The 244,374-nt window shown below is 43.9% G+C and overlaps 14 protein-coding genes, 1 long non-coding RNA gene and 1 other non-coding gene across 36 annotated transcripts; 10 read left to right on the top strand and 6 right to left on the bottom strand.

Moving 5' to 3' along the window:
• The first annotated feature begins 7,572 nt into the window (after window positions 1–7,572).
• LOC128426343 (suppressor of cytokine signaling 3) lies at window positions 7,573–10,507 on the top strand. The gene is made up of 2 exons (XM_053413176.1): window positions 7,573–7,729; window positions 7,853–10,507. The coding sequence occupies exons 1-2, from the start codon at window positions 7,601–7,603 to the stop codon at window positions 8,399–8,401; spliced, it is 678 nt and encodes a 225-aa protein (XP_053269151.1). The 5' UTR covers window positions 7,573–7,600; the 3' UTR covers window positions 8,402–10,507.
• A 10,850-nt stretch (window positions 10,508–21,357) lies between these two features.
• On the top strand, window positions 21,358–26,021 carry LOC128427272 (uncharacterized). Its single transcript, XM_053414360.1, has 7 exons — window positions 21,358–21,610; window positions 22,805–22,888; window positions 22,975–23,063; window positions 23,159–23,338; window positions 23,944–24,081; window positions 24,199–24,391; window positions 24,498–26,021. The coding sequence occupies exons 1-7, from the start codon at window positions 21,358–21,360 to the stop codon at window positions 24,812–24,814; spliced, it is 1,254 nt and encodes a 417-aa protein (XP_053270335.1). The 3' UTR covers window positions 24,815–26,021.
• A 342-nt stretch (window positions 26,022–26,363) lies between these two features.
• Window positions 26,364–29,425, top strand: LOC128426786 (uncharacterized). Its single transcript, XM_053413828.1, has 7 exons — window positions 26,364–26,720; window positions 27,590–27,673; window positions 27,760–27,848; window positions 27,931–28,116; window positions 28,224–28,361; window positions 28,655–28,847; window positions 28,950–29,425. The coding sequence occupies exons 1-7, from the start codon at window positions 26,420–26,422 to the stop codon at window positions 29,252–29,254; spliced, it is 1,296 nt and encodes a 431-aa protein (XP_053269803.1). The 5' UTR covers window positions 26,364–26,419; the 3' UTR covers window positions 29,255–29,425.
• Window positions 29,426–33,098: 3,673 nt separating this feature from the next.
• trnal-uag (transfer RNA leucine (anticodon UAG)) lies at window positions 33,099–33,180 on the bottom strand. The gene has a single exon. It is a non-coding gene; the product is annotated as a tRNA-Leu (tRNA).
• Window positions 33,181–33,833: 653 nt separating this feature from the next.
• On the top strand, window positions 33,834–45,250 carry eef2k (eukaryotic elongation factor 2 kinase). 5 transcript variants are annotated; one of them, XM_053413272.1, is made up of 19 exons: window positions 33,834–34,043; window positions 34,545–34,806; window positions 35,844–35,903; window positions 37,050–37,150; window positions 38,597–38,657; window positions 38,794–38,831; window positions 39,586–39,757; window positions 40,031–40,180; window positions 40,259–40,391; window positions 40,478–40,605; window positions 41,033–41,240; window positions 41,345–41,409; window positions 41,667–41,744; window positions 42,248–42,304; window positions 43,110–43,241; window positions 43,429–43,617; window positions 43,692–43,816; window positions 43,993–44,171; window positions 44,697–45,250. In XM_053413272.1, exons 2-19 carry the CDS (start codon window positions 34,558–34,560, stop codon window positions 44,807–44,809), a joined length of 2,238 nt encoding a protein of 745 aa, XP_053269247.1. In that variant the 5' UTR covers window positions 33,834–34,043; window positions 34,545–34,557; the 3' UTR covers window positions 44,810–45,250. The 5 variants fall into 5 exon arrangements, with proteins under 5 accessions (XP_053269247.1, XP_053269248.1, XP_053269246.1 ...); XM_053413273.1 differs by having other exon boundaries at window positions 34,542–34,806; window positions 41,033–41,225; XM_053413271.1 differs by having other exon boundaries at window positions 34,542–34,806.
• Window positions 45,251–48,360: 3,110 nt separating this feature from the next.
• On the top strand, window positions 48,361–58,734 carry polr3e (polymerase (RNA) III (DNA directed) polypeptide E). 2 transcript variants are annotated; one of them, XM_053413270.1, is made up of 21 exons: window positions 48,361–48,508; window positions 49,321–49,437; window positions 50,262–50,312; window positions 50,443–50,520; window positions 50,625–50,740; window positions 50,960–51,042; window positions 51,358–51,465; window positions 51,756–51,805; window positions 51,906–52,025; window positions 52,520–52,605; window positions 52,822–52,866; window positions 52,971–53,062; window positions 53,334–53,454; window positions 53,717–53,798; window positions 53,909–53,968; window positions 54,571–54,728; window positions 54,822–54,883; window positions 54,986–55,437; window positions 57,563–57,640; window positions 57,878–58,000; window positions 58,080–58,734. In XM_053413270.1, exons 2-21 carry the CDS (start codon window positions 49,399–49,401, stop codon window positions 58,134–58,136), a joined length of 2,061 nt encoding a protein of 686 aa, XP_053269245.1. In that variant the 5' UTR covers window positions 48,361–48,508; window positions 49,321–49,398; the 3' UTR covers window positions 58,137–58,734. The 2 variants fall into 2 exon arrangements, with proteins under 2 accessions (XP_053269245.1, XP_053269244.1); XM_053413269.1 differs by having other exon boundaries at window positions 48,366–48,521.
• A 1,664-nt stretch (window positions 58,735–60,398) lies between these two features.
• LOC128427258 (cerebellar degeneration-related protein 2) lies at window positions 60,399–70,485 on the bottom strand. The gene is made up of 6 exons (XM_053414348.1): window positions 70,214–70,485; window positions 69,402–69,514; window positions 67,317–67,465; window positions 67,062–67,229; window positions 62,972–63,194; window positions 60,399–62,614 (listed from the first exon to the last, which is right to left on the bottom strand). The coding sequence occupies exons 1-6, from the start codon at window positions 70,293–70,295 to the stop codon at window positions 62,003–62,005; spliced, it is 1,347 nt and encodes a 448-aa protein (XP_053270323.1). The 5' UTR covers window positions 70,296–70,485; the 3' UTR covers window positions 60,399–62,002.
• Window positions 70,486–78,665: 8,180 nt separating this feature from the next.
• LOC128427024 (neurotrypsin) lies at window positions 78,666–102,402 on the top strand. The gene is made up of 14 exons (XM_053414104.1): window positions 78,666–78,761; window positions 83,490–83,532; window positions 91,302–91,544; window positions 92,138–92,276; window positions 92,584–92,762; window positions 93,037–93,184; window positions 93,483–93,661; window positions 94,092–94,233; window positions 95,744–95,964; window positions 97,405–97,546; window positions 97,637–97,915; window positions 98,579–98,701; window positions 98,816–99,084; window positions 99,743–102,402. Exons 1-14 carry the CDS (start codon window positions 78,666–78,668, stop codon window positions 100,318–100,320), a joined length of 2,781 nt encoding a protein of 926 aa, XP_053270079.1. The 3' UTR covers window positions 100,321–102,402.
• Window positions 84,814–89,376, bottom strand: LOC128427026 (zinc-binding protein A33). The gene is made up of 2 exons (XM_053414105.1): window positions 89,064–89,376; window positions 84,814–87,647 (listed from the first exon to the last, which is right to left on the bottom strand). Exon 2 carries the CDS (start codon window positions 87,643–87,645, stop codon window positions 85,939–85,941), a length of 1,707 nt encoding a protein of 568 aa, XP_053270080.1. The 5' UTR covers window positions 87,646–87,647; window positions 89,064–89,376; the 3' UTR covers window positions 84,814–85,938.
• On the bottom strand, window positions 100,052–104,516 carry LOC128427027 (uncharacterized). Of its 3 annotated transcripts, none has more exons than XR_008333303.1 (4): window positions 104,226–104,516; window positions 103,086–103,182; window positions 100,470–100,642; window positions 100,052–100,360 (listed from the first exon to the last, which is right to left on the bottom strand). It is a non-coding gene; the product is annotated as an uncharacterized LOC128427027 (long non-coding RNA). The 3 variants fall into 3 exon arrangements; XR_008333302.1 differs by having other exon boundaries at window positions 100,470–100,636; window positions 104,226–104,510; XR_008333304.1 differs by lacking the exon at window positions 100,470–100,642 and having other exon boundaries at window positions 104,226–104,484.
• Window positions 104,517–107,695: 3,179 nt separating this feature from the next.
• On the bottom strand, window positions 107,696–139,903 carry LOC128426968 (calcium/calmodulin-dependent protein kinase type II subunit gamma). Of its 10 annotated transcripts, XM_053414036.1 has the most exons (23): window positions 139,602–139,903; window positions 137,071–137,165; window positions 131,520–131,579; window positions 129,370–129,424; window positions 129,099–129,164; window positions 127,191–127,263; window positions 125,845–125,947; window positions 125,318–125,401; window positions 125,008–125,102; window positions 124,266–124,388; window positions 124,051–124,134; window positions 123,171–123,213; window positions 122,317–122,379; window positions 119,638–119,678; window positions 117,278–117,361; window positions 115,366–115,410; window positions 115,226–115,271; window positions 114,927–115,007; window positions 112,966–113,106; window positions 111,458–111,533; window positions 111,266–111,360; window positions 110,562–110,798; window positions 107,696–110,391 (listed from the first exon to the last, which is right to left on the bottom strand). In XM_053414036.1, exons 1-22 carry the CDS (start codon window positions 139,664–139,666, stop codon window positions 110,566–110,568), a joined length of 1,851 nt encoding a protein of 616 aa, XP_053270011.1. In that variant the 5' UTR covers window positions 139,667–139,903; the 3' UTR covers window positions 107,696–110,391; window positions 110,562–110,565. The 10 variants fall into 10 exon arrangements, with proteins under 10 accessions (XP_053270011.1, XP_053270014.1, XP_053270012.1 ...); XM_053414039.1 differs by lacking the exon at window positions 112,966–113,106; XM_053414037.1 differs by lacking the exon at window positions 122,317–122,379.
• Window positions 139,904–144,470: 4,567 nt separating this feature from the next.
• On the top strand, window positions 144,471–150,750 carry LOC128426412 (NACHT, LRR and PYD domains-containing protein 3). 2 transcript variants are annotated; one of them, XM_053413265.1, is made up of 10 exons: window positions 144,471–144,623; window positions 144,700–144,842; window positions 145,459–145,599; window positions 145,679–145,732; window positions 145,822–147,610; window positions 148,360–148,521; window positions 148,617–148,790; window positions 148,937–149,104; window positions 149,602–149,648; window positions 149,757–150,750. In XM_053413265.1, exons 2-10 carry the CDS (start codon window positions 144,797–144,799, stop codon window positions 150,278–150,280), a joined length of 3,105 nt encoding a protein of 1,034 aa, XP_053269240.1. In that variant the 5' UTR covers window positions 144,471–144,623; window positions 144,700–144,796; the 3' UTR covers window positions 150,281–150,750. The 2 variants fall into 2 exon arrangements, with proteins under 2 accessions (XP_053269240.1, XP_053269239.1); XM_053413264.1 differs by having other exon boundaries at window positions 145,676–145,732.
• A 7-nt stretch (window positions 150,751–150,757) lies between these two features.
• On the bottom strand, window positions 150,758–166,867 carry sec24c (SEC24 homolog C, COPII coat complex component). Of its 4 annotated transcripts, XM_053413260.1 has the most exons (25): window positions 166,642–166,867; window positions 164,734–164,915; window positions 163,983–164,063; window positions 163,182–163,308; window positions 162,868–163,034; window positions 161,979–162,713; window positions 161,744–161,892; window positions 160,390–160,458; window positions 159,457–159,565; window positions 159,161–159,288; window positions 158,285–158,423; window positions 158,058–158,173; window positions 157,147–157,271; window positions 156,607–156,798; window positions 156,418–156,511; window positions 156,119–156,235; window positions 155,848–156,018; window positions 155,016–155,112; window positions 154,764–154,909; window positions 154,394–154,532; window positions 153,851–153,969; window positions 153,379–153,558; window positions 153,114–153,299; window positions 152,780–152,869; window positions 150,758–152,668 (listed from the first exon to the last, which is right to left on the bottom strand). In XM_053413260.1, exons 2-25 carry the CDS (start codon window positions 164,891–164,893, stop codon window positions 152,528–152,530), a joined length of 3,777 nt encoding a protein of 1,258 aa, XP_053269235.1. In that variant the 5' UTR covers window positions 164,894–164,915; window positions 166,642–166,867; the 3' UTR covers window positions 150,758–152,527. The 4 variants fall into 4 exon arrangements, with proteins under 4 accessions (XP_053269235.1, XP_053269236.1, XP_053269237.1 ...); XM_053413261.1 differs by lacking the exon at window positions 160,390–160,458 and having other exon boundaries at window positions 166,642–166,866; XM_053413262.1 differs by lacking the exon at window positions 163,983–164,063 and having other exon boundaries at window positions 166,642–166,866.
• Window positions 166,868–169,428: 2,561 nt separating this feature from the next.
• On the top strand, window positions 169,429–181,660 carry synpo2lb (synaptopodin 2-like b). The gene is made up of 5 exons (XM_053413952.1): window positions 169,429–169,545; window positions 172,801–172,952; window positions 173,058–173,360; window positions 173,940–174,328; window positions 178,200–181,660. Exons 1-5 carry the CDS (start codon window positions 169,444–169,446, stop codon window positions 180,896–180,898), a joined length of 3,645 nt encoding a protein of 1,214 aa, XP_053269927.1. The 5' UTR covers window positions 169,429–169,443; the 3' UTR covers window positions 180,899–181,660.
• A 5,633-nt stretch (window positions 181,661–187,293) lies between these two features.
• myoz1b (myozenin 1b) lies at window positions 187,294–193,728 on the top strand. Its single transcript, XM_053414201.1, has 5 exons — window positions 187,294–187,378; window positions 190,786–190,952; window positions 191,044–191,113; window positions 191,234–191,420; window positions 193,494–193,728. The coding sequence occupies exons 1-5, from the start codon at window positions 187,294–187,296 to the stop codon at window positions 193,726–193,728; spliced, it is 744 nt and encodes a 247-aa protein (XP_053270176.1).
• An 11,662-nt stretch (window positions 193,729–205,390) lies between these two features.
• usp54b (ubiquitin specific peptidase 54b) lies at window positions 205,391–241,727 on the top strand. The gene is made up of 20 exons (XM_053414359.1): window positions 205,391–205,546; window positions 213,456–213,548; window positions 220,118–220,252; window positions 222,224–222,337; window positions 222,499–222,581; window positions 222,814–222,816; window positions 224,486–224,591; window positions 227,840–227,986; window positions 229,992–230,141; window positions 230,439–230,631; window positions 230,856–231,049; window positions 231,416–231,633; window positions 232,074–232,460; window positions 232,719–232,846; window positions 232,935–233,093; window positions 236,316–236,463; window positions 238,421–239,256; window positions 239,612–239,739; window positions 239,836–239,967; window positions 241,641–241,727. Exons 1-20 carry the CDS (start codon window positions 205,391–205,393, stop codon window positions 241,725–241,727), a joined length of 3,597 nt encoding a protein of 1,198 aa, XP_053270334.1.
• Window positions 241,728–244,374: the final 2,647 nt, after the last annotated feature.

Below are 244,374 nucleotides of genomic sequence, written 5' to 3'. Positions count from 1 at the left end.
GGGCGACGTTAATTAGTGCCACTAACGTTGTGATATAATTGTTGGTGTTGTTTGCTTAGTGGACTTGTTAATTTCTCACTGGATAAAGAGAACAGCTGCAAAAATCCTGGTAGCTCTTATCCGGTGCTGATTGTTGATACAGGTATGTTTTTTAACCTTTTACATATGGTGGAAAAATATTGTGCGTGTACTTGTGCTTTCCTTGAGTATCTCCATTTTCTATGACTTTATACTTTTTATTTAATTCAGAGGGGATTCTTGTGTTTTTCACTTCACTGCATTTGAGAGCTGCCGGTTTGAAAAGCGTTAAAAGGGAATATAAAAATATAACAAGTTGTATACAGTATACTAAATACTTAACAATAGGTAGTGATTGATCTATGACTCACTCCAGATAAAGGCTTGAAATATCTTAATTCTGGTTCAACTATGTAAAGCATTTTTGTAACATTGTTTTGAAAAGCACCGACATGTTTAATGAAACATTTGTATAATTATTATTATTATTATATTATTATTATTATTATTAGTAGTAGTAGTAGTAGTAGAAGTAGTAGTTGTACCATTTATAATAATAACCTTACCCCAGTAATGATCTAAACACCTCATCACAACTGAAGTGACATGATAAATCATTAGATGTAGATAATTATTATTATTAAAATAATCCTACAATAAAATAATGATACGATAACATTAACATAGGCCTTTGTTTACATATACCAGCAGTGCATTTGGTTGACACACACACACACACATTCACACATAAACACTCACATATACAAACATATATACACACACACACACACACACACAATGCAGGACTTGTGACAGAGTATTTCAGGTCAGGCTTACTGGTAGAGCAGTCCGGCAGGTTTGTTGCTCAAGAGCACTAACAGTAAGTCAGATGCTTCCTGGAACAAAACAAGGGCCCCGGGGACCCTGTCTTTAAAAAATAGCCAGCTTGTAGCAGGTTAGATGTGAATCATCTCTGACATATTTTCCATCACAAGACTTTATTCATTCTTGTTGAAAAAAATTGCATATTACAGCAGCATTAGAGACAAGATACTATGAAATAATATGATTTTCAACAGCGAAAAACAGCAACGTACATATTCCAAAAGACTGGGTTTTTGAGCAAATATCTCTCCAGAGGTAGAAGTTTACTAATGGACTTCTTTCCTTGTTTATGCTTCTCAAGGCTGTTACTTCACCATTTTGCAGAGAGAAATATTCTACTTTGTACTCCACAACTTATGTATAAAGATCTACAACCATGTTTACATTTTATTGTTTATTTTCCAAATTATTTTTCTGTTTCATATTTAGTTGTATTTGTGTTTTCTTTTCATTTATAGTTGTTTATGTTTTATCTCCAAAATAACAAGCCTCGATTATGTTTCTTTGTCAAAAAGGGTTTGGTGACGACATCTTAGGAATCATTGCCAACTATTTTTTCAACACATACAGTGCCTTGCATAAGTATTCACCCCCCTTGGACTTTTTCCCATTATGTACTGTTACTAACTGGAATTCAAATAGACTTAAATAAACTTTTTCCCGTTTGATCAACAAAACATGCATAGTACTTTGGAGGTGCAAAATAAATTTTATTGTGACACAAACAATAATGAGAACAAAAAAGTTGACATCTGTTGGGTGCATAAGTATTCACCCCCCTGTGTCAATACTTGGTAGAACCCCCTTTCACTGCAATTACAGCTGCAAGTCTTTTGGGGTATGTCTCTACCAGCTTTGCACATCTAGAGATGGAAAGGTTTGTCCATTCTTCTTGGCAAAAAAGATGTAGCTCAGTCAGATTGGATGGAGACCGTCTGTGAACCGCAATCTTCAAGTCTTGCCATAGATTCTCTATTGGATTGAGGTCTGGGCTTTGACTGGGCCATTTTAAGACATTAACATTCTTTAATCCAAACCATTCCTTTGTAGCTCTGGCTGTATGTTTAGGGTCATTGTCCTGCTGGAAGATGAACCTCCGCCCCAGTCTCAAGTCTTTTGCAGACTGCATCAGATTTTCTTCAAGGATTTCCCTGTATTTGGCTCCATCCATCTTTCCCTCTATTCTGACCAGTTTCCCTGTACTTGCTGAAGAGAAGCATCCCCACAGCATGATGCTACCACCACCATGTTTCACTGTTGGGATGGTGTGCTCAGGGTGATGGGCAGTGTTGGGTTTTCGCCACACATAGCGTTTTGCATTGAGGCCAAAAAGTTCAATTTTGGTCTCATCTGACCAGAGCACCTTCTTCCACATGTTTGCTGTGTCTCCCACATGGCTTCTGGCAAACTCCAAACGGGATTTTGTATGGATCCCTTTCAACAATGGCTTTCTTCTTGCCACTCTTCCATAAAGGCCAGATTGGTGGAGTAGACGACTAATAGTTGTCCTGTGGACAGATTCTCCCACCTCAGCTGTGGATCTCTGCAACTCCTCCAGAGTAACCATGGGCCTGCTGGTTGCTTCTCTGATTAATTTTCTCCTTGTCCGACTCTTCAGTTTGGGTGGACGGCCTCCTCTTGGTAGGTTTGCGGTTGTCCCATATTCTTTCCATTTTCTTATGATGGATTTTATGGTGCTCAGAGAGATGTTCAGAGCTCTGGATATTTTTTTATAACCTAACCCTGCTTCATATTTCTCCACAACTTTATCCCTGACCTGTTTGGTGAGCTCCTTGGTCTTCATGATGCTGTTTGTTCAGTAATGATCTCCAACAAACTCTGAGTCCGTCACAGAACAGGTGTATTTATACTGAGATTAAATTGCAGACAGGTGGACCCTATTTACTAATTATGTGACTTGCAAATGTGACTTGTGAATGCAATTGGTCGCACCAGATCTTTGTTAGGGGTTTCACAGTAAAGGGGGTGAATACATATGCACTCAACACTTTTCAGATTTTTATTTGTAAATAATTGTGAAATCCATGTAATATTTCCCCCCACTTCCAAATGATGCACTATTTAGTGTTGGTCCATTACATAAACTCACGATGAAATAAATTTTAATCTGTGGTTATACCATGACAAAATGTAGAAAAGTCCAAAGGGGGTGAATACTTATGCAAGGCACTGTAAATATCGACCTATATATCGGTTACACAACTATTTTCTGATATTGTCCTCATCCCCAAAAAATCCATATCGGTCCGGCTCGACTTCCGATATAAATGCTCCTTTTGATTCTGTAAAACTGATGTTGACTCAAATCTGCTACGGTCAGATAGGCCAAGTTATATTATTTACCCGTGTTATTTAGGGTTGTAAGTTTACTAGACACATTTCAGCACCATGCAGTGCCCGGACTCTGTTCACGTCCGGGCAGGACTGGATGTGACACAAGTTCCTACTTTTCATGAAGTGTGTATTTATATTGGTATCTGTTATCTACAGTAGAGTGGTGATGTAAACTATGAACGGCTTTCATTAGAACAGCAGTTCCTTAACTTTTCAGCCCCCCCCCCTAAAAAAAAAATCACGCCAGCAACACATACGACCCCCATTATCCCTAAGCCTATTTATATAAACTGGTTCACAATAAATCATAGATACAGTGCCTTGCATAAGTATTCACCCCCCTTGGACTTTTTCCCATTATGTACTGTTACTAACTGGAATTCAAATAGACTTAAATAAACTTTTTCCCGTTTGATCAACAAAACATGCATAGTACTTTGGAGGTGCAAAATAAATTTTATTGTGACACAAACAATAATGAGAACAAAAAAGTTGACATCTGTTGGGTGCATAAGTATTCACCCCCCTGAGTCAATACTTGGTAGAACCCCCTTTCGCTGCAATTACAGCTGCAAGTCTTTTGGGGTATGTCTCTACCAGCTTTGCACATCTAGAGATGGAAAGGTTTGTCCATTCTTCTTGGCAAAAAAGATGAAGCTCAGTCAGATTGGATGGAGACCGTCTGTGAACCGCATCTTCAAGTCTTGCCATAGATTCTCTATTGGATTGAGGTCTGGCCTTTGACTGGGCCATTTTAAGACATTAACATTCTTTAATCCAAACCATTCCTTTGTAGCTCTGGCTGTATGTTTAGGGTCATTGTCCTGCTGGAAGATGAACCTCCGCCCCAGTCTCAAGTCTTTTGCAGACTGCATCAGATTTTCTTCAAGGATTTCCCTGTATTTGGCTCCATCCGTTTTTCCTTCTATTCTGACCAGTTTCCCTGTACCTGCTGAAGAGAAGCATCCCCACAGCATGATGCTACCACCACCATGTTTCACTGTTGGGATGGTGTGCTCAGGGTGATGGGCAGTGTTGGGTTTCCGCCACACATAGCGTTTTGCATTGAGGCCAAAAAGTTCCATTTTGGTCTCATCTGACCAGAGCACCTTCTTCCACATGTTTGCTGTGTCTCCCACATGGCTTCTGGCAAACTCCAAACGGGATTTTTTATGGATCCCTTTCAACAATGGCTTTCTTCTTGCCACTCTTCCATAAAGGCCAGATTTGTGGAGTAGACGACTAATAGTTGTCCTGTGGACAGATTCTCCCACCTCAGCTGTGGATCTCTGCAACTCCTCCAGAGTAACCATGGGCCTGCTGGTTTCTTCTCTGATTAATTTTCTCCTTGTCCGACTCTTCAGTTTGGGTGGACGGCCTCCTCTTGGTAGGTTTGCGGTTGTGCCATATTCTTTCCATTTTCTTATGATGGATTTTATGGTGCTCAGAGAGATGTTCAAAGCTCTGGATATTTTTTTATAACCTAACCCTGCTTCATATTTCTCCACAACTTTATCCCTGACCTGTTTGGTGAGCTCCTTGGTCTTCATGATGCTGTTTGTTCAGTAATGATCTCCAACAAACTCTGAGTCCGTCACAGAACAGGTGTATTTATACTGAGATTAAATTGCAGACAGGTGGACCCTATTTACTAATTATGTGACTTACAAATGTGACTTGTGAATGCAATTGGTCGCACCAGATCTTTGTTAGGGGTTTCACAGTAAAGGGGGTGAATACATATGCACTCAACACTTTTCAGATTTTTATTTGTAAATAATTGTGAAATCCATGTAATATTTCCCCCCACTTCCAAATGATGCACTATTTTGTGTTGGTCCATTACATAAACTCACGATGAAATACATTTTAATCTGTGGTTATACCATGACAAAATGTAGAAAAGTCCAAAGGGGGTGAATACTTATGCAAGGCACTGTATGTGCACATGTGGTAGTGTTTCCTGTGGTGCTGCTGTAAACTGACCTGCTGCTGCTGATACTCATCTGTCTTCATCACCTCTGGAGTCACATGGAGACCTAGAAAAGCTGGGGGCCGATCTTTATTTGCAAGGCTTTATTATTGTACGTTGAACAAGTTTTGCTTACTTCGGAACGATTATGGCAAAATTGTGTTTTCTCTATTTCTTTTATCATTTTTGCACCTGCCGTGTATGAGAAACGTCCTCAGTACACCCACTTGGTCACTGTGAATCATCCAGAACATCTCCTGCTGCCTCCTCACATGGGCTCGGACATTATCTGGAGTTTTTAACCAGGGGCCTGGCTGGAGAGACTCCAGATAATGTAGAGAGTCTCATAAACTGCTTTCAGACTTACACTGGACTCTTGTATTGGATTTGGCTTCAAACGCAGTTTGGCTTCAACCCCTGATATTCCAGAAGTGTTTTGTGGACTAAAACACTCAAACACGCAACCCCCTCCATCGGCATAGTGAGGAGTAGATAATGAGTGAATTTTCATTTTTTGGTGAACTATCCCTTTAAGAGTTGTGTTTTGTTTTGCTTTAAAACAGCTTTGTACATTGTGAGATACTCTTAAATAAATGTTACAGTATTTGATTACTGGAAATCACATTGCGACCCTCCTTCTGTGTGTCCTGACCACAGTCTATGGTCCTGACCCCCTTCCCCACGGAGGTCACAACCCACTAGTTTGGGAACCACTGCAATAAATCCTCATCTGACAACTCCACCTTCATCACATTAGTCTACAAAAGCCTGAGCCCCAACAAACACACACACACACACACACACACACACACACACACACACACACACACACACAAACACACACACAAAGACACAGACACACAGACACACACACCAGAATTTCACTGAATATGGCTTTATTCTCTTCCACATGCGGAGCTTTTAACTTTTTCACCTTGCGGAGTCGCAGGGAAGCAGCGGTACCAGGAAACAGCTCCGGAGAGAGAGATCACGTTGATTGTGTGTTGGCACCCTTCCACGGGCGGGGGGGTGGGGGGGGGGGGAGAGAAAAAAAAAGAAAAGAAAGAGCGCGAGCACGTGTTCCTGTTCTTTGCGTGAGTGCGTGCGCGCGTGTGTTTACTGGAAGAGCCCTCTGCGCGGAGGAGGCGGGGCCTTACGGCTTCACTCACTGGAACAACCTCCAGTAACCTTCCTCCACACACGGACCCGACTCCTCCGGAGCGCCGCCGCATTCCTCCGCTCAGGACCCGAGCCCCTACACCCTTTCATCGGATATTTCATCTCCTTCTCTTTGCATTTTAATGCCTGAGTTAATCATTCATCTGGCACTACTCTCGGGTAGTTTGCATTTGTTCTGCTTTGGCGACGAGCGGCTGCGGCGCGGGGTCGAACAAATCCGCAAGGTAAGTTGCAGGACCGCCTTGGGGAGACGATGAGAAGCGGGGGTTCCACTTCGGTTCGTGTCGGCGGTGAGGCAGAGGAGGAGCCGGGGGGGCTGGGGAGACACATGGGAGTCTGGCCGGCTCCTGTTGCGGAGCAGCCGGCTCAGCTTGAAGTAGTGGACCGGCGACTCTTGTTAACGGTTCTGAGTCGTCATGGCGCCTCCATCCCCGCGTCCCGCACTCTCCTCCAGGCTCCGGAGCTGAACCCCACACCAGCCGGGACAGCTTCCCCCGTAGCCCGGGGTGAAACCAGACAACGGGGAACCACGGGCGCAGAATAAAAACATCGGTTATTATATAGTGAATAACGGGCGTCATTATATAGTGAATAACGGAGAGGGGTACAGGGGGGATTGTGGGAAAGAGAAGCGCACCGGACCCTTCCACCGTGTGACCCCGTTTGTGACAACCCGTGTTGCGGCGCCCCCGATCGAACACAATTGAAAGCAATCAGGATCCAGTTGCTGTCTGTCTCTACCAGCGTGAATAAGCGAGGATTCATCAAAACTAAATATAACCTGCACGGTCCTGCCTTGTGCATGTGTCATAGTCGCCATGTAGCTGCGTTTTATGGGGGTGAGCTGCAGTGAGTGGAAGTGCAAAGTTGTCACAGAGTGTGTTGCCCCACTGTGGAGGGATTGTGTATGTGTGTGTGCATCAGCTTCTGTACTGAAGCAAATGTCTAATCTGTGCTGCATCCTTCCCTCCCAGCTGTGTTTAGGTGCTCTCTCCCAGCCCCTCTCTGGATGCATCAGACTCCTCTACCCCGGGGCCCTGGACCCGGTGTGTGACCCAGCCGCCCTCGCCCCTCTCGCCCTCCTGTTCCTCTCCCTCTGCCCCGGACTCACTTCCACCTGTCTGCCTCGGCACTCCCGTCCTGGGCCCCCTGCCTCTCGACCAGCAGGCGGAGGCAGGGGGCCATGGCGCCATGGTAGCCCTCGGCGGACGCAACCCCCTCGCCATGAGCGGTGTGCCCCCTCAAGTGGGCCGAGTTCAGGGGTCCAACTTTACCCCACATCACTACAAGCCCTTCAGCTCACACGCACACTACCAACAGGTCAGTCTCACCGGAGTGTTAAGAGAAATGCCTGTGTGTATTTAGTAATAAAGTTCATAAAGTTTAAAAGTTCACCATGGCGTAGAACATCTAATAATGGAGTTTTCTCTGTGCCTATTCCAGGTAATGCGTGCATTGCATAAGCTCCAGGAGAGTGGGTTTTACTGGGGGGCTGTTGGAGGACGAGAGGCCAGCTCCCTGCTGCGCTCGGAATCGCCCGGCACTTTCCTGATCCGGGACTCCTCGGACCACCACCATTTCTTCACCCTGTCTGTGCAGACGGCTCGAGGAACCAAGAACCTGAGAATCCACAGCGAGGGAGGTGGATTCTTCTTACAGCCGGACACCCAAAACACCCAAGTGCCACCGCAGTTCGATTGCGTGCTGAAACTCATAGCGCACTACATGGGGAAAGGGCTGGACGCTGGAAGGAGCAGAGACGGGGCGTGTGGGGGCAACTCGGCAGAAATCAAAGGGTGCAACGTTTATCTGATTCACACCGGCGGAGAGAGGATCCCCCTGGAGTTGCGGCGACCCCTCTCGACCTCTCTCTCGTCTTTGCAGCACATGTGCAGGAGGACCTTGAACAACCAAGGCCTGGGCTCGGAGCGAGCGGAGCAGCTCCCGCACACACTTAGAGACTTCCTGGAGGAGTATGATGCTCCGATATGACTGACAGGAACTGCAGCGGCCCGTCGACATGGACCAGCAGCCTAGAGGACGGCACAGCCTCCACCAGAGACTGACCAGATTTAGCCTTAGATGCCAATGTGAGGTTAGTTTCTCATTGTAGCCAGAATCAGCTTATCCCAGATGTGTCTCAACGCTGACGGGAAAGCGACTGACCTGGGGTCTGGAATGAGGAGTGCAATTTGGGTTAACCAATGATTACCTCGTCCATCCCACGTTGCAAAAACTGACCGCTACCAATGTGAGTGGCAGACGAAGCCCAGGGTCAGAGGTCAGGGTTTTTCCTATGACCGCCTCGGACGCAGAGCAGAGCCTCATAGAAGATTAACCCAAGTGGTCGATTTTAACGATGACAGTGGCAGCGCGATCAATACAGCCCCAGTGATCCCCGCGGGTTCGCTGCAACCTCTCGTCTCCCCCGGTCAGCCTGACATTTACTACACTTTGGATCCCCGGAGAGAAAGAAAGGAGGCGCAGAAGAGGGAGGGGGTGAAGAACGGACGAGTTTCCGAGGAAAGGCAAAGTTCAAACAAGGGACTCAAAGCAGAGGACTTAAAGTATTTGTTTGTCTGACTGTGGGTGTATTTGTGTGTTGTGGTGGCGCACACATTTCCATTGCTGCTTCCCGCAAGTGTTGCCTCATTGAGGGGAGAGAGGCAGTCATTCATGCCAGCTCCACACACACACACACACACACACACTCGCGCACACTCACACAGGTACAGGCCCACATAAAGGATTTGTTCACGTGGGAACAAAAAGATGAAAACCCATTACAAAGCATCTTCTCTCCCATCTCCTGCTTGTATCTCGTTTCTCCTCCATTAGCCAGCCCCTGTCCCGACTTTTGATTTTGTTTTATGGAGTTGCATGTGCGCCTCTGACAGGGACACAAAGCAGACCGCTGTTGCCGAGACAAAAGCTTGTTACGGAGACAAAAGCCCTGGCACGGGACCAAAGAAAACATCAGTACTTATTTTTATCCAAGCTGGCTGGAAATATGTCAGCGACCCTGTAAAGGGAACTGACGATGACGATCCTGGAGATCGGGGGAAGGGTGAGGAGAAGGGACCGAGCGAAGGAGAACGAGTAGCGGGAAGAGGGATTAGGAAAGAGGAAATTGAAGAGGACAGAAAAAGCGGGGAGGGGGCCGGGGTGTGGGGGGAGAAGGGGGAGGAGACATACTGGTACACAGCTAAACAAAAACACTGACTGGATTGATGTCGCAGACTTAGGGGAAATGATACAGCTCAGCAGGACGCTGCTCCTGCTCATACACATCCAGGTTGGCCAAGAAGCCCCATGTGAAAAAAGAAAGTTTGAAGTCTTAATACTGTTATTTGGACACTTGCGGTAATTTCTCCTCGACATTATCGCCTGGAATTTACTCTGTTTTTGTGGAAATGTGTCAGTGTGTGTGTGCGTGTCTGTCTGCCCTGTACCCCCCTGGATTTCTTAAATCGCCACTCATGAAGGAGACAATAGAGGACATGAACCATTTTGTTGATATCCTGTAACTTTAGAAAAAAAGTTTTCTCGCCCCATCTCCCTTCCATTGTTACCTCTGAAGCAGGAGCGGGCCGTGGGGTTTGTCTGAATGTCATGGGAACACGAGACTAAAGCAATTCTCTCAAGAAAAAAGCCTTTTTGTAAAAACGTGTAAGACTCAGATTTGATCAAAATTGTTGCTTCTGTGTTTGACCAGTGCTCATACTTACCTGTGATCCATATTGGAGTGGAAGCCTTTTCACATCCTAACACTCGGTGATGTCACTGTGGCCACTTGAGCGTTTTGCCATATCGTTCACAGTTTTGGTCAGATCTTCGTCTTATTTCCTCTTCATCAACACCCGAGTTTGAACATGTGTCGCAGCCATGGCATCGCACGTGTGTGTGTGAATCATTTGTCTTTTATAAAGACTCTCTTGCAAAAAGGCTGGCCACTAGTCTGGCAAAAATACAAGCTGTACTCTCTGAAATAACAAAGCATTACATAAAAAAATAAATGAAAAGGAACGTTGCACATATTTATATTTCTAAAATATTTCAATAATTTATATTAAAGAGCACTATTTTTACAAAAGTCAATGCATTTGCCCTGTGTGTTACTTCACTTTGTGTCTCTCTGCCCGCTGCGCTGCTTCTCTTTTTTTTTTTCTTCTTTTTTTTTTTCTCTCGTACTTCTCTGAGTCAATATTGACTGGATCAACTCTAACTTACCGTAATGCATTGTGAGGCGGTCTGTATTCCAGCAATGCCCGGCCTCAACAAGATTATTTATTGACAAATGGGATTTCCTAGTTTAACAAAGAAGTGTTTACTCAGTCGGCCGACGTTCTACAAAGAGCCACGCCGGGCTCCAGGCTGCACGAGGAGGACGCACACACATCACAGGGTTAAAATGACTGCAATCATCACTTCTTGTTTTCTATGCTGGAGCATTGGGGGGCACATTCCATAGGCATCAGAGACGTATATAGTAAAGGGAGGGGCCAAGATTTTGTCGTACATGCAGTGCAGATGTACCAACTACATTAACAAAGGGATTCTCAGAAGCGCACAGCCGAGTCAACGCCATCGCACGTACACACGCACACGTACACTTTGACACTGCAGTTACTGTGTAGAGAGCTCACTTTGGGCTGGACCTAACTGGAAAGGAATGCAGCAGGGCTTTATACATCCTGCCTGAGGGTCTGAGTGAGGATGGTGTCCTCAGGAGAGTGAGTGGATATATACGTACGTGTGCTCGTTTGTGTGTGTGTGTGTGTGTGTGTGTGTGTGTGTTTGTGTGTGTGAGGTCAAATAGGTGAAAGAGTCCATGAGGCGAAGGAGATTTATGACGCCCTGTGGTTTTAGTGTGCAGCCAATGTAAAGTGTGTGTGTAAGAGGTTGGTGGAGCTGGATTGCTGTTGGTAAAATTAAGCAAGGGGTGACTTTCTTCATGTCTGTGTGCTCCTCTCTCTCTCTCCCTCTCTCTCTGTCTCTCTCTCTCTCTCTCTCTTGCTCTTTCTCTCTCTCTCTCTCACACACACACACACACACACACACGGTTCCCATTCCCTGCATACCTAGTGTTCTGTCTGAGGCTGGCTTCCAGGAAAGAGGCACTTTAATTGGGTTGAGATTTTACGGCTTGCCTGGTGTTAGTGTGTGTATGAGAAAGAGCGAATGAGGTGTCCGTTTGTGTATGAGTGTGTGTGTGTGTGTGTGTGTGTAGATGGGGGGGACTCCATCTGAAGAAATCTGAATTTAAAAAAAGCGAATTAATGCAGCCATAGTATTAAGTTCAGGTCAAAACAATAATCAGAAATGCGATGTGATACTGAATTGCTCATATTTTCCACAGCAAGTACAAAAAATGGTCACTGACATGATAATACATACATCCATAAAGACACAAAGACATACACACAGACACACACAGACACACACAAACACATACTCCATATGGATAGGAGCCAATCAAAGACCTCTGTGGAAGGACTGACAGGACGATGTGTAATAACAGTTTTTACTCCTTTTTCTCGGTTCAGGTAATTGCAATGATTCAAAAAGTGAGCCCCACACTTCCTTATGTTGCTATGACCCTTACCGGAAAAAATGTGAATTAATTTCCAGTGTGTGTGTATGTGTGTACTTGTTTTTGTTCCAACCTAAGGACCTTTTCCAGTACAACCACTGACCTCATGGGGACCAAAGGCCAGTCCTCTGAGGTCCTGGTTAAGGTCAGGACCGAGCTGAGAATTGTGGCTAGGTAAGGTCATGGTTAAGGTTAAGGTTAAGGTTAAGGTTAGGTATAAGAAAGTCAATGCACGGTCCTAATATGGATGGTTGTGCCAACATGTGTGTGTGTGTGATACTCTTTGTGGACACTTCCAGACAAAAATGACGTATTTCAAGAGACAAACAAGAACCAGTGAGTCTTCTTCCAAAAATCCAACCAGAATAATCCAGTTTTGCACACATAAACACACACATGCACACACACACACTCACACATTGTCTAAATAAGCCAGCTCAGCTCGCTATGACTCATTCTGTGTTCCCCGTAGTTGCCTGGTTAGCGGGGCTGGAATATTTTGCCTGTGTCCTTCGCTCCTCTTACGAATCTCACACGCTCACAGAAAGTCTTTCCACCATGATTCACTTTTTCGGGTAATGACTTGCCGTGTCCAGCTCAACAGTTGTCAACAGTGTCCGGGGCCAAGCACAACACCCAGCTCTCAAACAACTGAGCTCGGTTTGGACGCTGTTGTTTTTTCCCCCCCTTCAACAATGAAAACATTCACACCAAAGTTTCGGGCGCCGCCCCTGATAGTTTTTAATTCCACATTTTAATGCAGCATGTGGAAATGTGAGGCAAGTGGAGCGGGGGGGGGGGGGGGGGGGGGTTGAATTAGAGAACGAGCTGGTGTGACTGATAACCCCCCCCACACACACACACACACACACACACACAGTCGTTTAATTAAAATCAACGTGTTATTCAAAGTTTCATTTTACGTTTGAGCCTGTGTCGAGCATGGAAGGTGGAAAGAATATTAAAGGGTTTAGAATATGCCCTGCGACGAGCAATCCTCAGTGGGCTTCCAGGAAGGGCCTCCGGTTTGCTGATTATTCCTTCCAGGAAGGCTTTTTGTTGGCTGATCGGCGGTTATAGGAAAGACGATTGGTTGGCCCATCAGCTCCAGTATTGTCACAGCCGCTTCTGATAAAGCCAGGCCAGCTTCCAGGAAACCAGAGATTTACCCTCCAGCATTCCATCATTCCTTCACCATCAACGCACAGAGAGAGAGAGAGACGGAGAGAAAGAGAGGGAGCGTGAGGGGCATAACTGGGACATGGATCAATAAAAACCATATGGGAAGCATACAGATGGTCAGATGCACTCACAAACATGTGCATGTATTCTGTGTGCACAAGCCTGCAAAACCAGCGCTGTCTTGACCTGCACTCATCGACTAGCTCACTGTGACACACACACACACACTCAAACCACAATATTTTTCTAAGCTGACTATTCCCCAACCCCCCCTTACACAAACACACACACACACACTCACACTCTGCTTCTCCACAGCATTTGAACGTCATTGTGACTAACTTTATTTTCGCTGAAATCATCGGTGAAATCGTTTTTCCCGTAACACCTGGACAGCCTAGCGGGCGTGCGTGTGCCTGGAAGAACAAAGAAAGCTACCACAGATGACCTGAAGTGCACGGAACAGGGCAGTCGGGGAGGACTGCAGTAGTGGATGCTTCTTTATCAGAGGGGGATTTGTTTTTCTCTGTTGTTTTTGCTCTCCACTCACAGCTGTGCGCGAGCCGCGTATAGCAGCAGTGAAGCTCAGATGCCAAATGGCTTACAGTAACAGCGTGGCCTCGGACCAAACCCTTGAACGCTCTCAGGTGTCAATGTGTCCCCTCAGCCAGCAAAACAGGCCTGCGTAATAATGTGAACTTGAGACTGGAGCAGACACACACAAGACTGCACACACATACATATGTGGTGAGTAAGGGTTTTTTTTTTGGTCATGAATGAATGACAACGCCTACGATTTATAACTACAGTGCAAGGAGGAAGAGATCCACGCAGCGGTGCTGCAGTGGAAAGCTACTCTCCTGACAGCAAGAACCCCACACTCTATTCTACTATTCAACTGTGGTAGTACTATGGTTTATTATTAGAAGTGAAATGTAAGAAACGTTCAGTTTTTCATTCAAGGGACACAAACACAAGGAGGGAAGACATGAGGAGAGAAGGAAAACATACGAGGGAAGAAGGAAAGACGTAATGGGACCTGGATTACGCAAAAAACAGATTTTCTTAAAAATTCATGGAAGAGTGTGAGCCAAGAAAGAACCCTTCAACTATCGGAGTGGATTTGATTATTTTTGTTCACTTTTTTAAACACTTCAAGATAGGATGTTAGCCTTAGCGGAGGAATGCGCTCTCCGAGGGCCCTTCTAGTGATAGCTGATTCGTTTGTTTGACAACAGCTTGACATAGAAGCTTTATCATAGTCCACTTTTTCAAGAGGATCTTCAACCTCTACTTTAATTCCGAGTTGCCGTACCTTATTCAGTTTCTCGGGAATAATTAAGCCGTTAACCTCATGGCAGCCCTGGACGAAAAGGTCACTTGTTCAAAAAGATTGCAAGTATTTCTGAAATAAGGAGAAATGGTCCGTCAATGCCAGATCAGACGTTGAGAGTAGTGTTGAGATGTTTCACGGGACAAATTCAAGTTTTGACCTGCCATGGTGTTACAGGAAAAATATCAAAGTCATTTAAGGTCATCCTTTTGGGACCATGAATATCGAATATTTCATGGCATCAATCCATTAGTTGATGAGATATTTCATTCTGGACCACATCTATAGTTCTAGTTTAGCTCTTTGGTACCTGCACTTGTGACTACCACACACATTCACACACACTGCACACAACACTCTCAACATTACTGCTGAGTTTATTGAAAGCAATGGGAAAAGTGTGTGGGGGGTGTATGTCCCTGGTCGTCAGTTACATAATACAGTGGTGACTAATATCACAGAGACTTGTGTTTTTTTTTTTTTATTATACTACTCAACCGGCTGGAGTAGCAGTGTCGGATAAAAAACAGTTTTTGGTGAGTTAAGGACGGAAACTGGATTTTATTACACAGGATTTTACAGAGTTTTCACTGCAAATGAAACTTGACAGGAGCCTTCAATCCCACCAAGAGGTTCTGAAAATGAACCGGAGACATTTTACCACCAGCGTCCTTCGTTTCACTTGCCAAACAGGGATTAAACAACCCTCAGTCCTAAGTCCATTCAGCTATTGACCTGCCACAGGATGCAATGTTCTCCGACATGAAACAACAGGCACTGCTCGGGCTTCAGTGGGTACGTGTGTGCATATTTAAGTGACTTCACCTCGGGAGAAAAGCCCACTCATTTAGACTAATAACCACTGCTTTATTTAAATAAGGTGGCATTTACTAACACACACACACACACACACACACGTACACACACACACACACATACACAGACGTCCCCCCTTCTCTTTTTTTTTTTTTAAATGTGATGGATCACATTTGTTCCTGAAAGAAGAAAACAGGGGGTCCGCTGTGTGTGTGTGTGTGTGTGTGTGTGTGAACTGCATCTGAATGCAGGAGCCAATCGCGGAGCTGTATAGACACTGAGCCCCCCAAGTACTGCTGGTTTATAGGGCTCAGCTTCAGAGAAGTCACATGACTTCCCAGAGAGTAAGGGGGGAGAGAGAGGGAGAGTGGGCAATGTGGGAGAGGAAGATGAAGAGGAGGAGGAGGAGGAGGAGGAGGAGGAGGAGGAGGAGGAGTGAGAACAGGGTCAGGAGGGTGACAGGATCGCAGGGGATTTGCGAGGAGTGAATTGAAGGTCTGGTAAATGAATGGAGCAGAAGGAGGTGAAAAAAAAAGAAAGAAGAAAGCCAGAGATGCCACTGTTCTCGGAAGTGAATTTACACAGGCTGCTCATGGTCTATAATTACAGCTGAATGAACAGAATGAGAAATGAGCGACTGAGAGGGGAGAAGTGGATGAGTGGATGAATGAAGGATGAGAGGAATGAGTACACACAGGCGATTGTGGTTGCAGCTGATTACTACAGTGTCTAATCTTCATGGTTTGGTTAACCCTGCCTCTGATGGTCATATAACTATCCTCAGCATAATGATTACAGTTCACCTAAATGAAGTTCCCATTTTTTCTCCCTCAAGACATGCAGACAATTTATGTGCAGAGGTTCTACAATATAAGTGAATGCAATTTAATTTGAGCACTCAGATCATTTTTAAATCTTTCCAGAACACTTTGCTATCAAGTGTTTTCATCTGGAATTTTTATTTGGTAGTAACGAGTTCCAACGAAAGCCCGTCAAGCAGCGACTTCTCTGGAAACAAGAGATGCTGTTTCATTATTTAATGACCGTAGAACCACCAACTAAATTCTGTTTGCCTCTGTAGAAGTGAAGGATATCTCGAGTACCTTGCAAATACAACCAAAACAAACCTGTGTGGCAAAAAGAAGAAAGACATCCCTATCCTTAAGGCTCTGTATGAGTTTTGAGTTTGTAAATAAGGATGCAGAATATGAGACCTCCCAAAAGTGAAGCCAAAGAACCACCATCGCCCTCTGGTGGCCTACTACAGTATTGGTGGAAGTCAAAATACACGTCAAAAATGTGTTTTCAGAGATGGTTTCTTTCATTTTAGACACTTCTTGATACACTTGCTTTGCAAGTTTGGTTTTTGTTATTTGATAATTATTTGATATCTTTGGAGCATCTTTATTGATCAGCGAGTAAGACATTTTAACACATCTCTTCACTATGCAACCTCGGAGCAATTATGAAAATAAATAATTAAATAGATGGATGATTCAGTACTGGTCTTTACAGACATGGTTTTCCAAATTTGTTGCGGAAGAGTTTGGCCTGCACAGAGCTCTGATCTCATCCCTACCGAACACCTTTGGCCTGAAGTGGAGCGGCAGCTCTGAGCCAGGCCTTATTGCACACCATTGGCGCCTGACCTCACTTCTGTTATTGTGGCTGAATGGGAAAAAATCCCTGCAACCAGGTTCCAGAGTCCTGTGGAAAGCCTTCCCAGAAGAGGGGAGGCCATTACAGCAGCAGATTAATGTTCATGGCTTAACAAAAGTGATTGAATCACACATCGGTGTTATGTTTGGTTGTACACATACTTCTGGGCAAATCATGTATCAGCAACCAGAGAGAGAAGGAGGGGGGGGGGGGTGTTCACCATCACCGAGGAGGTTGTGGCATCTTTATTGTTTGTTAGTTTGCAGGGTTACGCAAAGACTACTGAACCGATTGGTGGAAGGTTGTGTTATGGTTCAGAAAATAAGGAATCAGGGGGTGGATCCAGGATTTTGTTTTTCACCTTCTTAAACATTGTGAGACGGGACATTTTTAAACAATTTCCTAGATTTTTTCAGAGAATAATTCATGGATGACGATGAAAAAAATAAAACAGACACTTTACGGTACTGAAATTTACGGGTGTGTGACAGTCTGTATCTAGATAATTTAAATGTGGTTTCATAAGGGGACTGTTCAGCCTTGGCGGTAGTATGCACATTGCTCAGGGTCATTCTAGTGAACTGACCCTTTAAAAAGCTGAGAAACCAGGGACAAGAAACCTTAAGAGCAATGCATCTGCAGTGTGTGTGTGTGTGTGTGTGTGTGTGTGTGTGTGTGTGTGTGTGTGTGTGTGAGTGAATGGCCCATTACATATGGGTTGGTGTTGGTGTGGAGTGGGGGGGTAGTGTGAAATGTGAAACAGATGTTACTCTTTTTTCACAGGCACTGATGTCAACACCTTTGCATCGCCCAGGGAAGTGTGTGTGCGTGGGTGCGTGTGTGCGTGTGGATGTGTGTGTGTGTGTGTGTGTGTGTGTGTGTGTGTGTGGATGAAAAACCTCATTTGAGGGAAGGTTTCCCATAAACACCTGTTTTGTTCCGGTTAATATCTCTCGTCATAGTGAAGAAATGATGGCCTCAGTGAAAGAGGAGAGATAGAGAGAGCGAGAGAGAGAGAGAGAGAGAGAGAGAGAGAGAGAGAGAGAGAGAGAGAGAGAGAGAGAGAGGGAGAGAGGAGGGGAGGGGGTGAAAAGAAGGAGGCGGGGTCACCTCCATTCCCCTCCGTCTGTGAAAGAGAAGAGCTCATGTGGGATGAACACATTCGTTTATTCATTCGGCTCGTCTATTTTCAGCCCAGAGGGTTTATGGTTATTGGAAAGGCGTTGCCGTCTCGCTCCTTCCCAGAAGGAGTCAATATTTCTCCCTCTCCTTCATTTCTCCCTCTCTGCCTCTTTTTCTCTAATCCAATATTTTCTCCAAAACACCACTCTCCCCTCCATGCTCACCAGCGAGGAATGCTGGGAGGCATTTGAGGGGAACAAAGCACAGAAGGACCGACACACACACACACACACACACACACACACACACACACACACACACACACACACACACACACACAAGCACAGACATGCAAAAGTGTGAGGTTGCAGTGATCCCTGAAAAATAACTCAGGACGTGTCCCACTTATCCCAGCTCCCCATCGCTCCTCTTTCCTGCTTACAGATGCATCTTTATCTCTCTCCGTTCACGGCCCTTGTGGGGCCCTCGAGACCGACTGTGGCCTTTTTTACGACCCTGCCTTTGCTAATGACTTTTTATGATGACTTGTTATGGTTCATAAAAAAAAAAAAAACGTCTCTGTTACTGGCAAGATCAACTGTAACTGCAGCACAGTGCGGTCCCGGATAACACACCCTGGGACTTTTATGAAGTGATTACAATGAGACAAGACACCATGAGGATGCCTGCGAGTGGGAAATGTGTGTAGCCGAGGGAGGGAGGGGGGGGGGGGGGGGGGGGGGGCGCTTGTGATGTGGATGCAGGCATGGCAGTTGTAGGTCAGAGGGAGAAAGTGAGGAGGGAGCAGTTTCATAATGAGTTCACCTCCTTCGTATGGAGCAGATAAATTCCCACAAGCCTTCACCTCCAAATATTGACTTAGCTCCTGAGTCGTGAGGGAACTGGGGTTTTATTGCTGATAAAAATAGAGGGCAGTCCCGCAAGTGACCACTTTAGTTTGGGCCTGACCCCCCTGCCCCATCATGTCATGTGTAAGGGGTGGCGGTGGTTGTGGTGGGAGGTTACACCCCCAGTACATGTTACGCCTCCTCTCTTGCTCTCCACAGATAAATGAATGATGGGGGGGTCTCCAGTTAGAATTAGACTTCCAGCACAGGGCAGGGATAAAGGTCAAGCTAAAAGCAGGTTTGTGACCCCTGAAGAATCCCGGAAGCATCCGCGACTACCGCGTGGTGTAAACAGATCTTACAGGCAAACACACACACACAGATGCATTATGCTTCACACTCTGGAGCGGCTTCACCCACGTCAATGTGAGAGTCAATATGTACCATAAACAGAGAATGATCTGATCGCTTAAACACGGGGTTGAAAAAATATTTAAAAAGATTAGAGGAGAATCTCAGCTATTATAAATCCCTGACTCAGAAGTATGTATTATGTATGGTGAAATTGTGAATAGCACCAGTAGAGTATTCGACCCAAAAGGAGTGAAGCAAATAATTAAAGACCTGGATGGAATGAATATGTGTCAGAGGCCAAATAAGCTTTTAAAAACTGGGATTTATCAAGTTAAAGCATTTTGACATGGCCAAGAGTTTGAACACTTGCTAATGCTAGGGTTCAAACATGCAGTAGGTTTTATTAGAAGACGCCAGGAGGCCATGAGGGAGACGTCTATGTCCAAAAAGCTTCAGCAAGATGATGTCTTTTAACCTTGTGCAGAGCTTAAGGTTATCAATAACAGCAAGATGTCCTTCCCTTCCAGTATTGATGCGGTGACATGGTTCTGAAAAAACTGCTGAATTATATAGAAACCATTACAGGGATATTTTTAATTGTGTAGATAGTGAAGAATTAAATGTAGGCGATGTTTCTAGCAGTGTTGGTCCGACCTGGTGAGGTGTGATGTAGCATTGAAGAATCAGCAGTGAACAAATCATGTGACCTCGCCCATGGGACAGCAGAACATCTGAAACATGCCAGCCACTGGATCTCGGCGCTGTTTGTTTTCCTGGTCCGCTAATTGGTGGCACAGTATCCGGCTCTATGTTGTCTGTCGTATTAGTGTCAGTTGTTAAGACCAAAACTGGAAAAGAATCCAGCACGGAAAAATGACAGACCAATTGCTCTGGCTAGTGCACTTTCCAAAGTACGAGAGCAACTTCTCGTGGAAGGACTTCAAGTATACATAATTTAACTACTGACAATCAGATTTGTGTAGATATTTGCACTGGAGTAAATTGTTAGTAAGTATAGGAGACATGACACCACCATTTTTAGGTGTTTTTTGGATGCATCTAAAGCATTTGACCGACAGGGGGAATATCGTCACCTATTCTTTTCAATATATATAGTATATATACATATATATATATACACATGTGTATATGAGCGTAAGAAGTGGTGTGTGGTGGGGAGCAGGTTTGTCCACAATCTTTCATATGCTGTTGATTTTGTCATTTTGTCTCCTGAGGGCTGGTTTGCAGCAGCTACTTGTAGGTCAGAGGGAGAAAGTGAGGAGGGAGCAGATGCACAATGAGTTCACCTCCTTCGTATGGAGCAGATAAATTCCCACAAGCCTTCACCTCCAAACATTGACTTAGCTTTTGAGTCATAAGGGAACTGCGGTTTTATTGCTGATAAAAATAGAGGGCAGTTTAGGTTGGGCCTGAGCCCCCTGCCCCATCATGTCATGTGTTAGGGGTGGCGGTGGTGGTGGTGGGAGGTTACAGTCCCAGCACATGTTACACCTCCTCTCTCGCTCGCCACAGATAAATGAATGATGGGTGGTCTCCAGTTAGAATTAGTTTTCCAATATCGTCCCCTGTTCTTTTCAATATGTATAGTATATATACATATACATAGGTATATAATGTGTATGTGAGTGTAAGACTGGGTGTGTGGTGGGGAACAGGTTTGTCCACCATCTTTTATATGCTGTTGATTTAGTCGTTTGGTCTCCTGAGTCTGTTTGTAGTATGCTTTGCAGTTTGATATCCAGATAGCGTGACACAAGGCATTTGTCTGAACAAAGATCTTATTATGTTACGACATTACGCACAACACAACCCATCACAGAATCCACCTGCAGTTAATCGTTGTTAAAGTTGGTGTCTGTCCGTTAAGTACTTTACTCTTGTGTGATCAACTTAAACATAACTCCTCCCCAAACCCCCAGTAATTATACAACCTGAGTGCACTTTCTGGTATTTCAAGTACTGCTCTGGCGTTAAAGACACTCAAGGAGCTTTGTCTCACACCAGTTTGTTAGTCTCCACAATGTTAGTGTTGATCAGAGGAGCGCTGTCCGGTAAAGGACAGGGAGCAGCAGCAGCAGGGGCGACTCTGCTGGGATGGAGCCCCACGCGGGGCTACCTCACCGTCATCCCCAAGACCAGGCATCCCGCGGCCCACGTCCGGGTGGTGGACCTCCGCACAGACTCAGTGACCAAGCCCGGGCCCGCGATGCTCCAGGCCATGGTGGCGGCCGCGCACAGAGCTGAGCTGATGAGAGAAGACCCGATAGTTCATGGTAAGAACCAGAAAGGGATGGTCAAATTGTACTTTTATATGTAACTAACTCAAATAACTTTGAATAAATAGCTAAAAAGTACAGCACAAGGGTTTGTTGCTCATTGCTCTGTGATAAACAGTTCAGTTTTTCTGTTCAGAAATTTAGTCTGTATCACTTTTGTTCATCCTAATGTGTTAATGTGCATTTTATTGAGGACACACACTCACACACACACAAATTGGGCGATAAAGATCAACTCTTTGTTACATGGCACGTTAATACACATATCAGGTTTCCTACTGGTTGTATTTTATTCGTTTTTTATCAAACGTTTTTACCAAACGTTGGTAATCACAGAAAGAAACCACATTCCACGATGAGCAAACCCTTACGGAGCGGAGAGAAACAGGAAGAAAGGCAGAACCAGTCTTCGGATTGTCTGGCTCAACAGGTCGAGTTCCCAGGATAGAAATGAGGAAGAAGGAATATATGGGGTGGGCAGGGGAGTCGTGGAGCGAAGGTGTGATCTAATTTGCATATGAATCTTAGAATCAGAATTGTATTTGCTTTGGTTGAAGGTGCATACAATGAACATAAAACATAAAAACACAATAAGTACTAAACATAAGTAATCGCTTGTGAGAACTCATCTGACTTCACCATTGGAACAGTCGTTAACCTGAAATTCCACCGAAATTTGCAGGAGCACTAACTGACACAAATTCTTCTTTACATGCAGGGATTAGTTTTGTGCTATGGGGGCCATAATCCCTATTTACCATATGTACCACTTTAGGTTTACATCCAGATCACACTGTGCCTTGAGCACGGCATGTTTGCCGTAAAAGGCCCACATTTGTTTAGGGATATTTCAAAGTGACTCACAGCCATACACTCTACATCTGTGTAATATGTGATATTTGCGGATGTAAAAATGTCAATATTAATTTGAAAGGTACCAGATCTGCTTGTTTATATGGATCCACTGCACATTTTAATTGAGTGTTCCTCAGGTGATGGAAATCCGTCCTGTAGTTTTGGTCTAATCCTACTGACAGTCCAACAGACAATAGCAATGAGGATCCTGAAGGTAACAATAGCAGCAGTGGCATCATTAGTAAAAAAGTTAAGATAATAATAATTAGTTCCTGCACATCTGCTTTTTGTTCTTCCTGTTGCAAAAATGTCACTGTGTGTGACTGATTTCTGCAGAGCTAAAGAAAATTGCAGCGGATATGTTTGGGATGGAGGATGCGCTCTTTCTACCCAGTGGAACCATGGGAAACCTTGTTGCAGGTGAGCAGACCTTCAACTGGCAGAGTCTAAATCCACTTTCCATGGGTTCAGAATGGTGATAAATGTGCACGCTTTTCTTCGTGCAGTGATGTCGCACTGCTGGGAGTGGGGCAACGAGATGATTGTGGGCGACCTGTCCCATTTGCACATATATGAGCAGGGGTCAAGCGCACAGGTGAGAACAGAGCGGCACACACCTGTAGCTGGGCCTCATCTACATGTCAGTTTGTACCTGTAGGAACTAATGAGTGTGTTTTTGTGCTGACACAGGTGGCTGGTGTCCACAGCACCACAGTGACCACGCTCCGTAATGGAACATTTGACTTGGACGAGCTGGAGTCAAAGATCCGCCCCGATCACCCATCGCTGGCCCGCTCACGGCTCATATGTTTGGAGAACTCACACAACATACAGGGAGGATGTGTGTTGCCTCTGACCTTCTTGCAGGAGGTGGGAGGGATTTGTACTTTGTTTGCGTACGTGTAGTGGAGAACGCTGCGTCTTGTATCATGCTGAGCTTCTTTTTTTTTTTACATTTCAACATTGTCACGCTCTAATTCCCTCCTGGACCCCTGTTTTATTCTGAATACACTTGTGTGTCAATTGCGATTTGACTCTCTGTCTCTGTGTGTTTTCCTTCTACTTTTCGGAAGCACCCCTGTCTTGTTAGTCAATCACGTCTCCGAGAATAAACTGTGTGTCACACGCTCCTCGGAAGTTTCCTCTTTCTCGAGTTGTAAAAGATTGTACACGAGTTGCTGACATCATCAATTTAAAACCAATTCACATCATTTAACATTAGGAATTTGGGAACATTGGGAATTTTCCCCCCCAGATTATTATTACACAAATGCACAATTAAACTTTTGCTTGCTTGGATCTTTTGTTTGTTCTGTGTTCGCCCTCTGGATTGCTGCCCACTCCCTTTTGGTTCTTTCCTCTGTTTGTGCCGCTCTGTTGCACACATGTGACAGTTGCTCTGATTTCTCCCGTACAAAGCGGATTGCAGCATAACATGTTTGATTATCTTCAAATGCTGTGTTCCGATCTCCAAGGTTCGTGCTTTGGCAGACAGATACGGGCTGTCGGTTCACATGGACGGAGCCAGGCTATTGAACGCTGCCGTGGCCCAGGGAGTGCCTCCACACACAATACTGCAGCACACACACTCTGTTACTATGTGCCTCAACAAGGTGGGTCTTCAAAACACAGACGCACCAGAATAGATGTGAAAATACTAATATCTTCATGTATTTTCGAGAAGTCATGTTGAGTCGGCAAAGCCAAGTTGACAATTAGGTGTGCAACAGGGTTTGGGTTCCCCTGTGGGTTCCGTGCTGGCTGGATCCAAAGACTTCATCAACCGAGCGGTGCGGACGAGACATGCCCTGGGTGGGCGGATGGGCCAGATTAGTGTACTAGCAGCAGCTGGAAGAGTGTCTTTACTGGATATGGTGGAACGACTGGAGGAGGATCACCGCAACGCAAAAACCTTTGCTCAAGGTGAGCTGCTTATATATTTCCTCATCTATAAAATATAATCATAACCGGCTGCCCCTTCTGTTCCTGCTCATAACTTCTTTTTTAAATGTTTCGTCTCATTACCCAGCTCTGCTCGACTGTGACCCCCCTCTATTTGCTGTCGACATGGCGTCTGTGGAGACAAACATCGTGGTTTTCCGGCTCAGGGAGCCCAGTTGGACTCCCTCTGAGTTCTGCGCCCACATGTTTCAGGTCGGAGAGGGGGAGGAGGCTGCACTGGGACAAGCGGTGCAGGTTGCGATGATTCCTTTCTTTGGAAACTCGGTCCGGGCTGTGTGGCATCTCGGGATCTCCCCTGAAGATACCCAGCTGGCCATCCAGAAAATGCAATATGTTGTGTCTCAGTACTCAAAAGAGAAACTCTTTTGTTCAGCAAGTGTCTAATCCACAGGGACATCTTTTATGGGAGAGGTGCTGCACAGTATGAACTAACGTTTCAGTCAAATGAATTGTTTTTTAATATCTTGTAATTAAACAAACTATACAATAAACACACTTATATAATCAATATCAAAAGGAGATAACGATTCCCCCGTTTATCACTATTAACACAAACACTGTAGATACATTCCTTCATGTTAACAAGAGCCCAGAGTCATTCTTGTCTCTTAGTTATTCAAGTTCAGTTGAATGTTTTAGATTTTTCAAAAATATACTGTCTTTTCTTCGACATGTTCACATCTTTCTCTAAATCCGTAACAACTATTCATCAGTAAGAAACAATACCAGTCAATTAAGATTCATTTTGGGTTGAGCAACACTTTCTTTATCTTAAACATCTGCGAGGATCCTTCACCTGTTATATATGGATATTTGAAGGTTGGGCGTCTACAGTTTGCTTTCTTTGACTTCTGCTGTGTTCTGCACAAAGATTTGTATCGAAAGATATACATTCCAAATGTCCAAATTTATATGTGGCAAAGTCACGTGTGTGTGAGTATATGAACGACCTTTGGGTGATACTCATCAGAGAACATGCACAGATATGCTGAGGACACACTGCTGTTTATGGCTTTGGAACAAAGTTAATTGCTGGTTAGGCTGCAGTAAACCAGTTATTTCCCAATTTGTATCAGGTGGTCTACATACTCTTTGTTTTTCACCAGTCTTGTTCGTACATGTTAGTAGAGTAAAATACTGAAGTAGCACATCCCAGGAGTTTCGGTCAGTTGTCACTTATGCCCTGTGGGTTTAAGTTGTTGCAAACAATCACACAATCAGGAAAAGGGGCAGCTCTGCCTTTTTTAAACCATCCACCAAAACCATGTAATTCCACACAAAAGATAAGAGATGCACGCTACTTGACCATTTAAACAACCTTCACCTATTTTATTGTTATTATATATTTATTATGTAACTTCTACCTATCGCATATTCACTTGTATTCACCCATTGATATTTGACCAGAATTTGACCAGAATTTCTTTCCTATCTTTACACTGTGAATATTTGTTTTTTCTATTTTTTTCTATTTTTCAAACTTAAGTTTTACTTATTAATTGCTGATGCCTTTTTGACTCTTGATGCTGTAATAGTGCAAAGTTCCCCATTGTGGAACAAATAATAAAATCTGCACCAACAACAAAAATAATGATAATAGTAATCATCAATTGTTAGTAATGGTGACTTTAAGCTAATCACTCTATATGAAAACTACTACTACAACAATACTACTACTACTACTAATATAAGTACTACTACTACTAATGATGATGATAATATCTTATGATATTGTATTTCGCCCGTTATGATCAAGTGTCTAATGACAGGGGTATAATCAAATTCACACTGGAATATTTCGATACTGGTGTGTGTGTATAGTTGGCTTTGTTGGAATAATAGCGCCACCTTAAGGTCTTTACTAGTGTGTGCATGGCCTTCAGCTGATAGGTAATCCATTAACTGTCCTTGCAGTTATTGACCCAACGCCGTCGATACAAAGTTCGATGCGAGAACAACACAAATGGACTCAATGAGACCAGCGGGATCATGTCTGTGAAAGCACTCACCTGCAGACTCTTGTTTCGTTCGTTAAAATGCACGATCGTCGCTTCAAGTAAAAACCAGCGGGCCCGACATGCTGCAGCGGCTCTGCCGGGACGGAGCTCCTCCACCCGGGGTTACTACAACACGGCGAAGCCCAGGTACTCCGGACCGGGCGGAGAGCCCCACGTGCGGGTGGTGGACCTCCGCAGCGACACGGTGACCAAGCCCGGGCCCGCGATGCGACAGGCCATGGCGGAGGCCGAGGTCGGAGATGATGTGATGGGAGAGGATCCCACAGTGAATGGTAAGAGGGAGGAGAGTTTCTTGTGTAACTAACCTGAAATAACTTCTTTATACATATTAAAATATACTGTACTGCTTTGAAGTGCTGTAAATAGAGTAGATGCATATTGAAAACCTGTTTTCCTGGATGTTAAACTGTCACAATAGGTGATGAGGTTCACAAACCTCTGGATAAGATTGTTGTCTCTACATGTTTAGAATTTAGAAAATGTTGAATCTGTTGACTCGAATTAACAATACAATACAAATAACAATATTATATATACATATATAACAGTAACTGTTTTTCAACTTGTTATTATTAACTACTAAATGTTTTATCATTTTTATACAACTTTCAATATACGGTATAACTCACAGTTTGTCACACTTTGTGGTTTCTGATGCGTTCATGTGCATCTATTCAAAGGATTTATTAACTCTACTTAAACGAGTTAAGGACCAATAATATACACTTCTCCTCAATTGCATAACATATTAAAGAATAGTTGACTGTAAAATGAAAGTTCACTCATTATCTACTCAGCGCTAGGCCGATGGAGGGTGGGGTGAAGTGTTTGAGTCCACAAAACACCTTTGGAGACCCAGGCCTAAACAGTGCTGCAGCCAAATCCAATACATTTGAAGCTAAAGATGAAAGATTCTCAGACGTAAAAAAAAAAAAAAAAATGCTCCTGTGGTGTCATCTAAGTGTCTGTGAGCCCCGACACACAAATCTGACTTGTAATGGCATCATTTACACTGTGCTTTAAGCATGTCACACATGACCCACATTACCCAAATTCACCCTACCTGTCCAGAGAGTAGTTTGGTTGATGCACAGCTGCTTTTACTTTAAGTTGTCTAACAGTTTTTGATTTATATCTGCAGAGCTGCAAAGAATCTCAGCGGACATGTTTGGGATGGAGGCGGCGCTCTTCGTCCCCACCGGAACCATGAGTAACCTCATCGCAGGTGATCCCAGCTTTTACTGGCAAGGGTGTAAAACCATTTTCACAAGTTCAGAATGGTCACAACTGTGCACGCTTTTCATTATGCAGTGATGGTGCACTGTCGGGAGCGAGGCGACGAGATGATTGTGGGCGATGTGTCGCACATACACATCTATGAGCAGGGAGGAAGTGCACAGGTGAGCTTGTCGGAGCAGCACTCTTCTGTAGTGTGGGCCCCTCGTCCACAGGGACTAAAGGTGCATGTTTGTGTTGACGCAGCTGGCCGGTGTCCACGCCAACACGGTGACCACGCTCCCCGATGGATCGTTTGATTTGATGAAGCTGGAATCGAAGATCCGCCACGGTTACCCCGACCCCCACTACCCTCGCACACGCCTCATATGTGTGGAGAACACACACAACATCCAGGGAGGACGTGTGCTGCCTCTGACCTTCTTGCAGGAGGTGGGAGTGGTTTGTTTTTTTCTGCGGTACCTGCCTTATTAAAGCAGAGTGGATAACTTTGCTTCACAAGTTTGATCCCCTCCCGATGCTGTGTTTCCATCACCAAGGTTCGTGCTTTAGCGGACAGATACGGTCTGTCGGTTCACATGGACGGAGCCAGGGTGATGAACGCCGCTGTGGCCCAGGGGGTGCATCCACAAACCATACTGCAGCACACACACACTGTCAGTGTTTGCCTCTCCAAGGTGCGACTGAAAAACACAAAGACTCTCAAATTTATACCTATGTGCAGGGCCGGGTCTAGGCAGGGGCAAGAGGGGGCCTGGCCCCCTCAAATAAATGTTGTGCCCCCTCAAACTAAATAGGGTTAGGGTTAGGGTTAGGCACAATGCCCCCTCAAGATTTGTGGCTGCCCCCTCATACATGCCTGTCTAGACCCGGCCCTGCCTATGTGTTTGAGAAAATTCAGATGTGTTAGAAACCGACAAAGCATTTGCAGAAAAACTAAATAAGACACTCACTTTGCTGTGTGTCTCAGGGTCTGGGTGCCCCTGTGGGTACCATGCTAGCCGGACCCAAAGACTTCATCGCCCGAGCGCTGCGGTGCCGTAAAGCTCTGGGTGGGGGGATGCGGCAGGCCGGTGTACTCGCAGCGGCTGGAAAAGTGTCTTTACTGGATATGGTGGGACGACTGGAGGAGGATCACCGCAACGCAAGAACCTTCGCTCAAGGTGAGCAGCTGATGTCTTTCTTCATGAAAGTGTAATCATTGACTGGCTGCCGTCATGCTCCCCGCTCATAATTCTTCCCTGTCTCTTCTTCTCCTCGCTCAGCTCTGCTTGACTTTGACCCTCTGTTCGCCGTTGACATGGCGACCGTGGAGACAAACATCCTGCGTTTCTATTTGAAGGAGCCCGGTTTGAGTCCCGCTGAGTTCTGCGCCCGCATGGTCCAGGTCGGCGAGGGAGAGGAGGCTGCACTGGGACAAGCGGTACAAGTTCTCATGTACCCTCATTTTGAAAACTCGGTCCGGGCTGTGTGGCATCTCGGGATCTCCCCTGAAGATACCCAGCTGGCCATCCAGAAAATGCAATTTGTTGCATCTCAGCACTTGAAGGAGAAAGGCAGGGACCAGTGAAACCTGATGTTTGATTTAAGGTCGAATTAATAGGACTGATCATAGAAATGTTATCTAGGAAAAGACTTGAGGACATAAAAACTACTGAAGTCACTTTGGATCATGGACCTCTTTATATCCATTGTTATTTAGTGATTTTCTAATTGCTCTGTATTAAATTTAACAAACTTGTGTGTCTTGTCAGTTTGTTTTATTAGTAATAGTTATTATAAGAGATTGGCCTAACCACTCTATGAACTAAGTTGTGTTTCTTTATAAATTTGAAATGAGTGAAAATGTTATTAAGTTTTCTCCACCTGTCAGTGTGATTGATATGGAACATGTGGTGTTTGAAAACGTCTATGTGTTATGTGTTGACACAAGGGGGCACTGCTGCATCTGCTCTTTGGTAAGGTTTTGTCATTCCACGCATTTCTGAGTGATTAACGGGCTCAAAAATATAGGAATATAATATTTCATGCTTGTAGTCCATGGCATTGGCAAAAGGGCTCAGTCGTGTTGTGCAATACTAACGGAAATCCCAACTGCTTGGCAACTCAACACATTTGACACACACTTCGAAAGGCTTCAAGTGCGTGTAATTTGGGGTGGTGTGATGTTTGGGTGTTGCAAAATTCTTCTCCAGCCTCCTGCACTAGGTTTTACTGAGACTTGAAATTAGTTGGACAGACGTGTGATGCCGAGGCCTGAAAAAATATCTGGGTCCATGACCTAAGTCCAATAGGAAGGTGGAATTTTGTGTGAATTTTCTGATATAGGGCCATTTAAGGGTGGAGTTTAGGGGCCTGTTTAGAACCAGACTCTGATACCCAGCCCTAAATGAAGTAATTAGGGCCCGAGCACCGGAGAGTAGGAGAGCATTGGAGGCCCTATTGAAATTGTAAGGATTGTTTTTCTTCAGGCAAATGAATTGGCTTTTTTAAGTATTTAACATGCTCAAATTCTAACCAGAATTTGCTGAAATTTAGAAAGTGGTGAAAATTCTAAATGGGCGTGGAAAAACGGCTCAACGGGCTCCCCGACCCTCCCGGGATGCGTTTAACACTGACCGATCTTCACAAAAATCAATACACAGGTGTATCATGACCAGACAAACAAAAAAAAGTCCAGAGGTGCAATTAGAAAAAGACTGTCTTTTGGTTTTACTGTCGGAGTTTGTTTAATTTAATTATTGAGTATTTCTACTTCACTGTCTTTTACTGGTAATAGAATATGACTTTACTGTCTTGGTACTTTTATCTCAGTGAATGATCCGAATTCTTCTTCCCCATTGGTTAAGTTTATTTAGTTGATTATACGTTAGTATTTGTAAGTACTTGTTACAGAGTATTTCTGCTGTGCAGTACTAGGACTTTAGTTTCCTCTTCGTCCTCCAGTCCAACAGGGGTCGCTGCTGGCTCGGAGCTCGGAGTCTCTGTTTCGTGCCGCTGGCTCCCCTGTTTCGCTCAGACTCAGAGACAGAGTGAGAAGGAACATGTCCGCCGTTCAGCTGCTGCGGGTGTTGGTACATGTGCGGATCAGCGCTGCTGCTGAAGACTTCCTGCTGCAGGTGGAGAAGGGAGGAGGAAAGGCTCAAGTCCCGGTTATGTCTCCGCCCGGTCGCGCCAGATAATTTCCAGATTTCACTCCGCGCATCTTTCTTTTCAATAAGCCGAGGACGGTCGGCAAGATCCATGTCTCCCCTGAGATCACTCGCTGTGAGTGAGGGCCGCCTGCATGTGTGAGAGCTGGCAGCCCCGCCCCTCGCAGTCGGAATGCAGAGTGACAGGGAGCGGAACAGCGAGTGCGCTCTGATTGCTGCTATTTCAATGAAGTACCGGTACTAAAAATATGCAAAACCGTATCGTTTTTAACGTAAGGGTACCGCGGTACCTTTCTAGTACCGGTACACCTCAGACTGGTTTAAATGCAAGAAACAAGAAAGTGTTTAGTTGCTCTGAGTGTAGTAAAATATTTAGCCGTAGGGACAATCTAAAAAAACATATGAGGATTCATACAGGAGAGAAACCGTTTAGTTGCTCTGAGTGTGGTAAAAGATTTAACCAAAAGAGCCGTCTAAATACACATATGAGGATTCATACAGGAGAGAAACCGGTCAGTTGCTCTGAATGTGGTAAAAGATTTAGCCGTAGGGACAATCTAAATACACATATGAGGATTCATAGAGGAGAGAAACCATTTAGTTGCTCTGAGTGTGGTCAAAGATTTAACGAAAGGGCCCATCTAAATAAACATATGAGGATTCATACAGGAGAGAAACCGTTCTGTTGCTCTGAGTGTGGTAAAAGATTTAACCAAAGGGGCAATCTAAATACACATATGAGGAGTCATACAGGAGAGAAACCGTTTAGTGTCTCTGAGTGAGGTTAAAGATTCAGTCCTATTGTACGAGACGTGAGGATTCATAAAGGAGAGAAGTGATTCAGTTGGAACTTTTGCAACAAAAGTTTTATTAGGATTTATCAGCAGATATTCATATTATGCATATTAATAATTCACGGTTTTAAATAGACTATTAACAGTTTTGATGTCCCTAGAAAATATAACTCATTGAATAACACGAAAGATTGTGTTTATATAGCTTGTTTCTACTGATTTCTACATAATGTATCTATTTTTCATAATGTCCTTCATGTCATTTTAAGGTTAAAGTGTGTTCCTAGCACAGTATGAATGTGTGTTCTTAACTAGTTCATATGATTTAAATATGTTTGTTTTAAAACAATGGTTTCTTGGTTTGTGAGATTCAATGACAGTGTGTGTTTTCCTTTATGTATTGAATGTGTCTTACAAGAATAAAAGTCTAATAAAAAGATAATGGCGTTTTTACCCTCCTCCTCTTTGTTTCTGTCCGAACGGAGGCTGCACTGGCTACAGTTGAATTGTCTTATCACGAGACAAATTAATCAGCTTCTCACAGTCAGACTAATGAAACTCTGCATTAGTAAATAAAAAGGCTGATGTTGAGGAAAAGTTAAAAATAAAATATACGTTTGCAAGAAGCAAATAAAGCAAATTCTTTGTTTGATAACATGAATAAAAGTATCTCAACAAAATAGCAATAATACCTACAAATCCCTTCAAAGAACACATAATGAATATGTATCATTAAGAGCTGATTGAGACACATTAAAAACATTGTGAACAGCAGCTCGCGACAGAGAGTTCAATCTGCTACCTACTGCCTGGACAATCTGTCAAGTACTCTGAAGTATTTTCTAACAATGCTTCTATAACAAGAGGGAGACATCTTTATACAGCATTTGAATCTTCCTTCAGACACTTGTTCAGTACAATCTCTTAAATCTATAAGATGAGACAACATACGATGGCTTCAGATAACAATCACAAGTACAAATGTCTTTCTATAAGATGAGCGGATTTATATTATAACAAGTTTTAATAGTGTGCTTGTATTGAGAAGAATAGAGGAGCTGATACTCAGTGTATGTAATGATCTTTGTATTATTTACAGTACAATAAGGATTAGTTGCCAGTTGTGTAAAACATTGTGTTGTGTTGTTTGTTGATAGATTTATTGTAGTGCACATGCAGAAGAGTTTATTATGCTGATGATAAGGCCTCCAGGTCAAAGCCTCAGCATGCAGAGTAAAAACAAACACAGAAACTGCAGATATAAAGAAACACAAATGACCCTGTGTCCAAGTTGCCTGGTTTTAAACACAAGCTCCATCTTCCTCTGATCACCTTTAACTTTGAGGTACTTGTCCCAGGCTTTACATCAGATCAACTTCAAATTGAGATGAGTGTCCTCTCAACACGATGGATAAACGTGTTAAATTGTCCATGAGTGGAATAAAAAAACATAACAATCAAAAGATATTGGCAGCGGTGGGATTCGAACCCACGCCATCGAAATGACTGGAGCCTAAATCCAGCGCCTTAGACCACTCGGCCACGCTACCACGATGTCACAGGTGAGACCAACAATCTATTTTAAAGATCTTGCTACATGTGTAGCTTTGACGAAGCTTAACAGTTACCTAATCCAGAGGAGTTCTTCCAACAAACACTGACTGATCTCAACATAATGAACCTGCTATATATAACGGGAGTACTGTAGCCGAAACATCACGTGTGTAAACGCTTTCCATTTGAACCAGGTGTCTTCTCGTGTGACGCTAGGCTAGCTAACACATGCTAAGTGTAGCCAGTGCTGCTTTCAAATGCTCTTCCATTACCGTCAATATGAAGTGTTTCTGCTCTAAAACAACATATTTTTCTATATTATTTAAATTATGCATTTAGAATTTCCCACATCATAACAGAGCATTACATACCATACCATAGCATAACCAACATAGCACAGCATAGCATAACATATTATTATTTGATGCAATACAAATAAAACTAAATTGAAACAGAAGTAAAAAGAGAACTATTGAGATTGAAATGTGGTCTTTAACATAGTGGAAGTAAGCACATTTCAAATTCAATGAAATATTGATGATTAAACGCACTAGTTGCATTCGATCGCTGAAAGTTTGTCCTGTCCCATGTTGTTCGTTCATATTTCCGACAGCCCTGAATGCAGCTGTAGTGTGTGGGCGTGTCTGTCAGAGAGCTGGTGCTACGTGCGTCGGGCTCGGGTGGCTGTGGAGGATCCACGTCCCGATCACAGGCTCGTTCCCTGGATCGACGGTGGACTCTGGAGCTCCAGAACCGACCGACCGAGTGTTGTGTGGTGTGGTCTGTCCCGGGAGGAGACTTGAACCTGCAGCTACTGACGCTACTGACGCCCTGTGTTTATAACCGAGAGACGGAAGAGGTGAGTGGGAGAGTTTCACATTCTGACACAGGAAAGCTGGGCCTCAGGGTGATATACTGTCTGTTCTGTAAAGACATGGAACTAACACACACAGACCGACCAAAGGAAAACGAATCCTCTTCTAGTGGGAGGTTGTATTGCAGCATAGCTCAACATGACCCATGTCTGCAGCAGCACAGGAGTGGTATGAGGTGTGATAGTATTTCAACCATCTGTATACACAATGCGGCAGAACACAAAGGTGCTTACAGATGCTGGACACCATCAGTGTAATGAGCTCAATTGTTTGTTTTTTTTCATGCTGATGCTCACATTCACTGCTTAAATCAGCTTTTATATAACTTTTTATGTTATTTAACATCCTGCTGCAGAGATAACTTTCTCTCACATTGTATAAGTGGTTGTGCAGCCATGATGCAGGCGTGTTGTGTTCACGGCCCCAGCATGGCTGCTATAGATGAACTCTTTGTGTGGCACTCCCCTGCCTCCTCTCATCAGCAGGACAGCAGACATCATGGAGGACGACGACCTGATGTTCACCATGGAGGAGGAGGGCAGCGCCAAGAGACCCCCCGTCCAACGAGGGGCCCCCAGCCAGCGGACATCCTCCCTGAGCGACGCCAACGCCAGCGACGACGACGACAGCGAGATCATCAGCCCCATCCTGGACGACTCCGCCGTGGAAATCTGTCACTACTTGAAGAACCTGGTGTATACCCGGCAGCTGTCCAACTCTCTCCCTAAGAACAGCTTCCAGTACAAGGTGAGCTGTTGCCCCCTGGGACGGGATGCGAGATGATGCTCACGTGTAAAGTCAGGTAACAGTTAAAAATCGTTAACTGGATGATAGGGATGGGAATCGGCAGGGACCTCCCGATAGGATATTATCACGATACTTAGGTGGCGATACGATATGTATCGCGATTCTGTAAGTATTGCAATTCGATATTACGGGAGCATGGAAAACAGTTGAATCATGCCTTCAAATACAACACAGTCAAAGTCACTTAGAGCTTTACAAGTTTTATTTCAAATATTAACATTAACTTAATGACTGCCGGGCAGCCAATAGAGAAAATAAATAAAAATGTGCCCTATTATTGTATATCCCCTGTCAACGGCACACAAACTGACAGATTAAGAAATGAATGTCACTTAGGCTATTTTTAAACAATAAATAAAAGGTAAATTAAATAGAACGAATAAAAGTTTACTTAAATATAAACTTTGAAATAAACAAAAAGTAGGCTATGCTTCACTGTTGTTTGCATGTAGGCTATGCAAAGCTAGTGCTTGGGTATGTTTAGATTCTTGTGCAAAAACAAGAGGAGCCGGTCAACATGCTCTGGGGTGAGGTTGCTCCCCCCCCCCCCCCCCCGTTTAAAACCAATAAATATATGTAAAAAATTAAAAAATCGATTTGGGAGGCAGCGTGGCGATTTAAAATCGTCATTCACAAAAAAATCACGATTCGTAACTGAATCGATTTTTGTCGCTCAATATGAAGTGAAACTATTTGTAGTCAGTGTGTTGTGGTTCGGCTCCATCAAAGACTCTTGTTCTGCAATACGCTGCAAGAACAGCTCTTTGCCTTATAAGGAGACAGGATATCTGCCCACAAACTAATGTGTATGCTATCTATGTGAATGTCCACTTCATCATTTTTACTGTGACGAGAACAGGAAGTATCACAGATGATATCTTACCTCATGTGATTATGTGCTGTCGAAACACGGTTTTTGTTTGGTGTTGTTGTTGACAGCGTCTAAAGCCGCACATTTTCTCCATTTTTCTACGTAGAATGAAACAGAAACAGTGGCAGAACCTCGCTCGTACAAGGTTTTGTCTCAGAGCGCACGGGTATGTTACTGATTAAATGATATCTTTGTTCTCTTCATCCTCACCCGTGACCATCCACGCCTCCCGTCTCCTTCTCCATTCTGCGATTAACATCCTTTTCCTACTTTTATTTTTATTTTAACAGCAACATACTTTTCACTTTTTCTCTCTTCCCATGACTCATTTTATGCTGGTGTTTTTTTCATCCTAATCAATGCATCCTCCTTTTTTCAACACTTAACAGTTCATATATCATCACTAACCAACACCGGGGTGGTTGTATTTTTGTTGACAAACAAAAAAAATTTGGATTTGTTTTTGTTTTGCTTTTCCTCACAAACAGACGTGACAGTCTCCCAGTCCAAAACACCACCCTCCATGTTTCTCTCTATGTGTACCCTTTGCTCTAAATATAAACATGTCTCGAATGCCTGCGGGACAGAGACCAGTACACGAGGAAGACGTGCTGGGGGGGGGGTCATGGCTTGGGTTACTGCAGCAGGTTTAGATTCCTAGTAACACTTCTTAGGGTCCTACTCAGAAAGTTATTTATTTTAAATGGCAGACCTGCAGATGTCCATGGAATATGCAATGGAGATAACATTCATTTTAAGATGGCAGTAAAATATTGAAAGTATTATGGATACATAGTAGACTCCTGCCTTGTACTAAAGTGTGATGTATTATATCATGATAAGCTCATTAAACAGTTATTTTTATTTTACTTTTCTATAATCAATGTATGCTTCCTTTCTACTTAAAGAATCATTCATTTGTCCTAATTCCTTCTTCCTCCTTTTTTTTTTCTTCATTTCCTGTTAAAAACTGTTTCATGCTTAAGCTGCCGTTAGTTCATCCCTGAGCTTAATTGATAAATCATTTGCATTGTAGCCGATTGAGGGGAACCTGTTCCGTGAGAACCAGTGACATTTACATTTGCCTCTTTTGTGACCATAGTGTTATCAATTAAAGGCTGAAAATGACAAATGTTGTGCAGAAAAAGCACAAATTGGACAAACAATATTTCATAGTTTTTGCATTAAACAGCTTCCCCGTGTTTCACCCCCCCGAGTATTCTGGCTAACCTGTTCTGGAAACCGACTCTTCCCTTATTTGTACATGATACTAATACTGCGAGCTATAAGATATGTTTCCTTATCATGACAGGATGCATGGAAACATGCAATTGAAAAGGCCAAAGCCATGCCCGACCCCTGGGCTCAGTTTCATCTGGAGGAAATTGAGACAGAACCCTGCATTCGTTACAGGTAAGAATAACCCTGTGTTGCCGTAAATCAACAGCAGTGATGGAACTTTTACCTATGCAGATTATTTACTCATGTGCCTCTTTGTACTTTGAAAAAGGCCTTTTTGTTGTATGAGAGGTACAGCTTGGGTGTTTATTTAATTGGATTCCTTTAATCCGTTTCAAAAGTTGAAAAAGTTGTGTTTGTTGATGTTCAAGCCGGTTGAGGAGAACCACCTCATAAAGTTGGTCCGTGTTGGCAAACAATTGCTTATTTTCACAAAAGAGAAAAATAGTAATTTTAGCTAAGTGGGCACCATGACCTAAAAAACACAAAAAAAATCATAATTTATCATCTATTTTTGAGATTAAAATATTGAATATAATTTGGCAAGCAACATAGTTCAGCATTAGGTGAGAATGAGAGATTCCCTGACTGATATTAGCCCTGAGCTTTCACTGAAGGGACTGTAGTCTTCCTAGTTGGCTCGTATCTCGGTCAGTGGTGCTAATCTCTTGTCTGTTGACAAACATGACTGGCCCCTTCGATGGGCAAATGAAGCACAGATGACTATTTCCATCATGTCATATTGTTGGCAGGATCACAGCAGCACAGATATTTATATTTTCAGTGCGACTGCTTACAAAAACCCAAACGCGCCTCGCAGAGTTCTGACACGTTGCATGAAGGCAGCGACACACAATGGAATGGGTTTGTGCAAAACAGCAGGGAAATGGATTCCTTTGGCCAAGTGTGTGTTTGAGGCTTGTTACATAACACACAGAGTGACTTGACTGCAGAGAGAGGAGGAATTGTCAGGAGCTGGGATTTACTGCCACACTCTTTTTTTTCTTGTGCTAATTTTGCTCACATGTAACCTCACTCCTCTTCTCTCTCTAATGGCCCAGTATGATCTGGAATGAAAGTCAGGGTACACGGTGTTCCCAGGCTTTAGAGGAGTGACTATATTTTAATCTTGTTTAACGGCACTCAGGTTTCAGATGTGAAAACTTGCAGCTGCAGCTACAGTTCCTGTATTACTCATTAACTCCGGCCACACACCCTAACAAGACAAACAGACACACTGACCCAGTAAACATGTACAGTGTGTTCAACTAATAGGATTTCATGAGTCACATTCACTCCCTTAACCCGCATTCCAAAACAAAAAGGAGAAAAATAACACACTCTAGAAAACATGCACACCTTTTCACTCTTCTCTGCTTGATTCTGTATTAAGAGGGAACTGTGTGTGTCCTACGCCACCATGATAAGAACTGATTATGGGCTGGTGACAGGCTAATGCCCATAGGACAAACAGGAACATGGCAAAGACTGTTTGTCCAGCCAACAGGTCAAAACAAAATTTACGCTGACAAAGACAAATCATCATTTTTAAAACAAGATATTCGACTGAGCCTATTCAGTATAACTTATTTTGACTTTATTTACTTTTCCTCTTCACAGGTACAATGCCATCACAGGGGAGTGGGCTCAGGACCAGATCCACATCAAGATGGCTACTCAGGTACGACTTTTCCTCTTGAAATGCGTCTGTTAGTATAAGAAATACTGTAAGGCCTATGTTTAAAACTCTCATGTACTCAAGAAAGTCTTTCAGCTTGTTGTCTCTGGTCTAATTCATCTCTCTTGTTTTCTTGCAGCCGTTCGGGAAAGGGGCGATGAGGGAGTGCTTCCGAACGTAAGTCCTACTCATCAGTTCTCATCCAGCGGTTATTGCCCTTGTGTTCCTGTCACAGAGGCTGACAGTGGAAGCAAAGCAGAGGAGTGTGGAGCTCTTAGATTGGGGCCTATAACTGGTGTAGGTCCACATTCCTCTGGCTCAGACTCAGGAGGAGAGCCGCTGTAGGACTCCTCAGTTTATGAGCCCAAGATGGAACAGAGAGTATGAATCAGCTCATAAACTCGTCCATGATGGCAGCAGGGCTTTGATTTAAACTAATAGAATTGGAGCCTTTCGGGTACACAGCAAACTGATTTGGCTTCTGCATGACGTCGCAGAATGAATGAGAAAAGGAATAATAGCGTAATTGTCAATGTTTAATCCTCAGTTATGTGTGAAATGCAGATGAGAGGCATCCGTCAACAACTCCCTCATTTCAGCTGTTTGCTATTTGCGGTAACCCACGGAAAAAACTGTCTGGCAAATTACCACGAGCCCCAACAAGCCCAAACAAGTTAGGTCCTTAAAAGCATAAATCTCCACATGTGAAATGTGGTTTGTTTTCCCTGAAGGATTTGAACATGTGCGGTTGGAGCTGTTTTTATCTGGGGTCATGTTGGGCAGATCTGAGTTAAGATCCAGTTGATGGGAAAAAAATTAAAATAAATCTATCCCTTGGTGCAATTCTAGCTGCCTACTGTGAATAAATGAAGGGTTAATTCAAATGCTTCCCTCTACTCTGAATTCTAACTCTTATTTCATTTCCCTCCAGGAAAAAATTGTCAAATTTCTCGCATAGCAGCAACTGGAAGTCGGCATCGAACTACGTGGCCAAGAGCTACATGGAGTCGGTGGAAAGAAAGGTTTACTTTGAGGACGTCAAGCTGCAGATGGAGGCCAAACTCTGGGGGGAGGAATACAACCGACACCGACCTCCCAAACAGGTGCAGGACCAACGTTTGCTTTTAAGCTGACGCTGACTCGTTAATGGGACGAGACAATATGGATCAAATCTGCTATGATCCTTTGAAAGCATTCAGAGCGCATGGCTGCACAATCCTTTAATCCTTCATTTGATAACGGAAAAAGCTTTAATCCTAGATTTAGTTATGCAACAGATGATTATAGATTATTTTATGTTGACCATTGGCCTTTCCGCCCTTGATTCGAAGGACCATGTGTGAGTGAGTGACTGTTGATCTGTTTGTAAACCTCAGGTGGACATCATGCAGATGTGCGTGGTGGAGATGACGGACCGACCAGGCAAACCTCTCTTCCACCTGGAACACTACATTGAGGGCAAATACATCAAATACAACTCCAACTCTGGCTTCGTGAGGGACGACAACATCAGACTCACCCCGCAGGTGAGTGAAGTCACCCCTCGGATCTTGATACGTGTTCAACTAACAATCACTTAATCTCAATCATTCTGTATCCAACAGGCTTTTAGTCACTTCAGCTTCGAGCGGTCGGGACACCAGCTGATCGTGGTGGACATCCAGGGTGTCGGGGATCTCTACACTGACCCTCAGATTCACACCGAGAAGGGGACGGACTTCGGAGATGGAAATCTAGGTTTGGTTCTGTCAGTTTTACTATAAGCTTTTTGACAGATGCTGAAAGAGATATCGCATCTCGACCATAATGTACCTGTGTTCCAGGTGTGCGAGGCATGGCGCTGTTCTTCCACTCCCACCTCTGTAACAGGATCTGCAAGAGCATGGGCCTGATGCCCTTTGACCTTTCACCTGCGGAGAAATCCCAGCTGGACTGCACCAACAAACTGCTCGTAAATTGAACATGTTTATAACCCTAAAGAAAGACAGACAGGGCCAGACGTCAGCATTACATCAGGGTAGATCACGAAAAACATATCCATAAAATAATAACAATAATAATGACAGAAATGGGGGAAAGCAGGAGTGAATTTGATTGTATTTGTTAGGGTTAGGGCGAATTAGAATTAGATTTAACCAGCTTGGTAACACACTTAATGTCCTTTTTCCTCATGAATACATACAAATTAAATTAGAAAATATTTAAATGGATAGAATTGGACTCAGTTATTTGTGAAAATACGGTACATTTTCTGCTCGACTGCACATGCTCACTCTCATAAAAATATTATACTTTGCATTATCTTCAGTATCATCTGCTTGTTTTGCCTCCTTCTGCTCCATCACCTGAAAGTGCAGTTTCATCTTGTTTTTCTCCAGCGGTCAGCCCAGACGGTGCTGAGAGGCTGCGAGGAGCCTTGCGGTTCCCCTCGTGTTCGCACCGTGTCAGGATCTCAGTGGATGTCCCGCCTCTCTGAGACGTCATCTGTAGACGACAGCACGAGTGAAGTGGACTCGGTCCCCTGCTCGCCTCTCATCCTCTCATCTCCGATAGCTGCATCTGGAACAATGGGCAAGTCGCCTGTTGGTACGGGCCTGAAGTCATCAATACACAATGTGCATTTATGTATGTTTTGTGTAGTGAAGCCTGGTGTTCACACTGTAAATATGTACATATCTGTGTTCTAACAGGTTTATCTTTTACTGGAATGAATGAACATGAAAGATTCGGTAACAACAACACAGGAGAACATAAGGTGAGTAAAATAAGGTAAACGGGACAAGCACAAATAACACTGACACATTCTCCTTTCACCAAATTGCTGAAGTTTGGGTCTCAAATCTGAACGGTTGGGGATCGGATTTAAAGTTCAAATACAGCAACAACACTTTTAATGTGAGACACTGTGTGCAAAATAACTTACTTCATCCTTTTTTATAAAGGTAGTCATCTATGTGCTGCACTCACACGAGTCACTGCACTGACTTTATTTGGATTTGTTTCCGTCTGTAGGAGTTGGATAGCGGCAGTGACAGCGGATACCCCAGCGAGAGGAGGAGTGAAGGCGATCCGAGCGACCACGTAGACGGGGTAAAGACTCATTTGACCTCACTGTGTTTTTTTACTGGACCAGTCAGACAACTTCAAGGATTGGTTTCCAGGATATTTTCAAGTATAGAAATCTCTTATTTTATTGAGATAAACAGCTTCTCCTCAGTTGATAAAGACATACATGTGTTATCAAGTTAACATAGTCAGAAAATATATTTTTAGATATGGTAAAGATGGTTTAGATAGGTATTAAACTCATTTGACTAATGTTTAGTGTCTACACTGTATTAAGGAATCTAAATACATTGTTTTCATATCTGTAGAGACATTTGTGAACATACTGTCCTGACGTCTCCATTTGAACACTTATTTACACTGACTGCCATCTAGGACTTGTCTTGTTCCTGTACACAGCTCAGTCGTCTTTGTCGTTCTGTCTTCTCAGCAGCTGTTAACATTTTCTTCTTGTCCACATTAAGCTCTTGATAACTGTTGGATCTTCTGACAGTAGCCTCTGTAATGCATGTTGTGTCACCACGTAGGCTCAGCATCGATACAACAGGCATTATTCCGAGTCAGACGAGGACAGTGTCAGACGGGTAAACAAACGTAGAGTCATCAGTGTCTAAAGCCTCATCCCCGCCTCAATCATACACCTCCTTGAATTTTCCTCTTCTTTTCCTCACTTTGCCATCCCACCTTTCTTCCCTCATCCCTTCTTTTTTAACAATGAAATTTGTTCCTCATTTTCCCACTAATCTAACCTCCTCCTGCTCTGTGTCCTCCCTCACCAGTGGAAGGTGGTAGCTCCTCCAAGAGCCTCCGCATACCTAAATTCATTCAACCCTGACAACGAATGGGTGATTACTTGCACGGAGGATTGAAAGCTCGGGCATCTTGTCAAGCATGATTCTCAAAATTCAGATGTGAGCCATGTTCCCTCGGCTCTTTATTCGATTTAGTGAACCAACACAAGAATTAAAATGGAGAGAAACTGAAAATGAGATTTGGAAGCGAAACACCATCTACCTCTGTTTCACCAACTTTGCTCATGATTCACGCCATAATAACTTTGTGTTGCAGGGGACTGTGTGTGTGGTGTGTGCGTGCGTGTGCGTGTGTGTGTGTGTGTGTGCTCATGCTTCACATGATTTGTGCATTTGCTGATTGACAGGCCTGCAGGGGTGCACTCCTCCAGCTCTGAGCAAAAAGCTGATCTATGCCATCTAGAATTAAAGCACTTTTTTCTGGATGGGTACACCCCTGAGAGTCGAGTGTGATTTTTGTACTTAATCTACCTGGCTTCATATAATTACATTTCAGATTACTGTGGTGAAGAACAGATTCTTACGCTCTCCCTTTTATTTTCTCCTTCTCATATCTTTGCTGCGTGGCTGTGCCCAGCTGACAGAGGAGAAGTGGAGCTTCTACCATTCGTCTCGTGCTCACGTCCACCGACCGTCGTGTGTTTCCACTGAGGTGGAGCGACTCAGCACTCTGCTGCAGAAAACGACCGGCCAGTCAATTCTTGGAAAGGTGAGAACTAACCCATCTCATTGGATGATTTAGATTTTAATAAAGATGACAGATAGCAGGACTATGACTTGCATTAACAGATGTTTTTATTCCTGATGGTCACCGTACCGTAGCTTATTTAAGGTTGTGCTTTTTTATCAGTTTCATTCGTCCAACATATATCTTGGATCTCTTTCCTCCTCCACAGGTCCACCTGGGGATGGTGCGGTACCACGAAGCCGGTCGCTTCTGTGAGAAGGACGAGCAGTGGGATCAGGACTCGGCCATGTTCCACCTGGACAGAGCCGCCCAGTGTGGAGAGCTGGAGGCCATCATTGCCCTGGGCCTGTGCTATCTGCAGCTGCCTCATCACATACTGCCAGACATGGAGCTGGAGGTACTATTCTCTAGCTGATTTGACTGTGGTCTTGTGTGCTCCTGTGTGTTCTAACATGGTTGTGCTGTTGGCAGGATAGCGCAGGAAACAGGATGAAAGGTTTCAAGTATCTCCTGCTGGCGGCTGAGGCTGGTGACAGATCCGCAATGATTATTGTGGCCAAAGCCTTTGACTCAGGAGTCAATCTGTCTGCTGACAGGTCAGTGAAGCTTGTTTTCAGCAGGTGAACCAGTTTGAGTTAGAAAGATAAGGAGTCCTTGTCCTACAGTCATGATTATACTGCCCCCTGGTGGGACTTTTTTAGGGCAAGGTCAAATTAAGACTGAAAGATTTTTGATGTTTCTGTTTTGTTTAATCTCTGTCACTAAATTTCAGAACGCAGGATTGGGCAGAAGCGATTCGCTGGTATGAAAGTGCATTGAACATGACGGACTGTGACGAGGGGGGAGAGTTTGATGGGACACAGGATGAGCCTCGCCACCTGATGCTGGCCAGAGCGGGAGAGATGTTCCTAGAGGGAGGCCACAACCTCACCGCAGACCCACAGAGAGCAGGTTGGAGTCCACACTGGCTCGACAGACCGCACTGTGTTAATACACAGAGTATACCCTTATGTTTTAAAGGAATATCATACTGAAATCCATATTCAGAGTATCGAACACTCGCCCTGTGTTGTCTTGAAATGAAGGTGGCGGCTGTAGACAGATGGAATCACAACAGATGCAATTCATTATTTTCCCATACATGGCTAAGTACTCTTTTACGACAGAGTATTAGAGCCACTTAAAGGGGAACATTTTATTTTGTGTAGTTATATTAAAAGAATAAAGTCCCAATATGGACAACGATGGAGGAATAAGATAAAGCAGACTTTATAGCATTGGCTTTAAGTCATTGTTGGTTTTTGTCAGTTCAAGGGATTTGTTAACAGCAGGAAACATATAAATTATCACCATCCTCCTTCTAATTGTATCTGTTAAGTGTTTCTTCGGAAAAAACATTATCTGATGCAAATGTTATCACTGCCTCCTTAATCGCCTCTCACATCATCTCATCATCGCCATCATCTCTCCCTGCAGGTGATCTGTTTACAGAAGCAGCAGAAGCTGCCATGGCCGCCATGAAGGGCCGGTTGGCGAACCAGTATTACATGAAAGCTGAAGAGGCCTGGGCGCTGATAGAGGAGGAGTAATTGGGGATACAGGAGATCATGTGTCTGACAGACAGCTAGTCTGACCCTTTACACATTCAGGACACAACTTGGATGGTTGCAGTTTACATCTTTTTTTATTACAGAGTAGTGAATGGATTTTTTCTATGGATGCCTTAAGTGTGTGTGTGTGTATCTTCCAGGATCAGGCTTGTATCTCTAGGTTCCTGTCCTTCCTTCTCTCTGTTTGTTAAACCAGTAATGCAGATTCCTGTTTTCTCTCATTTCCTATGTCTGCTTCCTTCTGGCCTCTGACCATCTGTATGAAAGAGATAAACTAAGAAATACAAACAAAATAAAACAAGGGAATTGGTTTTACTTTCGCTGCACCCAAATGCTAATGAATGCTCGGATGAATGCATGTTAAAATGTTTGCAGTATAAAACTGTAAAATAAAGTTTGCATCGCTTTGTACAATGAAAATGTGTCATTATTGTTTCCTGTGGAGCTTGGTGGCATTTAAGACCAAATACGGTGCAGTATTACATTAATGCTCCAATAATATGTTGTTTTAAAATTTTTGTAGAGCAAGTAATTCCAGTAATTTAATAGTAAAGATAATTTTACAATATAAATAAATATATATAAAAGTAGGTGATTTATAGCTGAAAAGCAAAAATCACTGACGTAAATTGTTGTTTGTTAAATAAATGTTGAAAAAAACCCAACTTCATCAATTTGATGACACATCCGCTGCAAAAAGTTACAACTCATGGAAGTCCAGAATCCTGCTGTAAATTGAAATGGAATCGAACGTTTTCCAGGGAAACCCAAAATATGTCAATGCTTTCTGAGGATAATTGTAATGTTTAATATTTATTAACATCATATAATATACATTTACATTATGTTTGTTATATCACTTAAATACATTTAATAGCATTTTTAAATTCCATCTCTCAGACCTGATTTCATGAAGGAGAAACACAGGTGAACAATTGGAGGTGTGAATCAGTTGTGAGGTTGCTTCTTCCTCCTCCTCAGTCCCAGATGCTGTCTGATTTTTTTCCAGATCGAAGAGGTCTTCTTTTTGGGCGTCTCCTCAGACAACTCAGTCTCCACAGGTTCTGAAGCAGGGAGGGCATCAGAGAGGGACTCCAGGTAGGCAGGGTTGTCCACAGGCTCTCCTCCTCCTGCTTCCTCCCCCCATTTCTCCTCCTCTTTCTCCTGCAGCTCCCCCCATTTCTCCTCCTGCTTTTCCTCATCCTTTTCCTCCTGCCACTCCTGATGCTTGACATCCTCTCTCTCCTTCATCAGGGAGAGTTGAGAAGTCAGTTCCTCCACTTGTCTCTGCAGAAGCATTTTCTCCTCAGCAGCAATTCATTATTTTCCCATACATGGCTAAGTACTCTTTTACGACAGAGTATTAGAGCCACTTAAAGGGGAACATTTTATTTTGTGTAGTTATATTAAAAGAATAAAGTCCCAATATGGACAACGATGGAGGAATAAGATAAACCAGACTTTATAGCATTGGCTTTAAGTCATTGTTGGTTTTGTCTGTTCAAGGGATTTGTTAACAGCAGGAAACATATAAATTATCACCATCCTCCTTCTAATTGTATCTGTTAAGTGTTTCTTCGGAAAAAACATTATCTGATGCAAATGTTATCACTGCCTCCTTAATCGCCTCTCACATCATCTCATCATCGCCATCATCTCTCCCTGCAGGTGATCTGTTTACAGAAGCAGCAGAAGCTGCCATGGCCGCCATGAAGGGCCAGTTGGCGAACCAGTATTACATGAAAGCTGAAGAGGCCTGGGCGCTGATAGAGGAGGAGTAATTGGGGATACAGGAGATCATGTGTCTGACAGACAGCTAGTCTGACCCTTTACACATTCAGGACACAACTTGGATGGTTGCAGTTTACATCTTTTTTTATTACAGAGTAGTGAATGGATTTTTTCTATGGATGCCTTAGGTGTGTGTGTGTGTATCTTCCAGGATCAGGCTTGTATCTCTAGGTTCCTGTCCTTCCTTCTCTCTGTTTGTTAAACCAGTAATGCAGATTCCTGTTTTCTCTCATTTCCTATGTCTGCTTCCTTCTGGCCTCTGACCATCTGTATGAAAGAGATAAACTAAGAAATACAAACAAAATAAAACAAGGGACATGGTTTTACTTTCGCTGCACCCAAATGCTAATGAATGCTCGGATGAATGCATGTTAAAATGTTTGCAGTATAAAACTGTAAAATAAAGTTTGCATCGCTTTGTACAATGAAAATGTGTCATTATTGTTTCCTGTGGAGCTTGGTGGCATTTAAGACCAAATACGGTACAGTATTACATTAATGCTCCAGTAATATGTTGTTTTAACATTTTTGTAGAGCAAGTAATTCCAGTAATTTAATAGTAAAGATAATTTTACAATATAAATAAATACATATAAAAGTAGGTGATTTATAGCTGAAAAGCAAAAATCACTGACGTAAATTGTTGTTTGTTAAATAAATGTTGAAAAAAAACCAACTTCATCAATTTGATGACACATCCGCTGCAAAAAGTTACAACTCATGGAAGTCCAGAATCCTGCTGTAAATTGAAATGGAATTGAATGTTTTCCAGGGAAACCCAAAATGTCAATGCTTTCTGAGGATAATTGTTATGTTTAATATTTGTTAACATCATATAATATACATATACATTATGTATGTTGTATCACTTAAATACATTTATTAGCATTTTAAATTCCTCCTCTCAGACATGATTTCATGCAGGAGAAACACAGGTGAACCAGTGTGAGGTGTGAATCAGTTGTGAGGTTGCTTCTTCCTCCTCCTCAGTCCCAGATGCTGTCTGATTTTTTTCCAGATTGAAGACTTCTTCTTTTTGGGCGTCTCCTCAGACAACTCAGTCTCCACAGTTCCTCCACTTGTCTCTGCAGAAGCATTTTCTCCTCAGCACCACTTTTGCAGAGACATGTCATCTCCTCCATTATCTGCAGACGGAGGAGGTTCTGCTCAGCCTGGAAGGAGTGCATCTGAGACGTGACTTTCTCAAGCTCAGCCATCAGGTGGCTGGCCTGCTGCCCGGCTCTGAGGTTTTCTGCTTCGTACCTTTGAATGATCTCACTGTTTGAAGCTCTAAGTTTCTCCAGCTCATCTAGGAGAACCTTGTTTGTGCTCCTCTCAAACTGCAGTTCCGAAGCAAACAGTTGTTGCTTGATTATATAAGCCTCCTGCACCTCCATGTAATATCTAATACAAAAAACAAGCTTAATCATGTTTAAAACAACAATAAATCCAATGCGAAGATCCCCCGATTTATACAATGTTGTCTCCCTCCGCACGACAGGTAGCGTGGCCGAGCGGTCTAAGGCGCTGGATTAAGGCTCCAGTCTCTTCGGGGGCGTGGGTTCGAATCCCACCGCTGCCATAGGTGACATTTTACCTCCGCCATGGCTTAAATTGTACTTGACCTCCTCTCCGTACACATCCACACACACAACCCCCCCACACCGTTTTCTTTTTAACACAACGCTACACCTGTGCACACAAACAAAGAGCAGAGACAACTGCGCTGTGGAGTCGCTGTGCATCATGGGCCTGGGCTCCTCCCCACGTGTCTGCGTGTGGAGCTGAGTCAATCATGGCACCGACACCACCAGCTCGCCTCCCCTGCCCGAGTTAGACCTCCCCCAGCGCCGACCCTCACACGGAGGAGATAGCTGCACCTCCACGGTGAAGCGAGCAGGTGGGGGGGGGGTTATGTGGAGTGTATGAGAACGCGTCGGTTGAACCAGACCCAGCGACTGACTGTGTGTTATTTCCACCAGCTAGCCTATGCTAATGCACGGTTAAAGTTAGCTAGCCTAGTTTGTAGCCTGTTAGCTAGCTTCGTTCGCTGCTGCACGTTTGTTTACCGGAAGTGTTGTCGCTGTTTGTCCTGCTTTTTTTTTTACACACATACACGTGGGTTTCTTTAATCTTTTGTATGGAAATGAGAATTCAACCCGCAGTGTAGCGCCAGGCCCTGTACAAGGGGCTGGAGGGTTTGGATGCTAGCATGCTAATGAAGCCAAGTTAGCCAGGATCAACTGCTTCTCTTTAGGAATATCGGCGTGTAATAACTTTAATGGAGTCTGATGTTGCTCTTTGTTGTAAGTGTTTAAAAGAGGAGTAGTTTAATGTGGTTTACATTGTGTTGCATCATGTGAGTTGTACCTGGCTGTCAGTGGTGGCACCTCCTGACAGGCTGCATGACTCTGGTCTTTCTGTCAGATCACGGTAGTGATTTACTCTCTGGAAAGGGTTTGTTTAAAATAACCGCTTTACTGCCAGATCTCCTGGAGACTGACATCCTGAAATTCCCTGATAAATCTGAGGAAATCTGATGTAACTTTGCCTCGTGACCTGTTCCTGTACCAAGGCACATTGTTCTTGATACTGGTCCAGCTGCTTTTGTCCTGTTGCCTCTGTTATCATCCACTGTGTTGGTGTGTGTGTGTGTGTGCAGAATAAATCATCTTATTAAACAATTTGTCTATTTCCAGGTCGGATGTTTTAGATCTGCTGCCGCTCCCCTCCTGTTTCATCTCCTCCTCTCCCCTCCTCGTTCTGCTCTCTTCAATATGGCGAGCGGGGATGATGACGACCCCATTATAGAAGAGGTACGTCCACAGGCCGATGTTAAAGCATAAAGCTGATGTCATATTCTAATCCGCATTGAGTTTGTACTGCAGGCCTTGTATCTGAAGTGTGACGAAGCTCATTCCCCTGTGCTGTATCACTCCATCATTGTCCACAGATCTATTTAAAGCTGCATCCGTGAGCAACACAATATTTCACTGGATGTTCATCAGTGTGAGCACAGCGGAGCAGAAAAACTCACAAAATATGTATTATTCCACATCTAAAAATAGTTCCTAGAAAATGCGCTACTAAATCCTTTTTAAGTAACATTTGCAAATAACTACAGCATTTTTAGAAAGTTAAACTTTGGCCCAGATTGGATCATTCAGTCTGTTGGTGGGCAATTTGTTGATAATTAACACAAATACACAATATTATTTCTTTATTTATGTGTGTCACTGCTGCAGGGTGATTATTGGTAGAGATGCACTGATCTTACTCTGTCCTCTTCAACTCGACTGGTGCTAATGTTGGATTCACCATCGCACTTGTATGATTATTTTCATGTAGGGTTGCATGATGCTGCAAACTGAGTAAATTAATGTATAAGATAGATTAAACACAGAGTTTTATTTTGACATCTATTCATAAACTTTATTCAATCAGGATTATATTGAGATCAAAATTCTCTTTTGGAATAGAGCTTAAAACACAGCAGAAATTTGACATTACAGCTAAAAAAGTTCCAAAAGTCTGGCTTTGTCATAATGCCATGGCCAAACCTTACTGGTAGCATCTGTCAGTTCCTCACATCAGATTGTGAAGCCAGAATAGCTTTGATCAACCTTTCTGTTTCTGTTAGATTGATGTGTACCTCGCCAAAAGCCTCGCAGACAAGCTGTATCTTTTCCAGGTAAGTCCATTCTTTGTTGTCATTAACCCTATCGAGTGCAACTCCCTTAATCTTGTCTCTTCTAATCTACACTGTGATTGATAAATGATGTCTCGATTTACCAATCTCCTTTATTGTTCCTCTGACACAGTACCCTGTCCGGCCATCCACCATGACCTATGACGATGTCAACCACCTGATGGCTAAGATCAAACCCAAGCAGCAAAGGGTACGAGAGGCTCTTTTCTTACTTTACACCTCATCAGTGTAGGAACTGTTTATTCACCTGAAAGTGACTGTAACATGTGTTTTGTTGCACTCATCACTGTACAGGTGGAGCTGGAAATGGCCATCAACGCATCAAGTCCAAACTACTGTCGCAGCAAGGGAGAACAAATAGCTCTGAACGTGGATGGCACAACCTTCGACGAAACCAACACGTATTCAGTGTAGGTCTATTGTTGAAACTCTAGTTAGCTCTTTGTGCTACTTCCTGTTTGTTCGCTGCTCGTATTCAGGAATCGTTTGACATCGACAGTCGTTCACTTTGTGGCAGAGAGTTAGATAAAATCATTACTCATCAGAATTTCATCACAGGGAAGTTTTGATTAACTTTTCTTGAGAAGTGAAGCTGAATAGTAAATTGGTTGATTTTTTTTCCTCTCCAGGAAGATGATGGACAAACAGACCTTCTCGTCCATCCAAGCCACCACCAACACCTCCAGATACGCTGCAGCCGTGTTTCGCAAAGGTCTGATCTAATACCCAGTGTTTCTGTAGCGGTGTGCTTGTGTTTAGCTTGGTCTGTCTTCAATGCTGCATCTTGCAAATACACAAAAGTCACTCGTATGATCAGAGTCCATGTGAACCGTTATCACTGTTACCTTTCCTATCCTAACGTGCTAACTTACCCTACACATGTGTTGTGTGTTTAGGTGCAAGATAACAAAATGTGTAAACACGATTGTCTTGCTGACGTTTTAACATGAGAACGAAATCAATCACATAAATACGGATTAATACCAGGATGTGGTTTGTGACATTTTTTTATTGCTTATGTCAACAGGTGAGCTTCACATCACACCTCTGACAGGAATCCTCCAGATGAGACCCAGCTTTTCTTACCTGGACAAGGCTGATAACAAAACCAGGGAGAGGGAAGCAGCCAATGAAGGTGTTTATCTTTTCTCCAAAATCAAATAAATATGTGAGATCAATTGATGCTTCTAATAATATTCAAGATTGTATATTGTGTCTTTAAAACTGTGACTATACAACTATTTTTTCTTAATATAAGAAAATCAAAAATACACGGCCAAATCCCTAAATACAGCTCACAATTTGTGTTTTTTCCAAAGTCTGTGCTTAATTTTTTTGAGTTTAAAGCCTTCATCAATTATCTTAGAACGTGCGTTACCGGATTAAAGTCGGCCATGTCTAATGTTTTCTGTATTCTGTCTGCAGGTGGAGACTCCTCACAGGATGAAGCCGAGGAAGATGTCAAGGCCGTCACAGTGAGAACTTGTGCACACACGTAAACACACAATGACTCACACTTCATGTGCCCATGAACGGCCACAGTTTCTGAGCTTTCATGCACGTGTTCCCCTCCAGGTGAGGTTTGCTCGCCCTGAGTCAGAGCAGGCTCGGCAGAGGAGGATCCAGTCCTACGAGTTCCTTCAGAAGAAGCAGGCGGAGGAGCCCTGGATCCACCTGCACTACCATGGTGTCAAGGTAGGGGGTGCACTTACTGTTAGGGTACCACAGTTCTTAGTTTACTGTCAGCTGATGTATGTGAGAACGCAAATCTCCAAGTCAGTTGCTCTGGACTTTTTTTGGGAACTTTTCTTGTCAAACCCAGAGTAAAATGTACGGACAATGTCTGTGGGAGCCCATGTCAGAATACAGCAGGAACATGTCTGGACAATGTACAGCTGGTGGGTGTGTCGATGACGCTTCTAACACACAACCAAACTGGAGGAAAACAAATATCTCATGCAGAATACACAGACAACTTGTCGTATCTCTGTCGATATTGTGAACACTTCTGACCCAAACAACCTCCTGCTAATTTCTTTCATTTGAGCAAAGCAAATTCTGAAAAATGTCTGGACCGGATTTCATGATCATGATCATGTCTGAAATCTGCTTTTTTGTTGTTGTCAGGAGATCTGATCATGAATCTCTTCTCTCATCACTTTTGTCTTTGTCATGTTATTTGAATTCAGGATAGTCGGTCAGAGCATGAAAGGCAGTACCTCTTCTGTCAGTCCGTGGACGCCTCTGAGAACTCGGAACTGGTCAAAACTCCCAAGTGAGTATAATTCATTTTATATTTTTGACCAGGAGAACTATTTAAGTTGCTGTCTGTACCGTATTCATTTTATGTTGGTAACACAACAGATGTATTTTCAACACCACACTGCTTGTTTGTTCTGATTTGATAACGTTACTTGTGTGGTTTGGAGCGAATGTCCATGTTCAGTTGTTCTACTCACGTCTCCCTGACTAATCTCTCCTCTTTCCTCAGGGAGTACCTGGCCATGCTGATGCCCCCTCTCGCTGAGGAAAAAGTGTAAGTGTTCCTAGTCTTCAGAAGAAAGAATAGATTTTAAACTGGTTGACTGCTCCAGAAATGAATCATCACTGACGTCTCCTTCCCATTTTTCTTTGCGTTAGTGTGAAACCTGTTGGTCCCAGTAATGTGCTCTCCATGGCTCAGCTGCGTACTCTGCCGCTGGGAGACCAAGTCAAGACCTTGATGAAGAATGGTAAGTTAAACTGGTTATAAAAGGGAAAAGGTTCTGGTCATTTGAACAGCTGATTGGTAGCAAAACTGTTCACTGGTCACCAAGTTGTTGAGGTCTGTCCCAGATTAGGTGCGAAACTGTTTAAAACATCCAATTATCTTCTTCAGCTACAGAGTCAGTGAATGCAGAGTTCTTTGACTCACTATATTGATCCACACACGCTGTATCAGATTTATACAATTTAATGTAAAGGTTCGTTTCTCTTTCCTCTGACATCTTCTCTCATCTCCAGTCAAGATAATGCCGTTTGCTAACCTCATGGGCCTCCTCGCCTCTGGCACAGACTCAACTGCGGTGTTGCGCTGCATCCAACAGGTGGCGCTGCTGGTTCAGGGGAGCTGGGTTGTCAAGAGGTGAGACCAAGCAGCTTTAGTGAAACGGAATTCACCCTCGTCTATGTGGAAACTTGATATGAAGAAGAGTGTATCCAATTATTCCTCTGCATATTGATGCACAGATTAAATTTAGATTTCAAAATGACAATTTAATGTTACCCCTAACAACTCTGGAGAGCATTGCAGCCAATAACATAGGAGCCTGTTTGTCCTTTTTTGATTTAATATTGTCACATTAAACACTGGTGATATCTTTGTATTATTGCTTTTTTCCCCTCAGTGATGTTCTGTATCCTAAAAACACGTGCAGTCCTCACAGCAGCGTCCCTGCTGAGGTGCTCTGTCGGGGCAGAGACTTCGTGGTGAGCTGTCAACAACTGAACTTCTCAAAATGAATCCAATGACAGTGTGAACCTGGTGGTTTGTTTTGTGTTGTCAGTTTTTTTATTTGAGTCTGTTCCTTTCGTTGTAGATGTGGAGGTTCACTCTGGAGCGCTCTGTGATGAGGAAGGAAATTGCAGCCACCATCAAAGTAAGAAGCAGCAAGGAGCAAAATAGCAAATTTACCCGAGTGGCAATAAATAAAGATAGAGAGAAACTTCTTTACCAACAAGCATCACAGCATCTCAGGTTTATTTTGACCAGAATGATCTTGGGTGAGTTATCAGTTGCAATAGCAAATGAGAGAGGCTGCCTGCATGTGTTCTCTCAATATTGTAAGATTAAAAAACAGTTACATCTTTTGGGATGTCTGTGGTCTCCCTTGTTGAAATTAGTTAAGATTTTAAAATCCTGTAGTGTGCAGCAGGTTTTAGACTCGTAGGGTGTTATGCACATATCATGCAGAATTTGCAGAAGAGGTTTTATGTGTGAAGGTACAGAAAAAAGTCGGCAGCCATCTTGTTTACAGAATTGTCAACATACAATTCTTGGTGAGTGTTTGACATTAACAAAAACCAACTCCAGCTGAGAGGCTCAGTAACGCCACCGTCTTTCACAGTTGCTTAGATGCAGAGCTGGAATCCTCTTCGAACACTTGCACTTGTTTGCAGCTGTCGCCCTGAGGCGGCAAATGTTTCAGTTCATTCAGGTAAACAGAACTAACACTTCCTTCCTCCTTTCTGTCGTTGTCAGCTTCCTCCGGAGGATGTGAAGGAGTTCCTGGAGCATGTGGCAGTACCTCGGGTCAACCGGGGCTGGGAGTTCCTGCTGCCTACCGACGCCGAGTTCATTAAGAAACACCCAGATGTGGCCCACAGGCAACAAATGCTGTGGCTTGGCATCCAGAGCAAGTAGGCTACAGAGGCAGCAGCATAGTAAAACATTTCTCTTGGAGGGTAATTGATTCTCTATCAAGACTAATTTGTACCAATCTTTTTTTCAAGATTGGAAAAGGTCTTTAACTTCTCTAAAGAAGACTTTATGCCAAAGAATTGTCCTCAACCAGGTGGGTACCCACTTGTATTTGTCACAGTCACCTTATTGTATTGGATAGCACGTACAATATTCAGAAGACATTAATTTAACATGAGCTGATGTGTGTTTCCAGAGCCTGTTCATGTCAGTGGCGAGGAGCGGCTGAAGATGGCACAGGAGCGAGCGCATGAAAACACTTCGTCCCTCCAGAAGGACCTGGACACCAAACGGGCAGGAAGCTCCGTCCACATCAAACAGGAACCTGTCAGCGACAAGGACGACGAGCCCATGGACACCACCTGCCCGCCCTCCTCTTCCGTCCCCAACGGTTCTGTAAATGGTTACCCCAGCACCACCTCCCCCAACTTCGATCACACTAACGGCAACACGCCGTCCCCAGAGCTGCAGGACTTTGTGACAAAGACTTTCAGGAAGCATTTTGTACTGACGCTGAACGAGCTAAAGAGGCTGTTTAACCTGCACCTGGCTTCCATGCCCGCGGGATGGAGTGTCTTCCAGTCCGTCTCGGACCACGTGCTGCAGGACGCCATGCTGCTCTGCCGCTGCAAACAGATAATGGTGCCTGTGAGTATCCAGGCAGGGGAAGAAAGTGAAGGATTCACAAGCTTTTGGGATGTTAAACTCAAAATCACACCGGATGCTGCTGTTTTCCTTTATTTTTCTCAGTCTGTGTGTGTGTGTGTGTGGGGGGGGGGGGGGGGGGGGGGGGGTGTGGGTCAAGTTTGAAATTATGTTCTGGTCAGGTTGGATGGGATATCTACTTGATTATTTTCTGTGTTCGTTCCTGTAATGGAGGAAAACGTAGAGCTTGGGATGCGGTCGGATTGGGCTCTGTTAGTTTTTTCTTGAGTCCTGATGACTCTAAACACATTCAGTTTGCGTTAAATGCTTATTTTTGTTGATCTCAACAGTTATATTAATGTTCCGTTATATTTAGGCAAAACTCTGCAAGAGGCTGCAGTGGTGTCTGCAAATGGTACCAGTGAGCAGATGATTGAACACAAATCTAAAAATGAAGTTTGGTTATAATCAAATCGGCAGTTGTCAAAACTCTGGACAGCTGCACGCAGTTTTCCCAGCTGCCCTAACTTCTCTGTCTTGACATTTGGATTTAACAAAAACAATATCTAAGAACTAAAATAAAATAAGTTTCGTCAAAATAAAACAACTTTCCGGCAAAACTTATTAAAACTAAACAAAAATCCAAAACCAAACTGAACAACTTTTAAAAAAATATGGTAGTGAAAGACAAATGGGTTATTCTCATGAATGACAGATTACGATTTACCAACCCAGGAAAGCACAATACACACACAGAAACACAGAACAACAGGAAGTCAGTGCAGTGACCACATCCGCTGTTTGTACATGAAGCAGAACACTGAAAAGTGGAGCAACAGAACGATACTGAGCAGACTGTGACGCTGAATGAGAGAATGGTGATGTCTCACCATGTCCTGCTGAGCTGGAACATTTCAAACATGCATGGTTCGGTTGAATTTTGTTCAGACCCGCTCAGATCAAAGACCCAGGATGGAGCAGAATGAAATGTTCACCTGTTTTACCTGCTTGCCGGGTTTTAACGTGTACAGAGCAGCTATCAGTTTTCTCCCTGGAAATAACGACATTAACGGTCGTTTTTCTCAGCAGCGCTTTGCTGCTTGTAAAGGTGCACTGAACCAAAGTGGTTCTCAAGTTGCACTGAAGTCCCCGCAGCCACCTGATACCTGCTGTTCCCTCTGGGTTTGGACTAAGGTGGCTGTTTGTAGGCTTTATTTAGTTAGTTGTGGTCTGTTATTAGTCTACTTGTGTTTTCTTGGCTTGGTGTTTGCTCATAGGGCAGAGAGAGAGCGGGCTGCTCTGTGCCCCATCCACTTGTTTCCTTTAGCAGCCAGGTCTCCTGCCAGGACCAGCCCTGTCCTGGCTTAGCTCTTATCCCATCTCTATCCTTGACATGAGAGGATTTCAGCCGCCGTAGGGCAGGGAACGGCCGGGTGCCATCTTTATTATGCAACAGATTATTGGCCTCCAAGCAAAGCTCATTACTGCTGAAGGAGGGGGTTAATCTGCGACGCTGCTTGCAAACGCAGGCAGATCTGGAGTCAGATAACTTCTCTACTATGTCACGGTGAACAATATTGTCTGGATGTGTGACGGTTTAAAGATCAGTTTTGAGTCAGTGGGTCATGTCTGGAGGGTAAATCCTGGTTTAATGCGTTTAGTGTTGAGTCGTCTGGTGGTCGACCTGCTCTTGACAACAAATCATATAGACTAACGACACGTCTGAAGGAAATGTTAAAGATTTATACCAATTTGTACCTTTTTGTTTAAAGAAATGACCTCCGGAGCATGTCTGCACAATTAGATCTGGTGTTTCTCTAGAGTTTCCCTTTCACGTATGAAGAAGGCAGCAACAACATGTTCACAGCAACAAGAGAAATCTCCAGAGCTTTCAGACGAGAGTTGGAGCAAGAGGCAGGAAGTTTCATATAAATTCTGATGGGGAAATTACCTTTTTTTTTTTTTTTTTTAAAGCAGATCGACACAGGTGTTGATGTCGTCACATAAGGCTCTGCTGGATAATTTCAGGAGATTACCCGGAGTTCAGAGCACATTTGAAAGCAGCTTTAGAGATTTGAACGTCCTGTGTAACAGTTTTTGTCACTTTGCTCTTTTCTTCTAACTGTAGTTTCCTGCTCAGACCACAGCAGCAGCCGATGAACAGAAGGTGTTTGGTTTGTGGGAAACTGGTGAAGACTTTGACAAGGTAAACTCCCTCACGACATCCCCCTTATCCTTACATCCTTATCGTCTTTCAATGATTGCTGATTTTCAGAAAGCAGCCATTTTCCACCTCAGAGTGTGGGGATTTTCACCTCAAGTTTCTTTTTCTGTTTAAAATTTCAGTTGGAAACATTTGCACAAGTAAACGCATGGAAAGCAGATCTTCTACACTGCAAAGGAATCCGCTAATTTGCGGATTGATTTTTTTTTTTTCCTGTAGCACCGCCGGCTGCTGTACGAACTGTTCACGAAGAATTACCGCATCAGGAGGAACATGCTACAAGCGCGACTGGCACTTGACTTTGAAGACGTACCCAAGGCGGACGTCGACCGGGTGCTCAAGGTGAGATCAGTGATGAGAGTTAATGTTCGCCCTTTTTAATGGATAATTTGTTCACATGTAACTCATCCTCTGGTTCCAGGAGTGCTGCATCAGCCACGCAGGGATGTGGTACCTCAAGGGAACGATTCAGTCTTGACACTGACATCCTGCCCCCTGCGGTTCACCGACAACCAGTGAAGTCCTCTCCCGGGTGTCCAGTGGGAGGGCAGTCAAAGGGACGAGAGCCAATCACAGCTTGCCCAGCTCCCGAGGCCGGGTGGCTGACTGGAGGAAAAGGATTTCAGCTGTCGGCTCTGCTCAGAACTCAAAGCTTTTCTTGTTTCATCTGAAACGTTAGCGTGAGCACTCTGATGGTGAACTGAAGCTCCTCCCATAACCACACAGACAGCTGGAGAAACTGAGGGCAACTTCTGAATATACAAAAATGAAGAAACAGATGGATGCGCATACGGCTTATCTGTAGATCTATGACCATCATGTTAGATTATTTTTGAATTAAACTTTTACCAGATCAGTGGGGTGTCTACCAGGAAAACAAACCACAGCTAAATATATTTTCATTTTACTTGATTAAACGTCACCATGGAAAAAATTGTCAACAAAGCAAACATTATTTAAGGTCCTCTAGGTAGAACCGGATACATTTTTTTGTATCCATTAAATTCCCTCCTTTTTGATGGATCTTTGTCACCCGCAATACACAAGTGTAAAAAGTGAGCTTTAAGCGTTGATGAAGTGATAAAGCAAAAAATTTGGGAAACGTCAACAAAAGGGACTGAAAAGAAAGGATGCAAAAAGGCCCTGAAATCCTTATTCTCGTATTATTGAAAAAAAAATCACTTAATTATCTTTGGGCACTCGCAGACCTGGAAACTGCTGCAGAAAATGCAGCTTTTCCCAAGTTTCTATATCATTTAGTCAAATATAAAATTTGAGAAGAGGTGCATAAAATGCTTGATGTTGAGGTTTTTTTTTCTTGGTTGAATGTACAGATGCGTTTTCTTTGTGAGAAGCAATCAAGAGACTGATTTTGATGAGAGCCAATAGAGATGCAATTTGGACGAAGGTTTTGTCAAATCTGTTTGGGATTTAATTTTGGTACGTGCTAAAAAAAAAAAGACAAAAAGAATGGATGTCTTTGGACCTTTGTTTGGGCGGTGGAAGAGTTGTTGCTATGGAAAGGCTGGTATATTGACATGCGCTGCTATCTCGAGCCTCCATCTGAAGTGCCTCTACCTCAAAGTGATCAGGACAAACTCCCACTTGTTCACATGACGAATAAGAGGAACCAGAATGTTTTTAGTCTGACTGGAGACATTTAGACAGTACATCTGATTCTCAAGTGTTCACATCAGGCTAAAGTCAGGATTTCCTACTTCGGCAAATGACGGTTGTATTATTTTCTCTGCATTGGTTTGTTACTTCGCTCAATAAACATGTCAAGTTGCAAGTGTTCTATTGTCGTAATTATTGCCTTTATACACATTTTTTTATTGTTAAAAATTCTGCTTCCATGCAAGCGAGAACTGCCGCAGGAATATCTTCAAATTAGTTTTTACACATGGATGAACTGATTTGATTTTGGCGGTTAAAGGTCACACATTAGAAAACACGTTTTTGGTCTTGTGGGTGAAACATCTGGAGGGAATCTCTCAAACTCACAGAACAACTGATTAGAATGTTGAGGTCGAAGGTCAAGATCCTGGTGGGCTTCTTGAATATATCTCAAGTTTTGCCTTTAGGGAATTTCTTGCAAAATGTCTCGCATGAAATTTTGAACAGTTGTACCTTGGATTCAAAGATGAACTGATTAGATATCAAAGGTCAAAGGGACTTCATATTATTGTGAATGTAATAAATCAGGAAGACCTGGAGGGATTAAACCACGGGGTGATAAATGTAGTATTTTTATATTAAAGCAGTTATATGCAAATATAATTGTCTTTTGAAAACCCGCACAGGGCTCGGGGGTGTTATGTATCTAATTTGAATCGTTCATCAGAATTCATTCTTTGAGATTTCTTTTTAGGCTGATGTGTTTTGATTATTTTAAATCCAGCATCTGACAAACGTTTTCTTAACATAAAATGAAGACATTCAATAAGATTGATGTCCTAGTTTAACTGCAGCACCCGTTCTACCAATAAGCTTGGAATCCGAGCTTAGTTTTTTTTTGAATCCACAAAGGACCAAATTAAATGTCTAACATCCGTGTACCACTCCTGATCCAGTAGGGTGCACGTTTAGGTTAATCCTTGGTAACCGTTAGCTCTATAGCTTGAGAAAAGCCTCACATTGTTCATTGTGTACTTCAAAAAAGCTAAAGAGAAAAACAGACTCCCTGGCTCCACCCCTTGATTAAAACTCAAGAAAGAAAAAAAGACACACGGCTGCCGTCTCATCTTGCTTCATCTTTTATGGCTCAGAGCGTTAACAGCAACAATGAGGTCCAGTCATGAAACAGGTCAAAAGCACATCGTACAGACCAACAAACATTCTGCAGGTTACTCAGGTCTAGAATATGATCGGAACAGTAGCACATCACGCTTTGCATTAACTACACATGAGATATAAAGTGTCAGAAGAGCCTGTGCAATTCTAAAGTGCATCTAAATGGGACTTAACAGGATGTTTACATACATGTGCACAGACTTCAAACTCAAACGAGGACGATGGAAACGCCAAGCACCGAACGCAACAGAGGTGCTGCTGGGAAAAGAAGCTTCCAATCAAACACCGGCGTCCTGAGGCGAATACGTCAGGAGGCTGCTACATTATCAAGTTATTTCCTTATGAACCGCAGAACGTCCCTTTAATATAACATCCACTCACATCATCTTCTAACCTAATACACTATAATCAAGTTTCAGAGCAATGTTACATCACAAAAACACCCTCAATAACCGACTTTAACCTCTTTTTCATCAATTAAACATCAGATTATATATTGATCATCCTCGCAGGAACAGCTATCACCAACACGCCTACATTTTTCTCTTCCCCCCCCCAATAGTAGCAAGGAAGACAAATAAATTAAGATTAGACGTTAGACCACAGATCCGTAAACGAAACAGATTCAAGTGGAGCAATTCGTTTTACAGATCTGTGTCTCCCCAAATAATGTTTCCTAGGAAAAGGTATGAAGTTACTAGGAAAATAGAGTCAAGTTCTGAGAGATTAGTTCACTTTTGTGGAGTTTAGCGCTCAAACAATTTGTTGAGCATTTTTTTATGTAATTTTTTTCCAGGAATGCCAACAAAAATTATCTGGCTCCATTAAATGTGAGGACTTTTTTTTTTTGCATCATTGTAAAATGCATACAAACGCAAGAATCAAGCTTTTTGGTACTTACTGAATATTCTATGACCAAAGTGATAAAAAAAAAAAACAATCAGTAGATTAATTTGTAATGAATGTTGCATTGACACTACATGAGGCTTTTATTAAATTGAATACAAAACCTGATTTTCCATATGTAATGAACAGTTTTTTTGCACTACTTCAAACCAGCAGTTAATTCAAATATTCTAACTGGATTCTCCAATTTCTCTGTAATTATCACCAAACTTCTTCTTTAGGGTCTTTTCCAGGAACCTTTCAGTGAATTTACATTCATTTATAAAGGAAACTACAGGACCTGTAGAACAGAGCGTTACAGACACAGTGCATGAAGACACGACAGATTATTCCCCAGGTTTGAGAACAGGTCTTTGCAAAGTGAGGTAGAGTGAGCGCACGGTGGAGGCGGCGGCGTCAGGCACTGGTGTTTCTGTGCAAAAGGAGCCACATGTGAGACCTAAGCTGGTGGTGTTTGGTCCTCCTGTTTTCTGCATCACTCTCGAGTCTTTGCTGGACATTTCTGGGCAACTCCCACACATCAAAGTGTCGACTTAGCTGCATGTGCTGTTGTTTAAGCCTCAAGTTTAAATCGCAGAGTAACTGGAAGACGATCATTCATCTCGCACCCGGTCTTCTTCTCTCTCTCTTTTCTCTGGGAAGCAGCTAATGCGAGATAGGCAGCGTGTCACCCTTAGAGGTTCTCCCCCTGTTTTCAATCAGGTCCTCTTTGGTTTTACGAATGCGGGAGAAGATTTCCCGAAAAAGTTCCTTGTACTCGGGCTGGTGAAAGTCCTCCTCGAAGTCCGCCATGTCTCTCAGGGCGGGACAAACGAGGGACGGCGTCTGGACCGATTTGTGGCTCTGCTCGTCCTCGTTGGTCTCCTGTGGCCCCGGGTGGCAGCGCTGCAGCAGCTCGTCGTACTTCACCTGCAAGGCACTGTACTGGGCGTCCACCTCGTTGAGCAGCGAGATGCCGCGGTACTTCACCACCTCGGCTCGGCGCACGCAGGAGCACTCGTGGTCGTAGATCCGGTCGGGGCAGTCAGACGCCTGCGGTGCCCTCGTCGGCCTCTCCTGGCCCCAGCGCTTCAGCACCCAGGGGCCTCGAGCTGCGGCTGGGTCCCCCTCGTTCTCCTCCTCTTCTGGGTGGAGGAGCAGCGACTCCGGCAGCAGGTTGTGGATCACAGAGTCCGACCTGGAGGCTCTGGTGGAGGACTGGGACTTCCAGAGCTGACGGAGCTCTTCGGCCTCCCGCTCCAGCTCGTTCACTCGGGCCTGAAGAGGAGAGAAAGATGAGAGATGACATCAGAGCGGACACTCAGACTGAACTTCAGGATGTGATAATTTAATACAAATGGTGACAGTGAGACTGGTTGTACATTTGAAGAAGTGTTCACCATTTACTTCCATTGTAATGGATATGGCTGCAACACTATTTACCCCTGAAGCTCCAGAAGTGTTCTGTGGCCTCAACTACTTCACCCGCTCCTCCATCAGCGTAGAGGTCAGTGGATAAAGAGTGAATTCACATTTTTGGGGTGTGAATTATCCCTTTAATATGTATTTCTTTGTTATTGTGTCGGTTCAGAAGTGTCCTGCAAACACACAAACGTCTGGAATTGTCACACACACCTGACATCCCTCCATCCTGGTCAGCTGTTGCTCCAGCGTGGCGTTCTCGCCGGCGAGCAGCTCGGCCTCCCGCACCACCTCCTCCCGGCGGGCGCGCTCCACGGCAAACTGCGTCTGGAGGGCGCGGAGGGACTGACGCAGGGACTCCTGCTCCTCCTCCTGCCACGACATGTCGGAGGAGGGCTCGAGGTCGGAGGAGGGTTCATCGGGGTCAAAGTCGTACCTGCACAGAAATCACAGACGCTATAAACCCCATATCTGAAATTCACACTTTTCTTGCAGATCTAGATGTCTGAAAAGTTCACCACTCTAAACATGAAGCGAGAGCCAGCAGGCGTTTAGCTGATCTCAGTACAGACATGGAGAGACAGGTTTTGTCCAATGCTACAACATCCACCCATCACTTTCCACTGAAGCCCATAATAAGAACAGGTTCAGCTTGTTTGTTTAATCCATGCCAACACAACAGGAGCTGGTTCTTCTTTCTTATTTATTCTGGCTTGTTTCTTTTAAGAGTTTAGAGTTATATTTTAATTTACTTTGCAATCTTTTACAATGTATGAGTGGATTGGTTTTAATGTATGAATCCTTTGTCAACAATTCGCCAATCGCTCATAAAACACTGTGAACTGCAATTGTTTGCGTGAAAGGTGCTTTGCAAATAAAGTTTGAATGATCTACTTGTATACTCCTTTTTTTTGTTCTTGTCGTATTTATCAATCATGTTTATTTTGTTTTATCTTCAGCAATAGTTAGGATCATTTGTTGTCGCTTGTTGCCGAGTGACTGAATGTTGTGTGGTTGTGTTTTGAACAGGAAACCAGTCGAGACTCGCAGACATCCAGACTCCTCCCGCTGCTTCACAACAAGGAGCTGTGAATGAAGTCCCTTTTTTTCGACTGCAGCTCAGGCGATCCAGTCAAAAGCTCCACAGCTCAACGATAAGAGACCTTTGATTAGGACTTTTTATAACAACTGCTTTTATTTTAATTGCCGATCAGTTTGTCATCATTTTATCAAACGCTTTATGAGCCCAAAACAAAGTGAAAGGTCGCAGGAAACGCACAGAGGAGAGCGATGACGGCGACATGTGCCAAAGGTCACAATCCAGGTTCGGTCTGATAGGAAAATTGGCTGCACATGCGATAGGTCAACGAATATGTAAATCATTGTATCAATATTTGGCAAATGACCACCAAACACTGTCAGGGATCTAAATGCATTTCAATCTCTAAATATCCGTTCATGTGTTTAATTGTGTAGATTTTTACATCTATGTTGTGTAGACAGTTTTTTTTACATCCTGCTGAGGAAGTTATGTTTTTACTGGGATTAGTTTGTTTTTTGTAAGTTAGCAAGATCCCATGAAATCCGGATACTGGGCGGTTAAAGGTTTTTTGTTTTGTTTTTAACATTGCAACATACGACATCCTTAAAACTAAATTTAAAACAGGCACATTTCAGAACTGATATCTATGATTTTGTACAATTTGGTGCAAATTGGATGAATGTAAGGATACTGTTGGGTCAAACCGATTAGGTGACGTAAAGTTTGAAACCCGGCAGATAGAAGCACACGGGGTGAAGGAATGGAACTTATCAGAAGAAACAAAGTGATTGGAAATAAGCTGACGACTCGATTCCAGCCTCAACGAGATACTGAGACATGTTCACCCCCCCCCCCCCCCACCCCCCCGCCCGCCCGGCTCAGACTTTGACCTCTTTCCCTCCAACGTCCTCCACCGACCTAGGCCTGTCACGATAACACATTTTTCTGTGCGATTAATTGCCCCAGAAATTATTGCGATAAGCGATAATATTGCCGTTTTGACACCATTTTCAACTTATATAATGATAATGGCATAATAATGCAAGTACACCCTTTCGAAGATCAATAAACTTTTATTTTTAAAGAACACTGGAACTGGACATCTGGAAGACATTTAAAATATCCAGAATTAATTAACAAAACATCCAAAAACAATAAATAAAATTATTTTAACCAAAAATGCTCTTGAATAAAAACCAAACACAACCAAAAACAATAAATACAATTTAAACACTAAATAAAAAGGATGTAAACCAGATTGCACTTCAACAAATAATAAACATTAGGCTCAGACATACACAGTCAGTGAGCGCGCACCATTTTGCGCTGTCCTGTTTGTACTTTGTTTGCCGACTAAACGCCCCAGTGATTGTGGACAGTTGGGAAGACGGAGAAGACGGAGACTTCCCAACTGTTTGTTTTTTCCCAAGCTGGGAAAACTGCATCGGGTGATTGTGTTTCAGGTGAAGATGCAGGTTTGTTGTATTACCGCGTTTTGTCAATACTGTTTTCAAACAAATGCGACATGTCGGCTCGCATAAGTTATTTGGTTCGCCCCGGCCGTTGGGTTTGAAGCCGAAGTGCTCCCACACGGCAGCTGTCGCGTTCGGCTTAGAAACCAACTCCATCTTTTTATTCTTCCAAATGTTTTTTCTCTTCTCCTCTCGGGACTTTCATGCTGCACTCTGCACTGCGCAACGCCAGGGCTCCGCCTCCCACATAGAGACCAATGCTACAAGTGACTGAGACGTGACGAGGGGGTTAACTTATTGTGCCCTCAGCTCGGCCTTTAAGGCTGCGCTGCAGGAAATAATAACCATCACCAACTGAATGCCTAACCCTGCGCGCTGCCTTGAAGAATTCAGTTGGGGCAAAAAAAACACCATCCGGCGATTTATTGCAGCCGGCAAAAAATTATCGCTCATTTTAATTTATCGCGCAATTAATTGATTTATTGCATATCGCGACAGGCCTACACCGACCTGCACTCTGACTTTCTCTCTCAGGGAGATTTCATCCACCTGAACCTGGATGTTTACGACGGAGCGGCCCAAACAGGATTACACAACCACACACACACACACACACACACACTAAACTCTATGAATAAGACGCAGTGGCCACAGCATGATTCGTTGAGGCAGACGTGGGCCAATGGGCAGTGAGCAGGATGGACACACCCAGAGGGGAGCTGCGGCTGAAGGAGGATTTACTGCTTCCCTTCTGGATGCTAACAAAGAGCTTTAGGATCAGTGACAACGCAGCTCAGATGATCTTTTATAAACCAGGTTGAGGAATCTTTCCCGGCGACCATTAGGCTGCATTAAATGTTAATAAATCTGTCGACCAGGCGGCCAACAGTGTGTGTCGATGTATAATGTAACTAACAAATCAGTTAATCTGCTGAGGTTCCGTGATACAAGTAAACCGCGTACGAACGCCGCCATCTTGCACAGTTGGAGCCAGAGTCTTTGCAGGAGGGATCGGGGGGGGGGGGGGCGGGGGGGGGGTGGCCCCACCTCCGACAGTCAAGATTTAAGATACATTTATTGATCCCAAACACATGCACAATCCCACGACATGCAGAGTAGGGACATTTGTCTGCTGCTCTTGTCCCATCTGGTGAACATCACAGGACACACAGAGCAGTGGGCAGCCATGCACAGCGCCCGGGGAGCAGATGTTGGGAGAGTAAGGTGCCTTGCTCAGGGGCACCTAGACAGTGGGGGTAGGGAGAGTGCTCTTTGGACTTTGGAACAGGTCCAGGTGTTGTCCTGGCAGGTACGTTGTATTGTCACTGCGAGGAATCGAACTAGCGAGCTTCCAGTCCGATGTCCGGAAGTTTCTGCCCATAGTCCAATAATTCTGCCACTAGTCCACCGCAAGGTTTCACCTTATTTTTTATAGCATCAAATAACTAATGAAAACCAAACATGAGCACTTGGATTTACATAGGTGTGATAATAGATGCCTAAAATGAAAGAAACCCTGTTTGAGAAAAATTTATTGGACGTAAACTGACGTGACTTTTATAAATTTGGTTTGTGTCCCCTTTGCTAACATGGAGGAGGCAGGGTTTATTAGTGGCTACTAGATGTTTTAGGGGGTATTATTTTATCAATATAGTTTTGTTTTTATTATATTATGAATGTTTTCAGTCTGTTTTCTGTCATGATGGAGCTTTTCTTAAATACATTCACTTATGCTAATGATCAAATAGAGTGTGTGTGTGTGTGTGTGTGTGTGTGTGTGTGTGTTCACCTGAGCGTGTTCTGCAGCTCTTTCAGACAGGACACACTCTTACTGCTGCGAGTGGACCACCCCTCCCTCTGCGGAGGCTTCTGAGGCTGAGGACACAGCTTCAGCTGTTCCACCTGATGCTGCAGCTCCTCCACCTGCGTCTGCAGCAGCTCCACGGTTTCGGCCAGCCTGAACAGAGGAAACCACAACGCTGTTAGTTTGTATAAAAGACAACACTTTGCACATCTGTCCTTTCTCCCCCATCTCCTGTCTTACCCCTGGATCCTCTGCTGTGCCGTCCTGTTGTCCACCACCAGCTTGTGGTTGCTGTGCTCCAGCTCTCTGGACGACACGTCCAGCTGCTCGTACACTTTGGCGTGCTGATCATTGACCTGCCTGAGGAGGTCCACCTGCTTCGTCAGGTACTGCAGGAGAGACGGAAGAGACGAGAGTGAGAGGGACGGAGGTGGAGGCGTGAGAGATACAGAGGTGGAGGTGTGAGAGAGAGGACGGTTTATAGAACATCATGTGTTGAGATGTCTATAATGAGACATCCAGTCTATCATTATTACCTCCTTAAAGAAATCTATGTTTTCATTGCTGTTTGTCAAATGCTGATTTTATTGAGACTTAGTGGAAAGGTAAGGCCAATGAAGAACCCGTGAACTTTTGAAGTGGATTCCATTGAGTTGATTTTTTTGAGAGAGAGAAACATCTCATTCTTCAAAATGTTTGCAAACTTCTCAAAAAACAATGCAGATATCTTTAAATCTGTAGAATGGCAATATCCATGAACAGTCAACTTTGAGTATTTTTAGGGAGGCGATTTTCATTATGTTACTGTACGATAACAAATATTCTTTCAAACTATGTCAGAGAATGGAATAATTTCTAGGATTGGTTTAATCTGAAAGGCTCAATTCAATAGTTTCATTACAAATCAACCCTTTTATACTTCTTATTTTTCAAGTGTTTTAGGTGATAACTGAGCATTTTTCCTTCAGCATAACAGCCACGTAATTTAAGTGCAAACCTTTTTATTTCCCACCAACACCTAAAATTACTAAAGCTTCATCAGTTTCTTTATCAAGGGATATGGGGTTAATCTTATCAGCTGCTGCAGTTAGAACACCTTGAACCTTTCGTCTCACAACCAGCTGAAAACCCACTTAACATCAACTTCTCGCTGACAACAGACCTGCGTCAACTGCTCAACCTCACACTGCGCAGACACAGTGGACGCAAACACACAGCCAGAAGTCAATGAATAACATGAAAGCACAGGATGTCAGAGAGGTCAGCTTTCATTCTTCACTGCGTCTCCCTCGGTTAAAGTCGATAAAGTTGAAGCGCAACTGTGGCAACAAATGGGAAGACGGTAATTAAATGCAACACAGGTCAAGAGCTTGAATGAGACCCGGGGACGTCACAAGTATCCAGCAACAGGTCTTTAAGAGATTAATCCCGAGTGCCAGCAGTGACATGTAGAGAAGGGATTTACCGACAAGACACCTCACGCTCTAAACTGGGCCTTCATTAAGTATTCTGGGTTTGTGTGAGAGCGAAAGTTAATGTTGAACTCGTGTTGTTTTAGGTTGAGACAAAATGTGAGGGAATGAATGATGGAAGGATCCCCTACATGTCTTCATTTGATTGTGAGGAGAGAGGTGACATGACAACAGGAGGGACATGTGTGTGTGTGTGTGTGTACAAGTATTTAAAAGTTTATATAAATCTTCATCATAATGATCCAACAATTCCAAATAAATGATTTAATATGCTTTCAACACTAACAAAGCTGCAAAATACTACTACAACAGATAATACTAACATACTTCATAGTGAACTGAACCGATGGTTATTGATAAATATCATCTTAAAAAAGGACAGTTAACAATCAACCTTTAAACTCAGTGAATAATGTTTTATTTATATCTTTACTGCAAATAGATGTGTTCTTTTAACGTGTTCAGACTGACTACTTATTGGGATCTGTAAATACAAACAACTCCTCCAAGACTAGTAAGTACAAAAACTCCCGATGCTGTGTGATCTCCTGCAGTACAACTTGTGATACCGCTTGTACTCTGCACTCGCTCCAATAAAGTGTTGAAACTAAACAGGAGCATTTCTAATAGAAGTAGAAAACCTCTGATGGTGAAAGCGGTGCCTCTTACAGGAAGCAGCTTCACTGATGGTGAACTGAGGCTCTGAAGCAACACTGGCTTTCAGGTGAAGATACAAGATACAACAAGTCAGAGGTCAGGGGAGAGAGAGAGAGAGAGAGAGAGAGAGAGAGAGAGAGAGAGAGAGAGAGAGAGAGAGAGAGAGAGAGAGAGAGAGAGAGAGCTCCGTCTGTACCTCGATCTCCTGCAGCTGCTCCTGGTCGGTGGAGTACATCTGCTGCAGGCCCTGCTCCAGCTCCCTGTTCCTCTCCAGGAGGGTCTTCCCGAGCTCGGCCGCCAGCTGCAGGTCTGCAGGAGAGAGAGGATCCACACGGTGCTTCAGTGCTCATGGGTTATAAGTCGGTCTGGAGACAGGATGCTGCTACACGAGCGGATTGGAGAGGGTTTGTTGTTGCTGGCAAACCACTTAGCCAAGCTGACAGCGTGTGCACGTGGATTTAAGGTCATTTCTTAAGGGGATTTCTCCTGCACCTATGAATTATTCGCATTCTTTGCACATGGGACAGGCCTATCCAGCCAAATCCGGAGTAAATAGGAAAAAGGCACAATTGGGATGAAAATATGAAACATTGGAGGAGGATATTTCTCAGAAAAAAAACAAGAAGCTTTGGTGTGAAGGTATGAAATAAAGACAAAGGGGATGAGTGAAGTCAAATCATTTGGTTTCTCTTCTTTGCCGCATGAGTGTCCTGCTGACTTCTGCTTTTCCTCAGCAGCCTGTCAAGCTGTTTCACATTCACTAAACCAATCACACATCCCGGTTAAAAAGAATCAATATCACAGTTTCAGATCATCACATATTACACGTACAAATTTAACCTCGTGTGCACCTGCATGGTTTGAATAGATTATGCACGCGTTAAATAAATGACATCTCTCTGTGTAGACAGCTGTGATGTGCCCGTTTCTCATTTGCCTGTTAAATAAAGTGTCGATAAGCTTCTCTATCTTGAAGGCTGAGGGACAAAGAGTGAGAGGAGACTGTACCATGTTCAAGGTCCTGCTTGTCGTACCACGGTTCCTCCTCCTTGATCTCGAATTCCTCCTCCACGGTCGTGTCAGTCAGCATCGTCTCCACTAAAGCGACACACACACACTGCAAACGCGCGTTTTAAACATCACACTGCTGCCTCTGATTCAAAGGATGAGGCCGAGTCCTGTTTGAGTTCTGTGCGCCCGCTGCGACCGGTATGCGTTCATCACCACACACACACACACTCAGACACACACTGACTGATTGGAGCCACATACCGGTTATAGCTGCTCCACCTCTGCTGCCATGAGGGTGAGCTTCCGGCTATTACATTTCAAAATAAAAGCAGTGTTGGGAGAAATGTGTGGCCACACTGTACCTGTGTTACTGAACACAGGTACAGTGTTCTGGAATTGAGGTGTAATGCAAAATGACAAAGGAACACGAGGAGACAGATTCACAACCACAGGTACGAATCCCAAATATAGAGACACAAACTGACCACGGGGAAATCAAACCATCACAACAAACACAAAAAGATAGGGTGGTCACAAAACAACAAACTACAAAGAGACACAAACAAACTACACAAAGAGACAAACGGACCACACAGAGACAGAAACCACACAGAACGTCCACAAAGAGACACACAACAACCACAAATACACACCAATCACAAGAGAGGCCAATAAGACCACATATTTAGGGATACAAAGTCCACGAGGAGATGCACAACAACCACCAAGAGACACAAATGGACAACGAAGAGACACAAATACAAACCAGTCACAAGCCACATTAAATAGACCCCAATTTGAGAGACACAAAATGTTCACAAGGAGATGCACAACCGGTCAAACCATGATCTTAACTTCTGCTGATTTAGATTAGAAGCAATTCAAAAAGATTTGCTTATCGTTATTCAAATGATCCTTTGAAAAATTCTATTTACAAATAACCCAACATGTAGTACAAGAATAAAGGCGCAGGTTGTTGTTTTTAATTTGAAAAGTACACCAAGTAGTTTCCGGTATAAACCTGTCTCCGTGTGAAGTTACACATCACCTGCTCCTCCATTAGAAACCCCAGCCTGCAGTGTCCTGGCGACCACACGAGGGCGCTGCAGCGACATAACAGAGCAACTGTACTGCAGCACTTTATACTGTCTCGTGTAATTACCACATTCAGTTGATCTAGATGCTGGAGGCAGGCTGTTAGGTATTTCTGTTGAGATTAATATTTTAGGTATGCAGTACCATACAGTATAATGGTGCATGTATGATTTATATATCTGCTGTAACATATGGCCATCATTTGTTATATAGGTCCAGAATTTGATGTTTACAAAAGTGTGCATTTGTTTGTTTATTTACCCATTTGTTGGATAACGCTAAATCTACAAAACTGATTTCAACTTAACTTTATGGAGGAAACCGATCTGGGAAGAATCCATTAAAATGTTGGTGCACTATCCTTCATTTTATTTTATGACAGCGATTATTTAAATTATTAGAACACTTCTTATTTATTTTATATTTTAGCTTTAAAAAATTGACAATCATGAGTAGGATTGTTTGGCCTTGGTTTAATGTATGAGCTGTCCAGTAGATGGCAGTGTAAGCTTACAATTTGCTCTAAATTCCTCACTCAGCACTATAGACCTATAGCAGAAGTCACCATTTAAACCAGACAAAGACACCATGTTCAACACACATACACACACACACACACACACACACACACACACACACACACACACACACACACACACACACACACACACACACACACACACACACACACGAACACACACATATTTACAGTAAATTATTCATTCGAATACATGAAAATAAATTAACACAATCAAAGAGATTAGCCGCACAGTCAGATTACAGTTTCATTATCAGACACAGATGGATGAAAGCATTCTCCATGGTGAATGTTTTCTCTGAGAAACATCCTGCCAGCTGACGATGAATTATGTTGCTGCTCTGGACCCTGAGGATGATGATGGGTACATCTTCATCTCTGTCGTCTTTCCTCCTCTTCCTTTTTGTCAAATAAATCAAAACCTACCTCTGTTTTATCCTTGGTTATTTTGTAACACCTAAAGTATGATAGCTGTGTCACAGAGAAGACAATAAGACAATTAATACGTGACTCTGTAATCAAAATGTGTTTTATCCATAACAGCAACATAACAGTCAATTATGTGGAGTTAAACAATTTCAGAGATACAGCATAAGGTCCAAATATGTGGACTTTTGAAGTATATTGACACCAGAACAAAACCACTGGGCACATTTGATTCATAACGCAGAAAATCTCCAATTATACAGGATAGAAGGATTCTCTCCAGTCCCGACCATAACCCTGCTCACCTATATAATATAATTGAATATACAAATATGGTCTAATTTGACTTCAGTCCTGTGTGTCTTCTTCTTGAACTGGGTATACTCCATGGTTCTGAGTCAAAGTCGTTTTTGATTTAAATGTAATTTGTAATATATTATGGATTGATTACTCTTATGTGTATTGTTATTGATGATTCTCAATAACTTAGTGATTACTCAGTATGAACTTGAGATTCCTGGCTTCCACTTGGCCTGATCACATTCTTAACCACACTAGCAGCCTGATTCATGATAACATCAGGACGTCCATTCACCTGTCATCTCCAATACTTTGGTTTATGACTAAATTCCTTTCATTCGTTGCTTTTCCTTAATAAAAAAATCCAGATCATTAAGCGTCGCTCTAAACCGGGAAGCTGAGTCAGCATCTGGGAAGGAACTGAATCACTTAACCTGCAGGCCACATAAATCAGCCAGACAGAGGATTAGATGCTGTAACATCACAGGCCTTTTCCTTCAAGGCCCCTTAGATCCCGTTCTTTCCTGTCGCATGTGCTCTCCCCCTTTTACGTGCTCCCTTTTTTTCCTTCCATCCATCCTTTATCATCCTCCCCTTTTCTGCAATCTCTGTTTTGTAGCCTGTCAGCGAGATGAGAGAACGGGCAGAGCAGGAAGCATGGAGCTCTCTGCGGGGACCGGGCTTCTCAGAGTGATAAAATATAGCTGTGATCTTTTTCTGCAGAATCAACACTCCCTCCTCTCTCTGCCCAGACCCGTGGCATTTTTGCTTTTATTTACGCCGTATTGCTCTTCCCATTTAGGACTTCACAGCGTGTGAAATGCCAGACCGACAGAATGAGACCCCATGGAGTCCTCTAGCCCACCCTCTGCTATTTTATCTCCCCTGTCAGAGGATGATTAAAGGTGTGTTGCAAATCTTTCCAATCATGTTTTCTCTGTGGCGGCGGAGGCCACTTCATGAGGCACAATGATTGGTTTGCAAATGAAGGCAACTCAGATACAGAGAGGAGGGAAATTGAAATATTACAAGGGAGAGTGCGGGCGAGCGGGATGATTACCACGATTCACACATTCCCAGTCATCCCCGCAGCAATCTGAGTTAGTGATGGGGTTCCTCGCTGCCATAGTGAGGAGGCAGAGACCTTAATGGGCGTCAGCAACTCTGTAATGACTCGTTAGAAGAGACATTTGAAGCTTTACTGATCCGTTTCCATACCAACTGTCTTTGCTGTGGGGAAGGGGGGGGTGTAATGGGATTTAAGGAAGCGCTTCTGGGTAGAAACTTAACCCAAATGCACACACAATGCATGAATGTATGTGTGTGTGTGTGTGTGTGTGTGTGTGTGTGTGTGTGAGTGGTTGTTTTAAGTTAATCTTCAAAGCTCTTCCCTCTCCGCAGAAATCCACCATGACAGGCAGAGAGAGCAGCCTGCAGTGATTTCAATTTTTTGTGAATCTTCCAGAGACGGATTCCTGTCCTTTCCCATGTTTTTATTCCCCCCCATTCCCCCCCCCCCCCTCGTTTATTGTTTTCCGGTGCCTATTGTTCTGGACACGTACACAAGGATGGGAGACGTGCTCGCATTGGGAGGTGGCGGCGGTTGGTGCTGCTGATGCTGGGTTGCCATGACAACCAGGCCTTTGCAAAAAAATGAGCGTGATGCCAAATCTGATGCAGTACATCACATGTGTGGCTTTCATTTGTGTGCGTGTATGTGCGTGTGTGTATGTGGGGTAGGGGGGGGGGGGAGGGGGGCATTGGCAGAGGGAAGCGAGCACACATGCTGTATACTGTGTGTGTATAGAGAAGATATTACTTTGATATTGCACCAGTTTGTCCGTGTTGTTCACACACTGAAACAATAAATGTGAAATTGGCAACCAAAGAAATCACAAAAAAAACACAGACACAGTGACAGAGAGGATGATGAAGATGATGATGATGATGATGATGATGATGATGATGATGCTGATGATGATGATGATGATGGCGAGGATGAGGTTCAGAATGAACGTAAGAATGAGGGTGTGCATGCGGATTATAATGCCAGTGAGGATGAGTGTAAGGATTGGAGTGAAAATTATGCTCAGGATAAGGATTTAGAGAAAGATGAGTATGACGAAGAGGAAGAGGAAGAGGAAGAGGAAGAGGATGAGGAAGAGGGAGAGGAAGAGGGAGAGGGAGAGGAAGAGGAAGAGGAAGCGGAAGAGGAAGAGGAAGAAGAAGAGGGAGAGGAAGAGGAAGAGGAAGAGGAAGACAATGACAATGATGCCGATAACGCTGATGATGGTGACGAAGATGATGAAAATGAGACAAATTGGATCTGGGTTCCAAATAATAAACTGTTATCTCTGAACCGTAACATCAAAGACCTCGACTGGCTTTATAAACTATGAGGATTAAAAAAAAGAAGAAAGTTTAATTTCACAAGTAATCTCCAGCCCTTGGGGCTCGTGGGTAAAACAAAACTGTGCAAAGTATAAATTTGAGATAATCTCTGTTGAACAGCTTCGGGGAATCACAGGCACAGGGATAAAAAAATCACTCTCGCTCCGAGTCTGGTGCTAACATTTTGTTCAACGGAGCAGATACAGTGAGCATGAACGATGGTTTGTCCCCGCTCGAAAAAACACAAGAGGAAGAAAAACACACTTCCAATCAGGATCCAAGAGGAAATGAGTCTGAGAGGATGAAAGGCTTCTGCATCTACAGGTTGTGAAGAGAAACTGACAGACTGACAGACTGACAGACTGACAGGTGTCCGCTGTTCAGATGATGTCTGTTGTGTGTGGATGAGAAGAGATGTGGCTGATGTTGCATCAAAATACACACACTGCTGATACAGCAGGCAGGAGAGGTGATGGATGGCGAGTGGATGCTTTATATACAATGTACATGGTGTGTGGGGGGTGGGGGGGGGGGAGTCTAAGAGCTGGACACTATGTACATCTATCATCATTCGAAACATCCATCCATGCGTCCATCCATCCATTCATCCATCCGTACATACATCCATACATTCATCCATCCATCCATCAATACATCCATCCATACACACATCTGCTTGTTTAAGGCTCACAGGGGGAGCTGGAGACAATCCCTGCTGACATCCGTTGCCGGTGCATCAATAAGCCGACACAGAAACAAACTTACACTAATTTACACTAAGATTCAAACGTATTGGCCAGTTTCTAAGTACTGTATCTTATCTAATCTGCATGTCAATGGACTGTTCAAGGAGGCCGAGGTACCCAGCAAAAACACCGGCATCAGTGTTGTGCGATGCCGCTTCCTCCTGTGGGTCACCTGTTCTGTCCGCAGGGTGTTGTGGTGCCCTCTGCTCGGTGAGCTGTTGCATGTTGGGAAGCCTGCAGTCTCCCTCGTCTGCCGGCTGACGAATGGAGCACGACGCTGGGCCGTCTCATGAAGGGCTTGGTTGGATGGATTGAAGCGATCCAGAGTTGAGGTGATCAACGGATGGAGGTGGGTCACTCATTGATTCCTGTCTTGACCTCACAGCTGAACGACAGGAGGGAGAACATTTTAAACGTTGACAGCTCGCAGGCGATTGGCTCAAGGCAAGCATACAAGGCCGAGATTGGATGAAAACAGAGAATGAGCTGAGCTTCAAAGAAGTGACACTGATCATGACAATCAATGAAACGGACTTGGAATACTGACTCTAAGATCAACGTCAACGTCAAGTCGTATGGGATTTTTATTATTTTAAGCCATAATGGAAATACTAGCAGCCACAATCCGGTTCATTTCCTGTTTGTGTTTTCTGAGTGACGCAGACGCACTGCGCCTCAGTGTGACTGCATTTCTGGACATCTGGTAAAGCTGGAGAAAAAAAAGCTGAGCTGACGACTTCTCACCAGAAGTTCAGTCCAACTGCTGAGTAGAGACAACCCGTCCTGGCAGCTGCCTCTGGTTTTGTCTCGAATGAGCTCAAATGCTTCCTCCTGGATCAGCCTCAAATACGACACACACACACACACACACACACACACACACACACACACACACACACACACACACACACACACGCGCATGAACTTTGTCAAAAACTATAATCAAAATGTATATTTATTGGAAGAGTCTTTTTCTTCGTCAGCCAAAATCTTTGCTGTGCTGATATTATTTCTCAGCCAAATTCTGTTTTGGACGTTTCCTCACAAAGCTGATTATGTTTTATCAGTTTTACGAACATGAGCTGCAGCAAAATATGGAAACAACTCCATAGTTAGGAGAAACCTCTTGTAGCTCAGTTTGTTGAAACACTGGACTTTGCAAGTCAGAAGTCGGACCTTTGTGATTTAAGATTTAAAGATTTGATTCCATTTCAAACATCTATAAAGCAAATCTTTTAAAAATTTACTTTATAACATCTGCAATAGAGACGATGAGGTGTGACTCAACGATAAAACCACTGACTGGGGGAAGTGAACAACATTGATTATCTTGTCACAATGGTACCAGTCAGGGGATCAGACGCAGCCATTAGGCAGCAAGTCAATAATCAGCTGAAGTGTTGGAAGCAGCTAAATTGGGCGAGTGTAGGAATGTGTGCGAATCTGACTAAGGCCAAATTGTGATAGTTAAACTCCAAAACGGTCGTGTGGGGAGTTTGTAATGGATGGTGTGTATTGGGGGGGGGGGGGGTCTCCACTGAGTCTCACGAAAACTGACCCTTAAACGTGTCTGTTGAAATATACGTGAGGGAGTAAGACAGCAGCAAACAGAAACTTCAGGGTCGTGTGGTGGAAAATCACTGGGTTAGCACACACACAGTCCTGCTTGTCCTGACCTAGAGCTACTTTCTTTCAAAGACAAGGTAATTAAACTTGTGACATTTTTATAAATAGAAGACGACCGCACCCCCACCTCTCATCCGCCTAAAGCAAGATGGCGCCTGCTCCCACCTGGCTGCTGTCCACCTGGAGCATGAACACCTGACTGAACCGCAGAGCGTCTAGAACAGGACCAGAGCGCTGCAGACACCTTACACTAACAAAGGAGTTTACTCACACACAGATTTACAATACATGGCTCCTGTAAAACACATTTTCCTGTTCATTCATCTGTCATTTCCATTTTCACAATCCTTTCTGACCCTGGAGTGTACTGACGTTTCTGTGTGCTGTAAGGTGTTTAGCCAGTTCAATCTCTGAAATGAAATTTGTGTTGTATTTACTCACTTTGTACTTGTAGCCTATAAGTGGAAAGAGGTTTCCCCTAATACATCTAACGGGGGTGGGGACGGTTGGGGTTAGGGTTAGGGATGATAAAGTTTCGGGATGGTAAGGGTGGGAAGCAGGGGACCTCTCAGGTATGTAAAGAATTCCAGCTCCCAAAATTCATATTTTAGGTATAAAGACACAATCCACAAAATATGACATGATGCTTCAGCTGGGATTTGAGCCATGGACTCTTATGTTGAAAGCCCGTTGCTGTATCACACATCCGCTGTCATCAGGCTGAGGACAGTGGTGAAAGGTGAGGACAACATTTTGCAGAGTGAAGCATTTAGTTGTGATGGTTTAGGTTAGGGTAAGGGGCTAGGGAATGCATTAAGCCAATGAGTGTCCTCACAACTATAGAGACAAGTATGTATGTGTTTGTGTGTACTTGTATGAGGACCATTTTGATCCAGGACTAGGGAATGCATGCATCATATCAATGTGTGTACCCGGCAGTATAAGAATGTGTGTGTGTGTGTGTGTGTGTGTGTGTGTGTGTGTGTGTGTGTGTGTGTGTGACAGGGAGAGAGGTCCTTGTGGCATCAGGTTTTTGCAGAGATCAACACAATTTCTCTCTCTCTCTCTCTCTCTCTCTCTCTCTCTCTCTCTCTCTCTCTCTCTCTCTCTCTCTCTCTCCCCCTCGGTGTGTTTTCAACCCTGTGTGAGGCGTTCACCGCCCCACCCTTTATCATCCTGTGCGTATACACCATCATCATCACACACCACGTTTCTCCCTCTCCCTCCTCCTCCTGCTCCTCCAGCAGCAGCAGCCTCAGCAGCAGCAGGAGGATAAACCGCTTCACCTTCCCTCGGACAGTCTGGAGACAGAGATGGGAGCGGGGCTATGACACGGACACACCGGGCAGGAAGGATGGCTCTGCGCGGCCGGGAAATGTTGTGCTTGATCGGAACCTGCCTCTGGCTGCCGCTGCTGGCGGAGGTACGTAGTCCCGGAGACCGTCCTGCAATGCAACCTGATTTAATCTATTGATTTAACGTGTTCTCCCGTGTTGACATGTGCTGGGCTGCATTTTACAAAAATTCCGGTTTAAAATAATTGAATTTGATGATTAGATTGATAAGTCTATAGGCGGGAATCCAAGGCGATGCAGCCAAGCTTTATGGACTGTGCGCTTTTATGTGTTGCAATAAATCTACAGCCAAATCTGTCAAACACGTTTAAAGGACGTGGTCGTGTAGCCTGTATTGTAAATGCACGACCATCTGCAGCCATGTCTTCTGACTGGTCTTGACTGTGATCCCTTCTTTATCCAGGACGCATTTGTAAAAAGCAGGTGCAGCTCGTGGGGGGTGGGGGGGGATATAAGGCATCAAACACCTGTAATGGCTCTTTTAAGCCAATCAATGGTGCCATCATTGCGCATTATCCACTTAGGAAAACCATTGTCTCGCACGCACACACGCAGGCATGTACACAATCGGGGCACGGATTCAATCACAACCCCTCAACCCTCCTCCTCGACCCCTCCCTCTGCTGGGTATCATGAGAGGAGCCCGTCGGAGGCTGTGTCCCCGCGGGTGCTGTGGGGAAACGAGCCCCTGCACGGGCGGATGAAACTTGTCACCCCGGCTCAGACTGTGGTGAGAGTGAAAAGCGGTGGAGCAGGCGTTGTTGTCAGAAACATGGAGCCTTGAGGCCGCTTCACACAACGATCACCTGCTCCTGCTGACTCTGCATGGCAGACCTGCTGCTGGGTTACAGCAAACCAATCAATCCACAGCCAATCAATCATTAGGACTCATCCCTGTTCACTTTTCATATCCTCCTTTGATGCAGTGTGTGTTGAGTTAATGTGCAGCAGATGAGCCTGTGTAGAAATCATTAGTGGAGAACAGTGTGCAGGATTTAATTAGAGCCACTAACACTGGGAGCAGCCGTGCATGCAGCACAAATAGCACCAGGCAGATATGAGTTTCAGCTTTTTTCATTTCAACTTCATTAGACAAATCTTTTCATCGGGAGCATCCTGATTGCAGCGGCTCTGCGTGTTGTCGGAACAAACGTGTACAGTAGGTAAACAGGAAGGAGCAAAGCTGTGAGCAGCAATCCTCCATAACCTGCTTTACCAGACTCACATCATTAGTTCGTTTTCTGAGATGAAGCTGCCAACAGGGCTGAGATTACTGGGAGGCACCATGTGCACTGAAACATCTGTAATATGGCATAAATAGGAATATATCTAATATACCTACATATACCTAATATTCCCTAAAAGAATCATTTTTAGCTTCACCTGTCCATTGGTTGGTTTGTTGGTGAGCAGGATAGTTTAAGGACTAATGATAGAATGGAGCACAACCCATGATGGGGGGGATGGCACATGGGCAAAGAAAGAACCAGATAAACGTCTGCGTGGTTTCTGGATCCACTAATTTCACATTTTCATTATTTTCCCAGGGAGTAATCGGAGAATCTTTTAGGGAACTGATTTCTATGTATGTCCGTCCTTGTATATCAAGCATACACACAGAAAGGGCTTTTTATTGGTTGTTTTACTTGTCACAAATTGTACAGAGTGGAAAACGTGATTTATTCCCAAAACCTTACCAGTGACAACCAGTTTGATAAATCCTTATTTTTTAGGATCACTTTGGAGAATCTTCCATGTTTCTTTACCCAGTGCAAATCATCAACACTTCTGTGTGTTTGAGTGTGTTTGAGTGTGTTTGAGTGTGTGTGTGTGTGTGTGTGTGTGTGTTTGGATGTGTTTGCATAGCGATGGACTGGAGGCAGGTGTGAGAGCATCATGAGTGATTAGTGCCGTAATGGAGGTTTGGGATTGATATGACTGGAGATATCAGGACTCATGTCGACCACCACAGGCCACCTGACCCTGCTCTAATATCATAATATCATTAGGTTGAGCAGTGCAGTGCCTTCTGGGATGTGTGTGTGTGTGTGTGTGTGTGTGTGTGTGTGTGTATGTGTGTGTGTTTGTAGTTTGCGAGAAACAACCAGGCTCGCTTGTATCAAGGTGAAATGTGTTGTATTTCATTACCCTCACTACAGTTATTCCACAGTGGCAGCTGAAGGTGTGTGTGAGCGTGTGAGCGTGTGTGTGTCAGGTGAGTTTGTGTTTCCTCTCCTCTTCTGTCAGGTGCCTCGCTGTGTAGAGGTGTGACCTGATTTCTGAAATTGAAACAAACATTCCTCTGTCAGATATCATCTGATGCTGTCTCGCACTATTTATTTGTCTGTGTGTGTGTGTGTGCGTGTGTGTGTGTGTGTGTTTACTGTACACCTCGTACCTGGCTGGCTCATACTTGTAATTTCCCTTCCCTCTGATTGGTGATCCCTGCAAACAGTGAATGAATCTGGATGATCTTGTGCTGTCTTCTCACATTGGCTCATTCAACATTATCCAGATTTTCTACCAGGATGTTAGCAGGAGAAGATCTGGAGAAGATCTGGAGCCTCTCACTTGGACTTTCTCACACACAGCCCTTGAGGAGGATGTCAGGAGAGTATCTGGAGTTCAGATTATTTCTGAAAGCAGCTTGAGAGACTTGTCCCAAAGCCACTCCGGCATTGACTTTGCTGAATGCTTCAGGAGAATCGATGCTCCAGTCTAAAGTCACTTTACTGTGGAGCAATTGCTCTTGAAGGATTCCTCTGATTTCACACTCACCTCATTCCTGACCGGTCTCCCTGTCCCGGCCCCAGAGCACGATGGTGTTAGCCGGGTGATTCAGTACCTGGTGTTTGACAGTGCTTCCACGTCTGCCCACACAGTTAATGTGTGTCACATCAGGCCAGAGAATCCTTCCCCTCATGCTTTTAGAGTTGAAATGCAGTATGGCAAACTCCAAGCAGGCTGTCACTTGCCTTTTAGTCAAAGTGGCTTCTGTCTACCTACTCAGCCATAAAGGCCTGACCGAGGGAGTGCTACTGAGATAGTCTTCCTCTGGAGAGGACCTCTGAAACTCTCCAGTGACTCCAGTTTGTCCAAACAGGAGTCAATGGTCCTGGTGGTTCCCACACTTCTTCCATTTCACATTTATTCAGGCCACTGTTCCCTGGGAACACTTGGAAACGGTTTTATAACCTTGCCCTGATTTCAGCAGAGGTTATTTTCGAAACCACGTCGAATCAATTCAGTTTGCAACAAGGACACTTGATTCAAGTTCTAGACACGTCTCAAGTATAATGAAAGCAAAGGGGATGCAACTGACCACGATGACCACGATGACCACGATGCGGAGTGCCACTGGAAAGGTTATGGATTGCTGTATATTGATTGGTTTTATTTAAATTAAATGTCCAGGAACAATAACATGCGCAAAATGTGTAGGAGGCTGAATATTGTCTGAAATCACTGTAATGTCTCATTCATGTCACAAAGGATCACGCACCGTGACATTTAATTAAAAGGCTGGCATTGACTAAATATCAACACATTCATTTGTTGATTTGTTTTCTCAGAGAAAAGCTAGAGTTTCCAAGTCTTAAGTATGACTTTGGTATTGACATGAACGCCATGTTTTTGAAGTGGAAACTCAGATTTCTTGACATGGCTCTGGCATTAACCATAGAGGTGTCAGAGAAGAATACAGTCACATGAATAATTCATATCCATAACTGACAAATGATGTCCTGCTGAGGGGGGCCTCATATCAGGAAACACTCACATGGGTTATTTCTTCGGAGGAAAATGACAAACAATGTTTCTTATCATTCAGTGTGGAGGATTTGATTTGTGGCAGCTTGTGTCAAACAGCGACAGCAGTTTCAGAAAAACTGTTCAACAACAGGTGACAGTTCCCGGGCTCATGTGAAAAAAATGCTTTTAGAAATGTAACGACGGATTATAACAGAAACGGGCAAAGCCTATATGGATGTTAAAAGACAGATCTTAAACCAATCACAGGACAGGAGTTACAGTACGAGCCTGATAATTAAACTGAATTACTGACATGATGATGGTGTTATATTTCCTGTTTGAATGGAGGTCATTTTGGCCTCAGTTTAGCCGATAGAGTGTAAATAAAGACTGACACTATCGAGAAAGAATGAACTCTTAGACATAAATCAGTTTGTTGAGAACGACCTGAAACCATCTTTGAGAAAATCTTATTTGAGACCTTTTTGTTTGGTCCATGTCCTATCTGCTAACACGTAGATGGCAGGGTTTATGATTATCTATTCTGCTGCCAGCCACCAGGGGGCAATCAAGACACTGGCTGTCATGTCGTCCATCTTTACATATGGTCGATGGTTTAGCCCCGCTGCGCTATTAACCTAATGTAAAGTGAATATTATACTGAACTGAATGTAGCGGCTTCGTCCAGAAAGCGACTGAATCTAGGCGGAGACAGAATTGGATGCGATGTGCTCACCTACTGAAGAGCCTGTGGAGAGGGACTCAACCTCACAGCCTCAGAACAAAAGGGGAACAAGCCACACGGAACGAAATGGCTTGAATCTGCAGAGCGATTGGTGATTTCCAGGCTCTGACAGATGGCTTAATGTGGCTGCTGTCTGCATCAGAGACCGGCTCATGGTCCGTGCCCGCTGCTGAATCTCTATGAAGTCTGCTGTAGGATTCTGCCAATTAACAAAAGGATCAGAAAAGGCAGCCTTCTTCTGTAGCCCTGACAGCAGATATTCTGGTACAGCTTGTCTAACCCAGTGTGTCTCTGCCTGCAGGTGGTGGCTGAGGACAGTTACCTAAACGAGGTGCAGAACTCAGGTAGGTGGGAGGTGAAACTCCGAACACAGCACTCTCGCTTCCTCCCTCCATCTGTCTTCTCCTCCCACACCATCCCTCCCCTCCTCTCTTGCCCCCCCCCCCCCCCGCTCCAGTTTAACCCACATTCTGATTCAGACACTCATAAAACCCCCACCTCTTCTTCCCTCCAGCCTGCACCCCCCCCCCCCCCCCCTGCGTTTCATTTTCCTCCTCTTTCTTGGAGACCATGAAGATGATGATGATGATGGGGGGTTGGGGTGAGGGACTCCTCTTTCCGGCGCTGAAATATCAGTTTTCACAGCCACAAACAAACACAAGTACAAATTACGAGCAATTACAAACACACCTCTCACCTATCAGCAAAAACAGCTTGTGTTATCCCGAGAAACAACCTCGAGGCACTTTTTTTAAACGAGCACGGAGACCAGCATAATAACAATCCAGCAAATGTGACAAGAGATGTATACGGTTCATCCTTTGTTGCAGAGAATTGCTTCAAAATCTGTTTAAATCTTGAAATTTCCCCCGATGTCCCTTGTTTATATTAACATGTGCGTTTTGTGTAGAGGACGCCGCTGCCACACATCCACCCCCCATGCTGCCAGCCTCCGAGTGTGAACCGTGTCAAATACTCATTGTGGCTGGGAAATGGATTATGGTAGCAGGGAGACTGAGCGTTCCCATGGCGATGGGCTGGAGTACCGTTGTCGTGGCAATGAGGAGGGTGTTAGAGGCAGCGAGGGTTTTTTTGTGTCTACGGGTGTGTGTGTGTGTGTGTGTGTGTGTGTGTGTGTGTGTGTGTGTGTGTGCATTCGCTGCGGGTGTTAAGATGAATTAAAGAGCTTGAATGAGACATACAGGAGGCGAATGAGGGAGGAGAAATTTAAAGGTGATGAAAATCAGATGTGCTGATTTGAAATTGAAATAAAAAAAATAAAATATAAAAGCTTGTTTCAGGAGGCCCTGAATTGATACATTGAAAATGTGGCCCAGCTTAGTTACATAATTCTCTTTTACTTTATTAAAATTTCATCAAGCCGATATACATTTTTTATCACCATTACGCAGCTATAAAGCTTAAAACAGATCACAGACCCAAACGTACTTGTGTAATATCATGAAAACAAATTTGTGAAAATCAGCTTAAGTTTTTAGTCTAGTCACTATAACGATTCAGGAGCTAGTTCGACACTATTTATCAAGGCCTGGTTAAGTGAGAAAATGTTGGTGTCAGGGGACTTTAAACCCAGATAACTGCAAAATAATAAACAGAAACTCAAATGTATGACAACACATCAATTTATTAAGAACACTCTCCCAAACTTAAGGTCACAGAAAATAATGAATGTCCACTTATTAAATGTCCATAAGGTAAATCCAACAAGAGAAAAAAAACTCCTTAGGCAGCTGCCTCAGGCCATGGAAAAGGTCCACAAAATGAAAGAAAAAATCAGTAAAGGTCCCCCCTTCAAAATGCAAATATAAATCTCAGGAAATAAAAACAAAACACAAACAGAGGAACAAGGGAATATGAGTCCAACAAAGAAAAGAAACCTTCTGCTCAGTGGTTATGGACCTTCACTCATACTGTATTCTCTAATTCCTCGTGGCTGAGGTATCACCATAAAAATTTCGCCCCCTTACAGCTGTGAAATGGCAGTAGAAGTCACCTGTGAGAGGGATGACAGCAGGAAACTACACAGAACAGCCCAGTGACAGCACATGTGATGAGGACAGAGGTTTCACCTCGCAGGGATTCAGCAGTAAACAATCTAAAATACATATAAACTGTCACAAAATGAGTTTCAGAACATGAAACTAGTGGGATTTAAATATAATATGGATATGTTAGTGTCGTGTATTACTATAGATATTTGCGAGTTCACATTGAACTTAGCTGCAAACATAAAGAGTAGTGTTTGTTTTTACATTTTAGGCTGTTAAAGCTTCTTCTAGATTCAGGTCATTGTTGTTTTTTCATCACTGATTCAATGAGTTGATGATTCATAGTGTGATGTGGTGTGCATCATCACATTTTGATATGGATCCGGTTCAGGGATGGAACCAGTAATCTTTCTTTAACATTGTGTGATATTGACATTTTCACAGTTTTCCTGTGAAACATTTCATAGATCTAGATGAAAAAAATCATCAAGGTATTTCTAGATATCTATTAGTGTGTAATTTGGTGCTGCTTGATTGGATTAAAGTTTGTAAAAAATATCAGTTCACTACACACACACGCACACACAGACACACACACACACACACAAACACACACACTCAATAGGAAAATATTAGGATTTAAGGATCTAAACAAAACGCAAACAGAAATTTAAAGATACTTCATCTTACTCACATAATGTCTTCATTTCATACAAAGTGCTTTTGAAATCTTTTGAAAAATTAACCCACAAATTGTGGTGTCAGTGAGTCCTCTGTACGGGTGACAGGGACGATGACCATCGGATCCAAGTTTGAACCATATTCATTATCACAGGGGTTAAAATATGGATAAAGCTCCTCGGTGAAGAGACAGTCACTAATTGAGTGGATAAGTGTCGCGGTCTGTACGTCATAGAACGATATTTGACCTTTGTCGTAATCCACGAACACGCCGACCCTCTCTACTTTCAGCGGGTATACCGTCACACCTGGAGAACTGAAGGTTTCAAACCTATCTTCCAGAAACCAGATGGCCCACAGTCCGGAGTCAGGACCCCGAATGAGATCCCATTTCCTCTGGATCGAAGCCGTGGCGACACCCAGACACCACTCTGTCTTCTGACTCACGAGCACCTCGAAGTAAAACCTTTGAGACCAAAAGCCTCTTCGTCCCAGAACTGCGAGATGCGTCGAGAACGTGCTCGGCCTCAGGTCCAGGACGTTCAGCCGACCTGAGCCACCGTCGAATCTCACCTGTTTGCCATCGTAGGACAAAACCAGCAGAGGGTGAGCTGTGTCGGGGTCGAGCAGAACGTTCACCTCATACTGCTGCAGGTTCCTCAGCGTGACATCGTGGAACGCAGCTAGCATTGTGGTTGCCGTCGTCATTTTCTTCAGCAACGTGCGCAGTTGAGACACGGAGCTGCTCAGGCATTTCTGCACGTGCCATAGCTCCATGTGTCTGTTGAAGCTGAACGAGGACAGGTCCGTAATCGTTGGTAGGAGGATGGATTCTGGGAAGGTTTGGAGGAAACAGAGCTGGTCTTCAGTCTGTTTTATGTCCATCAGCCTCATCTTCGTCCTCTGCAGCTCAGTGAGCTCCTGCTGCAAAACGACAATAAAAGCACCCGCTCGGTCTTCTGCTGCTTTCTGATTCTCCTCCATCACTTTCACGAGCTCCGTCTGGCTCCTCTGAACCTCGGACACCAGCGCTGTTAACTCCGGCACGCTCTCAGCTATCACCTCACTGGTTTCTCTCTTGCTTTCTTTCACCGACTCCTTAATTGCTTCCAGCTTCTGTTTCCTTTCCTGGATCATCTGCTGCACTCTGGCCTCTGTGTCTCCCAGCAGATCCCTCATCTCTCCGTATGCTTGCTGCACAGGAACAACATCATGGTTCATGTGCTGGGAACGAAAGCAGATGTCACACAGCAACACTTTATCGCTTAAACAAAACGATCTGAGAATGTGGTAATGCTCCTTGCAGAGCCTGTCCTGCAGGTTCGCCAGAGGGTCGACCAGTGTGTGCCGCTTCAGTCCGGCAGCTCTGTGATGAGGCTCCAGATGAACGCTGCAGTACGAAGTCAGACACTCAAAGCAGGACTTGACAGCCTGTTGCTGGGCGTCAGTACAAACATCACACAGCACCGCACATTCAGCGCTATCCTTCAATGGGCCCGCGCTCCACGTGTGAGCATTTGTGACTTGAAGCAACTTGAACTGCGAGGCAAGCCCTGAGATGAAGGTGTTGACCTTGAGATCGGGTCTCCTCGCGAACGTCTCCTTGCAGACCGGACACTGACAGACACGTTCGTTGTCCCAGTAGGATGAGAGACAGGATAGGCAGAAGTTGTGTCCACATGGTGTGGAGACCGGTTGAGTGAACGTGTCCAGGCAGATCGGACACAGAAGCTGATCCTCAGATAAGAGGCTGAAGCTGGACGCCATTTCTGAATAAACATAAAACAAAGATTCAGAGTAGTGTTGATACCCAACAGGTTGGACAAAAAGTTTGGAAATTTACTCGGGTCGGGTTCGGTCACACTGACACTATTTGTAGTAGTAGTAGAATGAGTTTGCTCAGCTGACAGTAGAATGTACTAAAAAAAAATCCCCCCTTGGTCTTTCTCCCAAAGAAAGAAAGTCTCTGTTTACATCAACACCAACAACACATTAACTGGTGTGTGTTCTTCAGGGATCTGAACATTGAAGCAAATTGTTCAACAGCACCCCCAGTGGTCAAGTCTCCATATAGGGAACCTTTAAAGGGGACATATTATGAAAATTCCACTTTTGTAGGGCTTCTACACGTTCACTTGGGTATCTGGCATATCTACCGTCCCAAAAACTCTTGAAAAAAACAACTCCCGCGATTTGTTTTGGTTCCTCTGTCAGAGAGGATACGCTAGAGTTCGTCGAATGGGATTACGACCGGAAAATACGTCATAGTCTCGCTACATGGCCTTGGACCACCCCCCACCATCATCTCACCGGCTGCGGGGAGAGACGGCCCGGACATGTCTAAACGTTGACTCAACAGTGTGGAATGATGCTGCTGCTGCGTCAGCTCCAGCTCCCACTGCTCCCACTGCGGGGCTGCGCTGGGGAGCTGGGGCGCTGGGGCTCTCGCAGCCAGGTGTCGGCCCACCTGACTCTGGTTCAAAACAATATGGTTGCAAGATTGTATCTTCGTCTCAAGTAGCCATATTTTACACAGAGGTAATGGATAGCAAAAAATCTGGGCGCTTGTATCTCGTGAAGGAGGGAGGAGGGGTGAGGGGTGGGGGGGCTGAGAGGGTGGGCGGGGCACTCAAAACAGGTCAATCTGAGGAGGGCTACTTTTAGACAGGGTTAAAAAGGTGCTGTTTTAAATTATCCTTGTGGTATTTTGACCAAAATATGTTACAGACATTTCATTAAGACCCCAAGTAACCATATCGACTGTGGTGAAATGGGCATACGATGGGTCCTTAAAAATCAGATTACAGTAAAAGTTGAAGTTCAGCGGTTTAAAAAAACGATGGGTTACAATGTGAGGAATTGGCTTCATGAGGACAGTGTAACAAAGCTCCAGAAAAACCTCTGACATGAGCGAGGAGTCCTTAAAGTGCATTCAGAGGAAAAAAATACAATTTCACAACAACTGAGCAAACTCTGTCTGCTGATGATCATGTGATATAGAAGCTCATGTAATGCAGCTTTTATTTTGAGGAAGAATCAAATGCATTTTAACAGTCAGTGAGCTGCAGGGTTTTTAAACAAAGAGCATCGGAGTGGGGTGTAAACACAACCTACACACTAACACAGATTCCACTCCTGGTTTGTGAGAATATTTTTGCTCAAAAAATTTGGAAAGGAGTACTTACTGTGTGTTGGTGTGGATCTGTGAAGCAGAAACAAAAACTGTGTGGAGGTAGTTTCCCAAGAACTAATTCAACTTTCACTTTCCGAGTGTGTCATGTTACTTAAAGAGACAGACCTTGTTTCTGTAGCCGGAAGCTGTTATTTAAGTTTTCCTTGTAAAGATCCGTGAGTGTGTTCTGCATCATTCATGGTCTCAGGATAGATTTCTGTTTTAGTTCAGTACATTTCTGCCTGATTGATTTCCTGTATCTCAGAGTTTCCTGGGGCTTTCAGCGCTTCGGCTCTTTCTCTTATCTTGCTCCAAACTGGACCCAGTGTGTGTGTGTGTGTGTGTGTGTGTGTGTGTGTGTGTGTGTGTGTGTGTGTGTGTGTTCTGCATCTGACTGTGTGTTTATTTGTGGGTTAGAGTGCGAGTTGGGCATAAGGATTGCACTGCATGGATAATGTTCCAGTGTGTGTGTGTGTGTGAGTGTGTGTGTGTGTGTGTGTGTGTGTGTGTGTGTGTTTGTGTGTGTGGAGGAGATAACAGTTTTGCTGGCTACTGAAGCAGCTCCATCATTAATCATAGTTCTGCAGCCACTTGGCCTCAGAAACCCTAAAATAAATGCCTACCTCCGCCAAGGTTAGGTTTTCATTGCTGTTTGTTTGTTTAATATTGAGCAAAAATTACACAACCTATTTCCATGAAACTCGGTGGAAGGATGCCGAATAAGTCAGAGATACAATTTTATTCGTTAATTTCGAATCAGGGGGCGGATCCAGGACTTTTTTCTTTCACTTTCTTTAACGCTAAGAGATGAGGCGTTGTTAAGCCTGTTTGTTAATTTCTCAGAGAGTGATTCACAGATCTTGATGAAGAAAATTAGGCATTAGTAGGGGACTGATATTTATGATTTGTGTGGAAATTGGTGCAGATCCACATAAGGGGGGGAGGGGGGGTCTACAATCAAGATCTAGAGGATTTAAACATGATTTCATAAGGAGACTGTTGGGCCTTGGTGGAGGGATGTGCTCTGCTGAGTGACATTTTGTTAAACTTAAAAAGATTTTTAAAAACACTGTGTAGTTCTCCTGTGATTCCCATGCTCCCAGAGCACATGATGCATGAAAGCAGGGAAATAAGACCGGAGCACCAGAAGAGGAGATTTGTGATATTCCCCGGGAATGTATTTTACGTTTTCATGTAAATGTAATTCTCAGTGTCTAACAACAGTGGCCCTGAAGTGCAAATAAAATAAAATAAAATACAACAACAAATAATATCCCAGCAATAAATAAAGAATATTTTCCTATTCATTGCTGGGTTGCAATGACAAAAAGCAAAACACGACAGCAAATAAGGAAACACCACTACAAGTCTTTTCCTTCCTGTTTAAAAAGAGGGACAGTGCATCATTCCTATCAGCTAATAGTCTTATAGATATAGCCTACTTTAAGCTTTTCCCATTATAAGTCAATGCCATTGTTTTGTGATTTGCTTTTGTGTTCAGTGCGTTGATATTGTGACTTTGCACTTCAGGGCCACCGTACATAAGAGCTGATGATGTATGTCTCGAGCCTTCGGGAGTATTTAATCTTATCTGCCGTGCTCCTTCCATAAAAACCTCCCTATTAAGGTCCCACCACTTTGCACCTTTACATTTACAAAGCACCTGGGACTGTATGAGTCCACCTTTAGTTTGAAGGCACTGTGCTGTGCCTGTTCTGATCTACGGTGTGATTCCTGCTCATTATTGTGTGATGTAAGTTTTCAGGCCACAGTGTGTGAGCTCCTCTGTTCTGTGGCCTCATTTTACGACACTTTGATGTGAGCAGTCTCCCTCTCGGTCTGTCCGAGCTCCACTCACACACGATCACTGCAGAGCCCCATGTCACCGCCGTGTTAAATAAGGCCGCTTTAAAGGTTTAAAGTGGAGGGAATGTTTCCAGTCCAGCACGGATCAGTGAGGGTGAGGGTGCATTAGGAAGGATCCTGCCCCGGCAGCGGACAGCTCATGAAAATCATCCATGTAAGCGTTTATGTTCAGATAGAATACAGTCATGGGGATAATGTTATTTCAATGAGAGCTATTCCACTCGTCCATCCGCCTCCAAACTTTCCCCATTTCACTTCCTTTTCATTCCCATTGTCGTCCCTGACCCAAATCCTCCTCCTCCTCGTCCTGCTTTCATCCACAACATCTTATTCTCCCTTCTCTCCTTCACGTTCCCTCACTCTCTCCCTCCGTCTGTCTGTGCAGTGCCTCTGTCCTGCTCTGAGGGATTCACAGAGTTGGGGTACTACAACGGCACAGTGTCCCAGACGGACTCTGGCGCCCCCTGTCTGAAATGGACCGAGTTTCCGGACTACGTTATGCAGTACCCGGGCCGAGGGCTGGGCGACCACAGCTACTGCAGGAACCCGGACCGAGAGTCCAACCCCTGGTGTTTCTTCAGACAGAACTCTGGAGCCATTGGATGGGCGTACTGCGACTGCCACCAGGGTGCGGCCACACATTACCAGAACCTGACCATTTGTTAAAATCCTGAACTTTATTTATTATAACACTAACGTAAAATGTCAACAATCAAGTTCTTCAAGTATTGGGCTGTGTGGTTAGAACACATGTAAAAAACCTACCTACAGCTATTATTAAATAATATGAGCACTTTTTAAAATCAATTAATAGGGCACAGTAAATCCGAAGTGTCGTGAGATGAACAGAGGAATAAAGAAAAAAGACATAAGAAAGAAAAATCACTCTTTTTTTCGGCTGCTCATAAAAGTAAAATCTTTTAATGGGGTCAAATATGTTTTGTCTATAAAATGTCAGTTAATTCTGAAAAGGCTTATCACAGTTATTTACCTGGTGATGTTTTTGCAGTAAACTCTACTCTCTCTGTTTTCTGTACCAAACAGCCACAGTTAGCATCTAGGTGATGAATGTGGTGGCACATTTAGCAGCTACACAGCAGAGTATTTCCTTCAGCAGCTGGTGGAGAACAAAACTGAGCTAAAAGAGAGTGAAAAATTATCTTATTTGTTAGGATTTTTCCGAGCATTAACCCTCCTCATCTCTGTCCTCGGGCCTTCTAGGCGCCGCTCGTCTGGTCGGCAGCTTGTTCTCTGGCACCGGGCGGGTTGAGGTGTACCTGAACGGCCAGTGGGGGGCAGTGTGTGACTCTCACTGGTCGGACCGAGACGCCAGCGTGATCTGCAAGCAGCTGGGTCTGGGGTAGGCTAATACTATAGTACTAACAAAAAGCTAAAGCGTAAAAGTACTTGAGTCCTGCCTTGAAAATTTTATTGAAAAAAAAGTATGGTAGTAAACCATATAATACTGTTAAGAAAGCAAAAAATGTTTTACAATTTTTTATTATATAGTTCAATATTACTTTAAAGCAGCATTTTACTGCACTACCTGGTCAATTTCAACATTATTAGAAATATAGTAGTAGTATTAGTATAATTAAAAAGAAATGTAAAAGGAGATTTCTTGAGTAAATTTGTCTGTTTTTATATTAAAACACGTTTTCTAACAGTGACATCGGCACAGCGCTGCAGCACTCTCAGTTCGGCTCGGGCTCCGGCCTCTTTCACTACGAGCGTCTGGGTTGCCGCGGGGACGAGGACACCCTGAGCCGCTGCCGGAGCAGGACGTTCGTCACCGGTGACTGTAGCCATGGAAACGAGGCGGCTGTGCTGTGCGCGCCACCAGAAGGTCAGTGTGACTTCTACAGCGTCATGGCAACCTGGATATGTCCTCTCCTCCGCGAACCGGAGAAAGACAGATTCATGACAGACGTTGTTTTCCTGTTATAAAATACTTTGTTGTAATATTCAATGCATCCTAACTTTGACAGCTTCAATCATACTAATAAAGGAAATTTTAAATTCCAAATAAACTGGATTTAAAGGAGACAGAGACTTTAAGAGGCCGATATGAAGAGTTTGCTGGATTCCAGGTGAATTCCTACATCCACTGTGTTTTGTAGGCAGTGGTCCTCCGCTGCGTTTGGTCGGAGGTGAGGAAGACTTTGAAGGTCGAGTGGAGGTGTTCCACACTGGAAGGTGGGGCTCGGTCTGCGATGACCAGTGGGACGACAGAGATGCTGAGGTGGTGTGCAGGCAGCTGGGTTTCGGGTATGTTCAGTTTTTTTTTTCTTTCTCTACGCCAAGTTAATACACAGCATGTGCAAATAGAGTTAGTCCGCTCTCGTCTGTCCTGACCCTTAAATGCAAGGTTAACGTGTTGAATCATACTTCAATGTGTGTGTCTTTGCATTGAAGGGTGAAAACGGTGTTATTATTTTCTTAGCCTCAACAAATGAAACAAAAAGATCAATGATTCTTTTTTCTTGATCAAAAACCAACTTGTGTGTTTGTGTGTGTCTGTGTGTGTGTGTGTGTGTGTGTGTGTGTGTGTGTGTGTGTGTCGCAGGGGCGTAGCGAAGGCCTGGTCGTGGGCTCACTTCGGTCAGGGCTCAGGCCCGATCCTGCTTGACGCCGTGAAGTGCACAGGAAACGAGCTGTTCCTGGATCAGTGTCCCCACGGCGACTGGGAGCAACACAACTGTGACCACATGGAGGATGCTGGGGTCTCCTGCAGCCCTTACACTGGTACGCACACACACACACGCACACACACACACACACACACACACACACACACACACACACACACACACACACACACACACACTCAAACACACAGATAGGCTTATAAAGCTGCTATTCATAGCCCTGGAGCATCAATAAATCATTACCACATGAAGCAGCAACATCCTCAGTGTGACAAGTAGAAACAGGATTAATGGGAAGTAAGACATAACACATAAAAGTATCGACCGGCACGAAGCAGCTGCTGTCGTTCATCTGACTAATCGAAGATGATTAATGAATCTGAAAACGATGCATTAAGCTTAATGTTAATGCCGCGTCTGTAAAATGACATCTTGGCTCGTGGTTGCGGAGTCGAGTGAAGTGAATCTGCTTTTAATCACTTTCACGTCTCCAGGAGGATTTAACAATCAATATGAAACTGTTGCAGACGGCGTGGTGCGTCTGGTGGGAGGAGACAGTCCCTGGGAGGGTCGAGTGGAAGTGTTACACAACGGCGACTGGGGGACGGTGTGCGACGACCACTGGAACCAGCAGCACGCGGAGGTGGTCTGCAGACAGCTGGGCTACAGGTACTGGGATCCTGTGGAGTTAAAGCCCCTGGGAAGCTACTTCTACTGTTTATTCTAAGGCTTTAACAGTTTTCGATTCCGTCAGACACTTTCTTCACCAACAACTGACGACAGGTCTGTTTGCTCATCATTATTCTGCTGTGATTACCTGAGGTGTGGTCGGCAAGAGCAAAATAAAGCCCAGCCGCTGATAAACGTCGGGTACACAGAGGAAAAAGCAGGAGAGTGAAATGACTTGTCGCCTCATACAGCCGCTCACATGATGAATTAAATATAAAGCACATTTAGAGAGGCACTAATCCCGTCATCACTGCGGCAGAGTCCTGCTGCTCTCGTCCCTCTGCAGATCCACGTCCCCGTTTTAAAAGTAAATGACAGTTTTTTTCTTTGCCTTAAAAAAGAAACTATTTCTTTCTGCGTTAAACTCAAGTCTTAAAAAGTTTCGCTGCATTTAATAATTAAATGTGCAGATGCTTGAGAGCGTGTGGAGTTTCATTCACGGTACATTAACGTTGTTTTTGGGGGGGGGGGGGGTGCAGAATGGAACATCTGGCACGCCTCTAACTGCACTGATGCCATTAGTGCTGTGCAAATGAACGCTGTGCGGAATTTATTAAGACAACAGGTAAAATGGAGGAAGTTTGGATGAAGTGGGGAACAGGGGAAATTAGAGTTTAAGGCCTGGAGCTGCTTTCTAATGTAATTACACTTTATTGGATCACAGCCACACAGACCGGAGGCCGATGAGCTGAACGTGTGAAGCTCTAGAGAAATATATTTAAAAATAAATGTAGCAGTCGTGTTTTTTGACCTCCATGATAAAGGGTGTATTTTAGGGGATAAGACAAAAAAAGAAATTTTATATTTTGAACTTGCCCTCAGACTATGGGTCCAACATGGCAGCTTTAAAGTTTAACGTAGAGTTTCATGATAAAAGAAAAACATGACTTAATTTAACTTTAAATAAAAACAACTCAAATGTACGAGTTACAATATTCATATTAAATGAACTCATAGATGTTCTGTGTTACATTACGTATTTCGACCTTGGAGTAATTTCCCATTATTATAATTGGACTCTTGCATGGAGAAGTTTTATTATTGCCCCGTCTGATATCATTTCATTATGTTGTTATGTTTGCATTGTGATCACAGTAATATAAGTGCAGCGTCATTCTGTTTTCCACATGCTGGTACGTATGGTGCACAGTTGGGACAGAGAGCTGTTTGGTTTTTGTCTTGCTCTGCTGCTATTGGTTAAAGTCTGTGTTTTTTTTCCAGGAGCACTGTCGCCTGCTTATTTCCCCGGAGTGTCTGTGTTATATTAAACATCAAGTATTCAGAGCTAAGGAGGAAAATTCACATCAATAACATCCCTGCTGCTGCAGTCGTCTGAACTGTTCCACTTTCACTTTCAGAGCACTTGGACCCAAACTGTCCTGCACAATCTGCATGATGTGAAAGTGAAAGGACAACGTGTTGACCACAGTAACGTCTTCTCCGCCCGCAGGGGTCACGCGGAGGTCGTGTCAGACGGCACCTTCGGGGAGGGTGTGGGTCTGATCCTGCTGGACGACGTGCACTGTGAGGGATCCGAGACCTCCCTGCTGGACTGCCCGCACGGGATCTGGGGGCGGACCGACTGCTCTCACGGCGAGGACGTCGGGGTTCGATGCCGGGGCCGATTCGGCCTCGAGACCAACGAGGTGCCGGTTATCTCCCCTTCCACAGGTATGAGATGAGAGATGAATGAAGCTCGTAGACACGTTTCTGAAACCCGTCTCGAGCGACTCAATTATTATAACTTTTATTAAACTGAATTCATTCAGTGTCTGAACACATTCACACCTCGGAGCTGCTGAGTACATCCTCAGGCTGTGGTTGTAGCAGGTGCAGATGTTCTTCCCTGGTGACTAAGTAGATCACATTTAGACTTGACACCATCTGTCGAGGGGGGGGGGCACCTGGTCCTGGACCACATCTGGAGGATGGCCTGCTCAGCTGACATCCTCTCAACAGCCACATTCATACATTCAGCCCCTCCTGGCCTCTCTCTACCTCGGCCTGTCTCTCGATCGGGCCAACACACACAAACACGTTGTCATCAGACACAGAAACTCAGACTGGATAAAAACAACATCTTTTGGTCTTCGCACAAAAGCAATGATGTACGTTTGCATTTCCATATCGGATCACAGGCTGGATGTTAGTCGCATGTTAGACCACTGCTGCCACGAGTGTGTGTGTGGATCAAAATAATCATCCGGCACTGAAAATAATAATGTAAATTAAAGTTATTTCTTCAGGGTTTGATTGATTGAATTTTTGTGTTTAATTTGACAGCTTTTGATAAAAACGGGTTCTGCTTAATAAATCAATCAATCAAATTATATTTCCACAAATCCCAATTTGCGTCATAGGGCTCCACAAGGTGCTGCATGACCTTTACATCTTAGAGTGAGGAACAAATACAGGGGAATGCAGAGCAGAGCACATCCACAAAATAATCACAACAAATTCCTATTTTCAGAGACGGGAGTTTCAGACAATTCCGGTGACGAAATGCTCCACATTGGTAATGAGAGCAAGGGAAGGGAGGAAGAAAGGAAAAGAACAATACTGGCAAACCCTGCACTGCACTGCAGAAGTTCGGTGACTGTGCAACTGCAATTAATGTTTCCACCTAAAGGGCAATCAGTCCCTGCAGAGGCCTGGTCCAACGCCAGGCTCTGAGCTACTCACATCACCTCAGTGAACCCCCCCCGCAGATAGGGCATCAGAATTAACTTTGTATCGACGATCTACACAAGATGCAAACATCGATCCATTCCGTCCAAGAAAGAATCAAACCTGTCTCCTTTTGTGTCACTGCATCGTCCCCTCATTGTGAACACGCAGGTGTGTGTCTGTCCAAAGACTTTAAATGCCACACGCTGACAGCAGAGAGGATAAAGCTCTGTTTACCGTCTCAGCGCTCCTGAGGTGCTGCGCCTCCTGTCCACACACGGGCCATTAGCATGAGAATAGAGGCAGAATAAAAAACACACCAGGGTGCGGGTGACATTTAATTCTGTCAGGAGACATATATCTCGAGGCTGGAGTGTGTAGATGCACAGACCTGAATAACAACGAGAGTTTTGTGTTGTTGTTTGTGTCTTTCCTGTCTGTCAGGTCCCCTGGTGCGTCTCGTGGGGGGCAGCAGCCGAAAGGAGGGTCGAGTGGAGGTGTACCTCCATGGTGACTGGGGGAGTATCTGCGACTCGGGTTGGAACAACCTGAACGCAGCTGTGGTGTGCAGGCAGCTCGGACACAGGTGAATGTTAATGTCCATGAAAGAAGAACAGTGTGATAGCATGAACTAAAAAAGGAGCATATTCGTAATATTCTCTCTTATTGTGTTCAGTGGTGGAGCCGTCGCAACAGGAGGGTTCGGTCAGGGGAAAGGCCCCATTCACCTGGACCGGGTGAGGTGCACGGGGAAGGAGGAGTTCCTGGGCGAGTGCCCCTCCCTGGGTCAGAGCTTCCAGGGCTGCAGACGCAGGGACGACGCCGGGGTGAGCTGTGACGTCACGCCGCGGGAGGCACCGGCTCAGCCCAAACCTCAGGAGCTGAGCTGTGGGCTGAGGAAGCTGGTGGAGGAGGAGAGCAAGAGGAGGAGCCGAGGAGAGGAGAACATGCACACGTAAGACAGAACCCGTCCAAATGTGTGGCTTTGTCATCTGTGGAAATACTGTACACACAATACAAAATACAAAAGAGTCCAGTCGATCCTGATGTTTCACCATTAAAACAAAACTTATCATAAAATGAACATTTAAACCAATATCGATGGGATGAGAACTAGCTACAATGTCAGAAAGTATCTTACCGAAAAATGTATTTGACCTGTATTTAGACTTTTACATTCGGTCCATGTCCCATTGCAAGGAAGAGGCATTATTTATGACCTATACTGCAGCAGGCCACCAGGGGGCAATCAGGACACTTTGGCTTTACTTCATGTCGGCCATCTTTATATACAGTCTATGGCTTTTACGGTTTATTTTATTCAAATACATTTTGACACGCAAGTGAAATAATGGAATATTTGAACCAATTCTTTATGGTTTGATACTGCCCCCATCTGTCCATTCAAAGAACACATTTTAAAGATCCGCTTTCAGTTCAGTTACAAATATTGTTTTCTTCTTTATTATCCAGATTTACATTTGAATAAAACATCCCATTTATTTCTTATTTCTTCAGATTTAAGTGTGAATTCAGTTTTGAACAATGCTTTGTGCACAAGCTTCAGAGACTCAACCACAGTAGAATGAAGGGATTTTGTGTTGTCTCTCTCTCCCAGGACCACGTGGCCATGGCAGGTGTCCGTGTGGCTTCAGTCCCAAGAGAAAGATGGCGGTCCTCTCTGCAGCGGCACTCTGATCAGCCCCTGCTGGGCGCTGACCTCCGCTCACTGTGTCAGCAGGTGAATCTGACCCCGAGCTGTAAATCGCTTCCTACGCTGGAGGCATCTTCAGCAAAATCCCTAACGAGAATCCAGCTAAAGTTCCTTCTCCCCCCCTCTCTCTCTGTCCTCCAGGTTCGGCGGCGACCCCTCCCAGTACGTGGTGCGTGTCGGGGCGTCCAAGCAGACCCTCACGCCGGAGCAGGTGGTCGTTCACCGGAAGTACAAGGGCCAGAGCGGGGGTCATGACCTGGCCTTATTGAAGCTGCCCAGCGCCAAGGGTCACTGTCTGACCTTTGACACTGACACGAACGCTGCGTGCCTTCCTGCCGCTGATTCGGGATCAGGGGGAAACGGTCCATCCTCTTGTGTCGTCATGGTCACCGCTGGATGGACAGGACCAGGTATGGTTTACTCTACGCAGCCGAGAGGTCGATGTTGTTGTTGAAGTTGTTGATGGTGAAGGAAGGACTCTGAAGACCCAGTACTTTCAGTATAACAAAGTTTATTACAAGAAATGACAGGTCAGGACGGGCATCTAGATACCCCGAGACACACAAGCCAATAGTGAAATCTGACTTGCAGGGGTCGAACACACAATATATAAAGGGAGGTTGGTTCCGCCCATGATTTCAAGTTAATTACGGTCCCCCATTGGATTTCTGCCTAAAGAAGGGCATGTTTTTGTGTCTGAAGATGAAGACACATTGGTCAAGAAGAACATTCCTTCTACACCCATCCATTAGCTGGTCAGAGATAGTTCCCTAAGTCAAAGGTCCTTCCAAAGAGGGAGAGAACTACTAAGATAAACATCTGGAGGAATCTCTGAGAATGTCTGAGAGTCCAGAAGATAGACATCATAACTGTAAGCCTGTCACTATGTTCTAAACACATGCCAACATGGTTTACTCTAGCAAATACACAACACAGGTTTGTGTGTCTTCGGGGTATTTGTTGGTAAAAGGATGAACGTGGTGAATGCTGCAGCTAGGCATTAGCATGTTAGCATGAATATCTTATTAATTCTTCCTCTTCAACCATCGTCCCTGTCGTCCCTCCCAGACTCCGTGCTCGCATCCTGGGTCCCTCTGATGTCGTCCTGGCAATGTAAGAAGCGCTATGGCGACAGTTTCTCCAGCCACGGCACGCTGTGCGCTGGCAGCCCGCCAGACACCAGCCTCCTCCACGGCAGCAGTTGTCAGGGCAACTCCGGAGGCGGGCTGGTGTGTCAGCGCGCGGCCGGTCGCTGGGTCCTCACCGGGGTCGTGGCCGGGGGCTTCAGCTGCGCCGAGCCGTCCTCCCCGGCGCTCTACACTCGGGTCAGCCGCTTCCGGGGCTGGATCGACGAGGTCCTCAATGTGACGCAGCGTCCGGAGGAGCCGCACACGCACACGCACACGCAGACACAAGAAGATCAGACGCACAACGATGTAACGCACACAGCACATGAAGGACACACACAGGGCGAGGGCGAAGACATATACCTACACATGCACGATCAACAGCAGACAAATGAAATCGGTGAGATCAAGCAGAAACACGCACACGCTCATTCGCACACCAATCAGCACGGTAACACGCACACCAAGAGCCCACACGCAAACCATGAAGCAGACACAAACACACAACTCCTGGTCTGATTGAGGCCGCATTGGCTTACCACCTGTGCCATGTGAACGCCTGAGGAGGAGGAGGAGGAGGAGGAGGGTTAAAGGAAGATGAAATAGAAAGATGCTATTTACTTAAAATGTTAAAAAACGTCCGTGTCTGTGCTAATTTCAGATCTGACCTCAGTTTTCGCGGCTGCTTGTCGTCAGACGGGCACAGCGACCTCTCAAAGCGCTTTACAGTCTCTTGCCATTGGATGTGGCGGCAGTGTGTGTGGGTGACGTCTGGTGTTTAACATCGTCAGAACAGCGGCTGTTCCGCCTGCAGCGTGCTGATGAGGGCTTTACACTGATACTGAAAATCAAAAAATCAGCATGGCATGTATTTTAAGGACTACAGCGCTAGCATAAGAACGTCCGAGGGACATTTCTGAGATGGTCACACAAGAATCTATGCTAAAATTAACCTCTTACTTCACGTGTCAACTGATTTCCACAGATTAACTAACCATCAGAGCATCGATAGCATAAAAGGCTGACTGCATATCACCAGTGTCCCTCTGAGATTATTCATGTAGATAAACTCCTGCAGCAGATGAGGATTGTCCTGATTGAGAAAAAAAATCCGGCGTGGGTGATTTTGTGTATTTTAAAGAGGGCTCCTCTCTTCAGGCTGATGTCTTTTACCTTTACTGGTGCAAGTGCTGTTGTTCATTTAGACCCACGACTAAGCTACTGTATCTAACCAGGGACCACACCAGTGATTTGGCAGATTTGTGTGTTTTTATTATCAGTGATTTAGATTTAACACTGATGCTGACTGTGCTGAAAGCCAAGCAGCAGATTACAGTGACATGAAATAGCTCATTCCTCTAGTTGTTATTTGGAAAACTGTTGTTCCCAATTCCAATTCTTTCTGGAAATTAAAAACCTGAGGGTAAATCAATACAGGAAGCAACTGGGAGATCAAGAATAATGAAAACACATTTCAGAGGTAATAGAAGGGAATGAAACCTTGAGGTGAGGTAGTTCATATCCAAAGTCAATTATTGTGCCAGATATTCCTGCAAAGTTACGACAACGAAGAAGAAAAGTATTTTAAAAAGTCACGAGTCACAAAACTACTCAAAAATCCTTGTTAGAACTGATTTAAATATTTGCTTTAAAATTTAAATATTTACTTTTTATTTCAGATTCAGATCTTCTATAATTATTATCAATAGCAGTACAACTACTAATAATACAAATAATAATAATTTGAGGGTACTTTTTAAGACAAATTACTTACTTAATTATTTAATTGTTAGGATTATTATTAGTATTAGTATTGGTAGTAGTAGTAGTAGTAGTAGTGGTAGTAGTGGTAGTATTACTACTTGTAGTTGTACCTCTTGACCACAAACTAGTTTTATAATAGTGTAAATGGATGCCACTTTCTTATAAGGGCCCTATTGTTAAGGGTTTATATAATTGTACTTAATGGCTTTATTTGTGGTTAGTAAATAGTTTACTTCCACTTTATGATCCATTTAGGCGCGTGAGACAACTTTCGTGTTACATTTCATAATCACAGATGAGTCACTAACTTTTCGAAAGAGCCCTTGTGACTTGTGAATGTTAATGACGCGTTAACGTTAATAAAAGCAGACTGGACAAAGGAAAGTTCTCACCTCTCTGCAAAACCTAAAATCAGCAAATAATAGTACTAACCATTCAACAAAAGTCACCACTTACAGGAAACCATTTAGTCGTGTTTTCTGTGAGAATTTTAAAAAAAAATCTTTTCCTTGCACTTTTGCTTCAAATCGTTAGTGCAACAATCTTCTCCAAAGCATATTCACCACTTTCGCAGTAGCTGTTGGCTGCCGTTGATTGTCTTGCATTATGAAAATCAATGAGCAGATTCCTTCAGGATCATAAAACCTGAAGAAATATATTTTTTGCCAAAGTTTCATAATTGTTGCGAGGCGATGCAGCGCAGATCAATTAAACTGCATTACCTCAACAGTAATGGACTTTTTTTTGAAAATCCTCTTGCAGGATCTGATTGATTTCTATTCTAAAAGGGAAAGAAGGGAAACAGTGGCTGCCTGGAAATCAAGAAAAAAACCTGAAACACTGCAGATATGCTTTTTACAGCAGTAACATCTCCCCCCCCCCCCCTCCCCCAATAAAAAAAACACTGGTGTGGTCCTTTAAACTTGTACAGGACAATTGTCTCCTCTCGAAGCCATCGGAAGCCGAGTGTCGCGTCACGACTGGCTCTAGTTAGATAAACGAGTAGGCAGATAGACGGGTAGATAGCTGCTGCTACTACCCGAGATTAGATAGTGTGTGTTCTGCATTTTTAGGTAGCTGAACTGTGGACGTGTGATGTTGTCTGCTCAGTTGTTGGCTGAGCAGACGTGTGATCTCTCCAGAAGAGGGCGACGTTGCTCTATTTCAACGGGTCCCTGGGTAAAGCTTAGGCCCTGGTGGATCTCTTTTTTTATACTCTCGCTGTAAGTGTGCAAACTTGTGCTTTGTTGTACTGTGAACCATTGTGTCGTGAAGCATCTTGTAATGCCCCCCCCATGCCTGTTGTTATGACCCCTGTACATACACCCTGCTCCCGGGGGCTCGACCTGTGGCCCTGCAGATCCTGTGGGTTCGTGTAAATACTGTTCGTCTGCGGCTGGACGGAGTGGGAGCAGAGAGGAAGTGTAAAAGATGGAGGCCCTACTTTGAACTGTGCTACACCCATCGGCTGTTCCTCAGTGTAATGTGCTGAATCATGGTTGAGTATTAAAAACATATACCTGCAAAGGAAGAAGTCTGCGTCGGTGGTTGTGTTGTCTCCTCTTTCTTCTCACGAGCACGTCCTCAGAATGTGGTTTGTTGTTTGCAAAAGATGCCCTATAACAGTGATTATGCAAAGCTCCATTTATTTCTGGTATTTATGAGTTGCATTTGTATTTGATCAAATCTGAATTGTCAAGGCCCTGCAGAGATTATTTGACATTTACTCATCCCAAATACACATGGATCTTATTAATAAGGGGGGAAAAATCCTGACAAACCATGTTTTGCTTGTGTGTAATTGAAAAGTAAATCTCCTTAGCTGCTGCCCTCAGTCACTCGTGAGCCCTGGTAATCTTTCCTTTGTTCTGACGGTTTCTCTCTGAATAAGAGGAAGCCCTTGTTGCTGTGGATTTAATAATATTTATTCAAAACTGTAGAAAAACTGATTGATAATAAGCACTAATGAGACGGCAGCTGGGAAACGGCTGAATATGCGAAATATTATTGAGAATGTGAAGTTTTCTCCATGACGAGTTTCTTTTACTGGAATAAAAAGGAGCGTGGATGTTGGGGCAGAGACTTCTCGTCTGGACAAGTAGCTTCTCGTGTGTTTAATAGTGAAACTAGAGTGGCACTCAAAGGGCACACATAACTCCACCGAGGCTCAACGGTCCCCTGATGAATCCGCATTTAAATTCACTAGATCCAGATTTAGAAAAGTACAAGATTCCTCTGCAATATTTAGTGGAAAAATGGAAAAAGAAATTGGAAACACTCCAAAAACAAAGTACAAGGATCTGGGTGATACTGAACAAAGATACTCAGCCTACCAATCACCCTATTTTTATATATATGTGAAAATGTGTTAGATTCTGGATGTGTGAATCAACATTAGTGAATAATTATAAATGATAATATTAGATATAGAAACATTTATGAAAAAAAGAATCAGTCCTTCAAAGGGTTAAGTCACATCTGTCTCAAACTGGATGTGCAGCATAGCAACATAAGGGGTGGCAAGAGCAAGAGAGGTAAGATGGTAGACTTCAAACAAACATAATTAAGATTTGTACACGGAGAAGAGCTGTGTCATTCACTCGTTTAAGATGCAGTGCACTAGTTTGAACTGTGTTCACACCCTCCAGTGACGGGCTCACCCTGTGCATGTGGTACTTCAGCATGATGACGGGGAGAAAGCGTCTGGACACCTTCACCCCAAAGTCTGGAGTCCAAAGTGACCGATTCAAGTTGTACAGTTAGTCGGAGCCCTTCCACATGCTGCAGTAGCCGAGGAAAGAAAAAAACAAGCTCATTGGTTTGAGATAAAAAACAAAAGCCGATGTTTTCCAGGAAGTAACACTGTGGTTTGACTTAACGCTGCAGGCGAGGCTTCCTGTCTGTGTCCACAACCTCTGTGAGGTTCTGTGTCGCCTCATACTGCGAGGAGATATTCACCAATCACTAAAAAAACAATCGCAGAAGAAGTGTCGGTGGATCTGCTGCAGATGACGGAGACGGAAGGTTGAGAAGCTCGGATGTTTGGCATCGTTCTGCAGAATTCACCTGGAGCCTCCTCACAGGCCTGAACAGACTCTGCTCAGCCCCTGACGTGGAAATGAAGTTGTAAATTCAAAATGAACACAACGTATTGCCTTGAGAACAGAAGAAGAAAAGCCACCTGAGATAAACGAGGGTCCATTGGCGCCTAGACCCCTTTTGATGTCATCAGGGGTTGAAAAAGGTCGAAGATGTGTAGTATAGGAACCCCCCATACACAACCCACCCCCGCCCCTCACCCCGGGGTCTATACACTGCTGGTGGTTGATGGGACGTAGAGGGTGAACTGACAAGCTGATGGCAACAGAGAGGAGAGACAGATTTAAAGTTTGGCAACGACATACGATTGGCTGATTGAGAAAGTGGCAAAATCTGATTGGATTACTGTAAACACTTGAGAGTTAGCTGATTAGAAAAGGTGGGGAGAGAGAGAGGGAAACAGGGAATGAATGGGGAATACAGAAAGTGTTCCTGATTGAAATTACGCAGAGAATCATAAAGAGCAAGAAGCATAAAAATCACTCCTAACATTGTCCTCGTCAAGCTAAAGCCTCATGTGATGCAGGAGGAGCCGCAGAAGGTCCAGGAAGTCAAACGTCTCGCCCACAAGGACAGAGCCTGCAGGTGTTCACCGCCCTCGTGACCTCGATTGAGAGGAGCCAATCAGAGCTCATTAGTGTGATTAAGAAGAAGCAGGGGGCAATCAGGAGGAGAACCGGAGGAGTCATTACAGCTCTTGAGAAGACTTAAAAAAAAATAAAGGGCACCACGGCAAAGATGCACAGAGCTGCAGCAGCGTTTCTGTGACCGTCTGAGATCAACTTCTCTCTCAATGGCCGTCGGGAATTTGACATCCAGACGAGGCAGAAAGAGAAGAAGAACTTAAATTCAAAGAAATGGGAAATTGAAAGATCAGAGATTGAAGTGGATTGAGGAACAGGCTTTGGATGGAAGTATGGTGCCGCACTCCATTCGATGATGGGATGGAGGTGAGGCCAACCAATGGGTTCCCAGGGTTCATCTGTGGGAGGGCGCAGATTTGTGGAGCTCTCACTTTGGCAATGATGAGGTCTGTGAATGATTCATCACAAGGTGCCATGAAAACAAGCATCGGGGTTCAATTTAATCGTTAGGCAGAGATTTAAAATAAATATATTTATAAAATAAAATAAATTTTCACCACTTTCTAATTTTCTGCAAAAATGTTGTAAGAATTTGAGCATGTTAAGGCTGGTCTATTATGTGAATCTTACAATAATGAAGCATGTAGTTTAAAATGTTTATGGAGCACATGTCACACAACGACCCACAGGCCTTAAGGTTCTACTCTTCCTGCCTCACATAAGACAATTCATAATTACATGTCAGAGGATTGGATGCATGTTTTAATCAAACAATTCCATTATTTGCAAATTGTGTCAAAAACATAATACAATTATAAGAAACAATTAAAAAAGAAACAGTTGCAGCTAGAGGTTAGTTAAACCTACGCATGAACAGATTACCAGGAGACATCGAATGATTTGGTTTCAATCAACTTTTGGTGGATCCAGATCACCGGGTGGAACCAGGAATATAATTTTTCACTAGGTTTAACATTTTAGATGTTTTTGGCCGTTTTATCTAACTTTTCGTTGATTTCTCAGAAGACAAAATCGTGGATATTGATGAAACAGTTAAATCAATGCGTGTCCAAATACAAATCTGGATCCAGTGAATTTTAATGTGGTTTTATTAGGGGAGAGTTAGACCTTGGGGGAGGTATGAATGGGACTGAATGGGATTCTAGTTTGCAATTGTATTGTGTCACCAATGTTGAGAAAGTAATATAATAAAGAACTCTTAACAGAGTTTTCACATAAATCTAAATAACTGATTCTTCATTGCCAAAAATATATTTTCATATTCTTTAATGATCATGTTAGACCAAGGCTGTTATACATTAGTGTGAATGATCAAAAACATCTGCATTAACTGTGAGAAGAAAACAGGTTCATGGCCCTTCTACAAAGTCAAAGGTAATTTAGACTGGTGCCTTGTCAGGGGTCAACACAACTTTCCTTCCTAATTTCATTGACACTGAAGAGTCGGGGGTCAGATAGAGCGAGACACGCTCCCTCAACCCTTTTCCCTGCGTCTTTGAGAAAGTAAATGAGCGTGTGCTGCTGTGCTCTGCTCATATATCAAACAGGGCAGCGCAACCAGGGGGGAGCTGTCCTACATCTCAGGGACCCACACACACACACACATCCCTTCAAATAACTGGGACCATCATAAATAACAGCAGAAAACCTTTTTAAATAAGGCTGTGGCATTACTCAACTCTTGGCTGTGTGCACTGCGGCTACAATAAGAGCAGTGGAAGACAGAAAAGTCAGAGGTGGAGGGAGGGAACGTTGCACAGGCTGGTGGTCGGACAGCAGTGATGATTTTTCCTCTGCAGTTTGTCCATCGGGGTTAATGTGACGTGGTTATGTGAGGACAGATGAGCGCGGAGGGCAAGTCACGACAGCTGCAGTGCTGGGTGGTGTCGACACAGCCGGGGCCAGCAACACAAACACATTGTGGTTTCGTTTTAACTTCCTTTTGAACGTCACCCAACGCAGAATAGTTTCCTCTCTTAAAATTGGACACCGAGCGGATATTCAGCATGACTAATCAATGTTGCAGTGTTACATAATCTGTAATGTCTCTACCGGCTCCAAATTTGGCGATTTCAGGGTTGAGACTGCTGAAATCCAGGCTGAGAAAGTAAAACAAATAAATGCACAGAGAATCAAACCAATACATTTATTTTTTTAAAAGCCTTCAAACGTGTCATCAGTCTCGACAGAGGTACGAGGCTGCAGACAAGTGGGAAAGACCATTGGTTCAGATGCCGTGGTGTGAAAAAGCACCTTGGGTAAGCATAGATCTGTTCTGGCAGGTTGTTCGGTCTGCCAGAACAGATCTGTGATTAGATGCCTTTCCAATAAGATATTTGCTGGGGAAGAAACACAAATGTTACGGCGTGACAACAACAAGTGGGGATTGGTCTTTTAAAGAAATGAACGAGTCGAAGGAGACAAACCAGTGCTGAAATAGTATTTTTATTAAATACTTTCAAGATCCAAGTTCGAAGAATAACAAAGCTATGATGAAGACCAACTAACACTCAGACAAACACTTGATAGTCGTCAATTCATGGTTGTATTTCATTGTACATCATGATCATGCAAAAAAACTCCAGCATCCATGTGAAGGCTGGGGGAGAAAGCGCAGCCCAATAGTATATCATTACAACGCAGGGAAAACGCTAACATCAAGGGCCTCATACCAAGCTACGGCTCCTGAATCCGTTTGTTTAATATATTTTTTTGTAATTTTGCTTTTTTTTGTTGTTTTTCATGTCACCTATTCAACATTCTGGATGGAGGAAATTCTTGTTTCAAAAGATGCAAATATCATATATTAACACTAGCTCTCCATCCTTATTCAGGTAGGTACATGGTAGAAATGCGTAACTGAAACATGCATATAACTAGGTCTCCCGCTCCGGTTCGACAGTGGAGGTCACAGAAACCTGCACACCCACACCAACGCTTTCTCTCTCTCTCTCTCTGGCTTTCAACACTCCTCTCAACTGAGCAGGCACGATTTAAAACCACCGAGGGTAGATTACATTAATAAATAATTTAGTCCTGATCAATCAAGGATCCTTCAAATCTGTAAAATGTTTTGTTGTCTATGTTTTCTCCCTCTTTTCCCTTTTTCTAAAATGTTTTGTTTTTCTGAAATTCCGGTGTTTGAGGGAGAGTGCAGAACTCCAGCTTGGCAGATCGGCAAATTACCAAAACGACAAGTCAACAGCAACAGCGACGACAACGACATAATCATAGTAATAAAATTAAAAATTTGAAAAGAAAAGTCAAACCAGTAACACGGGAAACAACAGAGAGGTACAACTAAACATCTCAAGAACAGGGACTTGTGGGTACACCGGGGATAGAGATATCAGATGGAGGGAGAAAAAGGGAGGGAGGGGGGGTGTGATTTAAGATACAAGTGTTGCTGATGGATGGAGACAATAAAGCAGCACAGCAAGGGTGGTGCCCTGGTCGCACAGTAGTGGTGCAGATATGTTACAAAGCCTAGACACACCACCAGGCGTGTGTGTGTGACTGTCTGAGTGTGTGTGTGTGCGTGCATATGATATGAAGAGACGGCTCACAGCATTGTGGGATCAGAGAGTTAAGAAAGCTATGATGCAGGTTTTCATGTTTAAACCTTTTGGGCAGAGGGGGTCAAACTAATCTCATTCTTCTTTTATTCCCCATCTTTAAAAACAGTCTCAGCGCCGTGGGACTCGAGCCGGTCACTTAAAGGAGTGTGTGTGTTTCATGTTTATCGTTTAAAACATCCAGAGCTACTGATTTCTTAAGGAAGTATTTTTAGGAAGAAAAATAACAGCGATTTGAAATCTGTGAGTAAAATGGAGCTCGGGGGTCACAGAGGTCGTGAGTGATTCCTACACCCAGATGCACAGGATGAGTGTCTCATAGATACATGTACATATATTACACTTTTCTACATATATCTATACATACACTGTATTTACACAGTGAATATAAACACACCAGGCCCTTGCAGAAAGCAGAGAAAAAGAGCAGGAGGGAAGGTGGTTTAAGAGCGGGGAAAAGGGGGAGAGAGCAGGAGGGGGGGAGCGAGGGAGAGGCGGCAAATGTGCAAAACGCAGACGCCTTCGCTGGCCCACGCTCTCCCTCCACGATGCAAACGGACACAACAGAACGCACAGGTTAGCATTAAACTTGCACAGTAAAATCCCTCTTTTTAAAAACAGCTGCTTTAAAAAAGGAGCCTCGAATGTCAGATCAATCAAGACCAAGACAACAAAACAAAAACAAAACAAAAAAAAGGCTCTGGTTACTCACAGGAACGAAAAGAGAACAAGACGTTAAAAACACAACAAAAACACGGAACCTCAAATCAGACACCCCCGCCCCGATCCCACGACAACACGTATTTTTTTTCCGTTCTGTCGGAAAAAAAACAATCACACAAAAAACGAAAACACATAAAAGCCTAAAGTTCTACACTTTGGTGCTTCTTGTTTTGATATCAACTTTCTCTCGTCACCAAGTTCTCTGACTGAGACCACCCGATTCTTTTCCCCCTCTTTAATTCAGTTGGGGAAAATCGCCCTACATCTTTACATCAACGTCCGGGTGACGAGCACAACACTTTCTACCCGGTTATCCCTAGAATGCCAAAAAATGTGTCCAATATCTCAGCTGCTAACTTCCCACTCCTCTCTGTTCCTCCCTTATTAGATAGTGAATATAAATGCTTGGTTGGGTTTTGGTGGTTTCTGGTACATCTAGTCATAATTTACACAGTATATTCATAACTCATACTCATAAACTGTCACAAGTTCAACTGTAAATCCTCTCCTCCCCCGGGACGTCTCATCTCGCGTGGGCAGAAAAAAGATGGCTGCCAGGGGAGGGATAGAGGGCAAAGACGCGCCCTCCAATCAGGCGCCAGATGCATGCATCATCCCATGGGGGCGGTGTCTTGTGTTCAGCCGGCCCCCAGCAGGTCAAAGGAGGGACAGGATTGGTTGGTATCGTGGAGAGGGGTGCGTTCTCGCCCGGCCGGGCTCCTGGCACAAGCCAATCCACGCAGAGGACGTGCCTCATAAACACGCTCGCTGAAAAAAACTGCCCCCCAAAACACACACTCCAGTGGACTGGAGGCTCAGGACCACTGGGGGTGGGGGGGGAAGAAGAGGATTAAATTAGTTGTTATTTTTTGGCAAGACAATGCCACTGAAATTCTTTGAAACCGTTCAATATGAATCTGATAGAAAAAGAGTTTTACTTGTGTGTGTGTGTGTGTGTATGTGTGTGTGTGTGTGTGCGTGTGCGTGTGTGTACCTGATCACTGGAGTGGTGCAGCAGGTGCTCCTGAGCAGTGGAAGTGAACATTGAGCCACTTGCCCTCGCGACGATGCCACACCCGGGTCTCCTCTGATTGGCTGGAGCGGGGGTGGCCCGTGGTGTCCACAAACTGTGTGAGTCGGATGTAGGCGATGCACGCCGCGTCCTCGCCGATCAGGTGCACGTGCGGGTTGAGCAGGGTGGTGTGCACGGGCTTGCTGTTCTTGCTCAGCACTGGAGACAACAAACAGACAAATGGAGAGAAAAAATTTGATTAAAATCAAATTTATTACTTTAAGAATTTGAACAGATACCAGTTTCAACTGTTGAATAATTTCAAAATGCATCAATGGCTGCCAAGGAGAGACATTTGGGATGATAACTGAATATCTTTGGGTTTGAAACTACAAGATGTTCTTCACAAACTTCTGATATTTTATAGATGAAACAACGACTCAGCAAAGATGAATCCATAATGAAAATAATAATTTGTAGCCTCAATAGCTTTTTCTAAAACATAACCATATAAATTTACCACACTGGGATATTTCTAACCAATATACAAATGACAAATACACTTGATGTTCACAGAAAAGTGAATCCATTTTATTTTTACCTGAGAGCAAACCAAACCCTGCAGTTATTTCATCCTCATTAAAATGTTTTCATGCAGCTGAACTGTTTGTGTGCAACAGACTCACAGTTTTCAAAATAGAACTTGTGAAAGTCCATCCCTTCCACCAGGTTCCCCAGGGCCTCGGGTTCAAAAGAGGTGAGTCCAGGGTCACAGATCCTCCTGAGAAACAAAAGAAAAGAGGATGAGAAAGTGCAAGAGCAGAAAAGAGGAAGCAGTAAAATAAATTATGAGAAAAGCATGTTGCAGTGGTACTGACGTGTAGGCATCGAAATCTCCATTGTTGATCGCTTCAATCAGCTGCTCGGTTATCTTGATGATCTCCTGTTTACGGGCTACAGACAGAACAGGGAGAGACAGATGGTGAACGACGAGGAGCCGTTTCGAAGGTGAAAGAACAATTAACTATGTGCTGGTTTTGCTTGATGACATTTTCTTTCATTACTTCAGCTCCCGCCTTCCCTCGGGCTCTCTCTCCCTCTGTGGCTACGGCTCCACACTCGTCTTTAACCTCATCAGTGGAAACATAACAGCTCCCTCACTGCGACTTGACCCCGTCTGTCACTGAGCTTCTCACCTTCTGATCGACACAGAAACTGACGGAACACTGCACTCTGTTGTGTCAACACACAGACTGCCTCCAAAACAAAAACAAGAACTCCTCTCATTTGGACCCTGGGCTCAGTTTGAGCAACAGCAACCTTGTAAATCAAGGTCGACCTTCAAGCTTTATCCAGAAATTTCAACCTCATCTCCTGTTTTGACCAACTCTTAGCACACAAGGAAAGTTTCATACATATTGACAAGGGGCTTATTTTCATGAGCAACATGTCTTATCTTGTCCACTGAGGAAGACCACACGATTGAAAGCTTGTTCATGTCTTGCTGCAAGTTTAAATTAACCGTTTCAACACTGAATATGTATGAACCATAGACTGTAACTAAAGATGGATGACCCGGCGCCACTTCCTCCAGAAATGAATCTGAAATATCCTGGACACAAACACTGCCATACTGTGCATTTGGCGCCGTATCAAAGTGCAGCAGACACACAGACTCGACCAATCGTGAGTCAGTCTCAGCTGTTTCGTCAGATGTTTTTATTAAATTTAATAATTTAAACCAAAGGTACCGGAAAAATGAACACCTGGAGATACCGCAGTGTATTAAGAAATACCTAAAATTGCAAATCTTCAATCAGTTGAAATGTATTTGACACAAACGTCTCTGTCAAGACCAACTGATTCTGAGTGAAAGGTACATAGACTAAAAACTGACATGAGAGATATTCACATGAGTAAGATAAATGCATCAGTGAATAGTGAAGTAAATAGTGCTTAAGAGACCTCTACAGTATCATGAGAAGTGTAACGGAAGGGCCACCAGTCTAGATAACAAATGGGGAAACTGCAGCCAGCCCCCAAGTGGTGATCAAGATGTTTTGGCTTCACTTTTAGGGAGCCGTCATGTCGTCCATCTTTTATACAGTCTATGGTGTGAACCCCACTACGTAATACATGACGTGATCTGCTTCATCTCTAATTAAGTCGGAGAACACAAGCTGAAATTAAGAGTCTCTATTCTTTCTTCTTCAGAAGATCCTTCACCTGACTAGATGACATTTAAAGATCGACGTCATTGCCACTGCCTGCTTTCTTCAACACTGAGAAAATTGTCATTTGACAAATGTGAGTTTTTGGCGTGCAACAGCTTCAGCGAGTACAGGGCAGGGAAAGCTGAGGTCGGTTAGTTCAGATGTGCTCTTACTCTGCTTATTGTTGCTTTTAGCAGAGACAGTCATGCTCCCTATTGGAGCGGCAGGCATGGAGGACTGTGAGAGCTCAGACTCGGGGCAGGAGCTGTTGCCTGTGCTGTTCCATGCCATGCGCTTTACGTCATGCGGAGGAACTGAAACACACAATGGATGGTCAACAAAACACAAAACAACATGGATGGATTGGATGGGCAAGGAGTCAGAAATGCACATGTGATCATCTGCACACGGGAACATGCACACAGCTCATGCAGCGAAACAGAAGCTGAAGAGGAGACTATGCTGACGTGTGGTTAGTCCTAAGTTAAATGAGTGAAAAATGAACATGCAGAGTTGGAGTTATGGCAGACATGCAGATGGGTAAGATGAGGACAGGATGGCAGCCGGAAGCGAGATCAGTGCAGCTCTGATCGTGATGCTGTGTGATGTGGAAGTCATTTAACTGCCTGCTCTGCTCACGTCTATGCAACTCTTAATGCTCCAATACATTAACAAAGCCTCCTCTGACAAACTGCGGCACCCGGCAACGAAATGGATCAAAGCCATTGCTTGTTATTAGCTCATGTTATGCCAGTGAGGGAACTTAGCATGTTCGGGAAGGAAGGAGGGAGAGTGGAGATTAGGAAAAAAAAGAGGAGATCAGACTGTCCTTAAGCACAGGTGTGTCTGAGGAGAGCGGCAGCGCGAAGACAAGAGGTCAAGAGACGAGAGGAAAAGATTAGAGAGTAGAGGGAGGAAGATCTGTGAGGGGAGACATAAGGGCGAGAGAAGTGTGATCAAGAGGGAAACGGAGAATAAAACAGAGAGAGGATTAAAGAACGTGACGGAGAGTAGAGGGTTGGAGGAGGAGAATGGTGGAGAAACGTGGGGATAAAGAGGGACATGGCGCTCTATGGTTGTGCATGGTTCCAGGGCCGTGTCAAGAGGCCAGTTTAGGACAGACAGCTGCAAGGTACGCAAGGCTTTCACCAGCTGGAGCTGTCTCATTAGGAGAACAAGGGGATAGATGCCATAGCACCAAGATACACTCACACACACACACACTCACACACTTGCATATAATTTCAGGGTTCCCACAGTGGGGGGGAGAGGGGGGGGGGGGAATCAGGAGTTTTTGTATGACTTTCAATAGTTAGGTCAGAGTGACTGTGACCTGAAAGTCCCTTCTGTCTTTTTAAAGTTTTGTTGTGAGAAGAGAAATGAGACATTGAAGGTGCAGTCCTGAACTGCAGAGGTGAGCAGACAATGTACAGAACAATGGACAAACACAGCAGGAAATAACTTCACCCGGTCGTCAAATGTATTCCAATAAAACATCCCTGGTAAAGGAACATTCTGGTTCATTAAAACTAGTAAGACGATTAGGTGTGATAACACTGCAGTCAAAGAAAGTCATATGTATCTTAAAATGGGTTAAAATATGCACCTTTTCCTTTGAAAACCATCTAACTGCAAAAATTTAATTAAAGCCACTTCTGAAGAAATTAATAGTTTTCAGCTCACAAAAACAGGGGCTTGTTTAAAATGTGTCTGACAATATCTGATCAATTAACAGAATGAATCAAATGTTATTGTTATAATAGGAACTATCTAAAAAAATTAAGTACCAATAATATAATATATATATATCTAAGTTGAAATAAACCAGAATTATCCTTCAAATAAATCAACAAGAATATCAAATTGTATCTAAAGAATTTACTGGATAACTCTTAGTGAAGAAAATAGAATATAAAATCAGGGGGGGAAAAAAAAAATCAACAATATTGCAAAACCCATGGGAACCCTAAAAAAAAAGCTTGGTGGATCAGAGTGAGGAAGCTCAGAGATGCGAGACGTTATTGCCAGTACACAAAGCCAAGGGGAGGGGGGGGGGGGGGGGGGGGAGTGGGGTTGGTGTTAGGTCCTTGCCAGGGGCAACCACACAGCTTCTGGTTGCCATGGATTAACTTACTGGCAGGTGAGCTTTGAGGTGAGGGCAGAAGTGGGGGCATCTCATCTGTGGCACTGCTCTGACTCAGCGCCGAACTGTCCGCTAGAACACACACACAGAACGCAGCCAGACACACGGTAAATACACACATACACACACCACAGGCACACGGTCAAGACTGTGAGAGACACGCGTTGCATCTCTGCACACCTGCCAGTCACTACAGTCAAATACACACACTTCAATAGATGGGAGACAGAGAAAGAGAGAGCGGATAAGAACAGGGAAAGGGAACTAAAACACTTGAGCACCTTTCCTACCTTTCATTTCCTCCTCGTCATTGGTGGCGTTGCTCTCTGTTGATCCCTGAAGAGCAGAGATGAACACAAAGTTAGTGAAATTGAAATCACACAGCTGGGTGACACTGTTGCGTTTCATGCACACAGAGCACATGTCTCACCTTAACTCCATCGGGAGGATTGTGCACCACTGTGCTCTGCGATTCCTGTGATGCAGAACAGAACAGTTAGTCCGGCACATTAGAAGCTGGAACGAGTGCCTCTCAACTGGCTTCAACCTGGGCCCCTGATCTTACCTCAGCAATGGCATCACAACCCAACACTGCTACCTAGTAGTAGATTTTGCCATTAAACACAAAGCTCTGTCAAGGCAAGGGCTGAGAATGGAATCGATATCATAATTTATGGCTGCAACTAATGATTATTTCAACCACAGTTATTTCCTCAATGAATATATTTATTGTTTAGTCTAGAAAATGCCAGGAAAAAAGTGAAAATATAAAATTTATGAAGCCATAGTTCATAGATTACATTTGCACATCTTTACTGATTAGAAGCCCCAAAAGAGGATAAAGAGTACCGGCAGATATTTACATTCAAGAAGCGGATTATAATGAATTGCTTATCAAGATTGGTGCTGATGACTTTTCTGTTGATTGACTTGATTGTCTGACTGGAATCAGGATCATAACGGTAAAATTGTTTTACATAATTGTTTAAGCCAAATTACAGGATTGGTTATCTTGGAATACCATCAGCCCTCTCTTCAGTGCTATGCCACCAAAGCTCATGAACGTGCCTGACAACCGCGAGAAGTCGACTTTTCCATATCTCGCTCCCTAACATTTGTCAATCGTCTCCCTGGTTTAATAGACCGGTTGTGTGCAGTGAGACACACAGGTGGGGTGTGCGCAAGCAGGCAGGTCAGTAAGTGACAGACGGGTACACAAGCCAATCATTTCATTTGACCCAAACTTAACAGGCCTGCATCGGCCTGAAAATGGCTTTTTTATCAGGTGACTATCTATTGATGGCTATCGGGACGTGAAGAGAAATTAAATAAATAAAAGGTGTTTCAGCTGCAAATTACCAACCCTCACTTTAATGAGATTAATTAAATTCAGTTACTTTTCAGCTAGGTTTTCATCCTGGGCTGGAACAAACAGGTATTTTAATCAGCAAGTGATCTATGGACTGTTTAATAATTACACAATTATTTAATATAGTGCAAATTCATATTCCTATTTTCTCAGACACCAATGTGACGTATTCAGTCCAAATCATCCCTCCTCCCCAATCTCTAGCCATGGCCTACTTTTGGGGTCCAGCACCACCCGCTGAGAGGCAAACGAAACCAGCACTGTGTTACCCAACCACATCACTACGAGATGTCATACATTACACATGCTCCTAAAACATTTTAAAAGCACAACATGCTGGAACTAGATGTGAGAACAATGGTAAAAGATTTGGCGGTATGATAAGTTTGTTAATGATGGCAACATAAAACCGATGATGGTGCGTAAGTGGATTAAAGAAACTGGATGACAAAGCAAGATGTTAGGACGGGGGGTTGCAAAGCGGTGTTGACTTCAGTGAGAGAGTTAGAGGATAGCTGGTTAATCAGGGTAGGTAGAGATTATATACAGATAACAGCAAAGAAGCTGTTAAACAATGAGACTAAACTCTACGACGATATCAGTGGTCACTCTCCGATTCAGGACTCTACAGTTCTCTGTGCTGCCACACTACAGGTCATGCTCCTTAGAAATCTGAAAGGTGCACATGTGAAGATAAAACCTAATAACAAGCATTTAGAATAATTTTCCCAATAAGTGTCTTTTCGGCTTGATTTAAAACTCAGGACCACATGTGCACCTTGGCGGGGGGTATAACAGGCAGAGACTGGGTACTGCCGGGATGTCATTGCGCAACACCTCCTGGATGGTAGATGAAGGATGACAAGCAGCGACTATCACAAAGGAGGATGCGGCACAACGGGCTACTATGAAACTACTGGGTGGGGAGTGAGGTGAAACGGCAGGAAGCCGACTCTGAGGCGGCCTACTGTACCATTGTAGCGTTGGTTGCCATGTTGGAGTCTTTCAGGGCATTGATGGCGCTCACTATACTGTTCTTACTGTTGTTGGTAGAAGGCTGAGACGAGAACGCAAAGTGAACACATACGTTACACACACGCCCTCATGCACACACACAAAGATGAGCATTATACGCCTTTTAGGGACTGTTAGCTAATGTTGGTCGAGGCTCGCAGGCTGTTGAGAGCTAACGGGGTAAATGAGAGGGTGAGTGCCAGAGAATGGCCTCTAGATCATCCTTTTTACTGCCTCACTAACCCTCTATGCCTCCGCCACTTAACTGCACAGAGAGACCCCTGGGGCAGGGGAGAACGAGAGGGAGGAAGGGGGCAGGGAGGAGGGGAGGGGAGAGAGATGCTTAATAGTAGCAGAGAATGATGGAGCCTGCTCGGAAAGGAGGGCAGCAAACCTCTGACCCTCTAAAGGTGAGAGAATAAAACAAATACAGGAATAATTACCTCCACAGAGGAGGTTATGTTTCCATGTGTATTTGTTTGATTGTCAGCCAGATTACAAAAAAAAATTATAAACCAATTTATATGAAATTTTGTGGCACAAATGACCCAAAGAACAACCCATAAAAATGTTGGTGCTGATCTGGATCAGTTAAGGATCTGGATGGTATGGATCAGGTAATATTAAAGGGACTCACATCTAGTGTTTAAAATTTGGTGCAGATCCAAATAAAATGCTAGTGAATTTAAATATGGTCTCATAATGGGACAGTCTAGTGACGATACCTTCTAGTAACACACACAAAATGACAGCAAATATGGTTTTCAAAGTTGTGGTTGGGATTACAAGAATTGTGGGATCTAAGAAGATGCCACAAAAACCCTGAGTAAATGGAATGAACAAGAAATTTGAAGGATAAAATAACAGTTTTATCAAACAAAATAAAAAACGGCACTACTGTACGAGCACGATATTGAACTAAGGCTGGTAAGGTGGCCAAAAATGTTAAGATAATGTTCATATCAGTCAATATAGATAAGCAATGATAATTGATATTGTTTCCTTTAAGTTTAAAGACTCATTAGATAAAATGTTTAAAAAACAATTAAAAAAATCTTAGGTAGACAAATTATGTGCAACAACCCTGCACTGTGTTTCCGCAATGCATAAGCAATAAAGCTATATATATATATATTGGACTTTTACTATATTACTATTGATTAAAATGATATTGCAATTAGGGATGGGCATAATTAATCGACGATCGATTAATTGATCATTAAGAATTTCCTCGATGAAATATTTTTTTCATCGAGGAATTCGCTAATTCCCCACTGACCACGGGGGGCAGTGTTTGAAAAAAACGCCACAGTCCTACTCAGTTACCTGCGACTGGCTGCGAGTTACCGTGTAGTTCCATTTCCAAAGTAAACATGAAGAGGTCACGGCGAAGTGTTGCGTGGGAGCATTTTGAGTTAAAAAATGACTTGGTTCACTGCCAACACTGCGAAGCTATCCCAGAGGCTGGGGGAGACAAGGAGCCTACGTTGTCGAACACGGACGAGGGGAGCGCAAACACCGGAGCCGCGGCCAGGCTAGCCAAGTTAGCACGGAGCTACCTGTGTATCACGGGGACGTCAGTCCCCTCAGAGCGGGGTTTTCGGCGGCTGGACTGACGGTCACCAGGCTGCGTTCGCGTCTGACCCCAGAGCAGTTTAACATGCTCATCTTTCTCAACACAAATCCGTAGGCTGGTGCTGAAGTTGTATGTGTGTTACTGGTTATTTTTATGAAGCTTTCTCGACTCAGTACCTTGTTTGATAGTTTTGAGTTACATTTGGCAAAACCTGTCAGACCTAAGTATTATATATTTGTAGTTGTTGTTTAACATTATGTTTTTTTATATTATTATTTTATTTTGGAGGGAAAAAAAACGAGGGTTAGTTGTGTTTAGTAGCACCGGCTTCTAGCTGTCGGCTCCGCTGCTTAAGATTACGGCAGCGCATATTTTGTTCATCTTGTAATAAAGATCTCAATGAGGAAACACGCTTTTTTCCCCCACTGCATTTTAATGTAGCTTATAAATAGTGAATTTTTGTACTTGAAAATATTAATGATTAATCGAAAGTTCGTCATTAACTCTCCCGACGATCGACGAAGACAATTTAATCGAACGCCCATCCCTAATTGCAATAATTAATGGTTGTTTTATCGCTCAGCTTTATGTTGCACAGAATAAATAATACAAAGAGAAGAGAGAGAGACAGTGAGAGGCAGAGAGAAAGAACAGAAGGTAGAAAAAGGGGGTCAGCTAACCAAGGAGACAGGACATAATGTATCAGAACAAACGAGGGCAGAGAGCTAGAGAGACAACCTTACCTTAGCAGAATCTGACTTCTTGTTCAGTAAACTCTTGCATGCTGTAAAGAAAGAGATGATAGCCAGGAGAGAGATGGGTAGACAATTGAGTTTTAGTGCTGATGACAGAATTTCACCCGGTTCTTATAGAAACCCAGAGAGATGAGGACAAATCTGCATTGACATTTTGTCAAATCTATGAAAATCCAATAGCTGAACCTCGGAGACAAGTCTAGATGCTTGTTGAGAATAACACTCATTTAATGGATTTATTTTCCTTGGCCGTACAGGTTGCTACACTCTGCAGAACCCATTCACATCATAATCAATTCATTGCCATCTGGGGACAAAAGAGAAACCTGAGAGCAAAGTTAACTTCCTAAATCCATTTCCTGTCTGGAGGGCCCCAGCAGATGTAAAAAAGAGAGTGATGGTCAGACTCAAACTACCGCCAGGACTGACAGTGATGAGCTGGGTTAATGTAAATCATTGATTTCCTTTAAGGGCCCTAGTCACTTTCCTCTTGGCCTAGAGCTTTCAACTCAGCGTTGCTTCCTTTTCGGTTAATTTTCTACTGACACGCATGTTCCAAAAATCGCGTCTTGTGTTTCTTACCTTCCAATAAGACATAGGACGGGGGGGGGGGGGGGGAGTTGAAAGAGGCATCTCTATTACAGTATAAGAGAGTGGAGAAGAGGGGGACAGCATTTAAAGCAGCAAGCAATATCAAGAGACAACTCATGCTCCTTAATCTCGGTTGTTGTGTCGATATGCAGCTTCTATCTTGGCCTGGCCATGCAGCATCCAGCAGGGGAAAAAAAATTATAAGATAAAAAATATTTCATTCAAAAACCAGGGAAAGGAGATCCGATTGTTTCATTTGGGTAAATCTTATCCCAAACAGCCATCAGGATAATAATCGTGACAGCATGGGACCACCACGTTCATATGCTCTCTAAACATCACCCTCCCCCCTCCATTAGAGAGAATGATCATCAGTGTCACATGACAGGGCGGATAAAGTCAAGATGACCCACAGCAGGGAGGGATGTGCCGCTCAAGCAATGTGACAGCTCGACAATGATCTGGGAAGGATGAGTTAGACAGCAACTGAAGGTGCATCTCCCGAGAATATTTTTATATAAGATATAACCACACTGGACACCCACATGCGAGGCACAGCAAGGCAGACACCTTTCTGGAGACATACAGGAATGCTTCTAACACACACTTCTGTCACATTTAGCTTTAATAACATCATCAGCATACTGCCAAGCCTTGCCATACTCTATACAGATAAAGTGCAGGGAAGCAGTTATATTAAAAAGTGCCCGGATTTTTGCAGTGATGAGCTACATCATCAGAAGATTAAAAAAATGTATTTAAAACAAAATGAACAAAAGCTGGACGATTAGGAAGGAGTCGAGCTGAGGAGTCCAGTTTGGAGTGATGATGATCAAACACGATATTCACAGAAACTTACAAACAGGCCAGTTGGTCCAGTGTCACTGAGGAAGCCCGCATTTGGAGGGCTCCAGCTGACAGTCAAACCACCACAGACACCCTGATTCTCAGCGCACCAATCACACACTGCATGAGCAACCACATTTTACCTTTATCCTGCCTACACATAGATCCTAGTTACCTATTTAGAGATCCACTACAGAGCAAAGAAGATCCTCTTGTCTGGAAAAGTGACCAAGAAACTCGTCTGCTCTGCACTGTTTCTAAAGTTACTCAATCCATGGAGCCACCAGCGGAATCGTCGACCTTCACCACCTGTTCCCACCCAGCAGCTTGGGAGCTAAGCCCTGTTTTAGTACTTTCAAAACAGAGATATCCATCCCTCTCTGGTGAAAGAACTGATGGAATCTGTCACCTAGAACATGACAAAGATGGCGGCATATCTACCGCCATGTTGGCTTACCTTTGAGACATTTTTGAAAGTACTAAAACAGACCTCAGGAGGGGTAGACAAGACGGGGGATGCCTTTAAGCTCAAGGGATTGAACAGGAAGGCTGCACAACAGTGATGGTTTAAACAGTCGGCTCCGCTAACAGCAACAAATGCAGCCCTCCCATCCTCCGTCTCAGTCTGAACCTCTCCCACAGCTCCTCAACATCCGCATTTCCCCTTCCCTCCCACCAGACCCAGGTCTGACGATGGCAGCACGCCAACCCAGCTCTTGCCGGCCCCCTGCGTTGTCAGTTCCCGCCCCCAGGATACATGCCTCTCCTCATCCCCTGCCCCAGTCCGCCCTGTGCCGTCGCAGCCCCGGCCGGGGTGAGAGCACAGAGCAAACGGGGTCAGCTGGAAGTCAGGATGGAGCTAGCTAGGAGTGATGACATCAGTAATTTGGGGGATGAGGTTGAGGGGTTACAAGGTTGAGTGGTGGTGAGGTGTGAATGTATAAAGCACTTTGAAGTGCATGTTAAACTAAACGAATTACCATTAAGTGATGGTGATGTTAACGACTATGTGCAAAAAATCTGTCTTTGCATTACAGCAAAGCCCCAGAATAACTTATATTAACAAATTTGTGGGACTATGCATGCATGTGTGTGTGAATGTCGATGGGGATGATGGCAAAGGCTGCATGCAGGAGTTCTGAGGGGGTAATGAGGGCCCACTCTGTACTATGAATCAAAGAAGTGGTTGTGTGTGGAGAGGAAGTGGATGGGCGTGTCTCTGGGACGTACCTTCCTGAGCCAGTGAGGCCGTGGAGGAGGCGGCAGCAGCAGAGTTGGTATGCTGCCGGCCCACTATTGGACAGAAATGCTACAGTTGGGAGGAGCTATGCAAATTAGGCAGGTCTATCTCATGTTGTTCAATCAGGGGCCTAGAAATCTACAGGCTGTGCGGGTTGCAGCGCAGATGTATCATACACTTTGATAGATAAACGCTGAAGCATAAATGGGCACGCCTGTAGTTTCCTAGGCCCAGGCTTGAAATCTTTTAGCCATTGACTGACCAATTACTGTGGAGCTGAGAACAAGGTTTCAACAAAGTCCCCCCCTGCAAATTGAGATTAAAAACATAGAATATTGGCTGTCGTCTGTTTTTATAACACTACACCTGCACCCAACATAAAATTCTCATAAGGTCTACGTTTCCCTCTCTCATGCAAATGCTCCACAGGCAGCAGAAGAAAAGGGACACACACATACACACACACGCTCTCCCACACACAAACACACAAGGAGAGATACATTAGCATTGACAAGGACAAAACTCGCATATAATCTGGAACATTACAGAATATCACATACGTCAGGAATCAAGGCACTCATCATAATCCATCATTTTTAACACATTATTTCTATCATGATTTGCAGGAACTTCAGGTTTTAGATTCAGTATAATGTTGTAAGCAAGTAAATTACTGAGCACACACAAACACATAATGTTATTTTGAGGATGAGTGGGTGAGTGCATGTGTGTGTGCCTGTGTGGTGAGGGGGTTAAAATAGGTGCAGAGGACTCTATCCACTCTCCTTCCTCCTCTCCCTCAGCATGTGCTGCGTGGGAGGCGGAGGGCTAAGGGCACACCCACCTGAGAAGTTTCTGGACACCAGCATGGTGGTGAGAATGGCTCCCTGGAGGATGAGATGGAGGAGGAGAAAGAAGTGAGGGAAGTATAATCAGAGCCAAGACTATGGTTTATTTTAACAGGATTTTAGTTTCCCTCACTATTCATTTCTAATGGGACAGTAACATCATTAATCGCCATTTATACACTAGCACCAGAGAGAGGATGTTTTCAACAGCTAGATCCAGTCAAATCGGAGTTTGTCAAACAATATAAAATCACCTATGTAACAAATTACTGGAGAGATTCACAAGAGTCCTTTAATTCCTCTGTGCATTTCTCTGAAGAAGCCATGATTCTCATGCTTCAATTTCAACGTTTCCAGCAGCCACTTAAGAACTAGTCTGAATAAGGCCCTGATCGGACAGGAAGCAGAGTTTGCAGTGAGATGGGTTTTCCCCCCCAGTTAGTCAATAAGCGTTTTACACACGGCTAATGGCTGGACCCCTTGCATTTTTTTGCATCTCTCTGAAACTTAACCTCCGAGCAGAAACGCATTCCAACAGGATTTGTATTTTTTCCTCATTGTCTAATTGGATTAATTGATAGGAGGCTGTTCTTGGTGGTGATGACAAAGTTAGCAGTTACTTGGAAACAAAAATCATTGAGACAGACAACAGTAGCTCTGAAAGCAATTGAGATTTCAGGTGACTTGTTGTCACGACTTTAAAGTGCACTAGTGCACAGTGGTCTGACTCCCATTTTGCTACCTGCAAAAGACACAGAATGCGCTGTGATTGAATGAGGCTTAAATCTTAAAACTGGCTTTGGAGAAGAATTAAGGGGAACCAGTAAAATAATCGAGGCGGAGGAAGGAAGGTCACAAAACAGATTTACTGAGTACCTTGAGTTTTCGGCGAGCATTGAACTTGCGGAGACACTCCACAGTTTCCTGTCTGTGCATCATGGATGCCACTGTAGAACGGTGCTGTAGGAAGAAAAGGAAATAATTATTGTGAGTGTGTTTTATGTCCAGATTCATTTATGCAACCGCCAACACCTTCTTGTGTAATTCCAATAATCTTCATGGGTGGGTTTGGTGAGTGAGTGAATACTTACGCAGACCCATGGGTGTTTGAGGGCCTGTTCGGCAGTGATTCTCTTGGCTGGGTTGATGGTCAACATCTGGTTGATCAGATTCTTTGCCTCTGGGGTCACTGTGTCCCACTCTGGGGAGGGGAACTGAGGAGACAGGAGAAATAGCAACAGTTGGAAAGAATGGAAGGATAGAAGATTGGAAACAGCACACGTTTCCTGATTAACAGCTCGTATCGGCATGTTTCATTGCTAATCCACACCATCTGGGCTCCGGGTGTCAACTTAATTCGTCAAAATTATGCCGATATGACAACAGAACTGCAGAATTACTTTTTGGATCAACAAAACACATCCTTCTGTTCCAGGTCTTTAAATCATTCAAATTAAGTAAATTCCCTTCAAACAGGCTGCCTCAGACCCCCCCCCCCCCCCCCACACTCTCTCAGGCAACCGCAACGTGACTTGCTTTTCTGGAGACAGAGAGAGGAGGATACCTCTTCTCTGATTCTGTCTCTTTCTCTCTCCCCCCCTCTCCCTCACGCATGCATGGACACTCACACACAAACAAACAGAGATACACATATACACACCTCTGCAATGCGTCAGGGAGGCCCTGATAGGATCAATACTTTGGACCAACTCTAAATTGGACACTACTAAACATTCAAACCCTGCTTAGCAAAGTCCTGCAGTGCACCACATACTAATATTCACCTCGGGAATGAACGCAAACGCTCACACACACACACATCCACACACTTACATCATATGCCCCAGCTTTGATCTGCTGATAAAGTTTGTGCTGATCTTCATCCCAGAATGGAGGATATCCAACTAACAAGATATAGAGAATAACACCTGACAGAAAACAAGAGAGCAAGTGAATGAGACAGATCATGGTACAACACTTAAATAATTTTTCATTAAATAAAATATTGTACATTTCATAACAATCTTAAGCACATTGGAATGCATCATTAATAGTATAATATAGTAAATGAAATACATTAAGATGCAAGCATTTTTTTATTGCCACAGGTTAAATTTACCAAAAGTTGAGGCTCTTGACTTACCACAAGCCCATATGTCCACAGGTTTGCCATAGGGGTCCTTCCTCAGGACTTCAGGCGAGAGATAACCAGGGGTGCCCGCAAACCCTGCCCGATGAAATAAATATAATTAACAGATTCCTCTTATTAAATCTCTGGTATACGCTATTTTTGTGTGGTTATGTGAATGGCTCAGTTTACAGTGACCTGCTGGACTCTAATGCAAGACCAGATTATGTAGAGTCACAAGCAAATGCCCATTAATCATCTCGTCCCCGGTAAAGAGTCGGCCAAAAGCTGGCAGCTCGGCTGTTAGCCAAGACACAATGACCTTAGTATGAACTGGAAAATGTCTGTGAGCCTCTTATGTAATGTTTGCACAAATATTCTTTGGCTTCCAAGCGGGCAGACGTATATAAACCTACTGTATATGAAAGAGGACCAGCTCAGCACTATGCTCAAGAGTCATAACGGTCCGGTGCTAATCACAGAGACGGATTAACAGATCCAACACATTTGATGTGTGTGTGTCACTGTTTGTGTTTTCTTACCAAACCAAGCCTGCTGGTCTCCCTGTACTTCAATAGCTAGGCCAAAGTCTGCCAGCTTCACTGCAGCTCCCTTCATCTTACTGGCCAACAACAGGTTCTCAGGCTGAGAGGGAGACACAGACACACATGGTGAAGCAGAATGTAGGACAAGGGATCGAGACAGTGACAGACAGATAGTGACAGGCAGTATTCAGCAGAGGTTCTTGGAAATATTTATATTTGATTTGTTCGAAACAGCTCGTGCGGGGGTGGAGTAAAGGTGTGAGAAAGCGATGGAGAGACGGAGGAGGAAGGGAGAGGATGGGTGGTTGAGAATCTCCACAATGCCTTATATGGGCATGGGTTCGTAGCCATAGAAACCACTCGGGAGTCTTTTAGGCAGCACTGCAGACTGCATGCTAAATGGAAAGTGTACTTAGCGAGAGGCAGCGTGTGTGGCAGCCTTCTAAATGGCCGTTGTTTGGGCAGCAGGACATAAAGGGCCGCAGTAAAAGCCCACTCAGGATAAAAGGCCAACAAATCAGACAGGCAGCGCTCGAGGAAATAACGTTATTCTCTCACACGAGGCGCGCAAACACTCACGAAACCCGCCCACACGTCTGAGACATCCCTCGAGACTGATTTCTTTTCACACTTCTCAGTGTTTCCATGAAAAGGTACATTTCGATACATATTATTATTACTGTCCTTAATACCAATATTATCATCATCACTTAAAAGTGGGTTACGGAGAAAATGACTCACTACCTCTACTCTTTGCATTTGAGCCTATTGGCAGGTTGGAACATCGCAAGCCCCTCCCCCGCTGCTCAATGGTAGGTGTGATGTCACATGGGTTGTCGTGGCAACTCCTGAGGTTCACCTATGCCTTCACCTCCTCTCGGATAATAGACCCCCCCTTACAAAAGTACAAGGTGTGCATGCATGCACGTATGCACTGTTCCAAGTCCTTGTCGTTTCCTTGCCAGTGGTGAGAGACAAACCCCTCCACGTGACCATGACTCACCATCTCTGTGGTCCGCATGAACACGCAAGCACGCGTGTACACACAGACACACAAAGAGTTGCGGTCAAGGACAGACAGGCTGACAGATCTGGGCACAGATAAGAGGAATGGACGGTAGAAACAGTAGATGGGGGGGAGAGAGAGAGAGAGAGAGAGAGAGAGAGAGAGAGAGAGAGAGAGAGAGAGAGAGAGAGAGACGCAAGGGAAAAATAAAAAGGGATGGAAGCAGAAATGCAGAGAGAGAGCTACAGAGAGCCATCTGTGTGTTGCCATGGCCACGAACAGAGGTGTGTGTGCGCATGTGAGTGTGTGGTTGTCACGGTAACGGGCAGCCACTCACCTTGAGGTCTCTGTGCACAATATCATGCTGGTGGATATGATTGACACTCTCCAAGATCTGACTAATGCAATGACTATGTTGAGAGAAGAGGGGACACACAGAGAAAGACATGTCACTCACTGGCCATCATTACAAAAAAAACATGCACATGATTTGTCCGTCATGTATTTTATTGTAGCCTGGTGGATATGGTCTGGTTTTAAAACTAATGCATTTCAATGCAACACTTTTAAAGGAATCGCTAGGAAGATAAAAAACGTCACTCTTGATCAACTGACAGCGGGAAATGAGAGCTGCTGTACATTTTAAGGTTGCTCTGACCAAATGGTTTTTCAATCTTATTTCACAGACTGAAATTTGAACTTTCTAGATAAAATTATGTTTGAGCAAATAAACCTTTAGATGTGGTATGTGGAACTGAAACAATTAGGGAACAATATTTTGGGACTTCTAGTGTCGACGGCAGATATCTGGGCCTCGACTCTATACTCTGTCTGCAGGGCACTGACTTCTTTCTTTTATCCCACGAATCGAACGTTTCTCAACACAAACAAAATCTTGTCCCTCTCCCACAAATTCTGCATATTCACATGTGGAATCTGTTGGTAGAGGTTACTGTTTTGTACCTCTGTACCTCGTCACAGCTTCTTCGATGTGAGGATATGGTCATTTCTCAGTCTATAGACGTGTAAATTCAATTTCTTTGGTTTGTTGAATGTGGGTTGCACAACAAAAGCATTATAAAACGCTACAGTGGCTCTAGGAAATTGTGATAGGCTCGTAAAATGTTGTATCTGTAACTATTGATTGAGAACACATTGCAATCATTTGATAAATTTACAAAGAAAGAAGGACGCATAACAATATAAAACTATAAATCACCCGTTACATTCTAAACAAGAGGAAGTCAATGTTAAATTGCACAACAAACATATATAACATATAACATAACATATCAAAACCTTATCCAGGTTCTCTAGTTTAAACAATCAATACAAAGAATCTTGTGTGGGAAGCCTTCCACCACACAGTCGATAAATCTCTATCCCAGTAGCAATTTAACTAATGTGGGCGTCAATTCAGCTGCCACTAATACCATTGCCATGATTTCTAAATTCTGAATAGCCAGCGTGTTTTCACACCAGTGTGTGTTAGCTCACGATTTGCCTTTTGATGAGTTGACCAGCTTATTACTGTGGCGTAATGCTCAACAATCCCAGTACTTGGGGCTTGTGTCCATGTCTCTGCAAAGGTAAATGGTTCAAAGGTAATGACCAGCTTGAGAAATTGTGGTTACATGGATCTTAAGCTTTGGTTTGTGTGCATGTGTCTCCAAAAGCCCCCTGTGACTAGGAACGAATGAAGACCCCCTAATCCAATTGTACAACAGACTTCATAATCTGCAGACCACAAAGCCAGAGGAAAGAAAGAAGGATGCCACAGAGGAGGAGGAAGTAGAGAGGGAGGAGAAAATGCATAAATGTCAATGTCAACCAAATGTCAGAAAATGAAAAAAAAAAATGGCCAGGACGATTTTACATGAGCCAAGGTGTCGTCTTCGAAATATTTTGTCCATTCAATAGAACAAATCCCAATAAATATTTAATATGTCATAAAAAACTATTTAGAATCAGACATTTTGTGGTGGCTATGCCTGATAATAAATGTAGGAGGAGTGACGCATGACGCCAAATAGAAAAGCGAGACAAGTATATTGATGCACCTGTTGACAAGCGCATTTGCTGACAAGAATACAAGAAAACCAATAACATCCATCAGCATGTGTCTGTGTGTTCACATTCATAAACAGAGTGAGAATTCATACATTTAACAGGATTAAGCTGCATGTTTGCCGCAGAGTGTGTGTGCATGTAAATGTGAGCAGCAGCTTCCATTTGAGACGCTCACCTGGCGTCAGCCTCGCTGTAGTACTCCCTGGCTACAATATCTTCAAAAAGCTCTCCTCCTGTCACCCTGTGAGGGGAGGAAAGGAAGGAAAGGAAAGGTTAAAAAAAACAAGGTGAGGGGAAGAGAGAGAGAGAGAAAGAGAGAGAGAGAGAGAGAAAGACAGATGGGAGAGAGAGAGAGAGAGTTTGTTAGCATACACAAACAGAAACGCTGTCCCATGCATGGACAAAATGTCACTGTGCGTTTGTGTGTGTGTGCAGAATATACTCACAGGTCAAAGACTAGGTAATGAAATCCTTCCTCTGAAATGCTGTCATGGAGTCTCACTGCAACAGAGGGGGGGGGGGGGGGGGGGGGCAGTTAGACAGAACGAAAGACAGGACTACGGGAGAAATAAATGAAGAATTGCTGTCTTTTTTGACTGTTAAACCTCCTCACGAACCTTAAGAGAAAATGCAAAATCTAGATTATTTGAAGAGATGAATGGACCAGGAAGATAAATTACAGTGAACTACGGATGTAATGTATTGATTTTCTTCCACCTCACCGCTGTGATTTAATGTCGCCTTCAGTGGTCAGGGGAATAACCACTAATTAATTAAATTGCACAATCTGATTACTGTCATTAAGTGATGTAAACATTTTGTTTGGGGCAGGATTAACAGTAAAAAAAAAACTAAAAAACAATACAACATCCATCATACGTCAAATTTCTATACCTTTGGGATGCATGTCTGAAAATTAGCAACAGTGATTGTAGGCGGTCATTTTGCTTTTGGTATTTAAAACACAAGTGATGCGTTTGATGCTCTTTAAACAGAAGTAGCTGTCTGCACAGGCTCATATTCACCATGATCGACTTAGTATGACAGTTTCTTCTTTTACCATCCCTCCCTGCATTATTCCAAACTTAACGGGTCACAGGAAAGAGCAGCACATGGATAACTGGGAGACACAGAGGGGTGCATTGAACGCCTCAGGCCTTAATCAGACCAGGTTATAATGGTATGTCCCACAAACATGCGGCTCCGGAATCATCTTACATCGAGGTATTTGTATAATATCCCATTTATTTTATTAGTTTATAGGCTTTAAAAGAAGAGTTTTAAGCTTGGAACCAGGCTACACAGCTAAGAGATTAATCATGACCATAAAAGTTTAAAAAACCTATGCAAATCGCACATGAAAAACTGTAGATGAAGGCAGTGGAGATCAACGAGAGTTTGTAACCAGAATTATCTATTAATTACTAAAGGAGACAAGTAAGTTCTTGGTCAAAGATTGAAACAATTTAATGGTGATTACAGGGATGAGCTCACATTTCTAGTTAGACGGATACTATCCCAGCCCTCCTGTCAATGCAACTCCACAGCAGCAGAATGACAAAGCAGAAACCAGACAGCAGGATCCAGGCGTTAGAAGATGGGGCTGAGATACAGCTTAGGTTTAGTGTCAGGGGAGCCACAGTTATCGTTATGTAAAATGAATATCAGTTGTATAATAAGATGAAGTAGGATGGCCCTGCAGCAAGAAACAAGAGCGACTGCTCTTTCCTCCTCCTCCCATCTTTTCACTCTCCCTCCATCTGTCTCCCACTCCTCCTGTTTTCTTCTCTCCATCTGTCTCTTTTTTGTGCCCTCTTTTGTCCAAACTTTGAATGCATATGATGCCAAATATGTCAAATAAAAGAGGGGAAAGGACAAGAAAGAGAGACAAATCTATAGGGGGGGAATAGGGAAACTAGGCAAGAGGCGAATATGCGCCTGGGGGGACGGATGGAAAACTAGGACAGGAGGAAAAGAGAAATAAGAGCAGCGGGAAAGGTTTCATCGATTCGGTCAGTTTTCCCCCTTTTGTGCCCTTTTACCCCATCTCCTCAGGACACCTCCATTAGAGCTGGAAAATGCTTTTTAATTTTTTATTATCATCATTGTAATATAAATTAGGACACTTATAGGCAGAGTAATACGAAAGGGTCCTTTAACCAGGAAGTGAAGAAAGCATTGGGCATTCCTCATAAATCTCACGGTCTCAGAACAGTCAGCAAACGACAAGCTAAATCAATCACTCACTTATTTTGTGTCTCAAGACAAGATAGGTGATGTCATATCTCTTTGTCATGATAACTCAAAATTGTTTAACCAAAGCTAGTAGTATTGAGCTGGGCATCACTTTTGCATCACAACAGACTCTGAGCCTGTTCTCCGGAGTGCGGTGTCTCAATCTTTAGGAAGCTGGCTCACATAATACCATATGTAAACTTATCCTGCACAGCAAGCAGGTTTACTTCAGAGGATCAGAACAACGGTATGGACCAATACAGGTGATGTCCAGGTACAGTACTTATTCTTAAAGCATGAGCAACACTGTGTGCACACAAAATCACACCGTGCACATTTAGCCTTGTGAACAAAGACTCACCGATGTTGGGGTGCTTCAGGAGACGGCAGATACGAGCCTCTCTCTCAAGCTTCTGATGGTCTGAGGAGAGAAAAGTCACTGTTTAGACGAGTTGCAATCAGAGCAAGAAAGCATGCTTACACTGGTACATGGTAAAACAAGACTTTTGATACATTAGTTGAGATTCCTGCTATAGGCGGGCAGACAAAATAACTTTTTTAAAGTTTCTTCAAAAATATCTATGCATGATGCCATTTCATTCAGTAATGTATCTATTAACATTTAGATTTCAACTTAACATGACTAACTTGTGTAATTTTCTTTGAACTTTTTATTTACTTGAGTAGTTACTTCAGTCACAAACAAAGTAAACATTTGTATTTAAATACTTGCACTACAAGTATTTAAATGGGAATTTTTTGGTGTACATCAATGCAAATATTTTACACCATGGTGCTAACCTTTCAGAGATACAGTACTTGGAAGCTGAGCAGCTGCATTTGCTCCTGAACTGTAAAAGTCACAAGCATAGCTTGAGCAGGGAGTGTGTGGTATTAGTTAAGGTTATTAACCAGTGAGCTAAAATTAATGAGGCTGTGTAGTAATGGGGGAATTCGTTTGCATGTGAGTAAAGGTGTTTGCGTGAAGACCGGATCGGTTATTGAGCGTTGCAGTGTTTGCACTCCTGGCTGGGAGGCGATGCTAACAAGAACACACATGCCCAGTGTCTAAACCAACATCCGTGTATGAAGATTTGACTGAATCCTGTAGCTATGAATGTGCTCGCATGAGTTTGTGCGAGTTGTAAGCACATAAACCACATGACAGTGTAACGCTCCTCCCTCCCACAGTAGCCACAACCGTGCTGTTGAGGTCAGAGGTCGCTTGGGGTAACTAGTGAAGATCCAGATGTGTGTGTGTGTGTGTGTGTGTGTGTGTGTGTGTGTGTGTGTGTGTGTGTGTGTGTGTGTGTGTGTGTGTGTGTGTTATGACTGTGGTATAGCTAACTAAACCCCATAGCTCAACGGGGAGTGCAGCACACAAACTGTGACACAGACGCAAACAATGACGCAGCCTTGCTAAGATTTGCATTCATTTCCCCAGTGCAGCAACAGCCTCAGATATATTTCACATGCTGTTGCTGTGCAATCAAATACCATCTCGACCAACTGTTCCCCTATAGATGCAATAGAGTATGTACAGACATAATATAAGACCACGCTGTTATAGGAAGCAGTGTAGCTTTCTGCAACAGTTTCAGTTTGTCATGTCTTAGCATAATTTCCCAAAACTTGTTCCCTACTTGGATGCGTTTTGAAGCTGACGTCAGCTGTTTTGAAGATCTGTCGTCTGCACTATAGCATGGTGCTACACTCTCCACATCTACCGTCCTCCACCCTCTTTGTCATTTTGCTGCAGGTATAGATTTCCCTCATCTGAGAGAGAGACCTGAACCTCCTACTTACGCCAGTGACACAGAAAGCACGGACACACAGCGCAAAAGGAGGGAGGATTACATGGAACGTCCATTTGCTGGAAGAGGATAACAGCTCCCCTGTGTACGTATGTGTGTTTGTGAATAGCTGACTACCCTGGTGCAGTGTCACTGCAGCACTCACTAATTCATTCAATCTCCTTATTTGTTGGTGCGAGAGTGTGTGGTAGAAGAAGACAGGAAAGAGAGGGCTGGAGGGTAATTACTGGCACTTCCTGCTGCTCTCTAATTGGCCATCTGCCTTGCCGTGGGGCGGGCCCACAGCCATCTTACATCAGCTGAAGAGGATGGAGTGGACCCAACACACGTGCCCGTCTCTCTGCCACACATAGAAAGTCATAAATTTCGCAGAGGATCCCGTTCAATCCGTTTCAGGCAAGTTTACATCGAAACTGGGATATACTGATGCATTCAAACACCGATTTAATTTGGACAGAATACATAGTTATTGATATCGTGACAGTACTTTGGGGGGTTTGTACATTTTCAGTGGGCATTTAAAAAATATGTACGATATCACGCAATTTATTACCTGATAAACAGCACTAAATATAGGGATGCAATATCTTGTTTTACCTCTGCAATAGCTATTGTAAAACCGTTCGTATGCACTTTGCCTAAGGGTTAGAACGAATATGTTTTTATTGTTTTGCGTTTGCCAGCAGGTAGCTGCTTTCACACACTTGAGGAATAAAATGCTTCCAAATGCCTTGATTAAACAAAATAAAATTCTTATTGACAGTACGTGAAAGTTCTATTTTGTCTTAATACAAAACAACAGTCATAAAAATCATGAACTATGTAAGCAAATCAATAAGTAAGTAATCTCTGCCTCTCTCTCTGAGTCCTCTCTTCTCAATCCAGCTGTTATTACAGACCTGCTGAGCCATCAACATCCCCCCCACCGGCTCTTTTGTAAAGTCATGACCTTTAGGCCATGAACATCAAGGGCTTGTGAGAAATTGGATTGATTAAATGCGGCTAAAAATGTTGAAGAAAAAAACAACAAAAACCATAACATTAAATTTTTTTATAAATACCATATTTATATAGACATATGTGGTTTAAACTGTCAGAAGCTCTGTCCCAAGAATGTATACGATTACAATACAGAAACTGAATTTATTACTGAATGAGGTATTCTTGCTTTTGTAACAGAACCCAGAAGGTTTGGTTGAACAGGTTTTACTTTGGCTCTCTAGAGCAAAAAAGAAAGCTCATGTAAATTATACTTGTAAACTTCCGCGACACACCACCAATTCAGACAAAGCCCTAAGCCCCCCTTTTCTGATCAATGGCAGGAAACACACAGAGGGTAGTGTGACAATTAGACTGAAGCGCAATTCTGTTTCACTTCATTACTCAGACTGACAATCTTACTCATGTTGGCTGATATCAGTCGCAGTGGGAAGGTGGTATCTGTTGTTAGAACGATTTGACTTAATGTTTTACAAGATGTTTTAAGAAACATGTTGATATCTCTTAATGTGGACTTACAACTATACATTTTCATTGTTTTTCATGCATATGTCTCGGTAGCTAGCTACGTTAAAAAGGGACACCCCCCAATCCTAATCTGGATGACAAAAGTCTCAAAATCAGCTGCTTTTGCATTCAGGGAAAAATCCACCACCAAATCTTAAATCACTGCACAAATCAGAGACACAGGCAGTGAGTCAGAGGTCTGAACCGTGTCATCACTCAGGCGAGATGACGGCTGAGTCTTCCTGATTTGACCACAGTAATTATGAAACAGAGTTTAGCTGCGGGAGGTGAGCTTAGACCTAACAGGCAGGAGTAGGGGAAACTGCTGAACAATAAATAAAATTAGTCGAAGAGCACAACTTAAATTATTCTCACTGGGACAATCATACCGCCCCAGGACACTGAATGTAGGACACTACGACGATGTTGAGGAGGAAAAGTACAAGGGCAGCACATCAAAGTGGATAGTCTGTCTCAGTCTGACACACACACACACACACACTTGCAGCAGACAATGCAGTAGCCATCTACATTCCACAGTCTTTTAAATCTACAAAAAAATAAAACAGAGCGCCCTTCAGAGCGCCCTTCGCAGTGAAAGTCGTAACACACCCAGCGCGGCAATATCTGCACTTTCGTATGCAACTAATAGCATGTGGAGTTTTATAGAATATGAACTAAAATATATATAGGAGACAAAAACATTATAATCAAGACCCTTGATTCTCTGGGTGAAAGTCAGGTGCATGATTTTTGTGAGCGTGGGAGTGTCTTGTGCACACGGCTGCCCACTTGCATCCACCTCCAACTGCTTGTAGGCTGGACTATCCCAGCGCCAACTGCCTACATCCATCCCTGACATCCCTTTCTTCCTCTCGCTTCCTTCCTTCTTTCATGTCCTTCCTTCTTTCCTCAGACTCCCTCCCTACACCCCCACCTCCTCCCCCCTCCTCAGATTACTGCAGTGTTTACCAGAGCTTTGAGAGACTTACCCACCAGGCCACGCGTGAGGTCAGACTCGCCCCATCGGGCTAAAAAAAACCACCCAAATCCTACCGGGCAAGCTGCCTGCTCATGCACTGGATGGCTCCATGTGTGGACAATGTTGTGTTTTGTGTGTGTGTAGGTGCATGTTAGCGTCAGACGCACGGCCTACAGCAATTCTTCTCTTCGCCCCTTGTTTCCTCCTTCTCTCGGCCTATAGTGTCTCGCTCTCTCTTTCTCTCATTTCACCTTTCTTCCTTGGTGCAGAGTGTCACTGACCTCCTTGCAAGACTATAAAATCTCCTCCTCTTCGTATCCTGGACGGGCTTTTCTTCTACCCGAGGCAAAAACACACACATATATACACAGGCCTACATTGTGCTTCGCACCTCAGTAAAGAGCCAACCGTTTTCTGCTAAGCCCTTACTTTTCCTTGGTGGGACATTTATACCAGGATCTGCCCTATGTGCACACTTGGATGGCCGGGTTAGAACAATAACGGCATTACAACACACTCACAAACGCCTCACTGACATGCTCTATTAGCTTACTATTAGTTTTCCCTCAAACACACACATCGGAAAAAACTGAGCAAACAGGGAGGCGCCTATGGAATCCATGAGGTCTTAGTGGTTGATGAGATACATTTAGCATAAGTGGATTAGCCTCAATACGAACCAATCCCCCATCGTGGAAAGACAAAAGAAAGGCAGTGAGGGCGATTGGCACAGAGATAATGAGGTAGTGTGCAGGTAAGGAGAACAAATCAATCCAGGTATGTGTGTGAATGTCAGGAAGGTGTGTAGTTCTTATTTGTCAGATAAAAAAAAAAGGAGAAAGCAATTAAGCATTCGAGTCTGGAGACAGGGGAGGTTCTGACACACTGAAATGAGCTTTCATCATTGATACGAAATGGCACGCCACACCGGGCGAGTGCACGTGGGCATGAATATACGCAGGGTTATGTGAATACACCGAGGCAACAATTAATAAGATAACAGTATCGAGAGATCATTCATGTGCTGCCAATACTTATTGCTTTATTTCAGTCCTGTGTGTGTGTGTGTGTGTGTGTGTGTGTGTGTATGTGTGTGTCCAAGTCATGAGGAGCTTCTCAGGACTTTGGATCTATTAGTTGTCCAGCAGCTGCATAATGATACCTCAGAGGAGTGATTGAGAGTTATTCAATACAGTGTTTATGGGCGGTCATTAAACCACGAAGAAGTTGCTGATTTATACTCCCAACAGACGATGATTGCATAAAATGTTTTACCTGCTACTGGAATTATGGGATTCTGGTTCATATGTAAACTTTACCAATAAGGCAGAGCGATCAGTGAGATGAACTGCTTCATAGCAATATTGAAATTATAGGATTTCTATATTAATAGGAGGCGGCACCTTGATCTAGTTCATTGGATTATTCCCAAGACACTTATGTCATCCACGGAATGTTACTCAATAAATTTCCAGAGCCTTTATTGAATACCAAGAAAGAGCAATGTTGTAATTTGAAAATTTACAGAGCTCCTTCGCAATATGCATCACAAACAAAGAACAAGCACATAACTGCGTGTGTGTGTGAGCGTGCGTGGTGTGTTACCATACCTCTGGCAGACAGCTTCTTAGTGTTGATGATTTTTGCAGCATACTCCTGTCCTGATGACTTCTTTACACACCTACGCACCACTGAAAAAGCTCCCCTAAGAAGAAAGAACATCAAGATCCAAAAATCAATTCCATTTCAGATGCGCTCTCTCTCTCACTCTCTCTCATAAACACAGACACACTGTGACATTTGAAACTGCATCCATGCGTTAGGCAGTAGTTTGTTTGTGTATGCTAACAATCTTCGACTTTCTCTCTCTTACACACACACACACGGACAGAGACACACAAACAGGATTATCAGCGCATCCGCATACACAATATGAAAACCTGAGCAACAATCACTTAAAATGACTTCATCTCCAGCACGAGTGCTGGCACACATGGATTGATGAATGACCACGCACTTTTGTTAATCTCTGATGGACACTCAATACAATGCAACCTATTGCTCTGACGGAAATTCAATTTCAACCAGCCATCTCCAAGAATGAATGGGCATCATCATGCACAACAATATGCAACATTTAACGCATTCATATGGTAACAATGTTCCGTTATAAAATCAGCTCAAGCAGAAAGGAAAGTGCTTAACACGGTCATATTGACCTAAATGCCTCACATTTTCACCTGCTTGCTTATATGGTGATGGTTCAATTTTGAGGAGAAGTCATTACCTCTGCAAAGGAGGTTATGTGTTATCTGTTTTTGTTTGTCTGTTACAAAGCAGAAATACACAAAACCTACTGGATGGATTACCATGTAACTTTATGGAAGGGTGCAGTATGGATCAGGGAAGCTAATCCATGTGCCTTTTTTCACTTTTCTTTAGCATTGCCAGATTTTTCAACATTTTCATTGATTCTCAGAAAAATACATGTGAATCTTGATTAAAAGATTCAGATGAGCATGTGCAATTCTGTGCAGATCCAAATAAGTGGATTTAAGGTTTTTTTTTCAGCTACCAATGAGTAGCTGACAAACGCAACGTAGCCTTAGCAATAAGGCTTGTTTCAATCTGAGCGGACTGTTGGGCCTTGGCAGAGTCATGCAATTCGAGCAGTGCAAGATTTTTTTGGGTGCCGAAATCAGAGCCTGTACTAAGCTGCAGTATCTGGCCCTCTTCACATCTTTCCTGAAAAGGGAAGGCTGCTTTTTACCGAATGCACTACTCCTGATCACACACGGAGGGCTGCTTCTTACTGCTGCACTCCGACCACTCTGCTTTCGGTTTCAATTATTTACCAGTAAATGAGAGGTGACAGCAGTGCAAGTCAGTGCTCTGACGTTAATAACCTATGACAGAGCAAAATGCATTAACAAGCGGGCAGAGGAACATAAGCCGAGGCGAGCTGTCAGCGTGGAGGAGAGAATCAAGAGCAGTGGAGCCCTGATACACTGTGATCGTGTGGGTGTATCTGCATGTATGCGTGTGCAAGTGCACTGGCTGTGCAATCAGCGCTGTGGATTATTAGGCAGATAGTGAAGATGGCAGCTGGAAATTGAGGCTGGTGCATCTTTATGGAGCCGCCCTGCCACCGCTGCTTTGGGCACAACCCGGGGGCGGGGGCGCTTCACCGGCCAAGAACAACAGATGCTGCCGCTGCTGCTGCTGATTATGATGATGAAACAGAGGAGGCAGTGGCCCGGTTTTCTTGCCGTCATGAAAATACCGAGAAAACACGTCACTGCCTCCTGCACGGTAAATCACCAAATGTGCCATTGGATTAAAACTGCATGAGCTGTTCGATCAGCGGCCACAGCTTCTATACATTTATTGATAACATCGCGATCGGGGGCCGGCGGCTGTGCGGAGCCTCTCAGTGCGTATTACGGCGCAAACACAACGCAGCCAATAACTTCCTCATGAAATGATCCAGGGGTACGTGACGTTACTCAACGCGGTTACACAAATCATCTGCAGCTGCTCGGGGGGGAGGAAGGAAAAAAAAAAAGGGTGATCGGCCTAGTTCGCTGCCGACCACAGCCTCTGGTCTGAGCCCGCACGGAGCTGTCAGAACCCCGGGGGCCGGTGACATGTCAACGGGGCTGCGTCTCCTTCCTGCGTCTCCAGCGGGCCCCGCTGACGGCTCCACCGGACACGGCTGGCGAGCACCAGAGTGCCGCTGCATGCATCGATATTTTTACATTCGTCACCATTAGCACCGGGGGGGGGCGGGGGAGAGAGACAAAAAAAAGACGCAACGCTGCTGGGCTAACGCAGCTAGTATATCAATATCGGCGTGGTAGCTAGTCGCTCTCTCTGTTAATGCGGCGGGGCAAGCTAGTTAGCCGTTAGCAGCGGTAAATTTAGCCGGACTGCACCAACAACACACGCCGCTTCACGCCCGCTGACACACATCATTCAAAGCGCTGCGACGCGACAGGGCTAGTTCGTCTAGCTAGCGCCGTGCTAGGTGGCTAGCGAGGAGTGCAGTGAGTGAGGCGAGGTTGCGGGGGTGGGCGTTGGGGAGGGGGGACACACACAAAACGACAAGGCAGACACGGTGCACACTGGGCTGGCTGCTTACTTCCCGAGCTCCTCGTACAGCTGGTACTCGTCGGTGAACCTGGTGGAAGTCACGGGGGTCGCCATGGTCGTGGCTGTGAGAGAGGCGGCGGAGCCCGAGCCTTGGGGTACGACGGCGGCTGGCTCTCTCGTAACGGGGTCCGGGGAGGAGAAGGTGGAGGAGAAGAAGAAGAAGAAGGAGAAGAAGAGAAGAAGAAGAAGAAGCAGAAGGAGGAGGGTAGCCTAGCCTCCGACACTGGAGCACCGATCTGACAGGCAGGCAAGACTGGAGAGGAGAGAGGCGAGCAGGGGACGGAAAGGGAGGGGCTGGGGAGAGGAGGAGGAGGAGGAGGAGTGATGATGATGATGGTGCGTGGTGTGTGCGCGCGTGTGTTCGTGTGTGTCTGTGCAGAGGGAAGGAATCCTCGCGAGATCAGGCTCCTTCAGCATGAGACTATAAGGCCTGAGGATCAGTGAAGTCACTGCAAATGTGGGGAGAAGGCGCTGAATTCTTTGCCTTGTTTAGAGCGGGCGAACCCTCTGGTGGCGGGGGCTGGGGGGTGCAGCATCGTGATGCCACATATTGTCGCTAGCGTGCACGATCCGGCCGCCCCGCATGTTCCCGTCTTGAGAACGTGGCTGTGACATCCAGTTCCTGTTTCCCCTCGTTATCTGCAAGAACAAAAGAAATAGAGGAAAACATCACGGCGTCATTTTTGCTGCACTGTTTGGGATACACCCAAGCCCGGGTCACACCTCACTGCAGCAGAGAGGCAAACTGTGACACGCACACACACACACACACACACACTCACAGGCTGCACAAGTCCACGCAAATGCAAACACACACACATACGCTACACAGATCAATATTGATTAGTGCAGCCCTTACTCTCAGTAGAATAAAGGCCTTTTCTAAAACACAGATTTTGCCTTTGCATTCAGGAGTGTGTGCGTGTGTGTGTGTGTGTGTGTGTGTGTGTGTGTGTGTGTGTGTGTGTGTGTGTGTGTGTGTGTGTGTGTGTGTGTGTGTGTGTGTGTGTGTGTGTGTGTGTGTGTGTTTGTGTGTGTGTGAGAAAGAAGCACTATGATTAAGAGGGGGAATAGTGTGACTCGCTGTATCAGGTTCCCGCAGACCAGCGTGTACCTATTTTTTCTCCTTTGGTTTAGTTTATTTCCACAGTGTGAGGGCCGTTGGCTTGGTGGCGCTAGAAGATGGTGTCACACGGATCCAGAGTGCCTTGCTAAATGTTTAATGTGGCATGAGTGGGAGGCCATCAGAGGACAGGCGGGTGGGGCTGGAGGGAGCCCTCCCAGCTTCAGAGTTTAGAGGCCCCCTTGTGTGTGTGACTCCGTATGTGTGTGTGTGAGTGTGTGTGTGTGTGTGTGTGTGTGTGTCTGCCTGCTCAGCACTCCGGCTCAGAGGTGGCACGGCGAGCAGCACATAGACACACCGACAGAGACGAGCCGAATGGTGATTTCACTCGAAAATCTTTATGCGTGGTTGACGGCGTGGGAACACAAAGCCGAAGCGCTGAGAAGTTCAAATATTATGAGGCCGCGCTATATCTGCGGTGCGCGAGCCAGCTGAATATGTGATGGAGAGCAGCGAAAGGAGGCCAGCGTGTGTGTGTGTGTGTGTGTTCATGCATGTGTGTGTGTGTGTGTGTGTGTTCCGCGGAAGACAAACGAGCACCGTGCAACGTAGGCTACTCGCCCTCTCCTGCCCTCCTTTTGCTACGTGCTAACCCCTGCTGCCTCGCCTCCTCTTCCTCCACCTCCTCAGCCTCCACAGAAGTTATGTAACGGTGAACTCCTCAGCCCTTTGTTATCTCACACCAACCACACACTGCGCCTTGCCCGCCCGATGAGAGACGGAGAAGCAGAGGAGGGAAGAGGAGTGAGAGCACGGGAGGCCGAGGGAAGAGAAAGTGGGATGGTTTCAGCAGAAAGCGGCGGAGAAAAGAAAGACGGCGATGCTCCCATCATGTAGTATCATGGTTGTGTATAGCCGGACTTGTTGGTTGGGCCCAAGGGCCGTTACACACCATTCATCATTTAACTGTGTGCTACAAATTAGACTCTGACTCTCCTCTCCAGCTGATTGTGACTTAGCAGTGACATGAGAAAGAAGGGCAGAGACGCATTTGCAATGGAAAACGCACATGAAGATAGCAGCTATTCACATGTTCCTATGCCACCCTGCTGTGAATCACACTCAGCACTTCTTAAAATGGCAAAAAGATGTTGATACTCTCACGCGACCCACGCTCATAGAAAATTCAGATTGGAAAAGCTCATAGAAAGAAATGGGCACAGTTTCTTTTTTAGGATATGATTAGAAAATAGACTAGTGATTTAATAGGTTGAATAGCAAAATCTTTATAGCATTTGTCTTTTGGCATGGTGTCAGTTGAAGCCTTGAGGGAAATTAATATTGTTTTCTTGCTGCAATGTTTTATATCGAGCCGAATAACATATCTTTTGTTACACAAGTTGTTGTGGAAATAAACAAATAGAAAACCAGTTGAGTCAATCTTTCAAACTTAAACATATAAGCCAAACATGTGAACAGTAATGAGGCAAATTCACTTTAATTTCCATAACGACATAGACGATAAAAACAAAATTCATTGCAGAGAAACCAGGCAGGATGAACGCAAATTGTTCTTACTTCACTCTGCACCAAAGACTGTTTATAAAAAGCTGTGCACACGACGTCCATTACACAAACAATGGAGACGTGACAGTTTGAAGAGGAATCCCAAGACAGAGTAGCTCTGGAACATGACCACAGGCCAAATAAACAGGCAGGTTTAGAACACGTCCTGCACTAGTCGTTTATACCTCCATGCCTTTTGGAGTCACGACCTCTGTGGCAAACTCTCTGTAGGCAGGATAGACTTGTGCAATCAGAGCTTCACTCGCTGTCGTACATTTAGAAAGGACTTTTCATTTCTACTGACTAATGAGGGTGAATACGCCATCTGTTACATCATCACAACCGAGAGGGTGCATGGGGCCCAGAGCTGAGTCATGACTGTCCTGTTCCCTCATCACTGTTTTGGAGAAATAATCTGAATGGGGCGGGAGAGGGGAGAAGTGAATGAGTAACGCTCCTTGTTGCTTCAGCAGATATACTGTTGTGGTGCCCCCCCCCCTCTCCCCCAACTGCTCAGGAAGTCAGTCATTCTCGGTTTCTTTTTTGGCAGCAGCATCCATCCAGGGCATTTGTGTGTGTGTGTGTGTGTGTGTGTGTGTGTGTGTGTGTCTGTGTGTGTGTGTGTGTGTGTGTGTGTGTGTGTGTGTGTGTGTAAAGTGGTTGGTGCTGCAGATGAAATGCCAGGGCGTTCACTCATCTTGGCCAGAATAAATAAGTGATGGTAAATTTCTAAATATCACACTCCTACTTTACTTAAGGGCACCGCAACAAAGGAACTATGATGTAAAAAAATATATATATATATATGTAAGTATAGCTGAATGATAATAAATATCATAATAAATCTACTAAATGAAACATAGTAAATCAGAACTACAGATAATAACAAAAACTTTAATTACATCACAAAAAGTAGTCAGCGAATTAAATTTCCTCTAGAGATAGAGTTTGAAATCTGGACTTTTAGAGGTGCATTCAGTAAATGGCTGTCTCCACAAGAGCTCAGTCAAGTGGAGATATTGGCTGTCAGTTGTACTATTGTTATTATTTTCAGCAGCATCTGCGAAAGGATTTAACAATAAAACAACACCATATAGCTCGCTTAGTGGTTAACTAATCAACTAATATTAAAATAATCTGCAACTATTTTTTACGACCGATTGATGTAAAACTGCATAAAAAGGGGATCTTTTAATTTGGAGTAGGAACAACAGGGGGGATTACAAAGCAAAACCTAGATGACCATTTCTATGAGTAAATTATGAAACTGTGCACTTATTAAAGTTACAAAGGGATTTACAAAATTCATGGGCATGAAACAACACAAACGAAACAGGAAAACAAATCTAACGAGTAAGAAAATAAAAGTAAGAAAAATAATGAACGACAAAAAAAAACATCCATTACAACCAGTTAAAAATCGGATGTTAAATGGGCTTAAAATATTTTTTATGTACTGATTTAAAAACAGGTATTCCAGATCCTCAGGGCCCTCAACTAGAAACTAATAGGTGATGGTTGGAAGATATCGGAATAGAGGGAGTTATGGGCTCTGTAATGAAACAGAAACGTTGAGGGTAAAAAATTACTACTATAAAAGACTCTTAACATCATTCCTAAATTTCACCGGCACGAATGAATCAGTCAATAACTTTGGTCAATCAATTACTTTGAGCGTTGGAGTCTTCATCTGCCCCCATTGTTCTGCAAATGTGCTAGAAGTGGACTCTGCCTCCACCGTCTGTTCACAGCAGGTAAAGCTGCAGCATTGGAGCCTGGAAAAGGAAAAACAGCAACTTTCACCCCTGTAAGAATGCAGCTGTTCAATGCTTTCTTAAAATCATTGATCCACAAACTTACAAGAAGTGTATTGCATTGAAAAATAACAAGAATAGCACTTAGTAATTACCAAATAATCCTACACGCATGTCTAACTCTTATAAGAGAAAAAGAAAAAGAAAACAAGAATGATTCATGTGCTATTTGGTGTTAGATAGATAGATAGATACTGTAGATAGACAAATTAGCCTAATTACTAAAAGTCTGCATACTAAGCATCCCAACGTAATTTTATTTAAAAGAAAAAATAATAAATACCCTCTAAATTTAAAAAGCAATCTTCTTATTGTGCACCAATTGCCTGTGCAGAAAATCTACACAGGCTGTTTTATTTTATTTAAATGAAACTGAAGGTTACACTTCCGAAAAAAACTAAGAGTTGCAGCTCACACAAGGACTGTGCAGACAGGAAGCACCGCCTTCCGTGTTTGTCACCATCACATGGAGGTTTGATGGTTTCTTTTTTGTACAGGATCTGTTGCAAATTCTTCTCACGAGTAGCTGCGGAAATGACAGCCGTTACCCAAACCACTGCTGAAGCAGGTAGGTCTTTTCTTAATGTATTGTTCTGTCGCTTTGACTGATCCCGTGTGTGAAAGAATGTTGTTTGTTTTTACAGTTTGCCCGACCGAAAGTATGCAGGGAAGTTAACCTCTCAGATGAAGACCGCTGATGAAGAGCATCGATGAACAGATCACGGAGAGGATGTGAAAAACATGGAGGAAAAGAGTGCTGCTGATGAAACAGATGAGGTTTTGCAAGGTGAGAAAGTCAAATCTAGAACCAGAGGGGAACTCGGTGAACACATACCGTACATTCCACAAGGCAGATGGACCACTTTATTGCCATATTTAATTTACATAATATACATATAAGGTAAACCATCCTCTATATCGAAGTGAATGAAGATCACCTTGCTGAAAATACTTATTTTGATTTTGAAAATATGGATCATCCAGATCTGCACAAAATGTCACCTGTTCATAAAGACAAGCACTCTATGGATTGATTTAGCATAAAGATCTGTGGATTATCTCTTGAGAAAAAAAAAAAACTAATGTAAAAATACAACAATATCTTGATCAGCCCCTGATTGGCTCTGCACCAAAAATGTTATGGCTTCTTCCTTGGGTTGTGATACAGCCCTCCACAACATTTCATGGATATCGGTTGTGTGGTTTTTGCCGTAATCCTGCTGCCTAAACGCAGATGAAAACATAACCTGGGGTAAAAATACTAAGCACTGCAAGAAAGTGGATCCAGTGCTGAGATAAGATTTGTCAATAACATTGAGGTTCAAGAACTCAGTTTTACTCCAGCGATCATTTACTACAATACAATTTTCCATCTCAACCTGTTGTTTTGTTGTTTCTCTCAGGGTCTCTTCCGTCTATACAGGATCTGGGTCATAATTTACCTCCCAGCATCTCTGCTCAGAGTGGAAGCATCGTGGTCGCTCCCTTCATCCACAATTCTAACATCGGAAACTTAAACATCACTATCACCTCAGTCAGCCAAGGTATATAGACACAGTATAAACAGTGAATGTAAAAGACGAGGCTCGGGCTCTGCTGATGTCTTATTTTCTTCCTCAGCAGGTAGTATCCTTCGAGAACTGAACCAAGACAGCTGTGAGTCTCTGCAGCCCCAAAGTGAGTAGCTAGCCCGTCTAGGAATTTGACATATTCACAGAAAAGTTTTAATCCTGAAATTGAAATGAACTTCGAACGCATTTTCACAGGCAACAAAGTAGCCGAATGTCAACGGAAACTGCGAGAGACGCTAAAGAGGAAGTTCAGCCACCTGTTTGAAGGGCTCACAGACAAGGAAAACCAAATACCCCTCAATAAAATCTACACAGAGCTCTACATCACTGAGGGTGGAAGTGCCGAGGTCAATAAGGAACATGAGGTGAGGCAGATTGAGGCGGCATCCAGGATGCATGTGGCCCAGGAGAAATCAATCCACTGCAATGAACTCTTTGCTCCTCCACCAGGACCACACCACCACCATATCAGAACGGTGATCACGAGGGGAGTGGCCGGCATCGGAAAAACGGTATCCGCCAATAAATTTACTCTAGACTGGGCTGATAAGATAGCTAACACCGACCTGGAGTTTGTGTTCCCCCTCGCTTTCCGAGAGCTGAATCTGATGACAGAAAAAAACTACAGTCTAGAGGAGCTTCTCAGCGTCTTTTTCCCTGATACGAAAGACACAGGAATCTTCACTAATAGTAAAAGTAAAATGCTCTTCATCCTGGACGGTCTGGACGAGAGCCGCCTGCACTTGGACTTCCACAAGATTGAAATCGTCTCCGATGTGAAGCAGGCCACCAAAATGGCCGTGCTTGTGACCAATCTCGTCAGGGGGACACTGCTCCCCCTGAGTCTTGTTTGGATCACGTCTCGCCCAGTGGCTTCCTGTCAGATACCCGACGAGTATGTTGACCGGGTGACCGAGGTCCGGGGGTTCAACAACCAGCAGAAAGACGACTACTTCCGGAAGAAAATTGCAGACGAAGGATTGGCAAACAGGGTGATCGCCCACGTGAAATCCTGCAGGAGTCTTCACATCATGTGCCACATACCAGTCTTCTGCTGGATGGCGGCGAGAGTTCTCGAGCAACAGTTGGCGATGACCGACAGTAAAGACACGCCAAAGACTCTCACTAAAATGTACATACAATTCCTGTCTTTGTATGAGCTGACCATGAAGAAGAGGCTGCCTGGAAGACGAGACTCAAACGCTGATGTCCGAGATAACCTCATCTCGCTGGGCAAACTGGCCTTTAAAGGGCTGGAGAAGGGCCGCTTGATCTTCTATGAAAAAGATCTCATCAAATACGAAATAAGCATTTCGCAGGCCTCCATGTTCTCAGGAGTCTACACACAGATCTTCAGCGAGGAGCTGTCAATAGGCGAGGAGAAGATGTTCTGCTTCGTGCACCTGAGCTTGCAGGAATTTTTCGCCGCATTGTACGTCTTCCTCATGTTCCACAACGAAAACCTCAACGTCCTGGTGAAGAAGTCGTCTGCCTCGAGACTCTTCCAGTTCCGAGACACTTCAGAGCTCATTCTCTATAAGGAGGCCGTGGAAAAGACTCTGAAGTGTGAGAAGGGTCATTTTGACGTCTTTCTGCGCTTTCTGTTGGGCCTGTCTCTGGATTCCAGTCAGACCCTGTTGAAACATGTAATGACCAGCAACAGAACAAACCAACGGACCAGAGCAGAGATCATCAAACACATCAAGGAGAGGATCAGGTCGAGTCCGTCCACAGACAGGTGCCTCAATCTCTTCCACTGCCTCTACGAGCTGAACGACCACTCGCTCGTGGAGGAGATTCAGAGCTACCTCCGCTCGGGCAGTCTGAAAAAAGCCAATCTGTCCCCTGCACAGTGGGCCACTCTGGTCTTTGTCCTGTTGACGTCAGAGGAAGACCTGAGTGTGTTTGAGCTGAGCAACTACACCAGGTCAGAGAAGGGACTTGTGAGGCTGCTGCCTGTTGTCAAAACAGCTCAAGTGGCAAAGTAAGTGTTTAGATGAAAGTCTACTTGGTAGAGCACATACCGTTTGCCAAGGCACAGCAGTCCTTTAAAATTCAACCACGCTGCACTAAAGACTGTAGTCTAGCCCCCTGATGGCCTACCTCCTCCATGTTAGTGCATAGGAAAACGAGCAAACTCAAATAATTAAAGTTTGTGTCAAATAAAACAATTTTTAAGCTGTTTTCTGTCATTTTAGGTGTAGTAAGGACACCTGCTCATCCTATTCTGAGTGTGTGTGTGTGTGTGTGTGGGGGGGGGGGGGGGGGCTAAAATAGAGTCTGTCTAGCCAACAGCATACGGATGAGGGGCCACTTCAGGCAATGATGTTGCCTTCTGGCCCTTTTGTGGCCCAGACAGATTGGATGTGAGTCTAAAGTTGCCCACTTGTAAAAACAATAAATGTAGCCCAAATGTCCCAACACTAAGGTGAGCCTTTTTGGCAAACATATGGTGCTCTAGGCAAGTTGTAATCTGGAGGTGAACCTAAAGTGGCACATATTGTAAATGGTAAATATGACCCAGATAGTACTAACATATATTTGGGCCACCTTTGACCTATAGCTCACCCAGACATGGCAAACAGGAACGGGCAACCAAAGTGCCATCACTCCATGCTGTGTGTGAGCCGGATGTGGAATGTCCGGGCCATATCAAGGTCAAAACAATTTTGCAACCTGGATATCATTTCTTTATTACATTTTTGACCTCTCCTCTCGCCTTTTCTATTCCAGTCTAAAATCATGTAATCTCACTGTGACCTGCTGTGAAATCCTGGCAAACTGCATCGGCTCATCTATAATTAGAGATCTGGACCTGAGCAACAACAACCTGACAGACTCTGGGATTATACTGCTCTCTGCTGGACTGAAGAAGATCAAACTGGAGACACTGAGGTCAAAACCTGACATGTTTCTTTCTTTTTTACTCCAAGGTTTTTTATCTGTGAGCGTATGGTTTTAGACTTTCTCTCTTTTCTCTGTGCTTTTAGACTGAGGAGCTGCAACTTGACTGATCAATGCTGCGAAGCCCTGGCCTCATTTCTCAGCTCGGCATCCTGCCAGCTCAAAGTCCTGGACCTCACTGACAACGACTTTCAGGACACAGGAATCTCAGTGCTCGCCGGTGGACTGGGGAGTCCTCATTGCAAACTTGAAGTACTCATGTGAGTGCCCTCGAGTGAAATTCCATCCCAGATGAATTATTTAAAAGGAGTGTACAGTGCAGAGCCAAACATGCAGACTCTGCTCGCTGCTGTCATTTGTGATGGAGATCAAGACGGATAAAATGTCTCGGTGTCTTCTCTCGAAGTTTGTCCCTGTGCGGAGTGACAGAAGAAGGCTGCACTTACCTGGCGTCTGCTCTGAACTCATCCCGTCTGAGGGACCTCAACCTGAGCTATAACCACCCAGGAGACCTGGGCCTGAAGCTGCTGTCTGTTCTGCTGGACGACCCACAATGCAGCCTGCAGAAACTCAGGTAGAGTCCACTAAAGAGCCGGAACGAGGAATAAGTCATTAAAATCCACCACAGAGCCCTGCATTGATAATAGCAAACTGTTTTTATTTTATTAAGAGAATGTTTATTTCATGACTTTACGGTAAAAGTGAATGTTGGCCAAAATATAGATTGTTTTTAGCCTGATATCAGTATCAGTCTAAACATGTAATATTGGTCAGGCTCCGCTATCAACAGTCAAAAGTAATAATTATACCTCCAGGGGTGGAGGACTGGGGCCAGGGGAGGACTGGGGCCAGGGGAGCACTAGTCCAGGCCGATCTGATTGGCTCCCTGTCCTGTCATTAGTCTTTAGAAAACTAAAATCACATACTAACAACTCTAGGAATGAATGACAATTTTCGAAATGTATTGAATTATGTGTGTCTTGCTCAAAGTCATGGAGCTAACAGTAAACAAACAGTGGTAGTTAATGTGCATTACATTTCTTCTACATCTGTTCTACTATTATGTTTTAGTGTGGAAGAGTGTGGTGAATCCAGGATTCAGCCAGGCCCAAAGAAATGTGAGTAACCAGCACTTTGTGTTTCTACTTCGTTGTTTCCGTCTTATCTCATAAAACAGCTCCGGGTAACATTTAACCCTGAAAAACATTTCTGTTGAATTGAATCAGATATCACCAAACTCAACCTGGACCCAAACACAGCACACAAAGACCTGGCTCTGTCCGAGGAGAACACGAAAGCGGAGCGTTGGACGAAGCAGCCGTATCCCGACCACCCCGAGAGGTTCGATTTCTGGAGACAGGTGTTGTGTCAAGAGGGACTGAGCGGCCGGTGCTACTGGGAGACAGAGTGGAGCGGGAGAACTTTCATAGGAGTAGCCTACAGACGTATGTGCAGGAAGGGAGAGGAAGCCGACAGCTGGTTGGGCCGGAATGACTCCTCCTGGGGCCTGAGCTGTACAGACGATGGCTTCAGGGCCTTACACAGCACCACAAACACCGCTCTGACCGTCACACCCAGCTCCAACAGAGTAGCAGTCCTTCTGGACTGGTTAGCGGGGACACTGTCGTTCTACCTGGTCTCCTCCCGTGCCTCCCTGACTCTCCTCCACACCTTCCACACTTCCTTCACTGAGGCCGTCTACCCAGGGTTTCAGCTTGCCTGGGTGGGCGCCACAATCAAACTGTGCTAAAATTCACCAGGACATAAATGATTGCTTCAAATTCCTCCTGACCTCAGGACCTCCTCCTGCTCTCTACACTGAAAGGTTCAGTGCATGCAAATAAAAAGTTGAATTATTGCACTGTGGTTATCATCCACCACAATCCAGTGCAGTTTTAGAGCACTAAAGATTTCACTGTGACCTTTGAGCACTGAAAGCATCTGTGAGTCCAATTGACAGCTGGACAAAATTTGGAGGAACTCAGTAAAGGCACAATTGAGATAGAACATGTTCCTGATATATCACATGCATCCGTCCGTCCCGTCACATCCACTTGAGAGGTAGTGGAAAATGTTTTGTTAGGAAAAAAACTAAGGGGAAATTGTACACTAATGTAAATGTCAATAGAAGAACAATGTGAAGTTAATATATGTACATTTGTTATTTCTAATAAAGGCTTTCTCTCGGGGAGACAAAGAAAAACCAAGAGAGAAACAACATGTGGAGTTTCGTTTTAACCTCATTTTATTAGCAGTCCCAAGAGGCCATGAAAAAAACAAATCAAGGAAAAAAGAAGAAATTAAGATTACAGTCGAGACAATGGGTCAAACTCAGTAAACTTAAAGATGGAACAGAGGGCGACACACACACACCAAATGAACACGAAAGTCAAAGTAAAAGAAAAAAAATTAGATCGGAAAGTGATAAATGAAGAACACGGACATTAATCTCATGGGTAGATTGTGTGTGTGTGTGTTGGCTGATCCCTCTGTTCCTCAGAAGAAATTCACCAGGACCGACCCTGCATTCACTCTCACACTCTCTCTCTCCGTCTCTTGCACACACACACAAACACACACAGATCACAAAGCCAGTCTTTATTTCTCCGGTAAAAGCCATGATTTTAAATTTAGGCCATTTTTGTGACAGGGAAACCAACCATCAACAAACCACAGCTGCTCAGGCAGGTCTTTAAAATTGTTATTTTCTTATTAATTCTGTACAGATTATATATTTTATTTACACACTGAACTCAGTCAGTGCGGAGACAACTCAAAGTTTGCAAACATGAACTCATGTCTGTTTATCAGCCTTCCCTCGGTTTATTTCTGTCGGCATGAAAATGCATTTCTATACATTTTAGGACATCAAAACTCTTCATTACAATGGAGTCTGCCGCACTACATACCATCAACAGACAGTATTATCCTCAGTCAGAGGATTATCCATCGCCGTCATGCTGAGATCAAAACTTCACATCCTCCTTTTTTCCTCTTATTTATTCTTTTGTCCTTTATTCCATCCCTGACCTTTCCAAGTGCTGCATAGACTTAAAACTCTCCCAACAGAATCATGACAGTGATTTGAAATACACATCTGGTTTGCCCGTGAGAAAACGGGGGGGGGGGAGATGTTTCCGCCTTAAAAGAAAACTCAACCGAGGCCGATATCAAACAAATCTGCATTATACCAATTACTGTAATGACTGTTTTCAGCGCACCTTATTTTTCAGTGGATCTGTCGACACAGAGCAGATTATATTCTAAATGCAGGTGAAAACTTGCCAGCTGTTCATATAGGTGATTAAATTCACACTTGAACCACATCGGGAAATAAGAATCGGGCAGTGGTCAACTAATCCTCACATCTGGAAACAAACAAAGATGATGATTGGAGGAGCATGGGGAGGGGGTACTAAGGCCATGATTAAATGGGAGAAGAGACAGAAAGAACAGCATTTAATATGTAATTTCATTATGTCTTGTATGTAGATGTCCATCACTCTATTTGGATTTTAATCATATAAAAAGTGTTTGCTATCTAAGGGTCATTTATGCACCCAAAACAGCCTTTCAGTGCTAATAAGACAACACACCGACTACAGTCAACATCAGCCCCCTCCATCGCTCATTTAATCTGTTGCATACATGTAATTGTTCACTTGTGTATATACATTCCCCTCCCTCTTCACTTATTCTGCTCCTGCTGTTAGGGCAGTAGATTACAGGCAGAGAAATCCTCTATTGACATCACATCCTCCCTCTCTCTCTCCCCCCCCCCACACGCACACGCACACTCACACTCCCTCACATGATGAGATCCGCCAGCTGGTCTGTGGCAAACAGCATTGAGAGCTTTAGTTTGTTAGGCTTAAAAAAAGAAGATGATAAAGCGCTTTCTTTCTTTCATGATGAGTGGTGAACCAGGTGGGTTGGGTCAGCGGTGGTCGGGGGTCATACGGGTGAACAAAGGGAAACTCCGAGGGGGAGGGGGCGCCTAGCTGAGAAGCTGGCGGATCTCCTTGTGCATGTGACACAAGAAGTCCACGTATGACGCTCCCCCGCTGGCGCTCTTGTCCTCGACCAGGAAGTGCCTGAATATCAGCTCGGCTTTGTCTTCCTGTTTCACCACCATCAGCTGAGAGGGACAGATGAGAAGAAGTGTAAGGAAGAGAGGAAGAGCAGGGCATGCAGGTGGAGGGCTGGGAGTCAAACATTCGACTGAGGGAGAGAAAAAGAGAGCACTTGCCTTCATGTATCGTGGTCGCTGTGCCCTGAAGGACTCAATAATTTCTCGGAGTCTCTGAGAGAACGGGTTGTCCAGCTCTGGTAGATTTACCTGAGAGTCGGAGGACAGACATTCAGAGACGTCAGAGCACACTTTAACTAACAAGCTTGAATCAATATCACAGCAGTGCTAATAATCTTCTAATAATTGACAAGAGTTGAAAGTTGTTATAATTTACAAACATCACAAAAATGTCCTCATTAATGGAAAATCAATAATAATTGACGTTAGCTTTTAATTACAATTGGTTTGGAATCAAAACAACAACAAAATATCCCTCTGATAAGATTCTCACCATGCTCGGGTCGATCTGGCTGAAGCTCGGCGTGCCAAAGATGTTCAGCAGCAGCTCCTGCTGAACGCTGGCTCCCACCCACAGGAAGAGGTGGAGCCCCGTCTCCAGGATGTATACTCCTCCCTTCGACAGCCTCTCCTCTGAGTCCCTCACTGCCATCGGCAACGACTCGCTTTCAAGCTTGATCTGGAAAAACAAAAAGATGTAACACTATAAGATGCCATCTGCTGATCAAACTGCTCCGTTTGTGTGTGTGAGATCTCACCAGTGGCAGTAGGCGGGGGTAGAAAAAGACGTGGGTCTCTGAGACGTCCATGCCGCTGATCAGCTGCCTCAGGTAAGCCCGGTCGTCCAACGAGACGTCGGCTCCCGGCAGCAGCACGTCGCTCTTCAGCACGCAGTTCAGATAGACGGGTAACAGCTTCATGCACTCTGGGAGAATCAGCTGGAAAATACACATATACAGATTAAGATTACAGACCAAGGTGCTGCTTCAAATACGTTACGACATGTGACCCTGTGATTAGGAGACCATGAGATTTAGATACTTCTAGGATCTAGGACAAACTTTTCTGATAGGATCCTATCTTTTAAACAAAGTAAACATGATGTCAAGTCCTGAACCAGAAATATTTGTGTGGATCATTCTCGAATTAACACAGCACAAAACTTAAAGCAGAGCAGCAAAGTAGTGAATGTGATGTCAGCGGAATGTGAGGGTGCTGATGGTTTCGTACCTGACCAGCCGATGACGGGCTGGCACAGTTCTTCCGGTAGCAGGCCAGAATCTGGGCACACTGATTGATCAGAGTGTCCCTCACCGCCTTAGTTTGGTTGGTCAGGACGCCCCGGAAAGCTGTCGAACACACAAACATAAACCGAAACAGTCACAAAGAATGAAAAGTATAAAATAAATGTATTACTGTATTGCAATGATCTCTTTAAAAAACAACAAACTAATATATTCATGAAGCTGATTATAATTGGAGAGTAAGACATAAGGGGTGTAACATCTTCCACACGTCTTTATTCTGGTGATTTAGCAAAGCCCTGATTCATATTACAAGGCTGCATATCTATGAAGAACAGCCAGTGTTATACTGTTGCTAACTAGCAGCTCCACGGGATAATCTTATCGGCTTTTAGAAAAAAAAAAAATTCTCATGTATTTCTCCACTTACGCATTGTTCAGACTTTCAGAGTAAAATGCTGAGTGTGTAAAATTCTACTGTACGCTCTCCTCCTCCTCCTCCCTGTTGAGCTCTGTGAGCTGTCCTCACCGTATTTGGAGAAGAAGTTGATGATCGTGTCTGTCTCACAGTTGCGATAGAGGTCAGCCAGCTGAGAGCAACAGTTGACAGCCATGTTATGGACGCGGAGACGCCTTTGTCCACTGCAGCTGGTGTACAGCACGGCACACTGGGGTCAAACAAATGAGGCAGAGGTTTCTTATACGTGAAAAGACTTTGTATTTGTTGTTTCTAGGATATTTAAGTCATTCAGAAGTCAAGAAAATCACTGCTTAAAAACACTGAGGGTCCACTCTTAAATTGCTTATTGATCAAGGGTGTTTATTCATTTGGTGCTTAAATATATGATTGAAAACTCAAAATAAAAAGTTGTTTTTGTCACAAAGACATATATGCATACCTGCATGAGTGCCCCTGTCTCCTCGCTGAGCTTGTCATCGTGTTTGAATTCGACAGTGAAGGCCTTGTCACAGTCCAGGCCTGCCAGCTCCACATCTGTGGTATTACTCATGAAGAAGGAGCCGTAGAAGTCTGTCGCTCTGATACCTGAGGGATAGGGGAGGGCGTGGAGTAAAACAGGGCAGGAGATTGTCACATTTCTTTGAATCTGACTATGTTTTTTCGTTTGGTTTTCAGCTAGGGAGTGACTTACCTGTGCTGGTTCGCACCCTCATGACAGCATCAAAACCTACTAGTTTCTGAACGTCTCGCCTGAGGTCATTCAGGAATCGTTCTTGATCAGATGGAGCCTGGATAAAGAAAACAAAAACACAATGAGAAACGAAAGCCTTCAATTCATCAAAACTCAGTATATCATGAACAGCAGGCACCACTCAAAACCATGGATGAAAAAAGCTGCTGGAGCTTCAGGGTTAAGCCTGAAACATGCTTCTGCGTTTTGACGGGCCCGTAAGCGCAAGAGCCCTTCCGGGTCCCTTACGTGCTTATGTATCCCTCCTTACGTGCTGACGGGTGTCGACCCCCTTTTCTAAAATTTACGGCAAAGCTCCGCAAGCTCACTCAGCCCGCAAGGCTGTGATTGGTCTGCTCTACATCCCTTCTGGAGCTGCATTTCCGGTTTCATGCCCCATAATACAGGCAGAAACAACGGGAGATATAGAAGAATGAATATGGACCAAATAGAAGAGCGTTTGGCAGAAGAGATCCGAAAGTATGTCCACTTGTATAACCCGTCACTGACTGGCGTATCTGTCCGCCTGAAAAAGGCTACAAGGAGCCGCAGTAGCTATGTAAATAAACAATCGATGAAGAAGAAAGAAGGCGTCTCTCAGGTCGTCTTCGACAAAAAGCATTACTCCGCCTAGTGTTCTGGCGCGGAATTGCTTTGTAAGACGCGCAACGGTTGGGGAAGCATGAATGACAACGAGTCTTGCTCCACAGCGGCGTGAAAAGACGCAGACGCAGTCGCAGAAGCATGTTTCAGGCTTTAGACTGAAGGATGGAAGAGAGTGATTTCCACTCACCTGGAAGTAAGTGTATTTGTAGACTGAACCTCCGGTGGAGACGGGAACCACTGCTAACGTGGCAACATCCACAAACTGGTTCGGGAAGAGGAAGAGATCTACGCAGCAGCCCTGGGCCACACACTCCTTAGCGAGGGTGTTGTAGAAGCCGGCCTGGGGCTGAAACAGAGACTGAAGAGGAAGGAGAGTCAGCATGAAGGAAGTGAATAAACAAAACATTCTTCAAAATGCTTTGTTAGGTTGAGTTAAAGCACAACTTGCTTGTGTTTACCTTCTCCTTATCCGTCCCAATCAGCTTCTTGTCTTCTCTGTTCTTTAATTTTCCAGGAGCCTCTGCGATTGGCAGAGAGGTGTGGAATACAAACAGCTTTCCAGCACAATCTGCAGCCTGAGAAAATGACACAGCAACATAGAAATCATGCTCTTTATAAGACAAGTATCATGTATACAGACGTATTAAAAGCAGACCGGTTTGATAGTTTGTTTAATAATTTGAGCTTTTCTAATCCTCAAACTGTAAATGATTTATCAAGCCGTTAAAAGACTTTCCCGGCTCTCCAGAGTGCTTACCTTTAGTGCCTCCAGTCCTGCCTGGATTACAGGTCCAAAGACCGTCTCCGTCTCCCTGGTGTCTGCAAACATCTCTGGGATCTGGTCCAGTAAACTGGAAAACACAAACAGCGTGTGATTAAATCGGATCAATTTGACTGTCCATAGAAACCTTGAGGATTTGTGTCAGTGCTTTGCGTCCCTGCCCACCTCTCAATAACTAGCCGGCTTTCGTTTACGTTGACCAGGAAACCATCGAGCAGGGGAACAAACATGTCCGACACATCCGATACCACCAACATCTGTGGCTGGGCCAGGCTCGCCTTGACATTGTAGAAGTGCAAAACTTTGTTGTAGGTGACAAAACCCACCCGCACCACAGAATCTGTTTCTGGGTTCTCCCTGGACACAGACACAAAGGAGGAGATGGGGAAAAGGTCAACATTTGGTCACAGGGTAGAAATGAGTATAGACTAACATTTATCTAATTTGCTTAAATCATATTTTTCCTTTATCAAAACCTTTCCTATTTCCCCCCCCCTTATATTTTTGATTAATTCATTTCTCTTTATCTCCTCACTCTATTTTCAGTCTTTCATTCTTGCTCTAATTTCCTCATTCCCGCTTTCGATCATTGCAATTCTTCCATCAGCCTTTTCTTCACTGGATAATCCCCATCCCCCCTTTATTTTCTTCCATTATTCTTTCCCTGCTTCTAGCAAATGAGCCTTCCCTCTTCTCGTGTGTTACCTGGGCAGGTAGTCGAGAAGGGTCTTGAGTTCCTGGCAGACGATGTTGACCATGCCGCTCTTCACAGCGTTGTAGGACACATCGATGAGGAAGATGTAGGCTGGCGGCTGAGGGAGCTTATTGTTCTGTTGAGGTCGGGACAAGACAAAGTATGAAGATGCGGGTAAATAACGGTAAAATATAATCACGCTGGAACTTCATTTTTATTCAGTTTAATGGGGTGTCTCAAAGTTACATTTTTATCCAATCAATAAATAGTAATCACTGATTCAATCCCAGAATAAAACCAGCTGCTGAGTTGGATCGCAGAGGCAATTCTATGTTAATCTGAATCCTAAATCATGTCTTATTTCGTCAAGAACACAGCTCTACCATATTAATAAAAACTTTCCACACGATGAAGTGATGCAAAGATATAATAAATATATTACAAAGCCTTTAAATATTCTCATGGCTATATTAAGCCACAACAATATTTAAACAGAACATTTAATATCAGTTGCAGATCAGCCTTGGCCTTTTGTGAGTGCACCATCTCATCAATACCAATATCGATTCCTTACCCATCAAGATAACAAACCGTTTTGTTAGCTTCATTGAATCATTTCCAAACTGACGCCCATTAAATAAAACAGACACCGAGCCAATTTCACTGAGACCACATTGAGCCTACAGGCGCTGCTTTTATCAAATAATTGGATAACAACTGACTACACTTCTAATTAATGTAGACCAATCTATGCTGATATTTCCTCTGCGGTTATTGTTATTCCCGATGTTTTCATTCATTATAGTTTCATGCGTAACCGTTGTAAAATTTCTGAAACAAGCTTCTATTCCAAAGATTTACGTCTGCAGATCCTTGAGAAAACAATCCATTGTGAATGCTATACCTTGGTACCAGGTCTTACCTTACAGTAGTCGACAGTGGCCAGGAACTCGTAGCTGCCCAGCGAAAGCTCCGGCCTGTCATAGCAGTCCACCCTCTTACCAGTGTGGTCCAGATGCTGGAAGTAATGTTGAGGCACTATGGGAAAACAGTGGATAAAGGATAAACAAAGCATATAAATACTCTAGCAATTATAAAGACATGTATTTCTTATTTATTAACTGCCCAATTAAATGAACACAAACTCACCCTCTGTGACACAGCTGCAAAACCCACACTGGAAGCGGCGCCCGCCCTCTATGAACTGCATGTATGGACACATGTAGGCCTTGCAGCGGTTGCAGCGGATTGGACCACCCTCGCCATGGTCCACCAGGTACGGTGGGGTCTGTGCAAAAGAGGTTCATTGAAAAAGAGTCAGAGAATCATTATAAAGCAAAGATAGTGATTTCATCTAAAAACCTTTTATGGACAGAATTACTGAAACCATTACGATTTAAAATTTACGACCTCTCTTCCCTGCAGATGTTTTTCCTGCCAAAATGACGTAATATTAAACTACTCCAGTCTAGATACTGATGACAAATGCATGAAACAAGGTCATGCAGCCACTCCCAGCTCTACGATTTTGAGACGGATTATCCCACTGACATCACGGGTGTGTCGTGATAATAATTACTTATCGGGCATTGCCCTGAAAACTAATCTTTTTTGAAAATAAGCTCAGAGTAAAAGCTGTATAACTGTTACGGAAATCTCAGTAGAAGATAGAGTTGCATTGGAATGGAATACACAGGGAGAGATACAGAGGGAGTTCACTGATAATCAGAATACAACTACAATCTATCCCAGATACCCCAAGGATTTGTGACAAGGTAAATCTGGACAGAATTAATCATAATATTACAATATTTCACAATTGTCAACAAAGTCTTTCATATTCTGCAACCTGCTTGACTTTAAATAATGCATTTTTCTTTTTTAGTTTCTGATAGCGTTCCAATGGACTCACTTCTTCTCTTATCATGCAATAACATGTAGTCACATTTCAAATAAAGTCCTATTTAACAGGACTGCATCTACAATACTAGAGAGACGAGAGCGTGGAAGGAAGAAGGGTCTCACCTCATCTGGTGGCAGTGTGGCGAGGGGCTTGATGACGGCGGCCAGGGGCACTTGAGACTGCTTGGCCATATCGGCTGTGCAAGGCATGTTGTACGCTGTACAGCGAATAAACCTGGGACTGGCATTCCCTGGACACAGACACAATTCTTCAATCAATATCACAAAAAATACATGGCAACCTGTTTTGACTTGTAACTAAATGAAGAAATTAGAGGACCTGTGTGAATGAATAACACTTCCTCAAGAATTGGATAAATTAAAGGGGTTAGTATGTCTTAAAAGAAAGTAGAAGCTACCTTGGTCTTTGACCTGAAAGTTGGTGGTGACCAGCGGTGGGGCCTGACCTCTGACCCCTGTAGTGAATGGCTCAGTGCTCTTAGCCCTGTCATCCTCTATTACCTGGATCTGAAAGGGAGAGAGGGGAAACAAGGTTTCTAAATCCATAATCGTTCACACCATAAAAACACATGTATGTTCACATAACACTGCCCCCGGGACTACCAAAGTTTAAAAGAGGAACACTTATTCATTCAGGAGAGAACTTTCACACAACCCAGACACATACACATACAGCTAATAACAACACAATGAAATAAGTCAACATCTGTGGACAAAAAATGCATAGTCAAGCCATGACAAAGATGACATGTGGTACAGATTCATGCTGAAGCAGCTGGTATAGAGCAACAAATATGATAAAAACAGATCCAAAAGACATCCCCTAGGGAAAAGGTCAGGATGTATCAAGGCATGCCATTAATCCAAGGAATTGTGGGTAAATCAAAAGACTACAGGCCAGCATGCAGGGCATGGAAACAGATTAGGGGGGGATTGGGGGTGGGGGGCAGGCTGAGCTGCATAAATTACAAACTGCAAAAAACTAAAGTAGAAATAATATATCAAAGTTAAGATTACAAGAGTGTCAACTGCATCGTCTAACTCTCGGTTAAAGAAAGGAAATAATTTAAATTCCATTAAAATATTTTTTTCATTTACAGTAAATATTTTATCTCCTGTCGGAGTATATTTACACAAATAAGCAGGTTTCACAGAAGAATTAACCTAACAAACAACAAGTCTATATTGTTCTTATTTCTGACAGTAGCCATCTCCGACTGAGGGGTTTGGAAGAAAAGAATAAGAGGTGAGAGATGCAGGTTAGTGCAAGCGAGAAGAGGCGACAGGGATGTAGCAGCGGTACATGGCGGGCACACACACAGGAAACTTACTGGGCTGGGGATAGCGTCTGGATCTATTCTATGTCTTGATTTCTGCACAGCCGGCATGTCAGACGCTTGCTTTACATTCAAAAGTTTGTCCAGCAAATTGTGCGAAAACAGGACAAAATAAAAAAATAAATACAGAGAGTGAAAAGTTTTTAAAAAAAGATTTGAGAAGAGAAATCTCAGTGATACTGCACTGAGCAGCAAGCAGCACTGTGGTTATTCAAACAGATACTGGTCAGTAGTGTTGATTATAGATTAGTGGGCTTCATGACAGTCAAGTGCATGTAAATATAAGTTAATATACTGGTAGTCTATCTGACACACATGCTGAGCAGCTCTACAGGTAGGAAGACTACAGAAGATCACAAACAAAGAGAAAATACTACTGTTAGACTCTGTGCTGCTACAGCTTGGCAGTACTCAGAGCAAAGGGGGAAATATATATATATATATATATATAAAATTATGTATATATATATATATATTGTGAAAGTTAGAGGAGAATGTGACTATCTGGGATGGGTGAACACATTTTTATTTATTAGATTATTTATTATTTTTGGTATTGAACTATGATAGACATTCACAACACATTACATTTTAGTAACTAGTTATGTGACATAATACTAATTACAAATCCTGTTCAATGTAAGGATGATATAGAATAATACTTATAATTACTGCCCAGCCCTGCATGGTTAATGCAAAGTCATATACACACAGTTGCCACTTTGTTAGGTACGCCTGTACAGTCGAACCCAAAGTGTCAACAGCAGGCGTTAAAGCTGTGTTCGGGCTCTGTTGTAGTCGACCTGAGATGATCCACTTGTGGTCAAGCTTCTTCGTATGTGTGGGCATCTTATGGGCGTCTCTTGATTAGGTTTACAGAGTTTGGCTTTTGTTTATCAGAAATGTGTTAATTAAATTATATATTAATTACTAAGATCATAGCTGGTTGTGTGGTCTCACTGGACAATATTAGACTGATGTGTTTCTATTTTTATCTCTTTAGACACATGAGGGAGGCAGAATGTTATAAATAGATCCTCTGAATATGATGGATTACAGCAAAACACCACCACTGACCTCATTGTTAATTTGAATCAACACCTCAATGAAGGAGTCAAACCCTGAACATGAAACGCATCATAAAAAGGATCTATGACACATTCGATTGCGTTGAACTGTATAGGTGTATCTAAAAACATGGTCACTGAGTGAACATGTCGTGCTGCATAGTCATCTTTCCTCACAACAACCCTGTCTCAAAAGATTGTGTGATAAACAAATAGTAATACCACAACAAGTCGGTATGTGTCATAAATGAAGAACTCTGTAAATGTGTTTGTCTGCTCACCGGGCTAGGAATGGAATCTGGGTCAAGTCTTTTCTGTGCAGCTGGAGCAGGAGCAGGAGCTGGTGCTGGTGGAGGGGCTCCATAGTTTGGTTGCCCAGGATAAGGGCCTGCATAGCCAGGCTGAGGGCCTCTCACCTGCCCAAAAGCACCTTAAGAAGAAAAAGAAAAACGCTTAGCAATGGGAAAAAAAGTGACGTAACAAGTATTAGCTTATAGTAAGCTACAGTCTCCTCACCATTCTGCTGAGGAGGGTATCCACCCTGCATACCAGGCTGAGATGGAGGCTGCTGCAGGGGCCCAGGAGGGCACGGCTGGCCCTGTGGTCCTGGAGGCAGGTGGTTGCTTTGAGCCATGGAAGTTGGAGGCATCTGAACTCTGGGAGGAGACGGTCCTGAGTGATAAGGTGATGGCTGGGATGGAGGGGGTTGCTGTTGAGGTGGCATGGGGCCTGGGTATTGGCCGGGGGGAGCGGAGGTGGGAGGGGGACCAGGGGGAGGAAAATGTCCTGGTTGAGAGGAAGGAGGGGGTGCCCTGGGTTGGTAGGAGCCCTGGCCAGGGGGAGGCGGACCAGAGATGAAGGCAGGCTGGCTAGAAGGTGGGGGTGCTGAAGAGAAGGGGGGCTGGGTTGGGGGGAAGGACTGCTGTGGTGGGGACACTGGAGGAGCAGGACCTTGGCTTGGTGGAGGCACGGGACCTGAGAAGGAAGAGGGAGGGAAGTTTTGTTGAGAGGAAGGAGGGGGCTGTGCAGAGGAGGTGAACGGCTGTTGAGAGGCAGGAGGAACAGAAGAGTTGAATGGTTGTTGAGAAGGGGGCATTGGGCCTCCGTAGTATTGCTGAGAAGTTGCAGGTCCTCTGGGAGTTGGCAGCTGGGTGGGAGCCGAGGACGCCGGTGGAGGGGCTTGTTTGTAGGCGGGCGAAGGTGCGGCAGAATAGGCGGTACTGAGTGGAAGCTGGGAGGAGTGAGGTGGAACTGGCGAAAGAGAGCAAAAGAGACAGTGTGTTTGTGAGGGACTACATGTATTTACAATAATAATTTTCAGGTTTCTATTGAGGTATGTCCACAGCAAAGACCAACTCATATTTAAATCAACATTCCAGTCAAGTATAAAGCCACCCAAATTTACCATATCCTGGCCCTGCTGGGGTTGGCGGTCCAGAGTTGATCTGCATCCCAGTCATCTGGTTGGTGACCTGATGCATTGTGGGTTGAGACCCATGGTGTTGAGGATAGCTGGATTGCGACCCTGTCATGTTCACAGCTCCCTGGCTGTACGGCTGAGATACAGGAGTCCTAGAAAAACAAAACTCATTGAAGTCACATTTCTACTCAACAGTAGCCAAAACCTTTAGGCCCAAGAACCTTAATAAAAAGTGATTCCAAAAATATTACGTGTGGGAACATTGTAGTGACAGGAACAATCTATAAACATGTAACTACCTGTTTGGTGCTTGTGTCATAGGTTGGGGTCCATTTGGCATGTCCCCTTGACTGTGACTGTACTGATTATATTGTTGAGGCGCTGAGACTGGCGGGGCTCCAGATGTGGGAGGACCCCTGGCAGGACCTGAAAAGCAGAGACAAGCTATTAAACACAAAGACCTTCAAAAGCAGAAACCGGTTGCAAACAATCCTGGATCCGTTCTGATTAAAATCTTTCTGCTGTGACGAGATTAGTGGCTATAGGAAACAACATTTATTATTTTCCACACTTTCCCAACAGTTAGGAGCATAGACAACAAATTGATACAAGGACATTTACAGGGATGTTTCTCGTTAGTCAGAAATAAACTAAGTGAACTCTTTCAGATAGATCTCAGGAGCATTCATGTGAGGATTGTCCATCACGCAGGAGGCAGGACATAATATCTAAATTCCAATTCGGGGATCACTTGTTTTTGTTTATAGCACAGCAACCCCTGCGTTAGCCTGTATCACCAAAAGCTTGAATCTGGTCTTTCCAAGTTGACATCTTCATGCCTTCTACGTGTATGGTTCACAGTTTTTACTAGGGGGATGTAAGCAGAGACTGTTTTTGAATTGGAACATCTCTCTAACATGGAAATCTTTTTCTTGTTACCTCAAAACTTAAGTAATAAAAAGTTTAGTAATAATCAGCCATTAATTATAATAGTCTCAGGACATGGTGGCAGGAATAATGGCTGTAGCTGCAGGGAGGACTTGATGATTTCAGAACATGTGGAGTGTGAAATGAGCAAGAAAAACACAGGAGGCAGTTACCTAAGTCAAGAGGAGAGGAGAGGTCAGAGACTGGGGTGGCTGCCACAGCCTTAGAGGGAAAGCTTGTGAAAGGAGAATAATCTGAAATAGAAGAAAATAGGGGGAAGAGGGCGCAGACACAGAGATGTAGGGAAGAGCGTAAAGCAACAGTAAGGAATGAGAGGGCATTTGATATTTAGATTAGTATGCACAGCATCCGTGCTTTTCTCACACATACATGGTCAACTACATGGCGGGAAGCAAGGTAATTGGTTCTGAGGATGCTTGCAGAGCATCACAGTTTACCTGAGCTATTTTCAGACGTGAACTCGAGGTAAAATCAGGACAATTGGCTAAGGTGTTTACCCAGAGTTTGCCTTTTACACATGCACAACACAGCGGCAGGTATTGAGCCTGCTGCGGAGATGACGTGACTATGTTTACAGCACTCCGACACGTCATCTGCTCTTATCGCCACAAACTGTCTTGACATCTTTGTCGGTGTCGTCTAGGTGTCTGACTCTACTTTTTCACCGGAAGACATGTTTTCCTGCAATTCCAGCTGGATTTCTACTGACTTTACACCAGGTGGCCAGGCAGATCAAATCCGTAGAAACTGCGAGTGAGCATCGAACTCGAACATTTGCGCTCACAACTGCACCTCATCCGCAGAAAATACGGAGTAGCTGCGGAGTCCAGTGCATGTCTGAAAGCAGCTCTGGTGTCACTCTCTTTCACTCAGATGCATACTTGCTCAGAAGCTGCATTTTACCTTGTGGTTGAGCCCCAGGCTGGTAGGCTGAAGCAGGGCCATTGTAGGGTGCGTACGGGACAGGATATCCCGCATCCAGGGGAGCGTAGCCAGGAGGGTTGTAGCCAGGCTGGGGTTGGCCGTACGGAGAGGCCATTGGAGTGTGCTGGTTTACATTCATCCTCCTCAGTTCATCCCTAAATCTGGAAAGATTGTAAAACAGTTGTAAAAAGACTTGTCACCAGTATTGGATAAACTCACTTAACCTGTTTCCAAGATGGAAACTGAGATTTCACTGCTGAGACTACTGTGAAAGTAGATTATGATGTTTTCATGATTTGCTAATAGAAATTTCCATTTATATGTTACAGGGCAGAGTCTGACTCTGACTTATGTCAACATACAACCAGTACATAAAGCTTTACACAACCCCGGGGCATGCCTCATAAAGCGGTTGGTAACTGCTGGATGTCAATGTCATAATGCAAAGAAAACTCAAATAGGAATGTATTTAAATGAGTCTATTTTTAACTGCAAAGTCTTATTGAAGTGATGAGTTGTCTAGTTTAGCTGAAAGGTCCTTGAGCTGTGCTATTGTCAGATCTCTGTGAGGAAAGATTTGGAGGCAGTTGTGAGAAGACGGGACAGTCGCACACTGAGCAGTGAATCACGCACCTGAACTAACAAACAAAAAATGTACAGCTACACAGCTCTCAGCTCTCAAGGTCTCCAGTCAGTAACACATCACACTTCGTTATGACGTTACCATTTCCTGGTTGAGTGACAACACCTTTATTGGCTTTTTGTGTCACACCCACGGATTGCTCCTGGCCACTTAACAATTCACTTAATACACAAGCTGACCAAACTTACTGTTGACACAAGTCACTTCAGCCAAAAATGTACAGCAAACAATCCACTAGACATGTGATATTGGCTCAGTGAAATCAAAAGCCTGATATGATGGTGACACTCTACTGGACTCACGCATCTGCCTGAGATAAATGTTTAACAGTGAAGTTATGACAGGCCCCCAGTGAGTGGCTCGACTTACAGGCTTGATCAGTCCTTCCTCATCACATGTCAAGTGTGAGCTTCGCTAACAGACACACAAGAGTGGAGTTATGTATTCACTGAGGCTGGTGGAGAGTGGCCTCACCTGTATGACAGGGTGATGAGTATCAGCTAACAGACAAACACGGGCTAAACGAGCGGGGCCTTTGAATAATTCAGCAGAGCAGGTGCCACAACTAGAAATACAATCGCTGGAGCCTCACAGCTATTTAGTACGTAGGGCCTGTTGAGTGACCCACATCTGCTCTCCCTGGCCGGGTTGCACCATCACGGAAACCGGCTGGCTGGTTCGGAAACCCCGAAAGACACAAACACACCCAAGATTAACAAATAAAGACCACACGCTCAGTGGGAGTTAAGTGTGACAACAATACAAAAGCTAGAGAGCCCAGCTACAAGCTAACAGGAGCCATCTCAGTGCCGCATTAGCATTAGCTCACTGGTTAGCCGACATTTAGCAACACAACATGTCAAGCAATAAACCCTAAACACAACCCGGTGTAACGCGAGGTGTGGCTCACAGGCGCTGGTGTAAAAACAGCTTTCGTTTAATACACTTTACGGTGGTGAGGGTTTGGTTCGCTGGCTGACGCTGGCAGCCGGTCAACCTGAAACACGATGACAGCACTGAGCGGCTGAATCAGCTGTGGCCGGGGATAGTCATAACCGGACCTAGCAGCATTTAGCCTAGCAGCTAAGCTAGAAGAAGCTCCAGGTACTCTGATGGGCGATGCTAGCCGTCCGTTAGCATTAGCTAGCATGAGCTAACCGCAACAGAATCCCAAGCTCCGCCGTCAGTAGTCCGAGCCGGACGGGGTAATGAGCCTCATTAATCGGCCTCGAACCGAAACCTACCCCCGAAGTGTTGTGAATAGTAAAGGCTATCCTCTGTCCGGGGCGAGCTGAGAAACCCGGCGGCCGACAAACTCGGAGGCAGACGTCGTCCCGGGCTGTTCGTCACTAATCCCGTCTCTCCTCGGTGTCAGGAGCGGACATTCAGCGGAACTGCTGCAGCGCTGTGCCACGTCCACATCCGGACACCGTAGGGGGACTTCCTCTGTGTTCACCTCTGCTGCACCGGAGCAAAATACAAATGAAGATCCTGGATCACAAATCACTTAATAGACTGTCAGGAGTGGACGAGAGGGAGGGAAAAAAAAAGTAATGAAATAATACTTTTAAAATATATATATGCTCTCATATATACATATACATATATTAAAAGTATTAAAATACTAAATAAATAAAATAAAATTAAATTAAATGAAATATATAAAAAAATAAAAATAAGTTTAAATTAAATACAATTATTTTAAATTAAATGAAATATAAAAACAATTACATTTAATTTTAAAAAAAAGGGAAAAAAAAGAAAAAAACAAAAACTGCGGTGCGCACATCCTGCGCAGAAGCCCATTGCGCACATCCTGCGCAGAAGCCTACTGCGCACCTCATGCGCAGAAGCCCATTGCGCACATCCTGCGCAGAAGTCTACTGCGCACATCCTGCGCAGAAGCCCATTGCGCAGGAATTGCGCGCGCAGTTTTTTTTAATTTTGAATTTAATTTAATTTAAATTAAATATTTCTGTTTTATATACATTTAATTTAAATTTAAATTTACATAGTGTAAGATATTTTGTAAATGTTAAGAGGTCAGTATATTGCCAGCATAATGATGAGTATGAGAGGGATTCGGACTCGGGCCCTCCGTGTTGAAGGTCATCGCGCTACCGACTAGGCCATAAGGCCTGCTAATGCTCATAAGGAACTGAGTGAACAAAGAAGATGGACAAATTATCGTGTGCGTGCGTGTCAGTCTATGCTGCTTTTAATACACAATTAAGAGAAAATATTTTCTACTTTACTACATATATTTGACAACCTTACTTAAAAGTTACTGATATTTTTGGATTTTAGATACCGGATGATTTAACATGCTTTTAAAACCTATCGTTAGAGACTAACCCAGTAGTTTCCATGTGATGTCCTGAGGCTGACCCCTGCTGGCTGCTGGGTTCCTCTGCTGCTCCTGCTTGGTTTGTGCAGATTGTGATCTGAAGTTCTGAACTAAAGTTGTTCATAAAAGAAAATCGTATTTATACCCTAAACATAATATAAAAGCCCTATAGACTAAGTAGCAGGGGAAAATTAGCTTTTAATAAATTAATTGATAAGTCGACCAACAGAAAATTACCGGTCAACTATTTAGATATTCTAGAAACATTACATTCTAATTTTAATTTACGATTTTCTCAGGATTTTTTAAGGCGAATTTTTAAGTATAATACGAAGTAAAAACATGTTGACAGTCTAAGCGTAATTTCCTAAGGTTGTCACAGTTGTGAAATTGATTATGTTTTTTTTATGGTCACAGCACATTCCATTTTTTAAGGGTCAAAACTGGGGCGAGTGGGGCCAAGACTCATGAAACCTTGAGCCAAAATCTTTTTGCTCAAATTTAAAATTATTCCAATATGCTTTTCATCGCAAATCTGGCACAATTCTGATACTGGGCCAAGTCATACCCTATGTGGGAGCCTGGCCTTGCAAGAGTAAACAGTGGGTACACAAACCGGAAAAAGAACAGTCAGAAGCAGGGGTTGTGGTGAGTATAACATAGGAGGTTTATTCATAAATTGAGGGGAAAAGGGAGGAGGGCGCACAAAGGTTGGCAGTTGGCATCTGGGGCTCCGTCGGGCTCTTCCTGATCCAACGAGAGATAGATCCAGCGAGAGAGAGAGAGAGACAGCAATTATTCCTCTTCTTACGACAAACAAGCTGGCCTCTTACCCTGAGACGGTCTGGCAAAAGCGTCTGGGTCTCACTCCTCTCAAGCTCCTTTGTTTGAGGTTTTAAGATGGCTCCTGATTGCCAGGCTGATTCACTCTACCTGTGAGGGTCAATCAGAGCCACCTGGGAGGGGAGGAGTTCCCTATGAGGATCCTCTGGAGTAGTACCGCCCATCCAACACCATGCCCCTTGATGTCCTCTGTCTGGCTGTCCTCAGCCATGTGGGGCACTGCTCACCGGCTGGGCCCTCACATAATACCCAGCCTTCTAGCCTTTTTTCTGCAAAGTCAGAGATGTGAAAGCTGATGCACAGCAGAGTCAGTTTTTGTCATCTTGTAGAAAGGCTTGCTCAGAAATTATTTCTTCCTCGGCCACTGGAGCACATCTCCTTCTCTAAAGCTGTTAAATGCACAGACAGTAAACCATCTGAAATTCTTAAAATACTTCCTCGCAGCTCCTCGCTCTCTGTGCTCTAAGGTTGGGGGGTATTGTGGGTAGACAAAGACAAATATGTGAGTCCTGGCTCGCTGAGCTGAGGGTCAAAGAGGGAGTGGTGCTGGTGGTTATTTTGGGAGGGGATATCAGCAAGCATCCCCTCCTGTAGAGTGACATGGCAAGTGTTCACTACACACACACACACACACACACACACTTTTGCCCCTTCTGGCCCTTCTGAGTGCCCACCCTCCGGCACAGCATTCCAGGTGAAAGCCAGCCACCCCCCTGCGTCTGGTCATGGGTGGAGTGATTCTCCTTGGTCACAGAGGGACAGAAGCCTCACTCATTGATACGCGCAGACTTTGAGGAACTGAAGAAGGGTAGAGCGACACACACACTCTCATACACACAGCGGGCTGTGAGCTGGGATGGTGGCGGAGGAGATTGTGGTCTCCCTCTCAGGAGGAGCTCCGTGGGGCTTCAGGCTGCAGGGAGGAGTGGAGCAGCAAAACCCTCTACAGGTGGCCAAGGTATAGTGAAGTGTGTGTGTGTGTGTGCATGTGCGTGAGAATATGTGCGTCCATACAGTATGTTGCACAGAGGACTTACTGCCAAGGTGGTAACACGAGTAGGTTTAACAGAGATTGCAGCTGTTAATTGAGGCCTTGATGGTCAGACTTGTGGTTTGCTGTCTGTAATTTGAGCTAGAAATAGTTGCATTTATTTATTTAGTAGACATAAAGAAGGCATGTCTGGTTGTAAAACAGCTAAATACAAATACTTTTCAGAGTTTTTTGCAAACTTGTATGTTTATGAGTATATATTGAGAAGTTAATTGATTGTTCTCTACTAGTTTTAGAAAGGGGTGACTGGTCTTTCTTTGGAGAGCCCCACTAAACTGGAGACGAATGAGTTTGATGAGCCAAGTTATCTGGATGTATTTTCACAGTAAACGTCTGTCTTTAAATGTCACTTATCTGCTTGAGAAGCGTTGACAATCTTACCATAGTTTCATGTAACAGTACGTCAAGGAGTTGAATTTCTTTATCCTCAATTGTCCATATCCTCAATTCAATATTACTGTTCTTAATATGTTTGAAGCTGGTATGTGGGTCAGAGAACAGTGTGAACACATGTTTGGGGTTTGATTGTGTCTTAGGTTTCATTACTGTGTCCTGACGGAGATCATATGTAGCCAATATACGGTTTTCAAGTACTTTAAAGCACAACACATGTGTGATCACACCTTTACATTATTTATTACACTGACATTGTGTTTGCATGACTCCATCTACTGTAAACACATACGATCAGTAACAGACTTGTTTAAGATTTGTCATCATCAAATATTTGCTAAACACAATAAGCCACCTTTAAGACCCGGATTATTCTTTTCTTTTCCCAGTTTGGCTTTTTCAAAATCTTCTCGTGTCTGTGTTTATAATTGTTGACAGATCAGAATGTTGCCTCTAATAAGAAAAGCTATTCTGGAGAGGAGGAATGTGACCTCGCTCACACTGACGTTAAAAGTTGGCCGGTCACTCACAAGCTGTCATAACGTCTGATTCATGATGGAGGTGTGGGGGGCTCAGGCAAAGACAAAAAGATCTTCCTTTATTTATGATTTTCAAGCAGATAAGGTTATCGTTAAGGACAATTTGATCATATTGTGAGGACAATTTGGGGCAAAGACCTTATGGAGTGAGGACATTTTGGCCCGTCCTCACTTTCAATGGGCTGTTCGAGGGTTAGAGTCCATGGTTAAGACTATAGGTATTTGTGTTAGCATTTGAATTAGGTGGATGTCAGGTATTTAGTTGTGATGGATATGGTTAGGTCAAGCGGCTGGGTAATGCTTTATGCCAATGAGTGTGCTCACTAAGATGGAAATATATTGTGCGTGTGCGTGCGTGTGTGTGTTAATGTGTGTGTGTGTGTGTGTGTGTGTGGTTGGACATACCTCAGATAAGCCTGGTTGGGAATGGAGGATCAGAATAGCTCATTTAAGAGGAGCTGGAAGCCAAGCATGGAAAAGGGCCTCTTGATACACACACACACACACACACACACACACACACACACACACACACACACACACACACACACACACACACACACACACACACAAACACACTTACACATTTATTTCGCTGTCCCCTATAAATCTGTTTATATTGTGTCAGTTTCACATCCCACCGGTTCCTGTCCTTCTTCATCCGTCCAGGAATGTGGTTGATATTTCCTGCGAGGGTTTTTATTTTGGGTGTGTGGGGAACATATGGTGATTGACATTGATGCCCCTTGGACCAGACTGGTGAGGCAGCTGTTCAAACCTCCCCTTTCATGATGTCCTCTTGTGCCGCACGAGTGTACGTTCGCCTGAGTGGGAGAGAAACTTGTCCTTGCGTGTGTTGGAGCGATGGTGGAGCAGGATTAACGGGTCAAGAGACACTGATAAAGGGAAACTCAGTGTCCTCTTTAGAGTCCAAGTAGGTGCTGGAACACACTCAACATTTCTACCGTCAGCAGGGATAAGGTGCTCGTATGTGTTAGGCGACGGAGGGGAGGTTCTTATCTTCTTCTTTTAGAGGAAGTTGAAGATTGATGGTCAAGAATACCCGCCTTCCCATCTACTACCCACCCCCCACAGACCTACTTCTTATAAGGATCCTATGACATCATCTCTCAGCGACCTCCAGTGACAGCTGCATGACTTCATGACTTATTCTGATACAGACACAGTTGCCAGTAGAGGAGAGATGCCTGTGCACTGTTCTACAAGTCGCAGAATTTTATCGGCCATTTAGCAAATACATGCTCTCCCTGACTAACAGCATACACTTATTAACACTGGCATACATATTCAGAATTGAAGCTCTTAGTTGTTTGTTGTTTTTATTGATGTATGATGATGTGTCATCCTCAAAATAATAGTGTTTTTTATATAGATTTATAATGGAAATATACCCATGAAAACTTGGTCACATCTAAAGTATTTCCGCACTATCTTAATTGTAGATTTTATTTATTGTTCAGAACTTTGATCAACTCTGGTTGTTGTAATTGTGCTTTATAAATAAACTTTATTAATCATGACTTGGTGGGTGTAGTTTGATCCGATCTAATTGATAATGGTCCAGGATTTATAAGAATACAAGCAAATCGTTATGGGTGCCCAGATCTGCAGGGCATCACTTTTTTCCTAGTAAGCCCTGAATATTTCAAACCAATTTGCAGGAAAAAATACATCTCATGTAAAATATATAAAAACGCTCAAACATTTTCATGAAATAGAGTTTCATGCAGGACCCCATCCTTCCCAGTGAGAATCAGATTGAAAGAATGTGTTTTCATGGCCTTTCAAGCCAACATTAAATGTGATGCCGTAAATTAAAAATGTATGCAAATGGCAACATCAGATCCTTTATGAGACACAGGACTGTTTTGGGATCAGATATAAGGAGAGAAATCACTTCCACTTACGTATCGTCTAATTGAGGCCTATTTTTAGATTTAACAGGCTGAGAACGGCTTTACTTGTTTGCTCCTGATGGAAAATGTTTTTGATTGTATAACTGTGTGGCATCTGTCCATTCAGTCCCTGGTTGGATAAAATGTTGAGGGATAAATTACAATTCATATTCTAAAGATTTGGGTTTAAACTTGAAAACTTGACTTGAGGTCAAGAAGGGCGTTGTCATATGAGGTCACGGGCCCAGAAGATTGAGGACCCTTGGTCTGAAATTTAATAATGATCAATGTGTTTCCTTCTTTGCTCTCTGCAGGTGCGCAGACGCAGCAAAGCCTGCAGAGCTGGACTGAAAGAGCACGATGAGCTGGTCGCCATTGATGACCATGTGTGTGCTGAGCTCAGTCATGCTCAGGCCATGAGCCTCATAGATTCACAGAGTGCTACACTCAGCCTGAGGGTGAAAAGGTCAGAGCACGGACTCACACAGACAAACTATACAGCACGCACCATGTTATATGACGCCATGTCAGACAAACTGATGCATGTGTGTTTATGTGTGTATGTCTCCAGGGCCCCTTCTGGATTCCACTCCTCATCTTACTCTGGTCACTCCGTCTCCCCCCGCTCCTCCGTGAGGGTCCTGTCTCCCCCTGTGGCCTCCTTGTCCTCCCAGCGTCCCTCAGTCCTCTCCCCCATCGGGATACCCAGGGGCATCACTTCCCCTCCAGACAGCGAGGCCTACTATGGAGAGACAGACAGCGACGCAGACACACAGGCCCTCACTCACCGCCGCCAACGCCGCACGCCTCCTCATGCACGCTCACCTGCGCGCTATGACAACCAAGAAGAGGAGGAGACCTCGGAGATGAGCGGGTAAGAAGTCCTTGCCCACTTTTTGTTCAATGCATACTGCATTTTATTTCTACATTCATTCTACATTCTGGCGTTTTTGTCCACATTCAACAGGCAAATTCCCAAATTTTTTGTTAAAGATAATTCAAAAAATATTTTAGTAATTTTTGTTTGAATTCAACAACAAGCACTATCAAAATGGATTTTATCTGAGAAAATCATCAAGTACATAATATATATGTATATCAATTTTATCTTATATGGGCAGAAAACCGAAGTATAGTGATTCATTTCCCAGTGATGATGAATAAAAAAGATAATATATTGTCCAGATGAGGCCTGTAGAACTGACTTGGTGACTCTTCTTATCCTCTTTGTACCAAGCAAATAAGAAAAATGACTGCTGATACACAGGAGTCTTGGTATTTATCTGCAAATTATAAATTGTTGCTACTTTGCAAAATAAAATAAAAAAGAGCAAGTTTCAGGTCAGATTTAAATACAGAATGCACATTTAACTTGTATATGGTCCACAATCCACCATGACAATAATGATTGTAAAAAGTAATCCTCTTTGCCGCATTCTCTTATTATTCAAAGGTATGAGAGTGCCACGGATGCGGGGGGTTCCCTGCAGGTGCAATGGGATAGTCCGTGTCTGGTTGGCGTCCCCCGCAGAGAGCTGATCTACCAGCCCCTCCAGACAGAGTGGACCACTCCGGCACGCACCCCCCACACCCTGACCCCTCGTACACTCGCCCCGACCCCGGATCAGGGGCTGGCGGAAGCGGAGGGTGAGGGTGACAGTGGCTTCCAAGAGGCAGGGGGCTGCATCGGGCTCAGCTGCGTGCCCCTGGTGTCACCTGAGCGGGCGAAAGAGGCTATGATGTTGGGCTCCAGCAAACAGCTGGTGCCCATGGTGGGGATGCAGCACACCCCCATCAGTGATGAGCTCTCTACCACCTACATGGATAAAGCACGGCAAGCCAGTGAGTATGTCTCAATAATAACAAGGACAAAAGAAAGAATTCACATGTACATGCACAATTTGAGAAAAAAAAACCATTAAGATTTGAACTGCATGCATACAAGCACACATGTGAGTTTTTAGGTAATTAAAGTTTTGAAATGATAAAAAGATTCTGTAAAAAACCAAGGACAAAACAAACACACATCATGTAACAGCAGAGAGTGATGAAAACAATTTAATCCTGCTTGAAGACTGGATTTCCATAGCTACCAAGCTACCAGGTTTCATGTGTGAGGTAATTATACCCAAACATTAAAAGAAAGAATACTTGATGTTCTAAGACTAATTACAGTCAATTACAACATACCATGGGTGTTTGTCAATCCCACCCATCACTTCACTAAAAAGAGTGTTTGTGTTTGCTCATGGGATTGACGATGTGAAATACAGCTGCACAGAAACATCAGTAGTTTAAAAAGCAGTTGTTTTGCTTTTTAATTTAAATTCCATTGATTCCCCAAGTGTCCCCGCTGAGTTCAACTCAAGTCTGTAGCTAGATCCCCCTCTAGTGGCTCTTTCCTGTAACTGGAGTACCCCCTTACATTTACTAGGTGAGATATACCAGATACCTCCACACACACTCTGTCCCTTGAACCAGAAGTCTATTTCCCATGTCAGTATTCTGGGTATTTGCCTCAGCGGCTGTATTTATAGACACTGGAGCTTCTGATTGACAGACTGGACACACACTGACCTCGACCCACAGGCAACATGGCTGAATATGTTGTGTATTAGCGTCTTGCTGTTTTTCAGCTTCTTGATGTGAAGATTTAATGCTCTTATCTCTCTTATCTCAATACAAAGTGAATATTTTGGGTTCGGGGCAAACAAACAGTAATTCTGAATTCTTCCCCTGTGGGATCAGAAAGTTGTGCTGGATAATTTAATCCTTTCTGATTATTTAAATAAATAAATAAAAATATATTTTTTAAACTTTCGCTGAAAACTAAAACAAAGGATTGTGAGATGTGTTTAGAGGGTCACGAAGGAATTACTGGGACAGAAATACTGAAACTAACCATAAAAGTAAGTTCAACCAAAGGTCATGTTTTGATCTGCGTTTGTTTGTTTGTTAGTTAAAAGGAAAACGCAAAAACAAGAAGGTGGATAACCACAATAATTGATGATAGGATGCAGTTTAAACCAGGTTTATGTGCTCTATTGATGCCGTATGCCCCTCAGATACTATTATTGTAAAAAGTATGAAAATAACATGCTGGAGAATTTTAGCATTTTTAGCATAAAGATTGAAAACTAGTTAAACATGTGGCCTGGCTTTGCCCCAAAGGTAACAAATCCTTGTACCAGCACTTTTTAAGATCAATAATAACCGTATTATAACTTGATTACTTGGTCTGTTAAAATCTGAAGAATAAAAACATCTATTTGTTAGGTTTATGAGCCGGGCAATATTTTTCAAAACAATTTGTAAAAGTGAAATCAATCGTTCCATCTAAAAATGTTGACCCAAATACTTAAACACTAAAGTTTTATTGACCTCATCTCAACAAGGTAATAGGGATCATAGCTGATGGCAGCGAATAACTATGCACTGACTGAAATGTGACTTCATATGAGTGATTGTGCTGGAATGACTGATCGGTCCTCTGCTGCGAGAAGCCAAAGGGCTAAACGTCTCATGTTGGGGGTTTTACTATAGGATGAATGACAGAGGCGTCCGGGGATCTGCCCTTTCTCACATTACAAACACACATTGCCTTCGGCTCTGGATCTGAGATTGTAAGCTCTGCTGCTGTGGAGTTGTGTGTCTGTGTGTGCAGTGGTTGTTGGGTCAGCAGCAGGGAACGGGACATTGGCAAAGGGTTACGACCACACTTCCTTATAGTCTATAATTGGCTTTATGAACTCATACACACAGATACAAACAAACATATGCGCACACACTCAATGACACTGCTGGGAAGATATTCGCTGGGGACGGGGTCTTCCTGTCCTTGTGTGTGTGTGTGCGTGTGTGTGTTAGTGTGTACGTGTGTGTGTAGGGGATAGAGAGTGGACAGGTGTTTGATGCCTGTCAGACAGACAGGAATAGTGGGTTGACATCATGTGTTGGTTTGGGTTGCTGGACAGAAACAAAGGTCTTTACAAGGGCTGTGCCCCAAGAGAAGAGGTGGGTGACGAGGAGCGAACGTTTTTCCGCGCTCAGAGCAGAAGTGGACGCTACCGAGGGTGTGTGTCTGTGTGTGTGTGTGTCTGCGTTTGTGTGGGAGGGTGTGAGAAAAACACTTGTGAGATGAGGGACTTCACATCTCTGTCAGGTTCAGACGTGCGTGGACACACAGTCCCACACACTGTGTACGCAGGTAAGATTCACACACAGCTCACAAGCTCTGGTGTCTTCTTCAGATTTAGAAGAATCTGTCAATCAATTTCTATGCTATTAATGTTTTTTGTCATTGTTGTACTTGCTGGACGTAACAAACAATCCTTTTGTTGAAATGATTTAGACGTGAGGAGACTCACCTGTGACTTGGTGTCCCATTTTGTGTTTTGATGCTTCTAAGAGAAATTGCATATACATGGGACAATATGTCTATGTTGTTTTGTTACAGGGGTCAGAAACATGATGCTAAATGATGGTTACAAAATATTCATAGTTATTTTTATCTATATGTCTCCAGTGGTGATGTTAGTCGCCGCTTCGGTTAAGACTGAAATAGCTCAACAGTTACGGATTAGGTTAAAATTTTTTACAGACATTCGTACACCCCAGAGGGTAAATCCTAATGACATTGGTGATCCCCCCTGACTTTTCCTCCACTGCTACCAGGAGGCTGACCTTTGTCATTTGTGTGTTGACATGACAGCTATTGGATGGATAGCCCCAAAAAGATTTAGTGCAGACATCATTGTCCCCCTCTGGATGAATTGTAATAACCTTGGTGATCCCTTTAATCTAACCAACAAAACTAGAGCCTTTCTTACCCGGCTCAGCTGTGTCTGGTGCTAAAGGTGTATTAGTATTTAGGCACCGATGATACTAGCATGGTCATTTTTCTCCTTTTAGCCGTCTTACATAGACTCAAGTGGAATAAATTGATGGAAATAGAAATTTCGCTGAATATCGCAACACAAGTAAGCAGTTTGATGTTGGGATGATTACTTTTAAAACAATAAGGTTGTTTTTTTGCCTTGTTCGTTTGTTTGCTTGTCGGTTACCAGGATAACGCAAAAACTACCAAGTCGGCAAAGAATCCATTGAAATTTGGGGAAGCTTTAAATCAGGGGCTGGATCAAGGATATCTATTCTAATTTCTTTAATGTTGTGAGATAGGGATATTTTCAGCATTTTGGTTTATTTGTCAGAGAATCATTTATGGATTTTGATGGGGAAAAAAATCAATCAGGAATATTCAGGGGACTGATATTTAAGGGGACTCGGCCCTCTACTGAGTGCTGTTGTAGTTTATTATGCCCTGGTTGGCATGACAGCGTCAGACTACAATTATTTAGTGATGATATTCATGCGAGGTGAGCCAAAATACCAAAAAGACACAAATAGCCTCGGACTAAGCGGACACACAGACACACACAAACCCAAACAGGCAGTGCCGGTGACAGCAGGAATTCTTTGTTCTAAATCCACAACACACACTCCTGTCTGTCAGCGGTAATCCTCATTGCAGCTCCTCACTGGGATGATACTGTACAAGTCAGCACCGGTTACCACATTGCTTCGTTTGCAGTCATTTTCGCCTGTGCCTTGTTTTGCATTCATAAAAACTAAATCCTATTACTGCTTCTCTCCTTTGCCAGTTCTCTCTTTCAACACATTCACCTTCTCTGTCTCCCCTGTTCCTGTCTTGCAGAGCTGCAGCGTGGGGAGAGTTTGGTGGAGAAGCAGGTGAAAGAAGCTCGTACCAAATGCCGCTCTATTGCCTCTTTGCTGACTGATGCTCCCAACCCCAACTCAAAAGGGGTTCTTATGTTCAAGAAGCGCCGACAGAGGGCAAAGAAGTACACGCTGACCTGCTTTGGCAAAGGCGAGGGAGATAGAGGAGGGGAGACCGAGGGAGACACAGGAGGGGAGACGGAGGAGGAAGGAGAGAGTTCCATCCTAAGTGGCTCGGAATTGGATGAAGAGGGATTCTCATCATCGTTTGACCCCACGTGGGACTCGGGCTATCTGGATCTGCTGGACAGGAGAAGCTCTGCCTGCCCGTCAGCCGCACCAACTACTCCAACAACACCAAAAGCCAATCACAGCCTAGGGTTGGACATCTCAGCCTATCAGAGTCCAGGACTTCTGACCCCTGTCAATCAAACCCCAGGGTTGGAGGGCTCAGGGCTGGAGAGCTCACCCTATCAGGGTTCAAGGCTGGACAGCAGCACCACAAAGCCCCAACCTATCAACCACCCTGCACACATGTCTCCTCCTGCTGTCGCTCACACCAATGGTGTGTCAGTAGCTGTTAGTCGGGCGAGCGTAGTTCTGAGCGCACCCCCTCAGATTCCTCTTCAAAGTCAAAATGGTCAAAATGGTCCGACCCCAAACCTTAGTCCGAGCCCCGTCACAGACTCAGACCATCATCTGAACAACCTTGGTTCTAATCCAAGTGTTCTGAACCGCACCGCACGACCTTTCACCCCTGGCCCGACCCCTTCTCGTGCGTCTGTAACCTCCGTCATGTTTCGCCCCCCCCAAGCCAAACCCATGATTGTGTCCATGGAAACCAAACCTGTGGCGGCCGTCTCCATGGTGACAATACCGCCTACTCGCCATCCATCAGGGCCAGATGCGAGGAGAGCGGTGTCTAGCACCTCTCTCTACATCCCTCCAAGAAATAACAACACTCAACCCTCTGTTAACTCCCATCCCTCAGCTCTCTCGCCTCCCTACTCTCTTTCTTCTGCACCTTTCTCCCCGCCTCTAGCAGACGCACAAATGTTTTCTCCCCAGCCTGCAGTGCATGCTTCTCCTGCCACCCCTCTGTCTCCACCTGTAGCTCAAGGAAGCCCAGTCGGTCCATCACCTGCTCAAACCTTCTCCCCTCCAGCTCCACTTCTACATCCCTCTACTCCTGCTCAGACTTACACACCTCCCTCTGCTTGTCTTCCTGCTCTTCCTATCTCCCCACAATATGCCCCTGACCCACCTCAAATATCCTTCAATGCCAAGAACACCCATCTTCCTCCTCCCATCCAGCCTGGTCCCTCTCCATCTGTTCACCCTTACCTAAACACGTCAGGTGCAATGACTCCTAACCCCCTGGCTCCCGCCTCTGATTCCCTTGCAACACGTGAGCAGCGCATCTCTGTCCCCGCCGCTCGCACCGGCATCCTGCATGATGCCCGTCGTCGAACCAACAACAAGCCGATGTTTTGTGCAGTCCAGAACAAAGATGTGTCTCCCAACCCGGATTTGCTGTCGATGGTCCAGAACATGGATGACCGCTTCGTGAGAGCCCCGCCGGCTGAATCTGGAGTTACACCCAGTGGGGAGACTGGGCACGAGTCGGGGCCTGAGGAGGACTGGCTGAGACTAGGGGCAGAGGCCTGCAACTTCATGCAGGCTCAGCGAGGACCCAGGCCCCCCCCTGTGGCCCCAAAACCGCAAGCTCCTCAGATGCCACAGCTGGAAGGGAAGGGAGGGCAGCTGTTTGCCCGCAGACAGAGCAGGATGGATCGATATGTTGTGGATCGATCTCCCTCTGTGGCTGCAGCACCTTACTCTCCTGCCCAGACAAGGGAGCCCTCACCCACGCCTTCTCTCCCTGCTACCTGGAAGTACTCATCCAGCATCCGTGCTCCACCTCCCATCAGCTACAACCCCCTCCTTTCACCCTCCTGCCCTCTGAAAGCCCAGAAGAAGCCTGAGGTGAAAAAGTCTGGGCCAGCTGTGTCTAAAGGGAAGAAAGCGGGCATCAAGCCTGTGGACATCATGAGCCACCAGCCCTATCAGCTCAACTCCTCCCTGTTCACCTATGGGAATGGGATTCCCCAGGACACATCAACCTATCAGCAGCAGCGAGGAATGACAGGTGTTCCTCAGAAAACAGCACGAGTATACGAGGTGAAACGTTTCTCCACGCCCCCACCGACATCCACAAGGCCTGCCCTCAAAGTGATCGTCCCTCGATCTGCTACGACACTCGGAGAACCACTGTGGCGCTCTGATGTCACGTCTCCACCCACAGTTGGTCCCACCTCCTACCAACCCTATCAGCCTCAGCCCCATCCTTACCAACCTCAGTGGACCAACGGCCCTCTGTCTCCCCCAGCGCCTCCTGCCCCTACCGCCCCACTCCCTCATCTTCCCACCTTCTCCTCTTCTCCGGCTCCAAACCCGGTTCAGTCCCGCACTTTCTCTCACCTCCAGCCCTCCAACACTGCTCAGGCCAGCAGGGAGTTCAAGAGCGCCCCAGATCTTAGTCCCCTGAGTCCGACTGGTGCCTCTCAGCCAGCCCACAGCAGCGCTCTGCCTGCCAGGGTACCGAGGCCCAGGTTCAGCACTTCCAACCTGGGCCTGCAGCCCAGCGTCTGGCGCCCTGGATCCACCATGCACTGACCTGATTCTGGTCTGGACACAAGAAACCAGGGCTCTATAGGGAGCCAGAAGTGTTTTTAGTAGTGCCATGTTTTTATTCATGGGTTTTATCAGCCAACTTTTATCTCAAGATCTGTTTGGATTGGCCACACATGTAGCACATATTGTCACAGACATTTACTCTTTTAATAAATTTAACGAAAAAGGAAACCTGAGTAAGGTTTAAAAAAAAAAAAATGGTTAGTATAGAGATTGAAAGGCCAGGAAGAGATACTCGAGACGAGAGAGAGAGTTTTGTAAATATTGTACTGAATGATTAAAGAATTGTGTTTTAGCATAAAAAAGAAGAACAGCGGATGTGAAAAGACAAGACTGATAGAAGAGAGGTATAGTCGAGGATGAGAAAATAATGAAAAGGCACTGATGAAGTGACAATTAAGAAACATTAAAGCCTGATGAGGGGTGAAAAGTAAAGATTTTACTTATCTGTAAACATCAGTATCATATGAGAACATTTGTAGTAGTAACAAATTTGACATAACTTTTATAATCCCCTCACTGTAATATATATTCTAAGTATGTGTGTTTGATGACTGAGTGTATTGTTTTTTTCTAGTTGCAGACTGCAGCGGTGTGAGCTTTGTTTTCTGTAGTTTTTTCATAGAGCGAAGTAGATTTGATTTCTGATCTGCTGATATGGAACAAGAAAAGTATAACGTGTCTGTTTAGCTGTGATTCTTTTACAAGGAGACATGCGGCTGAATAAAAATAGACATGACTCACCTCAGCTGTCACTCTGTTTCTTCCTCTGTCACATGTGTCACCAGGCCCGAGTACCTCATCGCCCATTCAGACATTTACCGACTAGTATAACAACGTAATCATTTTTTGAAGATTTAGCCAGTTAACAGGTTAAATACCCAATATTCAAAAGGGATAGTTGAGGGATCAAGAGAAACTTCTTTTCAATTCCACCACATGGAGGCACTGTAGGATTTGCCTGGCAGACATGTTGCACCAACTCAGTTTGTAGTCTCCTCCCTTTTCATCAGTAAAATATTAGTTTCATCTATACAAATACACAAATATTCTTTATTTCCGATCTTTTCTTACCTTATATCAGATGTTCTATATTTGTATTGTCAAACACACAGTATATTTGGTAATCCAGCTACATGAGAAGAGTTAAAAATGAATTAAAATACACACACCCCCTTTAATAATGATTATGTTTTTCAATTTCTTATCGATGTGGTTGAATTTGTCCTTGTGGGATTGATGGCCTACATTTCAGAGCAGAGCGACGGCCTTGGAGCTGTGAAACCCAACCACGGCCACAGAAAGGGATCTAACCTATGACCCCTGACTGGGATCAGGTGACAGACGGGGCTAACTTTAGCAGCTAACTTTAGTCCTGTTCAGTTCCGCCGGTGCTCTGCTAGTGGAAGGTACGATCGTTTTTCTGCAAACTAGGTCACTGGATTGTAGAAACACATAAAAGCTGTAACTGCACTTATAGTAATGACTGAAGAGGCTCCTTTAACCCTCGGCCATATTAATAAATGACTTCTACGTTTCTCTTCTATTGGTCTCCCTCCTCGTTTCTGGTAATTTCTCACTCACTCAACTGCAGGCACACAACCACACCCACATCCCCCCCCCCCACACACAGCTCATTCAACCGATATTTGGAGTCGTTAATCTCCCGCTATTTGGCGCGGTGCTAAACCCATAATTCTGATGGCTTTTTTTTACAATGTGATTGCAAGCCGAGAGGGGAAGCGCTGCCTCATACTTCCGTCCTCCTCTCTCTGCTCCGCCAAAGAGGCTCTCTCCCTCGCACCATGTTTCTGGGTCATCACAGTCCGAGTCACATGGGGTCGGGGTTTAGGAGCAGGTCAACAAATAATGCTTAATCTTCATTCTCAATTCATTCCATCTCTTGAGACTTAATATTTGGAAAGGAGAAGGTAATAACCGACCCTTGGATTCAGATGAATCACTTTTTCCTCTTTTGTAACCATGACAACGTGGTTTTTACCAGAAATGCCTTAACAAACATTAGATTGTTTTCATGAAATGTAATGAAGAAATTCAGATGTTCAACAGGATGAATGATAAAATCACTGGTGATCTTTATAAATACGTAATCTTTATTTGTCTAGTGATGGTTTATGATCAAATACCTGACAAACTGGCTGAAACGTTAAAGCACTGAACAGATGATGAACTGACTGACATGATGATCCAAGGTATGCCGCCAGACATAAGCCGGTCGTGAAGCTGCTAATCATTCATACCCAAAGGTTTGCAGGATGCTGTGAGCAAAGTGAGAGGAGGAGGACAACACACCAACAAAAGCACAGATGCCTTAAAGCTGATACAAGAAGTGACAGAGAAGAAAACAACTGCTGGAGAAATATCTTCTTCTTTTCTTGCGGTGTTAGTCATGTTATGAAATAAACCTTTTTACCCTGTATTTGCATATTATGGGACAGGTGATTATAGGGGGCCGGAAGAATCCACTTCACCTATAAGGCCAATGCTTGTATCATTCCATTGTTAACAGATGTCTTTCAGGATCAGTTTTTAGATTTAGCCAACAATTGAGAAGTGAAGTTGCTGTTTGCCCATAGTTGCAATTGCTTTCAACAAAACCTTCTAAGAGTTGATAATAATGGATTTAGTATTTTCAAGTCGAGCTTAAATTCTACATACATGTACGGTATGTTACACATTGTAACTATTATATTCACATCAAATAATCCTCATGGGATTTGAATTTGTATTTTAAGCCAATTCCTTAATTCTACAAGTAAATACATCTTTACATCATCTTTAGATTTTTGTAAAGGAGCCTTTCCATGCTATCTTTATTAAAGTGATGAATAAAGTTAAGTTACTATCAGGTTTGTTATTGTCACTCATGACATCTTCTCTATACACCACAACCGCCTCCCACTTTACCCTTTAAACCCTGCCACCCCTCCCACCCTCCGGGCCCAGTCCATAGCCCTGCTGCAGCCCTGCTGATAGGGTTTCACTGTCTCTAGGCTGAAGAAGAGGGCAGGCAGTTCAATACAAATCGCAGGACACAAATCTACCTGGGAATCTATATTCCTCTTCCTTCAACACAAACCTTTTTCAGGGAACCTCTGGGACCTGTGTCTTCCTGCCGACACCTGGGCCTTAGGTAAGACGTCTGAGAAGTGAAATGTGGGCGATGGCAGTGATAAAACTCAAAGAAATCTCTCTCTAAGATGCCTTGAGTGTTTGTGGATTATAACACATTGATGGTAATAATTCTGTACAAGCCGCCAGTTGTGGTCAAGTTAATTTGAGCCCCACGGTCAGAAGATTTCGGAGGAGAACCCTCTGTGTGTGGCCTGTAGAAGCCATTGCAATAGATTAATTAATGAATGAGGGAATCAGAAGCAGATGCTCCACTTAATTTGGCTGATTGCACAGTTGATTATGTTTGAAGTCACAGTAATTGGTCGAGAAAACATTTAAATTCACACTATATCGCACAAGGTTTGACGGTTACATCGTAGAATGAAATTTAATGATTAAATAGCTAATTTAATTATGAATTAAACCAAATTGGAATTACGAGAGCAGAATTGTGGATGACTTTCCTTTTCTTCCACCACTTCTTACCAACTTTGTGGTAGGTGAGGAACGTGGCCCTCTGCGGTGGAGATTTAGTCCATGGGATGCATGTATGTGCGGATCTGGGAATGTGCTGACTGATGCCCTTCCTCCCCAGCTGTCCCCTCAAGATTTATCTAGGGCTAAAACAGGCTGGTCGTGGGGGACAGGAGCGCCTCTTCACTCAGAGAGGCGGTAACAGGACCCAAGGCCCTTTGCACTATCCCCTGTAGTTTGCAACCAGCGCGGCTGTTTCCCTCCATCTTGCATTTCCCTAAACATCTGAAAACACCTGTAACCTCATGTAGTCACATTAATCCAAAGTCCAAATCTCTCTCGCCGTGTTTGCACGTGTGCGTGAGTGTGTGTGTGTGTGTGTGTGTGTGTGGTCTTGTGCATATGCATGACATCCCCACTCATTGCCGAGGTATGGAACATAGGTTCCCAAAAATAGCACACACAGGACTGAATCCCCAGCTAGGAATGAGCTTCAATTACAGCAGATGAAAAGCAATTACATTAACTGTCTCCCTGTAGACGAGCTCTGCGGCTTTTTCTCTTGTAGAGGGACTCACCTCCAGCCTTACATAATTGCTTTTGACCTGTGCAATAGACAGCGACATACTGCCAGCCCCTGGAGTGGTTAGTCAAGAGAGACACAAGCTGCCACTGGGAATTTGTGTCCTCTAGGGCACGTGGAGGCTATAGACCGCACTATAAAGTGTTCTTAACTTAATTAGAGAACTCTGGGATGGATCTCCTCAAGCTTGCATGCATTTTGGACCTGATGTGCAACTTCATCATACATAGATACATTTAATCCTTCTCCTGTAATATCTAAGGGCAGGTTTAACACTTTTGTTGTATCGAGTTTCACTGCCAGTCAGTGTCTTGTTGCTAATTTTGTCATGCTCCTTGCTGGATGGCAGACAGACCAAATTAGCTTTGAGGCAGTGATTCTTTAAATCTAATTAAACCACATTTACACTATGTGATCAATTAAAGTTGATTTAGATCAAAGATCACATATGAAGACATTTAAAAAAAACATTTAAATGCATTTTATGTCACAAATAGAATCGTGGCTATGGCGTATTTATTTGGACCAAACAACTCACAGTGAAGCTGCCTCCTAGATTCTTACTTTTTTTAATAGTCTCCCTCTGGATCTCAGGACAGCAACTGCATGGATAAGCTAAAACAAGATCCCCTCCAATCTATTATCACTCGCCCACCGCTGATTTATTATGTATACGTCGGCTCAATTTTTGAAGCTGCATTAATAGATTTCCTTTTGGTCACTCGGGGACAATACAACAAGCTGTACACAAACAAGAGCTCCAAATTAAATGACAAAATACCTTGGTGGTTGTAACAGCCCATTAGAGCAACTCATTTTCTGATCTGATGTCCCTCCAGGCAGGATGACTTTATTGTTCTGTGCCTTCCAAAAATCAATGTTTATGATATGGTGAGGTTTTGGTTAGGTTAAGGCATAACAACACAACAGGTACAATAACGACTTTGGGAGTTCATCGATGGGTTGAAATGAGTTAAGATTAGTAATTGATCCTGGTCTATGTTAGAAAATGGGAGACGTTGTGTGTTTTGTAGTCTCATCCATCACCGCTGCCTCCTCCCTGTGTTTGACTTTGTGTGTGACTTTGTTGCGCAATAATAACGTCCTTTCTCCTACACACAGCCTCATCACACAGTTTATCTCGCTGTTGTGTTTCTTGGGAGGAGAGTCTTCTGTAAACATTACATCTAAATTGGTATTATATGATTTAGTATTAGACATTATGATATCATAAAAAAATATGTTGTGGTGAATGTGTTAAGCATATGGCGTCATGTTTCTGGTCATCTGATTAGAGTAAACCCAGTACTGCTTTTTGCTTTGTTTTTGGTCTCCACCAGCTTTTTTTTGTCGTTGTTGCTAAATGCTCATTTGGGAACAACTTGTTTGTGTCGTTGTCTGTTGGGTCTATTTGGTGCTGGTTGTGTACAGTGGGGTTATCAGAGTTGAAAACAGCTGCCTGCTGCATCGGGAAGGTTAATGAAAGAGTGCAAAACCAACACACTGAGTTGAACGATGCAAAAAGCTTTTGTAGAGCTGAAGGAACACCGTAGAGTCAATCTGCTATGGTTTATTACCAAGAACAACTCTTATTTTCCATTATTGTTTGCTAAACAGGGATATTTCACAATAAATGTAGGGGCTGAGAGGTAAAGCGATCGTCCTCCAACCAGAAGGTCGGCAGTTCCATCCTAGTCTTCCCCATCTGCCTGCCAAAGTGTCCTTGGGCAAGATGCTGAACCCCTGAATAGCACATCATAGGCAAACTGTACTGTAAAGCGCTTTGAATGGTCATCAAGGCTAGAAAAGTGCTTAATAAATACAAACCATTTACCATTTACCATTTATAAGATATGACATCAATAACCATGGACAACCAGACACCAAGGAGCCACATGCTGGCCAACATAACCTTTATCTTAGTTCTGTGAAAGATGTAAGCATTCTTCAGCTACATTTTCATTAATTTAAACTAATTTAAAATTAGTTCTGCACTCTCTTAATTTTCTCATGACACATACATCCATTATAAATGCAGAAATATTTATCTTGATACTTGAGGTTGTGACCCTTTAAGTAGTCTATTGTAACGATTTTTTTCTCCATGTAAAAAAAGCGGCATTTCTAATATGAAACGAATGGCTGGGGATAATGATGATTTTTTTTCTTGCTCTGTTCTACAGCCATGCCTCTCGATACTATTGCCCCTTCTAACAAAAGGAAGAAGTCCGACAGGATCATCACTGACCTGTCCAACATTAGCCAGAATGGTAAGATACACACAGACACAGACACACACACACACACACACACACACACACACAAACAGCTTTCCACATTTACACACAGCAACTGGAAACATTTTGCCGGACCTCTCCACCCTCATTCCTCAAAGACCTCCCTGTATCTCCCCTGTGATCTGATTATCCAGCCCAGCAAATGTCAAGTCCGATTGTGAGCTTTGCTCTCTGGTGTCCACTATCTGCACAATCTGTGTCTGTAAATTGAATCATTGCATGTGGTCTTATGTGGATTTGAGATACACAAGCACTTGTACACACACACACACATGGAGGCAACACAAAATACCAGACTGTAGTTCTGCTCCATATTTGTTTTAGTTGTGTGCTTATTGTGTGTGGAGTCATAACAACATGTACAAACGTGACAAATAGTTAATGTCTTTAACCCACAACTGTACTGTGAAATACTGTGAAAATCAATGTATTTCTCAGTATATATACTTATTTTAACACCTTTGGTTATTGCTGTAGTGTATATAATGCTGCTCTTTTCTTTGCTAAGCTTTGTCGGCCACTAACAAACACTTAATTCTTCCTCTATTTATTTTCTATAATTCCTTGCCTGTGCACCAGAGAGTGTCCAGAGACCTACTGCAGGAAAAGACCCACCAGAAACAAAAGTGTTTAAAACATTTCCCCCTGCCAGACCCACCAGTAGGTCCATCTGTTCAACTCTCGCTGTGAAGCTGGACACGCTTCAGACTCACATGCTGTTATTTTGACTTTTAGTGGAAATCCCAGTTTAAAAAATAAATGAATAAACATTAAAAAATTGATGGGTCAGGCTGAATGTGAGGAAAATATGTAAAAGCTGCTACAGATGGCATGTGCAGCATTTCCAATAAATGAGATGGTGCATCCTTAAAAGTGAATTAATTTACCCAACTATTGTCACTGTGTGTTTGCTCATTGTGGGAACGAATATGATGTAGTATTGGTATAAGAGGAAATTATTTGGTGAAAAACTCTTACAAAACTGCAACATGCTACCAGCACATTATGAAAAAAATCTATTAAAATATGATGATGAAATAGTATACAGTATAGTGTAAAACTCTGAAGGAACCTTTTCTCAATACTTAGTGGTTTTAGTGGTACAAACAATAATATCTTAATACTAACTTGTAGCTGAATAAAAATGTCGAAGTAGAAGTCTTATCTGGCTCTTTAACTTATTAAAATCTTAATGGTATGACTAATTGAAATGAAATGTATTGTTAGGTTGTAATACTATTGGTTGTATTGCCATGAATTTTGGTACAAAAGTTCATGTCCCCCAAAGAGGAATTTTTTCTTCTTTTTTTTAATCCAATTTTTCATTTTGCGCCACAATCAGGTCAGACTTACAATTTGTCCAATATTTTCTGGCATTGTAATTAAATGACTGCAAACTTCTGACCTTCCCATCAGCCCCTGCTGTTCTTTAATTTGAATGATCTCAGCATGGTGCGTTATCATTCAGCTCAAAAGCACAATGCTTTACTGCAGCCTCACAGAGCTGCTAGCATTGAGTCTTCAATTTATAGGGATTATTTTCTATCGCAGAATCAAAACTGGCATTTACTTCTTGCATAACATATTATATTTATAAACACCAACAATATCTTTGCACGTACAATCTGCTTTCTGAGTGTCTGCACATGCTCCTCTCTGTCATTCAACAATCTGCCATTTCCGTCCTCTGCTTCTCCTTCTGCTGTCACATCTGTAGCCACATCTGAGCCTTTCAACCGGTTTGTTCTCAGTCACTCAGACAGACAGTCAGACAGTCAGTCAGTCAGTCATTCAGGAGCTTATCCTGCTTATCCCCCTTTTTGCTCCAGTTAATGCCCAGTCATCCATCCATCATCCTCACTGCGCTCTGTCGCTCTGACAGTTTGTCCCATGCCCCCGTCCCCTCTGCATGTCGCCTGCTTGCGTCCGTCCGCCCCTGCCTCTGTCAGTCTGTCCCGTTTCCTGCTAGTCAGCAGCCAGCTCCACTTTCACATTCTTCTGAATTAACAATCTAATCAATATCCCCACGGGAGAGTCCGCTCTGCTCAGCAGCCTCAATTTCTCTCTCTCTCTCTCTCTCTCTCTCTCTCTCTCTCTCTCTCTCTCTCTCTCTCTCTCTCTCTCTCTCTCTCTCTCTCTCACACACACACACACACACACACAGACACACTTGACACCCACCCGCTTGCAAAAGTCTGATTTACGATATACTGCTAACAGCAGCATTGCAATGCCAACTCCCTGCTTTATAGATGTGTCCATGTGAGTGTGTGTGCAAGTGTGTGTGTGTGTGTGTGTGTGTGTGTGTGTGTGTGTGTTGTTTTATGGCTGGACTCCAGGTGTTATGAATGATATCAGAGTGGATGCGGTGGATGAGAAGAGTGTTTTATGAGGAGCTCGGTGTAGAGCAGTAAAATCCATCAGATCTCTCCATCAATGCAGCGGAGGAGAGAGCGAGAGAGAGAGAGAGAGAAAGAGAGAGAGAGAGAGAGAGCAACAGTATGTTATGAGGATTTCCCTCCATAAACAGTTCTTCCTGTTGTGTCGTTCCCCAGTGCCCCTTTTCTTCTATATTGCTTTCGCCCAGTAATTCCTATGACTCCCCTGGCTTCATACACACTCACGCCCTCCAACACAACAGGTTTTAACTGTAATTCATCACAACAAGTATGGTGTGAAAGCCAGAGGATAGAAGTATTTGCCCTTTGCAGTCACATCACTGATTCAATATCAGACCTAAATTGGAGGTTAAACCCACCTTTTAATTTGCCAAATGGGTTTAGTTGACAAGCCTATGAAGTAGCTACGCCAAAAACCGAAAGAATCCTGTGAATCTTAATAACCAAAAATGCTTAGAAATGTTTCATCCGAGCAGTGATAAATCATCGTTAGGTCCAGGTGGCAGGTTTATTCATTCAAGTAAGAGCAGTAGTTCAAGAGAATATGTTAAAAATATCATCGACAACCTGCTACCTGTTAAAATCAATTCCACTCTCATTTCTGTCCATTCAACATGACTCTTATCTTGACTTAAATTCAATGTTAATTTGGTTAACAATACTGTGCAACATATTCAAATTTTGAGGTTAAGTGACCTGTACAAGCAGATGAAAGTGAAACAAATAAGCACATATTTGATAAAACAAGAAACATTGTCATAAAAATAACCGTGAACCATATTTGAAACAGGGAAAGGGACAAAAAGCAAAAGCAAGTTAAACCTCTTTTTCAAATTTCTGGATGACATAAATGACAAAAGTCGTGTGTCTGCCTTAAATTCATGGTGTAACCCTAACCCCATAACCCTAACCTTTCCATATTTAGCCCCTTTATTTTGTCTTCCTCTTCATCCTCCTCTTCCTCCTTTGTCTCCCTGGCAGACGATGAAGCCGACCCAGAGGCCTCCGAGTTCGACCTGGGCACCAAGATCAAGACGCCCAAGGACTTGATGCTGGAGGAGCTCTCCCTGCTCTCGAACAAGGGCTCCAAGATGTTCAGGATGAGGCAGCAAAGGGTGGACAAGTTCATCGTGACCAACCAGAACATGGTGAGAGTGAGGAACTGGAGGAGAGTCTACATGAATGCTGTGTATGTAAGCGGATACTGTTCGGGCTGTATCCTGATTTTATGTCCTCCAGCAGAACCTCGAGAACCTGCTGATGTGTCCTCCCCCTGTCGCACCAAAACCCGAGATGCCAAAAGTAGAAGGTATGGAGTCCCCCATGCACTTTTGTAGATTTGCATTATTTCTTTTATGATTTTTGCACTTCATCTATGTGCTCTTCCCCCCCCCCCCCCCCCCCCCCCCCCCGTCCCTGGGTGTCTCAGTGGTGGAGGAACCTGTGGATGAGGAGGCGGAAAAGGAGGCGAAGAGTAAGGAGTATATACGCACCTACGTATCACCATGGGAACGGGCCATGAGGGGCAACGTGGAGCTGACAGCCACCATGAGGGGCAACATGCCGGGACCCATCCAGATCCACCCAGACCTGATCCTGTACAAGAGCTTCAACAGGTACACAACACACACACACACACACACACACACACACACACACACACACACACACACACACACACACATACACACACACACACACACAGACACACACACAGAGATTGCATAAGAGCATATTTTCAAGCCTGCATGTATCATAAATATTTTGAAATTAAAGCAGATAAAAGTAGCAATTATTTAAGCTCTCACTTGTAAAATTATAGATTTGTTTCAATATTCTCTAATTGTAGTTGTAATTTTGATCCCAAAATAAAATTCTAAATGTATCAAATACTTTCTACCAAGCAGTTTGAACGAATTGAGTGACTTTAGAGAGGATGCTGTAAATTTAAATAATCACTCATAATGAACCAGCACAGGAAAGTGGAATTTATTTTCATCCTCCTGGAAGACTTCTTCACTTGTCTTCAAGGAAGATTCATTTCCTGTATCTTTCTGACGCTCTGACAATCGTGCCCACTTCACACGGCGGCGGGTCAGATGTGTGGAGGTGAGAAAGTGAGCAGCTGGGCTCTCAGGCCTTCTTTCCTCAAACGCTTACTTCTGGCACTTGACTGAGAACAAATGAGTGAGCCACTGTGACTGGCTTCCTGAAACTCTGCAGTGGCGTCTTCAACAACACCACATCTGCCCCCCTCCACAATTTGAGGCTTTTCAACTCACCTTCAAGTGCGGAACAGTTCTTCCTTTAGGTGTGTCAGAATAATAAAAGTTTGCTTCAACATACTGGCACCTTTAATAGTCAACTGAAATTTCATAAACTGCGGGCAAACATTCAGAATTAATATATCAAAGGCAACTTGTATTACCATTGAATGGGCTAAGCTCCAAGATTATGAATATGCCTTGACATTAACTAGAATCATAGACTTTATGCAAAGATTGGTGACGCGTCTCCACCTCCTCCCACTTTTGAGAAATTAAGCAAATATATCTCTCATCCAAACACTGCCATTTTACGCTTTTGGAGCCAGTTCCGGTCAAAATATGGAGCCACGGTAGCAAGGTCCTGCCGATACAGGAGTAATGATCAATTGAGCATACATCGGTGTGATACCTAATATGGCCGAAACCATCTTTGAGAAAAATTATTTCATTCTTTTTTGTTTGGTCAATAAGAGACAGGGATTAGGACTTGTAGTGCAGCCATCCACCAAGTGGTGACCAAGATGCTTTGGCTTCACTTTTGGGGAGTAGTCATGTGTTAATATGGAACAATGGCACAAGAGCGACATCATAACCGTGTTCCGATAAAACTGGAATCACTCAATGTAATTATAGTTATAACTGCAGCACTCATATAGAACCAGCGTCTCTATGACAACCAGCAATTTGCTGTATCATTAGCAAACAAAAAAAAGCGACTTCCTCTTCGTCTGTTTCTATGGCGTCACTCTGCAGAGATACAAATCATACATGCTCCAGCACATCGCTCCCATCTCGTTCCACATGTCGTTAATTTTAATCTCGTTTGAACTCTGTCCGTGGAGAGAGTGCTGATGGTTGCTATGGACCCCAGAACATATAGCTGTAGCCTTTATAATTACTAATGGGTCTGAGTCAGTGATAAATAACCAGCCGAGGGGGAGGCATTATGAGACAACAGGTCCCTGGGCACAGATATGTAAAAGCCCACCCACCACTCCTACAGAGGAGGGAAACACACTGACAACGGCACAGAGCGCTCAGACTCACACACATTTTAAATGCTAATCAATTTGCTGTTTGTGGTTATTTTGTGTTTCTTTTTGGTCAATATATTTGTATTTGCGGTTGTTTTGTTTGTGTTTAATGTTTATGTTTTGTGCATATCTGGTTGTTTGTACATTTTTGTGGTTGTTTTGTATCACGTTGTGGACATTTTGCATGTCTTTGTGATGGGTTGGGTGTTTTTGTCGTTGGTTTGTGTATCTAAGTGGTTATTTTGTGTCCTTTTGAGGTTGTTTTGTGAATCTTTGCGTTTTTTTTTGTGTCTCTTTGTGTTTATTTTGTGTCACTTTGTTGTGTGTTACGCCCATGACGCTCATCCTGATATCTCACCCTCCGACTATGTCCCCTTTTCTCTGCCAGGACGGCGTTGCCATTTGGCGGCAACGAGAAGGCGAGCAAGATTCTGGCCTTCGAGCTCCCTGAGCCCAGCGTTGCCAACGATGAGCCGGAGTCACTGGCCTCCCTGCAGGCGGACATCCGCTCACGACCCTCGTTCAACCGCACGCCCATCGGCTGGGTGTGCAGCGAGGACAACTCAAACATCCACATGGACGAGGACAACCTCGCCTTCGAAGGAGAGACAGATGACCTGTGAACACGCGTGCAGAGAGAAGCATGATTACAGTACATGTAGCCTGAAACACACATTACAAGTACATGCACTATATGACCCACAAACATATACGTACATGAAGAACACATCCTCACATATGTTCATTAGAGCATTGGGCAGATCATAATTCTTGACCCACACACTGACAACATTTGCACTGGTAGAGGTGCTGAAGCTCCCATGAACACATGTTGAAATGGACTTTAATTGCATGGGAAAGAAATCGAAAATAAGCAAAAAAATATTCTAAACTGACTTGATGGAAGAGGACAAAGAGGCTCCTCGGCCTCCTGCGTGCTCTCTTACTATGTGTGTGCAAACTGTGGTAATTTAATGTGACACGTGTGTGAACAGAAACAGATAAGCACCCTGCACTCTTAAAAAATTGTATTTATGCAATAAAGTTCCCCTTTACAGAACGTCTGACTGCTTTTCATTTCAACGCTGCATATCCTGCTCCTGGAGATCTTTTATCACAGGTTACAATATACAAAAGTTTGCTTATTTTTTGTAAATCGTCGACTTTCTGGCTCTTTCTGGAGCTTTCAAACCACCCGTCTACAGCGGGTGGATTTTGCTCACTTGCCAAACAGGGGTTAAGTATCTCACTCATATGCAACCACCTGTTACCACCTTGCCCAGAGTTTTACACTTAAAAGTCACATGATGACACTTAAGACATCTCAATGACAGTGAACTCCATCCAATGCTGAGGATGTGGTTAAATGCTTCGAATTTGATCTTTCCTCTGCCCCCAACAAGCAAAGTGCAAAGTCTATAGAGGGACACATTCATTTTCCTAAATCGAGCTAAGCAGCTTGTTTAAATAGAATTTGATTGATTGTGGTGGCTGTGCGGGAGACACAGGCGCTATGACAGCAACATAACTGATTCCAGTTGGTGCCAATGGCTTCTTTCTAATCTCTTTTGACAGACGTAGCATCAAATAAAGGCAAAAATACAAAAAAGAAAGTAAAAACTTAAAAAGCGATGTCTTTTTCAGCACCCCTTAGAGCCCTATGGTGCTTTTTTATTTTCTTGCTGAGAGTTTGATCATCATCATAAAGAAACTGGAGCCCCCAAATGTATTCAGAAATTGTGAAATTGTCTTTCTGCTGCAACCACCAAACCAAAAATACTCCTAAAATGTTTGATGCACTCGACTTGTTTGACCTCTCTTGCACACCTTCATTACCAAACTAAACGCTGTCTCCATGACCTCTCACTTGCACTATGAATAGTCAGCACACTCTGGCTGTGACTGTAAACCGGAGCTGGCAGGTCTCCAATGACACCTATTAAACAGATGTCTTCTGCATGCTGTGGCTGAAGAAGTGCTCAGCATATCAACATGACATTTGTAAATGAAAAATGATGATGGACGTGGTCTCTAATGAATTCTCTAGTCGTGTAAATTATTTACAGTTTTATCTGCGTGGTCGTATCTCACATGGAGCTCTTGTGTGTGACGGAAGACATTAATCTGTGGAGTAATTAGTCGGTAAAACCGAGGAGTAGAAGTAATAGTAACATAAAAATGGGAATACACATGTTATCATATCAGAGATAAGATAAAACTGTATTGATCCACACAAAATTCAGCTCTTTCAGCAGCAGGCAGGTCAGAATGAGGTAGACAAGAGAATACAAAAATATAAATAAAAGGCATAAAAAGTAAATAAATAATGTAGACTACGTGCATTAACAACACCTTCCGTTGTAGTGGTTTGTGTAGAAATGTTATAAAGTACAATGTATGTAAATAGTAAATAGTAGGAGTACAGTGAAAAACAGTGCAGTATTTTATTTTTCATCTCTGATGGAGTTGTAGAGTCTGACAGCACTTGGATTACTCAGGTAAAGGTACTTAGTTACTCTGTCTGCATCTTGTCAGTGCATTTTTCTGACGTCGTGTTAGTGGAGGTGTAACAGGTAAGGGCCAGATCCTATTTTTCTCCCTGTGCCCGTTAGGCGGCGCCATCGGGCCAGGCAATCCTTTCCCCGATGAAAACCGCTACGTCACACACACGCACATACACACACACACATTGGCTCTAAAGATGGCATGGTATCGCGAGAGCACCGTGCCGCTGGATGGCGCTGGTGGTGGTGGTGGGGGCTGGATGATGCGCCCACGGCTCGCCCTCCCTCTCTCTCCCTCCCTCTCTCGCTCTCTCTCGGTTAAATCCCACGGAGGGACACGCGATCGGACGGAGACTTGCGGCGACAGAACCCGGGGTGAGTTACAACATCCCCAAAACCTGCACAGCACGCAAACGCATCATGGGATAGAAGGGGGAGCATGGGTGAGGTAAGGGAGTGGGAAGGTGTGTGTGTGTGTGTGTGAGGGGGGACGCGTGTGTGGTTTAGGGAGTGGGTGTGAGGGGCTATATAGTCAACGTGTCGGCCAGATGTGCCCCCCCCCCCTCACCCATCCAGATGTGCGACAGTCTCTGAGGATGTCATCCCCTCCATCATCATCCTCATCATCATCATCATCACCTCCATCATGACTCTCATCAGCACCACTCTCCCGCGTGCCGCTCTGTTGCTCTGTATCATGTCCACGTTATCATTTCATCAGGTTGCGCGTGAGTCGGTGGTTCCCCCTCCAGGCATCTCCCCCCCACCCCCCGCAAGTTCGTCCCGGTCGCATCACACACTATTGTGGGGGGGGGGGGGGCTTCGGGTTTTCTCGCATGTCACAAGTGTTATTATCATCCACGCGGTTCAATCCCATCCCACCCATGCGGGCATCCACCCCTGTACATATAGCTGTGGTGTGCGCGTGGCTCCGGTCCTCTCCTCTGCGTGCGTGTGTCGGACTCTCCAGCACTGTGTGGACTTGTTGATGGATGGCGCAGGGACCTCAGCCTCTTTTCACCACGGCGGATCCACGTTCGGCTGTCATCGCTCCCGGGGGCCGCGATTGATTTAACGTTGCGGTTTCAATCCGCGTGATTGATCGCTCTGGCCCCTCACCGGGCCCCAGACGTCACCGGCCCGCCTGGACAGTATGGCGGGGCTCATGGTCCACTGCTGCGCGCACACGTACTTACAACTACGTACTTACAATAATTGTGAAATACACACATTTGTGTTGGGCCACTTGTGAGGACATTGCATTGACTTACAGCAACTCCTAAAGTTAACCTAATTAAACTTAGCCTGGGTTTACCCTAAGACCAAGGCTTAACCCTATGATAAAGGATTAATATTTATTATAGGGTTAAATGTGCTACATCAGGAAATACAAATCAAATCAAGCACACACACACACAGACACACTGGAACACACAAAGATTTGTATATAGAAAGTTTGTACTGCTTTCTTTGTTTGCACTGATCCCTTCATCCCCATGAGGTCTACTGGTACCGACAAGGTTTAGTGTTTATAATGATGAGAAAAGGTCCTTGAGAGGTAAAAGAAAAAGTACAAACACACACACACCCTCCCAGCTGAGTTGAAATGTTGCCATGACTTTTAAGTTGCACTTATCATCATTTGCAGTTTTTGGGGATGAAATACAGTTGTTAAGGGTGTATGCACAATGTGTGTGTTAATCTGCCGCCTGCACATTACCTTCTCATCTGGTTTTATCTTAAAAACACCAGGTCAAAGCTAATGTCAGCCCTTTGTTTAACATTACAAGTCCTTGTATGCACAGCTGTGTCCATGTATTTACGAGCCGTCACTGTAGCCTCCTCTAACGTTCTCGTCCCAGGCCGTGTTACCTTTCATTCTGTAGGAAGAGCGGGATTTTCCTGGAAGCTATAAACTCTCATTACCTTTATCTACAAAATAGCTCATTCTCAGCCTCGGTCCACACTGCCAATAAAGAAAGCCTGGCTTCCCTCGTCCCTCTCCGGATAACTCTCCTCAGGGGTGTTTCCACCGGCGTTATCTGAATGATCAAACCAATCAGGAGGCCTTATGTGATGTTGTGTGTCGCTCTGCTGAACGGGCGAAGAGACACGTGACATAAACGTCATTTGACTTTGGGTCTTGAATATATTTTCTTTTTCTTATCAGTTCTCGGACTGTTGTTTGTATTTAACATCTTTCATAAGCTGCTTTCAGACATGCTCTGAACTCAACATATTCTCCTGAAATTATCAGGAGGGGGTTTATGTGAGAACACATATGTTGGAGTCAGTTGCTTGGGACATTCTCTGGAACATCTCTGTGTCAGAATCGTACATTCTCCTGCTGCGTTCTTCATATGTAAACGGTAAACCCAGATTAATATCCTAAACCAATTCTCAGGACATTTCACAAAGTTCATGTCTGAAAACTGCCATAGTCTTTCATTATGATTTACGGAAACAGAATGAACAGAACCCACATAATCCACACACACATCCACCATCATCCTCTACGTGTTACCAAGTGCTGCTGGATTCTCAAGGTCTCCTCGACTTCTCGCGCGTATTTGCAGACAAACAGCCCTGTGTTGAAACAATTGAGAGCATATGTAATTCCCTTAAATTCCCCCAATTTAATTGGTTTAAATCCTCAGAGTATTTATTTATCATGTGTGACTGAGCCCAGCTTGTGTCTCCGCTTCCCAGGGGCTTCATCTATCGCTGGCATTTCCGTTAAAGTGTCCTTGATGTGGTTGGGTCCACGTGTGTGGGATTGTGTGAGGGTTGAGGTATAAGGAAGAGCAGATTAAGTCATCCCCGAGGATGAAGAGGGAGGAGAGGAAAAGAAAGGCATGCTCACACTGTATGTCTCCTTTGACCTTTATCATCCGCTGGAGTCTCTCTTTTTCTATCTTTGACGGGTGGTTGGTTGTTCAACCTAATGTCCCACTTATTTCTTCTTCCCCATTCCCTTGTTCTCCTATCATCCTGTTCCGCTCCTTGCTCCTCCTTGTTCTCTTTCCTTTCTTTTCCTCTCCTCTCCTCTCCTCTCCTCTCCTCTCCTCTCCTCTCCTCTCCTCTCCTCCTCTCCTCCTAACCTAAACTTTAAAAACCTCACATTAATCCCACCATGCATTGTAAGTATGGATGGTTATATAATAGCCCAAATATTAAGCAAATATTCACCCCTCTCTATATGTTCTACTAATAGGATTGAGTAGTGCACGTGTGCCACAGTCATAATGGGCTGCATCTGGGTTATAGTGTGCACGTGTGTTTGTGTCTCGGTCTGCATGCATGTGACTATGTGTGAGTTCTCATACGTGTACTTGAATATTACAGATTCTGAGCCGGGAAATGACCTTGACTCTTGCAAAAAAAAAAAAAAAGTCCCAGTCTCAGTAATATGCTCACACATGCAGTTACACGTGTGTCTACTGTATGTTCATAAAGTTCACACACACAGGAGACACACACATATATATAATATAAAACTTCCCAGAGATTGAGGGGGGATAACGTGATGCACAGAGGGAAGGATGAACTCTGGGCTCTCCCCATTGTCAACTAGGGCTATTTGAAGTTACACATAACCCAGTTACAGGAAAGTTACTGCGTTTGTGTGTTTGTGTGTGTTTGTGTTCATGTTATGAGCACATGCATGTGAAGAAACAGGGATGAACGGGGGGAGGGAAAGTGGAGAGAGTGAATGAGAATTGAAGGTTGAGCTCAGTGGACCCTTGAGAGTGAGAGACAGGGAGCAAAAAAGTAGTGAATGGGATGGAGAGAGAAGGGTAGTGGTTGTGAAAGTAAAGACCCCTTTCCTTCAAAGTGATATATAAACACCCTTCTTGTCTTTAGGTTTGCTTGAGTGGGAGGGAGACAGTGTATGAGACAGGCTATTGTCCTCAGGGACAGCATCAGCTCTTTGTTCTGCTTGCTTGACACCGGTGTCACTGTCACCATGCCACACCAACCAGCAGCAGCCAACTCGCTTGAGAGAGAGAGAGAGAGAGAAACAGTGACAGTAAATCCAAAGTCCAAAACGGTGTCATCAACAGCATTTGTATTCCCATCCGCCTCTGAGGTCAAATGTTTTCCATACAGCTGAGTGTAATAAATGGCATAAAATGGAAAAACAGACGATATTTCAACAAGATGCAGATTTTGTTTAAGGATTAGAGTCATACACTTGACCTTCGGATTGGGGTCACATTCTAGATAGATGTTAGACATTTTGGACTTTAAGGTAAAAAGTATGCAGAGACATTTTTCCATATGTTGGGACTTTAAGCCTCAACAGAGTTCTAATCAAGGCAAATGTAAAGTAAAGCTTAGCTTATGCTCGCAATTCCTGTCCTTGAGCGTAGCAGCGTGAGCCAGAAATGATGTCATTTCCACTGGTGTGTGTTTGGGCTGGTCCTCCAACTCGCTTGACTTGTCTTTCTTCTTCTTCTTTGCCATTTTCTGACAGTGTGTTTTTTTTTTTCCTCAGCTGTGATACCTAACAGCATAGCAAAAGTATGAGGGAGGCATTGTGCCGACGTCACAGTTGGCAGGAGCAACTCAATCAGTCAAGCATATCGCATCTTTACAAGGTAGAATGATCAGGGACAATGACCTCAGATTTCCTCGTTGGAAACTGCGGTCGGTTGAACAATTTGCCCACAAGGTCCATCGAGCAGTGATTCTCTGGAATATTTCACTGTATCACCCAATCATCATTTAAAGCATTTAAAGGCGTTCTCATCATGCTGGCTCAAAAGCACATGATGAAGCCCAGTGACTAATGCACCGTGTGGTAGGATTGTTCCGCCAAAGTTTCCAGCCTTGAAGTCCTAATCTTCAGAAAGCTCAGCTAAATGGAAATTTGAACATATATGGATCAATGACAATATGGCAACTCCATCTGCTGAGGGACACTGTGTGATGTGATGAAAAGGTCCAGGAAAGCTACTGAATAGACGGGTCTGGGAGATTGTTTAGAGACAATAGTGAGCTTCAGACTTTGCTGCAAAAGTTTGACTGAGGCCCTTGTTTCAACATGGCAATACCCCTGTGCAGGAAGTGAGGTTTATAAGGAGACGAATTTCCCAGTTTGTGAGAATGTTTGAATCGATGCATTTGTGGTAAAGTATCTCTGCAGCCAGTAGTTGAGCAATGACAGATCGATGTAATGCTTAGATGTTTTTTTTAGTGTCCATATACTTTAGTCCATCATCGCTCTTATCACTGCTCTTTTTATATGATGCAATAAATAGTTTAATATATTTAAACCTCTTAAATCCATCTAAGTTAACCATTAGTCTTTGGTGTAGCTGTTGACTATGCAACATTTAAGGATGAGAGAACAAACGGCTTCATGAAATTGGTCACAAGCTTGGGACCCACTGTCGTACACAAATATTGGTATTTCAGTATACTTATTGAGTCAATTTTAGTCTTCATTAAAATATTCTCTGTTAAAGTGGGTATAAAAAAGACATAGTAGAGAGACTAGGGAATTACGTTATTTCCATTAAGCTTTTTTTGCATAACCAGCTAAACAGCCTCATGATAAATCCAATCCTAAGAAATAAATGACCTCAAATTTACGTAATGCTTTATCACCGAAACTTAAGTCTCATGATCTTTTCAAAGCACAGAGAGATGGAAAGGAATGACAGAGGGAGGAGGAGAGTACACAACAGCAAGCGATGGAAGTCAGATTAGGAGAGGAAAGTGGAAAGAAAGCTTGATCCGCGTGTCATATGTCGTGCCACTCCTCCCAAATGTTGATCTGATGGCGCGGCAGATGGATGTGCAGGGATGTTTTCGCAGCATGTTTACATTAATCGCAGCAATGTGGAGCAGAGAGGTGTCACAGTGCGCCCTGGATCAAATAGGCTTTGAGCCACCCTCCAGATTGTGTCATCGGATAAGTTCCCACAGCCCTCTGAAGTTCTGCATGTCACTGGATGAGCTCAGGAAAAGTTGAAGAATAACAGAGGACGGAAGGAGAGGAAAGAGTAAGGGAAAGGACAGAGGGCAAGAGGAGAGCTGTGGGTTCCGTAAGGCCGTGTGAAGATGATGCAAGGAACGGGGTAAACCTGAGGAAGTGAGGTAGGTTGAGAAAACACCATCATTAGGTTGGAGTGAGGCAGATAGAAGGAGGCTAAGAGATGACAGAGGAAAGGGAAACCAAGTGGAGTAAAAGTAATTAATGTACTACTGTGTGTCAGAAATACATATATTGTAAATACAGATTGATCCCTTAACTGTCCAGAAATGATGTCAAAATGTCCTGTATACAAATTTATTAAACACAAACTGTTTAGTTTGGCCCATGTCCCATCCACTAACATGGAGGAGGTGGGGTTTATGACTTTATGACTTATGACTAGATGCTTTGAGCTTCACTTTTGAGTGCAGTCATGTCATCCATCTTTATCTGAAGTCTATGAGTAAATATCATGGTGACCCTTGAAACACCCCTGATGGTGGCAGTTGCACGATTAGACAAAGAAGAAGAAATGGTGTCAGATATATAGAAGTTAAAATACTATTGGGACTTGTATAGTACCAGTAGTTGAAGTAGTAGTTGCACATTGAGTCTAACCTGCACTTGAGCCAAAATTTGAATAAAACCCTACATCTACATCCTGACCACCGAAGAAGTCAGTACCTCATTTTTTTCTCATTCCTCATGACATTTCAAATTCAAACTGGGTCTGATTACCCCAGGGTTAGACGATGGACCTACTTAACATAGTCTATACACACACAGGCACACACACACACACACACTCAACAAGCACACTGTGCGTCTGGATGCGCCACTGTTATCCTCACCTCGACATCATACGTGGAAATGTCTTCCACGTGTGGTCTGGGCTGCGACCACAGGTCCCGGTCTCCTTATGCCTGCCAGGGCAGGGTCAAGGAGTTTGACTGACTTGTGCCTTGACTCATTCTGGCTTCCAGGAACTCTCCACCATCAATACACATCATCATCACTTGCAAGCCTTGTGTGTGCCAGTGCGTGTGTCTTTGTGTGTGTGTGCGTGTGTGTTTGTGTGTGTGTGTGTGTGTGTGTGTGTGTGTGTGTGTGTGTGTGTGTGTGTGTGTGCGTGTGTGTGTGTGTGTGTGCTATCACAACCAGTTCAGCACAGTGTGTTTCTCTGTTAAATCACATGGTTCGGCTTTTCCCCCGCGTGCCTGCTGCTTGGCCTATTTCCATGGTAACTAGCCGAAGATGTGGGGACACACACGAACACACACACACACACACACACACACAAAAATAAACACACAAGAAAACACACATCCACACACTTACAGACCCAATAAACAGCGCTTGTGACTTGCCAGAGCAATCTCAGTTGTGTGTGGCTGTAGGATGCAGTCAGAGAGGATGTGTGATCACACACTCTACACAGGCTCAGCAGGAGACACACACACGCACACACATACGTGCACGCTCACACACATACAGGGCATGCCATCCAAATCTTTTTATAAGTCCTCTGGCAATTTGGATTTGTTTGTTTATGGATGAATGTATTGAATGTTTCAGTTTTTTTTTTTTCATGTAGATAGATAGATAGATAGATAGATAGATAGATAGATAGAAAGATAGATGGATAGATAGATAGATAGATAGATAGATAGATAGATAGATAGGCTCTGTGACAAGTGGATGAACTGACATTGCAAAGTTGCTGTCTCACAGTATAAGGTTTCCTTCCACATTTGCTCTGATGCACTTCATTTGTCTCGATGACCCCTCTACCTTCGTCCCACGCCCTCATCACCTCACCACGCACCCCCGACCCATGCGTCCATCGCCGTGGCAACAGCCCACGCGGCTTGCCTGCTCGCCGCAGCATCCCTGTGCCTTTCGCTTGGGGGGTGGGGGGGGGGGGGGGGTGCTTTGGCGGCAATGCAACCTGACAACCAGGCGAGGGAGCTTTGCCAATAGTGGGTAAGCTATAGGGGAAGGAGGGCAGGGAGGATGGAGGGAGGCACTGCGGATTTGTTCCTTTCTGCCCTATGGTGTTATGCAACTTCATGTACACACACCCACGCACCCATACTGTGGCAAACACACACGGACTGCCTCTCTCGTTTTTCATTGCGCTCTCACACACACACACACACACACACACACACACACACACACACACACACACACACACACACACACACACACACTTGTTCTGAAACTGTCCATAGCGATGCTGAACCAGCATAAGCTACAGATAAAGTCCCTAAGTACCGATTATAAAATGACACAACAGATTTCTGCTAGCCGTCCCTGTGCCACAGCACTGATGTAATGTTACCCCGACGAATAAGATGATACAAGATGAAATATTATTCAAAGTGCAAAAGCAATCAAAGAGTAAAAGCTGTGTTAATCAATGACACTGGGGCGGTGGGTAAACATTGAGCTTTTTGAAGACATGCGGCAACATCAGCTCTTTAGCTTCTCTTTTCAGCTGTGTTTACTGGCTATAGCTGCTAACTGTTTTGCTAACTTTGTGAACAGCTGGGTTTGCTGGTGCAATCGATGGCTGCTGAGACTAGACTGTGTATATATAGAACCATAATGATGGGATAAACAATTAAAAAACTCTAGAGCTGCAAAGTTAGTTTACTAAGTGCTACTTTGGTGCGTTAGCTTTTGCAACACTTTAAAAGTCAATTGCTGTAATCCTCATTGTTTCCCATCTGCTACATACAACTAAATTTAGCTAGTTTAGCAGTGTTAGCTAGCTAACACCCAACCAGCTTTATGGGCAAAAAGCGGAAGAATATAGAGTATGTCGCCATCGATCAGAGTCAGATATAACTTTCAGTAGCAGTGGGTAAATCTTTAAGCGCAAAAGATGGTGTCAAACTTTAGCTCCAGTTTTCAATTGCATTGCTGAGAAGTTACTTGGGGAACTTCGCGCAGTATGGTAAGCAGGTCAAAACACGTTTAATTAATGTCAACATTTTTTTAAGTTTAAATGCACAAATGCAACTTTTGCAGCTCAATCAAACGAATGCAAAAAGTTCAGTGATGTTTGTTTTCCTCCCACGCTGTTCAGTGGATATATCAGAGCTGTTGCTAGCCAAGCTGCCATCCAACGTTTGCTTGGCTTGTGTCTCCGATATTTAGTTTCAGTGAGTTTTTACAGGGATCTAATGATGTGCTGAGGTCAGCTCCTATCCAAAACAAATAGACCCAAAGATGACATCTGGTAAAAACCCTGACTAAAGCTGTTTCACGTTAAAAATGATGATGTGTGGTGTTAATCTATTAAAGGTACAAATGAATGCTAACAGCTTGGTGTTTGTGTCTTACAGGCAAAGTAAACGAGAAGAAAGTATTGAAGGAGTCTCCACATGGGAGCACCAGCGCTGCCTCATCAACGTTTATCCGACAGAACCGGCCCAAGGACGCCTTGGACACGCTCTCATGTCCTCAGACACGAACCGCTAAACCCAAGGAGCTAAAAAAAGAAAAAGGAAAAGCCGACTGCTGGCGCCAGCAAGTGGACAGATTTTTAAGTGAAAACACGGCTGAAGAGGGGGAGGGGTGTATGGGTGCCAAATCCCCGTTCAAGACACACCACATCTCCTTGATCTACCGCCGCCACCTCCTTCGTCTTACTCCCTCCTTTTCCTTGTCCTCCGCTTTTCTCTCATTCTCCCTCGTTCTCTCTCATGGGAGTGACATAGAGGCCGGCGCTTGGTCTGCTGCCCCGCCCCTTCCCCGCCTCAGCGTGGAAACAGGGGCGTCCAGGTAGGGATGTCGTGGAAGAGGAACTATTTTGCGTCGGGCGGCGGAGCAGCAGGTGCGGCGCAGGGGCTGGTGACCCCGAGAACCATGACCTCTATTGCACCCAGCAAAGGCCTGAGCAACGAGCCGGGACAGAACAGCTGCTTCCTCAACAGCGCTCTGCAGGTCAGTCGGATAAACACTCGCACACAAATTCAGGGCAGTCGGAAAGTATTTGGAGAGTGACATGTTTTTCATGGACACATTTAGAACCGTGTAGTGATCTTGACAAGCCAAGTCAGTGACTTGACCTCAATCCACAGGCCGATGTTTCGACAAAACCAGTTCAAGAAAAGTGTGACAGTGGTCTAAAGTCTCCAAATACGTCTGGTATTTATTATTAGTGATTTTTTTTTACTAATAAGCGACAAATTCACTGTATTTGGAAGCTTTGGGGACACATGGGTATCTTCGCACACATGCTGAAGATCAGGCCAATGCCAAAAGTGGTTGATTGATATCAATGTAATTGATTTTACGTCATTATAACATCCAGATACACACTATTCCCCAAAACACACAGTTCCTGCACTGATGATCTGGTCTCGGTGTAAATATAATTATACAAAAGATGCAACTGATCTTAATTGTTTTCTTAAAAAATCCACTGTGCCGGAGTAATGAGCCAATGCAATGGTTTGCACGATTGGCTGAAACAATAGCCACTACTTTCTTACAAGGAATACATTATGCTATCTCCACTATATGCACAATGCTAACACACACATTTTTGCACTCGCAGTTCTCCTCCCCTCCCACTGCAGTATTTGAATGCGACAGGGATGAGATTAGCACCATATTAACGGGTGTTTTTTGTGTTTCGGTGGGTTTTGGCACCGCTGCCGGTCGGACTTCGGTGTAGACATCCAAGTCTGTGTGTGGAGATGCTTACACTGCGCCGCTGCTGCTGCATCTCCTCTCTGCGCGCACACACACACACACACACACACACACACACACACACACACACACACCGACACACACACACACACACACACACGCACACATGCACACACACACACACACTCTCTTCACTCCTCTCAAGACTTCCAGCTGGCAAACACACACACACACACACACACACACACACACACACACACACTCACACTCACACACACATGCCTCTTGACTACTGGCTTGAAAAAGAGAGAGCGAGAGAGAGTAGAGAAGAGAGAGGGGTTGGAGTAAGCTGGAGAGGGAGGAAGGTGATGGGGCAGAAGCTTAGGGGGTGTTGAAGAGAGCAGATGAGAGGAGGAAAAGTTGCCATAGGAAGAGAAGAGAAGAAAAAGGGATGAGGAGTATACAGTATGAAAAAGCTGATGAGAGGACTGAAAGAGCTACTGCTCGGAGAAAGAGTGGAATTAAAGAGGCAAATAAGGTAAGAAGGGGAAATGTGTATTTGTTGTGAAAGCAGGAGATAGAGAGGAAGACAGGGAGAGAAAGAGGGTGGGGACGGAGAGAAGGAGGGAGAGACATGAAAAGACAAAGTGAAGGACATGAAGTTTATTTGTGAAATGAAGAATGTCTGAGAAAAGGAGAGAAAAGTGGGCCAATTCAAGGACATACACATGTACGCATACACCAAGAAGAGAGGACAAAGAGGATTGAGGAGGAACCGAGAGAATGTTCAAGTACTGAGATGCTTTTGTGGCTGTTTCACAATAGGTTTCTCTCAGTGCGTCTATGTGCTTGTGTTCATGTGTGCTTCTATTATCGAGATAATAAGTTCGAGGTCAAAGTTCAGGTTTAGGACAGACTCTTTCTAATAGCAGTAGGGCTGCGACTTAAGATGATTCATTTTTTTGATTAATTTCTTCGTTTGGTCTGTGATTTGGTCTATAAATGTATAAATGCTAAACAGTGTAAAATGGAAATTAAGACATTACATTTGCAATGACACAAAAAGGATAAATTCCTCACCTTGGTGGAGCGGAAAAACTTTCTGATGAATAATATCCTCAAACTGCCTTAAAACTTGTTTCTTCAGTGTAAAGATTAATGCTCTGAAACTGCATCGCACTATAATTAAGTGAAATACACTGTCCTGCTTCCTCGCCCCGGAGGGCCCCTCTGAGCAAGGCACTTAACCCCCCGCTGCTGCAGTGGAGCTGCTGGGTGGCGCCAACGTCAGCAGCAGTTGTTTGGTGTAATTTAATGTGAGGAAAGGAAGGTGCAGTGAGCTAAATTGTTTATACGTGCTCAGCAACTTTTTTTACCGTAAACGCAGGTAAAAATAAAAAGGAATTACAGAATCTGGCAGCAGCAGCATGTGTGTGTGTGTGGTAAAGAACATTATGTCAGAGTTTGGTCCCTCTTACTGATACATTACTATATGAAATAAATACTGACGCATGAGTGTGTAGGCCTGCGTTACTGTTGAGTAACAGACCCCCTGTAACTGAATCTGCTGGTTTAACCTGGGCAAATGTTTATGCTATGCCATTTAGTCAATTATGCAAAGTTACATTTCTAAAACTAAACTATTTTACAAACCTACCTGTAATATATACATATACAAACCTAAAAATATATTCAGTATGATCCATTCACTTCAATGAACTACAACACAAACTGTTAAGTGTTAACTTGGATACTAAGTAAAAATATTCACGATATAGTATTTTCATGTGTTCAACTGTGGCTCTGCAGCAGAGTGTGGCTGGGGCTGCAGTTTTTTAGCCCAAACCCGACCGAGCCCTAGAGCAAACTAACTAAGCCTGTGCTTGAAACCATCCGAGCCAGATGTTCTCAGCGATTACTGGCACGAGCTTTTAAAAAACTAACAGCAATGTGATCAAACCAACATTTTGCCTAAATATAATTCCCCATTTTTTGTCCTAGCCTGGCCACAGCCATATATACACTGAGTCACCCACCACGATTGACATGTTCTTGCCAAATACCCTTTGTTTGTACTTTTGCCGGTGCGATCCTCTGCATAAACTCCCCCAGCACACCAAGGCAATTTCCTGTATGTGAAAATATACAAGGCAATAAAAAGAATTCTGATTCTGATTCTGATAAACCGCTTCTTCAGACAACCAAATATTTGAAAGAAAACAGGATCTTTTGCTGCTTACATTGCTTGTTTGAAGGTGTGTGTCCTGGGTGGAACCGCGGTGCAGTGGTTAACACTGTCAACTCACAGCCAGTAGGTTCTGGGTGGGAACATGATGGCTGGCCAGGGCCTGTCTATGTGGCGTTTGCATGTTCCCCTTGTGTCTGCATGGTGTTTCCTCTGAGTATTCTGGATTCCTCCCACACTCTGAACTCTGAAGATATACTCCTTAGGATAACTAGAGATTCTATCGATGGTAGATATGAATGTCATTTTAATTGAATGTTTGTTGTATGTTGACGCTCTATAGGGACCTGTCCAGGTTGTGTACCCATCCAGTAGCAGCTGGGATTTGCTCCAGTGATTCCTCAAAGGATAAACCGTATAGATAAGCTGCAATGCAGGATTTTGCAGGGAGCAGGCCATGCATCCTGCAGAGCTCCACATCATCCTAGGATGTTTGTGCTTGTACTCAAAAGTAAAACTCAACAATAGATCAAGGAGTTCAAAAGCAAACGGGAGTGCTCTCTACAAATACTCAAGGCTTGATGAAAGGATCAGGAGTATGCATGAAGGTCGATGTGGAGGTCAGGGAACGCTGAGCTTCATCATTTTCAAGAGTGGCAAATATAAAGGCTATTTTTACCGAGGCTATCTGAGATGTCACAGTAGAAAAAGGCGTGCTGGCTCACTGTCACACTCGTGGCTAACGGGGACACTTGAATACAACACAGCCATCATTATTGTAATCATAAACAACGGTGACAAGTTAAATTATCTGTTATGAAGAGGGTCTGTTGACTGACAGATCACTAAGGCCAGAAGTGCACAAACAGCTTCATCTGATACTCAACACTCACAGGGACAGAGATGCCACAGCGTTGTGTGGTATCAGAGGAGTAGAACAGCAGGAGTTGTAGCCTTCAAAGTTAGAAACCAACCAACAGTCACATCAGTCATGTAGAGCAGATCATGACTGAGGGTGAGAGCTTGTCAGATTAAATGGATCCGATCCCTTTAACGTCTACATTAATAGAAATGTTGTCTTGTCAGAATGTGACAAGGGTTCATATAAGAGTCGTTGGACGATGATCAGTTGAAACACATACCCTCCGTGATCAGCCACAAAACAACAAGTCATCGTTACTGTCTGTGTCTCTAATTCTCTTTATGTTTGTATGATTAAAGCATGGAATATTTTGTCTTTTCAGATTAATCCCTATTTATAATTTTGTTGCATTAGTGGTGCAGTGATGCATATTTAAGTAGTAAATAACTGTTCTTTTCAAGTGGAAAACTTATCTTAGCCTTCAGTGCACTATTAAGTCATAAATTAAAATCTAGTGAATGTTGTTTTACTTCTTTGTCAGAGAGACCCTTTACTTCAATGAAAAGAATAGCATATAAGGAACAGAATTTATTTATTGCATTTTTTTCACATTTTCAGATCATTAAAAGAATAAACTGAACTTTATATACGGTAAAAATGTTATAATATGTGCATTTGGAAAAAAACAACAACTAGGCTTATTATACTGTATTTGAGTTAAACCTTACCTGCTCAGGAAGTCTAATTAAGATCAAGATCGGGGTTTTTTCAAGAAAACAAATTGTATTATTCTGCAGTTGAGGATGTGTAAGTTTGGCTCTGTTGGCCTTCATCCACCTCACCTTAGGTCTCGTGATGATATTCAGGAGGCCCATGATTATGCTGTTTCATCTCATACACACTTAATAACTGAGAAAAGTTTGCCTTATATCGTTATTTCACTTCGTACTGCACCAAATACTCAACAAGGTCTTCTGAGTTCAGCTGTTCTGCAGCACTTATTCGTTTCTGACTCAGGGAAAATGGGTAAAACAGTAAAATCACCCAAAACGACTGTATCACTCTTAACTTTCTCTTCAACCTTATCACAAATCAAGGCTGTTTGACCTGATGTTATTCTGATAACTAATGATATATTTTGACTTACATTTGATCCTCCTCCGAAACTGTGTGGCCGTCCCCTGGGGGAGGAAACCTACTCCTACACGAAACAACTTAAAAACAAGACCACTCAGTCGATCTGATCAGTAACTCTTTTGATGGAAAATAATAATAATACCATCTCTTACAAATTTAAAGCTGAATTCATAATCAATATATCCATACTGCACCTTTACATGATCTGTGGGAGCAGTAGTTCCTGGTAGGTAAGTCTTAGTGTTTAATGACTTCATGGCTCTTCTCTACTTTTACCTTTTACTATTATTACATTATTGTGACTTGTGGCTACAGTTGCCGTTAATCAGTGGGTTTAATCGGGACTTTAAAGTCCCTCAGAGGAGGGAGAGATCTTAATTTCACTTTATGTCGTGGTTCATTCCAGTGGCGAGGTGTATTACTCCAGAAACCCTTCTAATCCTTAAAATGTCAGGCCGGGGTGTTTTGATGACGCCTGCAGTTTCCATGGAAACAGTAAGAAAGGTGTAATAACACAGGAAACTCTCATTGAGCCGGTACAGATTATACTCAGGGTTCACTGAGGTGTTTCCTGTGGCTGCTTCACAATAAAAGCCACACCGTGTTTCGCCAGTTAAATGGTTTTGATCTGAGACAGTAAGAGCAAATTTTAACAAGAGTATTAATATTTGATTTAACTCTATTTGACATCACAAAAAAAACAAGACAGGACCACCTTATACATGACAACACAACCACTGAATAACCAGCATCTTTGATTACATTAATCTGTTACTGAAGTAATGGAAGATGGTGGCTTCCTAAATACTCAAGATCATGACGTCAGTTTCCATTTCCGTGTATGTTTCCATCTTTTTTTTCTCGTTTTCTCAATTGATTGTTAGTTTTTTTGCAATAGTTCCTTCAAGAAGCTCCTGCAGTTGCTCCACAACTTTCATGCCATAGAACGAAAGTAAGAAAACAAAGAGAAACAAATGATAAAAATGGTAGAAGATGAGAGAAAGACTACTTAGAGGATGAGAAAAAGAGTTGGATAGATAGATAGACGGACAGATACTTGGTAATAAAGAGAGATGGGCATGGGGAGAGTGTGCCCTCCCTGTGGCTGCTGCAGTGCTGTGCAGCGAGCCGATTCATCACGACCAAAGAAACTACAGAGAGAGGAGGGGCAATGGAGAGAGCGGAGGGGGAGAGATAGAACGCATACACTGGCGTCAGCATGTAGTCTGTCATCCTCCACCCCCTCTATCCTCCACCTATCACTCTGTCCTTAACACACACACTCATACACACACACACACACACACACACACACACACACACACACACACTCTCACACACACACACACACACACACACACACACACACACACACACAGTGCACACCAGTATTGCAAAGGTTGCCATATATGTTAGGATTTTGTGTGCAAAAAGTGGTCTGCTTGCAATATGGCTTGTAAACTGCACGTGCATAATGTGTTGTGTGTGTGTGTGTGTGTGTGTGTGTGTGTGTGTGTGTGTGTGTGTGTGTGTGTGTGTGTTCCTTTGAATAAGTGCTGCATAGTCCAGCCGAAGCCTAAGGGACATTATTGTGTCAATATTACCTTACAGCATGCTGAATGAATTTACTGAAAGCTCTTTCCTCTCATTATGTACAGGAGAGAGAGGACAGAAAGATGTCTACCTCATGTAGATCACTTCTCCACTAGTTGTAATCTCTTTTTCCTTGTGTCTTTGGGGTTGTGATTAGTTCTTTTCTGCCCAAATATCCACCTCAGCCTGTATTTTGCTGCTGTACACAAAGTAGAAAGCACATTGGATGCTGGGAAGAACAATTAGCTGAAAATTGCCCAAAGTCACACAGAGCTGCAGGCCGGGGGTGTGGATTCTCTGCAACGCTCTCACATTACTGGAAGTCATTTGATTCAGTTTTAAGAACAGCGAGTATCGCTCAATTATTTTTAAAGGGACAGGAAACTCTAACCTAGAAAACAAAAGTTAGAAAAAACATAAAATGATATAGTTCACTATAATGGAGACACCAGGATTGTAGCATTATTCCTCTTATAAACATATAAAACAGTCAACCTGTACCTGAATGTGGCTGAAGCTAAAGCAAGACCATAATCCTGGTTCACGTTCATCATGTCAGGACGGGCTCATCGTCACTTTAAAAACCAGCTGAGTTTGTATATGATTGATACAGAGATTGCATGGAGATACTTTGGTGCACAGTAGATTGACTCCCATGTGATTTTAGTGAGAGAATATTGATTGCTGTTTGATTGGTTGTATACTGCAGGTTCCCGAGTGGAAGGAGACGATGGTTGTATCACCGCATCACTCACCTATGAAAATAGAAAAGAGCTTTAAACTGTGATGAAATGTTTGTTAATTGTAAAGTATGAGACATATGTTAAAGAGACCTAAATTTACAAATCGAGATGTTGTTCGTCAGCTTGTTGTTTGTTGACCAATCACTGCAGAGGGTTTATAGGGAGTGGGGCCTTCAAGAGACAGGGTTGCAGACAGAGGCTGAAAAGAGGAGCTGAGGCAATGGACATGATGAGGAGAGTGATGTGTTTTCTGAACTTCGGAGCATGTAAACCTTTTCAAGTAGTTTATAGCAGATCTTTTTCAAACTCGGCTCATCATCATAACATCTCCCTTCGTCCATCACTTGCTCTGTCAGTCGCTGTCAGTCGCTGCTGTTCACCTGGGAAACCCCCAAGCTGTCATGCCATCACTCTTTGCTGAGGTTTCATCTGTGGCTTTAAAGGAGTTTTTTAATAAGCAGCCACTATAGTGTATTTATGTTTAAAAGGAATACAATTTTATTCTGCAAAACAGTTTTAACCCAAAAATGTGATATATTAAAACAAGGTCTACAGAAGAGGTCTGCTACTCACTCCAGATTTCAATACAAATCACATTTTAATGTAGAAATGGTGAATTTCCGATGTGGAAGCTTTGGGTTTATTGTCTTTTTCTGTGGGTGTTTCGTCTCCCAGGTTCTGTGGCATCTCGACATCTTTCGCCGAAGCTTTCGACAGCTGACAACACACAAGTGCATGGAGGACTCGTGCATCTTCTGCGCTTTAAAGGTAAAGACGCTCCCACTTTGTCCTCTTAACTGCAAAACCTAAAGCTGCGGACATTACTCCGGTGTTACTCTGCTACACTTCTCGAAGATTACTCATCCATCTTACAGCACAGTGACCTGGTTTGTCTTGGATTTACTGCTGAGTGAGTTAAAGTTTTTGAAGGTTGTGCCAAACTCCTCTTTGTTTATTGTACTTTTTATTCCCCCTTTTTATTACACAAACAGATCCGTGTTTGTCGTGTGCTGTGAGGAAGTAGTGTTTTGCACAAGGCATTCTTGTTTGATAGAATTCCTACATTTACTCACATTTCAGGAGGAGACACTGTATCCTCTACCCCAATACACCTGAGTAACTTGAGTAGCATGACACTCAAGGACTGAGATCCCCTCACATGTCATCTCCAAAATGTTCATTCTTTTTCCTTCCGTCTTTTTTTGTGTAATTCAGGTACACCTAAAGAACATAATGCAAAAGAAAACCGCACAAGACGAAATTGTATTCATCCTAGTACACAGGGAAATGTCAAAACATCTACAAATATTTCAGGATGAGAAAGATGAGCCAACAGACCAGATTTGAGAGCTAATGGTGTTGATGTGCTGTAAACAAAAACATGTGATTTTTGGAGCTGAATTTATACGTAATGTGCTGCTTCCTGCATCCACACATGTTCTAGACATTTTCCTATTGTTGTGAGCGTGTGACTAAGACAAGCTCTTCCTGTGGCCTTCCTACATAATTTCTGAAAACAACATTTAACCAAACTCTAGTCTTCCTTACAATTGCTTCTTTTATTCTATATACTAGTTCATTTTTAAACACTTTTTTGTTAATTCCTCTTCTTCCACCATTGTGTCAAAAAGCATCACGTACTATGAATCAAAAAGTTTTTTACCAGTAAAGAGCTGCTTGGAAACAGTCAGTGTAAAAGCTTCTCTAACACAGTTACAGGTTGAATCACTGTTGTGTTCCAGCAGTGGCTGCTTTTACCCAACAGAAGATGAAGATGTGTAACATCATGAAACCCTCATAATGAACAAGCCTTATGCAGCTCTGCTTCAGCCATTTGTTGCATCAGTGATGACAAATGTTTGTCTGAGTGAAGGGAAGAGTTTGTGTGTGTGTGTAATGTGCAGTGTGCGCGTACGTGTGTGTAGCAGTGTCGATGTGTGTGTTCTACATGCTGTCCTGTCTCAAGCGCTTCTCTGTAATTAATTGGCTGACTGAAAGTGCTGAGCTAGCAGAGCCCACGCTGAAATGGTGCACACACAAGAATACACACCTATGCATGCACACAAATCTTACTTGCATGCTGCACACGTTACACCACTATACACGCGCACCATGATATTCATCACAAATCTCTCCTGCCATGCTGGGATGCTACACACACATACACACACACGCCCACACACAGGCACACCTACAATAAATTCCGTGGGCGTATTGCATGACTCAGCCGTGGGTGGACAAATCAAAGATACCCTTGCCATCTTAAGTGTTCACATTTTCAGCTTTTATTACCCGGCCTCAGTCAGAAAAACGAACAGACGTAACATTCTTAAAGTCTGTTCGTATGTGACTACCACAGAAACAGAGATTTATGTATTTCAATAACCCGACGAGCAACGCGCCAGAAAAGAAACTTTAATGGCATGTTTCTTTTCCAGACATCCCTTTTCCAGAATCAAAGAGAGAAATGATCATTGTAGGTCCTTTTATTTTGAAGGGACTGTGTGTGGATTTCAGTTTATCTGCGGCAGATAAAGAGGCCGCTGTTGTAGTAAACCTAAGTTCAGAGGCTGCCTGTGGCTGTCCCTCTAGAAATCACTGCAACACTTTATCTCTCTCAACAGCAACACACTCACACACGTAGCTGCAGATACCTGAACACACACACACACACACAGACACACACACACACACACACAAAGGCTGTAAAGAGTAGGAAGGGAGAAGAAGAGGACAAATTTGGAGAAGGAAGGAGAAAGATGAATGAATGTGGTAGTTGGTGTAGATTGCTCTTCTCATCACACTTAGACCACAAAAGCACACGCACACACACACACACCCACGCACACCTCACTCTTACTCACTCGCCTCATCCCTTCCTATTCTTTTCCCCCCTTCCTCCTCCCCTCCTCCCTCCCTCCCACTCTCTGTAGGGTATATTCCCCCTCCATTCTCCTTGGCGCATTGCTGCAGTCAGCACAGCCACCATAACACGCACGCACACACACACACACACACACACACACACACACAAACACACGCACACAACACGCGCACAGGTACCCTATTGCTCACACATTTGCTTTCTCGTCTCTCTCTGTTTCCCTTTCTCTCTCTCTCTTTCTCTCGCTCTTTCTCTATCTCTCTCCCTCTCTCTCTCTCTCTTTCTCTCTTTCTCACTCACACACACACACACACACACACACACACACACACTGTGCTCCCCGTCAGCATGACTGCATTATACCTTTCCCATTGCCAACCCTCAGCCTGCACACACTCAGCCTCACTCACAGACTGGAGCCTATTGTTTTATAACACTTTTACTCCATTTGATCACAACAACAAGCTTTAACTTCTAAACTGTGAAAAAATATGACTTCTGACATTTTAATACAAGCAAACACATAACAATGGGAAATACAAACTCTGTAACTGTGACCAGGGAACAACTCCCATCTGAATAGCCCTGATCCTGGATCTGTGTAGTGAATGCCTTGATGGTAGATCTTGTATTAGTTTGTTATCTCAGGTCAAGTTTAGTTTTTGGGAAGTATCACTTTGTAGAGTTTGTGGGTGAAGTTATGATAAAGAAAAGCTTTAGTTTTTAGTAATCGTGTGAAGAGGTGAAGTTGCTGCAGCAGATATTTCAAACCTGTCTCCTTCAAAATATGCATGTTTACTTTATATGTGCTTTGCCGAATGGTTTTGAAGGATCTGGACATGTGGCGTCTGAAAGTATGACATCATTTTATTGAACAGAAGCCACAGGCTGAGGTTTGGGGTGTAGGGTTAATTGTATGAATTAATTGGTGATGACAATGTCCACTTTCCAAAAAATAGCAACTATTTTGAAAAACTCTTTAATTTAATTACAAATATTGTAATAGCAATAGTACTCAGTGTTGACATTTTCAGTATTTAACTGAGACCATAGTTGACCTGAACCAAATAATTAACAACATAACAGCGACACATTTGAATCTACAAATATGACCAGAAAAGCTGTGATAATGCTTTAGCTGCCAGGACTGTTGGAAAATAACTGAGCTGCTGTTTGCGAGGATGTTTCACACATATGATCGATTTCAAGATTTTGCCCTGGCATTGAACGTTTGAATTGTCCTACACATTTGACAGTTGCCTCTTTGTAAAGCACTGACTCACCGCAGTACCACTGTTCTACAATAATGAGTGAATCCCAGCAGGTACCAGAAGTGAGTGAGCTGTGATTTTCCATCAGTGTTTTTGTCTGACTCACTCTCTGCTTCAGCTCAGTCACATTGCAGCGTCTGACCTGTTTCAGGTTTTTGTGCTTTGTGTTTTAACGTTTTCTATGATTTATTCGCTTTCTAATTTTCACAACTTTTTAACCCTTTTCAAAAATCTGTGGTTTTAGATTGTTCTAATGTTAGACAGATTGAAACTGAGTCGATTTAACTACTGGATACAGGGATAAGAACAGTCTGCAACTAATGCTAATTACTTTAATTAGCCAATCATCTGTCCTTATTTTCCCAATACTTTTAATTGCTTGGTCAGAAAAATCTGAAAACTAGACTTTTCAAAATCTCTTTAAGCCTCCAATGGTAACGTCACTAATTTTATTTCTCAAACCTTAAGATACTCATTATCTAAGTTGTTTATTAAATTACTTATTGGTTGATCAGTGAATTAAGTTTGTGTACTTTAAGTGGTATGTCAAACATTTGCTCCCTTAACTGTTAAATGTTAAATCCCTCACAATTGAAGACAAACCTGAATGCTGGGAAATGATTTACTGCAGTTACTGTTTTTAATTCATTATTAAGCATCGATTTAGTTTTAACTGCTGCATCGTGACCTGCTTCTCCACTGCAGATGTTCTGTGTATCTACCACTGCTTGTTCCATAAAAATTAACAAGACAAACATAAATGTCTTTTTGTGTCATTATCACTTTAACTTCTGATTCGATTATTGTGGTGTAACTGCTCGGTGACTCTTACTGAAATAGTTTAATCTTTAATGAACCAAGTTTTTCACACATCCAGGTTCCAGATCGATAATACATCCATTTCTCAACAGTTTGAAAAATATACCAAACAGGAATGCTGGCACCTATCAGAGACGTTTGTGTTTGCTACAGTTGTGAGCAGCTAAAATGGAACCAAACAGATGAGTTATGTGGTAGAATATCTTTCTGTCATTGTGTACAGTGTGTGTGTGTGTGTGTGTGTGTGTCCTCGGGACACAGAGCGCCTGCTGGTTGCAGCCCAGCCATCTAATCAGTGATTGAATTACTGCTGGGACGGAAGACCAGGTGCTGCTCTGACACGTCACACTGACTCGTGTTTATTTGTGTGTTTTTTTCGGGGGGGCGCTGTTTAAGGCTCGGTCAGAAAACAGTTGCTTAGTTTTGCTTCTTGCTTTTTGTTCTCCAGCTGAGAATTGTCACCATCAAAAAAATTAGGTCACTTTTATCCTTTGGCAATCTGGAGAAAGGCATCCGTGCTTTTATCTCTCCCACTGAAGACAGTCAGTTCAGCCCCTGTCAAATGTTGTCGTCTCGCTGCCTCCGTTAGTTTCAGTTCTTATGTTCTGACATAAATCTCTACATTTAGGTACTGATACATCTGGATTTATGCAATTTCATCCCATATGAGCCATACAGTAACTGGCTGTGTTATCTGCTACTAAAACTGAAGTTACTGCCACTGTTTCTACAACGACTGCCTCCATTTATGACATTAATAATAACTAGAATGAAAGCATCTGCCTAGGGGCTGCACGGTGCATTAAACGTGTCATTTTTATAACAACATTTTTAGTAATTATTGTTGCAGATAGAAGTGCACATAGTGAATGTGCTGCAGTTTAATAGCATCCCAGAGAATATCTGAGGAATCTTAAAACTTTGTACAGCGTTGAATTGTCGACCTCCTTTATCTGTGATTAAAAGATGCATTTAACAGTTAGCAAATGTACCCATCAAGGAATTTGAATAAACTAACTGGATATCGATAAACAAGTTTAAACATTGTTCTCAGGTCATCCAAATATCTTTTGTGGATGAATACAATTTGTAAACTTAAAAAAGTAAAATGTGTATCTTTACTTTTTGAAGTCCTGCACAGGTGCAATTTTTGCAAACTGGCACCTGCCCACACAACCACAAAGCACTGTACTGGACCTAACCCATTGCCCGCCATCATCTCCAAATCTAGTTGACCCGCTTGGATCTTTAACGTATGTCTAAACTGGTCACCCGTGATAAACACATTTACAGAGTCACTCAACTCAACATGGGTCATGGCCGACTTGTGCTCCTGTTTTGTTTGTTGAGTTGTGTTCTTGGAAAAGCACCTGTGCACCTGCAGCTGTCAATGCACGACGTGCCTTGCTTGCGGCTAACAAAATCTAATTTCTAAAGCGTTGCAGGCCTTATTGAGAGAATAATTTAAAAAAAATGTGTTCTATGCCTCACAGTTGAGGACAGTGTTTCCCACACTGGGGGCAGGACCTCTCCAAAGAAGAATAACAAAGTCACTTATATTTGATGTAATAATTAAATCTTCTAGTTAATAGTCTATAATCTGAGAAGTCTAATAGTGGATCTTAAGCTGAAACATTACATTTATAGATGTTCAATCTTGGCCAAACTCTCTTCAGCAACCTCCTTGTTTTTGTTTCCAAAAAAAAGTCAAAGGCAAACCCATAACCTCCCTGAAAAACTTTGAATGGTTGTGTATGGGCTCATAACTCAGGTCTGGCACTTGTCTGGACCTGCATGTAAACAACTCTTCCTCTCCAAACGAAGAGGTCACTGGATGCTACCCTCGAAACACACTTTGAGTGGCCCAGCTTTCTCTGCGAGCCCCCCACAACAGTTGGATTCGGTTTCTATTGTACTGCTACAAAGCACTCTGAGAGCTGTTTTTGTCGGGAGAAAAGTGCACTACAAATACCATTTATTATTGATATGGGCTGATATTGAGGCCAGCTGTGCTGCAAGGCGTTTGTTTTAGCCCGGTCTGGGGTTTTGTTGTGCGGCAAGTTGGTCCTGACAAGCTGACGACTAGTTCCACTTGTTCTCTTTTATGGGTCAGTTGACACAACACGGCGCCCATTTAAAGAGTAAATGTGTTTCGAAGGGGTTTGTTTCACTCTGAGAGGAATAAAAATAAAACACACAAATGCACTTAATGTACTATACACCTGTGTGCAAGGACACAGTCCAACAATGCAGGGGTCTTTCAGGAAAAGCATTTATGGTACAGTGTATATTTGTAGCAGCGAAATAAAGTATTAATGGATTTCTATAATGGTGTGTGTTTGTGTGTGTGTGTGTGTCTGCAGAGTATCTTTGCTCAGTTCCAGTTCAGCAGTGAGCGTGTGCTGCCATCAGATGCACTGCGGAGCGCTCTGGCCAAGACTTTCCAAGACGAACAACGCTTTCAGCTGGGTATCATGGACGACGCTGCTGAGTGCTTCGTGAGTCTGCGACACCACATGACCAGACACACACACACACTCACACACACACACACACACACACACACACATATACATGCATGCATAGACACACATGGGATAGGTGAGCAGTTGCCTAAAGGCTTATTTGAGGAACTCCAGGATCTTTACTGCATTCAGAAATCTTAAGGGGAGACAGGGGATATCCAGTACATTAGCCTCAAGAAATATGTTTTATGTTATTAAAGTTTTGTTTCGACTCTATTTGTGTGGCCGCACTTGGTGTTTGCTGCTATTCTACACTCACTACAGTGTGTTGTAGGATATTCCTCGTTATCATTTCCAGCCTCTGTTCCTTTAAACTGGTAGAAAGTGCAGACCCTATTTTAACCACAAGGGACTGTAATGAGCGGTGCGACAAACAAACCGGAATATCCAATTTGTTGTTTAAGATGATTTATGTAAAGTTGAATTAAAACTGTTTTACCTCATCAAAAATGTATGGCATATAATCTTAATAATTGTCTAAAAAAAATTCTAATTTAAAATTGGCCATGAATAATAAAATGAACAAGAATCATTTCCCCAGCCCTACAGTTCTGAATATATATAATTAATGCTCACTTTACTCTCTTTTATTACATCATATTCGCAATCTACTTCCTCAAACATCTCCACGATTCAAGACGAAGTGTGTTGTGTTTTTCAAATGTTCTGTGTTTTATTTTGAAATAAACCTTTTCATCAAGGTGGTGCAGTGGTTTGCCTGGTGGTTTGAACTGGTTCTCTGTGTAGAGTTTGCATATTCTCCACATAGACATGGACCCTGAGTGTGGATAGTGAAGCCAATGTAGAAGTTCCTGACACCTGTATTCTCTCAATTGACCAGCAGGGGGGTGACGCCATTGGTTGCAAAAATAAGGAGTTCTTTATTTCAATCGCTAGATTCAGGTCTATGATACAGCATTTTGGAAATGTGTAAATTATGGTCCCATTTAGAGTCAAATTGATGATAAACCACCATATCTATTGGGGCATGGATACCATGTGATTGACAGCCAGTACCAATGGGTGCGTGTTGCAGGTGTAGGTGAGCATGCATTGTTGTTAAGCCATAGTCAGACTCACCCCATGCTCCTTCAAGTATGGTTATGTCTAGTTTCAATAAAATTCCAAACTCGAGGTTTCAAAACGTCAGTTCCCAAACCGATGGGAGACGTCACAGTGGGTTGCCACATCATTCTCCAACATGAATCACTTCCATTCACTCCAGCTTCCTTCCACGGTACAAAGGCAGATTAGGTTAAATGGAGACTCTAAATTGCCCGTTGCCACATGAATGGTGGTTCGTCTCGGTATGTTGGCTCTGTGATAGGCTGGCTGCCTGTCTGGGGTGAGCCCCACCTCTCGCCCGATGTCAGACAAGATTGGCTTCAGCCCCACATGTGACCCGCAAAGGATGAGTGGTATAGCTAATGAATGATTGAATGAATGAACGTATGATTAAATGAATGAATGAATTGAAGAGGAAAATAAAGGAGATAAAATGTCATTAGTCACAGATTCTACTCTTGAAATCTCTCTATGCTCTCTTGTGTTCCTTCCTCAAAGCGCTTCCTGTTGCTTTCTCTCTCCTTCAGTCTCTTCCTCTGCCTCTTTCTTTCTTTCTGCCTTACAGACCTCCACATTGTGTGTGTGTGTGTGTCTGCGTGTGTTTTATGTGTGTACCTGAGAGCCGCTGTCTGATCGATTGGTAGTAAATGTGTTCAGTCAGGGAATCCGTCGGCCTCTTATGAAATATAGATGCTGCTCCCACGGTCCGATTAACAAGAGCACCAACAGAGAGGAACGATCAAACACACACATCGAGCGCACAAACGCACACTGTCCATGAGGATACACTATAAACAAACACATATGCCACACAGTCTCAAGCCCACAGTGACGCACATTCCAACAATACGAACACATCGGTGCTCATGTGTTTTTCAGGAGAATCTCCTGATGCGTATCCACTTCCACATCAGCGCGGAGAGTCGAGAGGACATCTGCACCGCCAAACACTGCATACCACACCAGAAGTTTGCCATGACTCTGTTCGAACAGGTAGGAGATGGATCAGTCCCGCTGTCGCTATGATGATACTAATGCATGGTTCACTGTAAAATGGAACTTTCATCAAAACCCCCCAAAAATCTTCCGCTTGAAAAGATTTTTGGAAAACACAATGTCCTGTGATGATTCTGAAGTTGTCTCTGTGTTGGCAGTGTGTGTGTAACAGCTGTGGAGCCACATCAGACCCCCTGCCCTTCATTCAGATGGTTCATTACATCTCCACTACATCCCTCTGGTAAGACCAGACACACACCTACATTCACACTCACACTCGCACATTCACAGGCACACACACAATGCAGTAAATCTGGCAGCAAGCTGAGGCTGGGTGGCAGTAAAGGAAGGTACAGCGTGTTCTCTTCTCTCCGGCACGAATCCCTACTGAACACTGAACTGTGAGCACAATAACACATAGACACATGCGCTTACACACACACATTATGCACACGCACGTGTATGTTCTAGAGCAGGTGAGTTTGGGCATAATGTCGCTCCTGTGTTCTGGAAGTCTGCAGACACACATCCTGGCTAAAACCACACACAGCAGAGGCATGGGCGCATCCTCGCTGCTGTTACATAAAAAATTCTCACATACTCCGAGTCAATGAAATAAGGAACGGGGGAAGTAATCAATCAGCTGTTTGATTCAGTGGACCCAGGGGGGCGACATAAATCTATAAGTGGAACAGTGGGCTGGAAAGACTGAACGGGAGGGAAATAAGAGGATATATCACTCCATATCCCTTTTGGAAAACGGAACACAGTGGAGGAGGAAATAGAGGGATGAATGGGCAGGGAGGGGGCTAAAGTACAAATAAACACACTGTGTCAAGGTAGTTGTGGGGCACAGCGGTGCCGCCGCTCCGTGTTTGTGCCTGTTAGCACTGCCAGGCTATTTTTACCCCTAAGTGGAGCCTGTTGTTTACAGTCGTGATATGCCAAATCTGCTTAAGTCAACATGAGTAAGATAATCAAAGGGCAACAACAAAATACAAACCAAATGCCTGGTTCAAGTTTTTTCATACAGAAGTAAACAGAGGCACAAACATCTTTCTGCTGTGTGTTGTTGCTCCTCTCTTTCTGCTCTCTGAGTCTTTCTTCTGCCCGGGCATCTGAAGATGAGAGGGTGAGGAAATTGGGGAAGAGAGGTCGGTGAAGAGGTTCAGTTCATTTGAGGCTAATGGAGGAGGAGAGGAGAGTCTAAAGGAGAGGGTAAGGAAAGGAAGGGAAGGGGAAGGCAAGGAGAGGAGATTAAAAAGGAGAAGGAGAGGAGGGGGGAGAAAAAGAAAGGAAAGCAAATGTGATGGAAATAAAGAGGAAAAGGAAAGGATGGAGGGATGAGAGCTTTGGATATATAAAAAAAAACAGGAAAACATAACTAGGAAAAACAATGCTGATTCATTGCACACATAATCCCATGCATGGTAACCAACTGCAGACGAGCTCATTCTGTATTCACAGATAATAATAACACACATTTGATTTTGTCCTTCAGAGGACAATGTTACTAAAAAAGGGATAAACGCAGCTCAGGATCAGAGCGTCACTGCTTTAAACTCCGCTGGAGGAGATTGTCTCAAAAACAGTTTGGTTCCAAAATGAACTTCTCCTTAACCATTAACAACAATAATGTTCCTCTACTGTTACTGCTTGTCTTGTGGCCTAACCACTTTAGAGATGTCAAAGCTTATGATCAGAGAGGATTTAGACATTTCTTAGAAGGACTGTAATCTAGATTTGTTCTTACATTTTATTTTGCTGCCTTCATTTTTCTTCATTTCCCTTTCTTAATAAAAGCAGATGAGCCTGTGGGCCTGGCTCAGAGTAAGCACCAATGTGTGTGTGGATGGCTGCCTAAGCAATACTCAGGGCCAGACAGAGTTTGCAAGACAATTGTGTTAATTCTTGTCGTATTTCTGGCTGAACATCTGCCGAAGAAATCGTTGAATTCTACTTAGTGGTGTTCATCAGGAGCGTCTAAAGACTGGAAACAATCCAACTGGCTTTAAAATAAATGTTCACTTCCGTTCACAGAAGCTTTTGCATTGTTGGTGGCAGAAATCATTTTAATGTGTGTGTGTGTGTGTGTGTGTGTGTGTGTGTGTGTGTGTGTGTGTGTGTGTGTCTCTAATGCTGCAGTAACCAGGCGGTGAGGATGCTGGAATGCAGAGAGAAGGCCACACCGGACATGTTTGGAGAACTGCTCCGCAATGCCAGCAACATGGGAGACCTGCGCAATTGCCCTGTGAGAATACACACACACACACTCACAAACACACACACACACATGTAATCATCGACCATCACACAGCACATGTACACACTTTTCAATTTTCAGAGGACATTCAGCAACTTGTGTCCCTACATTTTGTACAATCAAATATGCTTTAGTTCTTTCGTTTCCCCCTAATATTAAGATGCAAAAATGATGCTGAAAATCTGATTTTATAAATATAATTAGCAGAATAACCACTTTGGTAGTTTCATCATGTTCTTTTTGTTTCTACCCTTCTTTTTCCCCATTACATAATCATCAGCTTATTTGCATTTTCTTTCTATTTTTCCTTTTTTCACTTTCTGTTGCCTGAAAAAAAAATTGAGAATTGTCCTCATTGACCTCCCATGCTGTAAAGCATGCTGATCGTTGTCCCTTGCATCAGGAAAACAAAGTGCAAAGTTGTAGAGGACACATTTTTTCCAAACTAAAATACTCCTTAATATCTTTGGATGAAAATTGGCAAAAAGAAGAAAATTCATGGTAAGAGAAAGACAGATGGAAGTGATGGAGAAAGAGACGAGGTAGAGGGAGGTGTAGGTGGTGGATAGAGGAACATGTGTGAGTCCTTTGTTCAGGAGGTTTGTGTTGTTGTTGTTGTTGCCGCCACATGGGAAAGTGCTGCCGCTGAATAGATCCCTCTCCCCTGGGCCCTCTCTGCCAAAGTGTCCGCACAAAGACCCTCCTCTGTGGGAACAGTCGGGCAGCTGCCCCTCTCTCCACACAGCAGCAGGCAGCACCACAGCAAACACACTAATGAACACCGTTAGTTTATTCACGGTCCGAACGCTGACATTGTGTCACAGTCCTGCGGGAGTCACATAACCTGCCTCTGTTTATCTTCCATCACTCGCGGCGCTGATCTTTTGTTATTAGCGCCTTGGGCTTTGCTCAGACAAAGTGATGGTATTTGGACGAGAGTGAAGCTGCTGGAAGATACGGGAGGTGCCAGATTGGAGATAGGAGAGAGAGGCAGAGAGGGAACTGTGAAGTAATGGATGTTTGGGTACTTGAAATATGCTCAGGTAAAAGCGAAAATGAATTTAATAAGTTGTATATATTACACAATGCCATGGTGGATGGAGTTTTCCGATCTTCGAGCACTTTTAAAGAAGCAATACACAAATCTACAAGTATATCCAATCTGAATATTTAGGCCATGAAGATTTTTCCAGGCAGCATCTTGCCCCAAGTAATAGGATCCGCGACACAAGAAGGTTTTCTGCCCAAAAAAGATACGGGTTGTATTTCCATCTGTCCCGTTGTGATTTAAACACATATTTCAAGACCACCTTAAGGCAATTTCTTCCAATTTGGTACAAACGTTAACTTGGACGGCTAAGAGTTTGGTGGTCAGAGGTCAAAGGTCAAGGTCTCTCTGAACTCACATAACAAGTGGTGTCAGGTGGTTTTTGTGGTGGTGAACAGAAGAGACAAGTCAGGAGAGTCTGAATTAATCTCTTGCGGCGGCACTGTGATGAAGGATTAAATCAATTTAAGGAAAGAATCTATCATTATGTGGTGATCAATGATATTGTGGTGATGTTCACAAAATTTGTTTGATTTAATAGTGAAACTGCAGCAGGTCAAAGGATGAGAAAATCTATAGAGACTAAATCTGCACTGCTTGTAATAGCAGCCAGGTGTACTTGCAGTGTCAAACATGTTGGATGATGCTACATTCAAGATTCATTCAACATAAACCAACCAGCATTGACCCTGATAATTTATTCACTGCTCTCTACAAGTAACTCAAAATTGCACTTGAAAATTGATTTGATTTATTTCATAACCTGGGGTCTGTTCACGAAATCGGAGTCGTGCAAACTGTGAGGCAAAGCCCTTCAGCTCATTTCCACTCAGCTGCCAGACATGAACGTGTAAGAGCTCACAGGGTTCTCAAAATAAAGGAGACTGATAAGATTATCAATAAAACTGCATCTACTTTGGCTTCACTTGTGTCTTTTTGCCCAATCTGTCTTTGTTATAGAGAGTTGGCAGCAATATCTTGAGTAGAATTGACGTCCAAAACCAAAAGTTCAAATATATCTGAATAATCACTGGTTTTTACTGTTCATGAGTCCTGAATGATCACTCTGCCTCCTCAGCTGTGTTTACACCATCAGATTGCCTCTTTATTTCGCTTCTGCACGAGTCGTGCAGACGCACAAGCGCAAACATTTTCCTAAAGTTGTTTCATTTTGCTGTGGAGAATGCCCCTATCAGCATTCTGCAAACCTACAGTTTCCTTTGACCAGCAGCACTGTTATGTAACTCGCACTCTCTTGGAAAGATCTGCATCGCCACAGCAGAATAAATGGGGAAAAAAGATCTTTGCATTTATAACCCAGAGGTTAGACCGCACCGATCAATGCTGGATTATGAAGCAGAGTGAATCTGTTTGTAAACTCATCGGACGAATGATGTTGTCGGCGGCTGTTCTCAGCAGTGAGACAGCACAGTGAGACAGCGTGTCCCATCAGTGCGTCCTGAGCGAACAGATAGCCTGTGTCTCGGTGCGTTTGGCTGCCGCCGCTCGCTGGCTCGTGTTCTCGTCCCTTTCTGAGATCTGAGAAGCAGACCCTGGCAGAATACCTTCCTGCCACGTCTGGTGCCAGCGAGAGGCAGCCCGCCGCCCACAAAGTGTCAGTTCTGTGTATGTGTTTGTGCATATGTGTGTGCTGTTGTGTTGGGTTTGGCAAAGTGTCTGGTTGCCAGGGTGTTCTCAGGCTGTTTCCGAGCCCGCTTCGCCAGCACTGCGTTCATGTTGTGTGTGTGTGCTTGTGTGTTAACTTTAGTGTGTGTGTGTGTGTGTGTGTGTGTGTGTGTGTTTGTGAGTGTGCGCACCAGCTCTGCGGTGGGTCATGACTCAAAGGAAGGATTCAGAACACATGGTTCTGAACTCAGCAGAAGGCCCAAGGGACAAATACGACTCAGCACAGTGCTTCCTCCTCTGTCGTTCTCTCTTATGCTCCCTCATCTCTCTTCTCCTGCGTTTTATCTCTGCCCGTCATTGTCCCACTGTTCTCTCATCCGTTAACGTACCTTCATGCATGTGTGTGTTCATCCCTGACAAATAAAGGGATGGTTTGCACCATTGTCACACTCTGTGTTCCCTAACATACGATGAATCAACCTGTTTGATCACATGCTCTCCTTTTATACTAAAGCTCATCTGTCTCTCTCTCCCTCTCTCTCTCTCCCTCCCTCCATCTCAGAGTAACTGTGGGGAGGTGCTGCGTATCCGTCGGGTGCTGATGAACTCACCGGAGATTGTGTCCATCGGGTTGGTGTGGGATTCAGACCACTCTGACCTGGCGGAGGACGTCATACACAGCCTGGGGACTTGCCTTCGTTTGGGAGATGTAAGGGGATCTCACACACACACACACACACACACACACATTGATCACACTCATTATCATACCAGCCAAAGCAGGTACGATTACACAAACACAATTTTATATATTTGTTATGTAGTGTTTTATATTTAAATCTGTACAAAGGTTCAAAAAGAGGTATGTTCAAACATACATGCACAGATGATAGGATGAACTTTATACATTAATACGAATTCAGAATATGCCATCCAGGTGCATGATGTAGCGCACAATAAACTCCACCCATCTTACTCCAACACACTGAAAAACACAAAATTATAACTCACACGACCGACCTGACTTCCACTACTTTCATATCGTGTCTCCTGCTGCAGCTTTCACACCTCACATGTGCACGTGCACGCACACACACACATACATACACACACACACACGGTCGACCCCCAATCCTCCGTGTCATGACTGAGTAATATTGATGCATTTTAATGCAACTGTAACATCTCCAGCCGGCTTCTGAATTGATATCTATGAATAATGGATCAGTGAATATGAATATGTGTTGTAGTTAGTCAAGTTCTCTCCTATATCTTCTGTCTTGTGTCTCCGCCTGCCGACGTTTCTCTTGATTTTTATCCCTCTGTCGTGAGGGGAAGCCAGTTGTTAGATAAGAATCGGAGGAATGAGAAACAGAATTTTCTGATTCCATTTGGTTTCTTAGATGAGAAAAAGTGAACCATCTGCGGTTTGTTCTCTTGTCGCTTTCTCTTTTGTCTTCTGCACTTGCTGTTTTCTTTTCGGCTTCCCTGCTTCTCATTTATGTCTTTTCTCTCCTTAGATTAGTTCGTTGTTTCGCTAAAACAATTAGTCGACCACAATAAATAACCATTTCAATGCATAAATCTTTTTATTTATCAGACAAAAATGCTGAATACGCACTTGTACCAGCACCTTAAATGTGAGGATTTGCTGTTTGAGTTCCTTGTTTATTATTATTGATAATGGCTTATCTTTATGTTTCTATCTTTTGTAATGGCGGTGTGTGTTTTACTGTTGGTTGAACTTGGGCTTCAGAAATAATGATTATTGTTATTGTTAGCTTTTGATACATGACGGTCTGATTGTTGTCCACCGGAAGGTTAAGATGATCGTTTGGATACAAAGAGAGATAGATCATAAAGGTAACGCAGGGGTTCCCAAAACTTTTCAGACCCTGACCCCCAAAATAACGGTGCCAGAGACACCACAAGGGGTCAGAAACTAACTTCAGTATAGAAATGAAAATGTATGAACGTTTTGATCCCAAATATCATGGTTATCAGTGTTATCACATTATTGTATAAAATGTGCTTAAAAGTACTGATACACAACCTGGAGTAATTTCACAAATTTTAATATTGAAGCAATATATTTGCTATCAATATTATCGAGAAAAATAATCATAAAGCACCATACATAATTCACAACATTATCATTGCAGAAGGATGGTTTAAGCTTGATAAAGATGTTTTCCTTTAAGAATCAAACATACTTTATAGCAGTTGCAAGCAATGGCCAGAGCACCAGCAGCTCTCCTGCTGTAACAGTGTGACGCGATGCAACTCACACGGTTTACTGTCAAACCGGTTTCATCCCTAATTCCGCACCGATACCACAGTGGCAGTTGCATAAAAACGTGCAAAAAGCATCAGCGCTGTCTGCAGCAGCTGACCTGAGAGATCAGTGTGAGTTGTGTGGATTAGTTCTGCATGAGAAGCTGCAGCACATACGCAGCAGTGTTCAGTGTGAGCAGTGTACAGGCAGGGGAAGGTGAAGAGTTTGTGAGAAGGAAGGATGTGAAGGATTACTGCTTACAGCATATACACTAGGTGAGCAGAAATGTGCCAGTATTCACATTAACTCCTCTGTCTCCATCTCCTCGCCTGACGCACACCTCTCCCTCTCTTCCCTGCATCTATCCCTCCCTCCCTTCCTCCCTCCCGGTCTCCTCCCCCTCCTCTCCTCTCTCTCCTCTCTCTCTCTCTCTCTGTAGTTGTTCTACCGTGTGACAGAGGAGAGGGCTCGCCAGGCGGAGCTCTATTTGGTGGGCATGGTGTGCTACTACGGCAAGCACTACTCCACCTTCTTCTTCCAGACCAAGATACGCAAGTGGATGTACTTCGACGACGCCCACGTCAAAGAGGTGAGACACAGTTTGGAGTCTGCATGCTGCAGCATCGGGGTGGGTGCACTGTACAGTACTGTTTCTGCTGCATCTCCAGCTGGGCCGGGAGAGCCGGGAAAACTGGAACTATGCTGTGTGTTAGTCTGAGTGCTGCACGGTCTGTTCTCTGTTCAAGGTTTAATCTCCAGCACTGTTTAAATCTTTGTGCAGGTTTCAGAGCTAAATCTGTTGTGTGTTACTATATTTGAGCATGTTCCATAAAGCTGCAAAGCGTGTGTGTCGATGTGAGTGTGTGTTCCCCTGCTGCACATCCAGATTGGCCCAAAGTGGAAGGACGTGGTGTCTCGCTGTATCAAAGGCCACTATCAGCCCCTGCTGCTGCTCTACGCTGACCCCCGTGGGACGCCGGTGATACTGCAGGAGAGCCCCAACCCCTGTACCAGCTCCAACCCGCAGCTGGAGCTCCAGCACTGCAGCAGCAAGGCCGGTTACGACAGCGAAGACTCCGGTACAGTAAAGATAACACACTCTGCCACAGATCAGATCAGATTTACTTTGTGTGTATCATCCGGGGGCCACGCAAGGTTACGGCTTTAGAGCTCTGACCTTCAACCCTATAATCCAGCCTCTGTGCATCTGCCTCTATACGCTGCAAAGACTTTACTTTAATAAACATATTGAGATGCAGGATTAACTAAAAGGTCGTCTCTCTTTTCACTTGTTCTCTCTTAGGTCGGGAGCCGTCCATATCCAGCGACACTCGCACTGACTCCTCGACGGAGAGCTCCAGTCACCGCGCCTCCCGCAGCCGGCCTCTCCACCAGTCCACAGGCAGTCACCTCTCCAGTGAATCCCAGACCACAGTGGTCTGTAATTACGACATTGGCACACCACCACACAGTGCTGACGCCAGAGGTAATGCTGATGTCCAGATGCAAAGTTATCTAGACTCACAAAGTGCAGCAAATCATCACACTTCTGAAGCTCCAACACAACTGCAAATACACAAGTGACCACAGTGTTTCCAGAGTCAGGGAAAGTGCAGAGCTGCAGTATTTGTTGTAGGAACAGCTAAGAGCAAACAAAGGTCAGTTTTAGAATTTCAGTGGAAACGTTGTGTTTTGTCCCCGTGCTTCATCACTGCAGACTCGCTTATGCACCGCGTTAGGGGCTATTCTCATATTTACTTGGAATGCTGCTTACATAATTATTCCCTGTGGGATAAATACAAATATTAATGGATTTACTTTCTTTTTTTTTCTCCTCCTCCTCCTCTTCTCCCATGTGTAGAGTCAGCGGTGGAGGGTCCTCCCTGCCCCCCCTCTCCTCCCCTGCCGGAGTACAAGGAGACGGCTGTCTTCCTCCTCTCCTCCCGCCGGCCCCTGACCTCCTCCTCCTCCTCCTCTCGTCCCCTGTCCTCCTCCTCCTCGTCAGGAGTAGGGGGCTGTGAGAGTGGGGCAGGTGGCCCCCACTGGGAGGATGAAAGCACCAGCAGTGAGAGCAAGTCCAGGTACTACAGCACTAACACTTTGACTTCAAACATCCTGCCTTTGAATTGTAAACATGCACATTATTAGATTAATATATTGAGGCACCATCACTGTTAGAGCTATTCTGAGATATGTATAATGCACGTAAATGAGTCTATTGAACCCCGGAGGTCAGGCGCCTGCCAAAGGGTCACAAGGTAAAAAGAGTGAAATATTCTGTGACTCTTTGACAGAGTGATCAAGTAATTTTGCTTGTGTATGTGTTATTAGTTTTTTCAGTATCTTATTAAAGGAGCGATTCTACTTTATTTTAACATGAATTTACATAGAGATATATTTTCATCCTTTAAAGTAGTTTTTAAAGTAATGTAACTTTTATTTTAATGGTATGTGACAGTATTCTTACCTCTCCTGAAATCATGTTACATCCCCTCTAACATCTTTGTCCCCTGCTCTCTAGTTCTTCTGGAGGCCGCTACAGGCCAACCTGGAGGCCCAGGAGAGAGGCCCTGAACATCGACAGCATCTTCACCCGCCAGCGAGGCTCCTCTCTGGGCTACAACACGCTGCCTGGTCCCTCTCTCCGTCCAGAGCCCCACGACTCCCTCCCTTTGGCGGGACCCGCTCCACCCACCCTGCCAGGGCTGCAAGACGTAGAAGGGAGGGACATCAGGGAGTTGGAGGTGGGATTTGGGTTGGTCGGGCAGCCCAGGTGTCTGGGCAGCGGGCGGACCATGGGTCCCCCTGCTCCTCCACCTCTGAGAGGGGTGGATCACCAGCCGCGTCTGATCCAGAGGATGGAGAGTGGCTACGAGAGTAGTGAGAGGAACAGCAGCAGTCCAGACAGGTATGAAAGGAACAAATAACGATTTCTGTCTCTACCTTTGTCTCTCTGTCGTTTATCATCTTTCCCTCTCTTGGTTTCTTTGTCACGCTTGTTTTTCCGTTCAATTTCACTCTATCAGCATCAGATACAAGCGTGACACTAACACAAATGGTCCAACAAGAGTGGATCGGAACAACAAATCAATCAATGAACACATCGGTCTGTCTGCTCAACCTGTCTCTTTCTCTCTGTGTGATTTCTTTTTGTTTCTCTCCACAGGGAGGTGGGGCAACAAAAACGGGCGCTTATGTCGGGACCTTCATGGCGTTCGGTGCCCAAGTCAAAGAGCAGCGGTGCCATCCTGCAGGAGCTGCCCTCGCCCAGGTGGGGTAGGGTCACCAGCACAGGTATGTATCTGTGCATGGATGTAATTTGCCTTTAATTTCCTCCTATATTGTTGAGCTCCTGTACTATACGTCTGCTTTGTGTGTTCAGGCTCAGGGCGCAGCGAGCTGGACGAGCTGCAAGAGGAGGTGGCGAGGAGAGCCCGCCAGCAGGAGCAGCAGAAGCGGAGGGAGGCCGAGCGGGAGGCCGCCATGGGATTCAACCCCAAACCCAGCAAATTCATGGACCTGGACCAGCTCCAACACCAGGGTACGGATGAAAGAAGGATGAAGAGAGAAACAGAGGCTAGGAGTGGGTGGTGGAGGAGAAGGAAGAAGTTCATGAAAGTGTAGATGCTTTGGGAAGAGGAAGAGTCGTAGAGTTGGTTCACCAAAATTATGAAAAACATATTTTCTCATCGCCTGTGAATGAGAAAATATGTTTTATAGGAAGTTTATAGGAACCTTTCTTACATCGAGCTCCAAACGTCACTATCTGCACAGCTGGACGCCTACAAGTGAGAAGCGAGAGCATATGTTTTCTTTTGTAAATTTGTGTGAACTGGAGGAATGTCAACAACATACCTGCATTTAAAGCTGCACCAGGCGACATCGTAAAAGAAACCCAGATAGAAAAAGAATTGCCGCTGACAATTTGTCAAAAGTGTTTCTCTGTTAAAATCTCGCCTGGTGCAACTTTAAGGTCACATTATCACCTGTTGTGTTGTTTAGCGGTGACAGTGACTTGTGTGTCTGTGTCTCTGTCTGACCTCCTCTTTGTCCTTTCTCCCATCTGTTCATCTGTCTCTCCATCTGTTTCCCTCCGTCTGTATTGTTTTAATAGTTCAGCGTGTGCTACTTAAACTTAAGCTGTGAATATTGGGTTTCTGTGTGGGTCATCGACGAGCGTTTTATGTCAGAATAATGTGTGTGTGTGTGTGTGTGTGTGTGTCTGACAGTCTCATCTGAGTTTTTTAAAGTTAAGAGCTCTGATATCCTGGCAACACTCTAGGGAGTTTACAATTTAATTCACTCAAAGGTTTTGTGTGTGTGTGTGTGTGTGTGTGTGTGTGTGTATTCTTGTGTGCCTTCTTCTTCATCCACAGTATGTTTGTTTGAGAATGGTTTTATTCATTTTCATTCATATAAATTGCCATGTTCTTTGTGTGTATGTGTGTGTGTCTGTGTGTGAGGGAGATGTGGTTTTTCATAGCTACAGATGTGCAGCTTGGGCGTTCTTAGACAACTCAAAGCACTCTGCCAATTTTACATGTTAAAGTCAACTAACTAGTCACAGTTTTGTTAATTTCAGCATAATATTTCCGAGAGAGGGAGAGAGAGAGAGAGAGAGAGAGGGAGTGATAGAGGGAGAGAGAGAGGATATAGAGAGTGTATAGTGTGTCTTTTTAGAAAAACTTCTCCCACTTTAAAACTGTGCAAAGCTTTCCACTTAAATGCTGCAATATTTTTGGATCCTTGTGAAGCTGGAGAATTAGAAAACTCAAAACTACACATTCAGATATAGACTTTGTGTGATCCATGCACACACTTCAAAAGCTTACGATGTTTCTTCACAGGAAGCACACATATGTGAGACATCTTTCTCTCCATAGAGACTCTGACATTGACACTGAGCTGTGTGTTCCCAATGTGTTTGCCCATATTGTGTGTGTGTTGTGTGTATTTTCATGCATTGGTCCTCAAATGTTGTGCGTGTTTCTAGAGTTGTGTGTGTGAGTGTGAGAGAGAGAGAGAGAGAGAGAGCGAGAGAGAGAGAGAGAGAGAGAGAGAGAGAGAGAGAGAGAGAGCCATGTATGAATTGCAGGTGTGCAGGTTTTCCCCTCCGGCTCAGCACTAACTAGATCTCTATCAGGGATTATTAGGCTGTGTCCTGTCTGTCCTACTGTGTATGCCTCAGTGTTTTCAGCCTCATGTACCTGACACACACATGGACACACACACACACACACACACACACACACATCCCTGCGAGTACACCCACAACCTTGATGAATTGAAAGGACACCTCGCGAACGAGCAGATGGCATCACTATCGGCACAATTACATAACCGAACTTGGGTTTCCAGGACCGTATCAATGGTTTCAGGCGGACTCCAGACAATCTGCCTCGGTGTGTTAGAGGTCATAACAGCTAACAACAACAGAGCAGCCGTCAGCCCACCGTTATTCTGGCTCTCGCAATCAAATGTTTGCAAAAATCCAGCCAAGGCGGGTGACGGCTGCTCCTTTGTTGTTCTTTACATCATCTTTTTAACAGCAAACTAACACCATCCAGGGTGCGTTCACAAGGCTACGGCACTAAAGAGAGCTTCCTCCGAAAACCAATCTATTGATCTCTCCCTTCTTCTTCCCCCCTGTCTGTTGTCTGTAGCTCAATGAACGTAGCCTCAACTTATCTCCTCACTTTTCTTATGTTGACTCAGTGCAAATTTACATGTTGATGCATTAACACAAGAGTTGTGAAGTGGGAAGTGATGAAACTACAGGATGGAGTTTAACACACTGCGACCGTGCAGCGACAGAACTGATTAACTAATATTTTTAGCCGTTATATAGAAATGTGAGGTTAGCTATATATACAGAGATGGACGACATGACTGCTCCCTTCAAGTGATGCCAAAGCGCCTTGATCACCTCCTGGTGGCTGGCTGCAGTAAAGGTCATAAATCTTGCCTCCTCCATATTAGCAGATGGGACATGGATCAAACTAAAACGTCAACGTACATGTTAAATCAATTTTTCTCAAAGATGGCTGCCGTTGCTTTAGGTTGGTCTTTGTTTCATTTTAATTGGATCAACGTCATTGGAGCACAGAGGCAGTGTTTCAGGATATTTTGGCTTCGTTTCTTGATATAGTCACAGGAAGTGGAGACGGGTCATGTATGGTTTTGCTAACATAACACAAATCATCATATCAAAGAAAAATAGGCTTCAGTGGGGATAGCTAAATTTGATTTCTTATGACTTCAACCATTATTTTGTAAGAGAATAAATGTGCAATTTCTTCTTTCGAGTTATGTACTTCCCAATCATTGCAGCAATAAATCAAAAAACAATCTAAACGTGAAGGGAATTCAAGTGTAAATTTTAGCCGTAGCTCACTGTTAGCCGCGCTCGCAGTTGATTTGTAAACGTATCCAACATTTTTATGAACGATTTAACTATTCCTCTAACTGTCGTACAGTTGTGATGAAAGAGGACTTTTAAAGCAAATCCTCCCACTTCTCAACTCTGTACCTGTATAAAAACCCATGTTAACTTACAGTAGAGGAGCGTAATGCATGCCGGCCCCCTCATAACCACTCCTTCTGCTCTGCTTCTCTTTTCTCTGTCACCTGTTTACATCTTCTTCTTCTCTCTTCCCTTGTTCCATTCTCCTTTCTTTTCTTTCTCTCTCTGCCCACCCTGTCGATGTGTATCTCTGTCTTTTCTCCTTTCTTTTATCTCCCACTCTGTTGTTAACATCTTCAGCTGTGCTCAGACCCCTGCATGAGGCTAACGCTCATAGCGGATTGGCTGTAGCTGCGTGCATGAGGAGCACTGGGGGCCCAATCAAACGCAGGCAGGAACAGGAAATGGAACTGGAGGCAGGAAGGGCCCGTCCACAGGGGCCTCACAGGTACCACCACTGTCCCCCACCTTATGTGTCCGCAACGGTGCCTGTGTCAGTCTCACCTCCGACCCCCTTCCTCCCGCCTCCCCCCCTCCCTCAGTTCGTGTGTGTCCTCAAACCCACCTCAGGACCCTGTGCGTGTGTGTCCTCTGGGTGTTGGCCGTCTAAAAACACACCTCAACACCCTCATGTGTGTGCCTTCAGTTCTGGCTGCCCAAAAATCCCAGAAACCCCTTTTTTTTGTCCCCCCAAGCACTGCACTTTCACATCCTGCTGTATGTTTGTGTATGTGTGTGTGTGTTTGTGTATGTGTGTTGTTAAGCTATCACATTTGACTATACGCAGAAACGTCTTCCCCTCCTGTGTTTGTGTGTTTGTTGCAGTGCCACTGAGAAGAATAAGAGAGTGGCTGTGCTGCTCTCTGCTTTTTGCGTGCTTCACTGCTTCCCCGTCATTGTTGTCGTGCCGCTCTTTGTAGTTGTGTCGGCCGCCAAGGCTTCCCTCTGCACGTTGTGTGCTGCTGCTCTATCGGTCCGTGCACTGTGAAGCTGCCGTCCGTCACTGTGCTTTTTGCTGCTGTGTTTGTGTGTCACGGAGTGTTGTGTATGTGTGAGTTAAGGGGAAAGTGCAAGGGACTTTATGTACAGGTAGGGACAAGTAAATTCTATATTTGAATAGAGTGACATTGCAAGTTAATGCAAGTTAATTGAACACATTCATTTTCGATTAAATACGGAGGATAACTAGATAAGATTCAAAACTTTGTTGTTCAATAATGCAGGCATTAATGTCAACTTGGATATTAGGGGATGGACTGTGAATTTTTTTTACTACTTCCTGGTATTTGGAACTGTTGTTGTGTAGTCTAGTCCTCTGGCTTTCAGGTTTCTAGCTGCAAACTCTCAATAAAGGTGTCCCTGCGCATCTCAGTTAATCCCATATGTGCATTAAAGTTGGTCTTGTAATCTTAAAATCTAATCTAAAACATATTCTCCTGTTAGAAGTTGTATGGGTGCTGCACTTGGAGCCAGCAGACGATTGAAAGATTAGATTGGAAGTTGGTGTTTAGTATAGACTCAGTTTCCAAACAGTTTCAACTGAAAATGTATAAACTGCAAATCCAAACTGCGACCATCAGGACAGAAAGGGAAGGAAGAGGAGGTAGAGCCCAGAGTCCCTTTTATTACCTTCCTCCTCTCCTCTATTGATCAACACAAGCCTCTGATTTATGGCTCGCTGCTGCAAAGCCTGCTGGGTAATTACTAAGGCTGAAAAGAGACCGGAGAGTTAATGTGGGGGATGGGGGCTGGCTCGCGCGTAGACACACACAGGTCTGCGCGCACTCCCATCAATATAGACACACACAAATTTACAGACTTGCTGTTCACACATACCAACACGCACACACAATAGTTTACCACAAACTGATTGACTCCACAGAGAGGATCCGCTAATGTTCAACATATATCATACCCTTCACATATCAATGTATGTAAATCAATAAAGCAATATCGTGGCCCGGTGAGGCTGACTGACTTTGTAGTGTCGGAGCCACATTTATTTTCCGTGTTGATATACTGCACCAGTGCTCCGTGCAGCAGAGGGCACATTGCTGTTTTTGAAAATCAGATTACGGTGGGATCTTTTGTCGTTTGAGCCGGATATGTTCAGATCAGGGAAGTTAAGCTTGTGGCTGATTCATAAACAGCATGGCTGTGAGATCCCACGCACAGAGCGATGCATGCACAGGGCTGTATCATTGTGTGTGTTTGTGGCTGTTTCTGTTGTGTAGGTGAATGCGTGTGTGTTTCTGCTTGTTTATGCTGGTATGCTGTTGTGACCTTCCCTCAATGCAGTAACTCACCTGACGTCAGAGCAGTGTCTGTTTTTTATTTATTTTTTCTTCTTCTTTATTTTGTACCACCGGCTGACTGACACCCTCCCTGTCCTCTGTGCTCTCCAGTGAACAGCCTGGCCCGGTCCAAGTACTGCTGACGGCCAATCAGGAGGAGGAAGAGGACCCGGCAGTGCCCAACCAGGATGCTGCTCAGGGCCCGGACCCACCCCCTCCACCCTATCGGCTACCTGCTCCCCCTCGACCCCCGTTCACCCTCAACATCGCTCACCCTTGCGCCCCTTCCGGCCAAGGGGGGGAGGAGGAGGAGGAGGGTGGCGGATGCGTGGGCAGGAGAAGGGAAGAAGAGGAGGATGGGATGGAGGGCACAGGGGTGAGGCTGTGTGAGTTGCTGCAGGCAGGGGGGGTGAGTGTCAGACCTCTGGGGAAGCACCTAGCCATCTCTTTGCCCTCGCTTCCTCTGCGTCTCTGGGATACACACGCCATACACACCGCACACTCCACACACCTTGAACCCACACACACACCCCCTACCCCTCTGCCCTCCACTCCTCCCCCATCCTCCCCTCTGGAAGCCTCTGGGCAAAGGAGACCTCCCGCGCCGCTGTGGCAGCCCCCCCGGCCCCAGTCCCCCACTGTCGCCTCTCAGCACTGGCTGAGGCACGGAGCCGCCTCCGACAGCGGCATGCGCCATTGGTCCTCCTGGAGCTTGGACCGCCCTGACGCCGTGGTAACGCCATACAGCACGCCCCCGGACTGCTGCGTTCCATTCAGGCCACAGGCGTCCAGCCAGAACTGCAGCTACAGTTGCCAGTCCTCTCCAGGGCACTACAGCTCCCAGCATGCTCCGGGGCAAAACGGTGACCCGCGCTGTGACCACGAAGAGGCTGAGCTGTCTGAGCTTGACTCCCTTTACCAAGCCAGTCTGCAGGCCGGAAAGACAGGTATACACACACACACACACACACACACACACACACAAACACTCTCACCCACGTACAAAAACAACACCATTCGAACTGTATAAAATCCAGGGATAAATTACATTAACATCTTCACCAGACACAGAGAATTTTCAATTTGCTTAATGGTACAACCATAAAAATAATTTACTCAATAACTGTGATATGTGAAGGGCTGAAACTTCAAATTCATATTGAATATATAAATCATCCTCTCAAATTGGCTGCGACAAGATGTTTTATCTCTTAAGCTACTAAATGGTAACTTTAAGAACACTGGGAATAAAAGGAAACGTTTTCAATAAGCTTCATTCAAACAGCACATGTCATTTGTCAGGCTGCAGCCCATCAGAGAGGCTCATATCCAGGGTGGGAGGACAGGCTCGCTCAAAGACCCCCAACGCGGACATGGAGAGGAGTGTGTACGGGGCAGACTGCACCAGCACCCCCACCTACCTCAACAAGGTAACACCTTGTTGCCTCACATGTTCACCTACCACCATTTGGATCAGTTTTCAAACATCTGTCAGACATATTGCTTTTCTCCCCCCCCCCCCGCAGCCGATGATGTTACAGGATCTGCGTTTAGGGGCGGAGCCGGATGATGGGGAAAATCTGAGGCAAATGGGACGCAGCCTGAGCGGCACTGTAGTGACCTCTCGCCGCAGCCGCCTGACTGCAACCCGCAGCTTTGTGAGTGTCATCTCCTCTGCTCTGCCGCCTCCCTCTGGCAGTGCTGTTGAACTACATCTGCCTGATAACACCCTCGCTGCACTTTACACATTGCTTTCCCCAGTGCTCTTGTTCCCACGCTGTTTGTCCTGTTTCTTCCTGTTGTCCTGCTTTTCGATTTCCAATCTGTCCTCTTGCTCTTTGCGTCTCCTCTGTCTTTTTCCCCTTTCTCTCTCGAAGGTGAAGCAGAGTGATGTCAGTGCCTCTCCTTGCTTACTTCCTCTCTTCTGAGTCCCTGTTGCTATTTCACCACTGTCATCTCCTCCATCATCCTCATCACCAACACCTTCTCATGACCACCTCCCTCCACTGCTTTACAGGTAAACACCGCGCTAAGCCCATGTGACGATATACTTCACACACTACAGTCATCTGCTAAAGTCTGGAGAAACTTTCTTTGGTTGAGATACTTTGTGACCCAGATGTGTTTGTTCCAATCGGGTCAGAATAGCAAACTTTTCCTGATATTTCATGAAGTTTCTGGTGAGCATTTTATTTTTCTGGCGTATCAGACTCATCTGGCTCCGAAGTAGGCTAAGCCCCTATTTGCACATAGCAGACGTGAACTGATTTGTGAAAACTGTCTACATTTTCATCCCTGTGCAAGTCTGTCATGTGTCAAATGTTTTTTTATGTTAAGACAGAGAAACTGTCGAACTGCCTGTTTCGTCGGTTTCTTTTTAAAATCTCTCTTCTGTTAACCTTAAAAGGTAACAAATAGTCTGCCAGGCAGAGGTGTCAGCTCAGGTTTTACACCTCTTCACTTCCAGAAGGCACAAATCACACCTCGCTGTGTGAACCGTGGCTAATGTGCATCGATCTGAAGCGACTCTACAAGATGTTGTTACACTGTGTTATGTGCCAGTCTTCTCTATAGCAGAGATTCACTGTTAAATAGAAACTGAGCAACTGCTTCTCCCCCTTAAAAACAACAAGAAGAAAATCACTGAACATGACAGCTCTCTTTAGCTTCAGGATACACTGAAAATATATCAAACTGACACTCACTGTGCTTGGGAGCTACACCTTCATTTGAAAAAAGAAAAAGATGTTGGCACCTCAAAATTCATATGATATAATATTTGATTGGTACAATGCAAAGATAATTGCACTAATGTCATTGTTGCAACTTCCAATTTTGTCAATGAACAAATTTCACATTTCCTCATTTACTGCAGCTCCTCTTTTCAGCCTCTGTCTGAAAGTCCTGGTTTTAGCTCCTGTCTCTATTAGGCCTCCCTCCTGATAAAGTCTAGTCTTATTGGACAGCTAACCCACTCTGTTACGATTGGTCAGCCCCTCTTGGTAATGTCAGCCTCCTTTACCTGCCGTTGTTATAATTTAAACATCTCATACAAAACAACATCCCATTAATTAGGTTGAACCTTTTTTTTTTAAATAAACAACTTTAAACCTCTTTAAACCTAAATTTGTGGTTATCTGAAGTAAATAAACAGTTTACGGCAACACATCTCTGCGTAAATGAAATCAGTATCTGGAGTCCACTTCAGATCCATGTGTTTTTCATATGTAGTTGTTCAACCTTTCAATTAAATTGATGATTATTTATCGTGTGCCCTCTTGTTGATCTGACCTTTCCTTCATTCTCTCCTCTCCCGTCACGTGTCGTCCAGGAGCTGTCGAGCAATGCAGGGAGTTTCTGGCTGTGTCTGACGGGGGTCAAGCTGTCGACTGACCAGAGTCCCGCTCTGCTTCACTAACGTCTCGCCGTGTCCACTTCCACACGGGGGGGGGAGGCAGCTTCGGGTCACGGACCTGGCTCAGGAGGATCGACCTCAGCTGCGATCCCGCTCTGTCCCCCTTCTCCCTCTCACGACATGCACACGCAGACACATGCACGCACACATGCACATCTGCACTGACCTACAGCCTCCCTCAGCGCCTGCAGCACCCTGCTTAGCCCCCTCCCTCCCCTACTTTTACCTACTATTCTGTCTATGCAGTCACTCTGACCCCAACTACAACCTCAAGCTTCCCCCTTTCTTCCCGGGACTGTTCTTTCTTGACTCCCCCTGGGTTTTCCGAGGGATCCCCAGTGCAGTCAACCTGGCGAGCATCGCCGCTTTAAGTAGCCTTGTCAGTTTGATGTCGGCGGGGCACCGGCTGGGTCTGACTAGGACCTGAGCTTTCAGCGGACTTGCCCTCAATCCCAACAGGAGCCCTCAGCTCAGGGGGAGGCTCTTACCAAGTAGCCACGCCTCTTCCTCTTTCTTCACGGGCATTTCTTGTTGGACGCACACGTAGCCGAAACTGGGTCTGTTTCCAATGGACAGCCATATTTTTTCTCTCTTCTGTTTTTAGGGTTTGTCTTATTATTCTTTTTCTTCCTGTGTGCGCGCACAGTAAACCCGCCCGAGACCGAACTCTCTAATAACTAAAAGTCATGTACAGATAAACTCATGTATGAAACCTGTATATTAATTAATAAGACCTTATGGAATGTTGATAATGATAATTAACGAATATTGATAAACTTAAAGTGGTACTTCCTCATGTCTGCATTTCAAATACTAGTGGAGTGCACTTCACAAGTGTCTAGCTGGAGTATCCGCCCCCCCTTAAACCTCTCGCCGATCTTAATGACAGCTCTCCCGTTTCTACCGGGAGATTAAGCGAGAAAAGCGCTTCCTTTTTCTCTCTGCTTCTTACCTCTACTCCTTTCCTCTCTCGCACTCTTTTATTCTTCGCGCGCTTTCTTCCTTACGAACAGGCAACGGTAGCACCAGAGATAGGCCAGCAGGGGAGGAAAGTCGAGAAGGAGCGAGAGGATGTAGGTTAGGAAACCCTTCCTCTTCGGCTTTATCGATGAAAAGAGTAGACAGCTCAAGTGCGCTTTGTGAGATGATGACTTGGCAGAAGAAGTGCACTTTGCGAGGGCTGTTTGAGCGAGAACGATTGATGTGGTTTGTTTTACTTAAAGGCCTCAGGTGACCTTCAGTGGCACTTATGAATTCACACTTTATTATTTCTCTCACCCGCTGAAAACACTGAACGTTTTTTGAGATCCTAGAAAAAAAGCTCATCTTCAAAAAAAAAATCTTCAGCCTGAGACAGTGACATGTCGAATATGAATATCATTTATATGATATGTATGTATTAGAGGTATATTTTCAGCCAGTGAGCTATCTTCTTTAGAGATGTCAACCATTCCTCAGTTGTATGAACACTTATTATACGGTAATGAACAGGTATGATATCATTCACTACCCCCTTTACTAAGTAGCATTCTGACATGTGTAGATTTATTATTATGCTTTATTCTATTAAATATCATATGAAATAACAAAGTCCTTACTCAAGAACTTGCCAATGTGAAGTTCTTCAAGAATTTACTGATGTTGATTGATCGTTGTAACTAAACCAAAGGTTGGCACTTAACTCAGAGAGCGTATGTAACATCAGTTTTTCATTTCCCTTTCTGATTATGTCGATGTTTTTGTTTGTTTGTTGTTTTGGGGGGGTTCTGGATGTGGGAGAATGTAGCCAATTGTAGCGCATGAGTCCGCTATGCAAATCAACCTTCCCTCACAATCCTGTATCAGAGACAGTCAGGAGGCAGACACACCCACCCCACCCACGGGGGGCGCTCTCACGGACTCTGGTAGAGGCCTGGAGAGGAGGAGGATGAGATACTTCATGTTCAATGCTGCTGGTGAACTTTGTTGCTCTGCATCTACGTCTACGTTTCATCCAATGGAATGCAAAAAGAGAGCAGCAAGCGTGGCGAGAGCGCCGTATGGAGCACGAGAGCGAATGAATGTAAACTAAAGGATGAAAGTGTGTTTTGTTTGCGAATGACATGATGGTCAGAGACAGAGAAGGGTGGAGAGTAACGCTGATGATGGTTTCTTGTTTGTGGGTGTGTGTAGACTATGTGTGTCAGTTCTGGGGTGTTGTTGCTCGGGGAAAGAGGGAACCTGTATTTTTGCAATAAAGTTATTACCAATGCACTCCCACAGGGGGCGTAACCACCGTAACATGTCTGTGTCATCATTCACTTGAGAGAAGATCAGGAGAAGAGAAGCATGTAGTGCTGGTCGATAAAACAATATGAATAATAGTATATATATAAAATATGCATTTTGCAATGTGGGGCGCTGTAACACATAATTGTTCTACCTCAGATTTGTATCATGTTTTGTTGTACTCTGCTCATAAAGAAGCGTTTAAAACCACAACATGCACTCAGGAGCAAAAATCTCAGTCTTTAGACTTGAAAGAAATAACTTTTATCGTGATAATTATCGATATCAACCAACCAGGAAGCATAATTCACTGGCTGTTCCTTTTTTTGTCTTGAAACAACAGCAAAACTAAATCCATTCAGAGTTTCTCATATATTCACCC

The sequence above is a fragment of the Pleuronectes platessa genome, chromosome 21, assembly GCF_947347685.1.
Source record: "Pleuronectes platessa chromosome 21, fPlePla1.1, whole genome shotgun sequence".
Taxonomy (NCBI): domain Eukaryota; kingdom Metazoa; phylum Chordata; class Actinopteri; order Pleuronectiformes; family Pleuronectidae; genus Pleuronectes; species Pleuronectes platessa.
Note: the sequence above shows the minus strand (reverse complement) of the source record. Positions and strands in the feature narration are given on the sequence as shown.

What these genes read in the sequence shown, in the direction of transcription:
- LOC128427026 (XM_053414105.1), bottom strand. Translation starts at nt 87,645, where the DNA reads ATGGCGTCCAGCTTCAGCCTCTTATCTGAGGATCAGCTTCTGTGTCCG.
- synpo2lb (XM_053413952.1), top strand. Translation starts at nt 169,444, where the DNA reads ATGGTGGCGGAGGAGATTGTGGTCTCCCTCTCAGGAGGAGCTCCGTGG. An exon ending in ACCCTCTACAGGTGGCCAAG is followed by an intron (nt 169,546 to 172,800) that starts GTATAGTGAAGT and finishes TGCTCTCTGCAG; the next exon opens with GTGCGCAGACGCAGCAAAGC. An exon ending in CTCAGCCTGAGGGTGAAAAG is followed by an intron (nt 172,953 to 173,057) that starts GTCAGAGCACGG and finishes GTATGTCTCCAG; the next exon opens with GGCCCCTTCTGGATTCCACT.
- eef2k (XM_053413272.1), top strand. Translation starts at nt 34,558, where the DNA reads ATGGAGGACGACGACCTGATGTTCACCATGGAGGAGGAGGGCAGCGCC. An exon ending in ATGAGGGAGTGCTTCCGAAC is followed by an intron (nt 38,832 to 39,585) that starts GTAAGTCCTACT and finishes ATTTCCCTCCAG; the next exon opens with GAAAAAATTGTCAAATTTCT. An exon ending in CGAGCGACCACGTAGACGGG is followed by an intron (nt 41,745 to 42,247) that starts GTAAAGACTCAT and finishes GTCACCACGTAG; the next exon opens with GCTCAGCATCGATACAACAG.
- LOC128426968 (XM_053414036.1), bottom strand. Translation starts at nt 139,666, where the DNA reads ATGGCGACCCCCGTGACTTCCACCAGGTTCACCGACGAGTACCAGCTG. An exon ending in TTGTGCACAGAGACCTCAAG is followed by an intron (nt 125,948 to 127,190) that starts GTGAGTGGCTGC and finishes TCTCCCTCTCAG; the next exon opens with CCTGAGAACCTGTTGTTGGC. An exon ending in ACCTCAAAGCTCACCTGCCA is followed by an intron (nt 113,107 to 114,926) that starts GTAAGTTAATCC and finishes TGTGTGTTTCAG; the next exon opens with TTCCTCCGCATGACGTAAAG.
- sec24c (XM_053413260.1), bottom strand. Translation starts at nt 164,893, where the DNA reads ATGAATGTAAACCAGCACACTCCAATGGCCTCTCCGTACGGCCAACCC. An exon ending in ATACCCTCCTCAGCAGAATG is followed by an intron (nt 161,893 to 161,978) that starts GTGAGGAGACTG and finishes TTTCTTCTTAAG; the next exon opens with GTGCTTTTGGGCAGGTGAGA. An exon ending in TTGCAGCTGTGTCACAGAGG is followed by an intron (nt 158,174 to 158,284) that starts GTGAGTTTGTGT and finishes GTTTTCCCATAG; the next exon opens with TGCCTCAACATTACTTCCAG.
- LOC128426786 (XM_053413828.1), top strand. Translation starts at nt 26,420, where the DNA reads ATGTCTGTGAAAGCACTCACCTGCAGACTCTTGTTTCGTTCGTTAAAA. An exon ending in AGCAGGGAGGAAGTGCACAG is followed by an intron (nt 27,849 to 27,930) that starts GTGAGCTTGTCG and finishes GTGTTGACGCAG; the next exon opens with CTGGCCGGTGTCCACGCCAA. An exon ending in TCAGTGTTTGCCTCTCCAAG is followed by an intron (nt 28,362 to 28,654) that starts GTGCGACTGAAA and finishes TGTGTGTCTCAG; the next exon opens with GGTCTGGGTGCCCCTGTGGG.
- LOC128427024 (XM_053414104.1), top strand. Translation starts at nt 78,666, where the DNA reads ATGACACGGACACACCGGGCAGGAAGGATGGCTCTGCGCGGCCGGGAA. An exon ending in GCTGTGCGCGCCACCAGAAG is followed by an intron (nt 92,763 to 93,036) that starts GTCAGTGTGACT and finishes TGTGTTTTGTAG; the next exon opens with GCAGTGGTCCTCCGCTGCGT. An exon ending in TGCAGGCAGCTCGGACACAG is followed by an intron (nt 97,547 to 97,636) that starts GTGAATGTTAAT and finishes TATTGTGTTCAG; the next exon opens with TGGTGGAGCCGTCGCAACAG.
- LOC128426343 (XM_053413176.1), top strand. Translation starts at nt 7,601, where the DNA reads ATGGTAGCCCTCGGCGGACGCAACCCCCTCGCCATGAGCGGTGTGCCC. An exon ending in CACACGCACACTACCAACAG is followed by an intron (nt 7,730 to 7,852) that starts GTCAGTCTCACC and finishes TGCCTATTCCAG; the next exon opens with GTAATGCGTGCATTGCATAA.
- LOC128426412 (XM_053413264.1), top strand. Translation starts at nt 144,797, where the DNA reads ATGGAGGAAAAGAGTGCTGCTGATGAAACAGATGAGGTTTTGCAAG. An exon ending in TATCACCTCAGTCAGCCAAG is followed by an intron (nt 145,600 to 145,675) that starts GTATATAGACAC and finishes TTTCTTCCTCAG; the next exon opens with CAGGTAGTATCCTTCGAGAA. An exon ending in AAAACAGCTCAAGTGGCAAA is followed by an intron (nt 147,611 to 148,359) that starts GTAAGTGTTTAG and finishes TTTCTATTCCAG; the next exon opens with TCTAAAATCATGTAATCTCA.
- myoz1b (XM_053414201.1), top strand. Translation starts at nt 187,294, where the DNA reads ATGCCTCTCGATACTATTGCCCCTTCTAACAAAAGGAAGAAGTCCGAC. An exon ending in GTCCAACATTAGCCAGAATG is followed by an intron (nt 187,379 to 190,785) that starts GTAAGATACACA and finishes TCTCCCTGGCAG; the next exon opens with ACGATGAAGCCGACCCAGAG. An exon ending in CGAGATGCCAAAAGTAGAAG is followed by an intron (nt 191,114 to 191,233) that starts GTATGGAGTCCC and finishes TGGGTGTCTCAG; the next exon opens with TGGTGGAGGAACCTGTGGAT.
- LOC128427272 (XM_053414360.1), top strand. Translation starts at nt 21,358, where the DNA reads ATGTTAGTGTTGATCAGAGGAGCGCTGTCCGGTAAAGGACAGGGAGCA. An exon ending in CATGGGAAACCTTGTTGCAG is followed by an intron (nt 22,889 to 22,974) that starts GTGAGCAGACCT and finishes TTCTTCGTGCAG; the next exon opens with TGATGTCGCACTGCTGGGAG. An exon ending in CGCAAAAACCTTTGCTCAAG is followed by an intron (nt 24,392 to 24,497) that starts GTGAGCTGCTTA and finishes CTCATTACCCAG; the next exon opens with CTCTGCTCGACTGTGACCCC.
- LOC128427258 (XM_053414348.1), bottom strand. Translation starts at nt 70,295, where the DNA reads ATGCTGACTGACACGACCGTGGAGGAGGAATTCGAGATCAAGGAGGAG. An exon ending in CAAGCAGGACCTTGAACATG is followed by an intron (nt 69,515 to 70,213) that starts GTACAGTCTCCT and finishes TCTCTCCTGCAG; the next exon opens with ACCTGCAGCTGGCGGCCGAG. An exon ending in CCAGGATGGAGGGATGTCAG is followed by an intron (nt 62,615 to 62,971) that starts GTGTGTGTGACA and finishes TCTCCTCTTCAG; the next exon opens with GCCCGAGTGAACGAGCTGGA.
- usp54b (XM_053414359.1), top strand. Translation starts at nt 205,391, where the DNA reads ATGTCGTGGAAGAGGAACTATTTTGCGTCGGGCGGCGGAGCAGCAGGT. An exon ending in GCATCTTCTGCGCTTTAAAG is followed by an intron (nt 213,549 to 220,117) that starts GTAAAGACGCTC and finishes GTGTGTCTGCAG; the next exon opens with AGTATCTTTGCTCAGTTCCA. An exon ending in CCATGACTCTGTTCGAACAG is followed by an intron (nt 222,338 to 222,498) that starts GTAGGAGATGGA and finishes CTGTGTTGGCAG; the next exon opens with TGTGTGTGTAACAGCTGTGG.
- polr3e (XM_053413270.1), top strand. Translation starts at nt 49,399, where the DNA reads ATGGCGAGCGGGGATGATGACGACCCCATTATAGAAGAG. An exon ending in TGCAGCCGTGTTTCGCAAAG is followed by an intron (nt 51,043 to 51,357) that starts GTCTGATCTAAT and finishes TTATGTCAACAG; the next exon opens with GTGAGCTTCACATCACACCT. An exon ending in CCTCTCGCTGAGGAAAAAGT is followed by an intron (nt 52,867 to 52,970) that starts GTAAGTGTTCCT and finishes TCTTTGCGTTAG; the next exon opens with TGTGAAACCTGTTGGTCCCA.